Source organism: Emydura macquarii, unplaced genomic scaffold, assembly GCF_026122565.2.
Source record: "Emydura macquarii macquarii isolate MOO-44397 ecotype Brisbane River unplaced genomic scaffold, CSIRO-AGI_Emac_v2 contig_71, whole genome shotgun sequence".
Taxonomy (NCBI): Eukaryota; Metazoa; Chordata; order Testudines; family Chelidae; genus Emydura; species Emydura macquarii.
The window spans coordinates 1,716,150-2,004,507 of record NW_027130208.1 but is presented as its reverse complement, the minus strand read 5'-3'; the positions used below and the strand labels follow the sequence as shown (position 1 = coordinate 2,004,507).

At 42.2% G+C, this 288,358-nt stretch overlaps 1 protein-coding gene and 1 long non-coding RNA gene across 13 annotated transcripts; one reads left to right on the top strand and one right to left on the bottom strand.

Moving 5' to 3' along the window:
• Positions 1-67,130: 67,130 nt before the first annotated feature.
• On the bottom strand, positions 67,131-85,043 carry LOC137147744 (uncharacterized). Its single transcript, XR_010918323.1, has 3 exons — positions 84,929-85,043; positions 71,906-71,959; positions 67,131-67,289 (listed from the first exon to the last, which is right to left on the bottom strand). It is a non-coding gene; the product is annotated as an uncharacterized lncRNA (long non-coding RNA).
• Positions 85,044-85,840: 797 nt separating this feature from the next.
• CFAP20DC (CFAP20 domain containing) lies at positions 85,841-240,806 on the top strand. 12 transcript variants are annotated; one of them, XM_067541323.1, is made up of 16 exons: positions 85,841-85,908; positions 93,954-94,041; positions 96,759-96,848; positions 98,289-98,382; positions 103,177-103,249; positions 140,945-141,059; positions 144,114-144,270; positions 148,974-149,138; positions 160,229-160,368; positions 162,031-162,211; positions 171,867-172,198; positions 182,124-182,531; positions 196,730-196,933; positions 206,188-206,249; positions 229,822-229,913; positions 240,071-240,806. In XM_067541323.1, the coding sequence occupies exons 2-16, from the start codon at positions 94,021-94,023 to the stop codon at positions 240,181-240,183; spliced, it is 2,247 nt and encodes a 748-aa protein (XP_067397424.1). In that variant the 5' UTR covers positions 85,841-85,908; positions 93,954-94,020; the 3' UTR covers positions 240,184-240,806. The 12 variants fall into 12 exon arrangements, with proteins under 12 accessions (XP_067397424.1, XP_067397415.1, XP_067397471.1 ...); XM_067541314.1 differs by having other exon boundaries at positions 85,864-85,922; XM_067541370.1 differs by having other exon boundaries at positions 85,906-85,922; positions 98,332-98,382.
• The last annotated feature ends 47,552 nt before the right edge of the window (positions 240,807-288,358 follow it).

Below are 288,358 nucleotides of genomic sequence, written 5' to 3'. Positions count from 1 at the left end.
GATTCCATTTTTATATAGTCATTTTCCAGACTAGAACTTTAAATATCATGTACGTTAATTCCATGGTTTAACTATAGTCTAGTGCAGTATATGTTATCCTAGGCCACGTAATTTGTTGAGAGGTCTCTCTTCTTCCTTCTCAAAATCATTCATCGCTTCCACCAAAGCTGGAATGACATTGCTTTTCCAAGGGACCAGGAGGCATTTATTTAGTGTGGTTAACTGAAAGACATCAACATCATTAACTAAGGCTGCCTTGTACTTCCTTGTTGAGCCACATTCATTTCTTGGACACTTGTTGGCAGTCTCATTGACCTATCCATTCTTCACTCCTTCTTGCGCCCACAGCACCAACACCTAAGAAGGTAAAATAGCCACAGTAAAGTTGAGCTTATTCTTTGCTTGGAAAATCACTGAGTGAAGTTTTCTGGCCTGGATTATGCAGGGGATCAGATCAGATGATCACAATGGTCCCTTCTGGCCTTGAAATCTGCAAAATGTCTAATCCCTTGCTCTCTGGACGAAAGGCACAGGCATGCCTAAAAAGATGTTTTCAGCTGTAAAAGCATAATGCAGTATTTTGAATATCTAGATCAATATTTTAGGGGTATTTGAATCTAGCTGCCCTATGTATGTCAGTGCAAATGCACCTCATTACGGCTTTGCAGTATGTAAGTCAAAGGACACTTTCTGAAAAAAAGTATCCTTTTAAGGCATCTGAGACTCTTATTTGTCTCCAGCCTTATGATAAATAGCTTAAATACTTACAGAGAAGAAAAATTTACCCTTGAAATATAGCATCAAGTTTGCACTCAAGCAACTGAGACAACCTGTGCATAATGTGTGCTGGTTAGCAAGGTCTCTTTATTATAGCTAAACAGCTAAATATTGACTATAGATGGGAACAAGGAAGCAGGTGCTTTATCTAAATTACCTCTGATCAGTTGATTTGAGGAGGCTGCTGAAGATAAAGTGGTTTGCAGAGTTCACATGAATTCAGTACACATACACTCTAGCCCATCTAAGCATGATCTGTAAAACCCGCCCAACAAAGATCGTAATCTTACCAGCAATGAACTTCTGTACTAAGTGACTGGCCTATTAAGAAGTGAATTGAGATGGATTGCGGTGACAAGCTGTAGATAGTACGGTATTTACACAGAAAGGAAAGCTGTCTCCTCCTCGCTTTACTCATGTGAGAGGTGCTATTGACTTCACTGACACTGGCAGGCAGGACTGGGCGTGGAATTTTGGCGCAGTGTCATGAAGACGGACGTAGCTTTTGGCTGCACTGACTATCCAGAAATATTGTGCTCAGTATAGAGAAAGGGAAAGGAGGAAGAGGCAGGTTACTGTGCGTCCCAATTATTCATCAAGGAAACTGCAGGGGCTCGCTGGGTTTTTGAACCAGGAGGCTTCCAAACACCAAAAATAACAGGGACACAGAAATTACTTTGAATGTGTTTCTCTTTCAACTCAACACACCCCTGCAGCATCCCCTCAGCTCTCTGAAGCACTCCCTGAAGACTGAAATACCTCAAAGATGTTGTCAATGTCAAGTTCCCCTCTCCCCACAAATGGCTGGGTTGGATCTCTTTGCAGAGGCAGGGATGTTTGTCACCATTGCATCTTATTTAAATTTAAAACTAAAGTGATTTGCTCTAATATCATTAGTGTTAATGGAGTTGTATCTTGTGTATGGTTAACAGTCTCTCACTGTTTATATTTCAGCAGGAACTCATTATATCACCCCCATGTACAATCCCATTAACATTATCCCTTAATAACTAAGAAAAATGTATTTAAAGTACAGAAGTGAAAAAATATTCTTGGCCTGATTCTCTTCTCATGTGAGAGGAAGTTACTTACCTTATTGTAACTGGAGTTCTTCGAGATTCCATGGGTGGGCAGATGGATGCGCACTCTAGGTGCCTCAGACTGGAGAATTCTTGCAAACAGGGTCCATTGGTCCATGCCTGTGTCCCTGGTCTCCTCATGCTCCGAGGGCACAAGAGGTAGGGTGGACTGACAATCTCCAGTTCTTTCTCTCCTGCAAATCTTGTCATGACCCAAAGCAGAGGGGAAAGAGGATGGGTACTGCAATACACATGGGGACCACAGACGTTCAAGGTAAGTAACTTCCCTTTCTTTTCCAAGCGCTGGTCCTTAAGTGTATTCCAGTGTCATGGCTGACAAACAGTACTTAGAGAAGGAGGGTGCGAGGATGCAGGTGGTGTAGCTGCTTATAGAACCACCGTCCTAAAGCATACGTCAGCTGAGAAGTCTTGGATCAAGACGTAATGTCTCATGAATATGGGGATGGAGCAGGTTGCTGTCTAGCAAACATCAAGCAGGAGCACCTCTTGAAGTGATGCTACTAAGGTTGCTTGTGCCTGGGTAGAGTGAGTCCTTTCCCATTGTGCGGAGGAAGCTGTGTCAACTGATAACAGAGGAGGATTCAGCCAGAGATTCATTTACAGATCTTCTAAGAAGGTATAGCTTGTTCTCATCCTTGCTCTGCTATGACAACGAACAGTCTAGGTGATCTCTCATCTGTTTCATTCTCTGCAGGTGAAATGCCAGTGCTCATCGCATGTCAAGGGAATGAAGTATCCTCTCCTCGCTAGTGGCATGGGGTTCAGGAAAAACATAAAGTGAATGATTGATTTACTTGAAATTCCAAAACTATCTTAGGAGTGAATTTCAGGCATGATTGTAGCAAGATTTTGTCTTTGACCCTGTCTACACTTATGTCCGAGATTCGGCGGCAGTCGACGGAAGTTATGCAAACTACGCAAAAAACTTGCGTAACTCCTGTCGACTTCTCTGCTTCTCTTCTGAGCACCGTCTTCGCTGCACTGCACCACTTGTGAAGGTCGTCTTAGTACATCGATTTCTGGATCAACTGAGCGGGTCTTCAATGACCGCTCAGTCAATCCAGAGAAGTCGGTCTGATGGTGGCAAATTCGCCGCCGTCAGTGAAGACATAGCCTAAGGTTTTTGACATAGTCCCACATGACATTCTCATAAGCAAACTAAAGAAATATGGTCTAGGTTAAATTACTACAAGATAGGTGCACAACTGGTTGAAAGACACCACTCAGAGTAGTTATTAATGGTTCACTGCTGAACTGGGAGGATGTATCTGGTAAGATCCTGCCGGGAACAGTCCTGGGTCCAGTACTAGTCAATGTTTTCATTAATAACTTGGATAATTGAGTGGACGAAGTGCTATGCCACTTGTGAAGGTGGTCTTAGTACGTCTTAGTACTTCGTACTTAGTATGTCGATTTCTGGATCGACTGAGCGGGTCTTCACTGACTGCTCAGTCGATCCAGAGAAATCGATCTGATGGTGGTGACTTTGTGTAGCAGTGTAGCCATAGCCTTTATGAAATATTGCATATGGTGGGCCCCAACATTCACCTACCCTTCTGGCCAAGGTGATGGCAATGAGGAAGGCGACCCCCATAGATATGTGAGACATGGAACATATAGCTGGCTTTCAAAGACTGGCTTAGGGAGTGCCAAAAGCATGAAGTCAAGATCCCGGTAAGGGGTTGGTTGGTTCCCAGTGAGGGGTTGGGTTTTTTTAAAGTAAGAGCTGAGGGAAAGCCAACTGGGATGGAGGAGCACACTGTTCAGACTGAGACATCCCTTAGGAGAGAATCTATTAACAGGGATTTTCTATATCCTAATAAAGAGAAGAGGATAGACGTTGATAAATAGAGGTAAGTGCTAAAAAGAAACAGTCAAATGAAAAAGAGTCCCATTCAAGTACATCACATGAAGGCAGACAACTAAATATTGACAAACTTTATCAGTGCTTATATACAAATGCTACAAGTCTAAATACTAAAATGGGTGAACTTGAGTGCTTAGTATTAAATGAGATATTGATATAATAGGCATCACAGAAACTTGTGGAATAATGAAAGTTAATGGGACATGGTAATACCAGGGAATAAAATATACACGAATGTAAGATTGGTTGCACTGGTGGGGAATGGCACTATATGTGAAATAGTCAAAGATAGTAATATTTGAGTCAAATAGAATAAAAATCTTAAATGAATCAAACCATACCTTAGAATCTCTATGGATAGAAATTCCATGCTTGAATAATGATAGCATAGCAGTAGGAATATACTACTGACCACCTGACCAGGATGGTGATGGTGATTATGAAATGCTCAGGGAGATTAGAGAGGCTACAAAAATAGAAAACTCAGTAATAATGGGTCATTTCAGCTATCCCCACATTGACTGGGTACATGTCACTTCAGAACAGGATGCTGAGATAAAATTTCTAGACACCATTAATGACTGTTTCTTGGAGCAGCTAGTCCTGAAACGCACAAGGGGAAAGGCAATTCTTGCTTTAGTTTTAAGTGACACACAGGATCTGGACCAAGAGGTGATTTTGGCTGAACCGCCCAGTCATAGTGACCATAGTGTAATTAAATTTAACATCCTTGTAGGGGTGGGGAAGGAACACCAAAGAAGTCCACCTCAGTAGCATTTAACTTCAAAAAAGGGGAACGACACAAACACAAAAATGTTAGTTAAATGGAAATTAAAAGGAACTATCATGAAAGGGAAATGCCTGCAAGCTGCATGGAAAAAACACTATTATAGAGGCTCAAATTAATGTATGCCCCAAATAAAAACAAATAGTAAGAAGACCAAAAAAATGCCACCAGGGCTAAACAGAGTAAAAGAGGAAGTCCAAGGCAAAAAGACTTCCTTTAAAAATTGGAAGTCAAATCTTACTGAGGAAAATAGAAAAGAACAACTCTGTTGGAAGATAGAATACTGTGCTGGATGGACCATTGGCCATACTAAATTAGAGCATTCTTATGTTATGTTCCTTACTGCCAGAAAGGTTCTGATCAGACCCTTCAAGTACCCCATGTCTTGCAGACCACCAAAGCCTATTTTTGATCCCTCATACACGCCTTATGGGGGCCCATGGGACCCTAATACACGGTAGTCAGAATCTGTGCAATCCAACAGAGACTTACCATTCCTCTCCTTCACCTGAAGAACCAGAATCTCCTCCTGAACCCATGGAAGAAGAAGAAGGATGAGCCAGATCATGCCATTGTGGGCAGTCTCATCACATCATCTCCTCCATAAACTTATCAAGCTCCATCTTGAAGCCAGTTAGGTTTTTTGCCCCCACTGCTCCCCTTGGAAGGCTGTTCCAGAACTTCACTTCTCTGATGATTAGAAATCTTTATCTAATTTCAAGCCTAAACTTGTTGATGGTACTGGTGGTTTCCGGCATTTTTAGTTAGTACCACAGTCTGTACTGACATCAGTGCGGAGGCTGATATCGAAGGAGCCTTGCTCCTATGTATCTTCTGATCATGGCCATGGGGATTAGTGGACTTAAGTACTTGTGAAGGCTCACCCAATTTGTCCTAGGGGATGCGCTCCTTGATGACTCTAGCCAAACACACAGTGGTGTCTCCTTAGCCTGAATCTTACTGAGGCTTACTTGTGCACTCCATAAAGTGCTTCCAAAACCAGAGTTTGCATGCCTGCCATGTCTGGCTGGGAAAAGAGCAGCAGATATCGCCACGAAGTGAAGTATGAGCTTCTCCAAAGCAGTAGAAGCACTAGTGATGGTTGTCACTGACCAAGAAGGAGCAGGAACAGAAGACACAGTTTTTGAAGACCAGCATCCTGGGCATAATCTAAATCTTTATGCTCTTGGTGCGGACCACAAGGAAAGCAGGGACTCAGGTGCGGTCCAACAGCCACTGCTTCAAAGAATCCTTCAGTCTCAGGCCCATGGAGTACGTCCGTACCCACAATGGAATACACAGAGACCAGCACTCAAAGAAGAGCGCTTACAATTCCACTGGCTCCAGTGTAGTTACTCTGATGTACACAGCTGTTAGTGAGAGAAGGAGCAGGCACCACTCCTTAAATCAAGTCATTTTATGGGCTATTTTTTAAAATAATTTTAGCACACCGAGTAATGGACTATATAACTGCACAGTAAATCCATGCAATGGAGAGTGGAGGGAGCAAGAATGTTTCAGTATATCCATGTCAGCTCTTGATTACAAATTTTCTTTGCCCTTTTAATCTGGCCTTCAAATCTATTGTTTAACAACCACAAATATCAAATTCAGTGAAAAGGCCTAATACAAACAGCCCCTCAAGAGGACGTTATGGAATTTACTCACTGAAAAGAGTACGGACCGTCAGCCATATCCCTGTTCCTCCACTACAGAGCAGCTGTGGTTTATACCAGCTGGGAATCCGGCCCTGGGTCTACAAACAGAACATTCAATTTCTTTGCTGTCAAAAACCTGCTTTCATTCTGGATGGATATCCAATGATGTGCACATTTCTCAGGATTAGTATTATGGGTAAAATCCTGGCCCTATGAAATTGATGGTAAAATTCCCTTTGACTTCATTAGGGCCAAGATTCCACCCAGTATGTATAATAGGAGCATCTGCAGTTCCCTACCAAGGATAATGCATACTTTAACACAGGGATGTCAAACTCTTTTGCTATGGCAGGCCAGATTTGAATTAAATGGACTTCAAGTGGGCCATACATCCATGAACCAAGATACTAGGCACTTTTGGAGCGCTGTGTCTCGTGCACACAGCGCTCCACGCGCTGCTGCCAGAGTACACAGATCTCGTGGCACTGCGCAACGCTACGAGATCTCGCGGCACTGTACTCCCTGGCGGCAGCGCACGACGCTGCCAGAGAGTACAACGCCGCGAGATCTCGTGGCAGCCCGCGCTGCCGCCAGGGGCCGGACCAAAAAGGCTGGCGGGCCGCGGGCCGGATGTTTGACACCCCTGCTTTAACAGATCAACAGATCACATACATTCAGGCCATTGGCTCTTGTATACACTAGGTATCAGGTCTTCTGTTTCTTATTTTTTATTTGTATAGTATGTGTGTGCTGTAAAACTTTTAAAACTTGGGTAAATCATAAAGGTAATCAGCTGATCAATGGGGGGGAGAGTAAGGAAAGAATCTCCTCCTGTGGGAAAGGTGCATTATTCTGTTCTAAAAGATTTTATACCATCCAGTGTTGGCCACTTTAGATGTCAGATGCTGGATTAAATGGGCCACTGCTCTGTTCCAGCATGCCAGTTCCTATTAAAATTATTGAGGGAGACAGAATGCTCCAGGTTACCATGGTATTCCAGTCAGCAGTCCTCAAAGTCTTATGCTAATGATTTAGAAGTCTGGTGTTTACATGCTTATTTTAAAAGTATAGTGATTTACGAGACAGCAGGATTACACCAGTGAAACTGAGAGAAGGATTTTTCCCGTAGGCTTTCTTTAGAAATTAGACTTATCACTTTTAAAATATGCCCACTAGCATTTTAGTGCACTGTTGAGAGGTTTCTGCTCTGATGCTGCATCAAAGCAACATTGAAAGGGGGGACATGCAGGTTCTGAAGTAGCTAGATTGAAAAAAAAAAAAAAAAAAACCTCTTGGTTTCCTAAAGGAAATGATTTGAAGGGTTGATGCTAATATACAGAAGTACTTTGTAATCCAATCTAATAAATCTCTCTAAATAAGTGTTGAATCCCATAGCCCCTCACCAGGTAGAGAAAAAGCCTCCCCAGACAGAATCAAAATAGCAGCGAGCATGCTTTGAAACAACTGGCAAGTGAAAGGAGCTAGATGCAACCCTACTGGGGAAATGGCAGGGTAAAGGCATCGTTTCACCTGCGAGCCCGGGGTTGGCTGTTGGTACAATTCAGATCTCCAGCGAGCTGTTCAGTGCTGCTCTACAGATACACACGGGTACCAAGACAAGAGACTGTGATCACACTTGAAACATATGCTGGTTTTCACTCAGCCCCTTTTGTTTTGTCTTCCTGGCTCAGTCACTACAAGGCAAGTGGAAGAAGATGTTGAAGATTCTGGTTATAGGTAATGTTGCTGACATATTCAACTGTCACAGTTCTACAGTTTCAACTTTTAAAAAAAATAAGTTTCCTGTAATTAGTACTAGTTTTTGGTCTAATTTCAGCTGAGGCTTTAATGGGACTCATTCTGACAAGATATAGGATATTGTCCCAGTAGAGTCTCATTTGGAAATGGGCCACTTGCAATTACCAGTGTGCAGAGCTGTGCAAGATTAAAAGCACAGGCAGTGTAATTTCTGCCTTGTGTCCCAGGCTCTGTGGATTTGTTACTCATCCAGGCTGTCCATCTGGGGAGCAAACAGCATGTACTCCTTGATGAGAAACTCTGGCCAACCGACCAGCTGTGAAAAAAATAGATTACTCTTGTCATTTTTTCTCCTAGGTAATTTGCTGCGAGTAAAAATATAATTCCTTTGAAGGTGTGCAGTTAAAAGAAAATTCTATGGATGGGTCTGATCTATATTTAAAAGTTCACTACATTTATTTGTTAAATCTAATTTTTAAAATGATACCACTGATGGAACAGTATGCCCAGCCATTTAGGGTTCTAGGAAAGTGAATTTCTATTATTTGAAGTGGAGTTTAAAAAGCACAATGGTTGCTAAAGGAAAGAGTTCTTTGTAAATACGCTATTGCACTCTATAAAGGTAAAGCAGATGTTATTAAAAAGTATTAAGAAAATGACAGAAAAAAACAGATGTTCCTATTGCATTCAAGAAACTGACATGATATATTGTCCTCTGTTATTCAAGAGCGTTTAGCTAATTCTTTGCAGGATTCAAGAGTTCATATGAAGTCTGAGGTTAAAGGTAGATCAGTGACCAAGAACTGCCATGAAAAGGGAGACTGCTGATAACTCGTTAAAGTGATACAAATACACTAGCTGTGTTTTATATGTATAGACTGCAAAGGATAAAGAAGATTGAATGTGTCACATTGAATTAAACTGTTCAGTATGAATCCAACAGAGTTAATGACCGAATTTGAACATAAAAAATTGGCCATCATACTTCCCGCCCAGTGAGTTACAAACTATTTAGACAGCAATAAGCTGTGCAGTCTACTGATGGCTGCTTGCTCTCTGGAACTTGAGACCTGGTTGCAGCAGCCAAGTGTGTTTGGTTTACACTAGCCTTTTGCCTTAGTCATCAGCCAACAGAAAAAGACCAGGAAGCTACACATTTGCCAGATAGAAGTCAAGGGTTTTTTTAGATTCAGAAATGATCATAACATTTGGAGTAATGTTTCCAGTTTAAATGATGGTAGTGTAGCATGCGGGAAGTGTGTATTTGCCCCCCTCCATTGGCAGGTCCACAGACTTACTTCTTTAGCTCAAGTGGCAGAGGTCTGTGCAGAGGTAGAGGCGATCCCAGATTCAGACCCTGTGGACAAGTGTGGGGGTGTTTAGCAAAGAGTATTGATCCGTACTCCAAACATGACTTGTGTATTGGGTGTCTGAGATGGTGTGTTAGACTAGCAGAGGGGAGCAGGTCCTTTCCCACAGGTCGATTCAGTCACAAGAGCAGTGATCTCAAGCCATTAAAGCTGAATGGGTCTAACTGCCAAACAGTGGAGCAATCATCAGTTATGGGGGCATTATCCTGGCTGGCTGACTAGGAAAAACTAGCCTGAAGCAGAAAGAAGCCTTCACACCTGGGTCCTGTAACAAAGATCAATCAGCACTATGGCAATCAGGCCCAGACAAGAGGGAGGAAGGGGCCTTTCAGAAACTGGGAGTTAAACTGAGATCAAGCTAGTCCTCAAGAGCTCCTGGGCTTCCTAAAGGAATGTCAGTGGTTCCTGTTCTTTTAACTGAAGAAGAAAGCCAATCTGATTTAGCTTGTAGTAAAGCTGTTAAAAATTAAATGAGACTAAATATGCATGTGGGCTGTTTGGGGTTTTAAAATTCTCTCTCTTTAATGCTTTGCTCCAACTGCTAAATAAAAACATTTTAAGGAGGCTGTCGGTCACTATAGCAATATGTTCCCCAAGGGCGGAAACGCAGGTGCCCTAGTCCATTTGGCCCTGCAAGGTTATCAGCAGTTGGCACAGATGAGGTTGTGATCCAGGAATCCCTTAATGCCAACTAGCAAGGGGGTGACAGGAGTGTCCTGATTCTGGCAGGTACGTTCTGGTTCACCCAAGAATGCCAGGCGAGGTCTGAAATGAAAACTGGCGTCACAATGGTTATTAACATAGTTGTGAAATGTATGTCCAGATGCTATGTACGGAGTCATGTACCGACACTGAAACTATGGTCTTAGAATCTGTATCAAGGCAAGAGTCACCAGCGGAGGTGAAGAAACAGACAAGAGAGGTTTATTCATCTCTCTCTCGGACCTAAATTAAGCACTGTTAGCTGTAGAAGAGGTGGGCTGTCCTTCCCCGTCAGTCTCAAAGGGAGGCCACGCCCCCTCGCTGCCACAGCTGCTCTCCTCAGTCTATGGCCGCAAGCCCTCAAGCAGGGCGAGGCGTTAAAGCGGTATCCAGCCCTCAGCCCTCAGACAGGGCAGGGCAGGCAAAAGAGTTGGCAGAACTCGGCCCTCAGGCGGGGCGGGGCAGGGCAGGGCTGGCACGTAGTCTATTGCCCAACAAGGCTTCGCAGGCCAGGGTGAGGCGATCACAACAGAGGTGGGGTGGCAAGGCGGGAGGGGGACGCGGGCCCGCCCGACTCCACCGCGTGTGTCCCAGCCCAGGGCCCTAGCAGCGGCAGAGGGTTCCGCCACTGGGGCAGCGGGGCTCCAGCCGCAACTCGCTGACAGGTACTCAAGTGCGAGCCCAGCCGGACCTAAGTCGGCTACCCCCGGGCTACTTCCTCCACTTCTGTGCGCCTGTACTTGTGGCCCAGGGGCATCATCCGCCTCCCCAGGGCACGTCTCCAGTGCTAGCCCAAGCAAGCCCTCACTGTCTGGACTGTCCAATGGCTCAGGAAGGTCAGGTGAGTTCTCAGAGTAGCCGGGTCCTCACTGGCTCCTCCCTCCAGCAGCAAGGAGGAGACATGCTTCTCCTTCCGCAGCTGCCTTCCCTCTGAGATGTAGAGCCCACCCCTTATATTTCCAGTTCTTGTTCTGCCTCTGCCCCTCTGCTTCCAGCATGGTGGGCGTGGCTTTCCTGGCTCCACCCTCCACGAGTTGAATGGCAGTCCCTCCCCATCAGAGGGAGGCCACATGCCTCGCTACATAAACTAACACAATTGATGCCCATTTACATATGAAACTATTGAAGAGATGTGAAGTCTCCAGAGAAGCAGCACAAAGAAAAACAAGCCATAGGTAGTTATGGTGTCTGAGTACAGTCAGACTTTGGGGAGCAGAAGGCAAAGATGTTACCCCCTTATCATGCACCTAGGAAGTAAATGGGCAGTGCATTTACATTCATGAAAATGGGGTCTCAGCCCACCTTGATTGAACATATTGCAAAGGACTTTGGGGGTCAGATAGACAGGAGGTTATCCTATTAAGTTTAGTTTCTACAAAGCATGTTATGATTTCGCTGTATATGTAACCATATCGTTCCAACATTCTTATTCACTATCACTTAAATCTTTGGTAATAAGCTTATCCTTGTTTTCAGTATAAATATATCTAAGTGCTGTGACATTAATCAAGATGCAGATCCTGAGTTGAATCATACAAGCTGGTTTGTACGCTGTTCCTTTGGGGACGGCAGACCTGGCATTTCTGTGAGTGTTCAGTGGAGAAGGAGCTGGACAAGGGACTGCAGGACTGGACTGCACCTATTGTTAACCTGCCAGGCAAAGTAAGGGCTGGCAAAGCCTAGGGGAGAGTGCTCGGGTGGCTAACAGGCTAGTGGTGTCAGCTCCCTGACAGCAAAGAATAAGCAATTCTCCCTCACACTATAAGCAGGGGAGAAGAAGGTGACTCACAGCCCTGGGTATCCTGAGAACCGTCACAATGTGTTGTGCCCAGATTTTGGTCTAAGAGTGGAAAAATTCCCATTTCCAGAATCTGCCTGGCCAGACTGGAACCTGGAGCGGTGGTTTGGAACGTGAAGTCTGGACTGTGTCATTGAGACGCTGGCAGCTGCTGCAGAACCTGGGACTGCTTCAGTGGCCATTGCTTTCCCTGACTAAATGCATCTCGCGTATTTCACAACAGAATGAAACAGGAGAAGAAGTATTTTAGGAACGGGGGCTCAGTCTGTATCAAGCCCCACTTGGGACTGAGACAGAGTACTGAATCTAGTATATCCGCAGCTCTGTAAACAGAACTAATAGGTGATCCCTACCAACCAAAAAGCAGTACATCTTCCAGCTCTGGGAGGCTAACTACAGATAGCGGGTGAAGGGATTTTTACACCTCCCTGCCAGCCCCTGCTTCCTGCCAAAGATCTAAAGTTAAAAAATGAATCTCGTTGCCTCGTTTTGCACTGAAGTGAGTTTTATGCAGAGCAGTGTTCTGACATGGAGAAAGAATTCTGCTCTCCCTCACATTTCTCATTACCAGTGTCTCATGCCACATAAATGCCCTTCATTTTCTGTGTACAATGTCTATTCTGTAGTAGTTATGGGGGATAGACAGGGAAAGGAGAGCAGACAGCCTCCGCAGGAGAATTGGAGCTTGCTGTGCAAAATAGAGCTATCACTAACCTGACCTGACTGCCAGAGGTCACTTGGAAGATATGGCTTCTGGCACTATCTGATGCTCTGATTTCAGGCATCAGACTCTCCCAAACAACAGAGACAGACACTTTAGAACAGTCATATCTTCAATGTTAAAAAGAGCCAAAAGAGCAGATGTATTCCTACTGACTGGTAAAAACTGTCAACAGCCTAGCTGTCAGAAGGAGATGATTGCAGGGAACCTGCATTACAAGCAAATGTACAGATTACTTCCCCTTGTGAGGTCAAAGATGGAACATATCAGGGGACAGGACTGATCCAGCACATGCAGTCCTAAAATACTCCCAGAGAGACAGGGCCTTATTCTGCAGCAGAAATGACTTCAGATTAAACAAGAATGTCCTCTTCCCTTAGTTAAGGTAATTTGCAACAAGGAGATAGGGAAAGAAGTGCCCACAAAGGATGTATATTTCATCTGGTCTTTAACATTTGTATATTTCGGTTTATCACAGGCAGCCAAAAAACCTTCCTGAAAGGAATGAGCACAAAGAATGAAGCCAGCTAAAATGTTAAGCAGCACATTTTCTAGGATCAGAAAGCAGGATGTTCTTGACTTTAGTCCTCTAAGGCAGGCAAAGAAATTGAAATGCACCAGAAGATCCAGGGTGGGGGATGGCAGGGAGGGGGAATGGAGTGATGGTGGTAGACGGCAATACCCTTAACTCTTCAAATAGTCTGATTTCAACTACTTTACATGACTGAGGTTATCACAAAGTAGACATAATATTTAGATGCTAGAACTCATGATGCATCAACTGGGTTTGGACAAAGATGCTCATTGAAAATAAGTGTTCCGATTCTATTCAGCCTCTTCATCTTTTTTACAGGACTTGATGAATTCTGTATCATAGACAATGATTCGTATGAGTCATTATTTAGTTTGCATTAAATATTTTCAGTCAGTTATAAACACAACACTGAAGCCATAGTTGTCTCATGTTGTTACTGCTGATAGAACACAGATTTGTTACCTAGTGTGGACGTGCCCCTGGAACCGGGGAGCAGCGTCCGGGTCTGGCTCCCTCTCTGGGTCCTCCTCAGAGGGGGACCAGCCCTCCCGGCTACCTCCCACTGGGAGCCGTCTTGCGCCTTTCGCAAGGCAAGCAGTCTATGGCCAGGCCCTCGAGCAGGGCTGGCGAGGCAAACAGTCTATGGCCAGGCCCTCGAGCAGGGCTGGCGAGGCAAACAGTCTATGGCCAGGCCCTCGAGCAGGGCTGGCGAGGCAAACAGTCTATGGCCAGGCCCTCGAGCAGGGCTGGCAAGGCAAACAGTCTATGGCCAGGCCCTCGAGCAGGGCTGGCGAGGCAAACAGTCTATGGCCAGGCCCTCGAGCAGGGCTGGCGAGGCAAACAGTCTATGGCCAGGCCCTCGAGCAGGGCTGGCGAGGCAAACAGTCTATGGCCAGGCCCTCGAGCAGGGCTGGCGAGGCAAACAGTCTATGGCCAGGCCCTCGAGCAGGGCTGGCGAGGCAAACAGTCTATGGCCAGACCCTCGAGCAGGGCTGGCGAGGCAAACAGTCTATGGCCAGACCCTCGAGCAGGGCTGGCGAGGCAAACAGTTTATGGCCAGGCCCTCGAGCAGGGCTGGCGAGGCAGCAGTTTATGGCCAGGCCCTCAAGCAGGGCTGGCGAGGCAGCAGTTTATGGCCAGGCCCTCAAGCAGGGCTGGCGAGGCAGCAGTTTATGGCCAGGCCCTCAAGCAGGGCTGGCGAGGCAGCAGTTTATGGCCAGGCCCTCAAGCAGGGCTGGCGAGGCAGCAGTTTATGGCCAGGCCCTCAAGCAGGGCTGGCGGGTGAGCAAGCCGCTTTCGGGAACGGCACGGTGGGGAAGGCTTCCTCACGGAGGATATGGAAGGGGGGAGGGGGACGCAGGCCCGCCCGTCTCCACTGCGTCCCAGCCCAGGGCCCTGATAGCGGCAACAGCGTTTGCCGCTGGATCGGTGGGGCTCCAGCCGCAACACACCGCCCAGGTTGCCCCTGCCTCAGCCACTATCGTGCGGCTATCCCTGGGCTTCTTCCTCCCCGAAACCCCCGGTACCTGTCTCCTCCGGGTCGCTGAGGTCGGGTAGACCGGCTAGGCCCTCATTGTCCACAGGCGGCAGATCGGGGAGCTCCATGGGCTCGTCCTCGAAGGGTAGCTCCTCTAGGTCCTGCGGTCCCCAGGCCTCAGGCAGGGCCGGTAGGTCCTCGGGGTCCCAGGCTCGGCATGGCTCGGGCAGATCTGTCCCCGGCTCCCAGGCCCCGGGTGTTTCCGGGGGTTGCTCGTCAGGCCCGTAGTCCTCGGGGAGCCCTGACGGGTCCTCTCCTGGTTCCCAGACCGTGGGGGTCTCCGACGGTCCCTCCGACTCCCAGGCTTTTGGGTACCTGGGGAAGGCCTCGGTCGATCCCCGGGCTGGGTTTACGGCCGGCCACTCCCTCTCAGCCCGGTTCCCCGGCCCAGCCTCGGCTAAGGGCTCCGGAGGAGAGGCGTCCTTCCCCTTCGGCCGCCTCCTCCCAACTGAGCTCGCCGGCCGGGTTCTTAAAGGCCTAGCTCCGCCCCCCTGCTTCCGGTCAGGTGGGGCCACTGGGGCCTTTAAAGGTCTAGACCCGCCCCCTTGCTTCCGGTCAGGTGTTTCCCTGGGGCAGGCTTCTGTCAGCCAGGGTGGGTCTGGCTCCCTCTCTGGGTCCTCCTCAGAGGGGGACCAGCCCTCCCGGCTACACCTAGAGTGTATTAAATACACTGGATTAATAGAAACACAAAGACTTTCTCAACAAAGGGCCAGATTCACAGCTGGTGTAAACCAGCATGGCTCCATTGAAGTCCATGGATCTACACTGATTGACAGCTGCTGAAAATCCGACCCTTTGTTCGGAAAATCAGGGCACATCTGTTGACTTCAACAGAGCCATACTGATTTACAGCTGAGAAACTGGTCCAACCTCTAACTTTCTAACATGTATGGTTTGTTTCTGGTAGTGTCTTCAACATGCTAGAGACTGTAGACACAATCTCTGCTCCACAGTGCTTGCACACGAAACTTCTTAGGTCAGCTCCCAAGTGGGTACAAATCAGTGAAGTTCCACACATTGAAGATCTAGTCCACTAATTTTAAGAACTCAGCACTAGAAAACTGTAATATGTTATCTTGAAGCCAATAGCACCTGAATGTATGTATTTCTAAAGTTACATACAAACAAATAAAATGTTCAGTTGGGATTCAGACAAAACCATGGCTTACAGTTCTATAAATAGAGAAGAAAGCATTTATGACGGTGAGTGTTTTTTATATCTAAGTGCCAAAATACAAAGAAGTCTGACCATTTACGTATACAGACCTAATATTTTGTGGATGTTATAGTTAAGGATCTATCTAACTGGAAAACAGGATTTTCTCTACCCTAATATATTTCTTATTATTAGACAGCTTTTCTGAGTGCTATGAAATACCAAAGCACACTTATTCCTCATACATTTTTCTTTTTACTGCTCTGGAATTCATGCCAAATAAATCATAAATCTACTCACCGGGGGTGAAATTCACCCGAAGCAAAGGATCCAGCACTGGTTCATGAACTACATAGGACCCCAAAATAGGCCTTGTGCTGTTGTTTACAGGGATGAATTCCATTTAGTGATGGCAACACTTAGCTAACACATAAGGCCATGTTTTCAAGCAAAATAGATACAAGGCAACGTGCCCACAACTTACAATGTTTGCTGTTACAGGGAGGGTAAAAATATTTGGCCAAATTGTTTGTTGGCATAACTCCATTGACTTGCAGTCAAAGGAGTCATAGCAACAGAGAACAAGCCATTAGCAGCATATGAACTCACTGCACACATAGCTTTCAGATTACTAGACATGGATAATTCCCTGTGTGTTTCTAGTTACAAATACTTCTGTTCATGTGCTATGCGGTAGTTTAATGCTGGAGCGATAAAAGTCTTGCATGTAAACTTCTAGGTGCATTTCCTCACAACTGGACAGTGTCTTCTAGGAGAATATGGCATCCCAACGGATCTGCAGCAAGTTCCCCTGATAACCCCAGAGGCAGCTCCACAGCCAGCTGTTAGGAGTCAGCAAAGAAGTCAGGCAACGAGCCAACCTAAGCCCAGATGCTGCTATTGGGAACATTCCAGAGTTTTGCATCTGGATTCTGCTCTTGCCAAACAAACCCCATCTGTGGATAAGGTGATAAATTCACCTCTCCGAGGAAGAGCAGCGAGAGGAGAACACAGCAGGGGGAAGAGAATAACAATAACAGTATGAGAGATTGGTTAACATTTAGTCAGTATTTAAGAAAAATACCCTGGTTCCAGTGCTGTTATGATTCACAATCCCACACTTAGCCATTCCACGGAGAACCAGAAATACTGCAACAAAAACAGGGACCTGGAAAAGTAAAAACTAAATACACTTTATTTGAGGACTAATCTGGGTACAGCATCAAGGAAAGTATATGAAGAAGACTTAAAGCGACAGGTTCCATACCAACATTTTTCTATGCAAGGCTGAAATAAAATTATGTGGGAAAAATTCTCATGGAAGCTCAGACCAAAATGTGAAAACAAGATAACGTAAACTGAACTATTTCAATCAATAGACAGTGCTGTCACGGCGAAGGGCTGTAATTCTTAGAAGGGATGAATGGGGAAACTTAGTGATACAAGAAGCAAATATTGTTGGGGTAAGAAACAATTTCTTTGCCTCTGTGAGCACCAGGGAGAAAGGGGAAGTTGCACTAGAACAAAACGTACATCGACCAGGGGGCAGTACATTAAACTGCTGAAACTGAGGAGAGGCTCAAAAGAGGTACAAAGGTGAAGGCAAGCAGAGCCAGGAGGGCACAGCGACTGGACAATCCACATCTTAAACCTGTAAGATGAGGAGATGCAATGAAAGAAGTGACACCAGCGATTTCTAAGTATATCTGCCATAGGATATGTGCAACAGCTGATCTGAGCACCATCCATGTAAAATAGATTGACAATAGTAAGGTTCCCATTGGACTTTATGGAATCTCTACAAGCCAGTACTGGATAAGAGCCAGAAAGCTTTGCCTGGGGTAGGGTCCTTACTGAAAATAGGACAAGTACCTCCCTTATGAAAAAAAATACCATGGCATTGGAAAGGTCAAAAGAGTGCAGAAACACATATGTGAGCGGCAGTGGTTTGTGCCAGCACCTTAGAAAACTGCAATTATTTTTCAGTGAGGGCTGAACATTTGAGAAAGGCTGACGTGACACCCATGTCAAAAAGGGAAATAAGGGAGGAAGTCAGTGCCTACAGACTGGGAGTACAGGCAGAGATTCCAGACTTAGTAATAGGGGATACAACAGGGGAAATCTGGACAGGTTTCATGGTGAGTGCTCACAGTCAGTCAAACCATGGCAGATGTGGATTCTTGTTGCACAAATTGAAAATTAAAGACTCTCCAGTGTGTGACTGTGGTCACCCAGAACAGGCCATGGAATATGTAACTCAATGCCCGATTTACAAATATAAAGGAGGCATCACAGCAATACACTCTGCTACTCCAGATGCAATTATCTGGCTTAACTACCTGAATGTAAAATGATAGTTGTTGCTCTATGTTTACATTTACGAAGAAGCAGGAGATGGATGCAATTTAGACTGGAGAGCGGAAGGAAGTGGAACTGCTGCCTGGATCAGGGTTGGGCCCAATTCACACACAAGATACATCAGCACCATGGACGAGGGAACATACGACACAGTGTATGAATGTGTAGACATTGTGATGCAGCAGAGTCAGAGGGCAGCAGGAGAGTGATCCTATTGGGTTCTGGGAGGTATATAAGCCCCAGAATGATCAGAGCCTTATTCCCTATAGACTAAGGAGAGGTTACTACAGGTCAGTTAGACACCTGAGGCCAGGGACCTGATAAAAAACCCTGCTTCAGCCAGACAGGGGAGAGAGTGAAGAGAACTGGTGGCAGTGTTGGAGGAGTGCTGGAACTGACTGGAGGACCCAGAAACCAGGTGAAGGGAATGCTGGGAAGGAGGCTTGCTTCACAAACCCCTGGCCTAAGGGTACAGAGACCCAGCTGGGGAAACCCTGCTCAGGCAGGGTGGAGGGACTTCTCAGGCACAGAGGTGTGGGAGGAAAGGAACCATGCTGCACAAGGGGAATGAGACTGAGAGACTCCCCAAGCAGGAGGGCTGGGAGAGACCTTGCCCAAGGGGAAGGAGGGCAGGGAGCCCAAGAAGCTGAGGGGGAGAGTGGGAAATAGACCAGGGGAAAGAATCACAACCTCAAGCACTGAGTGGCTACCAGAGCAGCCAAAGCCAGAAACAGGGACACAAGGTGATGCCTTGACTCACCACAAAAGGGCAAAGCATAGGACCCACTATAGTAGAGCTGGTAATTTGCCACAACAGAAAGAAATTGGCAGGACCTAGGAAGAGGAAAACAAGGCCCAAGGGAACTCAGGCAAATGACAGATACGAAGTAGAATGATAATGTCAAGAGGCCAGTCATGACAGGATCCCATGACGCTAGGTGTTGTACAGCTATCTATAAATGATAGTCCTGACTCCAAAGAGATCACAAATTAAAAGACAAGGCTTAAAACATGACACAATGAAGTCAACTTATTTCTAAAAGATCAAACACTCCAGAAGAACCACTAAGGAAATGGTTCAGGGAGTGAGAGTGGACACACATTTCAAACCAGCAGCTCATTGTCTGACAGGCAGATGTTAGGAAAGGGAACAAGGTTTGGGCTCTATCAGTATAAGAATGGACAGAAGAGATCAACATATAACTGCACAGAGAGCTAATGAAACCACTCCAGAGGGTGCTCGCAGGAAGACCTGGAAGAGACAGGAGCTGGAATGCAAACAGGGTTATATTCTTAGCTCATGCAAGGAGTTACATTTCCTGGCAATTCTCAGTGTATGTTGGCAAAAATTATGAATTTTTCACCTTGAGTCAATCTTTGACTACTTAGGAAATAGCGCTTTGGAGAGGTGAATACTTATAAAGCAAAAATTGGTAAGCTGATGGTAAATACAACTCTGCCCAAACTAAGACAAGTAAGACACAGCCTGCCTGAATTTTCAGCTGAAGAAGCACAAGTATTGCTTGTAGGCTATTTTAACTTATATGCCCATTTTCCCCCAAAAAAGTATAGCAAGAGAATACATACATTAGTGCCAGTTAGTACAAACTGGGTCCTTTATAGAACCATCTTTCTTCAACATACTTTGTAGATATTAACAAATTGATACATTTTGGGATTGCTCAGAACCCACCAGAAATCAGCCCAGGTAGGTATGTGAAAGATGCCCAACTAGGGCATGCCCAGCACCCCTGGCCACAGAACGATGCAAGGGAGATCCGACTTCTACAAGGGTACCAGGATCCAGACAGTGTCCTCTCTCCCTCCAGCAATGTGGCCTTTGGGAAAGAAACTGAAGGGAGAAGCCAGGCACAGACTAAAGTCAGCAGAGCACTGCTGAAAGCAGTTGAAGCAGAGAAGGACAGGCCAATGTCAGACTTTTTTCTGCAGCTTTCACGGTGAAAGATTTCATTCCTGGTACTGACTGGCTGTTTGCTCCAACCCTCCCATGGTCTCCCTTTCTATCCAGCTAATCCCCTCTTCACAGAACCACATGGAATGGATTTAAACAAAACAAAAGCAACAACAAAAAAGAAGAAGAATTCTGTCACCACTTTGCAGTGATCATAGCAGAGGTGCTCTGCTCCTTCCCCCCACCCCATGTCTGCCTCGCCTATTTAGACTGCAAGCTCTTCAGGTCAGTGACAGTCTGCTCCTCTGGATTTAGGTGGGGTCCGGCCCAGTGGGTCCCCATTCTTGACAGGTCCCTGGTCACTACTGTAATAAACATACCAGAAAGCAACACACAATTATTTTAATTCTGTTAGTGCGGCACTTCACTCACCACTCTACTTCTTCTGATGCTGCCCCAACAGCAGATATACCTGTCCGCCACCTCCCCAGCTCCTCCACCCACATAGATCTTGCAGGGCCAGAGGTATTCAGAAGACATGAGGAGACTGCTCCACCCAGCATAAGAGGAAGGCCACATTGGTCCTCAACTTGCGCCTGTGGAGACCTCACATCAGTTTGACCAGTCCTGAGCCCGGAATGAATGTATAGCCCCCGCACAGCCAAGACCCACCTTCTTCACATCTTGCCCCAGGCCTGGAGTAACCAGAGGGTTCCCAAAGGGTGGAAAGGGGACAAATGACCCCTGTGGACAGGGTCTGTGCACAGAGCTCTCAGCCCCATTATTCCTGTTCTCTCCAGCTCTCAGCTCCGTTTCCCTTGGAAGCTGTCAGTCAGCTCCAGTTGCTCCAAGGCCTACTTGGCCCATCCACCATCCCTCCAACTGTTGCTGATCCGGGGGGGATCATATCTCCATGCTGGAATGTCAGGAAAAGCACTGCCTCCTCCCCCGATATCACTTCCCAGTGCCCCCACCCCTCCCTACAGCCCGAGATCACCACAGGGTGAAGTCACAGACATCACCCCTAAGGGCAGCCCTGGGTCAGGATTTGGCCTACTCTCATGAACACTTGGCATGTCTGTAGACCCTTCTATACAAGCATTTCAATCCATTAATTAAATCAGCCTCAGTGTCCCAGCGAGCCTGGACAGTGAGAACAGAGCTGTGCTTTCAGAGCGCAATTGTGATTTTTTTTTTAATCATTTAATACAGAAAGATTCATTTTGTGTGTGCCATGGAGCAGGAGTTTATTGGTCTTGATGGGCGCTAAAGTGATCTGCTCTATTTTCCGAGGCCGAAAGCCAAAGATTTACGTACTTTAATGAAAAGTCAAAGTCACTTTCACAACAAGTCAACAGTACAGTCTGTTGCCAGGAGAGCGGTGGCGCTTGTTACCATGGCTGTAATGCATTCCTGGGAAGGGCTGAGCACCATTTTGATTTAATGGAAGAGCAGTGCTGCATCTCTGTATATCAGCCAGTGGGAGATTAATGCCTTCTGAGGTGAAACTATTGTGCACCAGTGAGGGCTGACTGACAGAAGCATTAACTAATGTTTATAACATGATGGCTTTACGATCACCTATTTTCATGTCCTTTTAACTGAGAGCCCCTGAATTCAACCACACATGTCATTTTGGTAAGCCCCATCCCTGACACCCTAACTCATAATATTGCTGTATGCATAGAATCATAGAAACGTAGGGCTGGAAGGGACTTCAGGAAGTCATCTGGTCCAGCTCCCAGCGCTGAGACAGGACCAAGTAAACCTAGACCATCCATGACAGGTGTTTGTCCAACATGTTTTTAAAAACCTCCAGTGATGGGGATTCCACAACATCCTTTGGAAGCCTGTTCCAGAGCTTAACTATCCTTATAGTTAAATATTTTCCTAATATCTAACCTAGATCGCCATCGCTGCAGATTAAGCCCTTTATTTCTTGTCCTACTTTCAGCTGACATGGAGCACAATCGATCACACCTGTCTTTATAACAGCCCTAAACATATATGAAGATTTATCAGGTCCCACCTCAGTCTTCTTTTCTTGAGACTAAACATGCCCAGGTTTTAAAAAAATTTTCCTCACAGGTCAGGTTTTCTAAACCTTTTATCATTTTTGTTGCTCTCCTCTGGACTCTCTCCAATTGGTCCACAGCTTTCCTGAAGTGTGACACCGAGAACTGGACACAGTACTCCAGCTGAGGCCTCACCAGTGCCACGCGAAGTGGGACACTTACCTCCTGTGTCTTACACACGACACTCCTGTTAATATATCGCAGAAAGATATTAGCCTGTTTCGCAACTGCTAACACATCACATTGTTGACTCATTCAATTTGTGATCCGTGATAACCCCCAGATCCTTGTCAGCAGTACTATTTCCTAGATACGGTTATTCCTCATTTTGTAATTGTACATTTGGTTTTTCCTTCCTAAGTGTAGTACTTTGTACTTGTCTTTACTGAGTTCTTTTGTTGTCTTGGGCCGAGTGCCCACTTCCAGGCAGGGACACCTGTCCCCACCCCCTATCCCACTTCACAGGGCGCTGGCATCTGAGCCCCTTGCTTAGCCAGTTCTGTTCAGTTGAGGGTGATCCCTCCATCAGGGCAGGCTAAGCACAGTTCTGCTGCCCTTTATTCATACAATAAGGGGAACAACATTTCATTACCCTGGCATTTCACGCTAAAGTGATTTGTAACCCAACACCAACCAAAGGGAACATTTGGGCAGAGCAGTCCCATCATGCTGAGCCCCTAGCCAGCATGGGTGTGCTGATGCAAATACAGTGTGGCCCTGATGCCTGTCCCCACCCCAACCCCGAGCTAGCTCAGTAGGGGAGAGCTCATCCAGACTATGCTTACACTATGATGAACTAATCCGAGCGGAATTTTTCTGTTTCAGAATCATAACCCATCTGCCTGATTTAGCCAAACTAAAACCCAAACCCACTGCTGGTTCCCCCATCTCTCAAGCAGACTCATTCACTAACACCTGAAACGGGCACCTTCATAAGCCACTGAAAAGCCGTCAGTGGTGAGGATTTTCCATATAAACCAGGGACTTAGAAGTGAAAGGCACTGGACAGGATTACCAAGCCAGTGAGCCATTCAGTTTCCCATTGTAGCTTCACTGTAAATTTTTCAAAAGTGCCCAAGTAATTTATAAGCTTAAATCATGTTTGCTAAAATGATTATCTACTTAGGAGCCTAAATCTCACTGACTCTGGCCTAAGTCACTTTTGAAAATGGGACTTTGGCTCCTAAGGCACTTGGGTACCTGGAGACATTGAGATGAATGGTTCCAGTTTTGAACCATGTCTATTCTCACGAAGAGGTGGGTGGAACTAGAGTTGGTTTGGGTGTTGTCAAACCCTATTGGACCGGATGTGGTGAAGGTTCCATTTTAACTGAACCACTGGACGAGCTGTGCCAGACTGGTGGCCCCAGTCTGAACACATCTCTTTTTTATCTTGAAAAACCCACTACTGCACCTGGATGCCCTGTTAGCCATAATTGCAAAGCTGTCAGGGATCGAGAGGGCACGGAGAATGGCCCGAGAGGCAATCCCTCCTGAAGTTTGGTATCGCAGCTGTCCAGTAAATACGTCGATCTTGCCCTTTTACCAGCACCAAGTTCAAGTATTTTACATTTTAAAAGTTAAGTCAGACTCTCCCACGTGATGTGGACACAGCCTGAGAAAGTTAACAGCTGCTCTGGTGACAATTATACACAAATCAATACTTGAAGAATTTCTCCTTGCTAAATACGGCTACATGGCATGGTTCAGTCTCGAAGCCTGGGAATGCTGGCATCAGGAAGATTGTCAGAAACAGACAGCTTCCCTTCCACATGCTCAGGAGTCACACCCAGGCTCCTGATAAGATTTATCTTGAGTACAGTCACAGCTTCTCACACCACATCTTACCCCACTGCACAAACTTAGCTCCCACGGATGGAAGGCCACATACTCCCTCCTGCCCAGAACTGAAAACAAGCTAATGCAAAAACTGCCGCTCCACTGAAACCTCGAAGTCCCAGCATCCCTTCCTCCCATGCCACGGGACCAGCAAGGTGGGGACTGGGCATGGCCCAAAAGGGTAGCAGAAGCTGGGGATCCCACCCTGCGATGCTCAGGCAGCTGTGCAGAGGTACTGCCCTCTTCTGCCCTCGCCATTTGACCATGCAGCTCCCTGTTCAACCAGGGGAGGGCAGCACAGCCAGTTCGGCACTTGTGCCCGCCTTTGGCACCCTGCCTCCTGCTGCCTCCTGAGAGGCGAATCAGAGCAGGCAGAAGCAAAGTGATGCCAGGAAATCCTTCCCTGGAGATCAGCCACATGTGAGGGGAAGTGTGCTGCATAACATGGCTTGGTCCACTGCCCCCGGCAAGGAGTGGGGCTGGAGGGAAAGAGATATTTGGAAAGGGGGAAGAAAGGGGCATCCACTTTTGTCCCTTTCTCCCTCTACATGGGCTCCCAACAGATCTTGGTAAATGGCAGGCAATTCGGTTCCACTCCAGTTCCTATATTGCACTCATCACTGCCATCTGAGTGATCTAATGGCGCAGCATCTGAGACACACATGGACTAACAGCAATCAGAGATGGAAAAGACCGATTCAGTCATCTAGCCCATTCCCCTGCCCGTGAGAGACCTGTCAAGCGCTACCTCTTCTCCCCGTGACACCTGGGCGCAGGTTTCATTTTTCCCATTCATTTCTACAGTATATTTGTAGGTTCATCCTTTACATCACTGTGATTCCATTTCGCTGTCACTCCTGTTGATCCTCCTTCACCACATAACGCTTCCGCGGAGCTTTATCTGTTTGTATGTCCGGCAGTTTAATATGGGTTGGCTTCTATAATTATAATTAAAATGTGGCTATTTTTAAAAAGAAAGAAATGCAAGTGATAGCAAGTTGTCCAATTCAAAACAGCTGATGCAGCCAGATCATTTGTCTTACATCTAAAAGCTACAGAAAATTGCATGACAGGAATGAGAATAAACCTCCATTTGTGTGCGTTAAGCTCAGGTTGTTTCTGATCTCTATGAAAGTCTGTGTGATCTTCCTACTTCTCTCTGGAACCTTCTTTGTTGCTGCTTTTATGTTTTATTAAGGGGGGAGGAAAGTTAACAGATCCCGGTTCTTTTTTCCCTAGCCGCAGTTCAGATGGGGCATTTGGAGAGGATAATACATTTGGTCTTGTGGGAGTGGTTGGGGCTGAGGGCACATGCTCTCTTGCTCTCTTCAGGGCTATGCAAGTGATGGACTGAGGATTGTGAGGAATCCCACATGAAAAGATGTGTTTTAAGTTAAGGCTGAAATTAACTGATCAGACTGTCATCCGTAGGACACTGTTCTGCCTTTTCTTACACTCTCCCTGCTGTGGGAACGAACCTCTGCAAAGAGAACAAAAGTGCCACTCATTTCAACTCAAAAAGGAATTTTCTGAAACTGCAAGCTGTTAATGTACATAGTAAAGATCATTTTCCCATAGCGTTTGTCAGCCAGTTTGCCAATCATTTAAGTTCACAGTATCCCTTTGCTTTTTCTTGTAGCAGTGACTTTCACACACTTGTAAGATTGCAAAAGAAAGGAAAGTCTCCTACACTTTTCATCAGCATCTGGAGGAAGGTAGTTGATACCACATGAAACTTGGGTCCATGAAAGGAAAGTACATCGTCTGCATCTCAGATCAGCAAGCTATGGAGGCTTGGAATAAGAGCACTGCAGAACATGCAGATGAAATCCTGCTGTTACAGCAGAGTTGGGGACATTTTCACATGTAGTGTCAGACCAGGGACATTCTATCTTTTTCAGCGATTCTATGGAAATAAGGAGAAGTTTTGCCTTTTGCCTGGTGCAAATAATATAAAATATTCAAATGACTGCAGCAAACAGTACTCTTGTGTCAGCTGCACCATTAAATACTTGAATAAAGGACTACTGTAAATTTCATTCATCAAGCAGCAATTTTTTTACCAGCTAAAAAACACTCTTTTTGCATAGCAAAAAGGTGCCAATGCACAAAGGTCAAGAAGGACAAAGCTGGTATTGAAATGAATCTTCTCCAGATTGAAATCAGCCCTCACTGAAGTCATCCCAGGGAGACCTTGCAGGAGGGAAGTTCCAATAGGGGCATCAGAAGAAAAAAATACAAGATAAGTCTTTTTGAAATAGTCAAAAATAGGTTGAAGTTACCTGGCTCATTGTGACAAAGTCCTGATCGAATGAGTTAATTTTTAAGCTTTTCAGTTCGTCAGAAAGCAAGTACATGATAGATCCAGATAAACAATCAGCAATCTAGATTTCAAATGCCCCTTATAAAAGGTAACAGTACAATCATTGTCTTAGAGCTGAATCAAAACAAGGCACTCAGCTCAGTCAAACCTGCCAAAAGAATCACCTGGATGAATGATTAGACAGACTGGCAGTTAATGCCAACAAGATATAACGTAAATTTTCCTGCATAACTTGAACAAATCCATCCCCCATTTGGATGTGGACCAGGAAAAGATGTTACCCTAAGGGACACCAACATGGATCCATGTCATAGGATCGTAGGACTGGAAGGGAGGTCGGGAGGACATCTAGTTCAGTCCCTTGCACTCAAGGCAGGACTAAGTATTATCTAGACCATCCCTGACAGGTGTTTGTCTAACCTGCTCTTAAAAATCTCCAATGATGGAGATTCCACAACCTCCCTCGGCAATTTATTCTAATGCTTAACTACCCTGGCAGCTGGGAAGTTTTTCCTGATGTCCAACCTAAACTTTCCTTGCTGTAGTTTAAGCCCATTGCTTCTTGTCCTGTCCTCAGAGGTTAACAAGAACAATTTTTCTCCCTTCTCCTTGTAACAACCTTTATGTACTGTTATGGCCCCTCTCGGTCTTCTCTTCTCCAGATTAAACAAACCCAGTTTTTTCAATCTTCTCTCATAGGTCATGTTTTCTAAACCTTTTATTGTTTTTGTTGCTCTTCTCTGGACTTTCTCCAACTTGTCTACATCTTTCCTGAAATGTGTGGTGCCCTGAACTAGACACAATATTCTAGTTGAGGCCTAATCAGCATGGAGTAGAGAGGAAGAATTACTTCTTATGTCTTGCTTACAACACTGCTGCTAATACATCCCAGAACGATGTTTCTTTTTTCTTTTTTTTTGCAACAGTGTTACACTGTTAACTAATATTTAGCTTGTGATCTACTATGACCATCAGATCCTTTTCCGCAGTACTCCTTCCACATAGCATGGAGGAGATGCAGGGATGCTCAGAAGGTGTGTTTTTTTGCCCTTGAAGGGTAGGAGGTTGGAACGCCGTTGAATCTGGAAGGGGTAAGACCCCCCCCGCCCCCGCAAGCCATCTGTGCGTGGAGTAACAGCATCTCCTTCTTCCACCTTGTTCCTAATACTGTCCATCTCAGATCCACTCTGAGCTAGAAACTCCTGTTCAGAGTCGTGCCAGACATCCCAGCAAAGAGACACAGGGAGACGCAATGGAACAAGGAATGATTTAGCGACACTATTCCTAAAAAAAACCCAAAACATGTCCCAGACAGTGCAGGAGACTACAGAGAGGGGCCATTCTTTGTAACAAAGACTCACTCTCCAAGTAGGAAAGATAAAAGGGAGATGGTTTTGTCCTAAGCTTGTTTTGTCAGAGTCCAAAACCATGAACTCCCTGACTGTTTGTGCAGAACTAGCACAATGGGGCCCTGTCTTGGACTGGGGCAATCACACAACCACGACACAGATCATAATAAGTGTGTTAGTAACAATAATGAAGTTACAGTGGCAGCACTGACACTGTATGCCTGCCATGTAAGGGGACGTGGAAGGCCCAGAAGTTTGTGAACACAGCTCAGAATGCTCATCTTGATGAAAGCACACCCCATTCTCTGGGAAAGTTCTTAAAAGTTAAAAAACAAGCTTCATTTAGAATTAACTTTAGTATTAAGAATAAAAATACTGGGTTTTCCCCCCGTTGCAATATTCCATTGACTGACCATGCAGGGGTCAATGGAGGATTCCACTCAGTATGCCTGTTATTCTATACAGGCACATATGAAAGATTCCAGACAATGCCTTTTCCCAGTTACATAGTATAAACTGAAAAGCACACCGAAGTACAGAAAACACAGGACCCAATGGACTGTTGTGGAAGCCAGTGACAAAATTCCCATTCACTTTAATGGGAAAGGGATTGGGCCCATAGATATTAGAGATAAGCCATCTATATTCACTGCCAGTGCAAGATTATTCCTTAGATATATTTCATCTGCTTTGTCCAGTCCAGATGACAAACTGAGACATCTATCACATCCCCCAGTCTAACACACCTCCACACTGAGAAATATTCCTGAATCCATCTTCTCAGTTTCATCCCATAACTTCTATTTTATATTGCCTCGCCATGGGTATCCCACACCCCCATGGCTTACTCCACTTCAGAGCATGGTTTTGCATCCTGTCTGTCTTGGCTAATAGCCTTTGATGGACCTATCCTCCATAAACTTATCTAGTTCTTTTTTGAATCCTGTTATAGTCTTGGCCTTCACAACATCCTCTGGCAAAGAGTTCCACCGATTGACTGTGTGTTGTGTAAAGAAATACTTCCTTTTGTTTGTTTTAAGCCTGCTGCCTATAAATTTCATTTGGTTCTTCTGTTACGAGAAGGAGCAATTAACACTTCCTTACTTACTTTCTCCAGACCAGTCATGATTTTAGAGATCTCTATCATATCCCGCCTTACTCACATCTTTTCCAAGCTGAAAAGTCTCACTCTTATTAATCTCTCCTCATATGGAAGCTGTTCCTTACCCCTAACCATTTTAGTTGTCCTTTTCTGTACCTTTTCCAACTCCAATATATCTGTTTTGAGATGGGGTGACCAGATCTGCACACAGTATTCAATATGATATTTTCTGTCTTATTATCTATCCCTTTCCTAATGTTTCCTAACATTCTGTTAGCTTTTGACTGCCGCTGCACATTGAGTGGATGTTTTCAGAGAACTATTCACAGTGACTCCAGACAAACTCTTTCTTGAGTGATAACAGCTAATTTAGACCCAATCATTTTATATGTATAGTTGGGATTATGTTTTCCAGTGTGCATTACTTTGCATTTATCAACATTGAATTTCATCTGCCATTTTGTTGCCCAGTCACCCAGTTTTGTGAGATCCCTTTGTAACTCTTTGCAGTCTGCTTTGCACTTAACTATCTTGAATAGTTTTGTATCTTCTACAAATTTTGCCACCTCACAGTTTACCCCATTTTCCAGATCATTTATGAATACGTTGAACAGCACTGGTCCCAGTACAGATCCTTGGGGGACACCACTATTTACCTCTCTCCAATGTGAAAGCTGACCATTTATACCTGCCTTTTGTTTCCTGTCTTTTAATCAGTTACTGATCCATGAGCAGACCTTTCCTCTTATCCCATGACCGCTTACTTTGCTTAAGAGCCCTTGGTGAGGGACCTTGCCAAAGGACTTCTGAAAATCGAAGTACACTATATCCACTGGATCATCCTTGCCCACATGCTTGTTGACTCCTCACAAAAAATTCTAGAAGAGTGGTGAGTCATGATTTCCCTTTACAAAAAAATGTTGACTCTTCCACAATAAATCGTGTTCATCTATGTGACTGGTAATTCTTTTCTTTACTATAGTTTCAACCAATTTGCCTGGTACTGAAGTTAGTCTTACCGGCCTGTAATTGTCAGGAATCACCCCTGGATGCTTTTTTTAAAAATTGGCATCACATTAGCTATCAAGTCAGCTGGTACAAAAGCTGATGTAAATGATAGGTTACATGCCACAGTTCACATTTGAGTTCCTTCAAAATTCTTGGGTGATACCATCTGGTCCTGGTCACTTATTACTGTTTAATTTATCAGTTTGTTCCAAAACCTTCTCTAACAACACTTCAATCTGGGTCAGTTCCTCAGATTTGTCACCTAAAAAGAATGGCTCAAGTTTGGGAATCTCCCTCACATCCTCAGCTGTGAAGACTGATGCAAAGAATTCATTTGGTTTCTTCACAATGACCTTATCTTCCTTGAGTGCTCCTTTAGCAACTTGATTGTCCAGTGGTCCCACTGGTTGGTTAGCAGACTTCCTGCTGCTAATGTATTTAAAAAAAAATTTGCTGTTACTTTTTGAGCACTTGGCTAGCTGTTCTCCAAATGCTTTTTTGGCCTTCTTAATTATATTTTTACACTTCACTTGCCAGAGTTTATGCTCCTTTCTCTTTTCCTCAATAGGATTTAACTTCCACTTTTTAAAGAATGCCTTTTTGCCTCCAGCTGCTTTTTTTACTTTGTTGTTTAGCCATGGTGGCCCTTTTCTGGTCCCCTTCCTATGTTTTTTAATCTGGGGTATATGTTTAAATTGAGCCTCTATTATGGTGTCTTTAAAAAGTTTCCATGCACCTTGCAGGGATTTCACTTTTGGTGCTGTACCTTTCATTTCTGTTTAACTAACTTCCTCATTTTTGTGTAGTTCCCCTTTCTGAAATTAAATGCTACCATGATGGGCAGCTTGGGTGTCCCCTCCTGCCCACCACACACACACACACACAGGGATGTTAAATTTTATTATGTTATGTTCACTATCACCAAATGGGTCAGCTATATTCACCTCTTGGACCAGATCCTGTGCTTCACTAAGGATTAAATCAAGAATTGCCTCTTCTCATGTGGGCTCCAAGACTAGCTGCTGCAAGAAGCAGTCATTTAAGGTGTCAAGAAATTTTATCTCTGCATCCCATCCAGAGGTGACATGTACCCAGTCAATATGGGACATTATTACTGAGTTTGTTTATTTTTATAGCCTCTCTAATCTCCCTGAGCATTTCACAGTCACTGTCACCATCCTGGTCAGGTGGTTGGTAGTGTATCCCGACTGCTATATTCTTATTACTCAATCATGGTATTACTATCCATAGAGATTCTGTGGCACAGTTTGGTTCATTTAAGATTTTTACTTCATTTGACTCTATTCAGTCTTTCTTTCACATATAGTGCCACTCCCCCACCAGTATGACCTGTTCTGTCCTTCCCATATATTTTGTACCCTGGTATTACTGTGCCCTATTGATTACTCTCATTCCACCAGGTTTCTGTGATGCCTGTTATATCAATACCCTCATTTAACATGAGGGACTCAAGTTCACCCATCTTAGTACTTAGACTTCTAGCATTTGTATAGAAACACTTAAAAATGGTCAGGACATAGGTCCTATCACGCAGCAGGGGCAGTGCAGAGCTGACTGCAGGCCTCAGCGTTGCCATGGCAGCCTAGAGGATCTCCCTCTGGACAGGAGCAGAGGACAGCAGCCCTCCTCTGCATAAGGGCCTGGGGCCTGTGTCCCAAGCTGGCAAGGGCTGGTGCATGGGTAGGACTGCGTACAAGCAGGCTGAGCTACCAGCTCGTGCATGTTGCGCCTGGCTCAGTGCCTGGTGTCAGGAGGCTGAGGAGCCCATAGGGAAGGGTCTGAACTGCAAGGCTTGTAAAAAATTGACTTTTAATAGCTTTTCTCCTTTAAAAATTACTTTTCATCTCTTCACAGTTCACCTTTAAGTCCAGTGTGCCACAGGGGGAAAATACTCGGTGGTTTGTAGGAAATGAGATCCCAGAAAACGAGCCAACGCGCCAGGTCTGTTTGTGAAGGGGAAATTCATTGCTGCCACGGATGAGGCCCTTTGGTAATGAGATCACTCTTCGAAATGTGTGTTTCCTATGCAAGGCGCTGTCTGTCAACAACTTGGTGGGGACAAGTTGCAGCTCCGTACTCATTTGGATTGTACCAATGTGTCATGTCTTAGAACACTATAAAATGACCTCTGATGTCACTAGCAGATTAGCCATGTTCAGGCGCATGTACTATGTGATCTGAGGGCTGGTATTGCACATATCTGTGAGAGTGATACACATGCAGTATTTTGGAGCAGTCAGTGGGTTTTAGATTAAATTCGGGCTATCGTCTTCAACCACTCGAGAGCACGTGCTCAGGCATGCAGAAGATGCACAGGCCTTGGAAATTTTAAGACAATGAAAATCTTTTCCTGGCCTCTTTTGCAGAAAACTAGCATCATATGCAGATCTGTGTTGGCACCCCTGCTTTTAAAATACCTGAGTTCCTTTCTGACCGGCAGAGAAAGTCACAAACCAGATTTACTGGTTATTTAGAAAACTTTACATTAATTGTCTCCTCTCCCTTTCAAGATGGCCTTTAAATTGCATGTGCACATGCAGTGCTCTTTGCAACAGGTGCCATCATGTATCCTGGCACATCTTGCTTATTTGCCTCCGCGGCAGACCTCTGGCCAGGGGGCATGTCACTTTTCACTGCCAGCCCTGACAATCACAAACAATTTAGTGGTCACATGTACTTGCTCACGCCTAGCTGAGGAAGGTGTGGTAACATAGATCCTTTTCCATCTCATTCGATTAATTGCCTCTGTGCCATGCCTCCGGCCAGGGGAATCTGGGAAACTGCAACGGTAAGTGACCCATACAATCATATTTCACATATCTACCCAGTCCATTTATTGAATTTACCAGTCACCCATTTTCTGTCACCATCCACTACAATCCCTGCCACTCAAAGAGTTTAGAAGTCACATGTGCACACTTGGGCCTCCTCCTATCTCCTTGCTTCATATTCTAGGGCTGTGGCAGATCAGGCAAGATACTTTTTGGCCTATACTTGACCTTTAAGTCAAGATTTTTAACTTGAGTCCCTAGGTGGAAAGTCAATATTAATGATTAAACCATTCAACAATCTAGCTTCTTGGAGCGGGGCTCAGTCTGATGTTTCTCATTCAGCCCAAATGCCTCTGCACATGCATGTGAGATTTGGGTGTGCAAGTGTAACCACTGGTCAGTGCGCGACCGATCCAGAAGGTGGGGTTGGTTAGAGCTCCCAGCTAAAGAGGTCCCAGCTCAGTCTCCATTGTAGCTGCCTAGATGTCAGCAGGCACATGAGTGGTGGCTCAACCAGGAACCTCTAAGCTGAAAGCGAAAGGCTCTATAGCTTGTGCTAAAGAGCCAGGCTCTGTAACTGGGACTAACAGATTCACAGCCTCCGTGTCAGATCCACAGCGGGGAATGCACAAAACACCGACCGGGAGGTTACACAAAGGATGCAGGATTGGACTCACAAGTGAAATCATGGCCCCACTAATGTAGATAGAAGCCTGCTGCTGGGATTACACATCATCGTCTTTATCACTTTTAGCTGATTTTAGGAAAACACAGAACAGCGAACTGTCTGCATTTGCTTCCAATTTCTCCATAACCATGATTAGTCACAGGCCTCATTCGCTCTCAGAAGTGAAAGTCAGTAATGCAAAAAAGTGTCACGAGAACAGGATTATGAATTGTGCATGATAAACAGTCTGACTGCCTATGATTATGAGTTCATAACATATTACTCGACTTCAATCTTTACATTATAGTCAACCAAAATCTTCCGGAATAGTACTATAGGTAATTTACCGGGAAGGAAATAATGAAGTTTCAGAAAGGAAACAATACTAAAAAACCTCCAGCTCTTAAACTGATCATGTAGCAGGTGTTACAACACTGTAGCTCATTCCTCTACGGGCTTTTCATCTCTGACATTATTAAACACACTGCTTCTCATCGTTCAGGGAAGCTGCACATTCCACTCCTTAAGTTAAATTAGGTAAACTGTGCAAACTGAACAATTACCGCCCAATCTCAAACAAAAGCTCTGAAGAATGATCAATGCAGAAACCACTCACATCACACACGCAGAGAGCACATTTATATATCATTGACATTACTGCTTTTAATTCTGGATTTAGAACCATGTTCAATGTAACTGTAGCAGGGTAGCTCTGTACACTGGGAATATTAGGATTTCTCTGGGTACAAGCCACATTTATGGAGCTTTATTTATTGATGTACCAAAGGTTTTTGATACAGCTGACCTCATATTTTTGGCAGCAATTTCACAGAGACACAGATTTTAGTGCAAGTGCTATACTGTAGCTTGGTTTAGCAGCAACATAACTGGTCACTGGGTGTTGTGAGGAAGCTGCCATTGCCACAGCCCTGCAGTAGCTGTCCAGGCTATAGCCAGAAAACGTTATATCCCTGTGGAGACTGAATTTCCTGATCTTCACAAGATGAAATCTCAACACAGAGGGAAAAAATATTGTAGCTTTTCACATAGGAAGTATGGTAGCTGGCACACTAAATACAGTTCTAGCTAAGGTTGATGAATAACTTCACATCTAACTTCCTGTTTTCAGATGCTCAAATTCTAAAACCTTCACTGATATGACTGAAATTTTCCAAGCCTCTTATCTACCCAGGGACAGTTCTTGCAACACTTTGAGCAGCTCCAACACCAAAATGGCTGTGATTGGGAAGTTGAAAGGTGGCAGAGAAATAGTCTTTCTTTAGGAGAAGTGCCTTAGTATGTTACAGTGAAAATCTATTTCAATTTGCCAAGCTATAAACCATGGAAAAGTGCACTTCACATACATGCAGTAATGTTTCACAACCAATGTCAGTTCAACGCTCCAAAAGAATGCACTGGCCTAGCAAGTTGGCAGTGTGGTCAAAAGCATATGCAGCAAATACAAGAAAGTTGGATAGGAACTCTTGCCTCGTTGTATTCGCCTTGCCTCGTTCGTGTGGCATTTTGTACAGTGCGCAACACAAAGAAGCATGCTATTCAGGACCCCGACTCTATTTTAGCATTTATCACTTAGCTGTACAGGAAAGAGCTCTTGAATATCCCAGAGTAAAAACTGTGCAGGTACACAAAAGAGGACATCCTGTCTCCGGGCCTCAAACAAAGCTTTGGGAATTGTCTTCAGGCATGCCCAGCCTCTTTACTATAGAAATTCCATCAAATATACATTAACAGAACACTGGGTGCCAAATAAAATGCTCCAGAGATATCAGGAAATGCCAAAGTTAAAGTGGTGGAGAAGCACACATAGCTCCGCCTCCTGTGTCCATGCATTTTGATGCAGGTTTGAATGATACAATCACATTACTTCTCAAATACAATACACACGTCACACAATGCTTTCTAGGCCCTTGCTGCCTGGCCCTCATACAATGTTATGCCCAGCAAACCAACCTATTTGCACCACAGGAGCACTCTGCTGCTAGTATATTAATGGCTTTCACGGACTGTCTGGCATGCCCACAGTAATACACAACACTGCACATGTATTCTAGATGGTAGAAAAATTGTATGGTATGTCATCTGAGGAGTCATATGATCCTGCCATTCAAGTCAGTATCTTACTGCGTCTGGGTGGAGCTAAACTGGCCCAGAGAACAGTTTGGCATTTCCTGACTCATGAGTGCCTGGCCATGTGACCTACTTTCCTCGTTCTGTTATTTTCTTTTGGCAGAATATAATGAAAGTGTGCTGGGATGTAGGTTGCTGAGGCTCAGGACTTTACTGAATGCAAAAACCAGGGGCCAAATCACCTGCTGCAGAAACACACTGACAAGGCTGACAAGGGGCCTAGGAAAGACCTCAGAAGTTGTGGTGTGGTAGTGTTTAAACTGCTCACAGGTGGAGGTAAGCAGTGTTTCCAGTGTGACGGCAGGGGTGTGTCGCCACTCCCAACCAAACAAATCCCTGGGACCAATCGGGTCAGAAGCTTCAGTGCAGCTTCGCTCTGTGCAGCTGCTCTAGCCCCCACCTCCCCATCAGCCTCCCGTGTGTGCATAAGACAGCAGTTCTCAGCATATTGACCATTGTGGGTCGCCTATGCAATGCTCTCTGTGTTATGTGGGTCGCATCCACACAATGTATATACTACCTCTATGGCCCTGAGGATGTCACAGGGGCCGCAGATGTGTGCTGAATGGGCCGCAAGCGGCCTGTGGGTTGAGCACCACTGGCTAAGATCACTGTGTGTGGGAACACAGGCAGCCCTGCTTAATGCCTGAAAGAGCATTCAGACAGGTGCAGCCATTTTCCCAGCTATCCACAACTGAAGGGGGTGAATGTCTCAACGCCATGCTCAGCCCCTTGCAGGATTGGGCCCTATCTCTTTGCCATATTTTGGTTGGCACTTTTGCTGTAGCTCTTGTGCTGTGGTTTTGTTTTTTAAAAGGTGGTGAGATGTTTTTTAAGTGGGAAATGCTCACGGTGTTTTCCTCTCCATATCTTACATTGCTGAAATGATTTTGCAAAGTGAATAAAAACCCATAGAACCCAATATAGAGATGTTTCGATGTGGATGTTTTCGAAAGTCACAGGCGTATGTCAGAACAAAGGTTTGCAACTTTCATAATGCTAGTAGATGTAACCAGCATCTGTTTAATTGAATACTGGTTGCTCAGGAAAGGTTGCCTGTTTAAAATGTTTCTGCAGCCTTAAAAATACTGCACTTTACCCTTCTGAAATATGATTTGTTTCTATTTTAATTCACTTAAAAGGTATCCCTAAATACTCCCTGATTAAAACACTGGGCTGTATTCCCTGAGTATTTGCATGTAAGACAGCTGTAGGTCCCATTCCAAATTATATGTACTTACTGAAACCAGATCTAAAGTGGATAGAACTTGAGATCACAAGTTTATATTAATTTTAATGTTCCCAAGATTAGTCAGAATTTTTTAAGCAAATCATTCATTTACTTGGATCCTTGCTTCATACTAGAGAGGTTGGTTGTACAGAGATTTTAAATCAATTTTGGATTCTTTTCCTTCTGAGGATTCAAGTTGCTGATTAAAGGGGCTTTATGTTAATTTCAATAATGTTTTGCCTCCCGAACATCTTCTCATTTGCTGTTTTTAAATGCAGTGGGATTATTTTGTGGAGTCTCTGCAGCTCTGAGCTGGAGGTTGGGTATCAAGATGCCAATCTGAAAGCAAGCTATGTTTTTAACTTCTGTCTTTACTAGGAGAGAGGGTTCCATCAATGGTCCCTTTAATCCTGTCTATTGGAGATTCTCTTTCCTCTCCCGCCAATTTAGCTAAATTTGTTGTGTAACAAAATAAGATTGAAAGGGTGAATGACCAATACACCCTTTTGGCTACCAGGAGTTATCCTCATTACTGCTAAGAGAAAAAGCAAACCATGTTAATTAAAGGAGGGTAATATAATATACACATAGAATATTAGGGTTAGGAAGGACCTCAGGAGGAGGTCATGCAGTCCAATCCCACATGTCCTTCCCCAGTTCTGTTCTGCTTTGGGAAGCAATAGGTCATCAGGTCTCCTAGAACTGCTCTGAGGCTGAAGGCTGCAGACGTCTCTGCTTTGCTCCCCAATACGGTTAATTAACAGTTTTGCTTCCCCATTGTCATCCTCCAGCATGGGCAGGTCTGTGGGCAGCTCAAACTCCCCCTTCCAGTGGGCCAGTTGCTGGGCTAGGTTTGTGTCTGAAATCCAGGGGTTTTGGAGATGTACAGCCCATGCTGCCAGGTGCTGTCCAGCTGAAAGCTCAGCTCTGACACTGCCATCATGCTTCAGTCACCAGTGGGAAGCAGAGTGCCTTTTAAGGTGAACAAGTGAAACTTTATTAAATTCTGTGCATGCACTGATCTGTCCGTGTGGCTGAACTGCTTCCAGCCCCACTCCCCATTTCACTGGTGCCCTGTCAATAACAGTCCCTCCAGAAACACTGGCTTCTTGATGGGCTCGCTGCCCATTAATCCATCTCCATTGGCATCAAAACTCATGAGCAGATGAAAGAAAGAAAGAAAGAAAGAAAGATTTTGTGTGTCAGTCAAGCTTTCAAAGAAATATTTCCTTCTTTCTATCAAAGATGGAGATTTCCCCTCAGAGATACTGACCTGACTGAGGACTAGACAGCACACAAAGATGGCCCAGTGGTAAGTTTAAAGTCCATCTCACAACTGCAGGGCTAGAAGTGGGAGCTCCATAATGCTGACAAGGGGAAATTCTCAGCTGCCTATTGAAATACACAGATCTGGAAGCTCCAAGATCTCAGAGGTGTGTGCAGAAAAGCTATTTGAGGTCATTTTGAAGGGTTTTATGGCTCCCAAGGAGCCCTGTACACTTGGATTCATGTCAGTATTACTGGGGGAGCTTGTTACATCAAATTTCAATAGTTCTTTTTTTGAACTGGAGCAGTTTGCTCCAGCTATTACAGACCGACGTTGCTGAGCAATAAAAGAGGATGCCACTTTTCCCCTTCTAGTGTCAAGGGAGTCTTCTGGGCTGTGAACAAGCTCTCCTCCTGTCCCCATCCTGCACAGAGTTCACAGACCCCTGAGCTAGGGTCCAAACTCATTCCCCTTGCTGGTGTTTGACTTTATTGGTAACTTAAAACAAGCCTCAGTCTGAGTTTCAGCTATTCCTAGTGTTTCCATCCAGGAGCTCCTTATCCCTAGCCCCAACTCCCTAGAGGGCCCCTGCTACTGCAGGTGGAGGTAACAAGTTGCATCTGTCCCCGCAGGTCAGCAGAACTTTCAGCTCTGCTCTCTACTTTAAGCCTGATCCCTGGCATCCTTCTGGCTACCCATGCAATTCCTCCAGGAAGTGCTAGAAGACACCGCCTCCCATCTCCTGGTGGCAGAATGCCGTGCTTCTCCCTCATTCTTGTGCCTCGGGAGCAGAAGACTAAGGTTAAAACCCAGGTATCCCACATCATCACATGATGCTCGAAGCAGAAAGCGCCAGTGTGGCATAATATCACATTTCTTCTGCTTGTCAATCTACGGAGCACAATGCTAGCCATCTATCTGATTCCTACTCAGGGAGATTTTTACTGCAAAACAGTATTTATACTGGGTTGTTGCCTGAGGGTTCTGGACATGCAATGATTTTTGCATTGCCATCAGCAATGTGGTTAACATGTTTAATATTCACTACGGACTCCACAGCTCTCCTTGAAGGGTGGTTGAGTAAAGGAGCGGTTCAAGGAATGAATCTGGGTTCACTGAAAATAGTTGTTAAACCTCTATATTTCATCATATTAGCACTGCTTTCAAACATGCAGAAGACTGCAACTGCAGTAGAAATTGAGCAGGCAGAAACGCTAGGGATCGGTCTCCAAAATTAGGTTATAAAATCCAGGATTAGAGAGGCTCCGTCAGACCAAAAGCTCCAGCAGCCTTGAGATGGAAGGGAGTTCTTCAGATGCCTCTGCAGTTTTATCAGATATTTCTGCAGTCACTTTCCATCTCGGTTTGCATCGTACTCTCTGAATTAAGGGAAACACGCTCTGTTCTGTGCCACTGCTGCCATCCAGAGCCAGTCTGAATGGCTGTCATTTCAGAAAACTGACTCCAGGAGCATGGATCCCAGCTTGAGCTTTGTGCTGCAGAGCTGTAGTAACTAAACCCCAGCATTTGCCATGCTTTTTTAAAAAAAGCAAACCGACCATTAGAGAACGTCCTTTGAGAAAATGGCCCTGCAAATCCAAGTGCTTTGAATGTTATGCTCAAGGATAGGAAATTTGGATCTTTTGATACACCACTGTCATTCGTTTTACTTTGCTGTCGCCTTTTGCGAAGCATATGTCTAGCTTCATTTCCATGTCTGTCAACATCACTTTTCCCTTTCCTAGAAACCCTGAGGCAGGTCACAGAGCTTGGGTGGGAAATGGAAACAACATAGCGATGCATCTTTTTAGGTTGGTGATTCTTTCAATGTGAACAGGTCCATGCCAAGGTGACAGGAGATGTGTCATTCCCCTAGATGTGTCATCCCCCTTTTTGGCTCGAGGGCCACAGATATCATTTTTACAACCCTGAAGGGCCACCAATCTCTGCCAGCAGCTGCCCCTACCCTGACTGCATCAAGATGGAAGGAGTTCAGTGAAGAGGCTGCAGAAGGGAAACCACACACGTCCTGTAGCCCCTTGCATTCCACCTGGGTCCCTAGGCAGTGGCTCCCTTCTTAAGCCAGGGGGATGCCAAATCAGTGCTCCCCTCCTCTGGCTCCAGCAGGGACTCTAGTGCCTAGGGACGCAGGCAGAGTGCTTTGCCGTGCTCCCTGCTACAGCCATGGGGAGGGGAGCATTGATCTCCCATCCCCTTGGCTGCAGCAAGGAGCCTGCACGGGACTTGTAACCCCAGAACAACACACTCCGCTTGGGTCCTTAGACAGCAGCTCCCTTCTGCAGACACCAGGAGGGGCGCAGCAGGCCACTTTGAAAGCCCCCACAGGCCACTTTTGGCCTACAGGCCACGGGTTGGAAACCACTGCCCTAGTGCAATCTGGACTGGTGTATTGATGTGTCATCCCAATCCCCCACTCCTGGAGCCTGTCTTACCCTACTCTGCTGTGAGAACCCCCACTCCTGGGGTATTCATGCACAGCCACCAGCACTCAGGCAGATCCTTCCTGAGCGAATGAGTGTTTCTAGCCAGCCACTCTTTGGATTATACAACAGAATGACCCCATACACTACCCCTCATCCCAGATGCAACCCTAGGAACTCCCATCTGACAATGTTCAGTGCTGCCCACTGAACACTGTAAGCTCATATCAGTTCATCAGCTTAACAAAGAAATTGATATGTACTAGCCTTCTTGTTCCCAGTGAAGTCTCCCACACACTTCAAACCAAATGCACCACTTCAGATAAAACAAACAAATGAATGTATTAACTAGTGAAAGATTTTAAGTGATTATAAGTAAAAGGGCAATAAGTCAGATTTGATCAAGAGAAAACAAAGAAAAACACATTCTAAACTAAGCTTAACACTTTCAGCAACCTTACAAACTTTGGTGTTTCTCACCACAGGCTGGCTGGTTTCCCTTCAGCCACGCTCTCCCCTTAGGTCAGCACTTCAGTTGCTTGGTGGTGTTTGTAGATGGAAGTGGAAGAGAGAAATCATGGCAAATGTCTCCCCTTTTTAAAATGTTCCTTCTCACCTCTGGGGCTTTGCCCGGCCCCCCAGTCAAGTGACAAACAATGTCCTTACATGGATTCAACCATGTCCTGAGTCAGTGAGTATTACCTTTCCATGATTCCAAACTGCCCCCCGGGAAGGGGGTGGCTCACTTGAGACGATCCCCCAGGAATGCTCAGGCCAGTCCTTTGTTCCTGGAATGCTGAGCTGGATTTGTTCTATGCACGCTTTAATGCAGTGCAAACTGCCCTTCTGCTTCTGGATAGATTTGTCTGGATATGTTTTAAGCCATGAGGACACATCTTTGAGAATATCACATAGGAGTGCCTCATAACCATACACGTGACACTGCAACAAACGTTAGTATAAACAACAATGCTCACTACCTCATGCGCATTCCAAAACCATCTTATATGACATACTTCGCATTGAACAATACACAATTACACTATATTGGTGAACCTGGGGGTGCAGAGTGTCACAGAAGGGCTAAGTAATCATTACAGTTACTTTAAGACTTCTTTTCTACCCAAAACCAGTATTATAGATGCTTAAGTCCACCATTTTCAAATTTGGGTGCCAAAAGTTATCACCCAAATCCAGGTTCGGGCTCCCAAATAACTAAAATTCTAAACGAATACATAGCTCCTATAGACTTCCATTGAAGTCATGCGGGCGTTACACGTCACACTTCTGGGATTTAAAAAAAGAGACATTTTTATTTAGGGACCTAAATTAGGACACACACATTTGAAAGCTTTGCCAAGTCTGCCCAAAGCTTACTGGGCACACGTCCCACCAACTTCATCATATTCCAAGCCTGACTGATCACAAGGCTGGCCAGTGACAGCATTCATTCACAGCAAAGCTTTGTTTCCTTAACTGACTGTCTCTGGGGCAAAGTTCTGCCTGACAAGACTTCAAAAAGGAGCTGTATGGGGTGAACTTGCAGGCCCACTTCAATATCCATTGATGTTAGTGAATATCCTCTATTGCAGTGTTTCTCAATTGGTGTTCCGCAGTACCCTGGGGTTCCGCAGGAACACTGTTAGGGTTCCACGAGCAGCTGTTCTCCACCGCCAAGAGCAGTTGTTCTCCACCACTGAGAGCAGCTGTTCTCCACGCCGCTGAAAAAGGGAAGATGTCCCAGATTTTTCGGCGGAGGGTATCGAGTGTAAGTGTCATTTAATTGCTTATTTTGAAATTTTATTTGGCCCCATATGTAAAAATACTGTTAAGAGTTTGGGGGGTTCCGCAATTATTTATCGAGTTCAAAAGGGTTCTGTGGCCAAATTTAATTGAGAAACACTGCTCTATTGATTTGAGTGAGCCTTGGATTAGGCCGTCTGTGCCGTCCTTCAAGGGAGGATTGCATATGAAAATTCTGTCACAGGAATAGGCAGGTGGAATCTTTTAGAGAAGAGCACCATGATAGCACACCGAGGGGTGTACGCAGAGGAAGGGGTGTCCAGGGGGAGAGGGAAAAATTATGTGCACACTGGTGGTGGTCAGATTGAGGCCTCAAAGTCAGTCTAGTCTTTGATGTGTACAGTGTCATTTTACCTAAAGTGCTATCTTGTCCTCCTTTCAAAGTGAAAATGCCTGGATGGGAAGTTCTATCCACTAGATACCAGTGGCCTTTGCTTCCTCCACGTTCCATTGCAAGCACCCCTCTGCGGCAGGCACACCTAAGCTAGTACAGGTGCTAGGCAACCGTGACTTCCACTGATATGTGAGTTGACACGATCCTTCATTTCGGGCCACAACCCGCTTTGCAGTGGCAGAAAACTGGGAGAGTCAAGAGTGTGGCAGGGAAGAAGTATATGAGCAGCCCTTCTCCTTGTCCTGCCAGCTGCCCCAGTTCCTCCTGCGAGTGCCTGCCCCAAGGCTGGGGTGAAAGACAGCCACCCCCCATTTTCAACCACATGTTCTAAGCCCCCTCTCTCTCTTTACTATGGCACAGTCATGAGATGTGTGAGGCAGGTGCCTGCAGATCATTCAGCTGTGTGTACTCAGGAAGTGGAGTGAGAAGTCCACAGCTGCAGCGTCTGCACACAACTGCGGTAGTGTAGAAAGTTCTTCCATGCCACGCAGGACTGGATGTCCATGGCATCCAAGCCGAGCACGAAGGTCTTGACTAATCAGCTATTCTAGGATGATTACTTTGCCTTTAACACACTCCTCAAGATCACAGGATAGTTCTTTGGAGCAGGAGAGCATGTCATGCCCCGTTTTCCTCCCCTTACACAAAGCAGCACCTTACTGCCTCAGCAGCGCCAGGGGAAGGAGCAGAATCACTTGAGGAGAAGATGTGAGCCAATAAGAGTTTGGCAGAGGCTTGCTCATAATACAGATCATTGTTTTAAGTCATTGAGAGGCAGTGAGGGAGCTGCTGTAACAATCCACTGAGAGCTTTAAAGGCATTCAGTCACTTCCACAGGGTGCCTGTCTCATGACAGCCTATATCAGAGCCACTTCTAGACTGGTTTGATGATGTTCTGGATCAGCATCAAACTTGTCTAAATGCCAAAATTCAGCAGGGAAATCGAATGCTGAAAGCAACCCAGGAACACTGGCACCTAACAGACAAGTCACTTGCTATTAGAATTGTAGTTCTAATAATTATGGTACACGTCTGCATCAGAAATAGCAGAAAATACGTCGGTTTTAAGAGAGGACATGGACAAGATCGGTTCTTGGCATAATTCAGGGGATTATGTTGTGCATTTGCAAGAAGCTGAACTTAATCAAATGAATCTACTATGCCCTAAAATTGCCATTTAGCATAATTTTACATAACCCACATCATACCCCATAATCCACATGAGAAACATCAAGTGAAGGTGGGAGGGTTTTGTCAGCAATATGGGTACACAGTGTGTGTGCTGAGACATGGCATAGCTGAGTGTTGCAATAGAGGATGTTGGTTGTGTAGGAGAAACACATACTCTTCAAGTGTAGGTGTGTTATGGCGGACATCACGAAGTCGTGCTGTGGCACATAGTTTCACAAGTTTCCTTTTCTTGGCTTGCAAGCACTGGTCAGTTTTGAAGAAACGGAGTTAGTTTTGCAATGAAGTTTCTTTTTGAAGGAGCTGTTGAAAACAGCAGGAGAGTTTGCTCTCTGCTTTAATCTCTGTAATTAGAGTCAATTCTTGGGGAAGAGCAGCTGCAACTGTTTGGGCTGAAAGCCTTGACAGAGGGGGTTGATGTCTGCTGTTTGAAGGGTGACCAGATGTCCAGATTTTATAGGGACAGTCCTGATATTCGGACCTTTTTCTTATATAGCAGCTTATTACCCCCTACCCCAGTCCCAATTTTTTACACTTGCTAGCTGGTTTGTGGTTTTACACCCTAGCTGTCTGTGAGCCCCTTTATTCCAGGACTGGCGTACACGTGTATACAGAACAAGTTGCACTAAGAATATACCCAGACTCTACATCACTTATCTCCTCCAACAAGAAGCCAACCTACAAAGTCCTGAAATAGGCTGTGCAGGAGGCCACAACTGCACTCATTCAATGGTAATTAAATGTGAAGGCTCCAGTTCTGCCCCCGTATGTTGAGTAGCACCTTATTTCTCAAGTAACCCTACTGAAGTCAATACATCTCTCTCAACAGGAGTACTGGAATCCTACCTCAGCTGGGCAGACAGACTAGCTGCCTATAATGGGTAACAACTGGGAAATAACTCCAGTTCCTGGATACCAAAGAGATGAATTGCCCACCCAAAGATGTGTCAAGGGCTGTGAATTAGCACTCTCCTTTAAACTAGTGCCCACTTTACAGTCCCTGGCACAAAGAACATCATCAGTCACCCTCAACCACACTGTCATGCCTTAGCTGACCCGTGATTTTGAAGCAAGTTCCTCACTCACAAGTTTCCAGTGACTGATGTGGGACACGGCTGATTATTTTCCTGTTTTTTTCCCCCTTACAGAAATAAATCAATATAGCAATCAGAAGAGTATGTGAACAAAGGGAAGAGGCAGGCACACTTTTGTATAGTATTCAAAGCCCAATGGCAGACTGGCTTGTGGTATTTTAGAGTAGCAGGGCATGCTGGGCTGTATTCCATATGAAACAATAGCATCTAGCCACCCGCTTTAAAAATTCAAATTCAAATGAAAGCATAATCCTGACTGTTTCAGTCTCTATCAAACTCAGTACAGCACTACATAGTTTGAAATAAGGACTCTTGGAGGACTGCATGAAAGCATTCATTACTTGTAGGTTACAGTTACTTTTGCTGTCAAGCCAACAATGGTCAATCAATGGCTGTTGAACTTTTAAGCTGGCTTGTTTAAGTCTAACAAACAAATAGCCTTTCAGCATAAATAAATTCTGTTTCCTGTTAATGAGGACAAATTATGTGTCGCCATGGGATTAATTTTTTATATTTGCACAAAAAAAAGAGAGGGGGACGGGCCGTCTCACAAATACGACTCACATAAACTTGTTATGTTTTCTGCTGGCAGCAACGTTTCCCGTGCTCATGATTTTGGTTCTGCTTAAAGTTTTATAGAGGAGGGGCTATGGTTTTCACTAAGGAACATTTGGATTCAAACATCACTCGGCTGAAACAACGAGAGTCCTGTAGCACTTTAAAGACTAACAAATTTAAGCTTATGCCTGCAGAAATTAAATTTGTTAGTCTTTAAAGTGCTACAGGACTCCCGTTGTTTTTGCTGTATACAGACTAACACGGCTACCCCTCTGGAACTTTTCACTCTACTGAAGTGAGTCAAAAGCTAACCCCAGATCTGAATGCAAGTACTGCTAGTGTTTCTATCTTCACATTGGTCTGAACTGGTGTGCAGGAGAGAGCACCCATGAACTTGGGGGTGTACAATATCTACATCCAGTTCTATGGCTTAGACCATCACTAGTTATGATAGCCACCTACTGTATCCAGAGCATGTTTCAGAGACTGTAAACTTGAGCTAGCTGTGTTGCTATTAGATTTTAGTGACTATACTGCTTAACATTAAGAAGACTCCTCTTCTCTAGCCTTGGCAGATGCAGACATACCCATTCAAAGCAGTGCTACAAAGAGCATTCTTCTAGCTTTGTACCCCCTCCTCCATGCTATCAAACACGAACTTCTTGTCTTCGCTTCCAAGGCCTTTCATACCCTAGGTCCACCCTGCCATTGTTGTTTGCCCACCTATTACATTTCTAAACAAACACCTTTGTGCTTTCTCTCATGCTGTCCCTCACGCTTGGGAGGAGTGCCTCAAACTCCTAAAAAGCCACATTTTTATCCCCCTTCCAAACCCTATTCAAACTCTCCTTAGCCGTGTTGCCTGTGAAACACTTGTCAACAAATGGGCATTGCTCACACAGCACACCAGATACCTATCATGCTGACGATAGTTCTCATTCCTTTGTGCTCCTGTTTGCTCGGCATCCACCTGTTGTCTTTTGTTTTATACTTAGAGGGTCAGTTCTTTGTAGCAGGGATCATCTTTTTGTTCTGTGTTTGTACAGCACCTAGCGCAATGGGGTCTTGGTTCATGAGGGAGAGCTCCTAGGAATTACTTCAACACACTAATAAATCAGAATAAGATGCTATACACAGCATCATGTCCTTATTTTGTTGCACAGGGGATTTGCCCAGGTTACTGGCATCAGTGCTACTGGGAGATAGGAAAACCATCTTCAATAGACCAAGAGACCCTAAACTGGCCATGTATTAATAAAGAAAAACAATATGGCAAGGTAGTAATAAGAGCTCCCTGGGCCAGGCAGCTAGCTACAGGATTAAATGTGCACATAAGGATTGTAGTGTTGCAATTTTTGCTATTTCTAATAAAATTTTGTATTATTGCTTTGCCACCAGCTGCATTATCATCGTATTATGTGTGCTGTGCTGCATTAGTAGCTCTTGAGACATGACTCAGGAGACTCAAAACTGGGTTTCCATGGAGTCCTTAAAGGTGTATTAAAACATATGCAAAAACCTTTGTTTAATAGCTGCTCCAAAAAAGCTCAAGTGCCCACCTCACTATTTTGAAACCGCCTGCAAAAGTGCAACTCCCTCACAGGGAGGGGGACATGACAACAAACACAGAGACATTCTGTAAGAAGAGCATTTGCTTAGGTTTTGACAAAGCAAAGAGACTTCCGCACTCAAAGGCCATGAATGTGCAGTTAGATCCAATTCCAACAAGACACCGATAGAGCCCTGTACCTGCACAGAACCCTATGGGGGTGAGAAAACACAGCGAAAGGCTCTTTTTGGTCTCTGTGTGAGAGACAAGGGGGGATGTTTGTTTCTCCTTTTATCAGCTACTGACTTATGATGTGATTGGGGTAAATCCTGAAACATGCAGATCTGACTCTGTGGCAGCAACATGGGGAAAGAAGAATGTTTTGAAAGACTTGTACTTGCATAGAGGTTTGCTATTCAAAGTTATTTATTGAGCTCACTCAGAGGAAACTAAATATTCAGGATGCCAATTATATATTAGATAGGGATAGTAATTATAAAAGAAGAATCTAGTTATGTTGATGTGGAAGCTAATCAGATGTTTGATTCTGCCATGGGAATCCAAGTGACCTCTGCCTTAAGTTTCCCCACCCCCCAACACAAGTTCCCAATACTACAGCAAAAGGCGAGAGGTTTTATGTCTGCAAACCGGGTGTGAATTCTGAGGCAAAGTCGGTGTTCTTCTGGAAAATGCTTTTTTGGGCAGAGTTGGGTGACCCTTTTGTTCCTAGGTGTGTCTAACTGACTAAATTAAAGAATGTAATTTTACAGAATTCTTTGTGTGTATTCCAAAGGGGTCATGAGCTCGCTGATCAGTTTACATCATGGGAGATTAAATGGGGTGTTTCTGAATCAAAAAGGAGACCTATCTTTTAGGCTAGGGATTATGGGTAATCCCTTCCTATAAAGTGGACTGAACCAGAGAGCTATGGGATCCCAATTTGGGATGGTGAAGCTTGAATAGGATTGAAGGGAACATAGCAGCAGAAGAGACCTGACTCTGAACTGTAAGCTTTCATAGATATGCTAGTGTATTTGATGGGGAATTCCTTAAATTGGCCTGTGGTTGACTTTGGTATTTTGTTTAATTTCCCTTTTTAATCTTTTCAAAGGAAAAGAAGCTTTTATATCCACATTTCCTGATTCCTCCTGGAGACAGCCTATTGCCGCACAACAGGTCCCTGATTGCTCAATGAGATGTCCTAGCATTGCACAACAGGGGTCTTCACCTTTCTTCAAAGCCAAATAACTTCAGTATTTCAGAAGGCAAATGAAATAATCCATTCAGTTTTAGCTATAATAGTTTTGAATAAATTTATGGGGAAGAGGAGATGGGAAAGATGTACAGCATGACTGATTATATTAGCATAGAACAGCCAAATAAAATGTTATCCAGAAAAATGCAGTTTAGTAGCAACTCTGTAAATTGGACTCTGAAAACAGAGAGCAATCACTTTTTTTTTTAAAGTAAATAAGTATTTCTAAAGGAAGTAGCATGTTTCAGAGTGTAAGACTTTCTCTTATCCCTCTGCATATGGTAGATTCTGACTATTTTCCCCATAAAAGTGGGGGGAAATTATTTGACTGTTAATCAAAATTCCCGTTCGCTTCAGAGAAAGTGCACTGAGATATGAACCAGGGAAGCATAAGTTAAAATCTCATTGTGACGGGGCCACTCACCTCATGTGAGCCCCCGTCGGCCGGTTGTGTCTGTATCTGAACTCTCTCAACTTGGCTCTGCTCGTGGTGACTGCTATTAGCTAAATTTTTTAAGCGGGTTTCAGTGACTCAGGCTGAGTCATACACAGTCTGTAGGCATACGAACAAAACAGACCCCTTCCAGGGTACAAGTCCAACAGGGCCTCTCACGCTGCCCTCTGTAACGTCTTGGTCTGTAGCCTTGTCTCCGGGCTCAGTTCTCAGTCAGTTGAACAGAGTCTAGTACAGTACCCTGGTTCGACTTGGCCTCTTCTGGGTTAGCTTCCAAACTGTCCCTCAGCCCTTCCTAGGCTAGTTTCCAATGGTACTTGCTCTGTTATGGAGCAGTGTCCCAGGGCCCCTCCCTGGTGACTCTTCGCTCTGTAGCGTGTCTTCCTGGCCCCAGCTCTCCAGCTGAGTCACTAGTTCAGTGTGATCCTCTTCCAGGGTTAACACAGTTCAATTAAATGCTGACCCTCTTTGAGGTCTTGTGCCTGGTGGGCTCCAATTGGCTGTTTCCCCACAGCCTTTCTAGGCAGCCTAGAGGACTCAGCTGTATTGCTTTTTCCTGGGGCGGGGTGGGGTAGGTCCGCGAGGCCTCCAGCAGGAGGACTCAAAGGGCCCGATATACCCTGTCACACTCACCTATTCCAGTCATTGCTCAAGTGGTAGTGTGGCTTTAAAGGCTGTGAGATGTGATCATCACATCACACAAAACAAGAGGTCAAATTCCACTCTGGCATAAGATGCCTATAAAGTAATGCCCTCAATAGTTACACCTGTTTACACCAGCAGAGAATTTGACCTATACCGTCCTTGTGGTAAACCTTGCAATTTGCTCTTTGCAGTCAGACCCTGGCACCAACACAGAGGCACATTGACTTCAGTAGGTCTGGGTGTTGGCACAAGGTGCCATCTTTTTATAAGTGAAAAAACCCACCTAAATCTATCTTGTCATCTTATAAACTTGGTCATATCATGAAAGTTAGAACCATGTATATTTATGAAAAATTTGTTATTGGATACCCCTTGGAGCCTGAGAAAGAGGTGAATATACAGTCTCTGTCCACAGGACAGATTCTGGATGTACCATGACACAACAAGTGAGGCCCATAAATAGACAGGAGTGGGGAATGGAGAGGAAGGAAAAGGTGCTATCAGAAGTCAGACAGCTACTCAGCAAGGCATGTGCAAGTTGGGATGACTATTCAATTTTAAGAAAATAAAATGTTTTCCTCCGTCCTTTTGTCACTTCTTGTGAACATGGAGGCAGAACTGGAGGGACTGGAAGGCAGTGACGGAGGCGCTTTGGTAAACAGCTTCAGAGATAAGGCCCCAAATATAAAAAAAAGACTGGAAAAAGGAACAGAGATGCAGAGAAGTAGGTGAATGGGATGTCAAAACAAATGTCTGTCGTTGGTAGAGCAGAGTTTAATGATCCTCATAGTGAGAAAGTTTTTTCTAATATCCAACCTAAGTCTCTCTTGCTGCAGAGTAAGCCCATTACGTCGTCTTCTACTTTCAGTGGACACAGACAACAATTGATTGCTGTCCTTTTTAGTAACAGTCCTTAACCTATTTGAAGACTTATCAGGTGCCCCCTCAGTCTTCTTTTCTCAAGACTAAAAATGTTGTTTGTTTGGGTTTTTTTTTTTTTTTTAAACCTTTCCTCATAAGTCACGTTTTCTAAACCTTTTATCGCTTTTGTTGCTCTCCTCTGGACTCTCTCCAATTTGTCCACATCTTTCCGGAAGAGTGGTACCCAGAATTAGACATCATACTCCAGCGGAGGTCTCACCAGTGCCGAATAGAGCGGGACACTTACCTCCTGTGTCTTACACATAGCACTCCAGTTAAATTTACCCCAGAATGATTTTAACCTTTTTTGCAACTGTGTTACATTGAGTCACATTCAGCATGTGATCCACTATAACCCCCAGATCCTTTTCAGCAGTACTACCACCTAGCCAATTATTCACCATTTTTGTAACTGTACATTTAATTTTTCCTTCCTCAGTGTAGTACCTTGCACTTGTCTTTATTGAATTTCATCTTATTTTAATTCAGACCAATTCCCCAATTTGTCAAAGTCATTTTGAATTCTAATCCTGTCCTCCAAGTGCTTGCAAACCCTGCCTGCTCAGTTTCATCTGCAAATTTTATAAGCACACTCTCCACTCCATTATTCAAGTCATTAATCAAAATATTGACAAGTACCAGACACAGAACTGACCACTGATGGGCTCCATTAAATATCCCACTTTGACAGTGAACCATTGAAAACTACTCTGATTACAGTCCTTCAACCAGTTTTATAATAATTTCATGTAGACCACATTTCCCTAGTTTGCTTATGAGAATGTCATGTGGGACTTTGTCAAAAGTCTTACTAAAAATTGAGATATATCACAACTACCACTTTCTCCATACACTCGGCCAGTAACCCTATCAAAGAAGGAAATTAGGTTGGCTTGGCATGATTTGTTCTTGACAACTCCATATTAGCTATTCCTTATAACCCTATTATCCTTTAGTGGCTTATGGATTGTTTCATAATTTGTTGCAGTATCTTTCCAGGTACCAAAGTTAGGCTGACTGATCTATAATGCCCCAGGTCTTTCTTATTCCTCTTTTTAAAGACAGGTACTCCTTTTTGATTTTTCAATTCATTAAAGAGCTCCTGGTGGAGCCATATTGGCCTCTTGCTATTTTTCCGATCTTTTCTTTACATTTGGATAGTTTGCAGTTCCTTTAATACGGTTTCCTTGAGAAACTGCCAGCTCTCCTGAATTTCTTTTCCCTTAGATTTTCTTCTCTGCCAGTTCTTAAAGTCTGCTTTTTTGTAGTCCATTGTCCTTATTCTGCTGCTCTCGCTCTTTCCTTTCCTTAGAGTCAGGAAGTCCCTCATTTTGTGATCACTTTAGTGGAACTGCCCTTTTGTTCCTGCCCCTTCTCAACAGAGATCGCTAACTATAACCAGGGCAACAGCATCCCCATTGTTCTGTCTTCAGACAAGCCCTGGGTCCCACCCTACAAGGGGTGAGCATCCTCACCTCCCACTGATGAGTGAGTTTAGTGGGAGATGGTGCTCAGCACCTGGCAGGATCGGGTGCCTTGTTTATTAGTCATGGAGCATAGCAGACAAAGCATGTTGTATCAAAACGCCATCCCTTACCCAATGTCTAAAGAACAGTCGACGGTAAATTGCAAAATGAAACACTACCATTTTCTTTTGTTGCCCCGCAATAGTAAAAAATAGAATCCAATCCAGCTAAGTACCAGGAGATGCTAACAACATTTAAATGAAAGTTTTCTGTGACTTGTTGCATCCAACTCTCTTGTAATCACCTATGATTCTTCCCACTTTGCAGACATCCCAGATGCTGCCAGAAGGAAATGGGTGATTGATTGGGCCTTAAGATTTAATGTATTCACTGAACCTTGCTCTGCTAACTGCTCATATTCATCTCAATAAGGATTGAATCAGCAGGTCACACTATGCCACCAGGATAATTACAGGCAGAATGTATGAGATTTTTAAAATCCACCCATTTTAGTTTATATCAAGCATGAATGACAAGTAAGGTCCAAAAGGTCATAGCAAATGCTTAGCACAATAAACAGACTGCAGATTGTTATTATATTAGGGCTCAATCCTGCAGCCCTGAATGAGACAAAACTCCCATTATTTTCAGTGGGAAGGTTGTTTTGGGGGGTTATTTGCCTAAATAAGGACTTCAGGATTGGACCCTTACAAACTACTATGTTCTGTAGAGACAGATTTCATTGCAATTTAGAGCTACATTCCAAGTAGCTAACACACATTTAAACCGTTTATTAAAAGTGATCAGTACACAATTTCCATCCTTTTGCTTGGACAACATTTCTCCATGTTTTGTTATTTATTTGGCAAAATCTGTTTACCCAAGAATGTGCCAGTTAGATGCTGTATCTGGCTTTCACTAAGGCTCTGCTTTTTACCCAATTGTCACAGCTAGGTTCACTGGAGCAGAAGAAGGTCAAGTAGGCAACTTTGATGTTCTTAATGCGTTTGTTTTCAGTTTCTGTAGTTTTTTTTTTAAACTCATGAACATGAAGGACTAACATCACTGGCTTTAACTAAGCACATTGTGGACAGATGGACAAAATAAGCAGGATGGATATTCTTCTAGTAGCCCTCTGGCTCCCAGCCAGGGGCTCCAGTATAGGAGCCTTGCTCATCCCACATCTAGAAGGGCTCCAGTCCAGTAAAGCACTTAAGCACATACTTAACCTTCAGCACATTTGTATTCCCACTGACTTTAATACAACTACTCGTGTGCTTTAAATTAAGTGCATGCTTAAGAACCTTGCTGGATCAGGGCCAAGGATTGGCTTGCAATAGCTTTTGTGGAGCTTCTGGTCAGTGTTCAACTCCCCATTGTGCATGTGTGTGTGCCGGCAGCAGCGAGGGCTTGCTGGGGATGTAATGGGGACACGAGCACTTCTCCAATACCAGTTTTGTCTTCACTAGACCATTAGAGCACGGCCCTGAGGGACCGTGTTTAATACGACTCAGCAGTCAGTGTAGACAGGGACAGATCATGTTTAACATGAGTCAGCTAATCATTGGTAAATCCTTCTGGAGCCCTCAGACCGACCACAGCCAGCAAGCATGATGTTAAACATTCTTATTCTGCAAAGTCATGTGTAATATCAGGTTAGTTAATAAGATTCCTCAATGTCATATTAGTTAACAACAACAGAATTCTTCCCAGTGAAGACAACCCGCACCTGGGCAGCTGAGGATTACATAGGTGGCAAGTGACTGGGGAAGGAAGGAAAATAATGGTAAATCAGAGGACAAGGAAGAAAGAACGAACATAGGAAAAGGGACAGTATGGGGGACCAGAAAACTTAGGGATGGAGAGAGAGAGAGAGAGAGAGAGAACTGTCAGAGACAAGGACGGAGTGAGAATGAAGGGCTCTGCTGATTCAGGCCAAGGTTCCCCAGCACATCAGCAGTGCCTTATGGTGAGTGGTATAAATGACTGCTGACGGAGGTAAAAGAATCAGCAGGGGGATCTTGTGTTTACCAACTGTCAGAAAAAAGGTCATCAAACCCACTGCATCTTCACAGCTTATGTCACAAGGAAAGACGGGGACTCCAGACAATGCCAGAGGTGCCTCAATACCACCACTAAGGTAGGTGGAATTCAGTCCTAGGGTTAGAACGTGGCCAAGAGACTGACAAAGAGCACCATGGGAAGATCGGTGACCGAAAGTTGCCAAGACCTCAGTTTTATCCAGTCTGAAGAGCATGTGCCTTGAGCAGCAGCAACATCTCTGCTCTTCCAGTCCCCAGTCTTCGCGCAGAGACTGCTTTGTGTATCAAGTACATACCAGGGAGTAGAGACAACATTCATACATGGCAAGCTACAACATTTTCTGATTTTTATGCAATTAAAGCCTCATCTTTAAAGTGACACTATCATGGTGTGTGTGTGTGGGGGGGGGGGTTTCCACACAACGTATAAAGATTTTTGAAGGTCCTCCTAACATCACTATGTAACTTTTTTTAAGCTAGCTCACCCTGAGTCAAAGCAACAGAATGACGACTGCCACCGGAGGTATAAAAAAAGATACAACTTTTTCCTTTATGTTACTGCAACACGTTTCGAGGCAATGTTATAAATAACGAATGTGCTCCCTTTTCCTGCACCTCAGATTAATTCGCTGAAGCACAGTCCAGCGTTCATTCAGTTTCAGGACTGTAAAGGAAAAGCATTCTCTCTCAGAGAGTGACATGCTTACATACAATTTCTTAAGGAATAGCATTTAGTGTATCTGCCACCAGCATTTGGCATACTTGTGAACAGTTTTCTTCAACTGTTCAATGGCAGCTATTGGTTGTTTCCCCACGTAGACTTCCCCAGTAGGTTGCTGTGAGATCATTTTCAGTGCAAGGTATATTTGAGTACACCCACGTTCATATATCCTCCCTTCCTCTCCTCTCACAGAGATGACTTCTCATTCTCGGCAGTATAGCCATACCAAAGGTTATCAAGTCGCCCCGCGGGGGCGGGAGAGGGGGGGAGGGGGAAAGGCAGGCACATCACTTACCTCATCCATCATCCTCTGCGACAGCAGTCCTGTGGTCCAGGGGATGGCCCTGTGGCTGTGCCTTTTAGCAGTCCACTCCCTTCCCGAGCGTGTGCAAGTAAAACAGTCCAAACAAAAAGGAAAAGCATTCCAAGGCCCACGAGGGGCCAGGCCCCCTTCCTCACCCAAAGGAGGGGAAGCAGGCTTCCCAGAAATCTCAGCACCCATCCTTCTACTTGGTTTAAGGCCAAGTTAGCCTAGCATGTTTCAACAAGGAAACACACCAGCCCCTCTCATTTCCTCAAAGGGCTCAGGCAGATGGTATCCCCACGCTGCTCCTCAGCACCATGCTCTGGGCGCAAGTTCTGCTAGTTTCAGAGTACCAGCTGGTAAAGGCTTAGGCCACCCCATGCGGCACTGGGAGTGTGGCCCCGTCTTAGTTTCCCCCCCGTTGGGGCAGCAATAGGTTCACTTTAACAGCCCAGGGCAAGGAGAGGCTGACCAATAAGATGTCCCCTTTCCATAAGGTTTCAGGGCAGGAGCAATTACAACACACAGATCATAAGGCCCTCACCTCAGGGCCCTGGTTCAGAGCTCCCCAGACTTAGAGTCCCCAAAGCACAGTCCCTGGATTTGGTTAGGCTCCTCTTCTGCAGAGAAACCACTCTCTGCTGCAGCCTGCATGGCTTCTACTCCCTTTTAAGAGCCTGCCCTCCAGGCTGGCTAGCCATACAGGTGCAGTGAGGTGTGGCTGATTGGGACCAGAGATGTTCTTTCAAGCCTCATTGACTAGGGTGGAGGGGGATGGTATCTGCCCTGCCACAGCATGAGAAGTGCATTTATGTCACCTGGACTCCTCAGAGCCAGAGGAGAATGACAGCTGTACAGTTCCTCCCAAAAGCCTCAGCATCTCCTTAGAGAAAGTCTGAAGATCCTTGTGGCCAGCAACAGTTCCAGCCCCAGAGTCAATAATTGGCCATCTCCTCAGCATCCAGCAGGAGAGAAAGAATGCAGCATGAGAGAATCTGCATACAGCAGACTCATCTTAGTCCTGCACTCTTCAGCCACTAAGTACCCAAAGTTGTCTCCAACCCTCCTAGTGATAATCTTTCCCCCATTGCACTCCGAGTGGCTCAGTTCTCAAATGGTGACTGCGTAGAACCTGCAAGACTGTTCGCCCTCATTGGAAACTTTTTACACAGCTTTAGAAACAGTTACTGAGCATGTCTGGCAACTGTCCCCCTCCCTACATGTCTGGGTGTTTCTCAGCTGTTATAACTAAATTTCTCTGCCTTGCTCTCTTTACCTGTGCAGAGACACAGAGGATTCAACTAAAATCCACATCTCTGGCCCCTGCTTCTTACTATATATGTGCTTTAAAAAAAAAAAAAAAAAAAAAAAAAAAAAAAGGCAAATCAAATTCTGCTGAGTAAGCATATGGGAAACGTTATCATAGCTGCTGGTAGGAATTCTGCAGTCCCCAGTTTTACCCATCTGTAATATGTGGATGGCAGAGACTTCCTCTGCTTCAGGTCTTCAGAACGGAGTGATGGTGACAACTGGGACCTCTGGTTGTGCCTGAATTAAAAACCCCATGTACATGTTTCACTACAGTATAAGGTCCCCTTTACGTGAAAAGGGCTCTAGAGAAGATAAATCTTGGCTGTTACAAATCTGTTGAAAGCTTTGTGCAACTGTTATCCAAGCCTGTTTTTATTTGGAGACATGTAATGGAGGGCTGCATTCACTCATGGAGGTTGAACAGAAATACAATATGTGGATGGGGAAATCAATCCTGCCCGGAGATGCACTACTGAAAAAAAAGCTGCACCCATTTTACTCAGATCAGCATCTTCACAGTTCATGTGGTGAGAAGTTCTTTTCTTCCCGTATAGACCATAAATTGTATTGCAGAATAAAGTTTTGAATTAGCATCTCTGAGGATCTTCGTGGCAGGCATGTAACTGTTGAAAAGTGACCTCCGATGTAGCATTGACAGTGTGTCGAAGCCCTATGACAGAGACTGTAATCCAGTTTCCATCCTACTTTAACCAACAAAACAAGAACTGCATTGTTCACAGTGAAGCAGTACTATTACTGCTGATACAGTGTGTCAAAGTGTGATTTTTCAGGATTCTATACAGCGGATCCCATTTAAAAAGTCAGGATCTGCCTACAGTCACCTCACCTGAATGTCTGAGATACTGCAGGCAATGACCATGCTACATAGCAGCTCCAGTCATGCATGTAGACACCACTGCAAACACAGAACAAAAAGACTGTCCCTTCTCCAAAGAGCTTACAATAGAAGTAGAAGAAGACAAGAGACAACAAATGGATACAAAACAGTTGGATGGGGAGTACAAGGAAACAGTGAGGCAATATTGGTCAGCCTCATAAAGAGTGGTCTCAGCACATCAGCAGCCTAATAAATCATTGTCAATTTTTTTGTAGGTGGTCATGGCAAAGGGTAGTTGTAAGGAGGGTTTTATAGGAACATAATAGTCTGTTTTCATGTCACACTTTCACAGTAAAAATGTCCTTCATGCAGAATTTCATTCATTCTTGATTCTTCTACAACCGCAAGAATCTGAGTGAATTTCTCGATAATCATGTTTGCTTGAGAGAAACACCCAGAGATTTCTCCCATCTAAGTTCTTCCTTTGTCCCTGCTCCTCATTTCCAGAGTAGTTTGAGAGCTGGCGTAAGTTTTCGCTGATGAAGGGGCTAAACCATTGTACCTATTGTCACTGTAATTTTTTTTCTATTTTTTTCCCCAGCAATCTTCACTTCTCAAACTTGCCTTCTCCTCAATTTAAAGGCAGTTTTTCAATATCTGCTTTTTATTCCTGGCCTGCAGCGGAATACTGCTGTTAACATTTGTGACTAGGGATGGGCAAAATGCTTTTATCTGTTTTAAACGTTGTGGGTTCAAAAGTTCAGCTTGAACTTGAATGCTTGTGGGAGAAACTGTGATAAAAGAGCAGAGAAAAAAAATCCAGTAGAAAAAAACATGACAAAAATGGAACACAGAGGAGGAAAGAATCTATATTTTCATTAGAAATACAATATAACTATCACATACAACACCCTCATCAAGTGTTACATGTCCCCCTTCTGGTGACTGATCCACAAAGAATAGCTTCCTGCTACTTCTTCCAGCTAGTGTCCTTTAGTTCTCATGGTAGAGCTTTGTGCTGCAGTGATTCAGAGATTTCAAGATCAGAAAGACCATTGTGATAATCTAGGCTGAACTAGATAATAGAGAATTTCACCCATTGATTCTTGCATTGAGCCCAGTAGTTTGCAATTGAGCCAGAGCACTGCGATGGAGTACTACTTTTTTAACAGCCAGCCACAGTCAGAGCCACCTGCTTATAATCAAGGCGAATCCCTGCTCCACCTGAGGGCTGTCCTATTCAACACAGGAAGAGGCAGCTGAGTGTGTGTGACATTGAGATTAGATGATAGTCAACTGGTGAGAGATGGTGATCTCTGGCCCAGGCCCTTGATGATGAGTCTGACCAGACCAGGGACTTTGAGTAATCCAAACCTGTGCTCTGAAGCATGAGTCTTTTGTCAGGATCCCAACGAGACTAGTCAGGGCCCAGGGCCAGAGAAGGGGCAAATCTGAGGCTAGGACTAGCTGAAGAGTTCATAGTCAGCTCCAGGGCAGGGTCGATCTTGATGGTCAGAGCCCAAGTCAGGTTTCAGGGTCCGAGTCAGGAGGCAAAGTCCAAAACCAGCCAAGGTCAAGCCAGGAGTTCAACAGCCTAAAGCAGGAACAGTTGTAGCAGCTAGACAATCCCCCACTGTTACCTGGTTACTGGCTGGAATGCCCTTGGGATTTATATAGGGCTGGGAGCCAATCAGGAGCTATGGGGCTGCTGCCTTTCAAAGCCATGGGGCAAAACTTCCCCGGTCTGTGTCCACAGAAGGTCATGGGCAGTGGAGCACAGGTTAGTTGTAGCAGCCTGGCACTGTTAACTCCCTGGTAGCTTTCTAGGCCTTGGTTCTGGACCTTTAAATGGTCATTCAAGAGCTCCTTTCAGGAGGACACACACAAGTTAATTCCAAACATTTAGCTTCTTGCTGTAAAAGATCCAAAGAGATGGCTAATCCACCAGATCCCTATGTCAATTATTTTAATGGTTAAATACCTGCACTATACAAAAACATGCACCTTATATCTGGTTTGAATTTGTCAATCTTCAATACTGAATGTTCTGGGTTCAACACCTACTAACAACTTGTGGGGAGGGCTCACTGCAGTTACATTTCCATGTGCTAGTCTAGCTTTTGGGGAGGAGGCAGTTCTACCGTAGCACAACATTCCCTTTAGCTAGGAAAAAAACACCGTCTACTTGAAGTGACTCTGCAACTAAAGAGTTCACACTAAATCACATCAAAAGAAGGTCTGCAAACTTGAACTAGTTTTGTGAAAGGAAGTCATGCTTTAATGAGCTATCAGAATTCTTGGAGAGTGTCAGCAAGCAGGCGCATAAGGGTGATCCAGACAAATATAATGTTCTTGGATTTTCAGAAACCCTTTGATAAGTTCCATCACCAAAAGCTCTAAAGGAAACTAGGTAGTCCTGGGATAATGGCAAGGGTATTCATGGGGGGGAGGGGAAGCAGGGGCATGAGCCCATCCACTGATCGGCAGGGACACAGAACTCCTCTGGCTCTGAGGCTGTGGCAGGGCCACAGGAGCTTTCTCTCTCCCTGCTGTGGCCAAATACTTGTGGCTACTTTTATTTACATGCCTTCACAATGCATGGATTTTCATTGCAATGGTGAGTGTACTGCTGTTTATTTCTATGAATATGATGTATGTGCATGTGTTGATGTGTTTTAATGTGTATGATATGTGTGTTTAATGTGCCCCTCCAAAAGCAAGCAAATGTAAATTCCTGCATTCGCCCTTAGCTAACAGGGAAGTCCTCTGATCAGCAGTGGTTAAAAGATACGAAACAAAGGGGAGGAATAAATGGTCAGTTTTCACAATGAAGAGAGGTAAATAAATAGTGGGGTCCCCCAAAGATCTGCAGTAGGACTGTGCTGTTTAACATATTCATTAATGATCCAGAAAATGGAGTGAAGTGACAAACATTAAAGATGATATAAAAATATTCAAGGTCGTTAAATTCAAAGCTGACTGAAGGGTTATAAAATATCTCATAAAACAGGGGAACAAAATAGCAGATGAAGTTCAACATTCAATATTTATTAGGAACCATTAAGAAAGAGATAGAAAATATCATAATGCCACTATATAAATCCATGGTGCACCCACACTTTGAATACTGTGTCCAGTTTTGGTCACCCCATCTCAAAAAGAAGAGAGTAGAATGAGAAAAGTTTCCGAGAAGGGCAACAAGGACAATCAAGGGTATGGAATGGTTTCCATATGAGAAGAGACTAAAAAGATTAGGGCTGTTCAGATTAGAAAAGAGTCGACTAAGGGGGGGGATGTGATGGAAGTCTATAAAATCATGACTGGTGTGGGGAAAAATGAATAGTGAGGTGTTATTTACTCTTTCCCACAATACAAAAGTATAAATGGGTTCAAAAAAAGGTAAGTTCATGGAGGATAGGTCTGTGATGGGATTCACTCACCAGAGCAGTGCCTCCCGCTGGTCCTCTCTGGATTAGCTCTCTCAGCCAGCACGCTCAATGGTGGTGCCTCTCCCGCTGCCTTCTCCACCTACAGACTTGCCTCAGCCCAGGAACTGCAGCATCCTTTTCATGCCTCAGCCCTCTGGCCATGCCATCATCCATGGCTCCCCCTTTCCAGGGCTTAGGTATCTCAGTCCAACTGTTAAGCCACTTCCCCAGTGGCAAGTGGGGGGGATGCAGGCCCACTCACTACTCTGGGTCTCAGCCCAGGGATCCTGTGGATAGAAACATCTTGCTGCAATTCTCTAACTTCCTTGTCTGCTGCTTAAGTTCCCTGGGCTATTTCCCCACAGCCTCAGCCTTTTTTGCCCTCTTCTCAGAACTTTGAGGTAGCAAGTCCCAGCAGCCAGCCAGGAGATCCCTCCTGCTCCCCCAGTCCCTGCTAGCAGTGGCTCTGTCCTAGGCACACCTATTCTCTCAGGGACTCACTCCCTAAGCACCCAGCAGCCACTGACCCTTCTCTGCCCTGCAGCTCCCTTTTATGTGAGCCCGCTGGGCCCTGATTGGCTGCTCCACATGGCCTCCCTCCAATTGACTGCTTCCTGCACAGCCTCCCTAGGCAGCTAGGGGGATTCACCTCCCATGCTCCTTTCTGGGACAGGGTGTGGCAGGCCCAGGAGGCCTCCATTAATCCCTTCCTCTCTGGTGTGGGGTGAACACCCCATTACAAGGTCCATCAATGAGCTATTAGCCAAGGTAGTCAGGGATGCAACCCTTGCTTAGGGTGACCCTAAACCTCTGACTGCCAGAAGGGGGAACACTGGCATGGATCATTCCAGCTGCCCTGTTCTATACACTCCCCCTGAAGCTCTGACATTGGTCACTGTCGGAGACAAGATATGAGGCTAAACAGAGGGCTGGTCTGATTCAATATGACAGTTCTTATATTAAATCCTACAAACCCAAAAAAGGCTTATGAAAATCCAAAAAGCTCCAACTCCACATGGTTTGCCTTTCCTTCACCCCTTTTTCTGTATTATTAAAGTAGAGAACAAAATGTACTCAGGTGCTCTCTTGGCCTATTCATTCCTCACAAACGATCCAATTTCATCTCCCTGAGATTGCCGTTGTTTGGTAGATTTCAGGCTTTCACTTTAAAGTTCTGGTTCAAACATGAGTTCGTAGTCTGGTGCTTTTATAAGCAGCACTTTAGAATGTAGTGGGCCAAAATCAGGCTTATTCTTTTTGGCATGCAAGGCAGTGAGTCACCCTCTACCTAGAGGTGTACGTGTCTGAACAAGGGATGCATAGACAGTAGCTGCCACTTTAACAGGAGCAGACTCATGAGAATAACAGCAGTCAAGTGCATTGAAACGATAGGCTTTAGTTCAAAGCTGCCCCTGTTAATTTTCAGTAAGGATGCTTCCTAGAAGAGTACAAAATATTAAATTGTTTGCAGACTTGAAGCAAGGAATTGCAAAAAAAATCTGATGTTTCCTGCCTGCTTTGTATGTCTGCAGTCGACAAACTATCACCAACATTGTGCTGTCCATTCCCAGAAGTGAGCCTTTATCTTTCACATCCTGGCCCACAGACTGAAAATCCTCAGATCCACCATGTATGGCTGCCTGCATATGTATTTTTAATGAGTTGAAAACTTGGTTCAGAAAAGAAAATTAGTTGTTGTGTGAATCCCAGAATTTTAGCAAATTATAACTCACTAATAGATGAATATGTGGAAGTGTGGATCTGAAGAGTTATGTCGATTTGTTCCCGTTCTCAATTCTGTTATCAAATTCAAGTTGTGCACTCACTGTTTTCTTTTTTGTACTACTACCTATCTTAGTTGGTTGCTAGTTACTGTTCTTCTGGTGTTTTGAGAATATAAATCAATATATAATTGCTAAGTAGCTCTATACACCTTGGACCCTAATCCTGCAAAGACTTGTGTATATGTTGCCTTCATTGTGACTACTCACAGAGCATAAAGTTAGGCGTGTGCATGGATCTTTGCAAGATCTGGACTTCAGGCAGTAGCGTTTCACTTCAGAGGCTCATCTGGGATGAAGGCAACCCAGGCAATGTTGTTCTTCACTCTGACCACTGCTTACCATAGTTCTTTCTGGGAACCCTCTCATGTCCTGCCAAGTTCCATGGGGAGGGAAGCTTCATGATTAAAAACAACGGATAATTATCCCCATTTCGATAGGCTTTATTATTATTATTTAACATTGACATTGTGGTAGTGCCTACAGGCCACAACCAGGTTCACCCCAATTGTGCTAGACAACATACAAGTATGTAATACAGGGCAGTCCCTGCTCCAAAGAGCTTTGAGCCACAATTCTGGCCTTTTAAGGTTTACCCTTCATGTCTCTTGATTTCCACTGGTTTACATCTCACTTTGTACTGGCTACTCCAGCACTTTTCAAAGCATTCTGGCTATCTGCCCGTCAAGAAAATGTGCATTTACCTCCAACAGGAAAGGGTGGTGTACCTGTTAGTGGAAAGCAATTAAGTTAATGATGAAAATAGCCACGCTTTGTGTAGCTCTGCCAAAAAACTGAGAGTTATTAATGGTACATTGGGTTGGAAATAAAAATGTTAAACCCTGTTTAGGTGGCTTTCATATGCATTTTCTGTTCTTGGGAAATCTGGGGAATTTAACTGTACTAATAGATGCTCATTAAGAGTGCATGTTTTGTATCCACAAAATCTTGACCTCCGTACAATCAATCCCAGCTCCCCAGTGATATAACTGCATGGAAGTGTTTTCAGCTCCTCTGCTTACAGCTCATAAACAGCAAGAAGAAGAAGAGGGACATAAAAATCTGAACATCTTCCAAACAGACAGGCCACAAAACACTCCTGGTGTCGACAAGAGCAGAAACTGCAGATCCCCCAGGTTTGATTTCTTTTGAAAATTTCCCAGGATTATTTTACAGGGCCCACATTGCCATTTCCCTAAGGCACTGCTCATATGATACACAAAGGGCCCTTAAAGGTGGCAGATACCAGAAACACCTTCATTGTAAAGAGATTTTCTGGCCAGCAAAGACTCTGATGGCTCTATACCTGCTTCCTCCAGCAAAGGCAGCATACTGGGGCACGTTGGGGAGGGGAGATGATATGGCCTGCTCGTGGGAGCATGTCTTCCAGCATCAGTTAACAGACTTGTGTTTGTGGGGCTCACGCTAGTGCTCTAAAAATACCAATGTGGACATTTCATCACAAGCTGCAGCTTGGGCTCTCAAGCCCATCTGACCACCCAGGCTTCAGAGCCTGAGCCAGAACATCCACACTGCTACTTTGGTTTGTGCTCTAGCGCGAGCCCCACAAAACAAAGCCTTTTAACCAGTGCTGGGAAACACGTCTCCAGCAGCAAAGTAAACACACCCTAGTGAGTCAGGGGCATCCTGCACATTTCAGACCAACCTTAAAGTGTCTGACTTCGTAGGAGCCTCAACAGGCCCATGGCTGTCTCAGTCATAAAGGACTTAGAGCCACCTTTGCCTTCTCTCACTACATTCCCGCACAGGCACGGAGAAGCAGGCCACATTATTTAAGTATTTTAATTAATCCCACTTGGATTTAGCCCTTATCATAAATAAAATGGCATAAAGACAGATTTGGGGTCATGATATTTACTTAATAGCCCATATATCTCTGTACAGAAGTAGTCCTTGATTAGTAGCCCGCCCATTTACCATATGGTTTCTAGTAGAAGTTGCCCTCATTCAGTACCAGAGGAGTAGCCGTGTTAGTCTGTATACAGCAAAAACAATGAGAGTTCTGTAGCACCTTAAAGACTAACAAATTTTGGCGGGCATAAGCTTTCGTGGGCTGCAACCCACTTCGTCAGATGCATGAAGTGGAAACCACAGATAGAAGGTATATATATACATCCAAGGGTGAAAAACATAATAATGGGGAGGGCAAGTGCTAACAAAGTCAATTTAATTAGAGTAGATGAGGCCTATTCACAACCATTGGTTAGAAGGTGAGAATGTGTGAACAGTGACAATTACTTCTTGTAATGAAATAACCATTCCAAGTCCCTATTCAGACCCAGCCTGATTGTGTGAAGTTTGCATATGAGTTCCAGCTTTGCAGTCAGTAGCTGCCCTTATTTAGTACAGTATCTGCTCCTTTACTATGCATCTTTCAGTGAAACTGCAGGGGGAAGCAATAAAAGCAGTGGATCCTAAACAAAGATATACAAGGATGTTCCCTCTGCTAACACAGCTGAAGGCCATGATTACAATTTATAACCAAGCAAATGCCCACATGTATGACATGACAAGCTCTGAACCATGATGTGCAGACAATGCTGTGAAACAAACTGTAGTTTTTACTGCAATTAGATAGGCTTCAGTTCTGGGACTGCCATGCAGGTGCATCGCCCATTGGCTTGAGAAGTAGTAGCAAGTACAGAGTAGCGACAGATTCTGACTTAGATCATTATGTGCTGGATTTTCAAGGCTCAGCACCCACAACTGATATCTTATCCTCAGGTGAGCTCAGCTCTCTTTTGGGAACCTAAACAAAGGTTAAGGTTTCAGAAGTGCTCAGCACCCAAGGAGCTTGGCCATACTACACACACTTAACCTACCTCTGCCTCAATTTGCTCACCTGTAAAATGGGGAGGATAACGTTTAGCCACTGTTGTGAGCTTTGGGAATGAGAAGTACTAAGTATTGTTTTTAATTAACAATATAATATAATTATTATAATAACTAAAGAAGTTTGAAAATATATTGGGCCAGATGGTTGGAAATGGAGTAGCTTCTTTGTGCTGCAGCACCAGCGGAATCTGGCCCCTGAGTTGGCATGTATGGCTCCATAAAGATCACTCCAGTTTGCAAGGGGAACCTCCAGTGGCGTAAAGCCAACATGAGCTCCAACCCCTTACTGCTATTATAGGGAATGTGGTTAAAGAAAAGGGGCACAGCTGGGGAACCCCTATGTTGCCCTCCTCCTCCTGCCCTTATTACAAGCTGAGCTATGTGTTACCCCCACGGCAGCTGAGAATCAGTCACACTGTGTTTCTCTCATTTCATTTTTATTGTGCAGACTCATTTTACCTTCTTTCATCCCTGGTTGTGGAGTTAGAGTTTTAATTAGAATTAAAACTACCACTACTGCTACCATTCTCCTGGTATTAACTTTTGCAAATCAGGTGTCAGGAGGAATGAATACCGTTACATTTAGTTATCTAATTAACATCAGAATGGTAAAATTAGAGTGGTAATGAGTAAAACATTATTTCAACATTTAGCAGCTTCAGAACTCCTGAGTTTTGGTAAAAATATGCAACACTAATGACTTATTATAATTCTTGAGGATTGGGACCAGAAGTTGAATCCTCCTCATCCAATCAGAATCCTGCTTTTGGCCTTGTCATTTTTGTAATGCATTTCTGACAAGTGGTTGCAGCCATCTCCCTTCTCTCCTCAGGGAAATGGGTCCTGGGTTCACCCATAGGGGTACTTGATGCCTCCACCCAAGGAAACCCTTCCTAGTGCAGAGAACACAGAGAGCCAGTTCCTTGGGAAAATATTCAGCACCCAATCTCATGCAAAGGAATGCCAGTCAGAGCACACAGAATAAAACAGCTATCACAATTCCCAGAGTAATAAAACAGTAACTGAGGCATTATTACTTACGAGGAATTCGGGATAAGGGACAATGCAAAAAAGGAATCAGGATAATAAGAGATAAAACAATAATAGATAAACTCTACCCCTCCCAACATTTACAGCCAGTACAAACCATCCTGTGCTCCCTCCCAGCACCTGTCTAGGCAAACAGTGAGTTTAGGCTCAGTCTTTGATAGGTGGTGCAACACTGAAATCTGTGGTCATAAAACACAATATCAAAAATAAATAAAAAGGAGTGTTCTTACAAAGTATCCACAGCCAGGGTGGTAAAATTGTCCGTGGCTCTCTGGTTTAGATTCAAATGTGGCATTAGAGTAAACTAACATTGCCATGGAATATGCCACAGAATTTAGAAGTGCTTGCTGTGGAATTTGATCCCATTTTACCATGAAGTACAAAGGGCCCTGATACTGATAATTTGAAATGAGCCTAATGTGCAGAAGCCTTATTGAAATCAACATGGGAGCTATATGTGATAGGCCCATAGGATTGATTTTTTTTAAAGAACTCTTTACATATTTAGTTCAAGATATTAAAAAATAGAGATACAATGAGCAAAAATGCCAAAATAAACCTATTACAAAATCTTCATGAACCCCAAAAGAAAAATTGCATTTGGGAAACTATCACCACTCCAGTGTTTCTTTAGATTAAAAGTTTGACAAGAATGGAGCAAAGGGGAAGCAAAAGGGATGAGACAGAGTAAATCTGAATTTCCAAAACTGTTTATCTTGAACATTGTTCTGGAATTCAGGAATGCGTCTTACGTACACATTCACTCTTAGTCCCATAGATGGCAAATTTCCCATTGACTTTGGCCCTAAATTCTATAGTACATTTGCATTTTTTAAGAGATTGTATACTGCTCATCTGTTTGGTGAAATACCAGCTGACAGCCATGAGTACTCTGGTGGCTGTCTCAAGAGAGAACTGGTGCCAGGGACGACTGGCACAGCCACATAGGATTAACATTACTGTGATGAGCAGCCAGCAAAACTGGCAGTTCTATCAAACAGCAAAGAGAACTGAAGGAAAACTCAAAACATCCCAGGAGAGGAGAATAAAGGGTCTGGTACGCTAGATCATGCTGATAATAGATTGCGGGGACCATATTATGATCCACAAAGAAAAACTGTTATGTTACAAAATCAACATATATTAAAGCAAAATCTGTATAAGTGATTGCGGTTTACAAGTCTTTGAAGTAAGATTGAGCTGCAAACAACAGCATGTGCACTACATAGAAGAACAATATTGAGCCCAGGCAGCTGGATTAGTGCACAAGTCATGAGATGCTAGTGGGACTGAAGCAGGATGCCTCTGCAGAGCTCTCATCCACATACCTGTAAATGTTGGACCATGAGAAGTCTAGGAGTAAAAAGGAGAGGAAAATTCATTGGCCAGCCATGAAAATAGCTAAAATATGTAAACAGATGGGGAGTTAGTCATTAGACTACAAATGCATCAGAAGAAGTGGCAGAATTATTTGACAATTGTGTGCAGTCATTCTTGTGCCAACTTTGTCCTTTAGCTTAAACAGCTTTTCTCCCTCCCTGGTGTTTACACAGTCCCCCCTCCCTCAGCAGGGGGTTGGACTAGATGACCTCCTGAGGTCCCTTCCAACTCTAATATTCTATGATTCTATGATCTATTTATAGAGAGCAATTCGATCCTCTTTCTCTCTCTTTGTTTTTTCTCACTCTTTGTTTTTCTAGGCTAACCAAGCCAACACCTTTCAGTCCCCTCCGATAAGCAGCAGCAGCATTAAGCACTTGCAACCCATGCAATTGCAAGGAGCCTCAAGGCAGCGAGGGGACCCCCTGACATGGTAACTCAGTTACTTGATCCTGGTGACAAACGGAAAGCCAGAGTGAAATGTATTGCTCAGCATGATGACATAGGGACACAAACCCCACCTAGTGTAATGGCAGCAACATCCGTATGGGGCCCAGAATTGAGTTTTGCAGGGAGCAGCATGGGACAAACGCTGGCACTGCTCGTAAGATAGTTTCTCTGTTCCCCTGATCATTTTAGTAGCCTTTCTCTGCACTTGTTCCAGTCTGAGTTCATCTTTCTTGAACATGGGTGACCAGAACTCTACACAGCATTGCAGATGAGGTCTTTCTACAGTGACATTAATACTTCCGTATAACTACTCGAAATACCTTGTCAGACACATCCTGTAATCACCTTTGTCTTTTTATGGCAGCAATATGCTGGTGGTTCATAGTCACCCTGTGATCAACCTATTCACCCAGATTGTTTTCCTCTGACATTCGATACTGATGAGCTACCAGCTTATAGCAGTAATTCTTGTCACTGGTCCCTAGGTGCATACCATTGCATTTTGTACAATTAAAATTTCATCACATGCATAAACCTAGGTCTGGGTCATCTTAAGCAGTCTTCTGACTACTTCTGACTTCTTGTTCTGACTGACCAACATGGAACAGAGCTCACAGTCAAAACTTCATCTGATTTAACACAGAGCAGAGATATGACCCTTTATTTCTTTGCCAGGTAAAATTCCTATTGAAGATCTGGGCCCAAGTATGGGATAGTCACTTTCAATAGTATTTTGTGAGGAAACAAACAAAGCTCCAAGCAGGCTAGCCAAGTTATGTATGACCAAGAAACATTACATTTGCTCCTATTTCCCATTTCTTGTTACAATAAGTGATGAATTACATTACACTGATTAAGTAAATAATAGTATTGTAGGGGAGGATGGAAAGAGGGGGGGGAGGTGTGCGCTCACATTTATTCATTCTGGGAGTGAAATCCTTGCCCCACTGAAGTCAATAGGAGTTTTGCCATTGACTACAATGGAGCCAAGATTTCACCCCGAAATAATTACATAAAATGATTTACACTTATATTAGAAACTCCTGGTAAATGAGTTCATATCCTCTTAACTAAAGCAGATTTAAAAAACTACACATATGGATCAGTGTAATATGTGTTAATTGGTTAATGTAAGTAAAAATGTATTACCACATTTATTATAAAACTGATATTTCAGTCTTTTGGTGGGTATTACACCTTCACAAAATTCCTTTGAATACTGAATATGCTATAAATGGCAGTTGTTTAAAAAGGATGTAGGCAGAGACACATTTTTGGAAAGGTTTATTTATGTCATTTTGTTTTTTATATAATGTCAGTTTTTCACATGCTTAAATATATTAAGTGTACAGAATGGTTTATAAAGTATCATTTCAAACTTAAGAACATCCCTCAAAATTACAAATTAATTCCTCAAATGCAAAACAACTTCATTTCCTTAATCTGACTATGTTTTCTGCCTCCAACCCAACCAGTACCTTTTCTAAGACAGAATACATAGTTAGCCAAGCAGAGTATGTACTTTTATGACTACCCCATTTGAGATTCCCAGGGGAATTTCTACTTCTGTAAAGAGCATCCAAATGTCACAGGAAGTTTCTCTTCTGCTTTGTATAACCAATTTCTTCATTTTATTACTCATTTATTGTGTGATGTTACAATTAACTAACATGTCATGTCATATATAATCATTGTATATTGAATAGATTTAAATTGTAGGATTATAGAAGTATAAGATTGATCAGTAGTCAGAAGGGATTAGTATGTATTAGGTATCTAAGTAAGTAGGACTGAAATACAAGGCCTACAGGCTGAGGCCTGTAGGATTTTAGCTTAGCCATACTAGGCTTTAGGCTTAAGAGATGCTTGACATAAGTAAGTGACCAAAGAATATCCCGCTTCTACAAGATGACAGGAAAAGATGTACCAGTAGGTGGTACTGAGAAAAATTAACCGCAAGATTAAGTTTTGATTACAAGATACCTGATAGTCACATTTTTCTAACACATGCTGTAACTGTAGGGTACACAATGTGTGTAAATGCTAATGAGAATAAAAGTAGCTATAAGCAACCTATGAAAAATGGGGCACCCCGATACTCTTGGAGGACACATCATAGATAAGGAAAAATTGGACTGACTTGTTCATGCACATCTCCAGGGAATTAGGTATAGTCAGAATCACATTATAAAAGAGGGTGCCTGGATTGGGAAAAATGAGTTACCTTCAGGAAAACTCCAGCAGGAACCATCTCTCTATTGATGATCAATCTGTGAGGGACCCATAAGACCTTAAGACTATCTAGGAAGACTTGAGTATGACTATAACTGTATCTTGTGTATGGATATGTTTAGGATTTATATATGCTTGGATAATCATAACCTTGTAGATAACTTTAATAAAATTGATAAGGCAGACTAGACAATTGTAAATGTCTGTGTTACTTTCCTTGGTCTTCATGTGTTCCTAGAGACTCTAAATCTGAGACAAATGACAGAGGTAACTTTCAGTCTGAGCTTGAAACTGTACCCACGAAAGCCATGTGTTTACATTAGGGACAAATACATCTCAGCAAAAAGGAGCACTTGATATCTCAGGCTGATTGGAATGCATTCATCTGACAGATTAACATTTCAAGCAATAACAGCAAAGAACTGATTAATGCATAAAGCGCTCTCTCTTATGGTTTTATAAAGGTCATATTAAACTGCATGTTCTAGTAAAGATTATCTCCTACTGAAAGCTCCTTATGTGCTTATAAACATGGAGAAGACACATGTTGGTAAAGCCTTGAGAAAGGTATTACAACAATATACATTTAGCAACATTGTTTACTTTTCAATGAATTTGCTGGTTAAATTAGCCAGAAAGGAGCGCAAAGGTCTATACTCAAGCAACAACCATTCAGCAAAGCATGCAGTGACCATTTAACATTAACATCAGGAGCAGAGAGCTAATGGATACTTTTCACAATGGAGAAAATGAAGTGCTGGAATAAGCAAGAACAGAGATGGCACATGATTTGCACAGCTAGTCAAATTATTTGTTGCAAAACTTTGTTGTGAATTTAGCCTCTTTTTCTTGGAAAACCAATCCTGATTTTTGCAAAGACATTCATCATTTGGACGAACAATTTTCAGCATGGCTTATTGCATCCTGTTCTTTTTGAGGATTCACTATTCATAGTGTGTTATTGGTCACTTAAGTCACATGGTATTGTAACTATTTCCTGATTGGATGACTGAAATTTTTTAAGGTAAAGAATGAGGACTTCTAGCATGAATTTTTGGTTGAATATCAGTTTCTGCTAAAAATAGTCTTAAGATTCACAAACGATTTTGGGATTCACTAACACCTTGTAGTTCTTCACATAGTCACACATAATGAACATTTTCAGATTCACATACATCTTGTATTTCATGTGTTCCTATGTTGCTGGGTCCCCAAGAATACATAAACCAAACTCAAACCTTTTTATTTATGAAAATATTTGCAAACTAATTTCTTAATATTTAACTAGCTGTACTAGCTATACAGTTACAGCTAAATACTATATATTATTTTGGGGGACTACACTGTCTAGGCCTGATGGGGCAAATGCTCTGGTGATATAAATAAGCAAATGAAGTAACTAGAGGTGTGCCCATTTATACTGGCAGAAAATTTGGCCTAGTAACGCCATCAGAAAAATGCTAATTACAGCAGTGTTGCAAATTGCCATGGTATTGCTCAGGAATGTATACATAAGGTGTGTTGCATCGCTAGACTTTATTTAAGAATAGGAAATCTCATAGTTTGATCCTGGTAAAATGTTTGTGTTAATTTATCTTTTAATCAAACTCCTTCATGACTAATTGTCACTTATTTTAGAAACAGTGAAAAAACTATTAGTATTTTATATTTATACAGTGATTTGCATCTGTTAGAATAGGATAGCACTATACAACAAGCCGATTTCTGAGGGAGGGACATTATAATGGCAGGCTCAGGAAGCTTTCAGACAATAATTTTTGACATATATACTACATATACTGAAGGTAGGAAACTGTCACACAAAGTCTGAGGTCTTATTTTCCTTTAAAACAAAAAAGGGTTGTAGAACATAACTAGTATGCTCAAAGTCCCCCCCTTCCAAATACCTGTCAGATTTTGATGGCTTCCCATGGAACGCAACAAGGACTTCCTGACTCCTCCTGAAATGAGAAAGATGACTGTTCATTGAGAGAAATGACTCCTCCTGAAATGAGAAAGATGACTGTAGCTGTGCAAAATTACAGTTCATCAGTAAATATAATACCATCATTGCCTCCAGTATGAAATTAACCTATCATCACTACACAGTATATAATTCATGAATTGCTAACCACTGTCACATGTAGCAGCCATGAAAAAGAAGGCATCTGCAAATCAACACCAGATATCTGCAAAAAAAATGTCACCCACAATCTTATAAAAGTGGAACTTTGATCAAACCTAATAACTGCATCTTCCAGTTACCTCTGTAATGGAGGATTTTAAAGCTTGGAGAAATCAAAAGAAAATAAACTGCTAACGTATGCTGAGAACATCCATGGAGAAGAATATTAATGTAGAAAGAGGGAGGAAATCATCAGTACAGACCCTACAAAGCAGACTACTTACTTATATCACAGATATGATGCAACTTATTGATGGCAACACTGTGGCTAAAATACTGAGGAAAAATAGAGAAATTAATAACAAAAGATAGGATGCTAATAGTGTAAAAACTAAGAAACAAGGAGGAAAAGGATAGGAAAGCAAAGCCTGCGCTAGCAGAGATAGGGAACTGATAGATCAAGCAAAAAAGGTTTGAGAATGTCAAAACAATGAACCATGATGGCGGACACTGCATGAGCTCTTTATGGTGCTAACCTTAGCAAACCTGGAGCAGCTAGTTCACTAAATACTGGAGATCAGGGTGGAACATAACATATATAAAAACAGAAATACTATATACAAGTTATGTTTTGCCATAAACAAAGAGCAATCATTTGCTTTCAGACTCAAATGCTTGTGCAACCTTAATTCAGCTTTCTTGTGCACACATTATGATATAGTCTTTAATTACATGGTCACATGCTATTTTTTCCATCAGATATCTTTCCATGCACAAGAGGGACAATGCTCACTTCCAAGGGAGGTTTTAGAATCCCCATTATTGGAGGTTTTTAAGAGCAGGTTGAACAAACACCTGTCACAGATGATCTAGGTTTAGTTGGTCCTCACCTTCAGCTGCAAATATAGCTGAGGATTTGATCTTTTACAGGGAACTGAAACATGAAAAGAATGTCTGTAAATAGCCACAAAAGCAAGAAGCTTTAGTATTGGTTTGTTCTGGTCCTCTTTTTGTGATCTCTGCACATTGGCATGCTGGCCCTTACATTTTTCATTCCTTCAGTCTCGCTTTGTGGCAGAGGTACACATTACACCAAACCTTGTAAATGTACCAATCAATTGCCCATTTCAGAGCAAATATATTACTTGCAAATAGCACTGCTAGTGGGGGTTTGTTTTCAAAGAAAATTCAGTTGAGGTACCCCATCTTGAAATTTTGTAAACCTGTTCTGTGACCAACTCCTTGACTCATTATTAATCTTTTGATTTATATTAATCTGATTTATAATCACTTAAAATTTTGTTGTAGTCAATGAACTTATTTGTTTTATTTAAAACAGTGCATATGAATTCAGTGTGTGTAAAGACTTCGCTTGGAGTGACAGAGCTGAAGCATATCAATTTCTTTAATAAATTGATGGACGAATGTAAATGACCTTGTTCCTGGGGTTGCATCTGGAGCTGGGAGTGTTTGCTGAGGGTCAATCCCACGAGCAGCTGGACATAAGTGCTCCTTCACCAGGCCAGGGACCAATTACTCGCAGGAGACTGGGGGTGGGCTGACCCAGGAGTGAGTTGTTGACCCAGCAAAGTGAAGTAAGTCGGGTCCAGGAGTGAGGAATTGGGGTGACACAGCTACACACCAGTCCAGATTGCAAGGGGTAAACATCACAGGAGTGGTGTGGAGAAAAAGCACCTTCCTGCAAGTCGTCTTCTCATGGCTTGAAAATGGTGTAGCAATGGGTGATAGTGGAAGCTCAGATGCCCGGTGTAATGTTAGTGCTGAATAGTAGTGAGTGTGGTGCAGAGGGTACGGTGCTGTGCTCAACTTCCAACCATTGTTGTTGGTGATGCTTGGATATTGTTGGTGCTGGCGTGGTTGACTCAGTCGGCATGGTATGCGGTGCCACTGTCTCCCTGAGTTGCTTGGCGCTGTCTCAATCAGAGCCAGTGCTGTCGGTACTGATGGCAGGGGCATAGGCACCATGGCAGGTCTCAAGGCCATTTTTTCTGAAGTCAACAGTGCCATGGAGGTAGAGTCTGACTTGCTTCTCAGCTCCATTGCTTTCTGTTGGGGCTTGGCCGAGGTTCCGGTGTGGATGGTGCCGGAAGTGCTCAGAGCATTGAAGGTGCTCACTCGTGAGGCGATCACTGAGGGAAGCAACCTGGACAGAGACCGCTTCTTTTTAGGCGCATCTCTATCTGGCAAGGTCTGGGTTCTTTTCCTCGGTTTTGTGGAGGGCTGAGCCTTGTCTTTGTCCTGTTTCTCCATGGACTTTCCTGGGGTTTTTTGCCCGGGGTCGGCAGTTGGTCTGAGGGATTTTTCTATTAATATGAGCTTAAGGCAGAGGTCTCTGTCACCAGGCTCTGGCCTTTAAGTTTGTGCAATGGATGCACTTTCTGAGACATGCCCTTTCCCGAGGCACCAGACACAGAGAGTGGCTGTCTGAGACAGGTATTGCATCTCAACAAGATCCACATCTTTTAAAGCCTGGGGAACCAGGCATTATTGAATAGTTTCTCCTTTGTAGAAAGAGAAAAACTAAGTACCCACTACATTACTCTAAAACTAACTTATTCTGGCTAAACTACTAGCGTTATATTAATGTCTATAACAAATTTAAACCATTTTTCTAGGTCTGTCAGTGACACCGCTGCGGAGCTCCGTCTCAGGTCAGGGAGAGTTGAGAAGGAACTGTGGGGGCCAGGTTGTGCACGCGATATATGAAGCACCAACAGCACTGTGAGATGATTACAAGACAGCAGTAAGATGTTTTTGGGTATTTCTATAAAAGAAGTATGATGTTACCTGGATCTGTCAACTTGGCCTACAACATAAAAGGGCCATATAAAACATATGCATAATTATGTCAAGTTGCCAGTTTGGATGAAGCATCATAACAAGGAGATCAGGACAAGGCAATTAAAAATATTGCTTTTTCTGCCAAATCAGAATGATCACGCTGGGAGTTGAGTACAAGCCAATTAAAAAATATATTTATTTGATGCTGCTTTCTCTCTCTTCCTCTTGTCATATTTCAATTTGTTATCTGGTGGCCCTGAAACTATGAGCTGTTTTCAAGGTATCACCACAGCCAGCAGCAATTTTATTTTATTAGGCTCCTCCAAGCAGCCCATGCACCAAGCCATTTCCACAGTGTGGGAACACCGATCTCTCCTCTTAAGTAGTTTACTCCATTGCCTCTGTCTTCTACCTTTTCTAAATCCTAAATTAAAGATGAAATGTAAAAATGAAAGAAAAGTCTGGGAATTCATTGAGCCTGATTCTTTTCTCATCTACACAAGTTGTACACAATGTAACTCCCATTGACTTCAGTGGAGCTTCTCCTAATTTACTCCAATAGGAGGGATATCAGAATCAGGCCTCAGCATTTACATTGCACACTGGATTTTACAGGCCAAAAAATGACTGATAAATTATGAAAAAATAAATACAGCAAAATTCTCTTTTGGCCACTTTAAAGCTTTCTGCATTTCTTCCAAAAACTCCTTGTGAGCTAACTAGATCCAAGCAACACCCAACACCCTCTTCCTTTCTTCCATCTTCGCTCCCTTCCGGCTCAGCCCACTCTCCTCTCCCTTCTTTGCCCCTCCCCCATGCCAGAACATTTTAGGGCCCTTCGGGGTTTCCCTCTGCACTTCTGCCCACTGTGAGTGGCTTTGCTTATACTGCTGGCCAATTACTTCAGGTTCACCTTTCTCCAGGCACTGGAATATCACAAGCCTTTTAACAGAACCTAGCCCAAATTTTATGGTGAGTTCATAGATTCCAAGGCCAGAAAGGACCACTGTGATTATCTAGTCTGACAACCTGTACAACACAGGCCATGTAACATACAATTCTTAGAACGGATCGTTTAGAAAAACATCCAACCTTGATTTAAAAATTGTCAGAAATGGAGAATCCACAAAAATCCTTGATAAATGGTTTCAACAATTAATTAGCCTCACTTTAATAATTTATGCCTTGTTTCCAATGCAAATTTGTCTAGCTTCAGCTTCCAGCCATTGGATCGTATTACACCTTTCTCTGCTACATTGAAGAGGCCATTGTTAAATATTTGTTTCCCATATAGCTACTTATAGACTATGATCAACTCACCCCTTAAACCTCTCTTTGTTAACCTAAATAGATTGAGCTCTTTGATTTGATTACTATAAAGCATGTTTTTTTAATTCTTTAATCATTCTTGTGGCTCATATCTGAATCCTCTCCAATTTATCAACATTGTTCTTGAACTGTGGACACCAGAACTGGACACAGCATTCCAGCAACAGTCACACCACTATTAAATATAGAGGTAAAATAACCTCTCTACACCTACTCTAGATTCCTTTTATGGCCACAGCATCGTACTGGGAGCTCATGTTGAGCTGACCCTACTTAAGTCAACAGAGGCACCAGGGGGGACCTGAACAGAATTTTGCTCCTTATCTTTACCTTAGGTTTGCACTCTACTGAAAGAGGTCACATTCTGGAATGGTTGCTCCTAGGGTTACATGTAATGGGGACCCTCTCATCTCACCAATATACAAAAGAAGAGTGAGCTGTCCACAGCAGCTTTCTTCATTTCCCCAGATCTCATGAAGGACAAATATCTTTGAACAATTGGGCCCAAGTTCTATAGACCATTTGGTATAATCATGATGTCTCTGCACAACTCACAACCCCCTCCCCCCAGCCACGCACACAAGCCTTGAGCATGTTTATCTCCTGTACTATGCTACCATTAGTTCCTCTAGCATCCTGTCCTGCATGCTTCTCTCCTGTCAGTAGATGTTTGGAACTCCTGGCAGGGAAGCTAATGCTAAAAATATCAGCAAGGAAAGCATGCTGTGCAGAACAGGTGCTCCCTCTCCCAAACCACTCCCACCCTCACTGCAAGCCTCTGCAGGCAGAGACTCAACACAACGAGGCTAGTGACAAACCACTACATGATGGAAAAAACTGCCTTCTCACTTTTAACTGGCCCCCAAAGCCTAGTCCTTTGCACTTATTCAAGCTACCCACTGGAGAGGAACATATAGTCTTTGTTGTTGTAGATCTGTGAAATTCTTGTGAAAACTCAAATAATCAGTCCACATGAACAAGTGTTGTTGCTGTTATCTCTAATAATGTAAACTGGTAAGCAAGCAATGCATCTCTTCACCTGCATTATCTCTTATGAGGGTAACTACTCATGCATAGCAGCTGCAGAGTACTTACAACATTGAACTCATTAATTTAAAGTGGGCCTTATAGTAATCAACGTTATTCACACTGTTTTTTGTACAGCAGAAGCAATTAATCTAAAGTCACACTTAATTCATGTTTTCCAAGTGAACAGTGTACTCATGTCATCTTGCCTGCTCTTAAGCAGCCTACATATGCATGTGCGGTTTTATAAAGGGCATGTGGTGAAAATTTTGTTTCAGTGGGCATGGCCTTTGTTTATGCTCCATGACATGTACATTTTTAAAAAAATTGCTAACTTCCTGCTAGAAACATTTTTATGGCAAGTACATTCTGGTTTAAAATAAATGCAGTCATGACTTAGTGTTATAGCCTGCACTCACTCCACAGGGCACAGCCTTAGGCAGGTCCTAGAGACTCTTCCGCTCCAGCACTCACTAACGTTCCTGATTCTACAATGATTTGCTGTTACCATGGCCTAACCCTCCATACGAGTCAGCTTTCAGTCCAGACCTCTTCTGCAGCTAATAGAAAACAAGTTAAATCTCAACTTAAAATAGCCAGCTGGACATTAAACTCATAGTATAAACACTAGCCCTTCCTAGAGACCTATGGCCAGTGTTGTCAAGGTTAGGTCCCTCACTGGGCCAGGTTACTTAGGTAAGGACAAGATTACTCTTGCCTCTCCTGGCTTCACCTAGAACTGGCATCTAGTAAATGCTGTCTGCCCTGCTGAGCTCTGATTGGCCTCCACCTGTTCCTGGCCTTTCTAGGTGCCAGAAGACCAACTCTCGCTGGTTCTGCCTGCAGTTGATTACGGGAGGCCTCTCTACACAACCCTTGGACATCTGAACTCACTGCTCCTCCCTTCCAGCAGCGCTCGTTCTTAGCGCAGAGTGTGCCAAGGCAGTGGGGCTTGCGGCAGGGGACCGCCAATGCCTGTACACCACACCACACTTAGTAAAAAAAGCATAGTACATGTATATTGGCCGGTTTTTACTATGACCGCTTTTTATTACAGAACTGACTGTGTCTGGAAGAGGAAGTACACGCCTGTTTTGCACACAGATCCAACTCATGAGCACGTCAGAGGGCTCGGATGACTGATTACTCAGTTATAACACTGTAAACATGGATTTTTATTCCATGCCAAAGAAACAAACAAAAGGCCTTGTTTACATCAGGAATAAAAAGATAACCCCATAACCATATAGGTATTTAATAACCCAAATCTCCCCTACAGCTACACTAAATCTTTCCCTTATAAAACCTACAAAGCAACATGTTTCTGATATCCATAGTGTGGAACACTCTATACAGTTAGTAAATATTGAGGGGCAGAGGAAATGTACAAGAGAGAAGACAGGCACATGAATGTTCAAAATCCACTGCATCCATCATCTTTTGAAAGAGTAATCTATAAATATAAAGTGAATTACCAGAGCACAAAGCAGTTTAGGGGGAACTTATTGAACCATGTTAAAAGTGACTTGAATACTGATATTGCTTATACATGACTTTTTATATCAAAAGGTTGAGGATAGTGTATCAATGTCATATGCACTGCATTATTTAATGAAAAGTTGCACTGGGTTTATACTCTTAATTTATTTTCATATTGTGGTTTATTTTATATCAGTTCCATGTTGCCTCCTCTTAGACTTGATTCTATAAGGAGTGACCTCAACTCCCAAAGAAGTCACAGAGTTGCAGATGCTGACCATTTTTCAAAATTTGTCCCGGAGTTTGTACATTTTTCTGCATTTCTATGTGTGTGGTGTTATTTGACGGCATGTGTGCTGTGTGTGTATGTTCTCTTCACCAAAAATTAATTCAAAAGAAGTAAAGTAATCACAATAGTCCTTTGTATGTAGGGCATAACGTAAGAAATGTTAAACCATAACAATGTGAACAAGAAATAAGTAAAATATACAGTTCCAATAACTAGGTTTAAATCTGACAGATGGATGAGCTAAACCAAACTATATGGCTATTTTTTAAATCTTTTCAGTGAAAAAATGGTATGATGGAAAGAAGACAAAAATCAGAATGAGTAAGGACTCGTTTTTTTCCTGTCTCAGCACATAAGAACATAGGAAATGCCACATCAGAACAGACCATTTTGGGCTGTCAAATCCAATATCCTGCGTCTGATATACTTGATATTGCTCCAGAGGAAAACCTCCATAACACTCTTCTCTATTGTTTAATGCTGTGCCATAGAAGGTGAAAGAATTCCTTTTTGACTCCAGATAGTCATCAGTTTATGCCCTCAAGCGTGAGGATTTTTAACCTAGCCAGTGTGACTGCAAATATTATTTCTCTTCATACAAGTACCTAACCCATTTTAAGTTCGCTAAACTATTTGCCTTAATGACCTATAGCAGTGAATTTCACAGATTAAATATACATTGTATATAAATTCAGGCAGTGATCAGATAGATAAAAGGCTATATGGCAAAGCCATCAGTTTTTAAGGGTGAAACCCTCTGATCTATTGAGGGTAAGATGAAAATAGTTTCTTTCCAGACTGACAACTCCACTGTATAACTTACAATAGACAATGTACTGAGTGTATCATATAAATGAATGTAAACCAAGTTCTGAAGAAATCAAGGGCAACTTAATTGCATTATATAAAGATCAACTCTGTAGCATTAAAATGGCTCCACTGGATAAACAAAAGCAACTAATGCTATTTAGAGTTCCTACTGATTATTAGTTTTTTTAATAATCTAAACAATCATAATTATTTAGTACTCAAGTAGACATCAGTGAAGTAGTTTCAAAACTCTCTGAGTTAAATGAGGGCTAACAGACAATAAAAGAGATGGTACAATGTCTCCTGATACACTATAAAAGCTGAAATAAAACTACTGATACACCAAAATAGTTATGTGGTGTCAGAATAGGACTATAATTATTCAAATAGCATCTTAACAGCTGCAAAGAAAACTCTTAGCTTTAACATAATTACAAGAACAAAGCACAGATTGCCCCCATACAATAGTAAAACAAGATAAGCTGCCACTTTTCCTAGATGCTCTCATTTGCTGGCATATACATTAATGAAATGCTCTGAAGGAATAGAGTTCATTAGCACAAATGTTGCACAGAGCTGTTAGGTCTTCTTTCAGTTAATATGTTTATTGGCTATTTCCATACTTTGTTAAACAGTGTACTTGTAAACAAAAACCTGTTGCCCTAAACTAAACGAATCACAAATATAATTGAACTTAGTATTCATTGCTCAATGCAGTTTCATACATCCAAGAAAACTTCCCCAACAACTGTGGCTAAAGGTCGGTGTTTTCTTGTTAAATTCTTAGTTTTCCTGGTTTTCAAGGTTCAAAAGGTACCTGAATAATTAACGGTGCTGAAATTTGGCAAATATGCTCTCACTCTGATACATGCTGGATATGAGTCCATACATGCTGGATATGAGTCAACAGTGTGCCCTGGTTGCCAAGATGGCTAACGGCATATTGGGCTGCATTAGTAGGAGAATTGCCAGCAGATTGGGGGAAGTGATTATTCTCCTCTACTTGGCATTGGAGTACTCTGACCAGTTTTGGACCCTCCCTATAGAAAGGATGTGAACAAATTGGAGAAAGCCCAGCAGAGGGCAACAAAAATGATGAGGGGCTGGAGCACATGACTTATGAGGAAAGGCTGAAGGAACTGGGTTTGTTTAATCTGAAGAAGAGAAGAGTGAGGAGGGATGTGATAGCAGCCTTCAACTACCTGAAGGGGGGGTTTCAGGGAGGATGGAGCTAGGCTGTTCTCAGTGGTGGCAGATGACAGAACAAAGATCAATAGTATCAAGTTACAGTGGGGTAGGTCTAGATTGGATATTAGGAAAAACTTTTTCCTCAGGAGGGTTGTGAAGCACTGGAATGGGTTACCTAGGGAGGTAGTAGAATATCCATCCTTAGAGGTTTTTAAGGTCCAGCTCGACAAAGCCCTGGCTGGGATGACTTAAATGGGGTTGGTCCTGCCTTGAGCAGGGGGTTGGACTCGATGTGACCTTCTAAGGTTCCTTCCAACCCTAATATTCTATCAGGGATGGTCTGGGTATAGTTGATCCTGTCTCAGCACTGGGGGCTGGACTAGATGACCTCCTGAGGTCTCACCCAACCCCACGTCTATGATTCTATCATGTGATGAGAAGAGACATGATTTGACTACTAGTTCTGTAGAAATGTATTAATATACACAAAGAATAATTCAGAATACATTCACAGATGGTATTTCTCACTTTACTTACTACTTCAAAGAAAGTATACAGTTTCCACTGTCATTCACAGTCCCTCTCCCCCTTCTTACTCTACTCTAGCCAGTGACTTAGTAAGTCTGGAATGATAGCACAGAGCCTTGGGACCTCCTGTAGGGTGATAAGATGCTTTCTTACTTTGTCATTAGGATTACTATTTATTAGTTATGATATAATATAAGTGTACATGGTATTTTACAATAGATACATTGCAACAGTCAGATAAGGGAATCCCAAACTGGAAGAGATGACAGTCTGAAAAGGCATAGGCAGGACCAATTCAGAACAATGCAGTACAGAACAGAGTGACAAATGGTCATTACAACTGAAATAGAGCTTTACACAGCAGGGGAGGCCACTCGGCATACATTAACTGGCAGGCTGCTCCAAGCCTAACTGATGCTCTCAAATAAGTCTGAGTCAGGAGTGGGTGAAGAAAATTACAGTAATATTCCCATAGATTCTCAGTCACAATATATACGTGGGAGGACCTTTAAAGAAGCTTTTTTTAATATCACATCAAATATTCTGCTGCACACTGAATAATCTAAATGAAGTCAATTCAGTTACCAACATAATGCAGCTAACATTTGCATTCTACTTCAAAAGAGAGGAGAATTTACCCTGCCTTGTGCTTACGGTCTTTCCCTCAGGAAAAAAAAGAGGAGTCCATATGTTGGTATTTCCTATTGTGAATTAAGGTAAAAATGTGTTTTCATTGAACCATTTTGTAAAGTGAATTGGTTTAAGTTTAGAGCATAGTAGGATTGTACCAGAAGATAAGATAGATATCGATTTGCATTTTTTTTCTAGAAAATTATTATTCAAGCTCTTACTAAAAGCGAAACACACACATTTTAGGAGTTCTAATCAATGTATACTGTATAGAGGCCTCATTTTCAATCCTGATGTTTGTACATCATTGTCATGAAGAATTAGTAACCCTGCAATATCCGAAGAACAATTCAAATATAGCAATAAAGCCAGCAATTAAAGAAAATGGTAACAGTGGTGTGAGGGAGCACAGAGACTACCATCAGGCACAGCAGGGGTTAAAGAAAGCCTTTTGGTTCAGCTAGCCCTGCCCCACTATACCTGCAGCCAATGCCAGGCCTGGAATGGGGAGAAGGCAGGATTTTTTCTGTGCCTGCGGGGATAGATCAGTGACCAGCCAATGCAGCCACTTAAGGGAAGGAGGAGGAGCTCCCCTGTCAAGGGGCTGCTGCAGATAATCCCTGATACCTGGGGCAACTGACTAGGTGAGCCCCAGTAAACTGGACTAGCAGGGCTATGCCCCAAACTAAAGAGAGTCGTAGGAAGTAGCCCAGGGAAGAGGGTCTTGACTCCCTGCTGGGAGGGAGACCCATCTACCCTGTTTAGGGGTGATCTACACAGGGACCTGGATTGGGACCTGGTAGAGAAGGAGGCCTGGGTCCCCTTATCAGCCCCTCTGGCCTTTCAGACTGAAAGACCAGTGCTCTATCCACTAGGCTGCCTAAAAAGTGGTCTAAATCAGGTGAAAATGGCAACTGAACTAATGAGACAATTCTATAGCAGTCACTTCACACATCATGAACTAATGAGACAATTCTATAGCAGTCACATCTTCACACCTCAAAAGCATGACAGGCTACTCAGTCTACACTGGGGCTAAGTTTTATGATGGTTGGTTACCTGCTGGTTTTTACATTGATTAACTGTAATTTTTGAGTGACAAGGTGCCTAGAGCAAAGGTTACGTGCCTTTTTGGTACAACTGGTAGAAATCTAAACAAATAAATATTACAAAGATTTTCCCTCCCCCAATAACTGTTTACTTATCACAGTCCTGGTTGGCAAATGTCCTGAGCAGGCATTTAGCTGCTTCCCCACACCTGTTGCTCTCACAGCTGTTTGCTCCACTTACCTGCTTAACCTCAGGCTTTTCTGCCCCAGTCTCAAGTTTTTATGGAATTTCTCAAGACTTCAGGCCCTGCCACCCTGTCACATTAATTTCAGAAACTTTTGACAGAGTTGTGTGAAATGAATTTTAACGTCACTTTAGCTTAAACCGCATAAGGTTTCACTACCATCTGTCTCTCCAAATCAGCCTAACAATTCTTTTGCTGCTAATACCTTCTCTCTTTTTGTCCTACCTCTGTAAGCTATTTTTGTTATAAACTGTATCCATTTTAGCATTATGGTTGTCCTTAACTTCTAAAAAGGATATTAGAATTGGAAAAGGTACAAAGGGCAACAAAATAATGAAGGGTATGGAACAGCTTCCGTATAAGGAAAGACAAAAAAGACTGGGACTTTTCAGCTTGGAAAAGATACTGAGGGGACATGATAGAGGTCTATAAAATCATGAATAATGTGGAGAAGTGAGTAAAGAAATCTTATTTACACCTTCACATAGCACAAGAACCAGGGGTCTCTTGATGAAATTCATAGGTAGCAGGTTTAAACCAAACAAAAGGAAGTACTTCTTCACACAATGTACAATCACCTTGCAGAACTTGTTGCCAGGGGATGTTGTGAAAGCCAAAACTATACAGGGGTTCAAGAAAAGAATGAGATACTTTCATGACAGATAGGTTCACCAATGGCTATTAGATGATCAGGGATGCAACCCCATTCCCAGGGTGCCCCTAGCCTCTGGCTGGCAGAAGCTGAGAGTGAAAAGACATGGGATGGATCACTCAATTGCCCTGTTCTGTTCATTCCCTCTGAAGCACCTGGCATGGTGGCTGTCAAAAGAAAGGATACTGGGCTAGATAGACCACTGGTCTGACCCAGTATGGCTGTTCTTTAACACCCAACAAACTCTGATCAGTACAATCTATAATGTAATAAAACAACACTGGAAGTGATGTCATCTAAATCTCAGAGTAACATGAGATCCATATAAATCTCACCACTGGTTTAACTCTTTCTCTTTCCCTACCCTTACTATACTATCATTGTACCCTATTAAGAGGCTGTAGAAGTTTAAGGATTAATTTTAATCATCAACCAGGGATGGGTTACTGAGTTATAAATAATACTCCCCTCCGTACGAATGCTCATATATACTCAAGAAAAAGCATTCAAATTATATTTGTATGAAAAGGCAGTGAGCCTTCACAAATAAACACAGCTCTCAAATGCACTGCCATGGCGAGAATGTCTGACTAAAATCCGATTCTAAAACTCTGAATCAGATTTGTTGTGCACAGGCTGTCCCTAGGGATTCAAATATTTTGAAGCGATTAGAAACCATCCACCTATCTTTGCCGGTCATGTTACACTAAAGGGGACTTGCTTCTCCAGTCTTCTTTTCTTGGAGGAAAAACAGGCACCTCTAAGTCTGTTCCAGTGCCTTAGAAACCAGGGATTTGATACTCCCTCTCCGGCCGGCCACAGCAGCTGCGCTCCCACTTGGACAGATCAACGCCTCTAAGGCAAGCGGGCGACGTATTTGGGGAGCTGGCATTGCACAGCAGACCCTCCCTAGAACACCCTTCGCAACAGTGAGCGAACACAGTCCCCGCAAGCCAGCCCCGCTGGGGTGAGGGGCGGGGACCCTGGCAACGCCCCCGTTTTGTCTCTACCCCCGGCTGTGGGGGAAGCGCTGCCAGCTCCCGAGCACTCTGCCCGGGGGCCCAGCCCCAGGGATCCGTCCCGTCCCGTCCCGTCCCGTCCCCCCCACCTGCCCGCGGAACTCCTGGCCGCAGCAAAGGGCTTGGCTCCCCGCGGTGCCTATAGCGACGGGTGCGCGGTATTTGCTCCAACGTCTCCGGGGCGCCCCGCTCAAGGAGACGGCTGGACGGCGGTCACCTTGTGCTGTGCCCTCCCGGCTCGGCTCCGCCTCCCAGCCGGGCTCCGAGTCCGCTCCTACCCCGCCCCCGGCCGGCAGCCCCCGCTCGCCGCCTCCGTTACCTCAGCGGCACGCACCGAGCGCGGGCCCGCCGCCGCCTGCTCCCCCCGCACCTCCCGTCCCCAGCCCGCCCTAGACGTGGTGCCCGGCTCAGCCCCTGCCCGGGGGGCGCTGCCTGCGGGGACGGCCAGGGATGAGGAGAACCGGGCGTGCGCCTCCCGGGGCGGGGGGAAGAGCTGCGGAGCCTGCCTGACCTATCGATAACTCGGCCATCATCATCCCCCTCAGGGCCGCGCGCGCCTCCGCGTCGCCATTTTCAACGGCAGGTCGGGGCGGGGGCACGCGGCGCGAGCCGCATCGAGTCCCGCTCACCGCCGGCGCCGCGCGCGGGGGGCGGGCAGCGGGTGTCCGGGCGCGGGCGCAGCGTGTTGTAACCCCCGCGCTGTCTGTGGCCGTAGAGTCCACCCTGAGTAGTCCTCCAGGTGAGAGCCCGCAGGTGAGGCGCACCCCCCCCCCGCACACTCCCCCAGGTGAGAGCCCGCAGGTGAGGCGCACCCCCCCACGCACACTCCCCCAGGTGAGAGCCCGCAGGTGAGGCGCACCCGCCCCCCCCGCACACTGCCCCAGGTGAGAGCCCGGCAGGTGAGGCGCACCCCCCCCCCCGCACACTCCCCCAGGTGAGAGCCCGCAGGTGAGGCGCACGCCCCCCCGCACACTCCCCCAGGTGAGAGCCCCGCAGGTGAGGCGCACACACTGCCCCAGGTGAGAGCCCGCAGGTGAGGCGCACACCCCCCACGCACACTCCCCCAGGTAAGGCGCACCCCCCCCCCCCCCCCCCCCCCGCACCCCAGGCCACCCTCCCGCAGGTGAGACATTCTCCCCATCCCCCCCACACCCGCAGGTGAGAAAGATTCAGGTGAGATGCTCCCCACATATACATTGCCCCAGGTGAGATGCTCATGCACTCCCCGAGGTGAACCCCTCCCCCCGCAGCTGAGACATTCACCTCCACCACCCCACACACTCCCCCAATGGTCCGTGCAGGTGAGCCTTTCCCAGCCCCTGTATATCCCCCCGGGGAGCTGTTGTGCCATGTTGCAAGTGAGGGCCCCCAAAGCTAGGGGGGGTGGGAATATTAACCACCTCTCAGGCCACACTGTGGTGACACAGCTAGTTCAGCTGTTCTTCAGTATTGCCATGGAAACCTGTGTGCTTTGTCATTGCAAGGGGGTGCTTTTATGGGATGGCAGCCTGTTGCAATTAAGTGTCATTGTGGTGCCTTAAAATGTCATTATTGTGCATCAAATGTCACCCTGTTGAAATGCGTGGTGAGGTGGTCTAAACTGTTTATTCCTTTATGGGGAGGGCGATGTAAATATAAAACATAGCTAGCTGGTAAGTGTTTGTTAATAGCGCAGAGCTGGCCAAACTGTGACTCGTGAGCCGCATGTGGCTCTTTTACAGTTAAAGTGTGGCTCGCGGAGCCCCCTACATCTCTGCCCCATACTCCGCCTACCAGACTGGGGTGGGGAGTTTGGGCTTCTGCCCTGCGGTGGGGTGTTAAGCTAGAGGCTTCTGCCCAGCAGGGAGCATGGGGCATGCCTGCTGGGGCTTCAGCCGTTCAAGAGGGGGGATCTCGGGGTTTCTACCCTGTTGGAGGCGCCCGCTGGGGCTTGGGGCTTTGTCAGGCACGTCCCGTGGGGCAGAAGCCCTGAGCCCCACCACCCTGCCACAGGGCTGAAGCCCCGAGGCCCCAGCGGTCACACCCCGGTTCTCAAACTTCTGAAGATTGTTGTATGTGGCTCAGAGGATCAGTACGTTTGGCCACCCCTGTAATAATGCATACAAATCAAAATGTGGGATAACACCCCCCTCCACTCTAAGAGCTATGATTGAAAGGCACAAATACAATATGTATATGAAATAAACTTGAGCCATAATATTTGGATGAAGATCCAAAATTGTCCCTGCAAATTGGTGTTCAGCTCTGGGTTTTGGTTTGAGCTCCTCTCTAATTCAGTGTGGTACTGTACAATGCTGATAACAGGCAAGGAGTGATGTATGGATGTTGTTAGTTTCTAGCTCCATGCTTATGGAATGCAAGATTTATATGATTCCCAGAAATCATATCAATGATGGGAGTGACAAGCCAACCCCATTATATCCTATTGCCTCTGCCAGGATTATTCTCTGCAGTGTAGTCTTGGTGCTTTATCCTAGTGTTAATGATGAGCCCAGGTTTAGTAGGAACCTTCAATGCTATAAATGTAATCACTGAAATTTGCTGTAGATTTGTACAGTATGGATGACTCCAAACTATTTTGTTCATTAAAATGTTTCATTTGCCAAAAAGTACAGTAACACTCATGAAAAAGCTTGAGTACTTTGTAGAAAAAGAGACTTTCATTTATTTACTGGTATTGGTGTTTGGGTTCATATGTCACTTGTATTGCAAACAATTGTTCTTAGCTTTACCTTATATAAAAATGAAACCTATTTATTTTATCCTGCAGTTTTCTTTAAAGATTTTTTTTTACTTTGTTTTTGTATTGAAATATTGATGGTCTTGATGTGCTATATTAATATAATTCTTTTTACCATCTGTTATGCTAACTTATACTTTGAAAAAAAAATATAGCAATGTGATGGACCTAGTTTTAAATATTCAGTATATAGACTTCATTTGTCTAGAAGATGCTAAAACCCTTCATCTATGATTAACTGCATTCTCTGTTGTGTTCCAGCCTATCATAAATCAGCATTAGCTTTAGGCCTGTGATGCTGAGTTACATGTATTAACAATCTTAGACTTAAGTCTCCCATCACTGCCAAAAGTAGTTATGTGTGTCATTTTTCAACACAAATTAGTATTAGGTACAAATTCACTTTGTAGCATATCCTCAATAAATACTGTTTACTAAATCCTAGAACCTCAGTCTTGCGAACACATGCACATAACTTTTCTCCTGTATATAGCCCTATGGAAGTCAATGGAACTGCTCAGATGAGTCAAGCTAAGCATGTACATAAGTGTTTACAGGATTGAGGCATAAAGCAGTACTCATTAAACAAGTATTGTTTTTTAAATCATGTTTATCTGTGAAAAAATGCAATAAAGTTTCACTTTTACTTTATATGTAAACTGATCCTTCCTCCAGTTAATTTGCCAATGCCCAGTTGTGGAACATAAATTTAGAGGTACACAAGAAAAATAGTTGAGGAGAGCCAATGAGATATGGAATTAATTTCTTGCACATAAATGGTGATAGATCATGAAACTAAGGTTATATAGCAAACATTCTGTTGTAAAGAGTAAATAGTGGGGGGAAATACCATTGGTGCTGAATGGAGGTATATTTGGGTTTAAAATGGAGAGTGGCAGATGAGGTAATGGGGGACACTAGAGTATATTCTGTTACTTTGGAGTGAGTGAGTGGGGCTGTGACAGCAGAGCCACAGAGGGCTCCCCACAGCCACAAGGCTGGTGAGACCTAATCCCTGCAGTCTAAAGATGCGAGTGGGCGAGTCTGTGGTCCAGCAGAGATCTCCAGCCAGGACTGCAAGGAGGAGGATGACAAGTCCCTGGCTGTGGGGGAAGCCGCATATTGCTCAATGACTTCTGCACTATTGATTGTTCAAACTCCTGATTATCCACATAAAATCCGTGTCTCCCATGCTATTCGGATAAATGGGCATTTAGTGTACTTTGTTTTCCATTGTGGGGAGCATTGTGAAGATAATGATTTTAAAAAAAAAAGTCAGTATACAGATCAAGAGCATTGTGAAATAAGTCCTAATGGGGTTTACATGTCTGAAAATGAATACATCTTTCAGTGTGACATCATTGCAGTGTGACATTGCATTCCTGACTGTGAGGCTGCAGATTCTGTATCCCAGTTAGGCAGATGCACGATACTAAAAGTACATGCTGTGCGGCAATAAAATAAGAATTTTGATCCCTGGCTGAAAAATTTACGGCATCCTATAAAGAGATCATAATATACCCATTTATTTGGGGAAGGAAAAAAAAAAAAACGTTAAAAACTGGAGGACTTTAAATTTCAAGGTGATGTAGGCTTTCCCAAAAAAAGAACTCTAGTGTTTCTGGATTTTAAGCACTTTTGTCTGTTCAAAAATTAAGATTTTTTGAGAAGTTGCGGGGTGGGGAACAAGATGCAAATCTCAATTTTCCTATAATGTTATGCTTAAAGCATATATTAAGCTAACTTAAACCATCCCATTAACTGTTGCGTTTCAATCCTTGCAATGCATGAATTTCATGTGCAATTTAGGACTATACTATGGAAACCAGTCTGGAAAAGCCTTATGTTCCACTATTGTTTGCAGTGTAGTTGTATCTGTGACGGTCCCAGGATATTGGAGACTAATGACATTTAGTGCCTCACAGATGCACTGCTTAGTATTATCACAGTAGGTATGCTATAATAATTTGTCATTCATTTTATGTTTAGTATCTCCAATAGCTACCAATCCTCATACAGAAAATAAAATAATTGTATTTTCCATTGTTATCGCAGGTATTCAAAAGATTACAAGTAAGCAATATACTGCATAAGCAAAAATGTATTGCAGTATATTCTGCTGTATATTCATTTTAGAAAAAGCTACTGCATCTGAAGAAGAGAGCTAAGTCTCTCGAAAGCTTATGTCTACAAATATTAAATTTGTTAGTCTTTAAGGTGCCACAGAACTCTCGTCTTTGTGTTCCTTATGTTATAGACCGGAGTTTTTTGTTCGAAGGTGCATAAGAACATATTCATTAATAAGGGTTATGAACAGCAAAAATATTGACAGCAGTCAATGGAAGATATGAGCCTAGAACTGATACTTGAACTTGCAGTTTAGGGCAACTTCCCCCTACATCAAAATGCTTTATTAGGGGCTCTCTGCCTTACATATCTATGTGTAACATTTTCCCTGAAATGCTGGAAGGCACGACAGATCTTCCAAATTACACTTGGCAGGTCTGGGCCTGATTCTTTGAAGCTGCAAGCCTATGTAAAAGGGCTTCGCTGTGGAAACAAACAAACAAAACACAGTAACAACTCATAACCCTTGGGTGATAGAATCCTCAGTCCCAGACTGACAGGGTGCCTGTACATCTGGGTCATGATAATAAGTACATTATAAATACTTACTACAATTGGACATAACCTATGCTATTTCCCTTTCACCACCTGCCCTTCATGTGAATTTTGGCACAGTGGATCACCACATCAGTTGATGTAAGAATTGCTTCAAAGTACTATATTCTTGGTTAAGGAATGATTTGTGGAAATGTTGAACATTCTGGTTTAAAAGCCCTAATTAGTAGCAAAGATGAGATCTGAATAGAAGAAAATAAAAATTAGAGCAATAACATTTTCCAGAAATTGTTGATGTACTGCCAGACTGCTTTATTTATAGAACAAAGAAATAGTATACTACTTTCAAAATTGTAAAAATGACTAATTCATAGTTGTTAATTAAGTTACTTAATATAGTTATTAGATAATGTACCCACTTCTTAAGTAATTATACCTGTTACTCCATGTGTTTCAGTTTCTTTTACTGACAAATAACTTTGGTTGTAACAAAATATGGTGTATAGTATAATACAAGCTATGCATCGGAATTCTAGTAGACAATATTGAATCAATAAAATCAAAATATTAATCAGTCAGTGGTGCGATCATGCTACAGTTATTCTGGTTTGTAAACTTCAAATTTGTCTCCAAAATGTAAAGGTTTAAAAGAAACTAACATTCTTTTTGGCAAATACATATGATAAATCATTTTTAATTTTTAAATGTTTTAAAATTGTAAACAAATGAAATGGTAGTGGAAAAGGTACATGAAAATTACCAAAAAGCAGAATATTGATAAGTAACTAAGAAACATGATCATCTTTCCATAAAAGTGTACTCCTTTTTGTTTTAATTAGAATGACACTCTCTAAGGCCTTGATTCTACAAATGTGTGTGAGTAACTTTAGCCATGGAACAGCTCACGCATAAAGGTATGAAAGATCAGGGCCTACATTTGCCAGTTCACCCAGAGTTATGTACCATTTCATAACATTTAAAAATTTTAAATGCTGTCCAGTTCTGAAAGATGAGTATTTTGGCTAAGCTAGTTCTCAAGATAAACTGTTCTTGTGGTTTGGAGAGATGCTAACCCTCCCTAATTTTCTGTAATCCTTCTGATTTTTACTTATAATAACCAAATTACTAATCCAGGCTTAAATCTACTGATTTTGCAAGTTTGTCCGTGTGTGTGCACACATTATTTTAAAAAAAGAGTGTGTGTCACTTGCCACCACTGGGGTCTGACAAACACAGCAAATAGTGCCACAGCCATGGCGGCATTCTTTTCTACCACCCTGTGGCACATGCACAAGCTGCAGTGAGGGTCTGATAGGAGACAAGTGTCACGAGTGCATGCATTCAGTGCTCTGACCCGCTCTGAATGAAGTTCAGACAGGACCCTCTGCTGGTATGCCAACCCTTCAGGGCACACTGTCTTTAGGGTAAGCCTCCTTGGCTTCATTGCCTCCTTGGGTCTGACCTCAGAGTGTTCAGCACCCTTGCTCCATGCTGTGAGCTCCTAGAACACAGCCTAGAGCAGATCTTGTTAGCATAGTATAGCAAGTAGGAACATTCAGCAAAGCCCATCTCAGGGGGATCCAGAACCCTGGGCTCTCCCCCCTCAGTCCCAAACCAGGAGACTGACCAACTTTCAGCAGTTCCACCCTCAGTCATGCCCAGTTACCTCTCTCTCTTTGTTCTCCAACACCTCCAGCTGGCTTTTGCAAAGAATGGGCTTCAGCCATCAGTTGCCAGGACACAGAGCGTCCAGATATTGTCTGGGCTTAGGGAGCTACTATTTGAGTGCTGGGACGTGGGTGGTGCAAGGGGTTAGGGTGCTAGACGGCAGTCTTACCTGCCTTCTTGGGGGTCTCTGCAAAAATCACACACCCTTATCCTACTCACACAAAACAGTTAGAGCAAACATGCCGCTTGCAGTTTGCTCCTGTCAGATCCTCATTGTGCAGTCTTGAGGGAGGAGAAGCTGAAGGGGCAGGAGGAGGAGAGGAAACACAACAGAAGAGGGAAAAGAGGAGGAGGATCATTTCAGGAAGGAGGTGTGACCTGGGACTGGCCAAGGAAATTAAGAGCCATAGGTAGCATAAGAGGGCAGCTTTCCTGGGGCCAGTCCTCCCCTTCTCCCTGCTTGGAAGTGGAAGATCAGGGATGCAATGAAGGTTGGGGACGAGGGAGCCTAGTCCCTTCTCCCCCATCCATAGATAAAGGGGAGGGGGCAGAGAGAGAGGGACTTCCTGGTTTCTGTGGGGAGGAGGAAGGAGACGGGGGGGAGGGAGGTCCAACCAACCTCCCTAATTCCTCCCTAATTTTCATAAACATCCTTAAACATCTCAGGCAAGGATGGCATCTCTGATGCTAATAGGCATGTTATTTTGGTCCACTAGCACAACAGTTTCAGGATCCAAGGACATACCACTGTGTCCAAAAAAAAATCATCTTAATTCTTTGACCATACTCAATCCCTGCATCTAAGCACAAATAGACATTGCCAAAATATATACATTGTAGGCACAATCCTGCAACAATGCCTCCTGTGAGTTGGTGAGTACCTTCAACTCCTACAAATAGGGCACTTGCCACCCCGTAGGATTGAGTTCTAGTTTAGCCTTTAGGGCTTAAACCTGCAGATAGCGAGCAGCTTTTGAGAAGCACAGAATATTCTCAGTTCCCACGGAAGTCAATTAGAGCAGAAGGCACTCAGCACTTATTGGGAGGTGCTTGGGTATTTGCAGAATCAAGGCTTTAATTCACCATAGTCCTGATTCTCACAAGGTGCAGAGCATCCTTAGTTCTTGTTGGCTTTAGCAGAGCTCCAGATAGGCATTTCAGCCAAGTCATTTAATTTGATACTTACACTAGCCATGCTGAATGCACAGTGATGAAATTTAAAAAAAGGTAACTAGTGGAATAAGTCTCTTCCTCACATCTCTGGTTGAAAATGAAGTTTCCTTTATAGGTATTCCATAAATTTCTGTTTTTCTGTATTAAAGTCAAGGCTCTTGTTTTAATGAACCTTTTCCAGTGAATACTTGGTAGCAGTGAAAATAATATGTATTGAAGATAGGTTTGCCAAGAGTAAATATATACTTTGTGAACATTTTTAAAAGTTAAGGAGATTCTTCTTTCTTAAAAATAAAGGCTCGATATAGAGTGGCCATTTTAACTTAAAGTATATCTGGAAGGTCAGGCTGAATGGTGGTTATGTAAAGAAACATTGCTCAAAGAGACCAGCAGTATTAATCAGTTTTCTGATCTTAATTCCTTTGTGGTATCTTTTTGATGCTGAAGAGTTACAAATTTGCTGTAATGAACAATATTTTAGAATTGTGCTAATTGACTTTTAAAACATGGATTTCTACTTGATTATAGGGAAACTTTTTTTGGTAGAATCATGTTTGACTATAAAATCTCTGTATTTACAGAAATATCTAAGTCTTGAATATTCACTGAGGTGCTGAAATTATTTTGAACTGTGAAATATCTTCAAGAATGTTCAAAAATGAGTATCAGGTAAAGCAGAAATTGCTATTTTTTTTACTTCTTTTCACTTATGTCTTCCAAAGCTGAAAAGCAAACATCCCTGATGTTGAAACCTTCTTAGGTGTTTAATTGGTCAATATTTGCTAACCTTATTTGCAAATATGAGAATAATTAATTTATTTTCCAATAGTATCTGATATAAACACACCCAAGTTGTGTTTTTCAGAAACTTTAGTACCTGTCTGAGTTCTTGATCCTTTAGTCCTTGCATGTGTGAGTAGTTGTATTGACTTCAGGTTACCAATACAGTGGGTTTTGTTTGTTCTCTGTTTCCTCCATCATGAATTCTATGCCATTTTGCATCTTCTCTGGTTTTAGTAACTATAGTCACTGGGGCTAGTCGTGATTAAAAGCTGATAAATTTTGCAGAGGACACACAAACTGAAGGAATGGTAAATAATGAAGACGATAGGTCACTGATACAGAGCAATTTGGATTGCTTGGTAAACTGGGTTCAAGCAAACAATATGTATTATATTATGACAAAATGTAAATGCGTACATATAGAAACAAAGAGTGTAGGCGAGTGGTTCCCAACCTTTTTGGTTCGAGGGCCACAGATACCATTTTTACAACCCTGAAGGGCCACAAGTCTCCGCCAGCAGGCCCCCCATCCACTGCAGCCAGATGGAAGGAGTTCAGCGAGGAGCTTGCCTCCTCACTGATCTCCCATCTTCCTGGCTGCAGCAGGGAAACCACATTCGTCTTGTAGTCCTCTGCGTTCCACCTGGGTCCCTAGGCAGGGGGAAGGAAAATCAGTGCTCCCCTTCCTATGGCTCCAGCAGGGACCCCAACATCTAGGGACCCAGGCAAAGCGCTTTGCTCTCTGCTGGAGATGGAGGAGAAGAGCACTGATCTCCCCTCCCTCTGGCTTCAGCAGGGACCCCAGCGAACTATGGACTTAGGCTGTGCTCCCTTCTACAGCCAGGGGGAGGGGAGCGCTGATCTCCCATCTCCTTGGCTGCAGCAAGGAGCCTGCACCGGTCTTTTGGCCCTGTGGAAACACGCTCCGCCTGGGTCCATAGGCAGCAGTTCCCTTCTGCAGCCAGAAAGAAGGGAGCTGTGGGCCACTTTGAAAGCCCCTGCACGTCACTTTTGGACCCCTGGCCACAGATTGGGAACCACTGGTGTAGGCCATACATACAGAAGAGGGAACTCTATCATGGGAAGCAGTGATTCTGAAAAAGATTGGGTGGGTCATGGTGCATAATCACATAGCCTTTTCAGTACATAGCCTTTTCAGGAGTCTGATTTGTCTTGCATATAAGTTTCACCTCACTTAAAAACTACTTCCTTACAAAATCAGACATAAAAATACAAAAGTGTCACAGCACACTATTACTGAAAAATTGCTGACTTTCTCATTTTTACAATATAATTATAAAATAAATGGTTTGGAATATAAATATTGTACTTGCATTTCAGTGTGATACTTACCGCATAATAGTATATAGAGCAGTATAAACAAGTCATTATCTAAATGAAATTTTAGTTTGTACTGACTTCACTAGTGCTTTTTATGTAGCCTGTTGTAAAATTAGGAAATTTCTAGATGAGTTGACGTTCCCCCTGGAAGACCTTTGCAAACCACCAGGTGTACACGTACCCCTGATTGAGAAACACTTACTTATAGTGTTTGAGCTTCTTGAGTTTATCTCTTTAACTTAACAAAGAGAAAGTGAAGGGGTAACTTGATTACAGTCTATAAGTAACTATATGGGGAATAAATATTTGATAATGGGTTTTCAATCTAGCAGAGAGAGGTATAAAACTACCCAATGGCTGGAAGCTCAAACTAGAGAAATTCAGACTGGAAATATGATGTACATTTTTAACAAAGAGGATCATTAACCATTGCAGCAATTTCCCAAAGGGCATACTGGATTTTCCATCACTGACCATTTTTAAATCAAGATTGGATGTTTTTCTAAAATATATGCTCTAGGAATGTTGAGGGGGCAGGTCTACCACCTCTTATGCAGGACGTCAGAGTAGATGATCATAATGGTCTTCTGGGGCTTGGAATCTATGTATCTCTGAACTGGGCCCTAAAATACTAAACTCCGTGAAAGTGCAAAGGTGGCTTCTTGGAAACCATCAGTAAAGTTCTGTTATGATTCAAGATAAATGAAATATTGAAAAATCAAAAATCCACTGCATTGGCTACATCTATTTACTAGAAATTAAGGTGCCACTGGACTCGCGCTGTTTTGCTAGAAATTAATAGATACTCTTGTGTAATCATTTAGTTGAGCATTATTCAGAAAAACCTTTTAGTCTGAATTGCAGAAATAAAACATGAAAATAATAGCCATTCACTCCTTGTATTTTAAAAAATATTTTTATATGCCATGTCTAAGAATTTGGTGTGTTTTTGTTTGTTGTTTGTTTGTTTTCATGTAAAGAAAGAACAATGGTAAAAACGTATCCTATTTTCTTTACAAAAGACAGTGGTGTTGTAAGCATGGGACTCTGCTGCAGTAAAATCAGACTTTAAAATCAAATATTGATTGTGTAAAAAAATGGTGGTGGTTGTCTGAGGTCACTAATATTTATATTAACCAGTGTTAACCACTGTTTGATGGGGGTTTGCTCTGACCTGCTCAGCTTTGTCAAACGCTACTCAGTGATGAATCTGTGCTAAACCCCTGGCTAGGGTGACGTATCCTTAAACAATTTTATCACAGGGTGGCCCATTTGTTGAAATATTCAGTGCTCAAGGCAAGAATCCAGGAGCAAAATGGAAGATCTTTGGCAGTCCATCAGCAATATGGAAAGTAAGTTTTATGGGGGACTTATAAGACCTGGAGAATAAACCGTGGAAAAATGTACATGAAGCTTAAAATTAGAAGGTAATGAGGGCTTTGACCTGACTATGGAAAAGTTGTCACTTGCAGTTCTGTCACCATGACAGAATAAATGACCACTTAAATTACCACTTTATGCCTGCTTGAAAACTGGATTGGTCACAGCTGTAGTTTTATAGCTTAAATACTTCTAGTGGAACAAAGCTTAAAATAGTTTTGCTATTCTGATAACCATTGGGTCAAGTCTGGGTGAGTGGATCATGAATCACACATATGTCAATATATTTTATTTATAAAATATATAATGAAAAGGCAGAGTTTTACTGAGAATATTATTACTACCATCTTTCTCAATTGTTATAAAATGGTTATTGCTACATATCTCTTGACAGTCTTAAGAACAATCAAATTAACGTTATTTAATAGGTTTTTTTTTTTTTCCAGTCTTAGAATCATAGAACCATAGAGTTAGAAGGGACCGCAAGCATCATCTAATCTAATCCCCTGCCAAGATGCAGGATTTGTTATGTCTAAATGATCCAAGATAGATGGCTATCCAATCTGTTTTGAAAACCTCCAGTGAAGGAGCTTCCATGACCTCCCTAGGCAGTATGTTCCATTGTCCTACTGTTCTTACAGTTAAGAAGTTTTTCCTGAGATTTAATCTAAATCTGCTGTGTAGTTTGAACTCATTACCTCTTGTCCTGCCCTCTGTGACAAGCGAGAACAACTTTTTCTCCATCCTTTTTATGGCAGTCTTTCAAGTATTTGAAGACCACTATCATGTCCCCCCTTAATCTACTCTTTTCCCAACTAAACATACCCAGTTCCTTCAGCCTTTGCTTGTATGGCTTGCATTCCATCCCTTTAATCATCTTTGTCTCTCACTTCTGGATCCTTTCCAGTTTCGCTACATCCTTTCTATACATTGGTGATCAAAAATGGACACAGTACTCCAGCTGAGGCTAACCACGACAGAGTAGAGCAGTACCATCACCTCCTGTGACTTGCATGCTCATGCCTCTGTTAATGCAACCTAAACTTGCATTTGCTTTTTTTGCAACAGCATTGCATTGTTGACTCATTTTGAAGTTGTGATCTACCACAACTTCCAGATCCTTCTCAGCAGTGCTGCTGCCAAGCCAGTTATCACCCATTTTGTATTTGTGCATCTTCTTTTTCTTCTCTAAGTGTAGCACCTTACATTTGCCTTTGTTGAATTTCATTTTGTTGTTGTAATTTTGTAGCCCAATTCTCCAAGTTATCAAATTCCCTTTGAATTTTAGCTCTATCCTTCAAAGTGTTGGCAACCCCCCTGCCTCCCCAGCTTTGTGTCATCGGCATATTTGGTCAAGTCCTAATTAAGAGAACGATAAAAGGTTTATTTTTGTTCACTGTTCCTTTTTGTAGGAATTTGATAAAGAAGTAAAAGGCTTTGTTTTTGTCCTTGAAGGAAGCAGTCAAACAAACAAGATTCAGCTACCAAAAGAAACTAGACAAACTCGTAAGTATAGAGGCATTACACATGGAAGATATTGTTTTGATTATTAATTCAGTACTTCTCTAAAATGTAGCTATCTGCGATATTGTCTCTTACCTTGGGCTCCTCCTCCGTCAGCTTTTCACTTTTCAGCAAGGCAGCTGTTACCAATAAGTAGAAGTTTACAATGCAATATGCAGCTAAACACTTTGGGGCAGATCCTCAGCTGATATAAATTGTCATAGCTTCATTAACTTCAATTTAGTTGTTCCATTCCTGACCCTGTCATAGTTTGACCTTGGACAAATAACTTAGGTTTGATCTGGTCACTGTTGTCAATAAAAGTCTGTCTGTCAGCAGGCATTGAATGGGACCCTTAATCCATCTTTCGTTTTATTCTATAAAATGGTGATATTTACCCACTTTACAGACATGTGAGGCTTAATTGTTTGTAAAGAGTTTTTTGTGTTTGATAAAACATGCTATATAGTCTAATATTGATCATTTCTGATTGCTTTTTACAAACAATTGTTTAGATCCATTACTTTTTTAAAGTTTAATGTTGAAATAACAGTGGGTGAAAAGTTTTTCAACAGAATAAAACTTCAGTTTTGCAAAATTTAAAAATATTCAAGTGATTTTTTCCCCCCTTCCACCTGCTCGGGGACCTTAATAAGCAATATGACAGTCAAATATGTATCTTACCATTTCAAGAGCTAGCATATTAACTTTTCATGCTTGTCTACTATTGTTTTATTTATTCTTCAGGGTGGAATACACCCTTGGTGAAGAGAGGCCATCCAAAGTTCTTTGCAATAGCTAAGTACCTATAGGGACTGTGCTGAGGGTCCATGGGCAGAGCAGCTGCATAAGGGCACATAGAATCATAGAACTAGAAGGGACCTTGAGAGGTCTTCTAGTCCAATCCTCTGCATTCAAGGCAGGACTAAGTGTTATCTAGACCATCCCTGACAGGTATGTGCCTAAAAAATCCCCAGTGATGGAGATTCCACAATCTGCCTAGGCAATTTGTTCCAGTGCTTAACTACCCTGACAGTTAGGAAGTTTTTCCTAATGTCCAACCTCAACCTCCCTTGCTGCAATTTAAGCCCATTGCTTCTTGTCCTGTCCTCAGAAGTTAACAAGAACAATTTTTCTCCCTCCTCCTTGTAACAACTTTTTATGTATTTGAAAACTGTTATCATGTCACCCCTCAGTCTTTTGTTCTCCAGACTAAACAAACCCAGTTTTTTCAATCTTCCCTCATGAGTCATGTTTTCTAGACTTTTCATCATGTTTGTTGCTCTTCTCTGGACTTTCTCCAATTTGTCCACATCTTTCCTGAAATGTGGTGCCAAGAATTGATCACAATACTCCAGTTGAGGCTTTATCAGTGCAGAGTAGAGTGGAAGAATTACTTCTTGTGTCTTGCATACAACACCCCTGCTAATACATCCCAGATGTAATACATGCCTGCTCTTTACACAGAAAGGGTCTCTGTTCCAGCCCTACGTGGTGCAACAAAGAAGACCACAATTGGGAGTAGGCCACAGAACTGCAAACCAAATGGCCCCAGTAACTTATGGAATTGGTGTAAAGTGGTTGGAGCCACTATTCCAGCCTGTTGTGAGTCTGTGCAGCAGCCCTATACCTGACCCTAAGTTGGAGGTGTGGATTTCACCCTTCACCTGCTCCTCTCAGAGCCTAATGTTGGTTCTCGACACTTTGTGATCAGTGTGGATACCAGTGAGACATAGTACGCCCGATTTGCAGATCAATAAGGTTTAATGTGCAAGGTTTTCTATAAATATACTAGTTAGATACAAAGCCTAAAATTAACTACAATATATCATACTCACTAAGCCTGGAGAGCTAAGCAGTCACTCAGAAGGCTGTATACAGGAACGGCTTTCTTCAAGGGCCCTGCCAGGGAGTAAGTGGGTCCTCTGGTCCAACCGGCAGCACCTCCCGTGGAGTCAGGTGTTGATGGAGCGCCCCACTTTGTCTAAGTGGTGACTACTTATACCCTTCCATAAACAACCTTCACCTAATTATCTCTCTCTCATTATCATATATGCTAATTACCTACATTGGGTTTCCACCCTTAACTACATTCCATTCTCACCATAATAATTGGGGTCGTCAAAACAACATCTGGTGATAGGAGGGGCGGAGTAAAACAATGTACCCCAGACGTTCAAGGATAACTTGTTGTTCCCATCACCGTTATCTATGTGCAGCTGCAAGCATACAGTATCTGTATTTTGTCTTATGTGCCATGCTATGCAGAAACTGAGACATCTATACTATTATTCAGTCTCTGCCAACTGAAAGATGTCATGCTACAGGGGTCAGAATAGCCAAGCAAGTAATTGAATGCTATGCTAAGCCTGTAGGGCAGAGGTCAAGCAACTCAAATTGTACTGGGCCTCCAACACCTAACTTCTTGTGTTGGATGTGGATAGAGTGGATTTCACTCTCATTCTTTTTATCCTATATTTAATTTTTTTTATTATGACTCTTGCAGTGAGAGAAGTAGTAGAGCCTGTAAACAAAACCCTTGTAATATTTTAACTGCAAACAGGGTTGTAGATGGTGGCCTTTGTAATGCCATCAGGAAAACACCTGAAAGAAAGTGCTTATTGGCGTCTTTCACCTTTTGAAAACTAATTTGAATTGCATGTGATTCTAATGTGTTCCAGTGCATGGTTTTCAGAAAGCATAAATTTTTGGGGAAGATTTCAGACTTGAATATGGATTGTGTCTTAAAAATTATTAAATTTAAATTGGCAAATTTAATACATTTTCTAATTTAAAAAAAACTGTTTACTGTTTTCTTTTTTGCAAACTTGTGAATGGCCTATACTCTGCACAAGGGTTTCCTACACTTGCTGCAAAGCGCAGTTCTACTCCTAAAGGTGCCTGGTAATGTGTGTTTGGAAGATTGTACCTTCTGTTACAATTGCATAATTCATATATCTACCTGGGTACTAAGATCACCCTCTCACCATATTATCTGAGCATAATATCTCACACCCATTAATGGATTTTATACTTATTATTTGTTCTTTGCTTGTGGGAGTCCCTTCACTTTTGTGATGCTCACACAGCCCACAAAGCCTCCATTAGAATAATTTTAAAATTGTGACGCATACCAGATTAGCAGAAATCGTTTGGTTTCTTCCTGTAAACTAAACAGTGAGTACTAGAAGAACTGTGAACTTATGCTCCATGTCTGCTCCCCCTTAGAATGGTGTGGGATTTTTTTGTAGACTCAGGGTGGATGGTCAGTGGGAGTAGAACTCATCCACAACAGCATGTATCCTGTAGGAGGGAGTAGCCCAGGCAACTGTTCAGAGGCACTGAGCTTTTCCATGAATGTTCTTGGCTTCTGTAGACATCCTGAGATCCATGTTGCTCTTGGAATAATGATGGTTTAGGGTCTAAAACTCCTGCCCATTCAATAAAAGGGACAACTCTCTTCCTCATTAATGAAACCAATAAAAGGAAACTACAAATTTCAACTCATGGATATTTGTACACCCACACCAAGTGTGTGGCTTTTCCTGAATAGGAAAGTATCTTAAAAGATTTTTCTTTTTGCTCCCCAATTAAGCTATATTTCTACTGTTTTAAATGTCAGAGCTAGACCTGCCTCATCAAAGCCTCCTGGATTCTAAGACCAGAGGGGACCACTGTGATCATCTAGTCTGACCTCCTGAATAGCATAGGCCACAGAACTTCCCCACAATAATTCCTAGAGCAGAACTTTTAGAAAAATATTCAATCTTGATTTAAGAATCATCAGTGATGGAGAATCCACCATGACCCTCAGTAAATTCTTCCATTGGTTAATTGCTCTCACTGCTAAAAATTTTCACCCTATTTGTGGTCTGAATTTGTCTAGCTTCACCTTCCAGCCACTGGATCTTGTTATACATTTCTCTGCTAGATTGAAGAGTCCATTGTTAAATATTTGTTCCCCATGTAGCTACTTACAGACTCTGATCAGGTCTCCCCTTAACCTTCTATTTTAAGCTAAATAGATTTAGCTCCTTGAGTCTTTCACTATAAGGCATGTTTTCTAATTCTTTAATCATTCTTGTGGGTCTTTTCTGAAGCCTCTCCTATTTATCAACATCCTTCTTGAATTGTGAACACCAGAACTGGACACAGTATTCCAGCAGCAGTCAAATCAGTGCCAAATATAGAGAGAAAATAACCACTCTGCTCCTGCTCAAGATTCCCCTATTTATTGATCCCAAGACCTCATTAGCTCTTTTGGCTGCAGCATCACCCTGGGAACTCATGTTCAGCTGACTATCTGCCCTGACCGCCAAATCTTTTTCAGAATCACTGCTTCCTAAGATAAAGTTCCCCATCGTGTAAGTATGCCCTCAGTGGCCCACAGTTATCATAATTAGGATTGCATTTATGATTTATTGTTTTTAATTAAATGGTTTAATAAAGTTTAAACTGTCACTACATACTTTTATAATACTCTTGATGTGAATCTATAGGTTTTTTATGGGCTATGCTGTTTATATGCTCTCTGAATGAAGAACTGTAAATAAAAAAAATTGTTCCTTTTATTTTCATAAGGATTTCACCAAAACCACAAATGGGACTTTTAAAAAGGAACATTTTTATTACAGTTTGATTTGGTTTTCTTCAATTTATTTTCTGTTTCATATGTTGTGTGAACCTTTAGAAATGGTATTCCAGCAGTATAGCTATACATCCTTGAAATGCTAAATGGTGAGGTTTGCTTTGTGTGTGTATCCACTGATATATATTTCTTTGTCTCTCCTTTTTTAGTTGGACTGATCCAGCGGTTTCTGGTACTTCAGATTTATGTGCCATTGGGACAAGACTTCTCTACTACATTGCTGTAAGATACACAAACTTCATAGCATATTTTATGTATAGTAGACACTTGATCAGGTGAACCAATACCAACAGCCATTAATTGCATGTGGCAAATTTCGCATTGTAGAGCCATGATTTATGATATCAACATGAAGTAATTAAGCTAATTTGATCGTTATTTGTCAGACACCTTTATTTTCTGATCTTTCCCTGGGAATAGAAAGCAAATTGTGTTTAACAAAACTATAATTGTGACAATACACAGACTAAATGAGATACAGCTTCATGAAAGTACATAGGTGGAAAATATGGGTGCTTGAAATTCCTCTTGAACTGCAGAAGAGAATAAAAAGTAGTAAATATTTAGGTCTCCTCGGGCAGGAAGAAAGAGGAATACTGTTTTGTTTAAAAACATTTGAGAGAATCCAGTCATTGTAATTATTTCTGTACCTAAAGAAGAAAAGAGTGAAGGTTGACTTTGTTCAGCTGCCCATTTAGTGGGGATCAGTATGTTACCCATCTAGCACATTGGTTCTTTTGGATGATGTTTAAAACTTTCCAGGGTTACCTGTTGAATTGTTGCTAGTGAAGCTGAATGGTGAAATTTACAGGTTCACTGAAGTAATAAGATCCTGCCTCAAGTCAAAACCAAAGTGATAATTCATTTTCTTGCCAATAAACCGATTATTTGCCTAGCAAATGGTGAAGTTAAATGAGTTTCTCTTCATGTTGCTTCTTTCAACTCATAGGGTAACTCTACTGCTAATCCACTAATTGAGGGATCACATGCCTGGTTTAAATTGACATTATGCCTGCTTATATCCAAAGCTAACTATGACATGTTGTATTTAGTGAATAATGTCTTGAAAATTGGAAGGGTCTCTATTTTGGTTCACCAGTCTGTTGCTGAGAACTAAAATAAACCAAATGCTGTGTAGGACCAAGACCAAAATTAATCTTTATAGCATAGGCTTGATTTGTAGCAGCAGATGAGCTGAATGCTATTGCCAGAGCTGTACTGTTGTTATCAAAGAGGCTGGTGCACGGAACAAACCTTTGTCTACAACACCGGAAAAATCTATTTACCAAATGGGAAAATACAACATGATTATGAAATTTAATTTACTTTTCTTAGAGGGCAACAGTAAAGAGCTTGTAATGGGGCCTCATACCTTTCAGGTCCTTTGCATTTCCCCATGCTGACCATAACCATATATTCCTGCTACTCCATTTCTTATAAATCAATCTCTTCCTAAACAATTTTTCACCACCCCAAAGAAAAGGGTCTTTCCCTACTGTCTGGTGTTAAGAGATTTAATGGCCCTAGAATAACAAATTTGAAATAAGCCTTGGATGGTCTTGGATAAGCCAGGTCTTGGATGCTTTGTCCTTGGACAATGTTTAAATAAAGGAATTTGGATTTTACCTGCCCACATTAACTGTATAGAAGTAACATAGGTGTTACAGTACAATTGTTACCAGCAAGAATTTAGGGAAGCCCATTTGTTATTACCAAGAGAACTTTAGAGTACACGATTACCCCTAAAAACTACAGTAGTTCGCTCTATTGGAATTTCCAGAGAAACAATCCTCCCTTGAAAGGACACGGATACAGCCCTCTGATCAAAATAGAACACACAAGCTGTGATACTTCGAAAACAGATACCAAGTTTATTTAGAAGTGAATGGTTACATTAAATAGAAAGAGAGAGAAATCAAGCATGACTTGTAACCATATAATAATATATATATTTATCAGAATACAACTATTAGAAGATATACTGTATAAGAAAGACTATAACTAAACACTGTAATACCTTATTACTATAATACTAGACACTATTAATCTAACAATACATTAATTGATCTTACACACCAATACTCAACACTCTATACGTATATTATTACTAACAATCCTTAGCAATCTATCATCCAGCAAGCGTTAGCTAGGTGGTTGCTGGATGGGTAGAGAAGGAGAATCTCACTCAGACCATAAACATCCAACTTTATTGGCACGCAGACTCAGGTGGCTTTACTTACACAATCTTTAAAACATCCCTCTGTTTGTCAGGGAAGGTCCTTCTGTTCTGTCCAACTATTGTCCAATTACTAAGAGAGAACTACCCTCAGGCTCAGACCCAGAGCAGGGACTCAGTTAGCCTGGTTGTCTGTAAACACAGAGGTATCTGTGCAGGATTATTTTAGCCCCAGACACAGGGCGAGGACTCCGTTAGCCTAAGGTGCACCCTTGCTTCAGTGATGCTCAGTGCTGTGTAGGTTGGTCCTGATGTAAAGCTCTTTCCTTTTCTTCCGGTTCTCTCGATTAGCCTTGTCTTCCCCTTCTCTGGTGGTCTCTCTCTCTCCGGGGGATTTCAGCTCTCTACAAAGCTTAGCCTGCTGACAGTTGTCTATATATAGCTGTCAGAATGGGTAGGGGAGGGGTGATGTTAGGAGGGAGTTCATCCAAAGGTCACCCATGCTCAGCCAATCAGCTTGAAGGCCACCTAATTTGCTAATTGAACTGTATCTGCTATGTTAATCAGGTTCCAATGTAAAAAAGCTCTAAACCAATCAATACTTAATATGCTAATTATCCTAGCCTCCTATGATAATTAGCAGGGTTACGCTAGGAGTGAGAACGTTAAGTTGGAAAAGGGGGGGGCTAGGAGCGAGGAGGGAATTAGAAGCGTACAGAGAAGGGAGCCATTTTCTAATTGCCAACGCCAGATTCACTTGTTAATTTTTATCCTAAAGATCCTTTTCCTGAAACTTATCAATATTTCAGATATCACAGAATGTCCAAACACTGATAGGACTCTTTCTTTATCTAATTAATTACTGTTATTTTTGTTAAATTTTAAACCGCTTCTGAGGCTTTTCTGCAACTCCTGTTACTGACTATTCTGCCTAGCAGATTCAAATAGTTCAAAACAAAATCTCCGGTTACACAATGGATACACAATGGATAGGCTTAGTGCAAGATCATAAGGCAATACAGAAGAGTTGATGTGTAATGTAACATTATAAAGCATATTTAAGGAATTCTCCACAAGAGTTCCAGAAACTGGAGACAGAATTTGTAAAGGGTAATCCGTAACAAGAAAACTCTAAAGTTCCATAATTTTTTAAAATGTATTGCTTGTTAAAAACTGAGGGCTTTCTGTAATTAATTAATTAATTCATGAGGGAGTGAGAATTATCAATTCATTTTCTACATTTCCACTTATGGGAATAATGTTCTATGGTGTCTTGAGCACAGAACGTCTTCCAAAGCCTGTTGGGCTTCATTTGAAGTCAGAGGCAGTTTTGCTTTTTGGAACTACAAAATTGGGCCTTGAAAGCATAGTTTCAGAAACAACTAGCTTACAGCTACGATAAATGCATCTATGCTACTTCTAATCAGGATATTACTAAATGTGATTTTATTTTTTCTGCTGTAAGCTTAACAAATGTAGATCCTTTTGGTATTTGCCTTCCCTGACACCAATATTTTGTTATGTAAAAGGGCTTCCACTAACATTAACATTCTACCATGTTTCCAGAGTTACAACCTTGATCCAGTCTCAATAATATCTAACCTGGGAAACCACTTAACAATAGAGTTTCTTGCTTCTGAATTTTCCCCTAGGGCTTGGCCTATTTTGTAAAGGTAATTCTCTCTCTGTGTGTGTATATGTATATATATATATATACAATACAATACAATAAAGTAGCCTTTCATTCTTGAATTCCTATCCCCCAGTGTTCCTGCTTGTGGATTCGAGTTAGTCTCAAAATTTACTAAAATGTATGGGGAAATTATTGTGCAGTTGGAATTTTCAGTGTGTGATGGGGAGTGGATGGAGGGTGGCGTACTACTCTGAGAACTAAAAGGGAATCATGCCTCCAGTGAGGTCCTTGTGTATTCTGATATCCTGCAGCTGAAGAATTTGCTGCAAAATCCACATGCACTTCAGATTTGTGCTCCAGAATATAACCCTTCATTAAAAAAAAAAAAAAAAGTACTTGTAGCATTCAGGGTTGCAAGATAACTATCCAAATACGAGTCTGGTTTACACTGTTGTCTACTGCAGTATTGTCTACTGGCTCTGAATCATTGGCTCGGAGGGACTAAAGCTGTCCCATGTATCTCAATGAGGCATTAATGTTGGAATTTAATTCTCATAATAGCGAGAGTCCTGTGACATCTTAAAGACTAACAAATTTATTTGGGCATAAGCTTTCTGTGTCCAACGAAGTGGGTTCCTGCCCACTAAAGCATTTTGAGCTTTTGTTGAGCATTTTTAATAAAGCTGTGTTAATTTTAACTTTTTGTTTGAAACTTTAACAAATTGAAATTGCCTTTAGGCCACTACTAATTATCTGTTTTTATGCTATGGTTAGGTATTTCTCTCTAATGACCACAGGACAAGAAGATTAGAGCAAAGTGTAGTCACCTGCTTCCTCAGCATGGGCATATATAGTTCTAAAATATTCTTCCTCAAAATAGAAGCATTAGAGATTAAAGTGCTTCTTGTGCTGTGAAATGCTTTTAATCTTCACTATTCCATTGGCGGGGGTGGAATTCAGCTAAATGCCTTCTTAGGCATTTTGGATTCTAGCTCTTCTGTGCTCTAATTTTTAAAGTAATCATAGAACAGGAGGCTACCTTTCTCCACCCTGGATGGATTGTGATCCTCCCCTAAGAGGTGGTGATTGGTCATGTTTCCTGAGTTGATTAGATGGCCATCAGGAAAGAGAACAAGTTCTCTAGAATATTTCAGAGTAAATGGGAAACTGGAGCAAAACAACATCTGGTAGTGGGAGAAGCAGTGGGAAAGAACGTGCCTTAATGTAAAATATATAAACTCGTCCTCTTGTTCATCTTTATCTATATACAACTATAAACTAACCAACTATTTGCTGTGTTGTACAAAACCCACACTCTTCATTATCTGCTGTGGTGTGCGGAAACTGAGATACCACAAGGTTATTATCTTCTGTGGTGTGCAGAAACTGAGATACAAGGTTACTCAGCACTCTATTGGTCTCTGCCCGTTGTAAAAAGCGGTCAGGCTGCTGAGGCAAGGCCTCAAACAGTGGTCCAGCAACTCACCAATGGTTAGGCAACTCGTCAAGCAACTCAGGATGAGCTAGGCCTCCAACACCTATCATGCTGACCAGTATTGCCTCGTTGTTTCCTTCTACTCTCCTCTTTGTCTATCAATCTGTTCTCTAGTCTTATACTTAGATTGTAAGCTCTCTGGGGCAGGGACTGTCTTTTTGTTTTGGGTTTGTACAGTACCCAGCACAATAGGGTTCTGGTCTTTTACATTACTAAGGCTGCTAGGCAATATGGTAATACAAATGAATAATAATAATAAATAATACCACCAGTGCAATAACATGATTTAAAGGTTACATTAGGCACATTAAATGTCAAATAAATAATTTACTACAAGAAGTAGAATTACCTATTTTATGTAGGTTTTACCATATAGGAAAACAATCTTAGCCCTGAAATTTAGAATTTCAGAGCGCAACTATATAATGAGGAAAGAGGGGATTTAAGATTACTGTTACATAACTATATTTTCAGGGCGGATAGTTCCTACTTTTATCTTCTCTTTTCTGGGATAAAGACTTATTTCCTAAACCAAGAAGAAGGTCAATAAAACAAACAGCTTGAAAAAATTAGACATTTTGAATGAATTGCAAACTAAGATCAAAGTATTAATGACAAATGCCTTGAGTGACAAAAAATTAAATATTTCTAAAATGTTATATTTTTCTGCAGCCTCTAGCCACTTTTTCATTAACTGAGGACTCCTACAAGGTAACATAATAAGCATTACTGACTTCTAGACCTTGTGGAAGGTGAATGAACCCCCTGTCTGGGGAGAATCCGAGACAGAGAGCATGTGCCCTGTTTTTGTCTGAGCTAGCATGGTGATAGGTATATTGCTAGTCAAGCCTTAAATGGGGAGGTGAAAATGTTTTGCCAGAAAAAAGGTCATAGTTAGTCACTACACTGAAGAATATACATGCTGCCATCACCATCAGAGTTAAGCCAACAAGAGGTCCAGCACACAGTAGGTGCCTGATGGAGGAAGTAGCAAAAGCATCCCGCAGCATGTTTAGATGGCTCACCATTTGGAGTTTTGTCTAGCACAGGCAGAGGTACAGTCCTGATTTTTTCAGGTACCAGTAACCTGCACCCACTGGCATGACCTCACATGTACAGATCAAGCAAGGTCAGAAGATACTATTTCTGTATAAAACCCGAAACACCCATGAGAAGGGACAGAATTCTTTGTAATGAGAAAGACAGTGACTCTGCACCAATTTACAATCTTTTATGACACAAGCAGGATTTTGTCTTAGCATTTTCCTTCTAATTGTTAAAGGGAATGTAAAAACCAAACAACCCCTCTTTAGTACGGTATGTTACTATGTGCTGCATTTTCTAAGGAAACTGTGCAAGGAACAATACAGCACATTAATAAACAACTTTCCCCTTTGTGCTGGTCCAGAGCTCCTGTTATTTCCAATTATGTTTTATGTTGTGCTTCTCCCGGCGTTCAGTATTCCATTCATGCCATCCATTCACCATAGCCACCCACTGTACAAGCAAGTTTTATACCAATTGCCAAATAATATATTTTATTTACATTACAGGAAGCAAACAATTAAAATTCTTCATTTTATTTTATGTCAATTTTAAATTAACTTGTTTCAATTACCTGTATTTATTCAAATTTATTAATAGTCAGTTAAATAGTTTAAGTACCAGAGAACTACTCTGTAGAATTACACAGCTTGAACGTATATACAGATATTTTGTGGTTAACATTACTTTTATGATTAAAATACATACATTACAGAGAGTAATTTCCACACATTGGTAATGGCAAAAAATCTGAATGAAACTTTCATGTTTTAATAAACTAGCTTATGAGAAAATAAAAATGCTAAAGGAAAAATGAAGTACAAAATGGATGAACCATGAAGCACTGGCACATCCTTTCACAATGCTATTAGCAGGCTGTTACTATCATTTATATACTAAATGACTAAAAGTATAATATCCTGGGACCAACATGGGTACAACAACACTGCATACAATAAATGACTAAAAGTCAAAATTTAAATATTGGTCAGTAGTAGCTAGACATAGTTAACTGCTTATGAGTGTTTGCTGCCCTGGGTGAAGTGAGATGGTGGTCCCACTTTCTGTTCCCAGTAGACAGGTATCTACAACACAGAGGATCATGAGATTGGTACCTTTGTAGGTAGTTTAAGCAGAGATGCCGAAGACTGAATAAGATCTTTGGAATGAGCTAGTCTGTCATTCCCCTAGGTGATCCTTCCAGAACAGGTTTAATCAAAATGTCAGGACATTAAAAGCAAATTTGTACTGTACTACCAATGCAGTATCTGTTCCATGAATAGAGCACATCAGTATCTGGAGCTAAGAGTCCAGTGTCTTTCAAAAGCACTAAATATTACTTTAAAACAAAATTAAGAAAATGCTACCTATATAAAATGATCTTTGATCAAGGGTGGTATAGGTTTAATGTCTGATGCATTATATTCTACCACGTGACACTATCCTGTACATACATGGAGATGGACTTGAGAAGCTAGTAGGTCTTTTCAAACTGACAGTCACTATTAAGCATTTTGTAGCACTTCATATGTCCTATAGCTATTAGTCATAATATCACGCCAGCAAAGCAGGCAGGTAAATATTATTATTCCCATAATACAGATTAGAGAATTGAGGCTTTAAAATAAAATTAAGAAAAAGCTACCGAGACAGAAAAATGAAGCAACTTGGCCAAGACCACACACTGAGTAAGTGCACAGCCAGAATTAGAACTCAGGACCTCCTGACCCAGTGCTCTAGGCAATGTTGCCTTTCTACTAGGATTGTATTATGCATTTTCTCCCAAGAACAGGTCTTCTTATTTATTGCAGAACTTAATTATAGTATGATTTACCATTTCCACAGCTTACATGAAAACTGACATAAAATAAGATCAAGTCTGTTATAAATTGTGACAAATGACTAGCAGCATAGTTAGTTCTTCAAAAAGAATCAATGTGTGTATGCTTGGTAAGACTCCAAGCAGCAGAAGTACTCGCACCTGCCCATGCACCGTATTTTGGAGCATTTACCAAGAATGCCAGCGCAAGCCAGATGCTATTTTCTTTCCTAACCAAATATTTTCCAAACATTAGGCTACTTTTGTTATTTCAAAAAGGTAGCAAAATTCCTATAACTGAGTTAAACAATTGGCTACTATATTTACAGCAGATGGCTGTACCCAGTATTACTAACAGCCTTGTTATTATTTGCTTAAAAAAGGATGCATAAATTACATGCTCTGCTGCCTTAGTTCTAATTTTTTGTACTATGTTTAGGGATAAAAAAGTTTAATTAATTTAAATATTTGCCAGCCAGACCAATACATTGACTCCTAATGTGACATATGTTAACTCACTATCCTCCACCTCATGCCACCATACAAAATATCAGCCTATATTTCCACTGCAATTGCTTTAAAACAGATAGGACAGCTAATTTAAACAGTTGTTTGCACATTCAGTATTTATGACAGGAATCTCGCATGACTAGCTGGTAGTAGAAAGTTAGAGTTTAGCTCAGCTGCTGCCATGGGTGATGGATGGCATTGAAGAATTTCTTGTTTGTGATCAGATCAATCACAGAATAGAATGCAAAAATGGGGATCAGCCTCAAACTAGATTCATAACATTTCCATCTGTATGCAAAAATGGGGCAGGAAGAAATGTACCATAAAGTATAAAGAACAGCTATTAAAAATTCACCAAGAACTTTATACAAAAAGCGTATTTAAAGGTAAGGTAATTGATAATGTGTCTTGACTTTTCACTTAGTGCTATCCAAAGATTTGGATGTAAGAAGCCATCCTGCGACTCATAATGTGTTTATTTTGAAGATATTTGATAAAACCAGAGGAACTATGCGAAATCAGTGGAGTTGAAAACTCCAGAATTGTATTTGATGGCATCTAAGACATTTGCAATCAAAGGTTGATGCTTAATTAGTGTATAGAAGAACTACCAGGTTACATGAAGTTTAAACTGTCCAGAGCCTGTGGACAATTTAAAAATTAATCATTTAAAAAATGTGGAAAGTAATTGTAATATTTAACTATTTCACATGGATGGTGCACAGGGTGCCAGAATACAAGGGCAGAGTTAAGGTTGTGTTTGAAACCAGATTTCCAGACTTTCAAACACTTGTTCTGTTTTTTTACAACTTTAGTTTAGAATTTCCTGGTTTTAAGGCATTTCTAAAGGAATTGATAAAATTGAATGAGGTTTGAATTATCTAGGAATTTACTTAAACTGGAATTGTTCATTATCATAATTAGTATTGTAGTTCTGATGACAGTGATGTGATAAATTATTCATTTTTGCTGTAAAGACACAGTATGTTTTCAGATACAGCGCAACAAAAAATGTGAATTTCATGTTTAGCCTTGTTGAGTTTAGAATGGCCTTGTAAAATTAGAAGCAGAAAACAGATGATAATTCCACCATTTACTTTTGATAGCATTGCAGAATTTAGATACAGGCCGAAGGTAAAAGTTCATTGAACAGATTTAGCTGATGAGATACATTTGAAATTCAGAAGCTTCTGGTTAATTTTTAATAGCATGTAGCTTACTCTTTCAGTTTTGAGAAATAAGAATGAAATGTGAAAACATCTTTTTGAAGTAGATTAAGTACATCTATTTCTATAATTTATTAAAAAGATTAATTCATTCATTCACAAGTATTGTATCTAGAAAAGAAAATCTCTTGCAGTAGTCCTTGTCATTAGAGCAGCAATACAAATCTGATAGTAATGTAGAAAACTGATATTCCAAATGAACACTTGCAGGTTGTCTTGCTTGGCAGGTATGTGAGGATTAATGCAATTTATTATGGAATTAATAGTAATATGCATAGTCCCAGCTGAAAAATGAGCCTCTGTTGTGATTAGTATGTAATCTCAAAGAAGATGAATACTTCCCTCTCTTTGCCCCCCTCCCAGGATTAATTTCTTAGCTTCCCTCTCCAAAGGGATCACATTGACTCTTCCCTTGTCTGTGAATCTGTTCAAATGTTGCATTTTTATGAGGTGTTCTTAAAACAAGAATCATCTGTTTCTTTCAGTTCTGTTCTGTTGTGTAAAACCTCAGGCATGAATAGACCTGTGGTATTACTGAAGGGTCTGAGTTGTAGAAAAATTGTATTTCCTGGCTACAAAATATATTTGTGTGGGGCAAACTTTTTCAGAGTGATCGGGAAGAGGAAGAAAGACTACTTTATGCATCTCAACCTCTTAGTTATCCTCGATATAAACAGTATCTTCGAAGTAAAAGTGGTGGCTGAACATAATGATCCAATAGTCATTGCAGTAAGAGAAATACAGGGAGTACAGTTAGAAGGTTGGAAGGGCATAAAAGGAATATATTTTAAAAATAAAAGACACAGGTTGAAACTATGAGAGAAGATGGATGTTAGTCTCCTCCTCTTTCCCTGTCATATTAAACAAGGTATAATGGACAGCTTTATAGTTCTGCCTACTAGGAAACAAATAGGAGAAAAAATTGTCATTCAAGGTCAATATCATAACAGCTCAAAGTCCATAGCCAAGTCGTCTTTCTCTTTTTCCTCTCCATGTTAACCCTGTCTTCCTTTGAGTCATCCAAAGAAAAATAAGGAAAAGGAGGAGAAAAATCAAATCAAATTTAGAGAATTTTTCTAACTAACCTCTTTTCTAGAAAAATGTTCTTTAACATCTGAGAATTCTTAGAGGCGCCTTTCTCCAACCTTGTGTCCTTGGACTTGTACACATCCAGACTTAGCCTTTGGCTATAAATGAAAACTCTGCTCTTCAGCACTATCCATTCTCTTCAGAAGTCAACAATTTCTACTTCTCCCCTCTACCTACCTAAGGTGGGTGTTATTGCTTTGAAATACATTTCCTCTGAGAAGTCTAAGAAAGCCTGCTTCTCAGCAATCATTTCTTCCTTTCTTAGGTCTCTCTGGTCTAACACGTCATTAAGCGAGGGGTAGTTAAAGGCCGCTTTTCCTGCCAGACTTCTCTTGCTCTCATGTCCCCTCCAAATACAGCAGCATTTTTAGTGATTAGTGGATCTATTAATCAGTCTTTGTTTCCTCAGGCTTTCTTTATCAGTAAGTGTTGCTTAGTGTACTCTGCATGCTTCCTCTGCCTCTGTCCTAAGTTTGAGTCCTTGTCCTGTTTCTAGAAAGTATCCAAGAGGAAATATGAGAGGATGTAAAACAATACAAAATGAAAAAAATGTGGATTTGAGGTCTTCTGTTTTACTTGAATAATTGGCTGAGCCTAATATCACTGGACATAGAAAGTCCTGCAGAGTCCAAGGGCTAAGCATTTAACAGCTGCTCTGAAAAGGCTCTTGGTGTCTCACTTTTTGGCCATTATTGAACAAGAAAGATCTCAATGGACTAGTCTTTGTTTTTCCCACAATTGTGAGGAAGGGCCTCAACTTTTCACAGGATTCAGACACATATCTCATAGTTGGCCATGTAGAGTCTTCTGTTAAGAACACAGTTCCAAGATTATTCTATCAACAGACACGGCTTCCATGCCAGATATAACTGAGATGTAAGATTGAACTAGCTTGCAGAATTAATTATGTTGGGCTATTTTAGCCCTAAGTGGCTGTCTTATTTAAACTTGCTTCAAGGGCCATTCAGAAAAGTTTGGAGAAACTATCCCCTCAGGTGTCCATGGCTGTAGCCTGACAGCAAGATAGTAAGTGTATTTTTGGAATCTGAAGAACACACTTCTCTAATACAGTGCAGTTTTTGATAGCATATGTCTGGCCACTAGGGCTCTGAGCACAGCCACCAAAGACACGGATTTGTGACTTGGAAGCTGGAACCCAAACTGAGGCTCAGAGTTCAAATGTCCTTTCCTGCCACTCCAAGCAAATAAACTGTTTGAAGACTTAGTAACAGTCACTGAGATACACTGTTTTCTCCTCTTCTATAACTATGAAACTCATCTAAGTTTTATACAGAGGGGTATTCCTATTGTCTTTTCTGTTTCCTGCTCTTCTTGTGTTTCTTCTATCAGAGAGGCTTCTTCAGGGTTAGGAGTTCTCACTTCTTCAAAAGAAGAAACTGTAGATATAGATGGGATATCCCAATCAGAAATTCTCCCTTTCCCCACCTGTAGTTTTACTGACCATACACTTTTGTGATCTTCTTGGGCCTTTCCATCTGTAGGAGGCTTACTGCAAGGGTTTATTTTATTTATTTTTTTAATTTAAGAGGTGGGAGGAACTTTGGATGTTCTCTCTTGAGATTACTCCCTGGGATTCTCCTTACTTGAGTCCCAGAGAGAATGGCCTAGCCTTTATTTCAAGGAACAGAGCTTGGAATTTTATTTCTTGTATTTCCAAATTCACAAGAGGGTTTTTCCTATATTGGATCTGCACTTTCCTAGTATTGGTAGATGCAGACCCTTTTCTGGATAGAAACTGTGAAGTTCAAGTCATTATTCTGTGTGTTTCATCTGCTCCACGACTGGAGAGATGCCTACCTGTATGCTTACATTTGCCCTTCCCACCAGTGTTTTCTCCACTGTACCTGTGAGAAAGACATCAGCTTTGCTCCCTTCCCTTCAGAGTATCTACAGTTTTAGGATATTAGTGAGAACACAGTCACAAAGTAGCCATCATTAGGGGACAGTTCAAGAAAGTTAATGATAAAATGCTTTAAAACTTGTCTCTTAACATATACTGTACAACATTGTGAATGAAAGGTGCTAGGCAAATTGACTACCACTAGAAAGTATGTACTATACCATTAGTAATGTATCCAGTTCTAATCTATGCTCTCTGAATTGGTGCATTGTTTATTGTCTAACGTTTTATTTTTCTCTATTATATACTTAACAGAAATGAAGACATGATAGTTTTGGTTAATGTTATCATTTGTAAACCTAAGTTGCCTTTTCATCCTAATTAACCATTAGCTAATAAGTACTAATAGGCTTTTTTTTTTTTTTCATGTTCAGTGCAGTCTGTTAAAAGCTTATGATACAAAACAAATGTTGGGAAAATGACCTCCTAGGAGATCTAGACTGTTGACAGCAAGGCTGGAAATAATTTTTCAAATGCACACTTTTGTCTACTCTGCCAAATGAAAACTTAAATAGCAAAATATCAACACCTTTTGCCTTTGGTAACAAGTAATATTTTTACATTTTGGAAATGACTAGATTGGTTAACATTAAGGAACATGTGATGCTGAAAACTAAAATCAACTTAATCTGTTCTAAACTTAAACCTAACTGAAAAGAATATCCTTTCTTGTATGAAGGATATATTTACTTAGTCCTCTGATTCCTAAAATCTTTTCAATCAAAAGCTGCCATTGATGCCAAATTGTATCTGCAGATATGTGGTATAGACTAAGGGCAAAATCCTACCTCAAGCAGATCTCCCCATTTTCTAAAGATCACTGTGGAATAAAGTAGCAGAAATTGGACCTTCTCTTGCCCATGTCACATCTTGTGGAATATTCTATAATATTTTGCAGTCATTTAAGTAAAGGTGATATATTAAAGGGATTCATGACTGTCAACTTAATTATATAACTATCTCAAATAAGATGTCCTCCCATGGAGAGAATTTTATTGTCTGCTAGAAGTGAGGCAAAACAACTACTTAGTATATAGAAAAAGACATTCCAAACAGAGAGGAATGAAGGTAATGAGGACATTGGTGCTGAATAAGCATCCTAAAACATTGGGAAACTCACCATGCCTGGAGAGCCAGATGGCCAAGAAGTGGGGAGTTGTCATCTCTAGCTATTATGATGATGATTTTATTTAAATATCAAATGAGAAGGAGCCTCATCAAGAAATGGATCAAACACCAAAACCTGTCTTCCCAAGAACTTAGAAAGAAACGGTGAAGTAGCAATACTGTATTTAGCTCTGACCAGTGCATACATTTTGGGAATCTGGACATTCTGCAATGAAAAAGATATATTTATTGGCTAAATATATATATATATTTATTTTTTTTGAAAAAAAAAATTAATTTAGCTAAAAATAGAAAAAATGGCTAAGGGAGGGTGAGAGAGATTTTAATCCACCAACAGAAGAATTAATGTTGAAAAATGCAGTTATGAAGAATTATAAGGCCTGCTTCTTTAAACTTGGAGGCAAAACAGACCATGAGTTTCCTGCTTGGTTAACACTTCATTCAGAGATAACAAACTTTAGGAAGGTGGTTAATTAGAATCCCTAAAGAACTTGCTCCACCAGCAGTTTCCCAGAGGGTTTGAGGGGACTTGAAAATCCATTTGAATCTACCTTCAAAGGAATATTTGAGGTGATAAAATGCAAAGATTGACAGGTTTTGTCTTAATCTTTATTTCTGAAATTTATTCATGATAAGAGATGATGTTTCTGAAATTTCAGCAGGCTGTCCTAAGGAAAATGGGTAAATGTGCCAGGGTAGTCAGATACTACAGTGATTGGCATGATATAAGAACCTATATAGAATTGCATTGGTTGTATAGAAAAGAGCCCTTCCAGTGATTGATGGGGAAATAGCTAGATCCCTGAACTCAAAATTGACACAACTGCCCTTCTTATGGAGATTGTGGAGTAACTCTAATGGAAGAATGGGGCTTGGTTCATTTGCAGATGAGGGAAAATGTCAGCAAAGAGATGAGGTTTTGTGGCCATTTGCTCTGGGAGTTGAATGCAAATGTCAGTAGAATTTCCATTACACAAATGTAGCAAGAGAGAGACTGTGGAAGCCTAACTTTAACGTGGCTGCTTGTGGCTGGTTGTAAAATCCTTTTTTCCTGTATTGTCTGTGTGTGTAATTTGACTGAAGAACAGCCACTCTCTCTTAGGAACATGGATAAAAGAGGCAAGAGGATCTTCCATAGTGTGGCTATCCATCCCATGATGGGAGCACTAAAGGATGAAAATAGCTACTTTAGCTATCAGTCTGAAGCAGCATCCCCGGAGTGGTTTCATAGCCACTGTAGCCTAGGAAGGGAGCTTTCTTCCCTACTAGTCCCTTTCCTGATCATGCGTACAATGCATTTTTTCAGAGTAGGAGCAGAGAAGAGGATTTAGCCTGTAGTGAGAGGAAAGATATAGGTCATACTTAGACTTGCGGAGACACTCTTGATGTGGTATTGCCTGCCAATTATTGCCCAATCTCAAACCTTCTCTCATTGGGAAGGCCAGTTATATTAAGGTGTGTTTCAATACCAATAACATACTATGTAGGTTCTAGCCTTTCTTTTGGAGTTGAGACCACAATGGTCAAAGTCATGAATGATTTCTGCTGGTTTTAGATCAGGATTGGTTGGTCATGTAGGATTGCTCATTAGCTTTTGATTCAGTTGATTAAGGGATATTGATGGTTGTGCCTGAATCTGAAGATAATAGAAAGACAAGGTGGGTGAGGTAATATCTTTTATTGGACAAACAACACTGCATACACTGAAGATAGATGTCAGATAGTGGCAGTAGGCAATTTGTGCCATCACTGAAGGGATTGGTAGTGTGTGAAGTATCTCTGAAATGAGGCCTCTGTTGTCCAGTATGTACGTGAAATCTCTGCAAGATTATTTCCAAACATGAAGCACAGCATCATCAATATGCAACTATAATCTCGCCCAGTGGGACTTGGAAGAATGCTCAAATTATATTGCCAGCTGGATGCACCTGAGTGACCTTGTAGTCCACACAGGGAAAATGCTGCATAAAGAGTATATGTATGACATGGTTTGCCAATCTGCTTGTTCAGGGGATTTGTTCAGCGGTCCAGTGAATCAGGTGAAGAATCTCAGAGTTCTTTCTGACCATTCCCTTTCTAAGTAAAGCCATGTTTTGGAAAAAGTACAACATTTCATTCAGTTGTGCATTTTGCATAAGGCTACCCCTTCAATATTCTGTGATCACTTAACACTAACATAGGCCTTCATGACCACAAAGCTTCCATATCATATTTCTTTCTTAGCAAGGCTTTCCACCATTTGCATCATGTTTATAATGCAATAGTGTGTTTATTTCCTGCAGTGAATAGCCATGATCATATTCTTCTGGCCCTGCATTCTTTACCTTGGCTGCTGCTTCTTCATATCGCTGATGTAAATGTAGGACCACAACTATAATTTTATATTCAGATGGCTAACCGAAATAATTGCATCTGGAATAGCAGAGTGTATTGCTGTGATGCCTCCTTTTTATTTGTAAATCAGGCATTGAGTTGTTATATGTTCCATGGTCTGTTTTGGGTGACTACAGTCGCACACTGGAGAATCTTTAATTTTCCATTTGTGCAGCAAGTATCTGTATCTGCCATGGTTTGTGCGGATGCAGCTTAGGATTGCCCATTAGCTTCGTGGGAGATCGAAGCCAAGGATCTTCTATGTCAGGTCTTTTATGAGGTGTTTATTTGTGACTTCTCATGTACTCCATTTGGCTTTCCAAGCTTCATCAGGGTTGAAGTTACATTGTTGAAGGTTAAACATGTGGGTCCAAAAGGGCTTATGCGACTTCAGGTGGTGTGATGGACATTGTTACAGTCCTGGTGGACGGGAAGACGTTCATTTTCCATGATCCTCTGGCATTCCCACAGGGATGCGGCATCACAGTGAATGCATGGGGGAGCAAAGTGCAACAGCATTGGTAGCCAAGGTGGTAGGATTGACTTGAGCATTCCACATTGCAGTGTTGAGATAGACATCAACAAGTCAAGAATGGCTATTTCTAGTCCATACTGGTGCACAGTACTCAGCTATGGAGTACACAAGGGCCATCGCTGATGTCCAGCTTGTGCTTACCAGTTTCTGGACCAGGTTGACCCTTGTCTTCGTCTTGGCAGCTACCTTCTTCAGATGGTCGTGGAAGCTTAGCATGCAATCCAGCTTCATCCCAAGATAGGTTGGAATGGGATCACATCACACAGTTTTGAGGGTTTTTTCCTATTGCTTGTTAAATGAAGCTTTTGGATTTTGTATCTAAAACAGCTTGAAGCTATGAATAAAGAGATTCATATTAAAAGTATTCTGAAATATTTAGTACAGTGCAGAAAACCCCCTAGCATCTGCAGCCATCCAACCCCCCATCTTATTTGGAAATTATCTTTAAAAATTATTTACTGAGTATGCCGTAAATGGCTCTAAAAACTCTTAATCAGGAAGGTCCTGGATATATTGAAGACCTCTCTCTGTGAAACTCATCCTAAAACTATCTGTGCTCAATATTTATTTACCTTTTCGGTCTATAAATGGGCATGCTGCCCCTGTAGTGCTAAGGGTGGCTTGCTGTTGCTCTGCCTCAGCCTGTGTGGCGTTCTTAAGGAGTTCAGAAAGCTTTCTTCTCCAGTAATACCTGGGTTTATTACCATCTATTTTTAGAGTCAAAATAAATACTTCAAAGTCCAAATTTCAACTTTTCCCAGCCCTGCCTAACTGGAGATGTCTTTTTACTCCCTTAGAGTCTTCTCTCTGCTCCAGCTCCAGCTCTTCTCCTTCCAGCTGGAATTGTAATTCATTTCTTTCCTCTCAGGCTAAGAGGGTTCATCAGGCAGATCTTCTCCTGTTGGTATCTCTCAGTCTTAAAGTTCAAAATTAGTCTGTGCCTGGTCAGGCTAACCTGCTGAAGAGAGCTCACCCCCTTTGTCAGCTAGACCACTTCTAGTCTCTCTTCCACACTCAATTTCCTCTTCCTTTTTAAATAACCAAGTGCAAGATGGAGCAGGGCGTCTCCTTGATTATTTCAGTCTGAGATCTTCTGACTGATCCTTCAAGGGGTAGTACACTACTTCACAGGATCCCAGTGTTCTTGTGTCTCAGGTTGGCAGGTGATGGTCCTCTTGCTGACTAAGAAACTACGTTTGGGAGCCCATTTCATCTCAAGATTTCTGTCACAGTCCAGTTCTCTCACTTTATTTAAAAGGAAAAAACTTTGCAAAAGTATTTTAATTTACTTGGTTTTATGTTTGAATAACCACTGTTGGCCTCATAACTATCACCTTTATACTTAGTTAATGAACCCCTCAATAGATTTCATTTCTTGAATGCAATGAGGGTAATTTTAAACTAACATTAACTGTATTTTAATTGTGTTTTGCAAAGTAGCATGAGCACCTTTGAGTGGATGTGTTTTATATAAAATAATTAGTTTTGTTGGCCTGTTGGCAGTGAGTATGGACTCTAGTTTCTCATGCACTTGCATAACACTACCCCATGGTTGTATATTGATGGCCCTTTCCTTGCCACCAAGGTCCACCAACCTTAATATCCCATTCATATTACAAATTATGATATCAGCTTTACAAACTTTACAAATGTTTATGCCCTAAGCGACGTCAGGTGGTGTGGGAAAGACTCAGATTACAAACGTTCATGCAGGATTCTCCTAAAGTTTGCTTTTTTTTATAGTAAATGTAGGTGAATAGTGTGATATGTACTTCCTCATTTGTCTCCATTTTATCCTAAAAATAGTTTCAAGACTGTATTTTTACTTAAAATGACATTGAATTAAAATGATCAGTGATCATTTTAATGATCTTGTTTAGATTCCATACTGGGCTTTCCTGTAGCTTTGGATAGACCTAATCAGGATGTGTTCATAGGTGTCTTTTGATTTAAAAAAGTAGCAGCTTGTTAGAAAAAAAAAACATTTGCATAATCTGCCTGAATTTAGAATATTGAAATTTAACAGTCAGGCCTCTTTTAAAACCTAAAGACTATATTGAAATAACATTAAAAATCTGACAAAATAATGAAGTTAATGAACAAAAATAATGAAGTTTATATCCTATTAGTATCAGTATTAAGGCAGCAGAAATGCAGTTGTTTCATGGATCTCAATAACAAACACCTCATGATGTTTTTTGTCTTATACATATTTTCCTCAGTTTCTAATAGGAATCTATTTCTTATCAACAAAGCCCACTGTAGAGATACTGTATTGCATATGGTTGTTGTGCAGTACAAAGCCCATCCTACAATCCTTACATTCAAATAATCCTTGTTTTAGGTAGCCCTAAATGCCTCATCTCTCTCACTGGAACTTTCACATTCATCAATTTTTCTTTTGAATTTAATCTTAATACGTTCTACTGGTCATTCCTTTCCCTTTCCTACTGAATTCAAGCCACTGAGGTTGGCAGCTTGATATGATTTTGGACCGTTTTATATTTTTCAATGATGCCATTAGCAAGACTTTTGAATATTCTACACTAAACTATTATAGAGCTCTAACTGTCAGAAGTGAACTGATTACTTTGATTTCTACTCATGCTTCTCCTAAGTCAAGACAATTAAAGCAGGCACTGATGTATGTTGTGATGTTATCTATAAAACTGAATATGTCGATATTGTCCAAGTGCCTACTCTCAGCTATGATGTCTTTATGTTTCTTTGAAGCATGTGACTCTCACACTCCCAGAACATTATCTTTCAGTTTGTGCCAAGAGACTTCTGAGGTGGAGTCCAATCAAAGAGCTACCACAGACATGTTATACAGCATCTGAGAGAGGATGAAAGCTATTATGCAAGAGGGACAATGTGGAGGCAATTAATTTTTTAGTTGATAAGTGATAAAAAGAAACTATCATGACAATTATCTAATAATTTCTAAGATTTATGAAAATATCTTTACAATTTATTTGTTTTAGCCTCCTTTTACTGCGCTTTCTGTTTTATTGTCTGGCTTCCACAGTTTTAGATCCAGTCTCTGAAGCCAAAATATCAATGATGTGTGCGTCTTAATTTCAGCAATAAGAAATGTGATTATTTTAAATTTTCTCAGGGTTTTGTTTAAAGAAGAGGAGATAGCAGAAACTGAATCCAGGAAGAAATATTTTTAAAATATTACCGAAATAATAGCTTGAAATAATTGATCAACATATTTTTAATATTGTCAAGAATGGAGAGAGGTAAATAGCGGTGTTCCTCAGGAATCTCAACTGAAACCTGTGCTGTTCAATATATTCATAAATGATCTGGAAAAGGGGTAAACAGTGAAGTGGCAAAATTTTCAGATGATTCAAAATTACTCAAAATAGTTAAGTCCAAAGCACACTGCAAAGAGTTACAAAGGGATCTCATAAAACTGGGTGACTGGGCAATAAAATGGCAGATGAAATTCAGTATTGATAAATGCAAAGTAATGCTAATTGGAAAACATAATCCCAACTATACATACAAAATGATAGGATCTAATTTAGCTGTTGCCATTCAAGAAAGAGATTTGGTATCATTCTGATAGTTCTATGAACCATCCACTCAATGTGCAGTGGCAGTCAAAAAAGCTAACAATGTTAGGAACCAGCAGGAAAGGGATAGATAATAAGACAGTAAATATCATAATGCCATTATATAAATCCATGTTCTTCTTCGAATAGTGTTCCTATGGGTGCTCCACTGTTGGTGTGTCTGTGCCCTGCACCTCTGATCAGAGATCTTTGGTAGCAGTGTCTGCTCGTCCCACACATGCACTCTCCCTCCCTCGTGTTCTGCCTTGAGGCTAATTAGTGCTGTGCGGGCGAACCACCCTCCATTTCTTCTCAAACCCCCCAGCCGCAGATGGAGCAAAGAGCAGATCGCTTTCCCTTACCTTAGTGTTAGAATTCAGTTTTCTTTAGCTACTCGTAGAGTTTCCATTAGATTTTTTATAGTTTTATATTTCGGACACTCCTGCTATATCCAGTGCCTTAGAAAGGCTCATATTCCACAGAAGTGTACCTTCTGCCAACAGCTGAAGGCTAGATCCCGAAGAAAACTGAGCTAAATCTGTAACTCCTCCTGATGGAGGGGGCTCGTAAACCAGCATCTGACTGTGGTCCCAAACCTCCTCTGCAATTCAGACTTTCCCTGGAGCCTTCAACTTCAAAGAGTAAGCAGAGGAGGAAATCCTTGAACTTCCCTCATAAGGTCTCCAAGAACAGGGCTGCAAGTCCACAAACTAAGCCCTGGACTAGCCACAGGAGATCCCCGACACAATCAGTCACCTCAGCACTGGTGGCATTGATGGCTCCGAAGTACGGTACCCACAGGATAAAACATGGGTCATCCAGTGCACATTATGCCTATAAACCTAAGGACTTTATGAGCACAGACTCAGAAGCGGCAGCACTGCCTGTCAAAGGCAAGAGCATAGACTGTACCATCTCTGTGAAAGCGGTCCCAGCTCCTAAACTGGTACCGACTGTCTCCAAACAAGCCATATCAGACCAACCATGTCAGGCATGATCCCCGCCGATCTCAGTACTTGCGAGTCAACACCGACAGACCCTAATGGAACCGATCACTGCGGTACCTCAAGAGTTCCGATTTTTCCAGAGATGTCATGGTCTCTGAGACTTCAGAATACTGTTGCTCGGTACTGGAGCTTTGGTACCAAACACTTCTCGATCCCCAGAATCACCTCCAGCTCTGGGTTGTTCACCTCCAGTCCCCTTATCAGCTCCATCGCTTTCCAACAAAGACTCAGATAGTGACCATGATGATGTCCTCTCACTATCCTCACACTGTGGTCCAGCCTTACACCAATCAGTCCCAGTCACACCTGCCTCTGAGCTTCAGCCCTCTTGGTATGACCAGCCCTGGGTACCACAACCCATGCCCTTCCCCCCCACCCCAGTGGCTATACTGGGATCCATGGGGAACATACAGACATACCTAATAGGCTGGGGAGCCCATCTGAACAACCACAAAGTTCAGAGCAAATGGTCCCGCATGGAGTCGACTCTCCACATCAACCTCCTGGAGCTAAGAGCTTGTACTTGTGAGAAATGCTTGTGTTCACTTTCTTCCACTGACCAGGGACACCCACACAAAAATCATGGCAGACAATATAGCGTTCATGTTTACATGAATCATCAAGGAGGCATTGAACAGACACTGTTACCAAAGATCTCTGATCAGAGGCACAGGTCACAGACACCTACAATGGACCATCCATAGCGACACATATCTTGAGGAACCATCGTTAGTGCACAAGATGAGTAACTTCTTCGCACTCCCACACCTTGAATATGGCATGCAGTTCTGGTCACTCCATCTCAAAAAAGATATATTAGAAATGGAAAAGATACAGAAAAGCGGAACAAAAATGATAAGGGGTATGGAACAGCTTCTGTATGAGGAAAGATTAAAAAGACTGGAACTTTTTAGCTTGGAAAAGAGATGACTAAGGAGGGATAGGATAGAGGTCTATTAAATCATGAATGGTGTGGAGAAAGTGAATAAGGAAGTGCTATTTACAAACAAAAGGAAGTACTTCTTCACACAACACACAATCAATCTGTGGAACTCATTGCCAAGTGGTGTTGTGAAGTTCAAAACTATAACTGGATTCAAAAAAGAATTAGATAACTGCATGAAGGATAGGTCCATGAATGGCTATTAGCCAAGATGGTCAAGGATGCATCCCCATCCCTGGGTGTCCCTAAGCTCTGACTACCAGATGCTGGGACTGGATGATAGGGGATGGATCACTCGGTGATTCCCCTATTCTGTTTATTCCCTTGGAAGCAACAGGCACTTTCCACTGTTGGAAGACTGGATACTGGGTTAGATAAACCATTAATCTGATCCAGTATGGCATTCTTATGTTCTGGTCCCATGTGACCCTATCTGAGAATTGGTTGAAAGTATAGTAAAGAACAGAATTATCAGACACATAGATGAACACGATTTGTTGGGGAAGAATCCACATGGTTGTTGTAAAGGGAAATCATATCTCACCAATTTACTAGAATTCTTTGAGGGGATCAACAAGCATGTGGACAAGAGTGATCTAGTGGATATAGTGTACTTAGATTTTCAGAAAGCCTTTCACAAGGTCCCTCACCAAAGGCTCTTAAGTAAAGTATATCATGGGATAAGAGGGAAGGTCTTCTCCTAGATCAGTAACTGGTCAAAAGACAGGAAACAAAGTAGGAATAAAGAATGGAGCGAGGTAAATAGTGGTGTTCCCCAGGAGTCTATACTAAGACCAGTACTGATCAACATATTCATAAATGATCTTGGAAAAGGGGTAAACAGTGAGGTGGGAAAATTTGCATATGATACAAAACTGCTCAGGATAGTTAAATCCAAAGCAGGGATCTCACAAAACTGGGTGACTGGACAACAAAATGGCAGATGAAATTCAATGTTGATAAATGCAAAGTAATGCACATTGGAAAACATAATCCCAGGTATATATATAAAATGATGGGGTCTAAATTAGCTGTTACCACTCAAGAAAGAGATCTTGGCATCATTGTGGATAGTTCTCTGTGAACAACCACTCAGTGTGCAACAGGAGTCAAAAAAGCTAACAAATGTTAATGTTGGGAATCATTAGGAAAGGGATAGATAATAAGACAGAAAATATTATATTGCCTGTATATAAATTCATGGCACACTTACATCTTGACTACTGCATGCAGATCTGGTTGTTTCAATTGGAAAAGGTACAGAAAAGGGCAATAAAATGATTAGGGATATGGAACAGCCCTCTCCACATGAGGAGAGATTAATAAAACGGGGACATTTCAGCTTGGAAAAGAGGCGACTAAGGGATGATATGATAGAGGTCTATAAATTCATAAGTTATTTGGAGAAAGTAAATAAGGAAGTGTTATTTACTCCTTCTCATAACAGAAGAACTAGGGGTCACCATATTAAATTAATAGGCAGCAGGTTTAAAACAAACAAAAAGACATATTTCTTCAAACAATGAACAGACAACATGTGGAACTCTTTGCCAGAGGATGTTGTGAAGGCCAAGACTATAACAGGTTTCAAAAAAGAACTAGATAAGTTCATGGAGGATAGGTCCATCAATGACTATTAGCCAGGATGGGCAGTGATGAAAAACCATGTTCTGAAATGTCCCTAGCCTCTATTTGCTAAAAGCTGGAATGGGCGACTGGGGATGGATCACTTGATGATTGCCTGTTCTGTTCATTCCCTCTGGAGCACCTGACATTGGCCACTGTCAGAAGACAGGATGCTGGGCCAGATGGACCATTGGTCTGACCCAGTATGATCATTCTTATTTATGTTCTTATGTGATGCTGCCTGATCTGATGTGTCCCTGACACTGCAGTTCTCTTAGAATGCAAAAATTGTGTTCATTAGAACTGGAGCTCAGAAAGACTGTCACAGCTGTTGATGTATGTATCTTTGTGAACAAAGATAGAAACAGATTTGCCAGGAGCTTGTTTTGCATTGGAGTGCATAGGAGTTGGGGGTGCTAGGCATTGAAAGGGACAGAGAGTGAATGGTAAAGTAAAGCTTGCTGGCTGCAACAATCCTATGGAAAGTAGGGATTCTGGGAAACGGTGTTTGCAGTTACTGTCTACTCTATTAGCAAGGTTAAAATGCCTTTATTTCTGATGTTCTCAAATATATATATATATATATGTGGTTTTAACCCCAAAACAATTTGCATAAAATTGCAATCATACTATTTCTCATTGGTTGGTATGTAGGAGGGGGAAAAAGCTTTCCAAAAAGCACTTTTAAAGGTAACTAGCAAATTATAATTTGGAAATGCATAAACTTAATTTTGATATGTAATTAGACAACTAATCATGGTTTGGAATGGGTGAAAATTGTAATTGCATGCTTAAATAGCGGCCCATGCCCCCAGCCCACTCAGTTGTTTCTCATTTTGGGCTAACAGTATTCTTTACTACTGAGTGCCACCTTGCTGAAAACTATTAAACTGAAATTGTAACTTGTATACTCATATAGATAAGGCTAGGAGTGATAAGCGAAGTCCTTTGTTGTTTAAATACATAATTGTGACGCACTGTATGTATCCTGAGTTTTCAAGTACTTCCAAAACATATTTGATCATTGCCTTATTCACATGCTGAAAATGTGTTTTAAAAGACCTTACTAAATATTTACATGCCAGAAACTGCTCATATTCCTTTGTTCCTTTTGTTCAATAAAAATTACATAAGCGAACAATATTGCAGTATCAATAGATTTATTTTTAAATGGTTGATTTTAATTGTTATAGAACTCGAAAAGTTCCAATTATTTTTGAATGCCAATGGTATAACGGCTCTTTTTAAATAAGCTGAACATGCTATGTATATTGATGTAGATTTTAATACTGTATAGGAGAGTGTTTTCTCTTGCACCTCATAGAGAGGGCAGTCTTATAGGAGAAATCTAAGGTTAAAGCCATGTGTAAAACATACAACTTTTCTAAAATATATATATGTGTGTCACAAACAATAATAAATTCCATTGTACTTAAAAAATAAAAAAAAGCTGAATATATGAAGGGTTGAGTATTTGTTTAAAATGTGTGGCATGGTGGGAGAGCAAAACAGAAATATAAATAATAAAAACTGAGTTTAGGGGTAAAAAAATCCCCATCTTGTAACCATTAACTTTAAACCAAAAAAAATGTAGAAATACATAAAATCTAGCTACAGTATGAACAGAAATGGCAACAATGTATCTATGCTGCTAGGGTTGCCAATTTTTGTTGGACATATTCCTTGAGATTTCATCACATGATATAATCTTCAATTCCTGGAGATTCCAGGATGATCCTGGAAGATTGGCAACTGTAATTGCTGTTAAACTGAACATAAATAACATATATTGGAATAGGATGTTAGCATGCAATTTGAATCAGAAGAGGGGAAAAATCCCTGGATTTCTGGTTCAGGTTATGTTACAGAATATGGCTCCAGTCCTTCAAGCTGATCTGCATGAGCAGGCTATCAGCATGAGCTCGGCACAGCTGAGGATTGTATCCACTAACAATTTCAAATATTTATCTTTTTTTTTTTTTTTAAATCATTTGACAAAAACATTTCACTTACTACTTGGATCTTGGAATAATCATTTCCCCTGTCCATCTAAAGGGACTAAAGCAAAAATGAGTACACAATAGTTCCACTGACTAGCCTCATATCACATTATTTTTTTAAACTGAGAATGAGGGAAGGTTAAAGTAGAGTAGATTTTAGGGGGTGATAAAGGTAGCAAGCAGCCACATTTCCATCCTCCCTCTCTCCTCCACCACTCTAGGTCTTCTGCCAGATGCAGTCAAGGATCCAACCCAAGAATCAAGGCCATGATCTCTTTGTGTTGTCATATTCCTATCTTATAGTCACAAAACTACTGTAGAGATCTTCACATTGCAACAAGTAGAATTTCATCTTTGATTAAATATATCCCAAAACTCTGAGTTGAAATATGAAATGTTTTGCTTCCCTTTTGATAAGATTTATGCTGTTCATTTCAATGGGCTATAGAGGTAATACTTTATAATGAACTTCTTTAGTTTGCTTGGTATGACTCATAATATTCTTTTGTCTGATTTTTTGATAATAGTACAAAAGAAATTATTCCGAAACATGGACTCTCCAAGGGAAAAAAAATGTTATTTACTACATAACCCTCATTGGTGGTTCGGTTTAATGTAACATGGAAGGACAATTGAATATTATTTCTTAAAATTAATGTGCTGAATCTGAAACTTGAAGATGCAGTGTTAGTAAGAAAACTTAGTATAGCCATTTAAAAGATAAGTTTGTTAGCAATTCATAATAGAAAGAAGTTCAGCAATTAAAACTGCAACACAACTTATGTGAGAGAAATATCACCGTACTTATAGAAGTATTATACTGCAGGTGTGAATTTAACCTTTTCTTTGTCTTGAAACTTGAAGGGACAGATTGTCTTTTGCGAAAAGATAATTTTATAGAGAAGAGAACAAAAGGGAACAGATAGCAGCCAATAAATTAAGGAGAAGAGCCAACAAAATTAATTAGAATCATAAATAGCCACATTTTTAGGCATAACTAATCTAGGTTCTAGAAGAGATGCATTTGCTGAACACTGAATACATTTATACTCATTACTACACCTTGTCTGTACTGAACAAATTAAAAGCTATTTTGTGGAATTATATTTCCTAGATTATTTGACACAGATAGCCAGGCTTCAAAAAAGCAAATCACCATGCCATAAAATTGAATTTGGAAGTATTTGAAGCCCAAGGAAGGAGGCATTGAGCTGAGTTATATATATGAGTTTCAAAAGCAAATATGTTGCAAGATTCTTTACTACTGGACGTTTCCAATGGCCTTTTAACCACATTGTAAACTCTTTAACACACACAAAATACATGTCTGATCACAAATATGACTATTTTGGTCAAAATTAATATTTTTAGTTTCAAATTGATCATAAAGATGTTTGTTTTGTTTTTGTTTTTAAGGCAGGTGAACTTAGAAAAGAAATCAATACTCCATGGTTCTGTTTACATTTGACAGATTCTTGAGATAGTCTCAGATTTAATATAGTAATTAATTTTAATGGATTAATAGAACACTTTCTCCAAATTTAGTGATTATGAAAACTATCGGAGTATGTGCAGTAAAGCGGCATTTCCACCATTTATCTCTTTTTAATCTGCCTAGCCCCACTTCAGCTGGCATTCCTTTGCCTCTAGCAGCCTCCCCAAGTCCTCAGTAATACACCCACTTCCTTTCTCGGATGTCTTCATGCCCACCATAATCCTCCTGCCATTGCCCCTTTCCAAGACCAGCTCTTCAAAGTCCCCATAAACTCTCCAAACAAGCCTGGGCTTGTACTCTCAGCATGTTCTCAAAATGTGACTCTATTACAACTCATACATTCAGTGAACAATTATTGCACATAAGCAAGTACACTCCACTTCCCCCACTCTCATCCTGCATAGATAACCCTTACTACATACTTATGTAGTATAGCTCAGCACAGGTAGTAGAATTTGCCTTCAGGTACCAGGTGGACTCTGTTCTACAGAAGGCAAAGGCAGGGCACTACAAAAGAAACCAGCTAGTAAAAGGAATTAAATAAGTATTTACGGTTATTGATCAAAAGGCCATATATAAAGTGAGAATAGTGAGAATAACACACTTACAGAAAATTACTTCTGTATCAGGGTCATGCTTTCAGGTTCTACTTTAAGTTGATTTCATGGATCAATAAGTCTTATATTCATGAAAACCCGTTCCATTTGATTTCATAGTTGCTCATATTATCAAAGGGATTCTGTGTGTCAATTCCTTCTGGACACTAACCTGTGTGGGACTTTGATTCTCTTTCTGAGACTTTGCATTGATACTGTTGCCTTTTTATGGATACTAATTTTTTTTATTCTCTCAAGAATAGGTATGAGATTCATAGAGGAGGGAGATTTCATGATTTAAAGAACAAGGTTCCCATAACTGGAGTTCACTGAATCTATCACTTATCTGCTATCTGGAGTATTTTAGTTTGTAGAATTCTGGTGGATTGTCAACACAATTATATTTGTAATAGGGACAGAACTAAATTGCTTTGGATTTTAGGTCCTCCAGCAGCCAGTGAAATAATTTATTATACAGCTTGTTGGGACATCAGGTTATACACAATACATAAAATAAGGTACTAAGTAAATATAAACTATTGCTGAATGTCAGAGTTTGTGTCTGTGACTTTAGCAGGTCACTTCACCTTTCTGCTCCTTGGTTTCTGTAAAATGGGGATGATTCTACTAACTCACCTTTTTATAAAGATGAAAACTCATCTAAGGGCTAAGTGCTGTTAAAATATTAACGCTAAATGTTTGCATCCTCAGACCAATACTTGTCAAGTTTTACTAGCTGGCTCTCTTTATCGGAGTACAGAACAAAAGTTTCAAAGTTTTAAATGACTGGCGAATTATATGGGAGTTCTTTGTTCAGCAACATTAGTGAAAGAAGGTCTGCTTTCGTACCTGTTAAGCTTCCAGGTTGAGTCATTTAAAAAGAAAGGAAACACTTTCATATTAAGAACAAGTGAGTCTAATAAGTGAAGCATCCCTTCTGCAGCCTAACATCAATTTTTTTCCAAGTTCATTTTAAGCCTTGAAATGAACATTAACAAATGGTTGTAAATTATTGAATATACAGTGGCAAAATGAATAGGTAATCTGAGTAGATGAGTTTGTCTATACTCATGGGTAGTTGCTACCATTCACTCACATTCTCATTATAGTTGCCATTGTGAGGAAAATAGTCAATCAAAGTTGAAGATATAAAATAGAATTGAAAATTGAATTGAAAAGTAATTTTACTTTCAAATGGTTTGCAAATGTAGACATTAAGTGTGAAATGAATGTCGTTAATGACCATAGCTGGGAGAGTTATGCACCTGCTGATCACAGGAATATTGTTATAAATGAGGTTGATTTTCTTGTTGACTACCTCATTTTTTCTCAACATGGTCTCATCACTTTTCTATCAAGTCTGACCCTTAAATATGAATGCTCAAGCACAGACATAAAAACACATTAACTCTTATATGGCTTTTTTCATATGTTTCTGAGTAGAAGGAGAGTAATGCAGATGTCTCTTGTCTTCGTAGGTTTAACATAGGTTATGCTTTTTGATAGCAAAAATAAAGGCTGAGTTTCACAGCGCTTACCATTCTAGTTATTTTGCAAGTGAGATTCCTAAATTCTAATCTCTCAGCATCTGCACTGTCCTAAATAAGAGCTTCATTATGGATGTGTTCACTGTCTAGACTTCTCAGTTTAGTTATATCCCTCAAGAAGTACTGTCATGAAAGTATAAAAAGCTGTACTAAATCCTAAATAATAATTCAGTTTGTTTCCCAATATAAATTACTTTTACAGCATATTAAACAATACCTGTTTCTCCAAGTCTACCTCTGACTGTTCAAATGTTGTCCCTGAACAGAATATAAATATATATAGATAGATTTACAATTTATTTCAAGAAAGAACACACGTCTCTTAAGGTGTAATTATAATCACATCTCAGTGTGTTACTGTTTATACCACGAATATGGTCATGGAAACAATTACTTTTAACGCCTGCATTTTACAGCTGAATAGCAAAGATATGAACTCTCCTTCCCCAAACCATAAGTGCAATGGTTGGGGCCCTATTAGGACTGCTACAGAGGGAACAGCCACTGGACTGTTGCTTCTCCTTTGTTTGATTTTCCTGTGGGTGATCAAGATAGAAGAGTGAAGAAAAAACAGGGTGCTCGAGGGCAAAGCAGAGGAACAGCAGTTGTGGAAAGTTGCCAAAAATTCTATCATTCTTGTAGTAAGCTGCCACTACTACTAGGGAACAAGGAAAGTAGCTAATGGGTGCTCTAAACAGGAGGTGGGAAGTCCCCTAAGTGAGCCTAGAGATAGTCGCAAGTGATCACCATCTTGTTTGGTATCCTCGGCACCAAGACCACAGTCCGGCACCATGGCTCGCGATGACCATCGACGACTGGTATCACTAACAGGCCCACGGACCCTATGGATAGATGCACTATGTCTTCAATACCAAGAGACAAGAGTAAGCATAAGAAGACACTTGGTACCACCAGTGGCAGTTCACCTGGCACCTGCCCACCAATCTCCCTCCTGACCACCATGCCTCCTCTCACAGGACAAAGGGCATATCCTGCGTCCCAACTTGGGGATTCTTCACCTCAGAACGTGGCTCCTGCTTGGTTACAACACCTAGAAAGCTCATGCTCAAGGGAAGTACCAGAGGCTGTATTACACAGCTGAAAATAATCCTTCATATGACATGCTTACCTCCAGAAATGGTCCAGATTTCAGATTTGGTGCACATCCCAGCAAATCTCCCCAACATCCACAACTCTTCCACACATCCTAGACTATGCTCTGACCCTTGAAATATGAGGATTATCCCTAAACTTTCTTAGGGTCCATCTAGCAGCAATAAAAGCTTTTCACCAACCTGCAGAAGGATACTCGGTTCTGTCACACCCAACCTCTAAAAGGTTCCTCAAGGATATAATAAACCTCTTCCCTCAGCCTCGCCTTCCTACCCCCATGTGGGACCTAAACTTGGTGCTGAAAGGGCTGACTAGACATCCCTTTGAACCCATGGTCACATGATCTCTGACATACTTATAAATGAAAATGGCCTTCCTGATAGCAATTACCTCGGCCAGAAGAATAGAAGAGGTAGCAGCTCTGATGGCACATCCCCCTTACACAGTATTCTTTCCAGACAAGATTACTCTCAGGCCATATCCAGAATTCATCCCTTGGTAACTTCTCCATTTTACATGAATCAATTGATTCACCTTCCACTCTTCTACCCCAAGCTTCACCAAGACAACAGGGAAGCCATACTTCACACCCTAGAGGTAAGGAGAGCCCTGGCTTTCTACCTTGATAGGATAAGGGCCTTCAGGAAGTGCCCTAGATTTTTCTTCTCCATTACATAAAGGTCCAAGGGCTCAGCAATATCAACCCAAAGACTCTCCAAGTGGGTCTTGAATTGCATCAGACAGTGCTACCAAATTGGCAACATGACCTCTCTAGAATCAGTTCATACACACTCCACAAGATCAATCTCATCTGTTGCCTTCTTCAAGAATGTCCCTATTTCAGAGACCTGTAAAGCAGTGAAGTGGGCATCAGTCCACACTTTTGCAGAACACTATGCAATCATTGGGGACTCTGCCTCTAATGCCATCTTCGGCTCCATGGTACTGTCATCCATAACTCACCCAACTGCAAAGTCCTACTCCTTCAAAAGTGGTACTGCTCGGGAGGTTCCTACAATGATGTACCCATAGGAATGCTGCTCGAAGAAGAAGTTACTCATCTTGTGCAGTAGCGATGGTTCTTCAAGATGTGTGTTCCTATGGATGCTCCACAAAACCACCTGCCTCTCCGGTACTTCAAAAATCTTGTCTATGACTCTGCAGTAGAGAAGGAACTGAGGAGGGTTAGCGCATGTGTGCTGACTAGCCTCATGTCTCAGCGCATGTGTGGGCCCAACGGAAACTGCGACTAAAGTTCTCCAATCAGCAGCTCCGGGATACAGATACATCTGCAGTGGAGCACCTATAGGGATACATGTGTCAAAGAACTACACAACGTGAGTAATTTCTTTTTCTGTCTGCAACCACCTGCAAAACCTTCTGAGATTCACATATTAAGGGGATGCATTATGTTGAATCCTATCTGTGGTTGGAATCTTAAATTGCCTGAAGTGGGTGAATGGAAAGTAATTTTAATGTGTAAACATGTTTTGTAAAACTTATTGTTGATAGCACAGAACAGAGTCAAAGAAAGGATGTGAGTTGAGTTTTTTCAAACTCAGAAATTACAGTTAGGTGAGGCTTCTGGTGAGGTTACACAACTGTTCTGGGAACAGAGAAGGGCAACAAAAATGATTAGGGGTATGGAACACCTTCTGTATGAGAAGAGATTAAAAGGACTAGGACCTTTCAGATTGGAAAAGAGATGACTAAGAGGGGATATGACTCTGTCTCTCACAGTATTCTTATCAGCAAGTTAAAGAAGTATGGGTTCGATGAATGGACTATAAAATGGATAGAGAACTGGCTAGAGCAGAGGGCTCAATGAGTAGTGATCAATGGCTCCATGTCTAGCTGGCAGCCGGTCACAAGCGGAGTGCCCCAGGGGTCGGTCCTGGGGCCTGTTTTGTTCAACATCTTCATCAATGATCTGGAGGATGGGGTAGATTGCACCCTCAGCAAGTTTGTGGATGACACTAAGCTGGGGGGAGTGGTAGATACCCTGCAAGGTAGGGATAGGATACAGAAGGACCTAAACAAACTGGAGGATTGGGCCAAAAGAAATCTAATGAGGTTCAACAGAGAAAAGTGCAGAGTCCTTCATTTAGGAAGGAAGAATCCCATGCACAGCTATAGACTGGGGACCGACGAGCTAGGCAGCAGTTCTGCAGAAAAGGATCTGGGGGTAACAGTGGATAAGAAGCTGGATATGAGTCAGCAGTGTGCCCTGGTTGTCAAGAAGGCTAATAGCATATTGGGCTGCATTAGGAGGGGCATTGCCAGCAGGTCACGGGAAGTGATTATTCCCCTCTATTCGGCATTGGTGAGGCCGCATTTAGAGTATTGTGTCCAGTTTTGGGCCCCCCACTACAAAAAGGATGTAGACAAGTTGGAGAGAGTACAGCGGAGGGCAACAAAAATGATTAGGGGTCTGGAGCACAGGACTTATGAGGAGAGGCTGAGGGAACTGGGCTTGTTTAGTCTGCAAAAGAGAGGAATGAGGGGGATTTGATAGCAGCCTTCAACTACCTGAAAGGGAGTTCCAGGGAGGATGGAGCTAAGCTGTTCTCAGTGGTGGCAGATGACAGAACAAGGAGCAACGGTCTCAAGTTGCAGGGCGGGAGGTCTAGGTTGGACATTAGGAAAAAGTTTTTCACTAGGAGGGTGGTGAAGCACTGGAATGGGTTACCTAGGGAGGTGGTGGAATCTCCATCTTTAGAAGATTTTAAGCAGAGGCTTGACAAAGCCCTGGCTGGGATGATTTAGCTGAGGTTTGTCCTGCTTTGAGCAGGGGGTTGGACTAGATACCTCCAGAGGTCCCTTCCAACTCTAATATTCTATGATTCTATGATTCTATATGACAGAGGTCTATAAAATCTTGACTGCTATGGAGAAAGTGAATAAGGAAATGTTATTTACTCCTTCACATAACACAAGAAGTAGAGGTTAATAGGCAGCAGGTTTGAAACAAACATAAGGAAGTACTTCTTCATACATCACACAGTCAACCTGTGGAACTTGTTGCCAGGGGATGTTCTGAAGGCCAAAACTATAACAGAGTTCAAGAAAGAACTAGATAAGTTCATGGAGGATAGATCCATAGAATCACAGAAGGGACCTCAGGAGGTCGTCTAATCCAACTCCCTGCTCAAAGCAGGACCAACCCCAACTAAATCATCCCAGCCAGGGCTTTGTAAAGCCACACCTCAAAACCTCTAAGGATGGAGACTCCACCATCTCCCTAGGTAACCCATTCCTGTGCTTCATCACCCTTCTAGGGAAAAAGCTTTTCCTAATATCCAACCTAGACCTCCCGCATTGCAACTTGAGACCATTGCTCCTAGTTCTGTCATCTACCACCAATGAGAACAGCCTAGCTCCATCCTCCCTGGAACCCCCTTTCAGGTAGTTAAAGGCTACTTCAAATCCCCCCTCGTTCTTCTGTTCTGAAGACTAAACAAGCACAGTTCCCTCAGCCTCTCCTCATAAGTCATGTGCTCTAGGCCCCTAATAATTTTTGTTGCCCTCCGCTGGACTCTTTCCAATTTGTCCATAGTGTCTGTAGTGAGGGGCCCAAAACTGGACACAATACTCCAGTTGTGGCCTCACCTGTGCTGAAAAGAGGGGAATAATCACATCCCTCGATCTGCTGGCAGTGCTCCTGCTAATGCAGCCCAGTATGTCATTAGTCTTCTTGGCAATAAGGGCACACTACTGATTCATATCCAGCTTCTTTTCCACTGTAATGTCCAGGTCCTTTTCTGCCGAACTGCTGCGTAGCCAGTCGGTCCCCAGTCTGTAGCAGTCCATGGGATTCTATGTGCAGGACTCTGCACTTGTCCTTGTTGAACCTCATCAGATTTCCTTTGACCCATCCTCTAATTTGTCTAGGTCGCTCTGAATCCTATCCCTGCCCTCCACCATATCTACCATTCCCCCAGCTTAGTATCATCTGCAAACTTGCTGAGGATGCAATCCATGCCATCCTCCAGATCATTAATGAAGATGTTGTACAAAACCGGGCCCAGCACTGATACCTGGGGCACTCCGCTTGTTACCAGCTGCCACCTAGACATAGAGCCATTGAGCCCAATGATCTATCCTACTTTCTATCTATCTTTTAGTCCATTCATCCAATCCATACTTCTTTAACTTGCTGATAAGAATATTGTGGAAGACTGTATCAAAGTCAAGGTATAGCATGTCCACAGCTTTCCCCACATCCACAGAGACAGTCACCTCATCATAGAAGGCAATCAGGTTGGTCAGACATGACTTGCCTTTGGTGAATCCCTGCTGACTGTTCCTGATCACCTTCCTCTCTTCCAAGTGCCTCAGTACGGATTCCTTGAGGACCTCCTCCAAGATTTTTCTGGGTACTGAGGTGAGGCTGACCAGTCTATAGTTCCCCAGATCCGCCTCCTTCCCTTTTTTGAAGATGGGCACTATATTTGCCTTTTTCCAATCATCCAGGACCTCCCCCAATTGCCACGAGTTTTCGAAGGTAATGTCCAATGGCTCTGCAATCACATCAGCCAACTCCCTCAGCACTCTCTGATCCACTGCATCCAGCCACATGGACTTGTACATGTCCAGCCTTTCTAAATAGTGCTTAACCTGTTCTTTCAGCACTGAGGGATGTTCACCTCCTCCCCATTCTGTGCTGCCCAGTGCAGCAGTCTGGGAGTTCACCTTGTCTGTGAAGACAGAGGCAAAAAAAGCATTGAGTACTTCAGCTTTTTCCACATCATCTGTCACTAGGTTGCCTCCCTCATTCTGTAAGGGACCCACATTTTTCCTGACCTTCTTGTTGCTAACATACTCGTAGAAACCCTTCGTTACCCTTCATATCCGTTGCTAGCTGCAACCACAATTGTGCTTTGGCTTTCCTGATTTCACTCCTGCATGCTCAAGCAATATTCTTATACTCCTCCCTAGCCATCTGTCCAAGCTTCTAGTTCTTGTAAGCTTCCTTTTTGTGTTTAATCTCCCCGAAGATTTCTCTGTTAAGCCAAGCTGGGCGCCTGCCATATTTGCGATTCTTTCTGCACATTGGGATGGTTTGTTCCTGCATCCTAAATAAAGTTTCTTTAAAATACAGCCAGCTCTCTTGGACTCCTTTCCCCCTCATATTAACCTTCCAGGGATCCTGCCCATCAGCTCTCTGAGGGAGTCAAAGTCTGCTTTTCTGAAGTCCAGGGTCCATATTCTGCTGTTCTCCTGTCTTCCTCTTGTGAGGATCCTGAACTCAACCATCTCATGGTCACTGCTGCCCAAGCTATCAATGGCTATTACCCAGGATGCTCAGGGATGCAACACCATGCTCTGTGTGTTTCTAGCCTCTGTTTGCCAGAAGCTGGGATTGGATGACAGGGGACAGATCACTTGATGATTGCCTGTTCTGTTCATTCCCTCTGAAGCACCTGGCACTGGCCACTGTCAGAAAACAGGATACTGCACTAGATGAACCATTGGTCTGACCCAGTATCTCTGTTCTTATGTTCTTAGACAAGAACTACCATAAGAGAAAAAGAATTGTCTATGTTATGAATCATTGGAAACATGCTTTTATTGGACAAATCTGATGGGACAAGGTTGTCACCCTTTTCGGATATTTCTTTAGTGGAGAGTACTTGTTGCAGTGAGAATTAAGCATCGTATCAACCCCAGTAGTACTATTATAACTACTACTACCACTTAATGGTGAAAGACAGGGATTAGTCATCACACTATTAGGCCTTCTCTTTACTGAACCTAAGAGATGGTCTGACCTGACTAGACAAGGCAATTCTATCTACAGTAGGGAAATTTTTCAAAAATTGCCCAGCATTCCTAACACAAGTTCAGGGTTGCTATATACATGATTTATCCTAGTCCCCTGCCAGTGCCTGAATTACAGAGCAGGGTTCAGCTGGCTGAAGTACCTCACAGTTTTGAAGGGGTTGATAAGTTTAGTTAACCTTTGGAAGGTTGTCTTTGCAACTTACAAAGATCTAGAAACTGTCTTCCTTTTTGTAAAATCAAAGCCTAAATATTGCATACCAGAAGGGAAAGACCTGATGTGTGAGGGAGAGTTTCTTACTCACCATTTCAAACAGAGACACTGCATTTAGGTTTCACGTTTACTATGTTAGTTTAAAAAGAAAATAAATTAAAACTCTAAACATTGATTGAAAGTTGTCTGTGAGAATGAATAATCATCATCTTAGGGGGGCTGTAAATTGTAGAAAATTATCTGCCTGGTAGAAATACACAAAGTTGTTTAAAAATAGCAAATGAATTAATCATGATTCTACATATAAAATACAGTCTTTAAGGTAACATCAGTTCTCAATATAACAATGTGGGACAGGTAAGGGGATATTAAGCCTGTTGTGCTACCCCTGAGGCCTGAAGGAAGCAGAATATAAAAATGAGCTTCTTTATCAATTTTAAGCGAACCTAATCTTTGTGATCCTGCCTGTGGTTTAAATCTATTACAGATGTTCAGATTCAGTCCCCTTGGTGTTCCTGGGAGATGACCTGAATAGTGAGCTATAAACTTATGTGTATATAATTCAAGTTTAGAGATATGTGCTCAGGAAGTGAAACCGACAGACAATGTTTTGTGTCTATCTTTAAGCCAACAAAGAGCCTATATAAAATGACAGGTGCATTTTTAGGAAAAGAAAGCCCATAATGTTTTCCTATTTAGGAGGTGACAGTGTGTCCTAAGATAAGATAAGCATAGGGACCAAAATAAGCATGATTATTGGAGGCTAGTGGCTTCTCAGTTCATACAAATTGAATTCTTTCATAGGCTGAAGGGTTGTGGAAATCAAGTGGAGAGTGGAGAGCTCTGAAGTAAAATTAGCATGTAAAGTGATTTTATATATGCAGGCTTGTAGCCACTAAGTTTGAATTTGAGAAAGAAATCCCATTACTTATCTTGTAAAAGAGGTAATTCTTAAATTCCCCATTTGCTATCCCTGATATAAAGGTTCTGCATATGAATAATAGTTTTCTGTTGTTGCCCAAAGATAGAAGGTTATAGAACTGACCAAAATCTCTCTCTTTCCCCTCTGCTTTCTCTTTACAGAGTAACTGATTTAGGAAACATTAAAAGAAGATTGTATTTATCAACGGTCCATAAGGAGTTGTCTGTAACCCCTCTGCATGCAAAACTTCCTCTTTTTATGATCAAGCGCAAAATAGTAGGTATCTTGGGAATGTTACTTAAAGTGCTGTTGGACAAAATCTTTTGTTTGTATCAGAAGACTTTTATATATATAGATTTCTACAGACCTGATAAAATCCTGTTGACTCAAGACACTTGAAAGAGAGCTTTGTCTAACTGAAGAGGAGATATTCAATATCTGATGCATGTATGTGTGTGTGTGTAGATATTTTTAGTATATGTACAACTACTCTCTACCTGATGGTATCAGAACTGCTTCTCATAGTATGGAGAAGAATCTGAGTTCTGTCTCCCTTATTGCTATGAAGATCTGATTGATAATCAAAATCTGAGATGGTTATGGATCTGTTATAATTGGTGCCCTATATCTGTTGTAACAACTCTGCCTCTTCCTATTCTCCCACAATCCATTTCTTTTTGTTGCTTTCTCTGTTCTCACAGATCTCTTCATCACCTCTCTCTGTCTGTCTCCTGCTAACTACTGCCTGCTGGTCCTATTCTGACCTTTTCTGCATATAAACCCACAACCTCCCCATCTTCTTGCCACCCTTCTCTTCCTTCTTGTCCTTTAGGCTCTGTTTTCGCTAACCTGGTTCCTGTCTGTTGCCCTCCCACTTGCTGTCCTTCTCGTCTGATACATTTGGAATTTCCTGCTCTCTTACCAAGCCAACTACTATTCATGACCTATTGATCTCTCACAAGTACCATCTCCTCAACATTGCTGAAACAGATCGTTTTCCTTACTAATTCTGTTTCATTGGCAGCCATCCTTTTCTAACCCACCCTCACCTGAAGTTAACTTTATCACCTTTATTGGAACTCTGAGTAAGCACTAGTGCCTAGTTAGAAATGTCACTTATTTTTGCAGATTCTAGAAAATATAAAAAATATAGGTTTCAAAGTATAGAATAAGAAATTGCCTCCGTCTTTTCATTGGCATTCCACAAGATCATATGGTAATACAGAGCAGTACAGAAATCCTAACAATTAGTGTCACCCTGTAAAGACTCAAGGATCTCAAATACTAGTACTAATTTAGAGAAGCATCTGAAGATGAGACTAGCTAGTCCTGAAATGTTTATAAGTGTATATATGTACTGACACAACTACATAGGATTCTACATAAGTAACTACGGGATGTAAGGCTAGACAGAAGAAAAATATTTCATAGAAAACTCTAAAATTATTAAGGGTTTATTTTTATGATCATTTAGTTGAGGGCAGTTATGTTAGTTTGTACTTCTAACTTCCTTTAGTTTTCTACTTTCTAGCAAGAGCTGTTTTTTAAAAATTAATATGCACCAGGCCATACCACTGAAGTAGTCATTAATTCAAGATCTATTGAAATAAATTATTTTTCTTCAATACAGTTTCAATTAGTTGGTCTTGGTGTCAGGCTAACACTAATGTGTCAAGACTAAAGTATGCATTAATGTACAGTAAATTAAATTAAATCAGAATATGAACTTCAATTACAAGGTTTCATTCAGATAATAAATCTTTCATCAGAGATCTGACTAAATATTCTGATCAATTATAATGACAAAAAATTTTAATAACCTTAACCCCTGAACAGCCATTGCTTATTAAAGAGTAGGTCTAAACTCTGCGAGCATTGTGAGAACTTAACTATTTTAAAAATATCTAATGGCTAGCTGCCTTTTAACTGTGGCTGGTATTTAAAGAGGAGCCTGTTGTTTTTAGTAATAAAAGATTGATTTTCTCCATAGCCAAGGCAGCATGATTTAAAAAAAAATTAATATAGATGCTGATGAATAATACTGGTAACTATATGTTCAAATGCAAACCCAATATTTTATAGACCTTTTAGTCCCTTAATAATACTTAGCTCAAATATAGTACTTTTCATCTGTCGATCTGAAAACACATTGCAAAGGAGTATCATTATCTCCATTTTACAGATGGGAAAACTGAGTTTCAGGGAAGTGAAGTGAGTTGCCCAAGCTCAAGCCAGTGGGCCAGTGGCAGAGATAGGAATAAAATGTAGGTCTCCTGTGTCCCAGTCCAGTATGCTGCCCAGCTGTATCCACTAGGCACTGTATTTTTGTTGTGTGTAATTCATTTCTTCCATTTCCAAACACTTCTTTTGTGTTGTAGCCAGATGGAATGTGGTTTACATTTTTATACATAGGCTTCCTGTATTGTCATTTTTATAAATGATGGCAGTTCTTCAGCAAGGTGACTGTTCCAACAGTAGGCTTAGAAATGTCAATTCTAATTTTAAAAAAAATTCTTTCCCTTGCACAGTTTATTCTGTATAATACGTATTTCTTATATTTTGAACTTTCAGACTTAGGAGCTGAAAAATAATGGATGCGTTTTTCTTTTAAAGCTGCCTGGGAATAAATTTAATTTGTGCATCTGAATTTTTTTCCCAAATATGTTTTACATTTGGCATGTAGCTATTGGGGTTTGGTTTTTTTTCTATTTTTCTAGGGAAATACTGATTTTAATTATGTTCAGCATGAGAGATGTTCAATTACTTATATGTCTGTATTATACAAAAATCAACTTTATGCAAAGATGTTAAATTCTCTTAGAATAAAATTGAAACTGACAAAAGTGCAGAAGCTCTTGGAATAATATAAGAAAGACTAGTGCCATAATATAATATAATTTTTTTATGTAGTGGAATAATAGTCACTAAGGTCTTGTCTGTATTAAGAAATTGTATTGTATTTAATCACTGTTTAACACTGTTTTTAACATCAGGTTAGTTAACATAATGCTGACCTTGACTTTGCAGAGTGTAGATAAGAACAGGACAAGTTCAGTATTGTGTCATGACTACCTGACACAATGCTTAACAAGACTTGTTCTTGTTATAGTCAGGGGTATCATCGTATTAGCTAACAAAATGGTTAAAAAAATGTTTAAACATAGTACAGTTTCCTAATGCAGGTATGATCTAGGTATACTTGGCCTCAGCACAGGGGTTGGACTAGATGACTTCTGTAGGTCCCTTTCTGCCCTAAATTTCTATGATTTTTGCTACACTACAATAGTTTATGTAAGGATTGCACTAAAACGTTTTGTTTCTCTATTCTAGTGGTGCAATTTGTGCATTGACTTGGTAGCATTCACCAGTGAAATATTCAAAGGAGCTGTTTTCCAGTCTTTGGATGGAATTATTATCTCAGCTAATTGTAAACTAAGAAAGATCTTCACTTTGAAATCAAAGCCTCAAGATACAGCTGAGGAAGATGGTGTGTTACAGATGATATTATGCTATCTCAATCATTACTGTTCATATTGTAAAAACAAAAGCTTTTTGATCACAATGTTTGAATTAATCATTTGAGACTTGTGTGATTTCATGAAAACAGAAGTGTGTTTAGGTCATACAAATCTCGTCTTCTTGGACTATAGATGACATCAGATAAATGAAGCTATGTACATTTTTATTGTTTGCCAGCTTCATTACCATACTGTTTTGTGGAAAAGGTCTCCTCTTTAGCTTAGAATACCTTTTTAATACTTTTCTGGCAAAACTATCTGTGGAAGTATTTTATCAAGTAGTTTGGAAGAGAGCTTCTTAATGATCAGTGGCTGCTTCTGCTGAAAAAAGGAAGATATCATTCCCCCAGGTGGCTTCCGGTGAGGATGAAAAACACCCAAATTTAACTGTACTCCAGAAGTTCCCTGATTACCTCTAGCTTGGAGATTTATCAGCTGATGAAGGCTTTCTTCTTTAAACAATCCAAAGAAATGTTAGCTAGGAGACTGTAGTCACACTCCTATTTATTAGTGATTTTAAGCTGCCTTAAACAGAGAGGTTTTAAAGTAGCGCAATCTTAGATTATTAACATTCTAATTGTAATGTGAATGCCATCTTCTCATGGCAAAGAATCTAAAGAGAACTGAGAGTGGCCTAGTGTGGAATCTATTCTTCTGATAAAGACTGCAATGAAGGGATATTATACAAATTAAACATATCAAATGATAATAGATACTTATGTGGCCCCTGTTACCATAGTTTCTGAGTGCCCCACAGTCTTTATCTTCTATAAACACCCTGGTTTGTGAAGGAAGTATTATTCTCCCCATTTTACAGGAGAGATTAAATTACTCTCTCAAGGCTACTCAGGAAGTCCATAATGGAGCACGACATTGAACTCTAACCACTCGACTGCTCTTCCCCTGAGGAGACCGTTTCATCACACTGCTGCAGCACCAGTGCAAGGATGGACAGGAGGCAACTTTCACACCTGCTCCCCACCCCCTCCATTTAAGGACCGTGCAAGGCCCGTTAAGCCTCTTACGCAAGCTAGGGCACGGCAGTGGCTATAGACTATTGCAGGATCTTCTCTTCCTACCCCCATGCCAAAACCTCTTTCCAATAACCTGTCCACAGCCTACCACAGAAACCCCCTTATTGTTGTGTATTGAGCACCAGCATTCTACTTGGCCTTCCACAAAACCTAGAAGAAGATAGGGTCCCTCCCCTAGAGCGTTACAGTATAAATTGGACACATGGTACTCCAAATAACAAGATGACCAGTTCCAAATCAATACAGATACCAGTACATAATAGGGGTTTATTATATAGAGTTATGTATCATAAGTTTCTCTGGGAATTAACATTGAAGGACTTCATATAAGAAGTGTATTTTGAGGAGGGATGTGGAGAGAAGGTACTCAATAGCTGTACTAGAAAAGTGTTCCACACAGAAGGGGAGAAGATACACAGAGAACATTAGGAGAGGGATTCCAAGGCAGAGGTTAAGTAAATGACTTGGGCAGGACAAAGAGGGGCAGGAAGAAATGGTCATAGAGATTTAGGGTGGAATTTTTGAAAACGTTTTATGAGTTAAGTGCCTGATTCCTAGTGACTTTCAGTGGGAGTTTGGCTCCTAATCTGCTGAGGTGCTTCTAAAAGTCCATCTGTAGACAACAGCAGAGTAGTGTAGTGTCCTCAGTGTGAGTAGTAACAACTAAGACTTGATAGGGAAGATGAAGATACGACAGTGTAGGTATTCACACTGTCCAAGATGTGGAGGTGATCATCTGCTTAGATAATTTATTGTAATTATATTAATTCCGGAACTATATGTCAGTTTTTGATGTTGTCAGTGCAGATTTGTCAGTGATTTAAATAACTATACCTTTGTCTTTTACCAGACTGACTGGACACAACAGAATTCCAATCCATGTGAATTATTGTCAGAAAAGATACTCTAAGGGTATTTTAGTTTGTGCCATTCTGTGCAGATTATTTGAATTTGTAAGTGTTCTGTTCTGACAGGCTAATGCTTACTTTACAGAGCAGTGCTGTGTATGCAAGCATCCATTTCACTATCTGTTAGTTAGCTGATTTTTATTTGTCTGTCTGAAAGTAAGTCTGTCATATTTAAATTTTTGTTGAGTGGCTTTTATGAGAGTGACAGCTGAACAGGGTTCTGCCATCTGAAAAAAAAGATAATTGGCAATGTTTTTTTATTTGGATTGACATAAAGGTAGATTGTGTATATACAGAATCAAAGCTGCCTTATGATAAATTTCTCCATCTTTTTTTACTATTAGATTAGACAGCAAGTGCCTAGAAGATAATTAACTAGTTACTGGTGTTGTTTGAGGTGGGGGGAGGTGGTGAAATTATCTTCTATTTGAACAAAACAGCCAATTGGGGGAGAAAAGCGAGGTCATGAAGCTACTTCACATATATATATATATATATATATATATATATATACTTCACACAGTATATACTCAGGCAGAAATTGCACTAAATCGCACTAAAGATTCTTGTCTTCATTTAATTTCAAATTAACTGTGCACATAGTTTCTTCCTTCCATTTTTCACAGTTTTTAAAAGTATACAAAAATGGCCTAAATGTGTTGTGAAATTCATAGTGTAATATGATTAATTTAATGAGTAGATATTGCTAATAAACTGCATGCTTTGCAGTGTATTGCATTTTTAATGAGTGGGATTATCACATATTGTGATTATTGCACAGTTGGTGGGCATTAATATTTTCTGTACAGTTATGAATTTTCCTTATATAGACAAGTTTTATCATTAGGAAAATGCCCAAAGTTTAGTTGTATTAAAATATCATACCACATTCCAAATTATAGATTACTTATTTATTTATTAACTTTCAGTTAATGTTCATGTCCGATCAAAGTTGGCTTGCTCTTCTTAGACAAATAGGACTAGATATTCAGATGGTATAAATCAGCTTAGCTCCATTAAAGGCAATGAAGTTATGATGATTTGTGTACGTGCTGAGGATCTGGGCCCTCCCATATATAAGTGTTCAGTGGTGGGCACTCTGGTTCCAAGCTCATTGTTTCATATTAGTTCCTGGAAGATTATTTTCCATGTAAGATAATTTAGGTGCAAGGAGGGAAGATTTACCTACACTGGCAACATGATATGCACGTGATTTTTGTGTTAGGCCTTCTCTCCAGTTTCCACACTAAGCTATTTAGACAATACGCACAACTCATTTAAGCGGTAGCACTTTTCCCATTTAACCACCTTGAAACATCTATTAGTATTTATTGCTGTAAAGCAGTAGTGCCAAGAGTCCAAGAATCCCATTGTGCTAAGTACTCTACAAACTTGTACCATAAAGATAGCCCATGCCTTTAAGGGTTTTACAGTCCAAGTATGAGATGAGACAATGGGTGGATACAAAAGGCAGACAAGGGAGAACAAGGTAATGGTGAGACCATAGTGATCAGCATAAGCAATGGCTACAGCTCACCAGCTGCCTAATCATTGTCAAATTGCTGTGGTTTTTAGGCATCACACCAGAGGAGAGTTTTACAGCAGAGGGATTCGAAGAAATAAATGAAGAGGCTTTGCAGATATTTATGGCAGGATTCTCCCATGCATAAAGAGCAGCATGTTAGAAAGAGTAAACGTGTTTGTTGGGAAAATTTTATAAATGGACAGTCAAATATGACACCACCTTTGTGGAACCATTTTGGAACAATACAGTCTAATTTTTAGGACTGAAATAGGAAGTCTCTGCACGTCTGGCTTCTGTCCATTGGTGAGGCTCTGACCCTTGCTTTCACAGATGTTGTGCAAAATACAGCAAGCAGTTATCATTCAAGGTATATATTGTTTGGCAGCTTCCAGCCTCCTCATGAGAAAATTCCATTTCCCTTTCAGCTTTCCAAATGCACACTCTGTTGTCATTCTGCAGCTACTCCGGGTATAGTTGACCATGGACCTTTTCAGACCACCCCACATTAATGTTGGTCAGCCTGTGGTGATGATCAACCAAGCCTTAGAGCACCATGGAGACATACCCTTTTCTGTTTATGATATACGAAAGCTCGTGTGGAGAGCAAAAGAATAGGCACATTGGTCTCATTAGTGGCCACAGTACAATTGTTAAAATAAATGAATAAGAACTGCTGTTTCTTCCTTCCTCTCTGCAAAGTTTAATAGAGTTTTGCACTGTTACTAGGACTTCAATATTTGCTACTTTAGTAATTGTACCAGTAATCAGCTAACAGTGATTTCAGTACAGTATTCAGATGTTCAACATGTCTGAAAATCATAATAATGAAGTACTATCACTGAAACTAAGCTTTTGTCAAAATAATGAACAAAATACATTTTATGACAGTAGCTTTGTTTACTTACTCACTAAACCACAGAATTCATTTATTCACCATGGCTATCCCAGTTATTTGCACAAACTAGTTAATTTAATATAGTTAACGTTTTGGGCCTAAACAATTTGACAGTATTGTTTTTAAATTAACAAATGCATTCTTTGAAAAATCAATTGCTGCACAAGTTTTTCAGTCGCTACAACATGTTATAAATATGTCTGATCATACAAACTAGCCTTTATAATCCAAGAAACAAATCATTTAATCATATTGCATTTTTGACAACGTGTTAGTTATAAAAAAGTGAAGTCTTTGCCTTTAATTTCAGATATATTTGGTCTTCCATTCACAGCTGATGACCCCACAGATTCTATTCCTCGAACCTGTCAGCTAAATACAGATGTGCCACAACTTACACAACTGCTGAACATGACTAAATTTTGCCAACCAGAAATAAGATTTGGAGGTCATCCCTTAACTTCATCAGAATCAGGTATGCTGTCATACTGAAATTATTATCTATGTGATATATATATCGTAATAAAATGTGCATACCGGTAGATACAATTTGATGTGTCCTATAATATATTTTAAGGGTCCAGTTTTCTCATCTCTGTTGTGCATGCCTAAAATTGTGTAATTGTATAAAATTGTGTGCTCACAAATACATTTGCATTTTGTAGGTGCAAGGATCAGCATGAAGACTTGAACAATTCTAATAGGCATGCTTGCAGAGTTCTGGAATTTAGAACCACGAAACCCATTCAAATTAGAACCCATTCCAGTTTTATGGCTGGAAATTCTAATGTTTTTGTATTCAGTTATTAGAATTTTACAAGTGTACACTTGGGTGTTTTAACAACAGAATAACAAAACATCTGGAAGATCATAAACTATTGGGATTAACGAGAATGGATTATGAAAGGGAAAATCATGTCTCACTGGTTTCTTAGAATTCTTTGAATGTGTCAGTAAAGTAGTGCATAAAGAAAAACATATTGACATAATTTATTTAGACTTCCAAAATGCATTCTATGATGTCCTGCAAAAAAAAAAAGGCTAAAAGGTAATAAAGACTTTAAGTAATCACAGGGTAACAGGCAAAGTACTGTCTTCGATCAAAAACTGGCAAAGAGACAGAAAGCCAAGAGGATTAAATGGTCACATTTTCATCGTGGCAAAATATTAACGGTGGGACCTCAAGCCTAGAGCCCACGATGTTGTCCAAAAATGGTGGTGTTGTTAATGACCTAGAAAGGTAAATAGTAAAATTTGCAGATGACAATAACATTTAGGTTGGTCAGAACCAGAGAGGCCAGTGAAGAACTAGAAAGAGACCTAAACGAGCCTGGTGAATGGGCAACACAATGGCAAATGAAGTTCAGTATCAATAAATGCAAAGTTAGAGGAAAATGCACATTGGAGGAAAAAATTAAACTACCCTCACACCTTACTGGTTTCTAAATTAACTGTTTTAACCTGAGAAAGGGATCTGAGTATCATTATAAGCAGTTCAGTGAAAACGTCTGTTTAATGCACAGCTGCAGTCAAAAAAGCTAACAGGATGTTAGGCTGCATAATCAATGGGATGGAGAATAATAGGCTTGGTCTACACTTACCTCCGCGATTCGGTGTCAGTCGACGGGAGTTACGCAAAGAACTTGCATAACTCCCGTCGACTGCTGTGTTTCTTTTCTGCGCGCCGTCTTCACTGCACTGCGCCACTTGAGGGGGTGGATTAACAACGTCGACTTCTGGATCGACTGCTCAGATAATCCGGATCCAGATAAGTCGATCTGACGCCACAGTCAGTGTAGACATAGCCATTGCAAAAATAGTATAATGCCTTTATTTAAATCAGTGGTGCATCCTTATCTGGATTACTGTGTGCCTCATTGAACAGCCCATCTCAAAAAAATACTGTGGCACAAAAGGGGTTCAGTGAAGAGCAACAAGAATGACCAAAGGCCTGGGTCAGTCAGTCTCTAGCTATCAGAGATCAGGATGAGACCCACGAGGGGGGCAGATTGTTCTGCACATGTCTACTGAAGGGTTCTCATGTCGTCCTCTGAAGCATATGGTTCTGGACACTGAGGATCAGGATACTGGACTAGATGGACCCTTGAACTGTTCCCATATGGCAGTCCCTATGTTAATACGTTTGCATCTGCAAAGCGCATGTAAAATGTTGTGCATACCCAAGTAGAGGTTAGGTAGCTGAAAATCTGAGATTTTTATGTGAAGTATTGTAAAATTTAGAACAAAAGTCATTATAGGTGAAAAATTTAGCTAATTGTGTTAATGTTGTCTAGAAGTATAGTTGTGATCTCACCATCCTCAGTACACAGGTTTGAGTAGGTTTTAGATCAGACTGTTTAAAGAGCCAATACTTCTCAACAAAGCCATCCTTCCTTTAGAAACCCAGGGTGAAATCCTGGCCCTAATGAAGTTAATTGAAGTTTTGCCATTTACTTCAAGCAGGGTCAGGATTTCACCCCAGATCTTTTAATAATACCTTGCTACAAAAGAATGAATCCTGCTTTTAAACAATTCTATAATGTTAAAGACTTTCATTAAAGAACAGCAACAAAATAGGACATGAATACTTGATTTAAAGTTATATGTCATTAGACAAAAGGAGTACTATGAAAGTATTCATAAACAAAAAATAATAGGACTCTTAAAATATAAATTCATGTAACTACTTAGGGCTGTAATTATTCGTTATTTTTATTCCATTCTTCATATTACAGTCTTTTCTAGTTTAATTTTACAAGACACTTAATTATATGTTTGAATAAAAATTCAAAGCTACACCCAAGAATTTTAAGTGTCTTTTTATTTTAAAGTTCAAGGACACCATGATGCATTTCACTAAAAGGGCATTTCGAGAACTCTTGACTGCACTATTAATTAATTTTTTTATACCTGAACTAAAATTCTTGTTAGAAATTATAGGGAGCCTCTCCGCTGATAAGCAGATGTGCATCACTATGTGTCTTAGCAAGGATGTGAACATGGAATTTCATTGAATAATATCCTCCATTTCATTTCATAAACACATATACACTATTTAAGTGGCGTCTAAACTATAGGCACTCCCATGTTCTGGTAATCTTCTTTTGGGCCCAATCCTGCTTCCACTGAAGTCAGTGGTAAAACTCATTGATTTCAGAGGGAGCAAAAGTAGGTCCATTGTGGTGTACACTTTTATTGTCCAAGAATAAAAGACTGATTGGTATATAGATTTAAAAAACAGATGACTTTTTAATGTCATGAGTGAATATAAATGAGTATCTTCACTTGTACAATAGCATACACTTACATGAATTATGATGCTTGCTTCCAAATGTATGTGTAGTATGAGAAAAATCAGAGAATACTGGCATACATATTGCATGGATCCTTTTTCAGGATTTTTATTTCATGAACAGATTTGCAGTTTTTCCAAAATTAAGAGCATGTTGTGGCTTCTTAATTGTCATGTAGGAGTGATTTTCTTGAACTACAAATAGAGATGTAACCTGTTCAAGAGCAACAGTGTTTTGAATGACATTAATAAAACCAGCATGTATCCAGTAAATCATTATGTCTAATTTAACTAAAAATTTACACTGTTAATTCCGTCAATTCCCAACCCACATTATGTAATGACTGCTAGTCAATGGAGTACCCTAGGAAGTAATTTTTTTTTCATTAATGGGACCTCAATTTAATTGAACACAGAATCAAGTCTGGTTATTTAAATTGAGTAATTCAACTCACTAATGACAAGATGTAGTGGTCCACTAAGCACAGATCAAAACTAGCAATTTACTTAAAAATTAGTACTCTGTTTGCCTGAGTGCTTTCATTTCCACAGCAGCAACACTGTGGTTTTTTGTATTTGTTTGTTTGTTTGTTTAAATAAGGGCAGCCATGTTTCTTTTGGACTGCACTCTCTGACTCTGGGGGCGGAATTTATCTACCCAGAAAAAGTATTCATATAAAAAATAATATTACTCTTAATGTTTTTTGGTTCTACCTTGCCATATAACTGCATATGTCCCAGCTAATTTAAAATAAGAGCTTATTCTCATTTTGCATGCAGAGCATAAATATTGTAGGCACACAGTTCCCACTTAATTTTTCTTCCTCTTAAAGTAAATGTTTTACAGTTTTTTTTACCACTAAGTAGACCTCAGTTACATTTCCACTACATCCATTAAATGAACTGAGACAGAAGAAAACATTCTTAATTGATTTTATATTTTATAAATTTGAATTTCAGGCATAAAACAGGCATAATTTGCTGAGGCTTTGGGTTGGCAATTACTGGTGTGAACTAAGTTGTACAAACTTATCCGTCCTTGTATTTCTAAAAAGTTTATGTATGTCCATATGAACAGTAAGTGTCCTGGAACATGTTATGTGGGCACCTATTCTAACAAAAACAAAGCAAACTGCATTTGCCATAATGTGTTTTGAAACAAAAATGAATACAGTATAGCCAGATTCATCTGTCCTCCTATAGGAGGTTTTGGTTCCAATGTGTTTGTTTTCCTCTGTCTCTTCACCTCCTTATGAATTTAAAAACTTTGAAATAACCCGATAAGGTAGGAAAGAGTATATCTGAAAAGGAGAACATTTATGTAATTGAAAAAATCAGAGCTGCATCGGAGGCATAGTCTACTAGTTGCGTCAATGGTAGAAGTTTATATTGCGGACAGGAGACTGACGTTTTTACAACATTGAGAGTCCTGTGGCATCTTAAAGACTAACACATTTATTTGGGCATAAGCTTTCGTGGGCAGAAACCCACTTTGTTTCCAGTGAGGTGGGTTTCTGCCCACAAAGGCTTATGCCCAAATAAATGTGTTAGTTTTTAAGGTGCCGCAGGACTCTCGCTGTTTTGCTAAAAATGACTAACCCAGCTACCCCTCTGGTACTCTTTTACAACATTGTTGCTTAACCTTGCCCAGAGTCATTGATGTGACAAATTCCCCATGCTACCACTGGAAGACAACAAAATAACCACTCTTCTAAGAGTAAGGGTCTGTGTTAATTCCTCTTTAGCTGTGCATACACCACATGTGTGCAAGACAGGATTTTTTTTTAAATAGCAGTGTCTGTTGGGGCTGTGCATGTGCTGTGTGCCTCTTCATGCTCCCAGATGAGGATATAAAGGTCAGGAAAACTGTGGTTCTTCCTCAGTCCTTTCTTCCTATGGCACTGAGATGAAACCTAGCTGGTGTCAGAACTGCTAGATTTCTTTATATCCTCTGAGATTCTTCAGAGCCACAGTCATTATTTTATTTTTATTACCTTAATCTGTTTTAGCGCTTCTCAAACAGAAAGCTTCTTGGTGTCCCTCCCCCATATAACCCCTCTCCCCAATACAGACATCCCCCTGTACAGGCGCTTGGAATGGCACACTCAAAACCCTTAGGCTTCAAACTTCATCTATGCTGTGATGTGCCAATTCCACTAAAAGACAGGCCCCATTGATGCCTGTTTTGCTTGGGAGTCTCACATCCCAAGCAGGTACTCGGTCTGCCTCCTCTTCTCCACAAAACCATCTTCTGGAGCGATCTATGTGAGTGGCATCGGATGCCAAGCTCGAAGACCCTTCTCACAGTCAAGCCCCTATTTTCCAACGCTCCATCTAGCAGGCAAGCAACTCCGAAGACTTCTGCAGAAAAAGCGGTGCTGAAGCGAGCAGCACTGATGCCCCTGATGCTAAAGCCATCAACTTCCTTGACATCAAGCTCGATATTTCAAGACATTGAAGTAGAGTGCCAAATGTCACCACCTCAAACATGAGGGCAGGAGCTCAAGAAGGAGCTCTGTGTTCTCCTATAAAGAGGGACACGAGAAGATGTCTAGAGACAAACCAGCGAGGTCCTATACATCGTCAAAGACAGGCAGAAAGGAGCAGACTGCAATATGGCAGCCTTGACCGTTCTGGAAGTACCCCCAAGTCAGCACTAATAGTGCAGACTCTGAGCATCTTAGTCACGCTAGGCATCAAGATACATGCGGATACCAATGCAGTCCTTGGTGCTTATATTGCCTTACCAATCCGTGCCACCTATGGAAGAGGTGTTGTACTCCTCGCCATCCCCAGGACACATCTTTTTGCCAGTGTTCAGTAAAGACCCTTCACCACTGAGATAAGAGCAGCACCACCGAGAGACCAAAGGATCTCTGTAGACCTCAACCGCTGGCGTACCAGCATTGGCACCAGTCTGTCCAGCAACCTGCTTGTCCTCCATACATATATGAAATGCCACTATGGCCTACTGGGTCTGTTGGGACCCAACTTCTCAGGCCTCTAGGAGCTGGTCTCTGCCTTCACAGAGGAGGAAGATGCCCCCTCTCCTACAGCTTGTCACCAGAATACAGAAAGGAACAAGAGTTGGAGCACAGCCAACCGCTCTCACCACCTAAAAACCTCTCCTCATCGTCTCCAGATGAGGTAATAGTCTTGGCATTGATACTGACAATTTCAAGGTCTTTTAAGAGCTTCTAGTGTGGATTGTGAACACCCTGGAAGATTGAGACTTCAGTCTCTAAGAAGTCTCACAAACTATTGACATTTTGTCAGCTACTGGTCCTGCCAGGATTGCCCTCCCTATAAATGAAGACCTCCTAGATCCAGCAAGCGCTTTGCGGCAAATACCAGCCACTGTAACACCATGGCAAAACAGTATAAGATATCACCCTCAGACTGAGTACTTTACACCCATCCCAACTCTGGGTCCCAGCAGTCTTGGCTGCCCAAGAGAAGTCGAGATCCACCAAGAACATGCCTGAGGACAAGAATCCCAAACGCTAAGATCTGTTTGAAAGAAATGCATATTCATCGGCCTTGCTCCTATTGAAGGCTGTCAGTTTTCAAGGATTGCTGGCCAAATTTGACTTTTTAACATGGGAAATTGTGACAGCCTTCTCGACCAAACTACCTCTTGAAAGCAGAGAGGAGTTGAAAAACATCATTAAAAAAGGCCATCGTGTGGCAAAGGTTCCCACCATCCAGGCTGGATGCTGCTTGCCAGTCATCCAGAGTGAGATCCGCACTGACACATAGTCGAAGAAGAACATATGGTACTTAACCTATAATATGTGTTGTTTTTCAAGATATAATTAGTGTGCCTGCCATCCATCCCTGCTTTTTGGAGTCTTAAATTATATGGGCTTTGCCTCACCCTGTATACCCTCGTTATTGAGCACAAGGAGGCACAGGGCATGGGTGTGGCCGCAACAGACACCACCATTCAAACAAATCCCCTCTTGCATGCATGGAACACATGTACATCTAGAATGGGATCCACAAGAATAACAATCACTGTAGCATAAGAAACCATACTTTTCTGTTGCTTCTCTTAAAATATTCTGGAGATATCTAGTCCAAATGTTGACCAAGAGAGCAATATATAGTGTGAAAATTGACCTTGGTAGAGCTTAATATTCAGAGAAAAGGGTAAGAATATCATATTCAACAATGGGACTTTTAAATAGAACCTGTTAACGTAATGGCAGCATAGTGATGACAGTTACCATGACAAAAATAATGGAAATCAGATGAGAGCCATCATGTTAGGTCATTATAGTATTTTGGCTAACTTCAAAACAAATGGCTTTTTTCTACTATTCACTGTATTTGTTACTGGATTATTTCTAGATCATTGTATTTTGTTTAATTTCACTTCTTTGACTCTCACACACAAAAAAAACGTGGAGCTAGCAGGATGGTATTGACCAGGTCCACAGTTCCTCCAGAGATCTCCTCATTGGATGACACAAAGGTCAGATTCATGGCATAAAGAAAGAATTCTTCCTCCATATTGGTAGTAGACAAAAGAGCTTGCTGGGACAGGGTTAATAGGTCAAAAGGAATACCCAGCCTGCTGTTGCTGTAGTTTCTTGAAATCTGCTTCACAATGAGCTGCATGAACTACAAGAGCTCAGACAAATTGATAGGCTATACCATAATGCCAGCCAGGCCTGCTTTCGCCCTTCTCTTATGGTTCCACTGCCCCCAACAGTTATCAGGAGCAGGGGAGTCAGCTGCGTTAGTTTCACAGGTGAGAGCATCTGGTCTGTAGCAGCTAGAGTGGTCTCAGAGTTTAGGTTTTCTGTCGATGGTGAATTTGCTGTATCAGCACTGATTGAAGCAGGAGCAAATTCTTGCAGCTGAATGCTGCAGCTCTTGAACTCTACTCTGCTTTCTGGTTGTCCAAGCAGGACAGTAGTTCTAGACAGACCTTTTGGGAATTTCGAGACCCCACCACAACTCGAGACTTATATCTGAAATTAGGGACAAAAGGGTCAAATAGGATGAGTTCATTTGGGATCCTTCAGTGTTCAAGCTACTCTTAGTACCTCAGTGTGTTTAGTACACAGCTGATAGTTTTCACAGCTTGTTCTAATGAAGTTGCCACCTTTCCTGACATTCAAACAAAACACAAGTTTGTGCTGTTCAGGCAGGCTCTTGATAATGTGGGAGAAGGGATGCTTCTAAAATTATTTTTAAGCTACCTTCATTTTATTTTAACTAAGGTTTACGCTGTTTGTTTTTCCTCACAAAGCTCTTTTATCATCTGCACTTATTTTGTGTCTAACGTCTGATGCTTTTGCAAATTCTTAACCTTTTGCCCAATGCTGAATCATTTCTCAGTCAAAGATTCAATCCTATACTACTGAAGTTAATAGGAGTTTTCTCATTTATTTTGATCAGAGCAGGATTGGCCCCTTAATATTTTTACTTGTTTAAATTAGTTTTGAACATCTTTTCATATGCAAGTATTATGATTTGAAAGTCAGAGTAATACTTAAAGACAAATAATATTTGTGGTGTTTTTTTCCCTCAGAAATAGTCAAGCCAAAGCTCTGGTAAAAAGTTTCATACTAATTTTATTGTTAGATAACAGAGAGAAGCCTGGAGTGTGACCTCCCCGTGACAGTAGATGAAAAATTAGAGCTTTTTGGTCAGGCTTTGGATGAGGGGGAGGTAGAAATTAAATGACTAAAATAATGAGAGTGATGTATCTAGAGAGAAAAATGAATGTTTATTTAAAAAAGGACAATTAGACAGTGAGCCCTCGGGTTTTCTTATCTAACTACAAAGGCATATAGCCCTTGGTAAAGTAGTAAAATAATTAATTTGTAACATCCCTGACCTATACCAAGTTTTATTTTTCACTAACTAGAGGAAGTGAAATGCCTTGAGCTGCAGGTTTAATCTAATCTTTGTTTTTAACCTTCTACTATGAATATAATATGAGTTCTCCCAGACACTCCTTTCAAAGTTCAGAAATAAAGCTTTCCTGCAAATGGAAGCTTTGATAAGTTTAAGATTCAGTTTAATTAGAAACTTTTTCTTTTTATCCGCTAAACTTTGGTTTGTTTTGTTTTACTAATCAAAAGCTCAAGATATTTTTGGTTAGGTCTTCTTTTAACTATATTTGTTCATTGTGACAGATGACTGATGTGTGTTGATGTAGGCAATTAATTGCAGTCAATTATTATGAACATAAACAGAGAATTTTCTTTTTAATCAGCTTTTATAATTGATGCATGGGCAAAAGGAATCCCAAAAGAGTCAGCAAATTAAAGGAATTGCGGTTAAACTGAACAGGGTCATCTAGTCTTTTGAGATGGCAGCTGGTAATAGCAACTGAATGTCACTTCAGGAAGAGGAGAACAAAGAACTTATGTCTTACAGGGGCTTCTTTTGTTAGGATTAATACTAGTGATTAATACTAGTGATTGGTTAATAGGTGGACTTCTTGAAATTTCCTAGCTGAAAATGAAAGTGAAACTGATCTGCATTCAAGTTTAACCAGTTCCATTGTAAACATTATTAAAGAGACTCTCAAAAATATGTTTTGATATTACTTTATTGTTTTACAGAAGTATCATATCTCAAAACAGAAAATGAGGTGTTAACTTAGCTTCTTATATTAAAAGAAAAGAGGGCGGGAGAATATGCTTTGTCTCTTTTTGTTAAAACTATATATTAAAGACATTTTTCTTTCTTAACTACAATATTTTGTTGTCAAAATATCCTTGATATTTATCAGCTCCAGAAGTGGTGATGCAGTGAGACAAGAATCTTTGGGGAATCTTTTTTAAAGCACCTTACTTGCAATTCTTGTTCTCTGAAAGATGAGCTATATCCCACTGTATAACCACTTACCCATCTTTCTCCATAAGACATTTTCAACAAAATTTTCCATCTATCTTTTGTTTTGCTTTGTTTTTGACCAGCTGTCAGGCTGGTTGAGATTTTTCAGTTTTTGAAAAATGTTGACAGTTTTTCAAAGAATTTAATTTTTTTAAATGTTCATGGGAAAAATAGAGTAAAAATTTGAGCTGGAAAATTACCTGTGCAAGTAAATGTTTGTAGGATTGGAACCCAAGTGTTGGAATGAGGTGGCTCTGTATCTTCAGATGGTAAAATTCTTGAATCAGATGCATAACAAATTTGTAACTGATATCTTGACTAGCTACAGTTTTATCTGAATTCTTTATGAATTTGAGCTGGGTTTTTTGCCCGTTTAAGACATAGGCTTTATATTGTAATTCTTCAGTAATCATGCAGAGAAAAACGATACTTGTATTTACTTCTAACTCAGTTTTTAAACCACAGTATTTAAACAGCTGTTTCAAGCCAAGAGTGTACAGAAATAACCATATCATGTTGACCAAGAGCATCTTGCTTCACGTTGGGTGTCACAGATCCCAAGCTAACTGTGCCCCTGACCCTGCTTGAAGGTCTCAGCCTCTAGCGGTCACTTTTCTCAGTGTGGAGTCCTGTGACACATTCTCTTCTTAATTGGGAATTTAGGCTGCAGTTCCTCCTGCCATTCAGTGCGATCACCTCAGCAAGTCTGGCTTCAGTTCAGTACTTGCAGTTCAGCTCTCTCAGGAGCAGTGACAAGGTTAACCAATAACCAGCCAGCCTTCATAAAGCAAAGTATTAGTTATCCAGAACAAAAACATTGCACCCAAAAAAAGACAATAAATAGCTTATATGCATGTCTAGCTTACCAAGTGTCACCCGCTTCCACATGGAGATCCTGGCAGGTTTCAGAGTACTTCAGGGCCTGTCCCTCTCGTACGAGCCTCACAACAGTTCTTGGATCAGCTGAAAATGACCTCTCTCCCCACATCAGAATGGTCATTTTATATCATTTTCATTTCTTTGTTTGCCAGTCTCTTGAACTGGGTCAGACTAGCGTCTGCAGTTTCCCCCAGGAGTTGAGGAGTTTTTGACTATTCCATGTGCTTATAGTATCTGTTGCACTGAGCACACTGTCAAATGGAAAAGAAAGGAGATACCTTATATTTTGTCAGCAGTAAAATAATAATATTCCCTCAATATATATGCCTGTGGTGAAGTTAGAAAGATACATAATTATTTCTTGGAAGTATGATTTTTCCTTTATGATTGTATGAAATAGTTATTTAAGTGAATAGAAAAGTAAAAATGAAGAAATTAGAATTTGCTGTTCTTTCAAATACTATGATTATATCATGCTTATAAATATGATCAATCTAAAGCATCATTTTTTAAAAGGTGTCTTTATTTTTTTTAAGTAGACCAGTTAATTAATAGAGGACAAGGCAATACACACAACAATAAAAGTCAAGATGTGTCTCACATTGCATTTGGATCCAAGGTCCTTGGACCACCTCCACCTTCTGGCAGAAGATTCAACACAAGGGTATCTGGAGAGGTAGGAAGAAGGGTTAAACTACCACAAAACCACTACCACTTATCTTAAAAGAATATTTGCAGTTATTATTTCTTGAGAGCCAAACTCCAAATTATGTTTATATATGATGGAAGACCAAAGGCTTTGCGAAAAGGTTTTCTTCAGAATTTTCATTTCTTTTCTCTTAAGAATATTTATTTTTGTCATAAAGTTTATTTTTAAAGTGCTAAATTTTTATGTGTTTATAAGTAAAAGTAGGAATAAAGTTTGAGAAATGATGTTTTTCCCTATGTTTGTGTGGAATCTTTATAGGAAGAGGGCCATCATGCGAGAGGCAAACTCTGCATTCAGATATGTTGTGGGTGAATAATAGCCTGCCACCCAGATCTCATTCTTTTCCTCAGTATTCATTGTCCATGTGACAATGAATAGTCATTGGGCTGTGGGGAGTGAGAATAGCCTGGTGGTAGAGCACTGTCCTAGCATGTGAGAGACCCAAATTAAATCCTCTGGTCCAATAATTATTTAATTATTTATACACAGTGGAATGGCTTCAACAGGAGAGATTGAGAGAAACCAGCACTGCCAGAGAAGGAGCAGTGGTTCTTGAGAAGGGAAACGGAGGGAAAAGTGTGGTTCTTATTCTGTAAATAGTAAATTACAAAGTGCATTAATTGGTTCCATATCAAAAAGCTGAAGTGTTAAAACTCTGAATGATAAATATGTACACCAGACCCACATAAAAATATTAAATGCATTCTAATGGGTTACCCATATTACTATAACCACAGAAAATAAACCCTAGCCTCTGCATAATAGTAACCTCCTGTTTGTAGCTTCTCACAACAGAGACTTCTCTGGTAGAGGTTGCGCCACTAAGGTCCCCTGTTTCCTTTTATAATTTCACCTATATCATGGTGCACATCTGGGCCTCTCATCAGGAGTGCCCCATAAGATTCAATAAACACCTCCTTGCCCTTACTGTATCTGTCCCTCAACTCAGGACGGAATCTCCATTCTGGGAGAACCTGCTACAGGGTAAAATCCAGGATAAGAGAAACTCCTTATAAACCACAATGACTGTCAGAATAAATAACTGATGTTGTTTTAGGCTTGAAATATCAGCTTTATACAGATAAGGAATGGAATCAACTTGAGGACGGGCTTAATTTTAAATTAATTCTGGCACGGCACATCTCCTCCATGTTTCACTGCCTCCATTTCTTCCCCTCTCCTGTTAATTTTTCCCTCCTTTTCCCAACACACTCTTTTCTCTCTTATTTTGAACATGCCTACACCTGTGTTGAAAAAGCATCCAACAGTTGCTTTTGCACTGCCTGTCATTAACCCAAACACCATAGAGGTCCTAAGTCTTTTTGAGAAACTCACTCTGCTCAGATGTATCCTAAAATGCATTGTACACCTGGGGAAAACTTGGTGGAGCTCAGGATTTTGAAGATGTCGGGCATTGGGCTTACAGTGAGAAAGTTGCCATAAGGAAGAAAGAGATGACATGGGAACCTTGAATTTTTTTTCCTGCAAAATTAATGTGAAAAATAAAATGGGCTGAGAAAAATCTCTTGTGAAAAATAAACTTAATCCAAAATCTGTTTTTACTTTAGTTTAAAGAGGTAATTTTAAAGCTGTTACATCACCTTATATTCAGAATTTTTTTTCTTAAAGATAACAAAGTCCTTGGGTAGCCGAAGTAACAGATCATGCCAACAATTGACTTTAGAAAAAGGAAGCGAGTCAATCCGAGATACCAAGAGATCTGAACTGTCTCCCTCACCGTTCTATGAGGCTTTTGATCAAGGAGACAAAGAAAATATTCACCAAACAGCTCAAATTAAAAGTCAAAATGGTAAGAAACGAAAGTGAACAATATGTAAGGACTGATTTATAGCAGTAATATCAAACAGGATTTTTTTGCAGTTGGAAGATATGGCTCTAAACAAAGCGTCGCATGCCTCTGACATAAACATGAATCTCTTAATCTTTTGACTTTCCTAATGTTTTTGCCAAGCTTGTTCTTACTGAAGACACTTGTAAACAATGGTTTATTCCTTCCCAAACTCTCTTGTCTTCCTATTTGGTTGTACCATGAATGAAATCATAATGTGATGGTGATATTATAACAGAGCTGGTGATGTTAAGGATGCTCAACCCTTTCCATTATGAGCCCCATTCTTTTCAGTTGCATATATTTCCATAATAGTATTTGTCATACTTCAACCATCTCAGCTAAAAATGTCTATTCTTGCCTCAGGCTGAATTATTTTTGAAAGTTTCAGTGAAGATAGTTCTGCCATTTCTGAGAATGAAGTTAGGAGAAACTAGGGTGTTTTATGAATGTTAAAAATATTTCTCACCATCTCTTTGAAGAGTTCCAAGACCGCTGTGCTTTGGAGTAAGGACGTGAAATTTGGCAGGGGGATGATACCTGTCGGGTCAGAGAGGTGCCTTTTGCTGTCCTCGGGAAAATTCAACCCTATTTGGGCAAATTATAAGATCCTGGCTGATACAAATCTCCAAACATCCATCTGCTGTGAGCATACCCTCATCTCCAAGGAGCTCGCTATATGACTCCAGACAGTACACAGGCAAAGCAGCAGCTGCAACATACCCTTTCATAAAAGTTAAAGTATGTTGTGCGGGATCCAGGAGACCATGAATAGCCTAAGTTTTTCCTCTGACTGTTGCTTATACTTATGTTCACTTCACAGCCCTTATTATTGAGCAATGCTTCATTCCTCCTACTTTAGAGAAAAGGAAGTATAATTCCCCCTCCACACACACTTTATAGGTGGGGTCATTGAGAAGTTACACAAGGTACTCTCTAGAGCAGCTGGGACTACAACCCACATCTCTAATTTGACAAATGCAAGTCTCATCCATTTAGCCACACTACTTCTCAGAAGGAGCAAGCCAAATCTGTGTTTAGCTGTGCTGCATGTAACCACTAGATAACACTCCTTTCTAGGAGAAGGAATAGAACCCAGAATCCTGACTTCTAGCATTCTTCTGCCATCTAGCAACCATTCAATTAAACCACTGGAAAAGGGTGTGTGGTGTATCTCCCTCTAATGGTTTTTCCACAAAACACAGCAGTCTGCTACTACTAGTTACTCCTTTAGCTGTGTATTATTTGTGCAAAAGTACCCTACTTCATTCAGTGCATTCAGGAGGAACAGTGAATGAAGCAGAGATTACAGGAAGACAGAGAACATTCTCTTGTGTTCGGCATCAAAATTGAGACCCAGAAAAGCTTAGTTCTGTTCCTGACTCTTCCTCAGATATCCTAGGTGATGCTGGACAAGGGTAACACAAGTTATTGGGCTCCGTGCAGGGATAGCTAAGTGACATTTTATGCCCATGATGAACAGGAGGTCAGACTAGATGATGTGATGGTCTGTTCTGACCTTAAACTGTATGAATAGATGATGGGTGTGCCAGAGAGAGGAATAAAGAGTTCACAAGTATCTTTAATTCTGGCATTTCCTAACTCTCAAGTGCTTGACTTTTCAATCTTTAATGTTCTTTTAACTAAATTCTTTTGGATGTAATTATATTCGTTTCGTTGGCAACAAATCCAGCAGGAGACTCTGTGTTGTGAGGGACTATAATGACGTTCAATCCCAAATATCAAGAAGTAAGGAATAGATACAGGACTAGCTCTAAGGGCTCGTCTACACAGTAAATTACTGCGCAGCAAGCCAGGGTGTGAATCTGCACTGCCCCAGCTCGCTGTGCTTTGTGGACCCTGCTATATCCCTCTGGGATTTTTGTTAGGCTGAAGCAAAGATCCACATGGGATGTTATTGCACACATAATGGTACACTGCAGATTCACACCTTCGCTTGCAGCGTAATAACCTGCCACTCAGACAAGCATCAAGTAAACTGCTCACTCACTATATGGATAGGCTCTATTTTTAAAGCTTTCCGCCACTTTGAAAGGCTCATCCAAGACCTAATCCAGCACCATTTAAATCAATGAGAGTTTTGCCATTGACTTCAATGGGTGCAGCATTAGGTCTTTAATTCCTGACGAGTGCTGCGGGAAACACTGAGCAAAAATTTCAGAACCTATTCCTGAGTTGTGCAAGTGGAATGAGACTTGGTTGGAAATTTTCTGTCAAAATGATTTTCCAGTGGAAAACACCCTTATTCATATTACCATATTTTACTTTATTTTAAAATATTGCAACATAATGATTAATATTAGGGCAGTCAAAAAAGGAAGAGGTATACAATGTATAAAATTAGGAAATCTCCATGAAAGTAAAATTTCACAAAAATGAAAACCCTTTTCTAAACAAAAATGAATTGTTCTTTCTATCATGATTCCTTAATAATGTGTTAAACACAATGCTGCTATGTGTAATTTCTATTACTTTTTTACAATAATTATTTCAAAGTTAAAGTTTAGGGGGGCTTTTCCTACTCAAAGCTAATGAAACAGCAGATCTGCACACCATGCAGCCCCATCCACCACCAGAACCATCAGCAGACAAGAATGGACAGAGAAGATTATGTTTTTAAAATGCTGGAAAAAAAATAATGCTGAGATAACCAGTGGGATGGCACTGATTTTATGTTATTTTACTTCTCTGTTCTATCCAGTGTAAGAAACTCTCTCTCTGTGTTGTAAATTTCAAAGGATTTTGAACCAGTTCACATAAAATGCAAATGTCTGTGCTGCAGGGATTATGGAAATCAAACGCCATGGAACAGACTTGCTTTAGAGTATTGATAAAGATTTTCAGGATTAAACAATGAGTACCAGAGCAATGCATAAATAAAAAATGTCTATGCTTTCACAATTAAAGAGAAAGAACTAAAAATAAATTATTCTTTAAACCCTTATTCGATTTAACACCAAAAAATCCAATCATTAAGAAAGTTGGAACTTTTACTCATCCCAGATAATAGTTTCTGATTTTAATTCTTATGGTACCTGCATAGACACAGTTTCATTTTTTAAAGCTGAGTGGTTAATACATGTTATACCACTTATTTGTTAACAAAGAGTCAGGCTACTCCCGTTGTCTTCCATATTCTGCCAAAAAAAAACATTTCATACACTTTCATACTACTCTTGCAGTGTCTAGACAAGCATGTTATTGTGACAAAAAGTATTATGTGCACAGGTACGTAATCCCAGTGTGGACAATACCTCAAACATACTCAAAATGAGACAAGGGGAAAATCATGGGTAACTCAGTCTGAAATATCAGTATTTTGTTTGATACCCATGGTGTTCTCAAGGGATTGGATATTGCTCCACTGAGACAATGGTACTGATACATAATTGCCATTATGGCTTTCAATCATTGTTTGCCTGAAACACCCCAGGCTCTTAACAAAAGATGATGATCCTTCTCAAGAATGTTAAGTATGTCTCTGTTTACTTAGATTGTGTGAAATCTGGGTCCTGGATTGTCTTTTTATCATTTATATGTTGAGCACCTAGCACAATAGGGCCATAAGTGGTACTGTAGTATAAGTATAAATGATTGTGACTCCACCCAGATATAAGGTGGGTGCAAGTGGCTCCGTAAGGACAGAGATGATCTAGGGAGTGGACTGAGCAGGCCAGAGGCAAGAACTGTAGGAGCAGCCAACCTGGGGAGAGGGCTTGAGACGAATTTTGTTATGTTATTGTTAATTTATGTGTTACTAAAACTGCGCCAGGAAGTGGGGTGAATTTGGATTCTGTAAACATGGGAATTTTCACAAAGTTGGGTTTCTTTTCTGTGTATGAAGAAGTTTGAATGGGCATAGTTGCCTTTATCATGTTGCTCAGTGTTAACCTATTTCAAAGGGATGCCAGAAGGCAAACCCTTAGGAGAAGGGGAGGGGCCTTCTGCTGGACTCTGCTCTGAACTGCCTTCAAAGACTGCAGGTGGGATAGCTCACCCACCATAAGTGGCTGTCTGACGTGCAATCTGTAAAAAAAAAATGTATAGAGAAGAGGGCCGCATGTCTCATTTGAAAGAAAAGATATCCAATAATGAATGTGGAGCCTCATCATTTTAAATAAAACATCACTGCTTCACACATACGGTCTTAGAAAGGAAATCTGACTAGTTACTTAAAAATTCTGTACACAAATTGTTTGCAAAAGAAAAGAAAATGCATCTAAGTTACTGGTATCAAATCAAAGAACACAAACACTTCCACCCACCTCTGACCATAATGGTCTCCTTAACATTTACATTTTAAAAACAAACTGTTTTTTTTTAAATGAGGTAAAGAAAAAAACAACTCTTACAAATATTACTATATTCTCATCAAGGCACAAGACATTACAGGAATGAAGATAACCAACAGTTAAGCTCTCCTTGCTTTCCTATCAAAGAGTGAACTAAGTAGAAACACTAAACTCCAGGTTGCTGCAACAGTCACTTAACCAAACAGGTTAGAATTTCCAGAATGTGTGTTGTTAACCAGCCTGACAATATATTCACCCGCTTGATTATTGGCCTTTTTATTTTAGTTCATGAAAGATGTATTTTACATATTTTAGTGTTTTAAATGAAATCCTCTTTTTGTAGGAAAGAAATTTCTGGCTGCACTTACTAACCTTCAAATATATCATAACAAAGGGTAAAATCCGGCTGCCTCTGAAGCCATGAGAAGTTTTGCTACTGACTTCAGTAGGAAAAATTGGGATCAGGCCCCCGTACTGAAAAGGCTGCCTGAAGAAAAACGTATTTTACAGTTTTCAGTTCTGCATATAAAGAAAATGTGTTGCCGTATTCAAAATGAATGTTAAAATTTTAAATATCACTAGTGTTTTTCATATATGATTGTCTCCTCTTACAGGATCCCCAATATTACTTTGTGGTACTGCCATTGCTATTTTTAATGGAAATTCTTCAGCTCTGTAGTAGAGAGCATATAAACATATCTTCCCTTGCAGGTGTGTAATACTTTTACAAAGGTAAATTGTTTTTGAGCAAGGGAAGAAATAAAATGAATGAATATTTGTTATAGTTTGTCAGTCTTATTTATGCAACGTTGAAACCTTCATTAAAATGTTAGGCTGCAATTAGAAGCTCTAACATAAATCTGACTGTGCAGAGAAACTAATTAGATGTTTAGGTGATCATTCTTGCATTTATCTTGTTTGCTGCAATATTGTGATTACACAGTAATTTACATATTTTCCTAAGAAGATACACCAAATTATTCATTACAATTGATATGGAAATACTTGAGGTAAAAAGAAATGCCAGTATAATTAGTGGCTGAGAGAGAAAAAGATTTGGTTTGGTCTAGAACACCCCATCTCTTTCACTTGTAGACAATTAACTGTGCTGCATTGGCCACAGGTCTCACAAGTTGTTGAACTGCATAACCATGTAAAATGTCATTCTGCAATCTTCTATTTTTTCATATTTTTGCACAGCATATTACCCTAGAAATCAGTATTACAGTAAATAAGCTAATATATTTGCTGTTTATGTTTATGCTTAACTTATTACCAAATTGAGTGCACTTAATGAATATCTCTGAAGAATACCATTTGGGTTTTTTTTCAAAAAAGTTAGACTTCCTGGTTCTTAGCAAAGACAATATAGTGAAAGCAAAGCGTTAGAAAAATAAGGTTAAATGATCCTACAGATACACAAGATCTTTTAAAATAGTTCTTTACACTTCTGCATTGCCTTTTGCTGTTGGGCTTTTTACATACATTCAAGTAAGTATAATTAGAACCCCTGCACTGAGTAAATGAAGTACAGAGAAGTTGCCAAATAATGTGTTAGGGTGGATGGGTTTTAATCATGTTTTAAATCACCATTTTAATATTGTTTTGCCTGTCTATTTTTTAGTTATTTTCCTTAAAAAAACCGGCTAATTCTCATTGATTGATAACCATTAAAACATGTTAATTTGCAGCTAAATGTAGCCTTTATACTCAATGTGGTGCTTCATTTTGCTAACTAGGAGGATACACTGTAGCCCAGATTTTTAAAGCTAATGAGGCATTGCTGCGCTCACCATTGCAACAGCTAACTGATTTAGGAGCCTAAATCTAATTTTAAAAAGAGATTTAGGTGCTTAGGAGCCTGAATTCTATTGACAGTCAATGGGATTTAGGCTCTTAAGTGCCTAAATCATTTCTGAAAATGAGATTTACGCTCCTAAACGAGATAGGCATTGCAACACTGAGCATAGCAACACCTATTATCTTCTAAAATGTGGGCCTATATCTATGTACATTTATTTCAGCTACTGTATAGCTTAACTCACATTTATTCAGATTCTTAATTTTTATTTGTTAGAAATGGTGAATGATGCATTTTTTTATTTACTAAATTATTAATTTTTTACTTGTAATCTGTGTCAAGATCTGCTTGGATGGAAATTAAAATGCACAAAAAGCATTTTAAGATCTTTTATTAGTTAAATAAAACTACATTTAATGTGCTGGATACATAAGAAAAAATTATCAAAAGTTTATCAAAACATGTTTTGCATTTAAAACAAAGTGATTTCTTAAACAAAGGAAATATCTGTAGTTAGTGAATTGAATTGACTGTTTCTGGTCGTCATGTCCTTCAGGATTTTCGAATTAGTAGAGCTCACTCTCTTGCACTAGGTTTTATTCATAGATTGAACTGAACTAATTGAATAAACTGAAAAGAAGAAAATATTCTGTGAGGCTACTGCTGTCACAAGTTGATGTAGCATGTTAACAAACTCTAGCTTGAGGTGCTTAGCCAGTGATTTCCACCAGTTCAGTGGCTTGAGTTTCTTTAAAACTTGGCAGCAAACATGTGCTTCTTAATATTTTTAAAAATTAATTTAAATTATCTTAATATATTATAATTTTAGGCCTTAACATAGGTTGTCATAATTCCAAATTTAATTTATATGTTTTTTTAAATAAATCTGTAGTTAATTTACATTTTAAAAACCTAATTTTTAAAAAAATCATAGGTTTTTGTCCACCCTGGAATCTGACAGAACCAGATATAGGACCCTGAAATGTGGCCTCTTGGCCAGTTCCCCTTCTCTAACCACTAGAAAATAGTTCTTTTTGCAAGTTGTATTTTTATATTTTGATCCTTCATTTATTCAGGATGTGTTCAGCCTTCTTTTTTTCCATTCTTCATGGCATGCCCATTTGTGTATTACTCTAGATTTTTAAAATACTGACTTTCTCCTACCAAAATATATCTTTACATAAACAAAATGCAGCATTTGTTCAACAGATGGACAATTGTACTTTGTGAGTTTCCTTAAAACAAAGATCGATTTGGTTGGATTATTGCTGAACATATTCAAATATTGTAATTCTTTTCTGCCAGTAGCTTTACAAGTTCTGCCTTTATAACGGATATATACTGCACCTGGAAAATTTTGAGTAATTAATTTGAAAGATTAGATTAGATCTGCAGCCATTTAAGAAATTAAAATCTCTTACACTGGGCTCCTTCCAATGCTGTTGGTGTCAACATGTTTTAATCATTGAGCAGTGAACACAAGTAACAGCATTGCCCTGTGTAGATAAACCTTGATAACATCAAATACTATTTCACAAAGTATTCATAGTGAAAACTGAGTTTTATGTTATGAAAATTTCAGATTGCTGCATAGAGCAAACTGGGTGGGAAATTTTCCTTCAGACCTTTACTCTGTACATATCCGAGCTAGTAAAGTTTTCAGTGTTTTACTCCTCCTTGAGCATGAGGTTTATATATATACATATACTCGTGATAATGTTGTCTCCAACAGAATATTTTATTTTCTCCTCACATAAACAGTGCGTCTTGGTCAAGGCACCTGTGGCAAAGGATGTAAATCCTAGCCAAAGCATGTAAATGGTATGAAATCTCACTTCATTTATTTACTGCATAACGTAAATATTATTTTTTGAAAGAGTGAGAGGGTTTCTTTTCCAGAGCTTTCACACATTTGAATCACTTTCATCAAACACATCCTGTTAGGCAGAAAGTACTGGAGATAGCTTTTGGTTTTATCATGTTGAAGCCATCAGTGAGTTGAAAACTTTAATACCATAGGCCAGGAGTCCTTGAACTTTCACCACTGGGTTTCTAAAATCAGGGATGGTTTTTTGTGATGATCCCAATCCTACAATCCTGTAGGTCACATCCCATAATCCATTGTGGCTGCAAAGAATAATCTGTGAAGATCCTGGCAAAGAACAACATGGCTAGTGTTCTTAGAGGGTGCTGGTTAAGGTATGGTGCTGAGTCTGCTGAGAAGTAGATGATGCTGGTCGCAATCTGGGTAGCAGATACTGGGGCCAGGGCAGTGGGTTGCTACTGGGATTTTGGGGAAGGGAGCAGAGCTTCAGTTCATCCAGAAAGAGATCTTAGAGTCATTGTGGCTAATTCTCATTCAAAAGTTTCCAAAGAGAGCTCCTGTGGCTGCTCCCCCTGTTCCAATCTGCATAGGTTGTTAAACTATGGAGACTGTCTTGAATGCTGTATTAATAGCCTAATCCTTGTTACTCTGCTCAGTGGCAAGGCATGTTGCTACTATTACAGGGCTACTTCAGCCTTACAATTTTAGCACTTTATATTGAGGTTTATATTTTTATTTTAGTGATAGCAATGCTGGTTTATAAAGCCAATGAGTTTCAAGCTCTAGTAACTTACCCACACATTTTGTGACGAGAAGGGAGTGTTGCACATTTGAGCAATTCTCCTTTTCTCAGATGCAGTTTGAGACCCACCTTAATCAAACAGATTAACATTTTTTTCTCTACCGTCATTCCAAACAGTAAATATATCTTAAAAAGGTGAATGTAAAAATGAGCTTTTCATGTTTATCTGGTGCTCTGAATCTTTAACTCCATTTTAGTAGTTTTATGTTTGTTTTAAAACTTGCAGATTAGCACTGCGTGCGTACAGGAGAACTTGGTGAAATGGATATCTTCGTACATTTTTCACAGCATACCATTTTTCAGCTGAGCGGTAGTTTGAGATTCTGGGCCTAAAAAAAATATGGGATTTTAGTGGGAGTGGGAGGGATGGTGTAAATAACTTTTTGATCTTTCTGCACAGCATGTATGACTTTTTAGAAAATCTCAATCACAAAAAATGTCTATATCACAAACACCATCAAGGACCAAGTATAATAAATATGTTGTACTGGAACTACATAGGACTCAACTGCTAGAGAGGTGTTAATTGTAATTTCAGATTTGTAAATTCCTTGCACATTATTACAACTGAAACAGACTATGGCCTGCAAATTAATTGCGTGGAGCCGTGACCAATAAAACATTTTATTAAACCTTTGGCACACTACAAGATTACTAGAGAACAGCATGACTTATTTTCATGTCTACTATATGATCTGGTTTCCATCTTTATAAACATAAGTGGGATGAACACTTTTGGGTAACAACTTCTACTTGCTGGATAACTTTGATGTTTCACTACTATAGAGCTTTTATTTAAATGATATATGCTACAATGAACATTTTATTGAACACTGCAATTATTTTTATACTCTTTAACCTTTTGTAAATTTCAGATGAATGGGTATTTCCTGAAGATTGCAGTGACAGTTCTCAGATGGATTCAAGTGGACATTCAGTAGCTACCCACAATGCTTCCTGCAGTAATTTATCTCTACCACTGACTACTGACACTGAAAATGAAAGCAAGCAAACAGGTGAACACCAAATAAACCATAAAGAGATTTTCACATTTTCATCAAGGCCTCGATCAGCTCCTCATGGGAAGTCCCCGAATATGTCGCCAGAAGACTGCCTGTTTCCTTTGGATTTAAATGAGGACAGGGATGGGGTCTGTCGAGGAGCCCAGATGGAAGATGATTTTTATGGAAGTGACAGCAGTGAAGAGGTGAGCTGCTTTATACATGTTGTACTTGGTAAGCATGCTTCATCCTAAAACTCTCAGAATGAGATTCTACCCTCAGGCTCATGGCTATAGAAGGGAGTGAAGCCTTCCCCACACCAAATACTCTCCCACTTGGCAGCAAGTTAAACTTGCTCAGTTTGTCTCTCTGGGTGCAGGGGAGGGTGGGGAAGCTAGAGTTCTGTCCAGTTTGCAAGTTGTGCAAGGAATGCAGAGTGGAAAGAGCCACTTCTCCCCATCACCCCCAACATCCTGGACTTAGCAAGGCCTACATCCCATTCTGGGGCAAAAGAGGAGCAGACCCACTGATGAGGGCTGAGCCTAAATGCTTAATATATCTCTTTATAAATGTAAACAAACTATGCCTAGGGATCACTTTGCTCACTGTTACTTCAGAATGCAACCAAGACATCCCAACAGTTTAATGGCACTCAGCAACCCAGCACAGCGTTTTAGGTTAGGAAGTGAAACACACTTCTTACAACAAAAATGACTGGGGGAATTTAAGGAGGCAGCATGTGATTTAACTATACTGGAATTTGACCAGAAAGCTGGATCTGACACTTGATTTCACTCATTGCACCTCATCTGAAATATGGTAATGCTATGTAGGTTTTTATTCTTTTGCAATGTGAACATTTTTGACCACTTGGATTAGTGAGAGAAAAGAAAAAACTCATCACTGCTCATATAATTATAAAAATAAAGCAGATTGTCATGTCAGTGAACAGTTGCATCAGGTTGTTACAGTGACTGCTTTTATTTCTGAGTTTATTAACATTCCTGTCTATTTCATTTTTAATTATAGAGCTGTTTCTTAAAATTCTAATCTTTTTTCACAGAGTAGGAAGGAAGTACAACAGAGTTATGTGATAGAAAGACAGATGAAACTTTGCAAAAATACTGTTCCATTCCTCCTGGGAAATTATTTTGCAGATGCTAACTATAACCAATAGAAAATCTCAGGGTTTTCTTGTTTTCTTTTCACCTTAGACCTCTCAGACCTCATTATTTCAAATATGGTCCCAGAATTTCAGGGTTAAACCAATTAAAGTTGAGATAATGAATCATAAACAATGAGGGGGGTCTTGTCTCTACCATATGGTGTCTGTTTTGGAACTCTTTAAAATCCACAGAGATTCTCTATGTCAATTATGCTCAAGAAAAGTCAGATTGGTTACTAACTCAAGGTAGATTAAGAAGACATTTCTAAAACACATCATTATGGTAAACTTTTTCCCGTGTTGTAAATATTGGTATTTGATTCCTACAAGACTTTATAAACATCTGAGAGAAAGAAGATAAATTATTAAATTACAATGAAGATAAATTATTTTTTTCTTAAATTTAAACCAAATTGATTCCAAGATTCATATATTCCAGGTCAAATATCTTTTCAATATACAGAACCCGTGTTTCTGCTTACTCTTATTTATTATTTTGTACCACTGTAGTGCTTAAAAACACTCTGATGCCCTGGTTCTGTGGGGTTTTGAGCTCTCTCAGCCCTTTGACATTAGTATTAGTGGAGGGTGCATAGCACTGCTCAGGATCAGACTTGTATCTCTTTATATAATGTGAAATAGACCTGAGGGCATATGGCTAAACAGAGTTTAATGAAGAAAAATTTCACATATTTCCTAAGTATCTTTGAGCTTCACTTGCATATACTAAAAGGTATCATTGTCTGAGGCCTTACACTCAGCTTGATAGATAAGGTGGGTGAGTCTGGTCCAATAACAGACACATTTCTGTGTTGGTATGTCTGCAGGTAACACAGTCACTTCGTACGCCACATCTGAAATTCTAACTGACCGGGAACGTTCAAGGCATCAGTGGCAGAACTGGTTGATTTGGGGGAAACTGTAAAACCGAAAAGGGGGAAAATGGGGGACATATGGAGCCACTGCCATTGGATTGTCACAGCCACAGATAACTGCAGAGGTGCTTGAAGCTGTAAATCAAAGAACTGATAGAGGCACCCATGAATGCTTTCTAACGTACCTGTACTCCTGCTCTTCCTGTAGTTTAACATGTTGACATCCTGAATGTCTTATCTCCCAGACAAGTAATGGCGGGAGAGGTAATGGATGGCGTGCACACAGCCTTGGGCATGGGGGGAGAATTGGGGACCCCGGTAAGAGAGGAATGGGGGGAAGGAGGAGAATGGGGTTGCACTCAGATCCTCTGTTATGAGAGGGAGAATGGGGAACCTTGGTATTGGAGGAGGAAAGATTGGGGGGAGGTCCAGGAAGTTCCTGAAACAGAGAGAGAAATGGGAGGGTTGCCACAAGGATCTTGTGGGGTGAAATGGAGGGATGCGAGGAGCCACTGGGGTATGCAGTGAGCTTGACCTAGAGACGCTACGAAGCATGCAACTCCCTAGTCCTATTGATTTGTGTGCAAGGTTACACAGGAGTGTTTGCATGATTGGGACTTAATACTGCAGGTAAAGGCTTGATTATTAAATATCTCTGAATACTAAACAAAATAATTAGCTTGCTAAAGTAAAGGTAGGTTTCAACATTTCATGTAATCTTGCTTCATCCAAGATTGCTAAACTGAAAAACACCTAAGAGAGTGCTCTGGAAGAAATTCTGTCTGATACAAAAGGTTGCAGCCACACCATTGTGTTTGATCTTGTCTGTTCTCATGAGATAAGCCAGAGAGGAGATGGTAGGTCAGTATTTTGATGAGAGCTCACTATGGAACACCGAGGTGCTGGAGGACCTGTGGGTGATGATTCAGTGTCACACTCACAGCCTGTATTAAACATTGTCTTCGCATGCTGCTGAAGCTGCCTTTTTTGTTGTCATTCAAATAAGATAGAAAACTAGGGGCTGACCGTGCGCTTGTGGTCATTACAAATCCCATGTCATGTTCATGAAAAAGGATGTTCTCTTTCCTGAAAAATACGGTACCATTTGGTTCCTTGTAAGAATCTTAATAGTAACTGCTCTCATTGCCTACAAAACATACCAAGTTTTTTTAGTTCCAAAGAGTGAGCATCTCTCTTAAATACAGTTAGAGAATTCTATGTGCTGTGTAATGTGTCTTATTACATCGTCATAACCATTGTGTTTTCTAAGGAATATGGCAGGTGATCAATTAGCTGACAGGTGCATGTACAATTATTCATGATCCTTTTAGAAATAATAGATTGGCGGTTACCCCTTCTTGTCAGGAATAGAAGATTTTAAATATTGTATAAACTAAAAACTACCATATGCCAGTAACTACAAAGAAGGACTTTCAGTTCATTTATTATCTATTAATATGGATTACATTAAATCACATCAGTATGGCAGCTAGAGAAGCACTACATGTACAATGCTAATAGATCATTTAAAATAAACAAGTCTACATTACAATAAGAGTTATCATAGTTTTTGCTTAATTTCACTACCAATTTAGTAATTCAGAGTTAAGGCTTTCTTTCATGTGAAAGAAAAGTCAATGAACCAAAAAATTATTTAGCGGTTATATTTTGCTAGTATTCATACTATGTTTCTTGCACAAATGTATTTATGTTATTTCTCTAGGCAGCTGTAATATTGATATTCTAGGTGCTCATTTAATTTTCAAATGATTCTCTACTTGACACTGCAAAACAAACTATAGAAAAATGTTTTATGGTGGGCTATAGTAAGGACTACCAAACAGAAGAGGTGATCCTAGAAAAGCCAGAGAGCTGGGCATGAGTCTACTGATTTATAGTACCTGTTATATTAGCTCAATCTAAGACATTCTGGCAAAATCATCATAAAAAATTCTTAGCCTCGGGACAATATCTGTTCACACAACTTTCCCATTATTATAATTTTAAAAAATATTTTATTCGTCCAGTTAAGCTGAATTTTGCAAGCCTACTCTAAAATAATATCTTGAACCTGATACTGAAGATCTTGAACCTTGATACTGAAGATACTAGGTGTTCACTGTTTTGCTATGGTCTCTCGTGTAGCTAGGTCTGATTTCAGCTGTCTTTGAAATTCACATACAGTAAATTTACATCTAATTTAAAATATCACATAAAATATAAATATAAATAAAATATATTTCTTATCTGTGGGTCCATCACTTCTCCTCATCTCTTTTTAGGTTAGTTGTTTTGGGCGTGTCACTTATTATTGCTTTGTACTATGCCTAGTATTTTGATGCCTAGGTTTGTATAGTTTTATGCTCATTAAGATAGATTTGCTGAGGTCACCTATGATGTCAGCTAATACCATCCTAAGGATGGTAAGGATAAGTAAGCTATCTATGGTAAATTGCTTTTTTGTGAAAAAGTGTTTTTACCACTCACGTTTATTTTACTGTTTGTGGCTGTGGATTGTAAACAGATTGGCAGATAGCTGGGTATTAAGAACAGACTGCAACAATAATTTTCTGTTTGATGGCTCTTATAGATTCTGGATCTTGATCTCTCACTTTAATTGAAACATTTGGGATTTATCGAGCAGCTGGGGAAATTATGCTGCAGTAAGATATAGATAGGGTAAAAAGAAGAATGTTCCCCCTTTCCTAAAATTACTAGTATTAATTGATTTTAGAACTATTGCTTTGAAGCATCTTCCTGCTAAAAATGTTTCTGGTGAGGAACCAAGGTCAAGCCTGTTGTGTTTTGTAAAGAATGAAGCTTCTGCACTTCTATGCAGTCCAGATATCTCAGGTTTGGAGAGAGGTCTGTTCCAGAAAGGAAATCATCAGGTCACAAGTTTTCCACTTTAAGCTATAGGAACCAGATTCTGATCTCACACCAAGGTAAATTTGAAATCAGTGGAGCTACTCTGGCTTTATACCAGTGGAAATGAAATCAAAATTTGGCCACCAAAATTGTATGTTTACAGAAGGGAGAGCTGTGTACTTGTGATTCCAGTGTTGAGTATCTCACTAACCCTGTGAGTACGGCCCTTCGGTTTTGTTCTTTACCGAAAACCTCCAAAAATTCCCAGCTTTTGAAAAATCCAGTATTTGGGTTTTTCTGATTTCTATCCAAATTTCGTACCCGCTCAAACTCAGTGGATCCGGCTCCCGACTTGCAGACTCCCTGCCAGATGGCACAACATGCCTGCACGTGCCAGTCGGTGGCTTCTGCAACTGTGCAGTGGAGATGCCAGATGGGCAGGGTGTCTGCTGAGACTGCCCGACCACTGCAGCCACAAGCCATAGAGAGCAGAAGGCTGCACCCTGTGAGTACTGATCCCCTCAGCACAGCCCCAGGGTACAGACCCGGTCTGCCTCCCTCCCACCCTCCTTCCCCACTCCCCAACTGCAACCATGAGTATCGGGCACCCCCTCTTCCAGCCGGGCATCCTCTCTTCCCCTACATGCTCCCCTGCATGGGTACTAGGTACCCCCTTGTCCCCGCTTGCTGCAACCACAAATACTCTGTCCTCCACCAGGCATCCCCTTCCTCCCGCCTGCTCCACCCATGATAGCCCCAATGAGTAGCTGGGCCCAGGGACCTGTCACCACCTAGAGAAAAGCCCCAGGGCACAGAGCCCCTTCCACTTCAGCCACCAGATAGAGTCAGAACCCCCTCCTGCCCCCAGGCTGAGACTAGCTCACCCCAACCTCCCTGGGGCCCCAGGCAGCAGAGCTGAGGAGCACTGCACATGGTGTGGGCAGTGTCCTGCCCGGCTCAGCTGATGTAGAGAGAATATTTTCTAAAATCAGCTACATGCGCCTGGGAAAAGACACTTTGACAAAGCTGCTGTGAGCCTGTGGAATTTGCCCTGAAGCCCCTTTATCAAGCGCAACTGCGCAAGTTACCCAGAGTAAACTGGTTTTGTTTTTGTAACGTGGACTAGAGATCATGGGTTCATAAACATTAAACTCTTCCTTTTGTCTATTTGTTGTTTTTTTCTGTCCTGCCGGGTCTCCAGTCCTGATATTTACCCCAGGAGGTAAATATGTGACATTAATTTTTTTTCATTGATTTTTGCTTTTTAAATTTGTGAAATAAACACTGATAAATTCCCAGGAAATTAATCAAATAAAATAACAGAAGGAAAGGGCTGCACCTGTGAGGCATGGGAGACCCAGGCCAAACGGCTTTGCTTTGAGTTAAGTTTCAAGGAAGTGAGCTTTGAATCCCCTTATGCTGTGGGCTGGAGGCCCCATGCCACTCAGGAATGCCTATCCATGCATAATAACTTAACATGTATGGCACTTTCCCTTCTCTGCCATCCAGAGGGAAATATGTGGTTTTGCAAATTAGTTTGCAGGCTGGAAAAGGCAATCATTTATAAATACCTTTAGTGGGTAGCTAATTAGTCATTGAAACGGTTAAGTGCTGTTGTTAAACTGCCAATCCCAAATGATCAGAAAAGAGCAAAACAGCTTCTTATCTTGCTGCATCTTATCACAAGTGACTTATTCTATATTTGTACAAGTGGCTATCCTTTCAAACTGACAACTAAATTATAATGTATATCTCTCTTCTGTCATAGACACTGTCTAATTAGACTCAGCTGTCGGCATCCACCCATTCAGTCAAACCTAGAGCAAAAGTAAGAACTCTTGCTGGTTTGCAGCACAGCATAACAACTGCAGTATCATATAGTGGATATAACGGATGAATTCAAGTGTGAAGCCTTCAATTAAATCAGGAAATTTTTTGCACTTATATAATTAAAAGAGCAAGAGTAATACAATTAAATAAGACCGTGTACTGTTGCAAAGACTACAAATCAATTTCCTTCTGACTTTTTGACATTAATGCTCTGGATACAAAAGGCCTATGTCCCATCTGCTCCAAGTAGGTGGCCCTCAAGAGTCATTAGAATGATCTTCTTATAATTACAACCCAGCAAGAGCAATCAGTTTTAAGTATCCAGAAATTATTGTCCAACTGCCCATCTGCATGTTCTTTCAAAGAATGTAGTACAGCAGTAGACGTGCTAGCTCCTTAGGGAAATCATTCTCGTCTTTAGTATACATATGCTGTGCTAGAGTTAATCAGACAAACTTTACTGATAGTTCTGGCACAATTTAATGCTTGAATATTTAACAATCAAATGATTATAAAACCTGAGTTCAATAGATACAGAGATGTGGGAGGGATTTAAGTTTAATTTAAATAAGGATTATCCATTTGTCTCCAATATGTGAAAACGATATGCCATTTCCTTTAATAATCTGCCAAATTACACTAATGTAACTTAATAGTGCAGGCTTATAGCATAGGTTTTAAAATAACTGTAGTGTGGCAAATAAAAGACTGGAAAAAAGAGAAATGTGTCTCTTTGTGCCTCAGTGAAATCCCAAACTAGAGAAATAAAGCAATATTTACAACCTTCCAAAATGTATATAACTTCAGCAGAAACAAAATGAACAAAAGCAGCATATTAAGTGTTTATAAATTTAAAGGTGTTTTATATAACTGTAAGTCTCACGTTGTGCGCATAAAACCTACAAGAAAAATAAGTATTGTAGAAATGGTTGAACAGGTGTGACGTTTCAGATTTCTTCCATAAAAATACTGCATGTTTATCTCTTTTCCTGTTATTTGCAAGCTAGTAGGGGTCAGTGACGTGAACTAATTTAAGATATTGTTATAATCAGAGCTGTATTCTCATTACTTTTCCTTATACATCCTTTACCTTAACACAAAGAGCGATTTTCAAAGTGTTAAATAGCTTATGCAGTAGAATACATTAATAAAATATTATAAAGGGTTTTGCATACATCCATAACACATTGATTCATGTAGGTATTTCACAAATCAAATTTAGAAAGTTTAGCCTAAATATATTACATTCAGCCTACTTCTCTCATGGTGTGGTGGATTCTGTCTTCCTTAACGTCCATTTACTTCCCTGCACATAGCTCCTACAGGTCTTAGTTCAGAAAATAACTTATGCATGTGCTTAACTTTAAGCTTGTGTTTATGTCCCCCTAAAATCAGTGTGTGTAAAGCGTGTGCTTAAGCGCTTTGCTGAACTGGGGCTGTAATCTAATTTTAAGTGGGGAAAAAGGGGTGAATTCTACCCTTAATTAAATACTATACATTATTATAAATTGGGCTGTGACACATCTTTCAGGATGAATTCGGAAGACTGTTGATTATGGAAGCCATAATGAACATTTATGTTTGTTTTCATTCTACCCTTTAAGGGTTTACTGATTTCTCATAGCACCGAGCTTATTTAATTCATCCTCATCGTAACCTTCACTTTCTTCTACTGCTTCCAAAAAGATGCTGCATGATTAAACAGGAAAATAGGAGGCTTCTGTACAGAGTTTGGGGACACTGAACACATTTTAATTGCATTTTTATATTTATCGTCTGAGGAGATAAAAGAAAACCTTGCAGCCAAAATGTCTCCAAATGTATTTACTGCTTCTATTATTTACTTTAACACTCTGTGTTTTATATTTGCAGCTAACCTACTAATCTATTTATAAAGTGTCATGTAAATTTACAGCACTATATGAAAGGGTTTAATAGATAATATACATCCACTTTTTTCTAGATTTTTATCTTTTAGAATTCTGATTTTCAGGGAAAATGAAAACTTGTGACTTAAGCACCCTTGATTTAGAGCATCCAAGATAAAAATATGAATGAACAATACTTAGATTGTTTTGGTCTTCAGATGGAAGTGGTTGCAGGAAAGCTGGTTTGCTCATTTTATAGGGAAAGCCCTGTTTATGATTGCGGGGGATGGGAGGAGAGTTGATTCTGACATAACACTTCTCTCTTTTCTATTAAGAACAAAATAGTACATTAACAACAACAAAATATAGTTGAGAAACAGCTGTATGTAATCACTCTCCCTTGTACCCACAAAATGTTCACTGCTCATGTCTTATGTAAATCCACTCAAAAGAAAACATAAAACGAAATAAAGCAATAGGAGAGAAGTGTATTCTGTATGAAAATATATACAGTGCTGTTATATTTGTTGGAAAGATTACTATATAATGCAGGGTTTTCTTTAAAATATGAATTTCCCCTTCTAGGGTCTAGTCATGGTCTGAGTGAAGTTAATGACAAAACTCCCTTTCATTTTAGCGTCCGCGGGATTGGACCCTAGAAGGTGAAATATGCATATTTAAAGATGCAACCTTCATATCATAGCCATCCTTCCAACAAATACAGTAGTACTGTTCTGTGCTTGTGGGGGAAAGGAGGTGTGGCACCTGATTGGATAAGGATGGGAGGCCTCAGTTTTCCCCTCCCCCATATCAGTAAGGACCCTGGGAAGACCATCCCTTTTTACCCAATCTTCCCTCCTCCCATGTCATGTGGCTTTCTGCTTGCTGTTTATTTTTAGTTGAAATATAAGGGAACATCAGAATTGTAATTCTTGGTTTGTGTAGACCTTGTTTGGAACACGAGTAATGGATTAATAAAGTATTCTCAAATGTTAATTGCTAAATGATTTTTTTAAGTAACTCTCCAAGAAGGGCAAGGTGATCTCTACGGAAAGATATGTTTAGTATTTATAGACAGTACGTTAAAGTGTCACCTACTACTACAGTAGTCCAATGGATATCCACATTGTTGACTTTTCTTCCTTACATCATTGCTATTGGTCAGCACAAGTTTGTGAACCACATTATACTAAAAAGTGTACTTAGGATGCACAAACTTTGGGGGTTTCCAGCATTCTGAATTAGAACAGGAATTTGGGCCTTTATTTTCTAAGCATGCCCTCATTTTGGGGTGCCCAACTTGAGCTACATAGATCTGATTTTTGTAAAGGTCTTGAGCACCTAGCACTCCAGTCTCCTTCCCTCAGACCTGGAGATGCTCAGAACCTTTGAAAACTCGCTAGTTAAGCCACCATAATTAAAGAGCCATTTTGAAGTTTTAGGACTAAATATTTGCAAACAGGCCTTAAACAAGTGGAGTGTAGTTTCCTCTGAAAATCACGGTTGTTTTCTTTCCCAAATTTAGGATGACCCCAATGAATTCATCCAAAGTGCTTCAAATTTCAATACCAGGCACAGTACATCAGGGTCATCTGATTCTGCAGTTTTTAAAGAGGTCCCATTAAAGATGATGTCAGGGAGTCCTGAGTACTGGAAGTATAAAGGATATAGCAAACATATCCGCATGGAAACCACATCATCAAACCCACAAGATTCGGATGTGAAAAAGGTAGAGCCTGATGACATTACAAGAAGCTTGATGCCCACCCCCAGTCTTTCTCCAACTGGAAGTAAACCTGAATTCTCTAAGGAAATCCAAAACACCCCTGAAAAAACAAAGGATACATCAGTCAGTCAATTAAGAGCATCAATAAATAAAAAGTCCCTCAAAGAAATCTCAAGAGAGAATTCAAGCCTGACAGCTGAGACTCCTGTAAGTGATTTTACTTTGAAATTAAGTGATTTACTTTGTTTGAACAGAAAGATTGTAGCAGATTCCAAACCTATATTAATATATATCTATATTTTGGTTTTTAGTAAGGGTCCCACATGACATTCTCTTAAGCAAATGAGGAAAATGCAGTCTAGGTGAAATTACTATAAGGTTTGTGCACAACTGATTGAAAGGCCATACTCAAAGAGTAGTTACCAATGGTTCACTGTCAGAGTGGGAGGATGTATCTTGTGAAGTCTTGCAGGGGTCAGTCCTGGTCTGGTGCTATTCAATATTTTCATTAGTGACTTGGATAATGGAGTGAGAGATTATGCATATAAAGTTTGCAGATGACACCAAGCGGGGAGGGATTGCAAACACTTTGGAGGACAGGATTAGAATTCAAAATGATCTTGACAAATTGATGTGGACGCAGCAGCAAAATGAGGACAGACAAAATGCATGGAATTAAGCGGCAGGCCACAACTTTTATAAAACTTTAACAAAGGGGAGGGGTGCTACCTACCCATCTCCTATATTCTGCTATCCCATGCATTTAATTGGTTCCAGGGCAGGAGTTCCAGGGCTCCTTATCATAACACGGGGTAGGCTCTCTTCCTCCTCCCAACCCCCAGGACTCAGCTCTCTGAGTCCTAGCACCCTCCTTCCCACAAGGGATACAGAGGATGCAGCAGGGCAGGGACCTCAGCCCGCAAAGGCCAGTAGGTCTCACTCTATCCCATGACCCCAACACCAAAATCCCAGGTCTTTTACCTCTGGGAACTGTTCGTTTTATTCTCTTCACTGCACTGCAAACAGGCCACAAATTGCAACAAACAAACAACTTCACCACACTACCTTAGTTAGGTAATAAACGCATCCCTACTTAACTCACTGTGGCTTGAAGGTGCTGTGGGGAAGGCAAAAAACTCCCTGGTCTTTTGCTAATTGGCCCATGGGAAAAAAAAATTCCTTCCTGGCTCCCTAAAGAAGTGATGGGCTAGACTTGCAGCATCTGTCAGGCCAGGTTCCCATTCCTAGTTCGGGTGATAGGGTGGGGCTGCTGAAATGGTGCTGAAAGAGGCTCTGCATAGCCCTTGCGCTGCGCTAATTCTTGGTTGTGGGGAATGCTGGCCAATCAGCACCCCTCTCCCCCAACTGGCCAATGGGTGCCAGAGACTGCCAGGGGGAATCTAGAGGGGGGGGAACCTATTGTCCGTTAGCGAGTGTCCCCGTCCTTGGCTGCTGGCACCCATCAAGTGCCCCCACCCGTTGTTGCAGGTGGGTGGCATTTAGAGAATTGATCTCAATAAAAACAAGATGAAATTCAATAACGATAAGCACAAAGTACTTCCCTTAGGAAGGAAAAATCAAATGCACAACTGCACAATGGGGAACAACTGGCTAGGTGGTCGCACAGCTTAGTGAATCACATATTGAATATCAGTCAGCAGTGTGATGCCGTTGTGAACAAGGTTATTATCATTCTGGAGGTGTATTAAGAGTTGGGAGATCATTGTCCCACTGTAGTTGGCAGGGGTGAGGCCTCAGTTGAAGTATTCTGTTCAGTTCTGGGTGCCACGCTTTAGGAAAGATGTAGACAAATTGGAGAGAGTCCAGAGGACATCAACAAAAGAGAAAGTTTAGGAGGTTTAGAAAACCTGACCTATGAGGAAAGGTTAAAAAAAAAAAAAAAAAAAAAAAAAACTGGGAATGCTTAGTCTTGAGAAAAGAAGACAGAGAGGACCTGATAATAGTCTTCAAATATGTGAAGGGCTGTTATAAAGAGGACAGTGATCAGTTGTTACCATGTCCACTGAAGACAGGACAAGAAGCAGTGGATTTAATTTGAAGCAGGTGAGATTTAAATTAGGTATTAGGAAAAACTTTCTAGCTTTAAAGGAGTTAAGCTCTGGAATAGGCTTCCAAGGGTGGTTGTAGAATCCCCATCATTGCATGCTTTTAAAAACATATTGGACAAACACCTGTTAGGGGAGGTCCAGGTTTACGTGGTCTTGTCTTAACACAGGGGCCTGGATTTGATGATATCTCAAGGACCTTTCCGTGCCTACATTTCTATGATTCTCTAAACATACACATTTAGCATCAGATGTGAAATAAAAAAGTATATTTTTTAATCCAGATGTATTTGAATTGTTTTTCACCACATCACTGTTTAAAAAGCACACTTCAGTTCCCAAATTTGAGTTCTTAAAGTTGCATTGCATATAAAATAGCACTATACCCACAAACAGAAATCATTGGGGTTGCAAATAAAAAGATAATAGGCTTGAACAGTCTTACAACTCAAGTTCTCGAAGTGTGTGAATGACAAATGTAGGCATAGTTTTGGTCAGAAAGGCTAGGAAGGAAAATTGACAGAATTTCAATAGCAATCTACAGGAAAAACCGTAAAAAGCTCATTAGTCTCTGCACTTCATAGTCTCTCTGCAGCAGTTCTGGAAAAAAAATAAATGATATGATTGAAGGCTAACAGTAACATAATGTCACAGACTAAATCCCCAGGCGACTTTGGGGACTCTGCTCAAGTCCATCAAATTGATTTTTTTCCCTGGGTGATTTTATTTTTTTTTCCTCCTCTTGTATTCTCCTTATGGCTATCTGAAGTAATTTGAGAATAAATTAGCCTATTTCAAACAAATGACAGGATATTACTTAGCAGTTAAGGATTTTCTTCCCAAATTATATGTTAAAAAGTCTGCTTTGAATCAGGAATTAGAGCTTTACACTCCCAGCACATCCTAAAGCAGCAGATCAAAGACCATGTTCTTATGACACATTTTGGGCAGTGTCATACTTTGGTGTTTGGAATGTAATATAGCCGCCTTTTTTTCCCCCTCCAGCTCCTGGCCCATCCCCCAATCCATTATAAATGGGTTGCACTTGTTTCCTGTTCATGCCTAGAGTAGACCACCTGAAAATGCCAAGGTCAGGGCAGGTTCCAAAAGGAGAGCAGATTCTTCTAGTCCTGGTGGGTAACACTGAAGTCAGAACCAGCCACAAACAGTGCTTCTGATTCCCCACACTGGTTATCAAGAAGCTAGAACAAAATACAAACAGCCCCCTTTACTGCATTTCAGACTCTGGCTCCCAATCAGCCACTGGGTCAAGTAAAGAGATCAGTTATTTAAACTCTATGCTCTTTACCAAAAAGGTTCTCCTAACCCCAAACGGTCAGCCACAGCACCAGATCAATGTAAGTTTGGATCTTACTCAAAATACCATGCTGCCAGCCAATCCTTTAGTAACTAAAACTAAAGGTTTATTATAAAAAGAAAGAAACAAACTATAAGAGAAATGTTAAATGATTAAAGCAATGATTTGAAAGTCCAGAAATATCAGGTTTTCAATAGAATTGTGGAGTTTGCAGACTTGTCTAGTCCCTCTGGTGTACATCCAGTACCTGGATAGGTCTCAGTCCTTTGAGTCACAGCTTCAGTAGTAGATGAGTTGAACCAGAGGTAGGTGAAGGCTGAAGACTGAAGGAAGACTAAAGACAATATGGATGTGGTGCAGCTGCCTGTTATGTCCCTTGGCCTTTGCCATGCTACTGGTGGAAATTTACAGAAAAAAAATGGAGCCCAGGGTCACATGAGCAAGTCATGGTGACTCATAAAGTGTAGCCTGTGGGTTCTTTCCCTGGGCACATTGTGCCTGTGAGTTTCCTTAATGGGCAGTTAACCAGGCTTTGTGCTGCAGCCATCCTGTCTGGGGTTTCGCTCAGAAACACAGCACAAGTTGAAATACAGATACCTGAAACATATCCATAACTTACTATACAAATATGACACATACACATAAACAATATCCTCCTACTTAGAAAATTATAACCTTTCTAACAGTACCTGACATGGCCTATCTCTTATGAATTACTGTAATTTTAAAATATTCATATTAAATCACATTACAAATGGTCCCCCTAATCCAGCCAGAGTCACAACACTTCTTCCTGAATTTACTGGGGGCAGTCCAGACGTTACTCGTGCTTCTGTTCATTGCCTCTCTCCTTTCTTCACCCACCAGCACTTCTGCCACTGGTGGTGAAGCTGTGACAGTGACACAACCCTCCTATCTGTCATCTCTAAACTCCAGCTATAAAGTTTATTTTGGGACAACCTATTTTCTAGTTCCTCTCCTTCACGGAGTCACAGAATCTTTCATGAGGGCATCTGTGTGTTCCCACTTGTGGGATCTGGCATCCCAGCATCAAGTTGCAGAACTGACTTGAAAAACCATGATCTCACAAGAGATCTTGCACGAGCATGATGGCATTGCCCCAATGTGTATAAGGCAGTGCACCCACCCAAGCAGCTCAGTCCTTCCTAATCGCAAAGTCCTGGTGTCTCATAGGATGCCAAGGAATAGGGGAAGGAGGGCAGGTAGTATGAATTCACAAAGATTACTCTTGAAGAACAACAGTTTCTGCTAAGTGACCTCTCTTTCTTTTTTGAGAACCTCTGTGAGATTAGCAAGCAGTTTTCTACTAGAAAGATGGTAGATGAGGAGTTCTAACTATACATGGATGTATTATTAATTATTATTTTAATAACCTAAGACCCTTAGTCATGATGCTAGGCGCTGTACAAACAGAACACAGAACCAAAATACAGTCCCTACCCCCGAAAGCTCTTGTGGAATGGGTCTTTAAAGCAGGATATATTTCATTCCCAGCTAAAATCTAACAATGTTCTGTACATCTCGTAATGCAGTGAGAGTCTCTGATTGGTAATGAGTTCTCCCTGGTATCTATCCCCATGTGCTACAGCTAACTTGGATTTTCTCAAGAGCTTGATCTTTTCCAGGTAAAAACAGAGTGCCCTCTTCACATCTAGGCTATAAAGACAAGTTTCCCCTGGGTGGGAACGGAGACTGGGGAAGAACACAGAGAAGGAAATACGTTGAGATAGGAGGAAATCCAAGACCACTGCAGGTGTGAAGCTGGATGGGGCTTCATGGTGACATTGTCGTTGTGAACCATAGAATAAGGTGGATTGGTCATCCAGGTGCAAAGCTTATTCTTCTACCTGATGTAACTGCTGCAGTTGATAGAGTACAGATCAGCAATTAGGAAATGCAGACAATTGATGAGGGGAGCTAAAGGTATTAATGAAAAGTCTATGGCCAGTAATCTTAGGGACAAGAAGAAGAAATTCCTTAAATATATTAGGAATCTTCTTACCTGATTGTGGGAATGCATTTTTGTGGGTGTCTGATAAAACATTTGTAAATAACTCCCACTTATTAGTCACATTTTTATGTTTAAAATTTTTCACCAATTCAGTTTTGCTCATTATCGATTTCAGCTTCAGGTAATTGTTCCTTTTAATGCACCAGGAATGTATATTACTGGTCAGAACTATACTCTGTTTGCAAATAAAATGAAATTAGCTCATGATCACTTACTAGTGGCTTTAGTTTTAGCCTCCTGCTCCATGACTAATAGCCTTGTCCGTTACGTCCATCTGTCTGTTCATGGCTGTTAATTTGTACATGAATGAAATAGCGCACACTCACATGTGCCATCTGGTCGTTGTAGGAGTGTGTAGTTTCTTCCAAAGTGTAACAAAGTGCAGGGCATCTGTCACCAGCAGGCATGTTACCCATTGTTCTTACAGCATGTCATTGATTCTAGGTATTCCCAACAGAAAAACTAATGGATACTGAAATCGCTGTATTGAGATACTATAGGAATAGACAACTTCCCCAAAAGGCTGTTTTAGTTGTATGGCCACTATGTGTGGGCAGTAACCTATTGCACCATAATTTCTCTAGCAGTTTTGGGGTTCTTTGTCCTATATTGTTTTCAGCCTCACCAAAGTGATGCTATTGATATAATATAATATTTCATAATGTCTTTTCTGGAATATAATGTAGATTGTGGATTTTCTTTGAAGATATCTTGCCAGTACATCATTGTAATTCTTTTTCTACAGGCCTTTCCCAAGCTATCATGTAACAGATCCCAGGGCCAGAAGGGACCGTTGTGATATCTAGTCTGAACACAGGACATAGAATTTCCCTAAAAGAATGCCTCTTGCAGATCTTTTAGAAAAACATCCAGTCTTGATTTAGAAATTGTCAGTGATGGAGAATCCACCAGGCCCCTTGGCAAACGGTTCCAATGGCTAATTACTCTCACTGTTAAACATTTACGCCTTATTTCCAGTTTGATTCTTTATCTTCTGTTCCTTGGATAGCTACCTGTTCTGTTTCAGACACAGAGGGCTTTGATGCTGAGGAAGAGAATTTCTTTCTATGAATAAAGCTCCTATACAAGTAAATTCTTGGTTAAAACCTAGAATCTTAATCTTAAAAAGACATAAATCTCTCTTCATTTTCCTGGCTCATATCAAGCTTGCAGAGTGCTAAAATTTAAAAAATATCATTTTATGGTCCTGATCCTCTGTAACGTGGGCTCACAGAGCACTCATACAGTGAGCAGATGTAGTCTTTGAGGAGCTTCAAGTGCAGTGAAAGAAGAGTCATGGCTAAAAAAGGAAACTTAACTGGAAAACCAGGACAGCGGCATCGGGGGGTGGAGAATGAAAGAACTCTGCTAATAGTCCTCCCGCCCAACTACCTTTGTTGCCGCAGCTGAAAAGAAGAGTGTCAGCTCAGGGGAAGGACCAGAAAGCACATTGGGGCAAACTGAGGAATCTTGTGAGCTTCAAGCTCAGAGACTGTTTTCATGTCACTGAAATTTTCTTCCCACCAGGAAGGTTTTTTCAAGTTTTTGATGCCCTTGGAAACAAATTAATTTCTGCAGTTAAAAAAGTGCATATGTGTTTTTTGTTGGCTGAACTGGTTAGTTTTAAAACATGGAAGGCAGGAGCTGTCATTTTTCCTTTGCTCTCGAATGTTGGATTACAATTTCAAACTGAATGGTTAGACCCTTAATGAGACTGCTCTTGTGTGTAAAGTTACTAACATGCATAAATGTTTGCAGGATAAGGGCTTAAGATGGATGGATGGAGCAGTAAATGGACGGCTGATATGATGGTTTTTTATTGCTACAAAATATATGTATAGCGGATCTGACACACTATTTTTATTTATTATTTGCATTACTGTAGCACTTAGAAGTTCTAGTCATGGACCAGGACCCATTCTGCTCGTCGTAGTACAAACATAGACCAAAAAGGTGTTCCCTCTCCCAGGGTCTTACAGTCTAGGTATAAGACAAGAGACCACAGATGGATACAGACAGAAGGGGGTACAAAGAGACACTACTCATCATCATGAGAGGTAGTGATCTCTGCAGCCTAACCGTTGTCAGGGTTTTTTTGACAGACTTATGTGTGCAGTATTTGATCAAGATTTGAATATATATTTTTTCCAATCAGAAGTCTTTATTTGGTAGTTCTCTGATACTTCTCTTTGCCGTTCCACATTTTGCCCCAAAATTGAAAAGATGCTGATTTCCTTTCAGTATTGTTTTACCATTAGAAAACAAGCTACATTAACAAATAAAAAATAAAATCTTACCATTTTTCTGATATTAGAGTATTATAAAAATATAGTTCATGCCAGGCATTTTCAAGCTGATATAGAATAATAGAAATGTAGGCCTGGAAGGGACCTCAAGAGGTCATCAAGTCCAGCCCATGGCCCACGCAGGACCAAGTCAACCTCTAGGAGTTATTGGGGGAAGGTCTATAGCAGCAATACTCAGACTGAGGCGCACAACCACAAGTGGCTCTTTAATGTGTCTCCTATGGCTCTTTGCAGCACGTGATAGTAACACACTGTGTGATTTAATTATCAACCAGTCTAAGTTATTAACCAATCAGGATGCTTTTTACTATGTTATTAACCAATTGTGGTTGATAAAATAATATTACTTGGTCAGTCATTTTGCTGTGAAAATAATATATCTAAACTAAATATTTCCCTGTCACACTGTTTAAATATGCAAATTGTATAAAGCATTCTCTCCATTCCATTATCCAAGTCATTAATGAAAATATTGAATAGTACCAGATCCAGGCCTGACCCCTGCAGGACCACATTAGGTACATCCACCCAATTTGACAGCAAACCATTGATAACCAGGCTTTGACTACAGCCTTTCTGCCAGTTATGCCCACTTATAGTAATTTCATGTAATCCACATATTCCTAGTTTGTTTATGAGAGTGTCACATGGAACTGTATTAACAGCCTAACTAAAATCAAGATACATCACGTCTACTGCTTCCCCTTATCACCTGGGCCAGTAGCCCTGTCAGAGAAGGAAATTAGGTTGGTTTGGCATGACATGAGATGAAAAATTACTTGAAATTGACTTTTCTGTACATTATTATAAAAGCATAACACATACAGTCCTAGAGCTAGGAAAGTTTTTACATTGCTTGTACCACAAAACTGGGCTCCCATTGAGTTTCAAGAAAACATACTGGAAGTAAAACATTGCTGAATGTAACCAGACAGAACAATTTTAATATAGTTCTCACTAGTAACTAGTCTTTATATATTGCATGTTGAAACATGTTTCAGTGTTCCGAGAATCCAAAAGGAAGTGAAGTAGCTTTATGACACAGGTAGTTTCATGTAAAAATGAGAGTTTACGTAGAAGCAGAATCTTCTGTTCATCTCGTACAGAGGACTGGCAAAAATGCTCAAGCAACTCGTAGTGAAATTGATTTGCTAACTACTTAGTAAACTTTAAGGACCTGGTTGCTTGCAATGTTTTATTTATGTTTTAATAGAGTTCTCTATTATTAAGTTCAAATATTTTTAATTAAGAAAGTAGTACAGCCCTCTGGGTAATATTGAAACCATGTAGATAGCTGGTAATTAAACTTTTCCATATGTATAACTGCATTCAAACAATACTGAATAAATCACATGAACCTAGTACAATGCAAATGTCATTACATACATCTTTAAACTGAAAAATTGCATTTAAATAACAGGTTTTGTCAATCCAGCAAAAATTGATGAACTTCATAAATATTTCTTATCATAAGGAGAGGATATACAGAAAGAGAAGATAAGCTTTTAATTACTAACTGAAGTATTCAGTTTAGAAAAATTTAAGTGCATGGCAAAAATATTTTTTACATCAAAAATGCCTTATAAAATACAAAGTGAACTTAATTTCAAATTCAATTTTCAAATTCTCTCTTTGAACATTAACTAAGACATGATGAATCCTATTAAAGCATTTTGTGGTAAGCATCTGAAGCTGCAAAATACTTACCCCCAATCTTCTTTTTAAAAAAAAAAATAATATGGAGTTTATTGTAGGGAAGGATAAAGGAGGGAGAGAATGTGCCAGTCCTCTCCTCTCTAAACATTTTATTTGCCTGAAAAGTAAGTGTGTTACTGGGAAGGGAAACCAATTGCCAACACCCTGATATTTTCAGATAAGCACAAAAAGATTCAAAAGGCAAAACTGTATTGTGTGTTCTGAATTCTTTTGAAAAGATTCCAGTATAAGTTCGTTCTGCATGGACTTAAGAGAAGAGTTAAAGGGTCAAGGACAAGTGGCAGTTTTCCCTTAATTAAAGGGGAAGGATAGTGAATTTTCTGTTATTTGTACTCGGAAAGATACTGCAGGTGTTTCATGTGTTCATGCCATCTGAGTTGCTCCACACCAGTCAATCAGTTACTACATAAAAGGGTTGACAAACATGGTGGAAGATAAACATTACCAAGTAAATAACATGAAAGAGAAAGTTCATCAGTGGGAGACATGATCGACAGGAAAGCTTTCAACAACTGCAGCCAGATTAATAAAATAGGTATTTACAGTAGCTAAAGCTCACATGGAAAATTGATACAAAAATGAAAAATCAGGTTTTTCATGCTAATGTCTTGATGTTATTAGCAGAACTTAAGGTTATTGCATATTTATTATATTCAGTAAGGAGCTAGGGAATCTGGCAAACACTGTAGTAGGATTTAACTATGGCGATAGTGATTATATAACACAGGAGTAGAGCCTGAAGCTCAAAATACAAAGTTAAAATGTTCAGGACAGTTGTCACCAGAAATCATAGTAATGGATGCCTTTAAAAATACATTAGAAAGACTAGCTGCTGCAAAAATTCCTGGTTTAAAATGTGTCAGGTAAGGCTACTTCACAAAGGTGAGTATCATCCTCTTAGCTAGGAGACCTTATCCAGTTCATCAGAGAAGGATAAAAGGAATTGATTCAACTTCTTTGCAAAAGTATGAAACTAAAGTAATCTCCCTGATCAGAACAGACATAGCTTCTTCTGCATTGGTTTCAGAAAAGTCATTGGTTAACCATAAATGATGTTTGAGACATCGGAATACTCTGAATATGGAGAACACTGTTTAAGTCCCATTACTTTTCCACATTGGACTTAACAAGGGAATTCTTGTAGATCTTATTTAGTCTCAAGTGATAAACAGTAATCTTGCACATTCATATTCCTGGCTCCTGGATTCCATAGATTCTGCAATGATCTAAAAACCGTATGGACCACAGAAGACTGGCAAGAACACCTGGCTGTCTGAGTCAGAAAATAGTGTACCAGTGCTTAAGACTATTTTGTAGGAAAATCTGTTAATCCAAAGAAGTGTTCTCTGCAAAGGAATATAGCAAAGGGCTTGAGATGTGTGATAAAAATTGAGAATTTGTAGCAGTCAGGCTTTAGAATTAGATGTCATTCCCCCCCAGTGCCCTTCCATTATAAGCCCTGTATTACAGTAATATCTTGACCACTTCAGATCACTTCAGATTGAAACTTGGCTTGCTGGTTGTCAGGTTGCAGGCACATTTATTTTCCCCCTTTCAAAAATTGTTTAAATTGGTTCTGCTATTTTGATGCAAATCTCCTTTGGATCAGAGTGTCAAGCACTTTGACAGTGATGAAAGAGGCTTGTACTGAAAAAAACATTTTAACACAAACTTTATATATTTTAAAATAGAGTAACATAAATTTATTACTAAAACTGCCCTTCTCAACTGCCAAAGCCACTCCAGGTGCTTTACAATATAAAGGCATTCTAAAAACAAACACTCTGTAAAAACATTGATAAATTGTATATATATGAAACAAGTTGAGGTGGTCTGACAAAAGGCTGGAAGGGGTAGTGGGGAGGTTAATAAATCAGGGTAAAAATATAATACAACATGAGATGGATAACAGGAACAAAGGCAAAAGACTCAAAGAAAACCAAAACTATATAATTGACTATAAACTTGAGAAAATGGACAAGGCTTATTTGGTTGTTGTATGTTTCACAAAAACTGCAAAATGTGTGTATACATGCACTTGAAAAATCAAAAAGCTGAAAAAACTCAAGATCAAAGTATTTCAAATGCGTTTTGGGGTAGGAATTTTTGGCTTTCTATATGTAAGGAGCACCCAGCACTTTGTGGGTGTTACTTACACATAAATAATAATAATGACAATGGGCAAAGAGACACACATCAAAGCTTTGTCATGGATTTACTGGTTGTTTTTGAAACAGGTGAGGGGGCAGCAAGTTTAAATGTTCCAGTTTACAAAGCCTTTTTCAAGAATGAACTGCCAGGGAATAACAACTAGTTGTCAAATCGAAGAGATCTTGATGTTCTGAAATATATTTGGTCTTGTATACTTCAGCTTTTTGGCATGGTGATTTTTAGAGTGCATTTTTGCTGGGCATAATTTGGGGCACTCATCAATGGACTGACAGCACTGTGGGATGTTTTTTAAAAACTGTTATAATATGGAAAGTTTGAGCTAAATCATTTGTAATTTTTGGGTGCTATGGAACAGTCAGGCTGAAAAAATCATGAGATTGGCTTCATATCATGAGGTTTTAAAAAATACATGGAGTTCTCTTTATTTGCCTCTAGTTTTTGAGCATTTTGAGGCTACATTTTCAAGCTTTTCTCTGTAAGGATGAGGGCTAGAAACATACCCCTTTTTTAAAAAAAATAAAAGCTGCGATATTCACATAATCGTTGCCTCCAGGAACTGAGACTTTAAATAAAACTTCAAATATTGTGAGACTCCACAATGCTGATTATGTAAAATGTGAAAAATAAATAAAACAGTGATCAACTTTAAAAAGCTTTCATTTGGCAGCAGAGACCATAATTTCCTCTCTCTAATTAAAATAGGAAATAACATTATCTTGGATGCCATTGGGTGTTAACTGTTGACTCTTTAATGGTGACCACAGTACACAAGTTAAAAATATGCTGTGTGCCTATGGTCTTTAAAACTGAATATTAAGCCAATAGCATTCTAGAAACTGAGTCAAAATTAAGGTCATGTCTTGTGTGTGATCATTTTGCAAAAGAAAAATTTGTCCCTGTGTTCTTCACCCAAACCTTCTGTCCCCCTGTTGTTGTGTATTTGTGCTCCAGAATTATTACATGTACACAGGGCCATATCCCAGCACTCACTTTTATGAGGAAGTGGTGTATGATCCCCATAGTCCTGCAATCTCTGGCTTTGCACTAGGCTAACTGACCCTGAGGACAATAAAACCTGGGGTGAAAGGGGAGAGACGATAATGCTCTTCCTGTCAACAGCCCTGTATTCTATAAAGGATTCTTTCTCAGAGGTACTGGTAAGCATCCGAGACAGAGGAATGCATCATGTGGTGATCTAAATCATTTTCTTTGTTGAGCCATGATGTTATGTAATCATCGTAGTGAAAGTGATCCATTCTACAGTTGATTGCATGTGAAAGGCTAAGCAGTATAGGTACAAATCTAAGAGATGCATTTTCCCTTTTTTCCTTGATCTCTTTAAAGAGAGGGGAAGTTGTTGCCAGTGTGCAAGATCTTTTGAAGCTTGTGTATCTCAGACTTCTGCAGAGCCAAGTAATTGAGCCCGTGTTATCTTTTAATGAATCAGGCCCTTAGATGTTTACAGGAATTTTTAAAAGCAAATGTAAAGTTTATTGAAGGTACCAGTTTAGTGGCATTGGAGGCTGATATAAAATGTCTCTCAATAAAACAAACACAATATACGTGTTAAGGCGAGTTTCCATGCACTGCCTCATCAGTGTGCCTCAAATCCAGCCTAATGGGACTGCCTGTCACGTGAGAGGTTACCAAAACGTCACTGCTGAAATTCATAGTAAGAATGCCTGCTATTGTTACTTTTGATGTTCAGATCTTTTCACTAGGAACTGGACTAAGATTACCAACCAATTACCAGCTACTGATGTGCACTTGTCTATGCCATATGATAAGAATTGAAAGTACCTGAAATCCTTCACTTCTTAAGTAAAACTTTTGCAGTCACTTTTGAAGCTGCCACAGCTCTTGAAAAAAATCAAATCAAATTTGAATGAAATTAAAGCTTCAGAAGTCCCCGTTAGGTCTTAGATTTTCCCTTTTGAGAAGCAGGTATCCCTCCAGCCTCACTTAAAAACTTTAGTTTTCTCTGAAAAGCCTATTTCAGCATAGTTATGCCACAGCAGGTTTGGTGAGCTTTCACATGTCTACCATAGAGGTTTCCATGTGTACCATAGGTCAGCCTCACTACGGTAATGCAGGCCACACGATACCTAATGAAAGTTTGCAGCTTTTGGCCTCTGGATTGCATTTGAGCCCATAATGGAAGTGAATTCTCTGAACAGAATTCTCCTTTACTTTAGCAATCCTGTGAACCAACCTCTTCTAAGTGATCAGAAACATGATGAATTAAAATGTACATTTTAAAATAAATGTCACTTTATGCTACCAAGTGGCCAATATATCGTTCCAGAATCCAGACCTGTCATAAAAATCCTGTGCCTGCTGTGTTGGTATCAAAGTACATACATTTTCATTCTTGGGGCCAATATGACTGCATGGTAAACATGTGGTTGAGTCTGAGTGAAGATTTGAATCTGGACATTTTAGATTCCTTAATTTTTTGTCTAAACCTTATTGGAGTCTATCTCCACCTTTCATAGCTAGAGAGGAATAGCAGATTCACCACGCACTGTTGATTCAAACTACCCTGCGTATCACTATTTATTTTTATGTTGCTTCCTCTCTATGAATCTCTGAAAGTATTTATGCTTGATCTTCAGAGTAGGAGCAGGAGTCTATTCATTAACCCTGTCTAATAAATAATTTGCTTTTCTCCTACGATAGTTTTTTTTCTTGAAAAAATAAATTATGCTTATCCAAGCAATCTGTTTTGTTCATGTGTTCTCTTCCATTATCCATTCTAGATTCTTAACTGTTGCATGTGTAACTTTATTTCTTAGGATTATGACTGGAGAAACTACCAGCCAAGCAGATTGAGTGTATCTGAACTACAGATGTTGGCTAGTATGAAGAGACAACAAAATGAAGAACTAGAAGATAATGGGGTCTCACATGGACTGAGTGCATCTCAGATTGATAACTGTAATGTCAGCATCAGTACAAGCAGTGATGACACAACAACCTGGAATTCCTGTCTCCCACCAGTAAGTTTAAACCTATCTTAGAGTGCTCTAAAAATGTTTAAATGTATTTTCAGTAAAAGTCTCCACCAATTTTGAGGTACAGTAGATTTTTTTTTAATTAAGATTCCCGTGGATATAAATTAAAATGGTTTTTCTCTAGGACTCTAGGCGCTTTTGTCACCTATTTAAAAAAATTCATCAGAATGAACCAGCAGCCCTCCAAAAATCAACCCATCCATCTCCAAAGCCTGAGACAATAAATAGCTGTTACAGCATGCCATGACAGGGGCCAGCAACCTGCAGATGTGCAATATGGGTTCTTAAATTCAAAACTGGTGTCAGAATGCAGATCCAAATATACCAACTGTAAAAGTCCCCTGGCCTGGGCGGGGCCGGCGAGGGAGGCCTCACCTCCCGGCGCCTGCGCCCTGTGGGGAGTCCTAGCCAAAAGAGGGACAGTCTCCAGTCCTTAGTAGGGCGAGCACACAGTTCAAGGCACCAGCCCTTTGGCAGGGCAGGCCAAGCAAATGGGAACAGTCTCTAGCCCTCTAGGGTGAGCACCCAGTCCAAGACCCTGGCCCTTAGGCAGGGTGAGCCGGACAGAAGTGAGGCAGTCTCTAGCCCTCAGCAGGGTGAGGAAACAGCCCAAAGCCCAACCTGTCAGTGGGTCTCCAGCCAAAATGCACTGACTTGGCTACCAGTCATAATGCAGCCGGACGGGTGTCTGGCACCCCTGGGCTCCTTCCTTCCCCTCTTTTCCTAGAGTACCTGGTCCCTCAAGTCACTCCCCGTTTCCTGGGGATACTCTGCCCAAGGGAGGTTCCAGAAACCTTCAGCCTCGTCACTCAGTGGCAGCTCCAGGAACTCTTCAGAGACATCCACGGAGGGCAGCTCCTCCAGGCCGCAGGGTCCAGGGGTCTCCTCTGGCTTGCCCGGCTCAGGTAGCTCCGGCAGGTCCTGAGTTCCGCAGGCAGTTTGCAACTCCGGCACCGTCTCTTCTGGGTAACGGTCTGGTCCAGACCCAGTCCCCAGCACCAAGGGAGAGACATCCTTCTCCCTCAGCTGCTTTCCCCTTACTGACCAGGAAGGCCTGCCTTTTATACTTCTGGCCCCGCCTTTCTGTTTCCAGTCAGGTGGGGTTGTACTCCCGGGCTCTGCCCCCCAGAGGGGGTTTGGCTCTTCCTTGCTGTCAACCTCCGAAGGAGGCCACACCTCCCGGCTACACCAACCAACAGCTGGATTGCAATAGAAAACAGTTATATTTTTCTCACAGCACAGTCTAACCACTCGACAATCCATGCGAAGTCACAGAACAGCATCTCAGCAATCATAGAAAGGTACTTAATGAAGCTACTGTAAAGCGAGGCAACTTCTTAGTCCATGAATCTGAACACTTCTAGTTTTTATTTCATAGACTTTAAGGCTAGAAGGGACAATCATGATCAGATTCTAGTCTGATTTTCTACACGTTGCAGGTCACAGCACCTCGCTCACCCACTCCTGTAATAGATCCATAACCTATGGCTGAGTTATTGAAGTCCTCAAATCATGATTTAAAGACTTCAGATTACAGAGAATCCACCATTTACACTAATTCTAACCTGCAAATGACCTGTGCCCCATGCTGAAGAGGAAGGCAAAAAAATTGGCAGGGTCTCCGCTAATCTGACCTGGGGGAAAATTCCTTTCTGACCTAAATATTGTGGTTAGTTGGACCCTGAGCATTTTGGCAAGACCCACCAGCCAGACACTTGGGAAAGAATTCTCTGTACTTATTCAGAGCCCTTCCCATCACTGGCCATTGGGGATATTTGCTACTAGCCGTCCCAGAATCACTACATGCCATTGTAGCAGTTTCATCAGACTATCCCCTCCATAAACTTATCAAGTTCAGTCTTGAAGCCAGTTTGAATTTTTGCCCCCACTGCTCGCCTTGGAAGGCTGTCCCAAAACTTCACTCCTCTGATGGTTAGAAACCTTCCCCTCAGTTCAAGCCTAAACTTGTTTATGGCCCGTTTAAATTCATTTGTTCTTGTGCCACCATTGGCATTTAACTCCTCTCCCTCCCTGGTATTTATACCTCTGATGTATTTTTAGAGAGCAATTGTATCTCCCTTCAGCCTTCATTTGGTTAGGCTAAACAAGCCAAGCTCCTTGAGTCTCCCCTCATAAGGTAGGTTCTTCTTCGAGTGCTTGCTCACATCCATTCCATTATAGGTGTGCACACCTCCGTGCATGGTTACTGGAACTTTTTTCCCCTTAGCAGATTCCATAGGGCCAGTTCCGACACCCCTGGAGCTCCGCGCACATGCCACGGTATATGAGGCACTGCCAGTCCTACACCCCCTCAGTGACTTCTTTCCGCCCGTGACGGTTGCTGGAACTGCCTTTACTTGCATCGCAAGTGCTTCATTCCCCATCGTTTGAACTTTTATCATTGTTGTTTGTGTTAATTAGGTAGGTAGATTAAGTAGCTGTTAATTGTGGTAGTTAGATACTTAGGATAGTCCCGGCTGGGACTTTGTCGAGACCGGGGTATGCCCTGGTCACCGGGCTTCAAACTGTGCGCCTCCTTCAGGAAGGTTTTCCCGCTCAGCGACTCCCATGGCAGCTGCCTGACGTGCTTGGGAGAAGTCCATCATAAGGAGAAGTGCAAGATCTTCAAGGCTGTCCAGCCTCCGAACCAACCCGCTCCATCTCGGTACCAAGCGTGGGGTCGGTACAGCGTGCACTGTTGCCACCGGCCCCAACTCAGCACTGCGCCTCATCTCCAGTGCCGAAGAAGAAGTGGAAGCAGCGCTTGTAATGTGGTCACTCCTCTGCACTGTCCAAGCAGGTGGGGTCAAGCGCCGAACTGCACTGGGGCCGGACTACAGAGACCTGCTCGCTGGAGCCAACGTCTCCAATCAGGCAGCCACCCCCAATTTCTGGAAGGGGAGGAGCTCCTCCGCACCTCTCGGCGCTATCGACGCCTTGCCTACGCCCCGACCTCCACCAAGGGAGAAGAGGTCGGTGTTTCAGGGAAAACCCGCGATGGGACCCCCTGAATGGCTCAGGAGATCCCTGGTGCGGGGAGGTAGATCTCCGGCTGGCCGGTCGCCTGGGGTGGAGCAGCGCCGCTCCCCTAGAAGTCGTTCCAAGTCATGGTTGTTGGGCCAGCCTGCATTGAGGCTGGAAACGGAGTCACCTTCCCAATGCCAGTCTCAATCCCCAGCACCAGCAGAAGTCCCCCCCAGGAGGTGGCACTGGTTGTGGTCACCCGCGAGGCGCCACTCCCAAGACGGAACCCGCCATTCCCGCTCTCCAGCACTGAGGAGTTCGCCCACACCAAGGTGGTGCCGAACCTGGTCGCCGAAGTCTGACTCGGCACCGAGAGGCAAGCAGCACCACAAGTCCTCGGTACCGAGACAATGCTCCAGAACATCCAGCTCCTTGGAGCACGGTTCCGTGCACCGGCACAGCTCACAGTGTCGACATCAGACCTCGGTGGCGTCAAGGTCAGCGGCGTCGAGAGGACGCTCTCCGGAGCACCTGCGGATTGGGGCACCGCTCCCCCTGGGCTCGGTACCACACAGCGGGAGCCTCTGAGAAAGCCCCACCATGGTCTTCTGATGGTACCTCGGTGTCCTCCCGGGTGGGTAGTCGCAGGGCAAGTCACTGTCTTCAAAAGGTGCCAGAGCCCCCGGCACAGGTAGCCCCTGGATGGCCTCAAGGGCAGTGGCCACCCCAATGGCCATATTGGGGTCCTGTGGTTTCTCGGTGGAACTGGGACCACAGTCCATCAAGTCCTCGGGTGTTCAGTCAGAGCCACCAGTACCGGGGAAGGGCCACCACTTGCCCTCAGATGATGATTCGGACCCACAGGAAGGGACTTCTGTGGGGACCGCTCATCGGCGGGAAGGGGTGCCGCCTCCCGCTGTGCCCCTCCGACCCTCCTCCTCCTCTCCAGACAAAGCAGTCTCCCAAGGTCACTCAGCACCCCTGGATGATTTCAGAGCGCACCAGGAGCTGCTCAAGAGGGTGGCCTCCAACTTGGGGCTGGAGACGGAGGAGCTAAAAGAGGCATCGAACAGCCTTTTTGATGTCCTAGCAGCGGCTGCCCCAGCTCGGGTAGCCCTCCCTGTCCATGAAGGGGTGCTCAAGCAAAAGTCCACGTTAATGCCTGTGCAGCACATAAGAATTCATTGGCGCAATCCTGGACGCATCCCAGGCCAGAGCAGCCGCGCTTCGAGGCAATGTCTTCCATTATTGCCCCCCTGCACCAATGCCCTACGACAACAGCCAGACATTGCCTACAGCTGTTAGGACACATGGTGGCCTGCACCTGCATGGTGAGGCTGGATCATCTGAAGCTCAGACCACTTCAAACATGGCTGGTTTCGGTGTACATTCCAAGCAGGCACCTTCTGAATCGGGTGGTCACAGTCCCCCCACACGTCCTAGCCTCCCTAGACTGGTGAAGGACCCCTCGGGCAGTGTTAAGGGGTGTTCCGTTCAAGGAGCTAGTTCCCTCGGTTACCCTTTAATCGGATGCCTCAGACATAAGGTGGGGTGCCCATATCAGCGCCGACCTCGGCACACAGGGGGTCTGGTCGAGGGAAGAGGGGCCTGCACATCAATGTGAAAGAACTGCGGGTCATTTGCCTGGCATGCAGAGTGTTCCTCCGCTTCATTGCGGGCAGGGTGGTACAGGTGCTGAGAGACAACACAGCAGCCATGTACTATATTAACAGGCAAGAAGGAGCCCGCTCCTCAGCCCTTTGTGGGGAAGCTTATCCGTCTGTGGGATTTTGCGGTGAAACACAATGTTCACATGATAGCCTCTCACCTCCCCGGTGTGAGGAATGATGAGGCAGACTGGCTCAGCAGGTCATTCTTACCCCACCACAATTGGTCGTTAATGGTGATAATGGTCAGTTACACCAAAAATCACATCACATTTAGGTTGCTTCCAGACCCAACGACCAGTCACTTACCCCAGATTAATTGGTACCCTAGATCTTATGCCAAAGACAATGTTGTAGCCATTTCTATAGTAAACTAACTAAAGGTTTATTAGCTAAGAAAAGAAAATGAGAGCTACTGAGAGGTTAAAGCAGGTAAAATATATGAACAGGTGAGTCAAAGTTTATAATTCCAAATGGTAGCAGAAATGTAATAATCTGCCAGTTTCCCAAAAGTCTCTCAGGGCTACCCAGAATAACTCTGGGGATCTCTGTCTTCATTCAGTTATTCCGCCCTGTTAGAATCCAAAGAATCTAGAGATGCAGGATCTTCCCCTGAATCCCTACTTACAGCTTCTTCTCACCGAAAACAAGATGACGTTGGCTCTTCCTTTGATAATGGAGGGGGAGGAATGCATTTGGAGTCTTTGACCTCCAATCATCACACACAATGACCTCTTGCTTTGAAATTAGCCCTTTTTCTGTTTCTTGTTTGAGGGGTTATTTAGTTACAGGGGTATACCCAATGTAAATGTTTGCTTCTACATTATAATGCAACACGTATAAGTGAAAACAATGCAAAAATTAATTCCATTAATTTGTATGATGTTTAAACACCAAATACTCTCGTATACATTTAGCAATCACTTTGATCTATACTTATACACAAGTGAAGTGGCCTGGCTTCCAGCCATGCATTTGTAAGCATTCAGTGAGGCTTGGGGCTGTGGCATGAGCTGTCACCCGGTCTGCCAGCGTCACAATGAGATGACATGGTTAGTTGATAAAGGTAGTTTTGCAGTGGTAATTAATATACTTAGGATTTTGCAAAGCATTTGCTTTCGTACCATATGACATTTTCATTAACAAATTAGCAATATATAGTATCAATAAAGCACATTTTCAATTGATGAAAAACTGGCTAAGTGGCAGATCTCAAAAAGTAGTTGTCATCAGAAAACCAAATGGATGCAGGGATCAATTCTAGGCCCCATGCTATTCAACATTTGTATCAATGATCTGGAAGTAAATATAAAATCACTGCTGATCAAATTTACAGGTGACACAAAGACTGGTGGAGTGGAAAATAATGATGAGGATGGAGAAGTCATTCAGCGTGATTTAGACCCGTTGGCAAGCTAGGCCCAAACAAAATGTGTTTTAATACAGTCAGCCTCAGAACAAAGAATTCAGGCCATACCTACAGACTGGGGGACTGTATCCTGGAAAGCAGTGCCTCCGAAAAGGATTTAAGGGTCATAGTGGACAAGCAGTTGAACATGAGCTACCTGTGCCATGGGGTTCTTGCTAATGGGGTTCTTTGGTGTATTAACAGTGGAGTGGTGAGTAGAAGCAGGGAGGTGATTTTACCTCTGTATATGGCATTGGTGAGACAGATATTAAAACAGTGCATATCATTCTGGTGTCCACATCTTAAACAGGATGTTGAAAAATTGGAGGAGCTGCAGAAAAGAGCCACAAAAATTATTCAATGGTTAGAGAAAATGCCTTACAGCAAGAGACTTAGAGTCAGTCTGTTTAGCTTATCAAAAAGAAGATTGAGAAGTGACTTGATTACAGTGTATAAGTATCTTCACAGGGAGCAAATACAGGGTACTAAAAGCTCTTCAATCTAGCCAAGAAAGGCATGGCAACAAGCAGTGGGGGGAAGCTGAACTCAGACAAACTTGAATTAGAAATAAGGCACACATTTTTAACAGTGAGGGTGATTAACCATTCAAACAAGGGAAGTTGTGGATTCTCCATCTCTTATATCTTCAGATCAAGACTGGGTGCCTGCCTGGAAGATGCTATAGTTAAACACAAGTTACTGGACTCAGTACAGGGATAACGAGGTGGAATTTAATGGTGATATATGCAAGAGGACAGGCTAGATGATCTAACAGTCCCTTGGCCTTAAAATCAATTATCTATGAACTAATTTCACTTAGCTACTGGGCAGAGTTTTCATTGAATCCAGACATTAAGCAGAACTCAAGTGTGCACTATGCTTCTGCTACTCCATGGTCAGTCAGGGTAACTGATGGATCAAATTCAGACTATTTGGAGTCAGCGTGGAGCCTCCTTCTGAAGTGCGCAGAAAGCGTTTGCAGACTGTTCTCTTCTCTTCCTTGCCCTGCTGTATGACTCCAGGTGAACGTCACCCTCTGAATAACAGCCATCGTTTGTTCAGCTTCCATTTTATGTTGAAGTTCAGAATTTGTATAACTAAAAGCTAGTTTGTGTTTACTCTGGGATTGATTTTCTGTAATCAATTTTCTAGGAAACTGCAGATGCTAAAAATCAGGACCTTAATAAAAATTATATTTATATGAAAACCATAGAAAAGCTACAATGTACCTTCATCCATCTTCCATTTGTACACATCAGCAGGGTTCATCTGCACAATGTATAGGAAACAAATTAGAACTAATATATACATTGTACTTTATAAAATTAAGGGCAATATGAAAAATAGTCCCTAGCCATGATTAACCTTGAGAGATTACTTCATTTCTAGGTAGTCTCTTTCTGTTGATTTAAAGCAATAACATCTTTTCCTCTCTATTAAATTGGTAATGTTTTTGCAAATCATATTCCCTCATTAAGTCTATTCTTATTTTTCCACAAAAATTACCAATAGCTCTTCCCCAAAAGGTAAGCCCTTTTGTTCTAAATGCCGCTTAATTTTATATAACCTCTTCATCCCTTGATGTAATCTATAGCAACAGCACCACCAAAAGGCCTATTTTGTATCTTTCATCTTTATTTTCTATGAAGTAGTATAGCATATAGGCATATTACCTAGTATATTTATGTAATATTTTGCTTGTAGCATGTGTTCTATGACTGTATTTCTATCATTTTGCATTTTTTAGTCTGATTTTCAGCTTCATTTAAAACATGCCCATCTATTTTTGGCTTTAATGAGTGTAAGAAAAACCCTTCTGAACTGCAGAGATATATAGATCGTATTGCTAAGCTGCAGTTAAAACAAATGAACAGATGTTCTTATAAAACTATAAAATTGATATACTAAAAACTGGATTTTATAGCTAACGTTAGTTTTCCAAGAACTGAAATGTAATATTTATGCTGTCAAGAGAAATTGTTGAAATATAAGTTGTTTAGCATCTGTTCTAAACAATGACAGCCCAAAAGGTATAAAATAGTTTTGGCATAGCTGTCAGTTGTAGATATTTTTTAAATATTGAATTTTACCTTGAAGGTGATTTGTAAGGCTTTATAAAATGTGAAAAATAAAAAATTGTTTGATTCCAAAACAGTAATTTGATTCCAATATCAAATTTGATTCCAATATCAGTAATAGACTATTTGTATAGAATTATTTGTATGAAATTAAAAATATCTTATGATTCATAGATGGCCTGATTAGGTGCTCGGCATTTTCCCTTCTCCGCTACTACACACTTTTGGGGATGTCCACTGTCACAGTTTGGCCAGTAAATGTGTTTTTTGCTGTGATATGAACATCACTCCCCATATAGACATCTGTTTTATCACATCTCTCTCCACTTCCAAAAATCATGTGAACGCACTCATTTTTTTAATGTTGGTGCCTGTGTAAGACCCTATTTCTTTAATAATGCTGCATGTTGGTTTTTAGTATTTCTCATTTCACAGTGTATTGGTAATGTTTGTGTATGGTTATATTTTAATGTATCTGTATAGTGCCCTGAGTGCATTGGGTGGAGCTGCGTGCTTTGTAAATATGATTATTCTTCTGTTACCTTGTACTGAGACAAAAATATATTCCTAAAATTTAGAACTCTGGGTTTTTTTATATCAGCTTGTGAACATTAGTGTTTATGTCAAATGCACTGGTTGGTTTTTTTTATTAAAAAATATTATCCAAATTATATAACACGAAAACTGAGTAGGACAACATCATAGAGATAAACTAATATCATAGAGATAAACGAATATTATCCAAATTATATAACACAAAAACCGAGTAGGACATCATTATAGAGATAAACACTAATATCTAGTGTCAACCAGGCTTCATAGAATTTAACTCTACTTTGTGCAAGGTGATCAAATCTTCTGTAAACGTTTATACTGTAACTCACTGTACAATGTACAGGCATATCATGCCAGAAAAATCATCAATTTAAAATGTACTTCTACAAAATTAGAAACTGAATACTATTTCTGACGTTCCACCTCGGTGATGAAGACCACAGAATTCTAATATATCAGATATTACAAATATATTGTCCCAGAAGGATTCTCTCATATACCTTTAGATCTACTGAAAGAATATTTGCAAAGTTATCTTCTCATTACAGTTTTTTGTGTTTTCCACAGCCTGTCAATCAAGGTCATCACTATCAAAAAGAAATGAACCCGCTTTCTCATTCCAACCCAAGGTAAGATTCTGTTTATGGGCCAGGCAGTGAGAATTCAGTTAGAATGTTCTGACTAGTAAATGTGTCTTTCTTTGATTTAATCTTAAATCATTTTTTCAATTGCTACCTCCTCAGAGAGAATTTTCCCACCCCTCTTTTTATTCAATATTGCAGCGTGACCACATTATCCCAGAGTGCAGGTCAGAACTCGACTACATGTAATAGTCATTTGCACATCATGTCATGCATTTAATGTAGCTGGTGTAGGCCCTGATCCTGTGAAGTGATGCATAACGCAGTGGGACTCTCTGTGCACATCACATTGCAGGACTGGGGCTATAGTCAATTGACTGGTTGGTTTTGGAGAGGGCACGTTGCATTCCTTGTGCTCAAGGAACCCCATTCTTCACAAATGATTCATGATTTTAACATCATGGAATTAGACAAGACCTCTAGTTACACTGCACTTTTAAGAGTAGACTATTATATAATAGTCCTCTGGTGCATTAGCAGATGGACTCTGTCTATGATGTATTTAGACTACTCAAGTTTGAAGTGGTGCCTGTTCCCATTGTAGTCAGCAGCAAAACTCCCCTTGGCTTCAATGGGACCTTTTTTGGTAAAAGTTAAGAGAGAGAGAAAGAGAGAAAGAGAATAGAAACCTCTTAAACTACTGTATCCGTGATATCTTAAGACCCTTTGTCACCCCAGCTGTTAAGCCTCCGTGTTAGACTATAGTTGTACTAACAGACAGTTCTGTCTTGTTTATCATCAAACCCCAGTGATGCTCTCTTTGCTTTCCCCAGGCTTGGCCAAGACTGTTTTCAAAGAAGTTTATTCTGGGCAACATATAGGAGATGCTGGCAGGGCAGGGAAAGGATCTCGAGGGTGTGATATATTCCTCTATTACTGAGGAGATCTCTTTCTTTCTTTCAAGTTGTTAGCAATCTAGGGATGCCTCTGGTGCTGTAGGTGATGTTAATAGCATGTTATGTGGGCCACATCCACACAATATATATACCGCCTGTATGGCCCTGAGGATGTCACATGGGCTGCAGCTGTGTGCTGATTGGGCTGCGGGTTGAGAAGCACTGCTCTAATGTGAAGTGCATGGGACTACTCTGAAGATCATTCAGAAGCATCAGCTAGTGCAGTTTGCAGCTACCTACATTCTTGGTGGTCTTTGCTTCAGCAAGTGTATTGCAGCAGTGATTTGTTAGCAGGCCTGGGTTCCTCTTCTCTTTTATGTGGACATCAAGGTCTTGACTTTGCTCTACAAAGTCCTGCTTACCCAAGGGACTGCCTCTACCTCAGCCCCCCAGATATAAATGCCAGGTGGCTTGTGTGTGGACATTCTGGGTGCAAGGCCCTTAACTCTGCAATTGATTTCTTTCTTTGGTCTGACAGTGCTCAAGTCGTCTACCTCTAGGGCATGACACATGGTCCACTGCTTTTTGCAGGCTTTTGCTCAAGGGAAGGGTGGGTAGGTCATTGTTAAAAGTCATTGTTCTATGAAATGTTGTGCATATGCTCAAACGCTTTGGTGCCAGGTGCATTTGATATACTGAATAACTTAATAAACTCCATTGTCATAAGCATAAGATAAACATTTCTTATACCAGGTCAGGTTAATATATTCAAATAAGTTAGTTTGTGTGTTTTATATACAGAGATTCAAAGTCAAATTTTCTGGGCAAAAATTACTACCAGCTTTTGTACCACTGTTTAATCTACCACCCAGTAGTCTTGAATTTTTTCACAAAATCATTTTTGACAAATACAGGCAATCAAAATATCTGTAAAATACCTGACTTGCAACTGCTCATAAATTCAGTATCCCTTGTGAACTGCCAGAAAGGCATTATTGGGCTGTAAATATAGAAGACGATAAAATTTTGAGGTCAGCTTGCATCCTGATATAAAAACTGGAGAAGACGTATGTAATGCAGAAGTAATTTATAGCCTGTGACTGAAAAACTGTGATTCACATTGTTACATTTTGTTTAAGATGGAAACCTGAGAAATGTTGTTCACCATGGAGGAGAGGGGGACAAGTAAATGAGAAGGGAGATAAAACTGATGGTGATTCTAAAATGAGTGAGCTCCTGAACTATTCTTTAAAACCAGTTTTAACAAGCAGTGTAAGAAAAAAAATGTGTGTAACCTACATAGAGGAGGGGAGGTAAGTCAATTTACTTACCAATCCTCTATCTGACTTAAAGTGTTCGCAAAGATCATGAATTCCTATCCTTGCAAGAGACTACAGCTGGATTTTCTATAGGATCCCTCTAAATACTAAAAAGTGGAAATTATAATAGGATTTGCTTTCTTTTTCTAGTTAGGAATCCAGTACCAGTCTTCACCATACGACAATTACATGCACATACAATTAATCATTTCAGATTCCTTTTTATGACCAACACTTCAAAGATAAATTGTTACAGCACAGCAATTACAATGCACCCTAGCTCGGCTAACGTCATTAACTAGAGATGTTTTGTTTTCCTTTAAAATGAACACTAACACAGAGCCTAAACCCAAATATATATAATACCTTACAAAATAAATATGTGGATTGGGAATTCTGACAATCGGGGATCTCCTGCTTTCACATAGGCTCACCCTTGGTATTATATTGACAATTAAATAAAACATTGAGTTACACTACATAGTCAGTTGTTTCAGCATCCACAGTATTGAGCACATACACAACTTCAAATAAGAGAAAAAAAAACTTGATAATGACTGAAGCTGTTAGGCTCATACCCTGTCTTTGGTTCAAGGACATACCTCCCAAACACATTTGGCCTTTGGTCTGCGATTCCTCCTTTGTGATGTTTTCCCAGTTGCAATCCCACTGACTTCTGTAAAATTACAGGAAACCCCATTGAGATCCAACCCACAGGTTCAGTCTGGGTTATCCCGGCAGCTCTGTCTGGTCCCTACAGGGCTGGCGGGGGTGATCTGACTGGTGCTGTACAGGACCATGCTTTGTGTCTCAATAATATATATATATATATTCACAGAAACACAAGTGCCCAATTTACTTCATTTTAAGCTTGCTTCTTAGAATAACAAGACCAAGTCAGCCGCCTTTTAGACTAGTAGCAAACTACCCTATCCCTTGAACTATGTCCTATTGCTATAAAAAAAAATTACTTATTTTCCTTCTTGGGACTAAGGACTTTACTGATGCTTTAACATATAACTGCTGCAGACCAATTAGGTCCAACTAACCTGTAAAATAACAGGAAACTGTATTGAGATCTAACCCACAGATTCAGTCTGGGTTACCCCTCGCAGCTCTATCTGCTCCCAGCTGGGCTGGATCTGACTGGTGCTCCACATGGCTGCCAGTTTTGTACCCCTGACAGCACTCACTATTGATTGGCCAGAAGCTTCCAGCGTCTAACTAAAGGCAGGGGGAAGGGAGGTGGCATGTGTGTACATCTGCCCTTAATGAAGCCTTGCACAGCAGCTTCAGAACAGCTACTGAGCCTGGTTAACAGCTTCTTGCCCTCCCTCCAGTGTGCTGAAATAGCGACGACTTCTTCGTAGTCACTCAAGGCTCTGCACTGCCACCTTGTCTGGGAATGGTTCCCTTTCAACTCAGAGCAAATAGAAACAACAGCTGTGATTATAGCAATCAGTTTTTGGCTGAACACCATGAAATAAGAAAAAGAAAAGGGGGTTACGTACGGAGAGTTGGGAATTATCTAAATCTTTATACGCTTATAGGAGCTATTGCAGAGAAGTAGGGAAGAGAGAATTTGAAAAATGAATATATGCTCTGTAGATTCGCGGGTGTGAATGATATCCATGCCACAATATTGAGACAATCAGCACAAGCAGCTTCTTTTTTAATAGTTTGGGACAACTGAGGAGGTACCAAATGACAGGGGAAAAGTGTGGGTGGTAATGTTATTCATAAAATAGAGAGAGAGTGATCATGGCAGTTACTATCCAGTAAATTTAACTTCTATCCCTAACAAAGTTAAGGGACAGATATGAAAAGAAAACCTTTTTAAAAGAGAATGGCACTGAGAGCAATAAACAGAAAATGGCTAGAGAATGGCAGAAAATGGCTACCACAGAACCCAGGTCATAAAGCCGCCCTGGAATATTGGTACAGGGACACAAGCCGCCCCCCCCCCCCCCCCCATTCTGTGCTCCACTGTGGGGTCCAGAGCCTGCTAGCACAGTGAGCCTGGCTGGCTCGGAGGGCCAGAGCCAGGCCCACTGGGAGATGTGCTGGATTCCAAGTCTCAGCCACAAGTGGGACTCCTATGACGTCCTGGTTGGGTTTTAAAGTTGCTCCGCCCCAGCTGACCCCAAAGAAGAGGGCAGTGGCATTCACCTAGGAGTGAATTCTTCCTCTGGTGCAGACAGATGCAAATTTCCACCCACCTTGCATCCAGCTGGTACTACTTCATCCTCCATCAGATTCATGTGGCATGGTAGGTTTGAAAGTTTTATTAAAAGAAATGCTAAATGAAGATAAATAGTCTGAAGGCTTTCAGGCCCTGCAGGGCTGTAAAACCTGGACCAACTCTGAAGCAGGCACTGTGGGCCGAACTGTAGGCACTGCATGGACAGACTTTTTGAAGTTTTTACAGACTCTTTTCAGAAAATCTGTTATTTCCAAAAAGAGCTGATTTTCTGTCATTTTTTGTAAGTTGAAAACGATTGTTATAAAGACTGGTTCGGACTGGGACTCACTAGATGTCACACTATTGGCATGGTGTCATACCAGGTTCTTCCCAAGCCACCTATTGAAATTTATGCACTGAAGTTCAAGCAGCTGGTTTCCCAAGTACCTGCATAAACAAGCTAAGATGGGACATAAATATTTCAGCACTTCACTGGCCTTCCTGTAATAAGAAACATATTTTATACGTCAGTAATTTCATACAAAAGATCTACCGCCAGATTTTCAGGCAGGCTTCAGCTCGGCCTGTGTCTTTGCACCTTTCTAAAAAATAAATAAATAAAGGTAACACAATAAACTATGGGCACAAATATTTGTAGTTAGATGTCTACCTGCTTTGGATTGTGGCCGCAGCAAGAAAAGCCAGCACTTAAAATCTGACCCATGCTGTGTGAGAGAGTTTTCTGTTCATGTTATATTCTATTCTCAAGTGACGGTATCTGGTGACTGTGTTAAGATGGCTGGTCCATGTCAGTGAGTTATGGATAGCTTAGCTTTTAAAAGCATTTACATTAAAAGCAATAGCAAAAATGAAGAAGTTAGAAAGCCAGGAAAATAGGAGTGAGGGTTACACTCAAGCAAGGCGTTGAGACTCTCTCAAATAATCACCACAGCTTTCACTCTGCCGCAGTGTGGACCGAACAAGCACACTGACATCTGAATACCTTAATCCCAATAAAACTGAAAGATTTAGGAAGTTTGTTAGTTCCCAAAAGGCCTGAACAGAATTGTCAATCTCCTAAAGACCCTACTTAGGCTGTGTGGGGAGGGCAGGGGAGCTAGCAACCTTTCCTAGACTTGTTGGGATCTGCTGAGGTTAGTAACGCTCCCATTAAGCGGGAGTGATTTTCAAGGCTCTTCCATGACTCTACTAAGGCTTGGGGTGGGGGTAAGGGCTCTGACCCCTAAAGATCCCAACAAGTCCAGTGGAGTCTGCAGGAGGATTGGAATGTCATTTCACTGTGCTCCTGTCTCCACTCCCCTTTGCTTCTCTGCTCTCCTTCCTTCTCCATGCCCCACGTCTCTTCCCACTCGAGCGCCATGTTCTCCCCAGCCTGCCAATCCACATTCATGCAGGCCATTGCTATGGAAGGTAATTCTTTTCTAATTACTCTGTTGACTTTACAGTATTCAATCCTACCCTCAAATATGTGAAGATAAAGGCACGGTAATTGATTGTGTAAAATAAGCTGCAGTTGCATTCAGTTGCACTGCACCCACAATCTGTTTCCTCTTTACTTCTATGCCTTGTGTTTATTTTGGCTGTGTTTGCTAACTGTTTATGAAAAAGAAAAACATGAAAACTAACCAAGGTTCTAAAACCCTAAAGAACTTATAAAATGTTTACTAAAATATCTAAATGGAAATGGATGCTGATATCCAGGCCAGCTTTTCATTTAGATTTCTATTTTATCTATAAAAAGTGTCACTGCCATGCTATGGATTAAATCCTTTATAGTTTTGCCACTTGTGGGTGTGATATAAACATCCTTGTATCTATAACTGGCTGATAAGAGCCTGCAGTCTTTGACAAATGATTAATAGCCAGTGACCTCAGTTCACATTGGTTCAGTATAGGCTGACTGAAGCAAGCTGTCTTCTCATCATAACATACATGTATTACATTGGACTGCTAGGATGTCATCATTTTTCTTTTCTTTACAATCTCAAATATTTTTTGCAACCAGTAAGCATGATGTTGTCTCTCTTTTAAAGTGTACAGATCAATAAATGACCAAACAGAGGTTACATTTTATATCAGCTTCAATTGTTTAATGTTATAACAAAATCTCAATTGATCTGAAAATTGTACCATCCAGAATTAGTTTTTGTTTCAGTGACTTGCAAATCAGAACATTTTAAGAGATTAATAACTTCAAAAGATTAGAAAAGAGTTATGTGCTTCTTTCTGAACATAGCGGCACCAAAATCCTTAATTATTACTTAATCACAGCATGTGACTTTCCAAGTTTTGTTATATCTGTCTAGAGTGGGTTGGGTAATGAATCATAAAAATGGATAAGCTGCTTTTTTGTATAACTGAATTCATTTTTTAGCTTAGTTTCAATCTTGAAGCCTGGAGGCTCAAATAAATGTATGATGTTGAAATCTTAACTTGCGAAAGTTTTTAGAAGGAAACACCTTGCTCACTCCATTCTAAATGTATTCAGCTTACGGGGGCAGTCCAGCTACCTGTAGAGGAAAGAAATCCAGTGATTAAATCACACAGTAATGAAAATCAGGAGATCTAGTTCTTTTCCTGACTCTGCCAGACTTCTTGTACAAGCTTGGATAAATCACTTTAACTAGAGGCCCTGGTTTCCTCATATGCAAGATGTGAATAATAATACTTACTTCACAGAGTTATGGTGAAACTAAATGTAAAGGTTATAAGCCACTTGGAGAGAGAGGCCCACCCACTTTGAAAGCAGGCTCACCCAATCAGATTTTAAGCAACTCATCCCGTATTTTTATCATCCTCTTTTTCAGTTGTGACACAAAACTTGTGCCCTCCCATGTCCATCACAGGCCATGCCAAAAAATCAGTTCTGGCTACGCCTCTGCCCCAAGCATTCAGCATTTGCCCTTATCAAACAGTCTGAAATTTGTAATGGACACGCGTGATTCTGCCATAGGGATGCAAACTCCATGTATTATCTTGAAGGTGAATCTTACGGGCTCATTAAGTGCTGGGATTGCAGTTCAGGCACACTTGTTTGCATCAGCTAATGAAAACCAAACAGACTAGTCCCTAGTGGACACTCACTGTTGGATTGCATCCTTAATCTTGCTGCATCGCTCTAACTTCCTTTAAATACAGTGCAGTCATAAAAGGATTATACATATAAGAACAGCCATACCGGGTCAGAACAATGGTCCATCCAGCCCAGGGTCTTGTCGTCCAACAGTGGCCATGCCAGGTGCTTCAAAGGGAATGAATAGAACAGATAATCATGAAGTGATCCATCCCGTCGGCCATTCCCACCCTCTGGCAAACCGCAATCCCTGCCTATCCTGGCTAATAACCATTGATGGACCTATCCTCCATGAACTTATCTAGTTCTTTTTTTGAACCCTGTTATAGTCTTGGCCTTCACAACATCCTCTGGCAAAGAGTATATTATATTTGCACTACAAAAGAACTTCACTAATTTGCACACTGTCGAATTCACACATAAACAATGGCTGTCTCACTCTGTTCCAAGCACAGATTTAATAGCAAAATAGCTCACGGTTAAAAGTGTAAGTTAAAAAAATGAAATCAGCTATACAAACAAAGAAGCATATTCATTTATATGATTCATTACAAGAGCAGAGTCATACAACTTCATTGCTTTTACAAAACAGACAACATTACATTATGAAGTATTATAAAACTACACTGCAAATGTCAAAAGAAGCGAACAGGGATAATGTATCACAAAATGTACTTTGCTTTTTCATTATGCTTGTTCACTTACTTGCTCATTCACAAAATTCAGTAATTTACAGTGGGTCTCCCAGTCGTTAATCTGAATTAGTGAGGTTCTGCTGTACTTGTCAGGCCACAGTATGTGCCAAAGGAAACATGACAATAAAAACGGGTTATATAGAACACACCATATTAAAAACTATTTTAAAAAGTGTTGATAATGCTGGCAAAACATCGAGCTGCAAAGGGATTCTCAAGAACTTAGTTTCCTGGAGGTATAGAGTATGTGAGGGAATCCTGGTGAAAAGCACATGGCTTCCCATTGTCTGAGGGTATGTCTATACTGACAGTGGCAAAGTCGTCGCCGTCAGATCGATCTTTCTGGATCGATTGAACGGTCAGTGTAGACCTGCTAATCGATCAGGAAGTTGACGCAGTAAATCCACCCCCTCAAGTGGCGTAGTGCTGCATCGACGGGAAAGCGGTTCCTATTGGCGCAGTGCTGTGAAGATGGCGTGCAGAAGGGAAGCACAGCAGTCGACAGGAGTTACGCAAGCTACTCTACGTAGCTTGTGTAACTCCTGTTGACTGCCGCCGAATTTCCAGGTAAGTGTAGACCGGGGCTAAGTCTGTATACTCTTAGTCTTTCGCTTCTCCTCCTCTGAGAAGATTTGACCAAGATTTATCAGGCTTCCCCAGCTGGAGTATTCAAAATTACTTTACCTTGGAATCCACCTTTTGCATCCCCTGTGCATCTGAAGTATCATCTTTTAGCTTTATCTCCCACACTCCAGGAAGCAAGTATGTGTATATTGCTTCCTGCCTTTTCATACCTCTGAATAAGCCTGACCAATATCATCTCTATCCTCAGATAACTCCCTGGCTCCCTGTTCATTTCACAGTCCAGTACAAAACTGCCCATCCTTGGACTTCTCCTGTCTTCTTGCACAGACCTTGGCCCTTGCACAAGGGGCTCACCTGGCAGCCTGAGAACCCAGGAGATCCAAAAGATGCATAAACTTGAGCTCAGCTACCTTCCAGAATCAGTGCTCTTAATGATTTCTACCCCTTTCCCTGCTCCTGCCATCCTTCGAGCATCAGCCTCCTCTCTGTCCCTTCACTGCCCACTCCCCATTGCTGGGGTGAAGCCTTTCTCCTGTGCAGCTCCTGTCTAGACATGCTTTTCTGTATCCCTCGGCTGCTGCTCCATCTCTTCCAAATTGCAGCTTGACACGTAACTTTGTCTCCCTTGCTGAGACCTCTTCACTTCTTCACCCACTGCTATTTGTTATTTATCTCTGTGAAACATTTGGACACACAGTTGATCTGTCTGCAAGACGCTGTCACAGTGAAGCTGTACTTCATTGTTTCAGTATCTAGTTACACCCTAAATAGCTCATTCTGATCAATTAGCCTCTTTGGTTATGCCATTAAATAGTGGAGATTAAAGCTAGCTCAGTGCCAGCCCTGTGAGCTGCAGCTCTCCAGCCCTACAGACAGCAATAGGTTGAGGAGTGACCTCTCACTCACTTCCTGGGGCACAGTAAAGTTCAGTCATATCATCAAGTTGACACTCCTAGGTTCCACTGAGATCTGGCTGCTTGCTGTACACAGGCATCTTTCCAGCAAAAATAAGAGCGTTGTTATCCTTGCCGGGTCCGGGGGTGGGAGGTGGGGTTTCTCTGAGACTCCATTGAAACAGACTGCCAGGCAGACAAGGCAGAGCAGGAATTCACTTACATCCTGATCCTGAAGTTGACTGCACAGGTGCGTAGAGGTCACCTCCACAGAGACAGGTACAGGATGGTGTCAGTCAGTCCCATGTCACTTCCAAAGTTCACTTTCCTTTTCCGAAAAACTAATGATTTTTATAATTTTCTATATTGTTTTTACGTCTGCTGTACTACACAAGAACAAGAGAGTTTACTACTCAGCATTCCTTTGTGGTTATCCTATTGTCATTGGAAAAACTTGCTACTTTTAAAAGCAGATTCAACTGCGAAGGCTTAGTTTTTGCTACGTGGTCACGATTAAGTTTGTAACTTCATATTATACCATTGTTATATCAAAATAAAACCAGGCCAGTGTCATTATATCTCAAAAATCAAATGTTGTCTTGCATGTATTTTTAAATGATTCTCTCACAGAGAAGGAAAAGTAATTTTCAGGTTTTGTTTTCAGCAGCACAACTGCTAACTAATTTGATTATATTAACATTAAAATTCTTGTTCTGTTGAGCTGTACTTATCCAGTGATTTTTAAAAGCCCCTAGCTCCCTATTCATCCATTAAGAATAAACGGAATGCAGTCTATGGCACAGGACAGCAGAATGCTGCTGGGGCTTGACTGTATGAGAGAAAGCAAATTATGTTAGCCGCGACAAGACTAGTTAGAAGGCAACTTCAGGTGTTTTATGAATTGATGAAGCATTAAAACATAATTCTTAAAATGAAGAGTTTGCTTGTGTTCAGCTTTCTAGTTTTGTAAAACCCCAGTAATTGACACTTTGTTAAATGTTTGGGCATTTGAACCAGCAGACAAGGGAACGCAAGTGATGACAGCAGATAATTGATATGCTTCATTATTGTCTATTTGACTGAGATTAAATGTGAATATGCAGGAATTTTGCCAAGTAACTTATTTCCCTTTACAAATTCCTTACTGCAACTTATACAGCCAATTCACTGATAAACAAATGAATCAGAGTTAACGAAGAAGAAAGGGCATAATATTTTTAGTTAAATTAGGTAATGAAACATTGTTTTTCTTCTTCTGTTGGCATTATTTATAATACCAAAAGAGCAATGAACACCAAGTTTGCAATCTAGCCAGCAAATCAACAGTATAATAAAATGGAAGTTTAGTCTTTAAGTAAAATGACAATTTAGCTGCTACTGAACATAAAATATGATGGGAGTTGTGCATACTCAGTTAAGGAAGAGATGGCCACCAAATAGCATGATCTATTAATTATTAAATTATTATTAACATGCAAGTCAGGTCTTATGTCTACCGTTTTCAGACTGATGTTAATGAATATACATGTATTCTTTTTTGCTTGTAATGAACTACTAAAATATATCCATCGACAACTGACATTAAAAGAAAGTCCTGTTAGATTTAATAGGCTATAGTCTCAACTGCTGTAAGCCAATTGATTTCAGTATCTCTATGCCGATTTCATTTATTTATATCAGTTGAGGATCTAGCTCAATGTGTAGAATTCACGACCGTTACTCTCTCTGGGCCTGATTCTGCGTCCATTGAAGCCAATGGAAAGATACATTAATAGGAGCTGATCTAGGATCTCCATGTACAATCTCACGTGTACTTTTAGCGACCTCTTCTTTCATTATTTAGTCATTTAAAATTAAATTCATCAGCTTTAAAAATTAGTCAACTTTGCTTCCTTTAGGAGTATTGAACATTTAGTTGGCTGTGTGACAGACTGACAATATCCTGGACAAACCTTACGGAATTCAGATAAACTTTATTGAATTAAGTTAAAATTTATTGAATTAGGATTAATACCATTAGGGTCCATTGTATTAAAAATGCAGTTGTGTCTGCGTTGTGGCATTGCATGTACCTTCCCTAATAGGAAAGGGGATGCTAATGTACTTCCTCTGTTATCAACATTTTCAAGCCACCTCCTGGAGAGAGGTGCATATACCAATTCAAACTGGATTCTCCAAAGACCAACAGACAAAGAAAGGGTTTATGAATAAATAGCCTGGTTTAAACTGTCTCAGGGCCTTTTCTTCCTGATCCATCAAACAGACAGGACCCCTGGTCCACGAAGGGCCCCAATCCTCAAGGTATGGTTGTATGGACTGGGGGCTTGTTCTTAGCTGAAGCTGTGATGGACTTGTGACCACAACAGAACCCCCTTGGGTGGGGGGTTGAAGAACTGATCTGGCAAGAATCCATGTTGGGGCTTGGGTTAATTCTGGTAAGCTTATTAGCATGTGTGTAGTTTCTATTATAGTTTTTAATATGTTTTCTTTGTAATGCTTTTTACCTTAAGAATAAAGTAGACTTGCATAGGAAGTGCTTACATCTGTAGCAATTACATCTGTTTCCCATCTCTAAAGAGAAAGCCAGCAGCTGTTCTTGTGCAACCTGTCTGTGCTGGGAAATAGAGAAGGCAGGGAACTGTGCAGTCTAGAAATACCCCAGTCAGAAGGGGACATGTGTCTGCACCCAAGAGAGGCAACAGTTGGGGATCTGGAAGCCTGAGATTGGGTGCCCTGTCTGGACCACGAGGGGAAATACAGGTTCATTTGCCCTGAAATGTGACAGGCTGGATTTGCTGAAGTGGTGTGTAGCAGGAAAGAGGCAGGACCAACAGTTTATGACATTCTGTAAATTTGCTTGTGATTTTCTAAATCTTAGTGCTAGCAAAAAAAAGAAAGTTCCAGTAAGGCATACAGTAAATGAAGATATTATGTATTAGGGATGGAATGAATCTGTCACTTTGACGGATTGTGAGGCAAAGAACAGATTAACAGATTACTCATAGTCAGAATGCAGCTCACTGTGAAAAATGTGCAGGAAATGATAAGTGTTGGTTTGTGCTGATTTAATGATATTTTAAAACTACAATAACACTCTAGGAGAGTAATAAAATATAGCTCGTGCCTAGCATTTTTTAATCATCAGCATATTGCCAGTTTGACCTTAAAATAATTGTGATATTTCTTTTTAAAATATATAACTTTCAAGTCATACAAACATGTATTGTGAAATAAAACTTAGACATACCAACATATATATTGGAGTCCTGTTTAAGCATTCTATTAAAATGTGCACTTGAAAATCTCTTTTTCCCTGATCTGTGTGTATAAATACACTCTGTGTCTTTGTAGGTAATGCATCTTATTATTCAGCATATTTTCTCTATTATCCATCATGTTGTGTTTTGACCTGGAATGAAGAAGAAATGAACAGTTATCTGAATTAGGAATTTGTTTATAAACATGATATAATTTCTCCTGGTTTTATGGCATTTTTGATGTAAGTAATTGTGAGAATGTTCAAATAGCAAAACTGAAGTGTTTTTAGAGGCAGTAATGGACGGTTTAGGACTAAGATGATTGTGGCATTATTATAGTCATAGCTGATGGCAGGAACTGAAATTTGATTTCAACATTTTGTATCCCCAGAAGAGATATAAGATGAACCAGGAGTTACATACATAGCACAAGCATCTTTTCCTGTTGTTCATTGTTAATGGACTTCAGAGCTCCAGGAGTCACTGTAAAACCAGTTTTGAAGCGCACATTTGTTACTTTAATGGAACTGTTACCATAAACGAGACGACTTCTCCAGCTATCGTCCCCGATACATTACAGAGTAAAGCCCCAGTCAACCGAGTGCTTACCTGTGTGCTTAGCATTAAGCACATGAGTAGCCTCATTGGAGACAGTGGGACTGCTCACATGCATAAAGCTTAGCATGCATGAAAGTGTTTGCACAGTTGGGTCCCGAATGTTCAGTTATGCAGGCTTCAAAGTCTGTATGCAAGTTTTTTAATGGTTAGGTCACCTTTTATTGCATTATACATGCACTGAGTTAATCTAGGATAACTTTCACAGTTAGGTATTATTAAATATACAGGTAGATCAAAAATATTCTTCACCAGATCTAAACCAAACAGTTCAACATTCTGACCCAGATTCTGCCATCTTTATTCACACTGACTGATACCTTGAAAGCAATGGGACTAGCCATGGAATAAGGCTTTGGTCGTTGTGAGAAATGGTGGCAGAATTTGGTCAATGCGGTTCTACTTAATTCAATAGAAATATGACAGCATATATCAGGTGCTTTCGTGATACTAACCAGAGATGTAGAAATTCTGTTTCTGTATTTCTTTAAAATATTTTTGTAGGCTTGGCCCACAAGCTGGGGTGTTTTGACCCCATGACAAGAAGTTACTCAACACATTCAGCCCTTTTCTTCTGCTTGTGAATCATTCATGAACCAGTCCTCATCTGTTGTTCCTAAGTATTCACAGGATAGTTTATGTGATTAAATATCAGTCTGTCAGTTGTTCCTAAACAGTCCTCTTTCACTGTTTATTGTTCATTATTGTCAGTGTCTGATTGGTCACATAAGTCAAATGATATAGTTTCTGCTCCCTGATTGGACGATTCAGACTTTTTACACAGAAGAATAATCAATAGCACATAATAAACTACACACTTTCTCTTTGGATTTTGAGCCAAATGTGGTAAAACTTGAATGAAGTTTAGGCTTTACAATAATTTTGACCAAATAATCCAGTTTTCTGAAGACTCATAGTGTGAAAAATTCCCAACAAGAGAAAGAGACAGAGGTAACAAAGCAGCCATTTTAAAAAGAAACTTGGAATTACACAGGAAGCTTTGGGCAGGAGAGAGGAAGGCAGACTGGTCAGAGAAAGCTGGCTGGGGAGAGAAGGCTCCACATTTCAGAACACAGACCATGGGCTGCAGCAGAAAGATCCTGAATGCCCCTAGACAACTCTGACCTAGCCCCGAGAATGCTTTGGAGTGGTGGGGAAACTGAGGCAGGAAAATGTGTGTATGGTTTATTTTTGTATAGATCTTTATATTTCTTGTGTGATTAAATAAAGAGCAATGGTGTTAGGGTCCTGTGCAGAGTGTTTGCGTTTTTTGTGTTACACCTGGCACGTGCCCTGGGAGAGTTAACCTGGGGACCCAGAACACTCACCAGCTGGAGTTCTGGGAGAGGATGTGTTCAAGCTACAGTGGCCAACACTGGTTCCAGGGGCTGGGCAGTGAGCAGCAAGCAGCATGTTTTCAGCGCTCAGAGAGGTTGCTAAACGGCGGGTATACCCCCTAAGTGCCTGGAGGCCCCAAGACAACTGCAGCCTGGTCTCGGTTCAGATTTTGGAGGCTTAAAACGCACAGGATCCAGCAGTTGTATCCCCTCACAGGAAGCAGTCTGGCGAGTGTCCAGGAGGGGGAGCTCGTCTAGATCTGTCTACGTGGCATGAACTAGGTACCTTTATGAGCATGACAGCAGGCCTACGTGGGGCAGTTAAAGCACAACCCGTTAGTGTGCTTTACAGATCACACCTCTCTGATGCGCTTTGTCACACTTTGTTGACAAGCTCTAAAATTTCAAGAAGGGACTTGCAGTGCTCCTGGAGTCTACTAATCCAAGCAATGTATTGCTAATGGTGACAATGTGATGTGGTGCTGTTACTGTCACTGGCAAAAGCTTTGTATCCATGCTAGTTATGCAGTATTGGCAAGGTGTCCCAAGCATGCCTTGCTGACAGGCACAAGTTGTTGCGAAGATGAGTTAAGTTGGTCATATAACTATAACAGGAGCTGTTTACAGAAATACGAAAGATTACTTTTATTTTTAAATGCTGTTCCAACTATCATGTGAGCTTTCAACATATTATAATTACTTCCTGAATATAGAAAACAGATTTCTGATTCAAATAATGGAAGAAAAAAAGGAATGAGGTAGTCAAATTGTATAGTGCATGCTGTTATGTGCCTGGACATGAAAAATAAGTTACACAGTAACTGTAAGAATTTTACTGCCAAAGTCAGTGGTAAACCTAACTTTGAATGTTTATGGAAAGTTCCCCGTCTGGGTCTTCACATAATGTGACTCACAATGTCAAAGAGTGTACTCTTTAGCATTCAACTTTGTTATCAGGAAAGCCATAGATAGGTCCTTGCACGTTGATTGTATTGATTACAGCTTGAGGCCTTGATAATAGCATAAACAGAGAGTGTCTCTAATTAATCAAAATGCTTGATTAGTTTTTCTGTTTTGTGGAGATAAACAGGCTTCTTTATGGAACTTACCCTAAAAAGATTCTTACTTCAGTCAGGGTAAGATGAAGGATAAATTAGACACACCGCCCACAATCTTCGTGGCTCAGCAGTCTAACGGCCAGTTGCCTGCATGCTGGGCTTTTTATTTTCTACAAAAGTATAAAAAAGATTTCAACAAAGAATTTTATAAAAAATGTAGCTCAGTTATGCTCTCTCTAGCTTACGCTCGCACACGTGCTATCTTAGGTGCTTCCTTGAAAGCTGAGCATCAAAAGGCTACATGTTTCATGTGTGCCTAATGCCTGCCTTGTCTGCTAGAGTAAAGCATGTGTCAGCATCTCCATTATAAACCCACTTTTATAGCTTTATCAGTCAGCTGCAAATCTTTGTTTTCTGCTGAAACTTGGCAGACAAGATCTCAGCACAGATATGAGTTTTGTTTACCAATTTTGGGAAAGGTTGGTTTGGTCATTTTTAAATTACATGTGTGGAAATGCAAGATCAGTTTTTTAACATGCATTTGTTTGAATGGCTTCAATTTTAAAAGTAACTTTGGGCCAACAAGGAGCGCATAATATGAAATTGCTTCTATTAAAAAGAAATAAAAATTTTAAAAGAGTCAAGATATTGCAGTTTAAAAATTGACCATCGCACCAGAATGGTATTAATAGACACCTGCTAGAGATGCTGTCCTTCAGATGAGACACAATCTAGTCCTCTCTGTCTGGATCTGATCCACCAATGCTCCTTAAAGGTTTTGTGGTGGTTTTTGCTGGTGTAGGTATTAACACGCATGCTCAAGCGAAACATTACATTTTATATTCTTTAAATTACCTCTGTAATTTCTCTTGGAGCTTTTCTTCACTTGGAATGTAATGGTGTTTGAATGTGATTGTGAAGAGTCGAGTTAGCTGACATGAAGCTTGACTGTGGCTGACCACTCAGCATGAACCAGGTCAAAGCTTAACTTAAGCATCATGTCTGCTAATTATGATTAAACCCTGCTCCCAGCAGTTAGCACAAAAACTCAAAGGCTTGTGCTGGAGGTAGATAATACCAGAAATGCAAATTGCAGCCACTGAAGTGTTTTTACCTGTGACCCTGTGCGTTATAGTGCTCTCACTTACCTAACTGACATTCTGTGACGCACGGGACATTGTATGGAACTGGATACTCTATAGGGTGTTTTTTGGAGAATATGTGTGTGGAGAATGGTGGGGAGAAATGGTAATGAGCAGCCTGGAGAAAGTATACTGGTGTGTGTTCTGCGTACGCTGATCCTCACTGCCAGTGGCTGAGTGGTAGTAAGGGCTGGTTATGAAGTTGGTCATATAGGTGCAAATACAATGCTGGTATAGAAGAATATCTTAAAATTTGTTTTGTACATATTGAAATTATGGAAAATTCAATATATATATATATATATATCTTTAAATTCTCTGTCGTATTTGGTGAAGTTCTACACCAGCAGTTGTGTTTTCTGAGGCGGAAAATTAGGTTGTTCCATCTTGGCTGCAAGAGATCAGATATGTGTCCCCCAGTTCACCTCAGATTGTGTGTATATACCAGCAGTAGATGATGTGTAAGCAATAACGTGCACCAGCAGCACAAGAACCAACTGAGAGAAGGAAAGCAAGAGACATATTTTAACAGCCACAGCATCTGACTCAGCTCTGCCAGGTTTCTCTTTCAGAAACAAATCCTCGCATGTGTTATCTCAGGTCGGCATGGATTTACAGAAAGCACTGTAAGCACCAGTAACTTACATGTATATTATGTTTCAGATCATGGTCCCCAAGCTGGCAGAAGAAAGTAGTGAAAAGCCAGCAGATCTGGCTGGCTTCATGAGGATTCCCCTAGCCCAGAGGAAACCTTGAGTGATGAAGAGTCACCTTAGTAGCTCTTACACATCATTTTCCTGGCCCCCAGCATAGGGTTGTGCCCAGGACATCCCTGTATCTGGCTGCTGGAACAGCCCATTGCGACATGACCAATAAGGTATAAGGCTTTGTCTACACTACAGAATTTTGTCGACGCAAGTTACGCCGACGATCATAAACCACCATAATTGCATCACTTATGCATGTTCACGCAACACTCCTTCCGTTGGCGGAGCGCATCCACAGTTGGTGCACTAGCATCGACAGTGAGAGCAGTGCACTGTGGGTAGCTATCCCACTGTGCAACTCGCCACTTTCTGCAGGTAGGAATTGTGGGACGGCATAGTGGTTCGCAGTGCATCGTGGGTACGGGCTTAATGTCTCATGATGCAGTTTTTTCTGTCCTGTCATTCCATGGGCTTCTGACTACAGCTGTGCAGAAGAGGGGGATCCTGCATTGCTCTCTACTGTTGTGGTCACTGTGTGGAAGCTGGCAACTCCAGACTGCTACTGGTCAGTCACGAATCAGTTTGGAGGCAGAAAGTCCACTGTTGGAGTTGCATTAACGCAAGTGTGCAGGGCCATTAATCACATCCTGCTATGAAGGACTGTGACTCTTGGAAATGTGTGTGAAATAGTGGATGGCTTTGTGGCAATGGGATTCCCTAACTGCAGCAAGGCAATAGATGGCACGCATATCCCAATTTTGGCTCTGGACCATCTTGTGATGGAGTACATCAATAGAAAGGGGTACTTCTCTATGGTATTGCAAGTGCTTGTGGATCACCGGGATTGTTTCACTGATATCAATGTGGGGTGGTCAAGAAAGGTGTATGTTGCTCATATCTTCAGGAACACTGGCTTGCACAGAATGTGGTAAGCAGGGACTTTCTTTCCAGACCACAAGATTCCAATATGGGAGGCTGAAATGCCCATAGTGATCCTGGGAGACCCAGCGTACCCCTTACTCCCATGGCTCATGCAGCCTTACATAGGAAACCTGGGCAGCAGCAAGGAGCATTTTAAACAATAGGTTGAGCGGGTGCAGAATGACTATTGAATGTGTGTTTGGCAGATTAAAAGCTTGTTGGCGCTGCCTTTATGGCACGTTAGATCTAAATGAGGAAAATATTCCCATGGTCATAGCAGCATGCTGTGCACTGCATAATATTTGTGAGGCTATGGATGAAAAGTTTCCCCAGAGGTGGAGCGTGGAGGCAGATCACTTGGAAGCTGATTTTGAGCAGCCAGATACCAGGGCTATTAGAGGGACACAACAGGGGGCATTCGAATCAGAGAGGCTTTGAGGAACCATTTTGACAACGAGGGCCAGTAATGTGTCTTTCTATAAAACATTCTGCCATGCTTTGTTAGCTTGTCACCTTGCATGTAAATTTGATGATTGCATACTGACTCTGATTTGTAGTGTGCAAATATGCCAATTGCCACTGTGTATTAATTCCAGCAGCAACCACCATGTGTAGGAGAGAAATAAAGATTGATTATGTTTCAGACAATATTTATTTAATAAATAGCAATAAACAACACACAGAAAATGCTTGGTTGAAAGGGAGATAATTCTGAAGGGCATCCTCCTGATGGAGACTTCCATAGCTATGTATAACTCCAGCTATTGTTTAGAAACTGTCCAAAGGGGAGTGAACGGGGTAATATGAAGGGCCAAGAAGAGGCAAGGAATGTGTTTGGGGAGTGCATGGCCAAGCGATTCTATATGGGCTGCAGGGGGAGGGGTGAGCATGCATGTGTTCTGCTTGCATCGCAATTAGGAACTTCAGCATCAATATTTGCTCCTCAATCGCTTTTATCATCCACTCCTGGCCCACTAAAATTTGCTCCTGTCCCAGCTTCCTCTCCTTCCTATCTATTTTCGTATTTTCTGAAACTCTCTCTCTCTATGCCCTTCGTTCTTGTTCTGCAGCTTTAGAGGTTTGGTGCATCTCCCAAACATGTCCCCCTTGCTTCTCCTGGGTTGCTTCCTTATCTGGCAGAGGTGCTCCACCAGTGTGTAGGGGGTTCCCCTGAAGGCCACATCTTCAGAAGCACAAAAACAATAAACAGAAGCATGATTGTTAGTGCATTCATAGCATCAAATCATATTAGTAAAATACATCTCTTTCTCACTGTCCCCTGGCAAGCACATAGCTTGTCAAACTCCCTAAACATGGTGAGTTTAGCCTGGGCTAGGAGGCATTCAAGACGGGGCAAAGGGTGTTGGTGGTTTTCTAAAGAGGTCACTGTAAGTATTGTAAATCCTGCCACTATTTTCCATAGCTGGGGGTCATAGAAGCCAATATCTCGCTCCTGGAGGTAAGCGAGAATGCAAGGGTGCATCTCCTGCATGTGAGCGGCTTCAGACCGGGTCCCCATGCTACTTGCTTGTTTGCCACTTTGGTCCCTGCATAATTGATTGCCAATTAGCACAGGAAAGTTGTCCTATGAGTGAAGGAACAAACCAGCTCTGCCATGAAACCTTCAGCAGAGGATTGGTGAGTACCTCCAGGAAAGTTTCCTAGAGATCTCTCTAGAGGATTCCCATGAAATCTCAGTGTCCATTAACACACTGTTCTTCCCCACAGTGTAGCTGCACAGGGGAATGTGAAGCAGCTGCAAACACAGCTAGTCTTGTACATTTATATCCTTTAACCCACTTCTAGCATGTAGCAAAGCAAGGACAGCTCAACCACATGTAACAGAGCAGTATCAAGTCAAAATGATCACTTACCAGGGTTCCCTTGTCCTGCATCATGAGCACCAGAGACAGAATGCTGGGACTGGTTTGAACCTTTCTGGATCAAGAAGAGGTTCTGGCTTGTTACAATATCAGATGACCTGGTCGCCTGTCCCATCTCATCCTCCAACTCCACTTCCTTGCCAACCACTTCATCCTCGGGATTGAGTCTGATGGCTGCTGACACCAGCCCTCTTGAAGTATTCACGAGGCTCTTGGTGCCACCACCAAGTGGGGTCACTGCCAAGGATGGCGTCCAGCTCCTTATGGAAGCAGCGGGTCTTCGGCGCAGCACCAGAGCGACGGTTTGACTCCTTTGCCTTCTGGTACCCCTGCCTCAGCTCCTTTATCTTCGCATGGCACTGATGCCGTCCTGTTCATAGCCCTTATCCAACATGCCGTGAGAAATCTGACTAGAAATCTGAAGTTCCCATGGTTGGAGCAGAGCTGGGACTGCACCGTATCCTCTCCCCACAGAGCCAGCAGATCCAACAACTCTGGTGTGCTCCAAGCGGAAGAGTGTTTGCTGTGTGGAACTGTGTGGGTCAGCTGGGAAGATGCGATGTGAGCACGGCACACTGAGCAAACAGGAAGTGGAATTTCAAAAATTCCCAGTCCTTTAAAGAGAGAGGGCCGGATACCTGTGTATGTGGGTGCAGTGCAGTGGAGTTCAAACTGCTGACCAGAGCGGTCAGGGTGGGTATTGTGGGACACCTCCTGGAGGCCATTTACGGCGACATAACCAAGCACCGCATCCACACTGACACTTTGTCAATCTAACTTTGCCGCAAAAAGCACTGTGCCTTTTGTCGAGGTGGTTTTATTTTGTCGGCAAAGCAAAAGTTTTGTCAGTGGGAGTAGCATTGCAGTGTGTACACCTCCACTGTTTTGTCAGTGAAAGCTGACTTTTGTTGACAAAACTCTGTAGGATAGACAAGGACTTAGTTACAACAGCTCTGAAACTACTCTGACATATGCCAGTGATCCATCCAGTCCTCAGCCAGCCCCACATCAGGCAAACATGAGAATGGTTTAAAGGCACCTTTGTCCCTTCCTCCTTCCTTCACCAAACCCTTCAGCTTTGCAGTGAGCACAACTTGGCCCAACAGGAGGGATCTAGGTTTATATCTGGAGATACGCCTTAATCTAATAAAGTAGGATTGTTTACCTAAGTCCATATCTGGATTCTGTGTTCAAATGTCAAGGTTTTTAACACTTTTGTACAGGCTAGTTCATGGTTTATGTGGAAGTTTTGACAAATACCAGAGATCTGCAGTAAAAACTGAAGAACATATTTACTTGTAGCTATTTTCCATATTGAAGCATGGCCCAATAGTGGTGTTCAAGAACAGCTTTGATTCACAAAATAATGTGAAAGAACTGCCCTGGTAATCTGAGTGTGCTGATGCTGCTGCTTCTCCTGCCCAAAATACTGTTGCAGTGAAAAAGCCTGCAGCCCAGCCGAGTCTACAACCAAAAAACACATTTCCCTAAAGGACTGTTTTATTCTCCATTACCTGAAGTATGATGCCTTCTGTTATATAACATTCAACTACAACAATCAAATACAAAGTATCATAAAATGGAGTGCAGTATATGAACAATTGGATTGTGTACAAACACCTGATAACATGAGAGTCATTTCACAAAGCTTTAGAAAACACGAAGTGCAGCAAAGGCATAAAAAGCAGGTCAAGTTAAATAAGTGATAAATAAGCCATCCATGAATTATCGGGCCCAGACTCCCTTCTTAATTACAGAAAGCCCACCAAATCTTGTTATTTACTGAAGCAAAACACCGCTGCAGCAGCTTGCTCCAGGAGGGGTCCTCCTCCGTAGTCTTCTAAATCTACATATTCAGCTAATCAAATGTGTTCTTACTTTAACTCTACGTTTCTTAGCTTTGTGGTAATTGTACACAAAGGTATTCTTGTGAGTGTGTGTGTACGTGTTATTGTTGCTCTAGTTGGTACTGCAGTAGCACCTAGGAGCTCCAAGCCTATTGTGGTAAGCATGAGCCAAACACATAACAAAAAGATGGGCCCTGCCCAGAAAAGCATACGCTCTAACTGGTTGAACAGCGACGTTTTCTTCTCTCCCTCCCTCTGCCATCATGGTGCATGGGTTATAAGATGTGTACCGCTGTTGTATAATTTTCTCATTTATAGGGGTCTGGGACACATTACTGTTCTCCTTTTTTTACTATGCTGAACATTCTTCTTCCCTTTCACTTTTGGTGGAAATATCCTAGAAATAATAATGCAATAAGTGAAAACAAATGTTCTTTTGAAAATCAAACCAAAAGTGTATGTGTGTGTAAATATGTGTGTGTATGCAATTATGCAAATATAGTCATATAATGAGTTAACTGTGTTGCAGAGTAATATAAACCTGTAATTTGCTGCCATATCGGAATTTTTCTGTCTGCTATAATTAGAGAAACAAAATAAAATGTTACCAGAAAATGCTCCATTAGCATGAAAGTCCATGAGAAATCTTTATAAATGTGTTGTTATGAATGTGTTTTAATGTGTATTTGTGTGTTATGAAATTCCATTATATACCATGTTAACTGTGCTTATTGCATTAGTTTTGGTTTGGTAACTAGTGTTAGCAGAAGAATATATCTCAAAATGCAATGCACATAAAATGGGCAGTTTTAAAATATAGGTCGGTGAGTTTTGTTGTTGTTCAGATATTTTCCATTATAGTCAAATGCCCATATTCATGACTGTGTTTACTTGAAGGAAAATTACTTTGTGAGCTTTAGGGCTCCCTGTAGAACTGCTTAGAGATTTCTACCTAGGGAGATGCTTCTTTTTGCTGCCACGCACAGCTTAATTTTCAAACTTTTGAAGACTGCCATTGATTGTATTAAATGTTAAAAGCACATAATTTAAGAACATTTTGAATTCTAGCTTTATGTTGTTTCACCACACCTAAAATGTTTATGAAAAGTTTTTAACCTAAAGGAGAGATTTAGAGAAGAACAAAACAACTTTGTTTAGAATGACTGACATTTGGACTCATCTTTTTCAGGGAATGGTTAAACGTGTTCAGCCCCCCCATAATTCTTCCAAGCCAGCAGCTAGCAGAGCATACTGAATCTTCAGCAAGTCTAAGTATTCCAGGTAGGAGTTTATAAAGGTGGGACAGTGAGAGGAATATATGAAGAAAATGCAATGATTTACAAATTGTAATTGCTCAGTATTGTTCTTATACTGCTCTTAAAGCCTGACTTCTGCAAGGGAGTCAGTGTGGCCCTTTGGTTGCACTTCCATGGACGTAGATTCTGGTCTGACTCTTACGTTCTCTGATTTTTGAAAGAGGACATTGGTGCTGGAGGCTGGGGGGAGAAGGAGGTAGGAATGGAGAGCTCATGTAGGGGGGATGTGTAAGCTCGTGGCTGCAACCTTTGCTTGGTGTTGCACTTGAGCACTGGTAAACACTGTTGAGTCACCACGTAAAATGATAGCAGCACTAATATGCTAAGCTTCATGGCTGGAGGATGACAAAGAATGTGTCTTGGAACAGGACAGCAAACAACAATAGAATTAAAATAAAGACATCGCTTTCTACAAAGGTCCTTTTTCCTTTGCTGCTATCCTACGGAATAAAATAGGTTCCTACATTTTTCACCAGGTATAGAAAATTCAGTGTGAGATCTCATAAATCTCAGCTGTGTGTTTTGGCTGCCCCAGGGTTGAAATGTCTCAATGATTTACGGTCCAAAATAGATTATGCCCCTCAAATTTGGAATTTTTTCATAGGTGTACATTTATAATTGCTTATGACAGCAAAATAGAACTCTGCTGTCAAGAGGGGACGTTGCTCTGAAGAATCAAATAATATGTTTTGTTAAGTGGCCTAAATAAACCAAAGAGAATGGGCCAGCAATCCTTGAGTTAGAAGCATATTAGACATATATTTCTGAGAGGGGCCTGGGACAATTCTTGTTGTCAGTATTATGAAATCCAAAACTTCCTGCAGCAACCCTAGAATTTCCATAAGATTGAAAATTGAAAGATTAAGTTCACAAAGTGGCAAAGAAGCATACTTGCTAATTTGTTGGGTTTTTTCCTCCATTATTCTCACTAGAATCTCTGACCAAGATAATTTGTGAAATGCTCATAAATTAGCTTGCCTTGATGATAAAATAGTTTATATGTGTCAATAGTAGAGTTTAAATGTCCATCTTGGATGAACAAACCCTTTACAGCTGCAAAAATGAAACAAAATGTAAGTGGTAACTGGGTGTTTGCAGTACTTGATATGAAATGCATTTTACAAAAATTTCCTATTCTGTTATAAACCTATAACAGATTTAGTGCAGTGCATGTTTTTTCCCTTAACCCCTTAACTCTGGTTCATAAACTGTAACCCAAGAACTGTGTGCCATTACTTACCCTTAAATTCCTGAATTGGTTGATTAATCGGAGCATGACATTCATAACAACAATCTCTGCTCCCAAATCTTTATTTTAAACAAAATGTTAGATTAGAAAAGTAACTATTAAAATATCTTGGGAAGTTGTACAAATTGCAACGGCCAGACTTCAAGAACTTCTGACTCTTAAATCATGAACACTCAAGTGCCAAGGACAGCAAAATCATATCAGTAATGGAAACCTGTAATTATTTATAACACGTACAAAATATCCATGTCATCTTCTATATACTTCTTTAGCAGTAGCCTAAAACAAAAAAGTCAGTCTAATTTTGCTCATGTTAATAAAAGATTTGGAAGATAGCCTTTATTTTGGGCATACTTAGGGGAAATAGCTAAGTGGACCATATTCCATGAAAACCACTGCAGTTTATCGTTTACAATTGCATTCTTAAGCATGTGCTCCTTTAGAAATATATCCATATATATATATATCCATATATATGTATAATGTATATATTATCTCCAGCTGTCACAAGAAATAGACTTATAGTCAACAGAATTGCAGAGATGTAACTGAGAGCAAAATTTGAACCAATATGTTTGATATCTTTAAAAGCTTTATTTTCCTTTGGTCACTGATGTTTATGATTTATGATCCATTGCATTTTATTTGATATCTTTCATATGAAAAAAACAGGTAGTAAATGACTCACACCAATATTCATAAACTCTCTGGAACTCGCCTCTTTTGGTATCAGTTCACTTGCTTTAACTGCTCATAAGAGAGAAATCTAAGGACCATGCTAAATAGACTTGTTGCTTGGGCTACAACTATTGCCAGTGTTCATAGACTAACTCTGGAGCACATAATTACGACACAGATCTGAGCACCTTACTTACGTTCAAAGGTCGTATTGGAGAACACAGTAGGGGTGTTCTGCCAAATGTGCAGCTCATCTGACAAAGGTCCGGTAGAGTTACATCCACTGAGACCAGGTCAAAATTTGGCCTATGTATGCCTAAGTGATGTCTAGATTGTGAGCAGTTTTCAGGTACTAAAACCTGGAATACAGTGAAAACCCTTTTGTATGAAATCGGAGACTGTGTTTATACCCACGTTGTAGGCTCTGGTAATTGTATAAACATTGTAGCACTACTGTAATATAAATAATAACAAATATCTTATATCTCTGAGTTTAGATAAGGACTAAGGACCAAATGTTCAGAAAAGGCCTCTGAGCACCTCAATTTTTAGATGCCCAATTTCAGACATGTAGAGTGATCTTGGCCCCATTAAAATCAATGGCAAAACTCCCATTGATACAAATGGGGCAGCATTTCATCCATTGAGCCTCATTTTCAGAGATGCTGACCAGCTGGAGTTCCTGTTTCCATCAGTAGGAGATGGGGGAGCTCAGCATCTTAAATTACACATCTGAAAATACTCTGCGATGCACTTCACAAGGCATATTGGAATGTCTAGCTACAGATTTCCACTGGCTGCAGGTGCTGTTCAGAATTTCACCTCTGAGTCAGCTGAATATTTATTCAGAGCTGAATGTTGCTACAGCCCTAGCGGCCCTGAGTTGGAACTCCCTGATACTGTAAGCAAGTAATCAAATTTTTATCTCAAAATCATGTTCAAATTAAACAATGTCATGGTGTTTCCACTCATGTTTCAGCAGCTTCAAACCTGAAAGAGGGGATGGTGGCAATGTAAACAATTACAGAGCCTTCAGTAGGAATCACCTTGTTATCTGCTGATTCTGCCATGGAATTTTTAATGCCCACAAATAGTCAGGACATCAGCTATGCAACATATCTCATATGAAAGCAAAACAGTGCCTCCTACCACCACACGGATAGACATTAGTTCAATCTTAAGGAAGAGGCTCCCTTACACAATCAGCAACAGCACTTTCTGCCAGCGCTGTAACAAAACTGAGCTCTGAATAAATATTCAGTTAAATTGCAGCTGAAATTTTGATACTTGTTTGACCAAATATTTTTATCATCTATTTAAAGTTGAATTTTTGCAGCCAGTGGAAATCTGTGACTAGCTGTCGCAAGTAGGGTAGCCAACCCTCCAGAATTGTCCTGGAGTCTCCAGAAATTAAAGATGAATCTTTAATTAAAGGTTATGTCATGCAATTAAGCCTCCAGGAATACATCCAACCGAAGTTGGCCATCCTTGTCTCAAGAGGCCTTGTGAGATACATCTTGGAGCATTTCAAATGTGTGTTTCTACAAAGCCACAAGAGAGAAGGCCAGGCTAGAGAGCAGAGTGCTCCTACAGCCCACATCAAAGCACAGGCAGGGGGGCATTTTTATGAGGTACAGCCATGATGGTTCTCCCAGACCCAGTCTGACCTGGCTCCTCAGGAGTTACAGTGTAGGAGCACAGGGAAACCGGTGAGTTCTGAAGACTTCCTCATTCCTGGACGTTCACACCGGGAGTGATGAGGAAGATAGAGGGGAAAGATGTGGAGATATGGGAAAGGGAAAGGAGCAGAAGCTGGAAGATTGGAGGGAGGAGCAGCACATAGCAAGAAAACAGAGGATAATACAAGGGGCAGAGATAATACAGTGGAAGTTAGGAAATGGTTAAAGATAAAAGAGAGTAAAAGCATGAGCCTGTCTGAGGGAATGAGAGGCATGAATGCCATTTTCTGGTGTGCAGTGTTTGCTGCACAGTAGAGTAACACAGTCAGCTGGCCTCTTGCTTTCTGCAGCATCTAGATTTTTCCTTCATGTTCCTCCATCAAAACATTGACCTGGACCAAGCCTGTTTAGGTTGTGATGCCGGATGAAATGAAAGCAGCACTGAGGGTAACAGTCCAGCTTTCCCATTTTATTGTTGATTAAATGAGATACAGTTTCTTTCTGACTGCACTCACTCATGGACAGCATTCAGGGAACAAAAGAGTGAGATCTCTTCTGAAATTAAACATAGTACATTTTTTTCATCTTCCAGTTATTGTGCCGAGGGGTGCTCCTCCTCAGGGCGTGTGTGTGCGCCCAGCACGCCTGATTGTAGATTTTTTTGTCAACAGTGTCCACAGGTCTGCCCCTGCTCTGCTATGAAGACATTTAGGGAGGCGTGGGCCAATGGCGCCAGAACCAAGGGGGTCACAGGGCCATGTCCCCCCAATTTGTAACATGGGCATAGTTGGGGGGGCAAGGAGCGACGTTGCTCCCCCAAAGTGCAAACCTCAGGTGGCCATGGAGCGGCGCTGGCAGGAGCTGCACTTTGAGGTGGGGGAGCTGATCTGTGAAGTACAGCTCCTGCTGGCTTCATTCCACACCTGCCCACGGCTTGCAGTTTGGGGGGCAATGCTGCTCCGTGTCCCCCGCAAACCATGCCCATGTTAAAAAATGGGTGGCATTCCCTCCTTCCCCCCGGTTCCAGCACCGATGGCCCCTCCACTTCTACAAAGTTCTAGCACCCGTGGCATGGACCCATGGCCACTCCAGCTCCTTCTCTACTGTCAGCTTGAGATGGAGCATCATGGTGTCCGTTGTTAGTTACATAGCTCACTTCCCTTATTCTTTTATTTCTTAGTACCCTTTACTTGTATTGTGTTTCTGTATTCATTTGTGTTTAGCCCCGGCTTGTGCTTTTGGGGGCATTCGACCCTTCTCCTGTCTTCTTCCTTGTGGCCAAGTCCTCTTCACCCTCGGCCCCTGTTTGTCTGTGGCCTTCCTTGCACGAGTGATGCCAGATAGCCCAGCTTTCAAACCCTGCCAGACTTGCCACAGATCTTTCCCCTTCAGAGACTGCTGTCCAGCCGCTCCTGCTGCCACAGGGAGTCCCATGTGCCATCTAAGTGCAAGGTCTGCTCCCGTTTTAAGGGCAGATCTAGGAAGCTGAGGGAAGATAGATTGAAGCCCTTTCTAACAGAGCATTGCTTGAGACCATCCCCTGGAGATCTGCCTTACCCAATCAGAGCACTCTGGTGACTTCAGCCTGGCTATGCAGTTTCAGAAACCTGTGAGCCTTTGAAGAGGATAAAACCCATTCACAGGAGAGAGACTCCAAAAGAAAGGGGAGAGTAACCTCTAAGGCCAGGGAACAAGGAGATCTTGTGTCCCAGTACGAGGCTTCTGCTGGCTCTGGCACCAAGCTGCTATACCACCCTGAATGTCAACGTCATCTGTACTGGGATCGGATCCCTCCAAATACAAGGACTCCTCTAAGAAGCCATCTTCGACCCATGTTCCGGCACGATCCTCCTCGGGTCACAGCACAAGGAACATACTGGCCATACCGCCGTACCATCTTCAATACCACTCAATGTTCCTGTTAAACATGGCCCAGGATCACAGGTACTGACAGTTACTCTTCCACGCAGAGCTCCAAGTCAGAGGAACTGGAAAATCTACGCTGCTAAGGAACACGGAGAGGGATTGCTCGTCAGCACCGATGTCCTATGGAGCCAGAGTACCTATCGGTGCGATTGCTAGTTGAGCATGGGTTACAACATGATTGCCCGCCCCTCCTTGACCTCAGGTATATGACCCCTGGTACCAATGCCAGTGGCCCCTCTATTAGATACAGGAAAGGATGCCTCCTTGGATTCTGACATTTCTGTGCAGGACTCTACCTCTTTCCCATTTCAACCTTTCTCTCTGGAGGTCTCTCCTGAGGAGGAGAACCCAGGAACCAGTCAACATCTTCCCTCTCATCCTTGGCAAGAGCATCTCAGGCCTCCCCCTCCGGAGGCTCCTCCAGAGGAACAAGAGCTAATAGGTGAGCAGGGGACACCCCCATTGAACACATTTTCTTCCACACCTGACAAAGCAGTTGTGGATTTTGCAGGTGATTTCAAGGCCTTTCGAGAGCTGTCATAAAGGATATCCAGATCCCTTTGGAGGAAATACAGGAAACACAATACTCCTTGTATTCCCTCCCCCAGGGCAAGATTGCCGTACCCATTTAATGAGGCCATATTTTCACCAGTCCGTATGGTATGGCAGACGCCAGCTACCACCCCTCCCATATGCCATGGGTCAATGAAAAGTAATATGTACTAACCAAAGGTCTGGAGCATTTGTTCTCACATCCCACCTCTAAATTCTTGGTAATCAACAATGTCAGTGAGAGAAATCGACAATATCACTCCAAATTGACTCTGACAAAGAACATAAGCACCAAGACCTTCTTGGCTGCTCAGCTGCTCTACAGTTTAGGGTTCCGAATGATCAGGCCTGAATGGCAAAACATAACTTCAGAAATGACAGGAATTTTTTGCAATTTATTGATTACTTGGGGAAGTGAGAATTTTTTGTAATATTTTTATGAAGCCCATGCAGTTTCCCCTGGATGCTGCATTGTTACCTAGTGGGTGAAAAGGGACGTGTTTGCTCTAGAAGCAGGCTAAGACATGGGTGTGAATGGTGCCTAGCTGTCTGGGGCCTGAGGTCCCATATCAGTTGAGCTCTTGAGAAGACAATGGGAAATCCAGCTGCCCAGACATGGACGCCTAGCAACCAGTGACCCAGAGAGATATGGACTTCCCCACCTCTCAGCAGGGGGCTGAGAGCATCTTGCCACTTCAGGAACAAAGGTCGGGTGGGGTAGTGGAGGTGGAAGTTGAGCACTGGCTATGGGATGAAATTGGGGGCACAGCCGGCAGTCTGACAATGGAGGGCAGATGGAGCTTGAACACGGGTTCGCTACTGCTTGGCTGGGCTCTGGCTATGCAGACTATGGACTACGCTGTAACCTTCATTCCTCTGTGCTCACCTAAGGACATCCTATGGAGCGTTCCAGCTGACTAATAAACCCTTCTACTTTGACAACACTGTGTGAATGTCACTGCAGACGCTTGCGGAGGTGTATTGCTCCGTGGAGAATGTACACGTCTCCATCAGGACTCTGCCTCAGTGGGATTGGCTGAACAGAGCTTACGGCTTGAAGCAGGAGTGCTGCAGGCCCAGAAGTCCAGTCTAAGGAGGCGGTAAAGCTGAGTGGCTTACCCTGGAGGAAATGTGAGACCCCCTAGGAGGGGTCTGGCACACTGAAGAGGGGTCCCCCTAGAGACTGTTCCAAAACTGGGGCTATAGCACCGAACCTGTGGATCCATGACATTTGCCTTAAGAACAAAAGGAGCCATTTCAGGCTCTCATTTCAGAAGGCCGGATGATCCCGAAAGCTTCCCTGCAGGTTTCTCCTGATGCAGCGGACACAGCCTCATGTTCGATGGCAACCACCATTGTCATGTGTAGAGCCTCCAGCGTGCAAGCCTGGGACAATAACTCAAAGAAGAGGGAACGGTTACTTACCTGGCCAGTAACTAGAGTTCTTTGAGGTGTTTCGTCTCTATGGGTGTGCTCCACCCTTCCTCTTTCCCTCTGCTACAGAGTCCTGCTTCTGGGCTTTGTAGGTGAGAAGGAAGTGGAGCGACAGCAAGACCTCCCCTTCCTATATACCTTTGTACCGACCCACGAGGCTGTGTGGAGTGCAGGTGCGGACCCACAGACAGTGCTGATGAAAAATCTCTGATCAAGTGTGCTCTGTTATACGCACATCCTGAGGTGGAGCACCCTTAAGGACAAAACATCTCAGAAAACTCTAGTTACTGTACAGGCAAGTAACCTGTATTTCTGTGTGCATCTAACACACCAGTCTATTTTTTGCCCACCAGATATTATAACCTATATATCATCGTGCAATCCCAGCTATAAATAGATTCTGAGTGTTGTGAAACTGCTGCGGTTAGCGTAATAGCCTATCACTTATTATGAGGTAGCAGAGCATAGAAAACCACGTGGTTTGCATTACCATTCTGAGAAAGTGGTAAACATTTAAGATGAAATGCAAGATACAGATTGCATTCAACTATGAATTATTTCCTATCAAAAAGCTGTATATCATAACTTACATTTAGCTTTTATAAAAGACAGGTGTGAGAAAAGAACTTTGCTATATGAACTGTCTATAGTACATATCTAGCTTTAACTCTATCAGTGTGCTTGTACTTGGGGCTAAGAATTGATTTCCATATACTAAAAATATTCTTGCAGTTTACATAATGCTCAAAATATTAGATTGAAACTAATTAATTAGCTGACAGCATCCTATGAACTCTTTGGTGCTGAGGGTCTCCATACACCCCTTGCCTTTAATGAACGTTGGCCTGGAAAATCTGACTTCTCACATTAAAATCTTGTACATCAGGATCAATATACATACTGACATTCAAGAAATAGAAATACTGTATTGTCAGAAAGTAGCAAAAATATTGTACAAAAGTACTAGAATTCCTCTGTGCCTTGTATTTCAGTAGTCGGTTAAACTGGAACGGAGGTAAACCCAATTCTTATTGGCTGTTCTGCTACCTGAAAAAAAATCATTAATGGCATTATCTTGCAAAATGCATGTTTTTCTACAAAATTTCCAATATGCTGGAAAGTCTAGGAACTAGGAAGTTGTATTACAGGTGCGTACTGCTTGTTTTAACTGTAACTAACTTCTTTAGTGTTAATAGAAACTGAATTGACATTGTTCCTTTTAGTGAAATGAAGCATTGCTAAATTTTCTAAATTTTATAGCATCTGATTCTGTTCTCTGGTAGAGTTACTGGGTGAAATTCTGGCCCCACTGAAATCAATAGCAAAACTCCCATTGACTTAATAAGGATAGAATTCCATCCACTGGGTATCTATCCGGAGTAACTGACATCAGAATTTGGCCCAAATGGTCACCAAACTTGCACCAAGAATTTTGTTTTGCTTTATAACTTTGGCTTTCAAAGACTTGTGCTGACATCATTTTACTGTTATGACCAAACTATAATGAACCTATAATGTCATGATGTAATTACCAGTGTGAGGTCAACGCAGTGGGAAATGCAGTCATTATAGTGCATGTGTAGAAGTTAATTTTCAGATACATTTCTTGAAGGTAGCAGAGTTTATTTGCTGTGGTTTTTTCAAAATCGTACACAGTGTTCACTATACTTAAGGACTAACTATTCACAAATTTTATATATTTTTAAATGAACCCGTTTTTGGTTTAGGGATAGCAAACTGCATCTGGAGCAGGATCTAAATTATTATTTCTGCCGCTCTATAAATGAAAATGTTGATCAGAATAATACCATCTCTGGTTACCAAACCAGTAACATTTTGGATACATTTGTTTACCAACTTGAAGCATGATCCAATATACAGGGAGTTTATAGTCAAAGAAATGCCAACTTGATGTTACCTATTACAGCTCTACTGGCATTGTAATAAATTTGTTAGATTAGTTTTGACACAGAATTTCTCTACCCACCTGTTTAAAGCCAATTAATGGAATATACTGAACATACTTAATTACTCATATTTAATTTGTCATAACAGAATATTGATCAAATTAAATAATTAGCAAGCTTAAAGATAAATTGTGTGAGACAACCATAGCAAGGATAAAATCTCTAAATTTGATACTTCTTGCTTTATGTTAGATTATCTGATGCTTTTATTTACAATATTTTAATAGTTAATGCAATGTCATTTTCTCAGATTAAGATCTTATTGACTGTATTTTTATATGCATACTAATACACAATTGTTTAAACAATTCAGTGAGAAAGATCTCCATTAGGAGTACTTTGAACATTATTGTTGGATATATTTTAATGTACTATTCCAGCAAACTGTCTGTGCTTTCCAGTTCATAGGCAAACTTTAAATTATATAGTTTTACATCAACTAAATATAGATCTTTAGAAACATGTATGAAAACATGAATTTATGTTAACCTCAAAAGTAACAATTTTAGTATTTTGCACAAAAGCCAAAAGATTACACCCTCTGCCAGATTGTCATCTGTGATAGAAGGTTGTTTCCACTGTGTTTCAGGAATGACTAGGAGGGTAATTTTACTCCTATTTTTCTCACTTCATCCAGGTGAAGATGACTTCAGTGCTGAAGAGGATGAGGAAGTCCTAACTCTTTTGTATGATCCATGTCTAAGCTGTTACTTTGATCCAGAAACTGGGAAATACTATGAATTGGCTTAGCTAGTTCATGGTTCAGAGAATATTGCTCTCTGTCAGAACAGAATTAACATCTATTTCTCTGTAAAGTATTAACCAGAATATAACATTTTATTGAGTAATTTAAATATTTGAATCAGTAAGTCATTCTGCAAGCAAATGAATATATTTTTTAAATAATGTAATTTGTTATTTTGTAGTTTTGTATTGTTATAATACAGTAGAACATCACACAGGGCACAAGCTTTCATGGCTTTAACAGGTGTTTGTGAGACTGGTTTGTTTTATCTTAAATGTTGAAAGATTCTGTGTGTGAACAAATTAGGTTGAAACAAAAGGTTTTGCAGTGTTAATATGTAAATTATGGCTTGATACAAAGAAAAACTTTTTTTTCATTACTGGTTTAACAGATGTTTGTTTAAATGGATTGCATGATCCCTTATCTTTTATTTCAAGAAATGTAGAGTGATGATCAAAGGCATGTCTTCCATGGGCTCTCTCTACTTATTCACCAGAAAGAACAACGTTTTCCTCCCTCTTCAGGAAAGTCCCTGTACTAATGAAATGATATTGTAGTAATTGCTTTTGAGAAATCCACTTATAAACCTTATAAGGGTACTGCAATACACTGGATTACTGCTAACAGATTTAAAGCCTCTTCATTTTGTATTTTTGGGTTGTGTAAACCTTTCTTGGCTTTTACTGCAGTCCGCTGTATCAGCTGTTGGGCACACAGTTACAACATCAGAACTCGCAAGTGTTATAGTTCACACAGTGCAATGGTCTTCACAGCTGACTCAGTATGTGCATGGTCAAGCTGGGAATCGAAACCACAACAGAGATTTGATATCTGCCTGGAAAACTCCATCATCCCAACGTGGAATGATTAATCTCACTTCACTGATTCCCTCTTACGGGGGGTGGGAATGGGATGTGATTGGGAGGTTCCACCATTCTATAAATAAAGCCCTGGATAGAATTGGGTTCGTAATGAGGGAGGAAGCTATGTGACGTACTCACCTCTGGAGATGCACTCTGAGCACAGTGTACACACTGCTGCTGCTGTTACACCTCGCAGTAAAAGGTGATATCTGATTAAACCAAATTGTACTTTTTGCAGTGTGTAATGAAGGGCCAGGAGCTCCAACTGTGAGATTTAAGTACGTATGACAGCCCTACATCAGGGCAAGTGGTGGTAAACATTTTTCTTATTATACGTGCATTAGTCCTGTAGGTCATAAACAAAACCAGTTGTGACAGCCATTTGCCCATGGCTCACACACTCCTAAAACAAAGCAGATACATGAAGGTTAGTAAAGTATCACGAAGGGCAGATTACTGCAGTTGTTTAGTGCATAGCAAGCACCATCAGCAGCAAGTCGCTGGGCCTGATTCTACTCTGACTGACAGTTTGACCCGGTGCATCTGAGGGCAGAATCACACCCATTGTGACTTGGGGCCCAGTTCAGCCCTTCAGTAAGGTCACAACATCGCTCTTCATGCCCTCATGGAGCACCTCTCAATGAACATCAAGCGCTCAAGGGAGAGGCGTTTTGCAAAAGGAATATTTCTCACGTTTAATGATAAATCCACTGCAGAAACTATTAGGCTTCCTTTAAAACCCTTGCAGCTGACACGGTGTTTGACTGAAGAGCACGGATGCTGCTGAGCAGAACTTATTCAGGGCCAAATTCTGAAGTCCTCAGGTCAGCCTTTACTCAGGCAAAGCTCTTACAGACTTTAGTTCAGCCTGAGCAAGGAATGCAGGGTTGGCTCCTCACTGTGGCTAACCATCGCTGCTATAGAATTTCAGCAAGAGCTTCAGCTTGTGTTTGTCAGACTAGACAGTAGAGAGGGAGCCACTAAACAGGAGTTGTCATTTGACAAAGTATCAACCATCATGACCATACATACAGGATGCCACACCAGCTTTGTCTGGCTACTATATCCCGTAGCTCAGTGTGATGTGAAAAATGACACAGTAGATCCTAGCACGGCCTTTAATTGCATCTAACCTGAAACTGGTGTTTTTCAGCAGTGTACTTGTGACTCACCTTTGACTGATTCCTTTTCCCTGAGGAGACTTTTAGAAAAAGAAATGGAAACAAGCCAGCAGTCTAGTATTTGAAGAAAGCTTTTTCTTTTTTAAATAAAAGGTGAGAAGATCACAGGTAATGGCGTTTATTTAAAGAAATAGTTTGATAATATGCAGAGGTTCAAATAAAACAGGCAAATTATTATTGTTCGTTATTTGTATTATGGTAGTGCCTAGAGGCGTCAGCTGAGATCAGGCCCCACAGTGTCAGGTGCTGTACATACACCTACGAAGAGACAGCACTAGCCCCACTGAGCCTACAGTCAAAATAGTCTAAAGTCTAGACAGAGAAAGGGAGGGAAGAGAAACAGAGGCACAAGAGGTAAAGTGACTTGACAAGGTCACCCTGCCAGTCAGTGGTAGAGGCAGGAATATATCCCAGGGCCCCCAACTCCCAGCCCTGTGCCCTATCCACAAGACCAGGCTGCAGGTGTTATGTAAATAAAATTACTAACTTGTTAACAAATTCAGACTGGAAAGAAGGGGTAAATTTTTAAGTGAGGATAGTTAACTGGAGCGATTTCCCAAGGGTCATGGTGGATTCTCCATCACTGGCAAGTTTTCAATCAAGATGGGGTTGTTTTCTAAAAGTTCTGCTTTAGGGATTATTGTGGAGAAGTTCCATGGCCTGTGGTCTACAGGCTGCATAATCACAATGGTCCTTGCTGGCTTTGGAATCTGCTCAAAGATTATGAATTTGGAATCACCTACATTTTGCACTTCCTAACTGATTTAGCCGCATCTTCCCTCCTATTGTTTGCTGCTCACTTGTTTCATCTTGCCTTAAATTAGGTTGTAAGTTCTTCAGAGCAGGATGCCCTGTCTGCTTGTATGATACAAGGCGCCCGCCCAATCCCAACTGGGGCTTCTAGGTGCTACCATTATTCTAATAGTACCACTTGCCCCTCCAGAGAAGGTTAGAGAGAATGCTTTATTCCCAAAGCAGAAGTGACCTACAGACAGGTCTCGTGCGCTAACCCTCTGCTTGGTTGTATCCAGTGCTATATCACAGCAGCTATATCATTTGGAAGCTGATTACTCTGTGAATTTTTGCTAAGAATGAAGCATTCTTCTGTTAAATTTAAGTTACAACTGGCAAGTGATTGAAAATGATACGTCTCTAAATGATTTGTAATTATGGATCCCTGTTAATGAACATCCCGGCATCAGTAGAGGAGGCAGTTGTTAATAGGAGCTTGGCATAGGCTCAGATCATGTAGTTGGCTTCCTTGGCAGGCATAAGGGTACCATCACAAATGGATTCAAGTGAGTGTGCCAACAGAATTTGCAGGAAGCCAGATGCTGCACTTCTGTAATGCACTTACCCTGCTGCAGCATATTTCTATCAAACAAGTTTTAGGCCTTTTTTTTTGTGAATCCTATAGTCAGTTTAAATGTGCATTGAAATCATGGTTTCGTCCTTTGACAGAGCCTCATGTATGGGATAGTCACTTCCTGGCAGGTCTAAGCTATAAAAGATTGTGCAGACCCAGCCACCCTCCTTCTAGCACCACTTAGCTCGGGGCATACTGAGTCTGTCTCTCTGTAGCGCCCGCTGTATTTCTGGCAATTGTTCTTAGAAACACGTTGTTAATTGTAGGATAATTATGGGGGGTTATGTTGATCCATTCACTGCTATGGAGGTTTTTGAAACCACATCATTTCTGTATCTTGTATTGCCTCAGGTCTCCAGCTCTCTGAGGAGTGATCTGCTGCTTCCAGGGCAACCATGTGAGTCAGGACTTGTCCGTCGCTGGTTTTGAACTGTGGCTGACTTTAACTAAGTGGCTATCTGTAAGAAGTGTCCATCATGAGAGGGTTTGTACTGGCTACACTCAGCACGCGTTCTGGGATAAGGCAGTCTAAAATCTTGCTGGATGGATACTGAGAGTCTGGAAAACAGAGAGAAATATCTGAAGGCCTTCCACTCACAGGAAGCATTGATCGCTCCATCCTTACAGCCCTGACTGTCTCCAATAGTCCAGGAAGTGGTTTAGTACGGTCAAACTCAGGATGAGTCATCCTTTCTTCTTGGGGTTGCTGCCATGTTACCACCATCTGTAGGCACCAACTTTGGGGATGCCCAGGGGCCTCAGCACCCACAGAAAAAAATAGTGGGTGCTCAGTGGGTGCTAGTCGGGGTGATTAGCTGTTGGCAGAGTCTGTTGATCAGCTATTGATCTGATCAATTCGTCTGTTGATCAGTCTGTGGCTGCAGGTTGTCGTGCCACACCCTTCTGGCCGCACTGATTCGCTGTTTGATTTCACCTGGTTAAATCAATCAGCTGTGAATTCTAGGTGATGCCTCCTTGCTCAGGCAGGGCAGGGCTGAGTCATTCTGACCCCAGACCTCTGGGGGCTGGGGCCTGGGACCTCTGCTCTAGTGTTGGCAGCCTGGGGGCGGGGACCCAGCCAGGGCGGGGGTGGGGCTGGGGACCCAACTCTCAAGCCATGCCCACCCCCATAAGAAAAAAACCCATTTTAAGGGGTTCGGGTTAGACTGGTCGCACTGGGCGTTCGCACCCAGCGCCACCAGCCCCTGCTGCTCACCTGGGGGCTGGGGCCACCCCGCCTGCCCTGCCGCCCCTCCTCCTACCTGCATTCATCTGTGCCCCCCTCGGCGATGGCATGTGCGTGGCTGCAGCGCCCAGCCAGCTCCCTCTGAGCCCAGGCTGCCTGGCAGCAGGTAAGTCCCAGGGGGAGCCTGGCTAAGCTAGGGCTAAGGTGGGGCTGGGGAGATGGTGGGGTGGTTTGGCTGGAAAATTGGTCATCCTGAGCCCAGCCTGGTACCTCCTGACCCTGCCGCCCATGGCCCCCGCTCCGCAGTCCCGATCCTGCCCTGCCATCCCCGTGTCCGCCAACCCTCCCCCCCCACACACAGTCCTGGTGGCAGCAGGGGCAGGATCGGGACTGCTTGGGTGGAGCTCGTGTCCCAGCACAACCTGCCACCTCCTGCCCCTGCGTGACCCTGTGGGGGGTGGGCCAGGGCAGGGCACCCAGCAGCAAAAGAAAACATCAGCACCTCTGCCCCCGTTGTAGGGCTGCAGCCTATCGGCAGAGCTTTATGCTAAGGAAGGAACAGCTGTAAGTTGAGGCAGTAACACAATGAGTCTACCAGCCTCCGGGACTGTCAGACAGTAGCTTAGCAAAACCAGTCAAGTCACAAGGCCCATAAAGCCTTAGCATAACCAGCTAACCAGGAGTAAGCCTGGACCATACGATGTGACAAGGTAGATGCTGTCATGACTGAACTGCAGACAGGTGACCCCACAAGATGTCGGTTTGTACCAGCTTGAGATATTTTAAAGTTGGAACGTCCGCAAATGTCTGACCACAAGAACACCTGGGTAACTGATAGACCCACACGCTGATGAACTTGAGGTAAAAAGCCAAGTAACCTACGGGAGAAGGACATCCCGATATAGGTGGAGTGTGGAAGTTCAAATAAGGAAAAGGAGCTGAAGCCCCTACTGAATATGCATTAGGCATGGGGGTGTCAGCATAACCCATTGGAAAAGTGTTACAGAGGCCTTGGGAGATGCCAGGGCGATGACCAATGGTGGTGAGGATGACAAGGCTGAACAGGTCTTTGTTCAAGAGATGTCATGAATGCATAGATGCTCTGTATTATTTCTATCTACCTTGCTGGGTTGGAGTGCTTGTGATTTCGCTCATTGTGTTAAAAAAAACTTGTGTTAAAAATACAGAAGGCTTCTCTTAAGTGTTAGCATTGCAACCGTGTGCGTTGGGGTTCCCCACATAACAGTAATTCTAGCACAGGGCCTGAGCTCGGGACTAGACCCTACCAAATCTCGGAACGTTAACCTGATTTGGATTAACTAGATCTGTGGATTATAGGTTGATTCAGCTGATCACAATGCGCTGGAATGGAATTTTGTGCTGCATTGTCAATGACTATGTTAATTGTATTCTTTTAGGATTCTGTTTGAGTATATAATGTCCTTATAACATTTTTGTCCTTCTGGTATTTGAGGGTTTGCCCACTCAAATGGTTCGCTTCTTACACATGCCACTGTTATGTTATGTTAGTGTTCTAGCCTCTTGCCCTGGTGAATCCCTTTATGTTCTCAAGGTGAAAGGTCATTGTAAATGGACCCTTTGTACATCCAAACAGTAAAGCTAATTTATCTGCCAAAAAGGGATCATGGGAGCATGATTTAAACAGGCCCTCACATGTTTGTTAGTGCTTCAACTAGTCCTACAGAAAATCACATGGAGATTCAGAATTCAGTCGTTGAGGATTTTCAGCAAGGATTGCCCAGGACTTTATTTTGAACTGAATCTTGTCTCCACCCACCAGAAATTGCAGTTAAGTTCCCTGAGTAACAGGAGAAGTGCAAAGGGAACCTGTGGGTATGGCTCAGCAGTTAGATGCTCAGATACTATGCTGCTGGCAACAACAGCAGATGCCAAATCAAGTATAATTGGGCCTGTGGAGGAAGGAACTGTACACACATCTATTGCTGCTTCAGTCGGAGATGTCGGAGCATTGCACTTCCCTGTCTCTGTTACTTATACATATGCACTCCAGTATCATTACGCTGGGACATTACGTTTGTCCTTTCTGTCTGAATGAGCAGCTTTGTCTGCATGACCTCTCGGGGGCTGCATTACCATCACAATGTGAACTGCGGCAGCAAGTCCAGACCCAAACAAGGCGTAGCTTCTGTGACTGACATTCTTCTCAGTCTTCGTTCTAAGAGCCCAGAACGAAAGCATTACTAAGGCGGGGCATGGTATTGATTCTTTGCTTCAGCCAATTTATCAAAGTCGGCATTTATGCTGAAAGCGGCAAGACTTAAGGAAGCACATGGATTTGCTCCCAGCAGTTAAGTACAATATGTTGATTTGTGATTCATGAGAATTGCCTATTTCACACCAGTGTGTGCTTCCAAACATGTAAAAACCTGTGATGGTTTTCAGGCGATCTGCAGGCATGCATTTCCAGAATCCCCACAGCTGATAGCTCTCGGAATAGAGCAGTTCTGAAATGCAATCAATTTTAATAATGCCTCATTAAAGCTTTCTAGATGTGCTGTGAAGTTGCAGGAGTTGGCAAGTATTGAAGGAAGCTCTCGTCAAAGACCTTGGACCCTGTGTATATACCTTGTACATGTCCATGTGGTAGACTCTGCTCATTTCAAACTGGTAAGGTTGGCAACCCTCCTTTTAGTCAACTGGCTTTCAAAGGGATGGAGGATTTTTTCTTTAAAACCCCCAATTCTTATTCGAGTGCTTGTCCATATATATACACTCCACTCTCGGCGTGCATGCATCCCAGCTCCTTGAGTGTCCTTGTGGCCCCGTACCAAGGTCTCACCACCTGCATCTGCAAGGTGGAGCTCCCAGGGGCCGTGTCTCTATGTATGTTTCAAATCTCTGAATGTGAATAGTGCATATGTTAGTGGAGTTAGGACAGTGTTAATCAGTAGCCCACTGGCATGTTTTGAGTGTTTTCTTTTTTGGTTTAGCAGGTTTTCATCTTCCTTCCTTATTGTTTTTCCTCACCAGGTTTTTGTTTAGGGGAAGCCCATGGCCCTAGTAAATACTCAGTACGCAAGTCCTTTCCTAACAGGGTGTTAAAAGCTAGGGAGGCACATCTCAGATTGTTTTTATTAGACTGCAGCATGGAGCCGACTCTGACCCAGGCCTGGGTGGCACCCTGGAAAAATTGTACTTCAGTCCAGTAAGACCAGCGTGAGTTCCAGACCCACGTCTTCCTCTAACCAAGTGTGGCACAAAAAGAGAAGTGAGTTGCCTTATCACTCCCACCGTGGCCTGAATCGGGTACCACAAAAACTCCAATGAAGCATGGTCCCGAGACCTTTGTACCATAGCAAGCCCCAAAACTGTCTGCCTCTGGTACTGAGACGAGAGCACCCGGGATTACTATGGCACCAAGTGCTCCGGGGTCATCTACAGTGCCTTCCTTGGTACGGATCTCTTCTATGGCACTGTCCTCGGTGCTGTATATATTGCTACAGCACGGCTGGGCACATCAGCACCACCACCCTGATGGTCTCTCCTCAGACACCGAGATGGGTAGCACTGACCGCCTGGGTGCCAGGATCGTACCAAAGCGTCTCCAAGTACTAGAAGAGCCAGAACCCCCTCTTCTTTCTCATGGGCTAAACATTCAGTCCTCAGTACGCACGCCCAATGTTTCATTGCCCCAAACTCTGCCCCAGCACCAACTACTAGACCTGCATTGCACTGCTGGAGGTGGGCTGTTTAGACTCATCCTCTGAGTCTCGGTGCAGAGGGGAGAGACCCCTGCTCATTCCCCAAGGGCCCCTTCTTATGAATTTTACAAATCTGAGAGGGAATCGAGAACTTCATGTAGGTCTAAGCACCACAGGGATTATGCCTTGGTACCGGTTGCAATGGCCCTCTGGTCGTTAGCCCTATAATGTACTAATAGGGCATCCTTCCCCTGCACCACCTTCAAGGAAAAGATCCCCTCCTCCGTTCAAGGGCGAAAACCTCTGGTGCCTCAGATGACAACACACGATCCTCAGGTCTCAGAGAAAATTTCTCAGAAGGAGGAACCAAGTGCCTGTGGCTTTGTCACCCAAATAATCCCTAGAGCAGATCTTCTGGAAAAACATCCAATCTTAATTTTAAAATTGTCAGTGTTGGAGAATCCGCCGTGAGCCTTGGCATGTTATTCCAATAGTTAATTACTCTGACTGTTAAAAACAGGTCTGAATTTGTCTAGCTTCAGCTTCCAGCCATTGGACCGTGTTCGACCTTCCTCTGCTAGATTGAAGAGCCTATTACTAACGAAGAGGGGCTGAAAACCCTACTGAATATGCCCTACTGAATAACCCTACTGAATTCGGCATAGTGGTGTCAGCATAACCCTTTTTGAAAGCCGTATCCCAGCCTGCATGCCTGAGGAGATGTCCGGATGACAATCACTGGTGAAGAAGGTGATGATGAGTACGATGACTAACACTTCGGGTTTTTCTGCAAGGTGCGGTATGAATATATGAATGCTCAGCCATTCATTTGATATTATCTCTACCGTTCTTGCTGAGTTGGAGTGTTTGTGACTTTGCATATTGTGCTAAAGAAAATTATTATTAGGACAGATTGCCTTTCCTAAATGTAATCTCTCCTTCATGCGCACCATAATGTAATGACTCTAATACTTCTGCATCCAATCACAGGGCAGGACTCCGCCAACCCACATAGTGTTCATTCATGAATTGTGGACGCCGGAATTACGTATAAACATAAGACTCTGAGCAGTTCACGAGGCTTGTATCAAGTTCCCACCTCTCATTCACGAGCTGTCTATCCAAATTACGACTGACAATATGACTGCCATGTTTTATATGGACAGACAGAGGGGCACAGTCATCCCCACTATCAAGTATCTCTCACAGCAATTCACCTTCCAGGTTTGAAGAACTCTCTGGCAGACAGTTTGAGCAGACTTTTCTCATCAGGTCATGAGTGGAGCCTGTGTTTCACACAGTTTTCCAGGAAAGGGGTCGTCCTTCGTTAGGACCTGATCACGACTGACAAAAACAAGAGTCTGACTTTTTGTTCCACAGGGCTGAGAGCCCAGGATCCCTATCAAACTCATTCCTTAGTCGATTGTCCTTGGAACCGATACATGTTTACCCACCAATTCCTCTGATTTCCAGAGTAGGCGGAATGATCAGGCAAAATGCTGCCAGAGTCATCATGAGCTCTCCCACCTGGCCAGGCAAGTTTGGTACCCAGAGCAGATGCTATTAGCAATCCATCCTCCAGGACCCTTTTTCCTGCTCCCAGACTTTGCTATCCCAGGACAATGGTTAGTGATCATCAGTCAGTAATGAATTTTTCCCTGTCTTTGTAGAACACAGCGTATCTGAGTACTCAAGCTGAATCTCTCCATGGACACTGAATAACTAGTAGTGACTTAACATCCTTGATTCTATAACATTACAATTAAGTGGCGTGTCTGAGTGCTAGGCAATGAACAAACACAGTCCCTGCCCAGATGATCTGACATTCTAGGAAGTCCATGTCGAACACATCTGGAATTTGATTCCACTTGATGTTATGCTTCTGCTGCCACGATTAACGGGAAGAAACATAAAATATCATGTCTCTGAATTATTTACATAGCCTTGCTTTGAAAACTTTCTATTCGGGTGCATATCCAATCACACTTTACATCAAAGCCAAGATTGTGAAGACTTCTGGCCTCTTGATAAAATTTTAGAGAATCATTTTGCTTAATCATATTCTGTACGAAAAGGACTTTCCCCACTGTCTGTGTTATATAGCGGTCTGGGTTTTTTCTAAGCAATGCTCTACACGTACCAAAAATAAAACCAATCTGTCCCATGTGGCATCATTGCTAAGTTCCACTTTCTCCCATGGTTGCTATAGTAACTTGGCGTCCTCAGCTGCCATCTTTTTTTGGCACTAAAAACTATTTAAAATCATCCCCCCGCTAACCCAGTGGCTTCATTCAAGATACGCCAGAGGCTGTGTAACGCCAATGCCCGTGGGTTTCACAGTGGGGGTTCAACCTGCTTTTTAGCAGCTGTACATACAGCTGGAACTGGGCTGTCTCAAGCCCTGCTCCAGATGTTCGAACCAGCACACACACACTGGATGAATGAATGAAGCTTTGGAAACTGCCACCAACTCCTGAGCCACATTCTCCAGCCTGCAATGCCAAAGACCTGCGCAGTTTGCAGAGCGGAGCCTTTTCCTCTCACCAAGCCCTGCTTGCCTGTTTGCTAACCTTCAGGAGGGGCAGCGAGTTGTGGACATTCAGTCTCTGCCGTTGTGGTCATTTTTATGGCAGCTGGGTTAGAAATCTGGAGGAATCGGTGCCCGCGGGTGCTCTCCCTCCCCTGGCAGCTGTGCACCCTCCCATCTGTTGAAAGAGTGGCTGGGCCCACGAGGTCTAGCAGCTTCTCCGCTGGCCCCAGCCTCCTGCTCACGTCAAGCTTCCCCTGCCACCTGCTCATGCCTTGGAAACTCCAGAGTCGGCAAGACGGGGGTTTTCCTGGGAGCCCGGCCATGCACTGTGGACCAAACCTCTTTGTCGTTCGATGTGATTCTTCGCCGCTGTTGCAGACCATATGAAGGGGCTGCCGGTTTCTTCGCAGCGAATCTCGAAATGGATTACGGCCGGCATCCAAGCCGGTTATGAGCAGGCCAGAGTCACATCTCCAGGGCCCTTGACGGCCCATTCAATGAGAGCGCAAGCCGCATCTGCGGCCTTCCAAGCTCACGTCCCCGTCTAAGATGGCTGGTCATCGGTACATACCTTCGTGTCCCACTATGCCTTAACGCAGCAAGCTCGGAATGACGCTGGCTTCGGTAGAGCGGTGCTGCAAGTTTCACGTCCATGAACTCCTGCCCGCCTCCGGAGACACTGCTGGTGAGTCACCTAAGTTGGGAATGGATGTGAGCAAGCACTCGAAGAAGAAAGAACGGTTACTTACCTAGTAACTGTTCTTCTTCCAGATGTGTTGCTCGTGTCCATCCCACACCCGCCCGCCGTCCCCTCAGTCGGAGTTCCAGCAAGAAGGAACTGAGAGGCAGGGGGAGCCAACGGCACCTATATGCGGGCGCATGCGCGCGCCACTGCAGGGGACACTAGAGACGACTCCTACGGGTACCACTAGGGGAAAAGTTGTCCGGCACTGGTGCATGTGGCACACGCACACACCTACAGTGGGACTGGACATGAGCAGCACATCTCCACGAACAACAGTTGCAGGTAAGTAACCCTTCTTTCTCTCTCGCTCATCAAGCAGCTCAGGTTTCTTGGTAACCCTCTGGTGCAAGCAGGGAGCAGACATGTAAACTCTCGCTCGCCTCTGTAACTTCCCACTTGGCTGCGCAATGCAAAGCAGTGACAGGATCTTCCAGAGATGACTGATCCAAAACTAGGGGTTGGGGACAGGTCAGTCTGGGCTGCACACCTGTCGCCCCACTCAAGCATGTGAGTGGGGAATGAGAGGATCCTTGCCTCCACCCTCAGCATTTCAGCTGGCACAGCGGGGCCAGCCTGTCAGGAGTTAATCGGCTACTGGCACGGACCCACAGCAGATTGCTCCCCAGCTGCAGTGAGCATAGGAGGAGCCCGGCCTCCCGCAGGCATCGCTCTGGGAAGGGCACACCTAAGGAAGTGCTGGCCTGTAATCAGGGCTCAAAGTAAAGAGACAGTCCTGCCCTTGGGGTAGTGTGTAATTTTCATGAAGGTCTCACTCCCAGCAGGGTAGGGCCCATGGTTTTCGGCTTCCTTGTATTCCCAGCTGCTGAGTCCAGAATTCACCTGCAAACAGACTGGTTTGAAAGGGGCGGACGTGTTTGTTTGTTTGTTTTCTACGAAAGGCTGCTTATCTCCTGTTACAACCGTTACTACACTCGTAAGGCAGTTGCACATCAAAGGATGTTTACTTTACACAGCTTAACTTTTCCTATTAAAAAGTTTAATATTGGATGGTTGTGCCGTTTTTTTGTGTGGGAGATCAACAAATAAAAATCTTAGCTCTCTGAAATTGCAAATGTCGTTTTAAAACACTGCATATTTATTAGGCCATCTGCCACCGCAGCATTAATGGCAAAAATCTTACTACAGGCAATTTATTCGCAACCATAGTTTTACCACCTGATGTGCAAAATAACAAAGCCCTGCTTGCATTTATTATTGTGCTGAATAATTTTCAAATGAATTCATAAAGCTTAAGAGAGCGCCGATGTGAACATTTCTTTTAACGTTGGGTGATCCTTCCTCACTGGAAGGATGACGCAAATAAGCCAGCATTTTTCATGCCTTCGATGACCCAGTCTTGGATCCTGAAAAGAACTGTAAGGGCTGGAACCCCATTGTATGGACAAGGTTATTGTGCTGTGCACATGATTGGCTGGTGGTTGAATTTTGAAATTCTAAATTTTGCAGGGCGGCTTTTGGTCAGATTGTCTGGGTATTAATGACAGGAATCGGCTGTATTTAGCTAACAGTCCAACCGAAGTTCAAGTTAAAATGGCTGGTGTTTTGCCAACAGAGATAAACAGCAAGTAGCTTTTCAGAAACAGCTGCCCTCAAAGAACCAATTCACATCTAGGTGACTTTCAAGCAAAAGAATAACCAAAATAATCAAATCTCTTTTTTCCTGCTCTCTTTCAATAACCAAAGGAGTCTTTAGAACACGTCTGTCACACCTACCTTTCTAGTGCTGCCCTGCACACAGTGCCCATGTTTACAAATGAAAAGCCTATGTGTCTTAGTTACTGTGCTGCCTGCGAGTCCTTTGCACCTAGTTACTGGAGCTGGACTCAGACAGAGGTGCAGAACAGGGATCTATCGTCCATGGGGCACCCATAAGTGATTGGGTTCAGAGATGTGGAGGCCTCGTGATGGAATTGGAATGAGAGAAGAAGTTTAGTGACCACCTCTAACTCAGGAATACAGCACAATGGCAACCCGTAACCAGCATTTGTACACCCCCCTCCCTTCCCCGAGCTCTATATCCCACCCCGCCTCTGTCTGCTTCTGCCTTTTCAGAGCATCAGCTCTTCAGGGCAGGGATAGTCGCTGTGTGTTTGTACAGCACCCTGCACTTCAGAGCATTCTCCTAGGCTACCTCTAATAGGAATCCTGAAGTGTTTAATATTAACCCCAGAGTGCTTAACACAGTTAAACGTCTAGGTTCTAATATTGAATCAATAACAGCGGAAGGAGAGAGCTCGTGAGAGGGACAAGAAAGGGAGATGAGGTGGAGCAATACAGAAAGGCTGCTCCAGACGGCAGGAGTTGCAGAGGAGAAGCTGCTAGGAAAGACTGGGAATGGACAGATACAGAAGCAGGTCCACAGGGGACCTGAGCCCAGAGAGGTTCTTCAGTTAACCCCGTGCTGAGCTACAAATGATCCTGTGGTCAAAGCCAGGCATGAGGGGCGTTAGGGAATGCAGTCAGTGGAACCTGCCCCTCCGTCTCTGGTGCCGTCCTGAAGCAGCTGAGATGAAACCCTGCACTGAGAGGCACCAGATGATATTCCCAAGCGGTTGTTTCCCGAGTGACAATAACAGCAGCCGTCATGCCAGGGTCCAGCCCTTTGTAAGGGGGGTTCTTTGCCAGGAGCAGACGCTTCCTGTTGTTCGTGCCAAGGCTCCTCTCTCCGCGCCCTTAAGAAAACCGTTGAGGATTCCTCTGCTTCACAAAATGTCCGCGCTTGAATGGCTTCCGGCTGCCTAGAACCGCCAGGCTTCGCCTGTGATTCCGTGGCCAGGCTCGTTAGCTGTTCCTGCACAGTGCCCTCTACTCTGTCGGCGCGGTAATTTAAACAAGACGTTACCTCCCCATGCCCATGGAAGGCAATGCCAGGCACACCTCCCTGTGCGGCCTACGGGACAAGTCGTTCTCTGATATCCTTTCCTTGACCTCCGCACCACCAGCAAAGCTGGATCCAGCAGGAGGTCTGTACACTGATGACCGGCAGGTGTGGTCTGCGTTATCTCTGTCCCTCTATCTCCCACTGTGTCCGGTCCCTGCGTGCTGTCGGCTGAGCAGGCATCTGACTTTGTCTCCCCAGGCCCGCATGGCTTCTCTCGTGTTCACTTACAATGAGGACAGTGGGTTGTAGCCTCTGTTTCTAGCTCCCCCATGCCCAAAGGGGAGGTTTAAATACCTGCCTCGGTGTGAAGTGCGGTGCGCTAATTAAGTGGAATGTAATGGTGGGAACACTTCAACGCTGTTAAAGTTAATGACCCATTGCTTTAACAGGAAAGACACGTTTATCATCAGATTTATAGTTTGAGTTGTAACATGGAAACCTATTCACCAGCCTGAGTAGCCTGTTCTGAAATGCCCCGAAGCACCATCTTTGAAATTGCACTAATGCTAAGATGGCAGGAATGCCCGCTAAGTAATGGACAGTTTGCAGGGGAATCTTTACTGCCATTAGCCTCTTCCTGCCTCGCAGTGAGTTACTAGGCGTGGTTGCTAATATGGCCCTGAAGGTGCTAATACACAAAGACCCTTTCATTGCACACAGCGATGAAATCACCTGTCGGCCAAGGAAACCTTGATGGCCCCGGGAGCTGGTTGAAAGCTGTGAAACCAAGCATGATGTTTGCTGACCACAGAGGACAGCATGGGACGCTGATGCTGTGAGGAATACCATGACACATGCCAGCATGTGGCCATTTAGCCTACTGGCCAGAAACAAAAAACTGCTTCTTCATATGGCAGATGTAAATGTCGAACAACACCTATAATTTTACATTCCTAGATGGTTAAGCCAGATAATTGTGTCTGGAGCAGCAGAGTGTATTGCTGTGATGCCTCCTTTGTATTTGTGAATTGGGCATTGAGTTGTTACATGTTCCATGGTCTGTTCTGGGTGACCACAGTCACACACTGGAGAGTCTTTAATTTTCCACTTGTGCAGCAAGTATCCGCATCTGCTGTGGTTTGTGCAGATGCAGTTTAGAGCTACCCATGAGCTTTGTGGGAGACTGAAGCCAGGGATCTTCTGTAACGGGTCTGTCATGAGGTATTTATTTGTAACTTCTCGTGAATTCCATTCGACTTTCCAGGCTTCATCAGTGTTGAAGTTGAATTGTTGAAGGTTAAAAAGGGCTTACGCGACTTCAAGCGGTGGTGAGGGATGTTGTTATGGTCCTGATGGATGGGAAGACGTTCGTTTTCCATGATCCTCTGGAATTCCCACAGGGTTGTGGCATTGCGGCAAATGGATGGGGGAGCGATGTGCAACAGCACCAGCAGGCAAGGTCTTGGGTTTGACTTGAAGGTTCCAGTGAGGCACCGCATTGCAGTGTTCAGATGGACATCAACAAGTCAAGTGTGGCTACTTCTGGTCCATACCAGTGCACAATACTTGGCCCCGGCGTACACAAGGGCCGTTGCTGATGTCTGTAGCACTGACGCTGATGCCCTCCAGCTTGTGCTTGCCGGTTTCTGGACCAGGTTGATCCTTGTCTTCATCTTGGCAGCTACCTTCTTCAGATGGTCGTGGAAGGTTAGCGTGCGATCCACCTTCACACCGAGATAGGTCTGGGTGGCGTCATGTCGCACAGTGTGGCTGTAGAAGGTCACTTTCAGGGTGTGCTTGGCGTTCCTGTTATCAAGATGGAATGCAGTGACTGTTGTTTTGTGAGTTTGACATAAAGCTAAGGGAGTTTGACACCCGAATCCTTTAGGCATCAAGAAAACGCCAGCCTAGCAAGTAATCATCAGAAGGAGATAGACAGGCTGTGCTTGAGAAGTTTAAAAATGATGCCTGTACACTTCTCAGTGCCTCATTCAAAATTGTCAAAATGCCACAGCATGCCAATGGTATTGGCAGACTCACAGATTCACACCCAGCAGCCCTTACAACCTTGTCTTGGTCAAGCAAACTTTGCATTAGAGTCAATGAGAATGTTGTCTGAGCAAGATGGCATTTCCATCATGGCTGCCTGTGTGGTTGTATCCCACATTTCAGAGAGTGCCTCTGTCCTTCTGCTCAATGAAGCTTGACACAACAATAATGTCAGACACCATCTTAACTGTGCATTAGAAGAAGATCCCAGCAGCTGCAATTTAAATTACTAGGATGTCTGTGGGGAAAAAACTTGCCATTCTGTTCAATTCCTTCAACACATTATAAAAGTGTAATAAGTCATTAGTAAATCTTCATGAGCTCTTTACAAGATCAGGCCGTACGATTGGGAGGCAACTAGTGCCTTCTCTCTCTTTTGCTGCTGTAAAATTCCAGCTTTTTCTTTCTCCATCCAGATTACAGATTGCCTGGGACAAAAAATATACCTATGGGATAAACTCTACCTTGTAGCACCAGGCTCCAGTTATCTGAATGGGAACTAGATCTAAAATCACATATTCAGACACACATTTCCTGGAGGTGATGGCAACCTGCATTGGCTAATAATATGTAGTGGTTGTGTAGCTTCAACTTCAATCTCAAAACATGCCAGTGTGGCAGATACAGGAACAAAGCACTGTTAGCTCCATTTCACAGGGGACAAAACTCGAAGCATGGAAGTTAAGTAATTCACCCCAGGACACAGAGTGCAGTTGGTGCCAGAGCCAAGTTGAACAGCCATCCTGTCTTCAGTTCGTTGGGCCACATTGAGATGCCAGGTAATTGATCTGGTTTCCATAGTCAAACAATACAAGTTCTAGGCAATTATACGCTTCCCTCTAAAAGGAGACTTCCTACTTCGATTTTTCCATGTATGGAACCACAACCATTGTTAATCTCCAGGTTCATTTACAATTTTAAAAAAATCTTACTTCAGCTAAACCAGTGTTAACAAAGGCAACAAAATAACTGGCCCACCCCGCACCCAGCAGCCCACGGAGACTTACACAGGCCTTTCCCTGGGACCTGGCAAAAAGGAGCTCGACAAGCCAGGGAATGAATTCCAGACCCCAGAGCCTTCCCCCCAGATCTCAGCTGTTGGGATTTTATTGACGTTCGTGGACAAACAGCTGTTTTGTGTCCAGAGTCCAAAAAGCTAGATGAAATGAGAGTGACCAGTGGAAGTGTGTGCATTTGATTTCCATTATCTGTCCTCAGACACCTCCCACCCTGCAGTCCCCGTCCCTCTGAGTTCCCAGTGCTATAAACTCATCTCTTTGCAGTTTAAATGTACGCTATTTGACATCTTGTAAACCACATAAAATATGATCTGACAAGGCCCCTTAACAATGAAGGATTTTGTACAAAATCTTCAGGCATTAATTCAATTTCAGGGCTCTTTGCCTATTAAAATCAGCGTATGATGCCACCAGAAAGCCTTGACTGAATTATAACCTTGTCTTTCGTATAGGGCATTTTTTTTGTATGGGCAACAAGGTTTTATTTGAATCAAAGATGAGCATAAAAAGCTGCAGAGATTCCAATGTGCTTAATGCTAGTTTTGTTTGCTTTGGGAAATATGAAACATCGTGTCACCCAGATAACAACCATCTTCTCTGGCTTTATTCCAGGACTAATGGATTATTATTATACAGTGCAAATTATTTTCCAGTAAACCCTGCGTTTAGTTTTTCTCTCTCCCTTTGCCAGTGGTTCCACGTTCCTCTTCTCCTGCATTAAGAACGTGACCATTCAGAATGAATAGCTGTACTTTTGGTTTCTGATACTTGCATACCATTTCTGAGAATTGTTTTTATGTCCGGTATAAATCAGAGTAACACACAGTGAAGCCCAAATGCACAGAGTGGCTTTGAATATTTAAGCTACTGTATCTCCTTCCTGCAGTGGCCCAGAGCAACACTTTAAGAGCAGTTACGATCTTCTCTCAAGCACATGTATTGGCATTTTTTCTGTGACTGGATTATTGACGAGACTCTCCCAGCTCTGAAACAGTTTTCACAGACTATCATCTGAATCCTTCTTAATTCATGGTTTACTGGCCAGAATGGTTCTGAATAAATATTTTGTGCCAATCTCTCCTATGTGGGCACTGAGTCACCTGCTGCAAACTCTCTTTAAAAATTTCCTAAGTCACTCGCTCCTGGATCAGACGACCTTAATTGTTACACAACTTCCTATTCTGTTAAAATGTCAGTTAGCATCGCATAGCGGAGTGTAAAGGGACCCTGCCTGCAGTTCGCCGCTCATGTAACTAAAACCTACCAACTGCCTTCAGCTATCGCATAAAAGTACTATTCGCAATTAGCGGCATTACAATAGCATCTACGAGGCCGCGCTGCCTCAGCAACAATGCGGGTGCTTCAGAGAATTCCTGCGAGACGGCCATCAGGAGGGTAAGCTGCACTGCGCTGTTCATGTGATTCCTCCATGTTGTTATCTGTGAACGTAAAACGTGTCACGGTGCCAAGAAAGTCGCCTTGAAGGAACAGGCTGGTCCCTGCCGGGTGCTTTGTTTGGCGACCCTGAGCAACCCAGGCAACATTGCAGGCCCCAACCGCCTCTTCCATACCCAGCGATTTGCAACTTCACCACGCAGCAGCTGGCTGAAGCCATGCCCTGCCTTAGTGGTGCAGACTCCACTTTAGAGAGACTCCAGATTGCCACCAGGGCGGGGGAATCATCATCCCCTTGGCCCTCAGCACCTTTACTCAGCTCCGTTTCAGAACTGGCATCTGGGGGTGGGGTGGGGGGACTTGTTCCAGGCATTTTGCCCCTGAAGGCTGCTTCCCTGCTGCCTGGCTCAGTCTGGGAAGAATCATCTTCCTGCTGGAACATCAGAGGAGCACTGAGCATGTCTGTTCTCTCCTGAGCACACTCAGGGTGTGGCCCAGCCCTGTCGAGTGGAGATTCCCCGCTCCGTGAGCTCAGGGCTTCCCTGAACCCCGCTGCCAAGCACCCAATGGCAGGCAGTGGGTTGGACTCTCACATTCAGCTCCTGGGAAAATGGAAGACACAGACTGACACATAAAAATGTACATGGTGGTGCCCAAAGGGACCCCCACCCCGCACCCCCAGGCAGAGGCCCCTATGGAGCTCTGAAGGTCCCCGGTGTCTGCCCTGCATTGCAGCCACGGGAGCCATTTATTGAGTGGCTTTTGTTTAAAGGCGTTGCCATATGTTGTGAGGGAGGGGAAGGGGGAGGGGTTGGCTCATTTTCCACTCCAGATTTCTGGGCCGTTTACTTAGATGCTTTGCCCGTGTTGCTCATGTTGTAACTAAACCTTGTCAAGTTGCCCAGAGCCATCAGGAATGTGCCATGACTTTTTTTTTTTTAATGACTGTGCCTATTATCAAAAGAGCAGCGAGTGACTGGAGAGGAGGAATGGGAGTCACCCAGCCTAGGGTTTGTCCTAATGAATCCTGGCTGGCTAATTAACTGGAAGAGGAATTTTATCTGTAAAGCAAATTGTAATACTAACAATGTAAATTGCTGGGACCAGGGTTTATCTGTGAAACCCAGATTAATCCATGAAGAAAACCGTGTGCAGCAGGGAAGCCATCAGAAGCTGATTGCTAGCCATGTGTTTGAGATATCCACTACAAATGCTCTGGTGGCGGTTTGATTATCTGCGGGAGTGTCGGGGCCAGGATGAAGATGGCCGGGCCTCGTGGTTAGCATAGGGCTGGGTCCCCCCATTCCAGCTGGGGTTCAGAACCAGAGGGTCAGGAACCAAGAGTCAGGTGTCAAGAATCAGGCCATGTCAGGAAACCAGGAGGTTAGGACCAGGAGACAGGAGCAGGGAGTGCTGGGCGAGCAGCCCAAAGCACGGGGTCCCCGGTTATATGGACAACACCCTGTTCCTCCTCCTGGCTTAAGCAGGGTGCGCCGGCCAGTCAGGGGCTCCAGTGGGGACCCAGGGCTAGAGCCTCCCATCTGAGCCTGGCTTCATGGAATCCTGGTTCTTGCTGATGCCAGCAAACTGCTGGGTGGAGGATCAGAGCCTGATGATCCGGGTTTGAGACCTGTGGGTCATGACAGGCAGCCCTTCGGGGAGAGCTGCAGGGTTTCAATAGACCATGAGTAGGGCCCTGCCAAATGCACGTCCGTGAAAAACACGTCACAGACCATGAAATCTGGTCTCCCCCAGGAAATCGGATCTTTTCTGTACTTTTACCCTATAGCAACCTTTCTTGAAGTGGGGGTCCCAACCCAAAAGGGGGCTCGCAAAGCTATTGTGGGGGGGGGTCGCTGTATTGCCACCTTCTGCACCGTATTCAGAGCTGGGCAGCTGGAGCGTGGTGGCTCTTGGCCGGGCACCCAGCTCGGGAGGTGGCAGCGCCACCAGCAGCTGTGCAGAAGTAAGGGTGGCGCGGTACTGGGGGGGATTCAGCGTGGGCTTTACATGTTTATATTTTGCCCTTTTAAAATCCACAGACATGCTTTGTTACAACACCTGAAATGTGAGATTTAAATCCCTAAAACCGTGAATGTCGAGATTTTAAAAATGTTACAGCTGGGAAATTTACAAAAATGGACCGTCATTTGGTAGGGCCTTAACCATAGGCATGGCGCAATGATCTGACCCTTCTGTGGGGCCTGACCTTGCCAGCACTGATGCTAGTGGGGATCCCTCAGGTGAGCTCTGTTACTCACTCAATGTGCATGTTGGCATGAGACCTCTGGCCCGCCCGTGTTCCCTGGGGCTAAGTGCATTATTATAAGTTTCTAATAAAAGACTAAAATATTTAAAGTTCCAGAGGGCTGGCCGTGTTAGTCTGTATACAGCAAAAACAACGAGAGTCCTGTAGCACTTTAAAGACTAACACATTTAATTTCTGTGGGCATAAGCTTTCGTGGGCTGCAGCCCACTTTGTCAGATGCAAGAAATAGAAATCAGATAGGGGGTATATATATACATCCAACGGTAAGGAACAGCAATGGGGAGGGCAGGTGTTAGCAAAGTCCATTCAGTTAGAGTAGATGAGGCCTATTCACAACCATCGATTAGAAGGTGAGAATGTGTGACCAGTGACAATTACTTCTTGTAACGAGAGAACCATTCCAAGTCCCTATTCAGACCCAGTTTGATTGTATCAGGTTCGCAGATGAGTTCCAGCTCTGCAGTTTCTTGCTGAAGTCTGTTTTTGAAGTTTTTTTGTAGAAGTATGGCAACTTTCAAGTCAGCTACAGAGTGTCCTGGGAGATTGAAGTGCTCTCCGACTGGCTTATGGATGTTACTCTTTTTTATGTCTGATTTGTGTCCATTTATTCTTTTGTGTAGTGACAGTCCAGTTTGGCCAATGTACAGGGCAGAGGGGCATTGCTGGCATATGATGGCATATATCACATTAGTAGATGTGCAGGTGAATGAGCTCCTGATGGTGTGGCTGATGTGGTTAGGACCTGTGATGGTGTCACTAGAGTCGATGTGTGGGCAGAGTTGGCAACGGGGTTTGTTTCAGGGATAGGTTCCTGGGTTAGTGTTCTTCTTGTGTGGTGTACTGTTGCTGGTGAGTATTTGCTTCAGGTTGGGGGGCTGTCTGTAAGCAAGGATAGGTCTGCCTCCCACGGCTTGATCAAGTGAGGTATCATCTGCTAGGATAGACTGTAGATCCTTAACGATGTGTTGGAGAGATTTTAGCTGGGGGCTGTAGGTGATAGCCAGTGGTGTTCTGTTGTTTTCTTAGTTGGGTCTGTCCTGTAGTAGGTGACTTCTGGGTACCCATCTGGCTCTGTCAATTTGTTTCTTCACCTCCCCAGGTGGGTATTGTAGTTTTAAGAATGTTTTATGGAGATCCTGTAGGTGTTTGTCTCTGTCTGAGGGATCGGAGCAAATCTGGTTGTATCTTAAGGCTTGTCTGTAGACAATGGATCGTGTGATGTGTCCGGGGTGGAAGCTGGAGGCATGAAGATATGTATTTAAAATATTTAAGAGTCTCTGTGCTCTACGCCCAAACCTTCCGTCCGCCTCTCAGAGACGAGTGCAACCGAGCGCGCTCTGCACACGCCCTGAGTTCCCCGGAGGTGGCTTGGGTAGCAGAAGGGGAAGGTGGAGATCAGAGGGGGCAGGAGCCAGCCTCCTGGGCACTCAGGGAAGCGGACAGCAATGGGCCTTTGGCTGGCGCAGCATAAGAAAGAGTCACAAGTGATTTAATTGGCTCATTCTTTCACTGCAGTGATTGTGGAGCTGACCTTCTGGACCTCATCTCTCGTCTGTTCCTTTGTGGCTGCAGTAAAATTGCCCGTATCAGTAACTGTCTACAGGATAAATAGTGATGGGTTTGTTACAGAAACAAATAGCAGGAATTATTCAGTGTAGTTAAAGGAAAGAAGGCAAAAGAATGACAGCCTGAAATAGGAGAGGGAAAGTACGCATTGGACATTGCCGGGAAAATTCTCGACTTTGAGGTCAATCAGGCAGTGGGAACATTCATCCAGGAGAGTCATTCAAGAGATAATGAGACGTTACATTTCAAAGAAGGGAACCAGGCCAGAGTCAGGAATAGATGCCTCCATTTACAATGTACTTCATACATCACTTCTGCACTGCGGTGCAGTGACCGCACGACAGGATGCAATGAGACCTTGCGCTCGGTGACCCTGTCATACAATAACAACAATGCTGCTTTCTGCCCACCCCGCATTAACTGAAACGAGAACGGGTCAAACCATTTAAAAAATAGGCCCAAGGGGGGAAAAATGGCACATTCAGTTCCTCATAATTCCTGGGCTCAGAATATTCTGATGAAGAAATTCACTCCTGTGCAGTGCGTCACTGGCCCCAGGTTACTGTCTGCCCCACTTCGGTCTTATTGAAGCCATATGTGGGATGGCTGTGTACTGGTCCACTGCAGGGTTGAATTACACCTTGCTTGCAGATATGTGGGCAGCTGCCAGGAGTGCATGAAACTGTTTGCAGATCCCCCTGTGAGGTGCTCGCTTGTGCCCAATTGATGAAGGCCCCACTGCCAGACCCAGAGTCTCTTTTCCAGGCACAGGTTTATTTTCCAAAGATAGATTGAACCCCAAAACTTCCTCCTGGGCTACAGCTCCCAAGCGATTTTCCCCTTTGCCTCTCTCAGTCCCTCCTGCTCCAGGGCCTCCTGCAGGATTCTTCCTCGCTCTGTTTGCTGATCCCCACCTCTCAGGGCTGTCTCCCTGGCAGCCCTTTTCCCCAACAGATTCTCACTGCCTCCCTTTCCCTCCCCTCCCAGGGAACTCTCTGTGGCTCCTGCTCCTCTTCCTTACTGACAGCCTGGCTCCGTATAGCCCCAGCTGCTTCCCTGCCCTCTTAGCTGGCCAAAGTGGGAGTTCCTGTTCTAGCACAGGGGCCAGCTCCTGGCAGCACCCTCCAAAATTGCAGATTTTGCACAAACGATTGTCTGAAAACCTGTCTCAGAATTGCACTTCTCTCCACCACGGTTTAAAATGTGTTCACCGTCTCCCAGAGAGAGGACCCAGTGTCCTGTGAGCACAATGCCCACCCAGACACTGCCCAGAGCTCAGATGGGCAGTTCACACACAGCCCCATTGCAGGATGCAAACTATTGGGCAAACGCTTCAGCCTGAACCTTCCTGAATGTGTGTTCTTCGCCAGCCGAGTTGGGAGGTGCACTCACAACAAACTCTATTAACGAGGAACATTTCCATCGGCTGCAGCAGAAGTCCACAGCCTCCCCTGCCTGCTGATCATTGGCACAGCTGCTGGAATTCTGTCTGCGGCCGTATTTTGTGCCGTGACCTCCTTGCGGCTGGGCTGAGACTTGTGCCTTTGTGACACGTGATAAAGCTAATGGTTACAACGACCTTATGTGGCTTTTCTCTGTTGTTCTTTTGATGGCAATCTGACTGTGAAATTGGAATGGCAGCTGAAAACGAAGCGTGTACAATTTACAGGGAGTATTCAGTGTTAAGGCAAACTCTTCCTCTCTCTGGGTTTGCTCTTGAGTTTATCACTGTAGTATCTAAACGCTAGTAAAGTTTTATACCTCTGCCCTAGCCCACATATTGAGATAGGCCACGCTCTGCCCGCATACACGGAAATCTCTGAGGAGATAATGGATAATGATATTCAATCAGTTGAAATGCAGAACAAGGACAAGTTCTATTGCCGGCGGCAGCTGATGAGCTTAGTGAAATATTGGAAGAAACTGAATATGGAAATATTAATAATGATTGTCATTATTTGGCCTGTTATCCAGGGCAAGGCACCAAACCCCCCAATCAGCCAGTGGAAAAGGCACAGCATTGATTCATTCCTGTCAGGGAAACAAAGATGGTGCCTGCTGCAGAGAAATACTTGCCATTGTCAAAAGGCAATTTAGCTCAACTTTGTAAAATGTAGCAGCTATTGCCCAGGAGAGTCAGCAAATGAGATTACATCTCAGTCGTCGCTGGCTCCATGGTGAGTGTCAGGACAGAATCCGCATCGATGGACACAGAAGTCTCTTGGCTGGAAAGAACAACGGCGTTATCCTATGTCCGCAGGGGAAGTGATGTGCAGGGAGCAGCTTCACTAGTTTGGAACTACCTAGGGTTGGATTTCACGCCCCGGCAGAGAGTCAGCAGAAAGCTACACACCACTTAAATCCTATTTTGGAAGTTTAAAGGGTCCCGGAGCTAGCCCTCTGCCCAAAGACGCCTTGTGATGTTACGCCAACACACCACATCACAATCCACAGAAAGCTTCCGTAACAGCTGGGATTGAGAAGACATCTTCAGTGGAGTAAATACGGGTGCCCCAGTCTCTGAAGAGGAACGTAGGCAATGGTGCCACATAAATCTGAATTATGCACTACAACAGAGCTTCAGAACCTTGGCCTGGATTGGCCATTACTCAGGTGAGAGATCACATGGGATGTTCCATCAAAGAGCATTGATTTCAATTTCGATTTTTATTTTCTGGTCAATAGCAATTTTCATATCACTAATTCATGTTTGCATGTAGTGCAGACAGATTTAAAGCTCTAGCGTTCTGGTGTTCAAAAATGTCTTTAAATCCCTGGGTGCTCTGAGGCCATCCTGTTAACAGATGGTCATGTCCAAGTTAAGTCATATGGAAAGAAAGAACACCATAAAATACAGCATTATTTGATGTATGGTGTAGGACATGAAAAAGGTACCATGACTGAGAGCCCTTTCTTTAACTACATTCAACCCAGTGTGCTTGAGAAAGCATCTCTCTGATTTATTTTGTTTCTGTTTAAACTTTATGGGCCTGAATGAGTTTACAGTGAAGGCAAAGATGCTAGTCAGGGGTAAGCTTAGGGGTAAACGTGGCTCAAAGCGCATGCTTTCTGGGATAATGGGCATGAGGATTGTGTGGCTGGGAAATGGTTGAGGGTGATAAACCCAGATACTAACATCTATCAAGTCAGAAACCAAACAGTGTACAATGTCCTTCCATGAGCACACACAGCTGAGCTGTAGGACTAGATGCTGCCCCTCTGACTTGTGCAGTGCTTTGAGAAGCACGGCCAGCACCTACACGCCACACGTTAGGTAAGAGTTAGCCAGATTAATGACATAAAGGCAAATCACTCTGTGAGTCCAGCCTGAGGCAGAAGGTCTTCAAAGCCAAGCTGGGGTTTTTAACGAAACCTGCATAAGGCTTTGAAAGGCCAGCCACGAGGGAAATATTTTGTCCAGAGCTCCTCTCTGAAAGTTGTGTCCATGTGTGATGTATACATAAGACAGTAGCCGGGCCTGTCTGTGAACTGTACTACTCTGATTATACACATCAGCCATGTCCTCAGTCTTTTTCTCTTGCCATCCCAAGCCACACATAATCTTTTAGGCCACTCCTTCCTATCGGTCTTGCACTCCCACGCCCAGGCGCCTTTTTGCAATTGTGTAGCGAGTCCTACACATGATGATTGGCCTTTCCTCCATGTGAATTGCTTTCAGCTCGCTTGGTCAAAAATTACTTTGAGTTCGCTTGGTCAAAAATCCTCATATTTTGTCAACTCTGTGCAATCTCCTTTCAACTGTTGGTCTTTCTGTCACACTTCAGACAGTTGCTCCATTCTCCTGCACAATGAGACAACAGAATGGACTCGAGATCAATAACTAACCAGCTCTCGTTGCAACCCAACATACATTGACAAAGCCAAGTGGATACCTTGCGTCAGACTACACTGCGCATCCTAAGATACTGATGATGGTAAAGTTTTGGCAACTCAATATTATCTGTTACTTACATTCTGCAATTTTACTCCAAGTTTCATTTCTCTAAGATTTTAGCTGTGACCAGGGCATCCTAACAAGCAGGCATATAGGCAGTCAATATTTCAATTGACAGCTTCAACTGTGCTTTAAAACTCCTGCCCTGCTTGAGCATGAATGTTGAAATATTAACTCTAACATCTTAACTGTTAGGAATAACCAAACAGGTTGTCCCGGGGTGGACTGGGGAGACGGAACCCTTTATTGCCTTCTCGTTCCACCTCCATGCCGCGAGTGAATGGCCCAATGCCTTGGTCCACCGGTCATGCTACGGGGAGACGAGGAGGCGGGTTACTGACTGGACAATATGCCCAAAATTACAGGTCTGGCTTTCGGGGAGAGTCTAGGATGGTGCAAAATTTTAAACATCCCATAAACACAATTAAAAAACAACTAATACGATTAATATTCCTACAACATGAGTAATACGACCGAGAAGCGAATGAGAGTCTGTTAAGCCTGTTCGAAGGGCACAGCCTACATCAATCCAAGCACAGTCAGCAGGCAGTTCAGCGACTAGTTGGAATGCGTTGGTTCCTTGGAGTGCCTGGGCTTCCAAAACCTGCGTTCTGCGTTGCTCAATGTGGAGTTGTTTTAAAAACTGTGTCAGGCGGTCCCAATTGATCCAGGAGGGTTCTGGTACAGCCTTAGTCCAGTTCATTGGAATTGCTGGGTCTCCTGTTCTATTAAGCTGTTTTACGGCCAGTATGTGGATTTGATAGGTGGAGTTTCCTAGTTGCAGGGAAAAGTTTCCTGGTCCAAACCCCACCCGTTCCACACACCTTCCATCCTTTAGCCCCTGACCATTGAGCACAGCTGATCCCTCCCAGCAGATTTTATTTCCCTGTTCCACCCAGTGCTGAGGGGATACTGGTTCTATACATTGTGATGGTGGTGGTTCTTGTGACCATCCCTCCCAAGTGTTACCTTGTCCTGCCCATATTAGTTCCATACGCGGATAGTATACCTCTGGCCCAACCAGAAACTGTGTTGTTTGTTCTAACCTGCACCTGCCACACCGGCTCATGGGACCATCCCCATTTGCACCCACCTCCGAAACCTGCTTGCAGTAGGGTGGCAGAGGTCCAATTCCCTCTAGCTACTCCTGTGATATTGAGAGTGCACTGGGCTAGACTACAGTTCCCGAGGGTTGTTCACCAGGTGGCTTTGAAAGGCCAGTAACTTTTTAATTGCTTTGCCACATTGGTACCCTCTAGTCCAGAAGGCCATACCCCCAAACAGGCATTCCGTAAGAGGTTTACAAAATGATCCGTTAGAGTTTGCTGGACCTGGTCACAAGCCTCTTCCCATAAAATAGTTTTGACACTTTTTACCAAATCTGTTATAGGGCTTTTGGTGAGGTTTTCAAGGGTTAAAATAACCGTTCCCAGCAGGTGGTCGGTGGAGCTTAGTGCCGATCCCTGCAGTATCCCCCCTCTGTCTAGCAGCCCCAAGACATGTTCCAGGCATTGGACTTGAGCTGCTGAATCAGATTTCTGTAAAGAGTTTCACCCTTCCCACAAATAGTTAACTACATTCGGTCATTTTTGGACATTAACCCTGCTGAGTTTGTAATTATCCACAGCAGCATTTTTTCCAACTCTGGTAAATTATGTTGTACCTTCCCCTTACACACCATATTCCTCCCTCCTGCGGCCACATGTCATTTGAGGCTTTATAGTCTATTTCCAGGGGGTTGGAGAGTAGCATTTGGGTAACCCCTCCCCTTAACTACTACTCCCCTGCACTTTGTAGAATTGTGATTCCCAATACTAAGTAAAACCGAGTGTATTACCCTGAATTACCACCCCCACTAGCCCCCTTTTTTTTTACTGCAATAACTGGGGAAATAGATATTTTAGCCCCCCCAACAACTTGTGAGAATTTCCATTTACAAACTGACATATTACATTCCCCTTCCAACATGGTCCATTTTGTCTATGGGAGGCTGAGTTCATGCGTATGAGAAAAGAGTTCACTGTGGCCTGCACCAAGTGACAGTGGGCCATTGTTTGTGCCGTCACGGCGAGCTCTCTCCCTTCGATGACTCCCCTGTAGGTTTTCACAGTGAGATTGAAGATTGCTTGATGAAGTTGGTTGGCCATGTTGGTAGTACACTGAACAGCTTTACCTTGGAAATACAGTGATGAGTCTAATGCTTGCAGCAGAATTGGGGGTAGAAACTCCGGATATATGGACACTGCACGCATGGTACGGAAAGGGGTGTTTACAATAAACGTCCACAGGCCTTTGGAGTATTAAGGTTGCGCAGAGTGGCACAGTATGGCCCACGTTCCAATCCTAGAGGTCTGAGCAAAAACTTGTTACTTGCTCCCTCCCCCCACCTTCCCAGGTTCACATTGCGAGCCATCAATTACCCAGGGACCGTTTCCGTTCCTGGGCTGTGTAACCACAGCCAACCATTAGCCATATTAATTGTAGAGCCCCGAAGTATTAGCCCCAGAATATTAGAGTTGGAAGGGACCTCAGGAGGTTATTTAGTTCAATCCCCTGCTCAAAGCAGGACCAACCCCAGCCAAACCATCCCAGCCAGGGCTTTGTCAAGCCGCAGCTTAATAACCTGTAAAGATGGAGATTTTACCACCTCCCTAGGTAACCCATTTCCAGTGCTTCACCAACACCCTCCTAGGGAAAAACTTTTTCCTAATATTCAACCTAGACCTCCCCCACTGCAACATGAGACCATTGCTCCTAGTTTTGTCATTTAGTGCCACTGAGAACAGCCTAGCTCCATCCTCTCTGGAACCCCCTTTCAGGTAGGTAAAGGCTGCTATTAAATCCCCCCTCATTTTTTGCCGACTAAACAAATCTAGTTCCCTCAGCCTCTCCTCAGAAGTCTTGTGCTCCAGCCCCCTCATCATTTTTGTTGCCCTCCGCTGGACTCTCCCTAACCTGTTAACATCCTTTTTGTAGCGGGGGACCCAAAACAGGACACAATACTCCGAATGTGTCCTCACCAATGCCAAATAGAGGGGAATAATCACTTCCCTCCATCTGCTGGCAATGCTCCCCACAATGTTAATAGTTAAATGGGGACCCACTGCCCAGGTACCGTGGACACGGTGGCTCAAGGCAGCCTCCTTGAACCATGCCGGTATTAGCATAGCACTTTGAGAAGCACCTGTCAAAATTATGTGCTTTTGTTATTGAGGTATTTTTTTAAAAATTAAATACTTAATAACAAAGCTAAGCAACACTTGCTGTTTGTGTTTGCTTAATATTTTTTACATTATAATTTTTTACACACTTATACTCAAATTCCCATCTTGTACATTTAGAAATAGTCAAGTTTTAATGGAAACCCCTTATTCCCTTTTGTAAATTTGACCAGTTGTTCAGTACTCCAATGATTTAAATTAGATTGTTCCTTTGCCTGCTGCCCGCAGCATTATTTACAATTAATTGTTTACTGACAATTCCTTCAGGAAAAGGGCCCATTTACCTTCAGAATAGCTGTAAAGGCTCCTGGGGACAAAAACGTGGTAGTAGCCACTATCTGACCCATTGTGTAATTTGTTTAACTGTTAGGTTTTTACGCAATGTGACTGTACCAATATACATAAATTTACTTTACTGAATATTATTAAACCAAAACATTTTATAACACTATTACTCTTATACAATTTTTACAACTATTACTTTTTAACAATTTTATAACGTCCAACTGTTTAATTGTCCTTAACCCTTGTAGTATTAATTCTTACAAAAGCTACTTTTAATTTTTCTTTTTTTTACCTACCCCTGCATTCAATTAACCATATTTTAGCTTCATTTTATTATTTTTTGCTGCCATAGCTTTAACATTTTACTGGCAACATAGGTTTGTGATAGTAAACCCTCCATTTTTTACTGTATTTATTAGCCTCTGTTTTTACTGAGCTGCATTCTTAAGGTGGCGTATTGTAACTGTAAAACTTGAGCCACTAAATACAATATTTGCAACACAGCAACCTTAGTCTGTGCTTTGTTAAAAACATTTTACTTCCAAAGTGTATTTAAAATTCCCTTTATTAAAATTTCAGAAAAACAAAAGTGCAAAGGGGAGAAGGGGCTAAAAGCAACCAAATAGTTCTGTGAAATCATTTTAAAGCACAGGCCAACCGCACCAACATCCCTTAACATTCCAACTGCGGCTTTAACCCTTAGCTCTCAAACAAGAAGAAGAAGTGACAGGAAGGGGAGGGGGGGAGAAGAAGCCAGGAAAAAAGCGGGGGAGAAAGAAAATGCAGAGAAAGACTTAGGAAGAAGAGAAACCTAAGCCAAAAAAAAAGTTACAGAAAGCAACAGAAATCAGTGGGGCCCCTTGGAAACTCGCACCCCTAAGCCTTTATCCTGGCTCTGAGAGATGAGTGGGAGTTGCTGCCACAGCCACCGGAGTGAAACGGGGGGTGTTAGCAATCCTTTCCAGCTGTCCCAAGGCTGTGCTCCAGGATTTTTCTGCTAACATTTTTTACTGATTTACTAGCTCCTCCGGGTGAGATTGGCTGTCCCCATTTTGACGGACGGTGGGACCCTCTTCTCCGTCCAGTTGGGGACCAGTGGTAATTTGGGTACCAGACCAGCAGAAAAGATCCACGTCAGGGAGGGTATTGGGGACAGTCACGATAGGACAAACAGGGTTATTGTGACTGGGTTTATCCTCATAGGCTGGAGGGTCACAGGGACTGAACGGAAGGGGAGGATAAAGAGGGCACGGGGTAACAGAAGTTTGCATTAAGACGTCCTCTTGACCCTTCAGAGCCAGGTTCTCTGACTTAACACAATTCAAATCCTCCGTATGGCTCTCAGCCATTCTAACCGCAGGCACACTGTGATAATTAACTGTGCACTGCTCCTCCGTGATTTGTTGCAAGATTTTAACCAGGCTTCTAAGATTTGTAACTTCGTTCCATAACCCAGACAAGCTCTCCTAGAGACCCTGCACCAAAATATCCTTTTCCTTATCCTGGGAAAACCTGGATGTGAGAAAGGCTTCCACCCACCACTGGATGGATGGCCAGTCCTGACGTCCCCTGGGAGGCACCCAATCCGTCCCCCCAAACTTCCCTACCAACTTAATATATTCCCTAACCATGGTTACCGTAAAGGGCCCATCCAACATACCCATATCCATGGCGAGGAGTGGTGATCTGGCACTTCTCTACCCTGGGATCCTGTTCGTGACGCCAGATGTTAGAAATAAGCAAACAGGTTGTCCTGGGGGTGGATTGGGGAGACGGAACCCTTTATTGCCTGCTCGTTCCACCTCCATGCCGCGAGTGAGTAACGAGGGGGTTACTTTACAATTCTTTTATCCATAACAGTATGTAAATGTATACATTCCCAGCAACTCCCCATAGACCCTTATTTGGTTACATTGACACCTATAAAATGACTATTAACAACTACATAATGAATATAATTTTATACCCGCCCCTGTTCATTTTTTACAGGATTACCATACAGAGGGCAGACACATCACCTTAAAACCTATACATTTTACACTAACATTCTTTGAAGTAAAGACATGCCAGGGGGAGAAGGAAGATAATGCTTTCTTCCCACCAAAAGGCCTCGCACAGAAATGGCGATAGACTCATCCCCTGCGCAGATGGCCAAGAAGGGAGGAGAAGAAGAGAGATAACAGACTGTAACTAAAATTCACACCAATTAACAGAAACAAGGTTTGCCCTTGCCGTGAACCTGTTCCCTGTAATTTAGGCCTGGCCACTTGTCCAGCTTTTAACTCTTTACTCTCCTACATTAATGAACTGTCTAAGACCTGCCCTGAACACAGCACAGGCGTTGTGAACGTGAGTGTCTTGGCGCACCACTGAATCTGGACTTTTCCCCTATTGCGTGATGATGAAATCTGGGTGGTAGACTCCTTACAGTCATAGCCAGTTGTCATCTGTAGCTTTGTTAACATCCTAGGTAGGAAACGTTGCCTCCAAGAGCTGCACTTAGAAAATGGTTTATACTCTACATGTATGTCATGCACACTGAGAGTGACTGGCAGCTGCAGAAAGGAGCGGAAAGACAGGTTACTTTTTCTGAAGCTAGTGTGAAAGTGTTTCTTTATAGAGTTTTGGAGGCAATCAGCCAGCAGTACCAGCTGGTATTGTGGAACTGATTCTAGAAACAAATTGGCGATGATGTCCAAAATAGAAGTCAGTGAACGTTAAAGCCCACATTTTTCAAACAGATGCATGCAAACGTGCATACATATTTTTCAGCTTATCCAATGTAGGTGTGCAAATCCCCCAGCGTGTGTGTGTACATTCCCTGAGCTAGGGAACACATCTGCCTAAAGCGGGCCCATGCAGAAGTGGATGCACACTTTTGAGCATGCTCTTTCGAAAATCTGGGCCTACACATTTAGCAATATTGTCCTGTTAGAGTCAGTGCTGGAATCTCCTGGCACATACCGTGAATCACAATAAATCAGCAGTAACCCCCGCCTGGGCACAATGGAGTTAGTTTAGTGTAAACCTAGAGTAAGTCCAAGAAGAATCAAGCCCCCTGTGTTTGTTGAGTTAATGGAAAATGTAGCAAAGCAAAAACCATAGAGGCCAACTGCAAGGGAAGTTCAAAGAAGAACGAGATAAGTTCATGGAGGACAGGTCCATCAATGGCTATTAGCCAAGATGGTCAGTGATACAACCCCCATGCTCCAGGTGTCCCTACACCTCCAACTGCGAGCAACTGGAACTGGGTGACAGAGGATGGATCGCTCAGACTTTCCCTCTTTTGTTCATGCTCTCTGAAACACCTGGCTCTGGCCACTGTCAGAAGACGGGATACGGGGCTAGATGGGCCATTGGTCTGACCCAGCATTGGCTGTTTTGATGTTCTCAACTTTAACCCCAAGTTATTGAACTTGAGAATGTCATGTACATAATAGGGGAGAATAACTTCTTCCGCTGCAGGAATTATGGGTGACATTTTAAGCCCTGTGTTATGCAAGAGGTCAGATGAGAGGATTATATGCTTCTGGCCTTAATGGTTAAATGCCCATTGAACACAGTGGAGCCTGGATTTCACCCTATGGGCCAAATAATCTGCTGACAAAACTCCAGTGATGTCAATCAAATTATTCCAGTAGAGAAATTTAAATGTATAAATGCAGACTGCATTCAACAGAGTGACAGACATTCTTTTTTGTGCCAAAAGTCTGTGGGAAAACAGAACATAATTTAAATCACAGGCAGAAGAGAAGCACATTGTAACCTCTAATAGGAATGAAGAATCTGAACTGACACCGAAGGTCATTGCCTACTCAGGCTGTGAGGTGAAGGATAGGCCACCAACCATTTAAAAGAACTTTTGCAAACCAGGAAAAGAGATGTGAGCTTCATGCAAAAGCTGTGAGGAGCCAAACTTACTGTAAGACGGTTCAGGTACCTGTCCAAGGGCCAGATCTTCAGCTGGCATAAATCCATTGAAGCCAATGGAACCTTTCTGATTTACACCAGCTTCACATGCAACCCAGAGCTTTGTAAGTGTCTCTACCAGACAAGATTGCCCTACTCAGGATGTGTTGCTCGGAGCTGACTGCAGGGGTGTGTCCATTTGTCCACTCGCTCGGTAACATTGTTCTGAATTCTTTTTTCCTTCTGAGAGCCCACACGCATCGGGCCCCGTGGAGTAGATTTCATTTTATTTATTAGGAATAGCTTCAAAAAGTTAGAAAAGAGAACTGTTTTCTTGCTCTTTTAAAATCTATTTCCTCCCTCCCAATATATTTGTTTTACACACGAGTAAAGGTTAAATAAATGCCTCTAAATACCTGAAAAACATTTCAACATTCCACTCTGAAATAGAACTCACTGAAGTGTAAAATTACACCCCTCATTCTACCACTCTCTAACCAACAGTGCAGTTATGTAACCCGACTCGCACGACGGTACGGCAGAGTTTAACACACCATGCAAGCCCCACAAAGTAATTACATTGATCTCCATCCCTGCTCCATCAGTTCCCCTCATCTCAGAGAGAATTCAAGGCAATTCAATTGGGGTGGATTTTTTCTGGTGATAAAAACCAAAGCAGGTGACGGATGAAATGTTAATGTAGGTTCCCAGCGCAGTAGATTTAGAGGGGAAAGAAGCAGAGACATTATTTAGATGTTCTCCAGCCCCCCATCCCACAAGTAAATCTCTTTCTCTTTCTGAAAGAGAACTTAAAAATGCAACATTCACCTCGATTAGGACATTCCCCTTTTGGCAATGGCCACGGGATGGGTTCTATGCTATGCACCCAGTCACCAGCTAGCTGCCAACGGGTGAAACTCTTCTGGAACGGATGTGCAGCGCATAGAGTATGTGAACACCATTCACTCCAGCTAGGCACTGCTTATGTCCTATGGCTCCAGAAAGACCCAAGGGACAATAAAGCCAGCTTAACCAGCGTCTTGAGTGTAGAGCCGTTCTATACCTCCATGTTTGCTGGATCCCTGAGCACGACTGGGGCACCTCTGCACTCCAGCCATCCCCAGCCACTGGCGTGACTCCATGGGGCCACAGACTGCTCTAAATTGCTCCAGGACCTGAACTAGCTCCATGATGACACCAAGCCACCTTTACCCCTCAACGCCTCCCCATCATAGCCCCGCTGGGTCAGAGGATCTAGCCATAGAACTTGATCTTACTTTGAAACTACTTTCCCTCTCCTTTTGCGAGGTTTGTGGATGAATTCTGACTGCTCAGAATCTCTGGTCAATCCGACTGAACGTTACTTTTTTTACAGCAGGCTCCCTTTCAGCCAAACTAAATTTATATGTATACCCAATAAGGACCAATTAATTTAACTAATTAATCAATTAGCTTTCCCTGAAATAAGCTTCCAAACCTTAATTAGACCATGGTGATTAACTGTAAGAAATTGAGCCCTGAAAGCAAATCAGCTAGGAGTACATTTTACTCCTCTTTATTGCCGAAATCCAGAACCACTGCAGGAACAGACAACTAAAGTTAACAAGAAGAGAGGCTGCACCTTAAAACACACAATGTGACTCAGACACAAAACGCAATGTACCAGCTGCCAAAGCAGACACCACAAAAGAGGAGAAAACAGAAGGAGAAGGCTGCAAAGAAGGATAATGAGAGACCAAGGGACTTTGCAGAGGAGGTGAAATGAAGCGCTATCTTAAAAAACAATCTTTAGACCATGAAAACAAGGGTGAAGGTTATTGTTTGTAACGTCCTGTATTTATGGATCAACTCAACATGGCTGTAGAATGTAAAAAGGCCATTCTATGCTGACGACTATGATGGAGTTTGTTGGGGTTATCGCAATGGGGAGTGTGCTGATGTTATATGGTAAGTACAGAATTTTGTGTTGATTAATTTAAAGCTGTTGTGTCTGGGTTAGATTTTCTTTTCTTGTTTGTTGTGCACTCCCGTCTTAGTCAAGCAAAACCTCCCACTGAATTAAATATTGGACTGGGCTGTGGAGTACAGCAGGCAACGCTTTCAGGCAACTGTTATTGCTTCATAAAGAGCAGGAGGGATGGTCATTCGGAAATACTCTGCTCTGTTGGAGCTAAACTTCTTGGAGTGGAGTGTCCCATGCACTCTGCTTTTGTACCTGCAGTGCAGATGTGTGTATTGCACAGCTGCCACGCTGAACTGGATATTTTGGGGCAGTTGATGCTGTAAAATAGTCTTCTTCTAATCCACTGTGCACAGAAATCATTGCTATCAGCGTTCGAGAGATTGGGCACTGTGTATGCTACGATGCTGTCAGTGGCTAGAGTGACTAAGAGAATCCAAATACCCAGCTCAGCACAACCCTGGCTTTTGTGAAAACACAAGATTTGGGGATCATAGTGTTGTTTGGTTGAAAACTAGTCTGATAGGTATAGGGGGAGCAAAATGAGGCAAAGTCAATGAAACACATGGTCATAACATGCAGGAGAAAGCGTTTGAGTCTGATGTGGTGGACAAGGGAAGCCAGGCAGAGATTTGGTTTTTGTAGCATGAATAATAGAAATATAGGACTGGAAGGGACAGATCTCAGTAGTTCGTCTAGTCCAGTCTCCTGCACTGAGGCAGGACTAAGTATTATCTAGACCAGTGTTTCTCAATGACCGGTCCGTGGCCCAGCACCAGTCCCTGAGATCTCCCTGACAGAGTATAGGAAGGCAGCAAGCCGGTCCCTGGTATCAAAAAGGTTGAGAAACACTGATCTAGACTATCCCTTACAGGTATTTGTCTAACCTGTTCTTAAAATCACCTACCTATGTTCTTTCTTCCAGGACTTAACTACCCTGACAGTTAGCAAGTTTTTCCTAAAATCTGACCCAAATCTCCCTTGCTGCAATTTAAGCCCATTATTCCTTATCTTGTGCTAAGCAGATAAGAAGAAGAATTTATCATCATCCTCTTCATTACAACTTTTATAGACTTGAAGACTGTTATGTCCCCCTCTCAGTCTTCTCTTCTCCAGACTAAACAAACTCACTTTTTCCGATTTGTCCTTGTAGGCCATGTTTTCTAACCCTTAATCATTTTTGCTGCTCTCCTCTGAACTTTCTCCAATTTGTCTAGCTTTCCCAAAGTGTGGTGCCCAGAACTAGACACAATACTCCAATTGAGGCCTTATCAGTGCTGAGCAGAGTGGAAGAATTACTTCTCGTGTCTTGATTACAACACTCCTGCTAACGCATTTTAAAATGATATTCATTTTTTTTGCAACAGCATTACATTGTTCACTCTCATTTAGTTTGCGATAACTCCCAGACCCTTTTGATGCAGCTCTCCTTCCCAGGCAGTCATTTCCCATTGGTGCAATTTACTATTCCTACTTAAGTGTTCTGCTTGCGTTTGTCCTTATTGAATTTCATCCTGTTCATTTCAGATCATTTCTCCAGTTTGTCAAGATCATTTTGAATTCTCTTCCTGTCCTCCAAAGCACTTGCAACCCTTCCCAACTTGATACCATCCATAAACGTCACAAATGTACTCTCTATGCCATTATGCAATCATTTATGAAGATATTGACTAGAACTAGACCCAAGACAGATCGCTGCGGGAGCCCACTCAATATGCCCTTCCAGCTCAACTGTGTGAACCATTGATAACTATTCTCTGAATATGGTTTTCCAACCAGTAGTACCCTTGTCTATGCTATATTTCTCTAGTTTGCTTATGAGAAGTCATGTGGGACAGTATCAAAAGCCTTACTAAAGTTGAGACATATCACATTTACTGCTTCCCCCCATTCACAAGGTTTGTTACCCTGTCAAAAAAGGGATATTGTTCTTGACAAGTCTATGCTGACTGTCACTTATCTTACTATCTTCTAGGTGCTTACAAACTGATTGATTGATTATTTTCTCTATTGTCTTTCTGGGTACCAAAGTTAAGATGACTGGTCTATAATCCCCTGGGTTGTCCTTTTTCCTCTTTTTATAGATATTTGCCCTTTTTCAGTCCTCTGTGATCTCTTCCGTCCTCCACAATTTCTCAAAGATAATCTCTAATGGCTCAGAGAATTCTTTAGCTGCCTTTTCTTGTCTTTCATTCCTCATTAAGCAATGGGCCTACCCTGTATTTGGTCTTTCTCTTGCTTCTCCTGTATTTGTATCATGTTTTCTTGTCACCCTTTATGTCCATAGCTAGTTTAATTTGTTTTGTGCTTCGGCCTTTCCAATTTTGTCCCTACATGCTCGTGTTATTTTTTTATATTCATCCTTCAAAGTAAGGAAGGGAAAATCATTCTAATATCTATGTAATTTAACATATTTCCTCAGAGACAGTTCCCCTGTTCCAGATTCTGGTGATCTCACCTGCACTTTCTACTTTGAACCGGATGACACTATTTTAACGAACTGAAATAATGTCTCCTACAGGTATTTGTGTGCAGATTTATATTCTGTAGCAAGCTGAAGTAAAAGAGTGTTTCTTCAGCGTGAACTACTGTATACTGGCCACAAAGTTCACTAGCCACAAGTATTGTGTTTGACATTAAAAAGCCAACAAATACAGAGTTATTTCCTATTCTGTGTATGGGGCATCAAAGATACTGTCTGGTACAATTTAACGCTGATCGTTGTGTAGGTGATGCTTTCTGAATTTGCTCTTTTTACCCAGACACTCAATAACTTGTACAAGTGTCAGAGGGCATCATATTTCTATCTTTTATTTCCTTGGCAAACTGAAATCTTCTTTAAGGTGTCTAAGAGATATCGCATGGGATGAAAGAGCCTCAGTGGAAAGCATTTAGTGCCCATTTGAAATAATGACTCGGTCCTTAATGGAGCCAGCAGTATAAATAAATTTCACTGGGATGTATAATTTTCTTTTATTTATCCATTCACTTTATTGTCAGTCTAGGGCCCATTAAGAACTTTGTGGTGGCATCCAATGTTTAGAATGGCCTCGTCCTGGGTGCAGATTTGGCCTATGCAATGGCTGTGCAGCCACGGGAGCTGTGATGGCTAATCGCAGAGCGACGGATGTGACCTAGTGTCGCCAAGGACGGGCACAGCCTCCTGCTGCAGCAACGGACCCGACGCGCTTATGAATTCTGCAGTTCCTGGTTAGATGGAAAATCCAGGGAAATCGATCCCTGGAGTCACGCAAGACATTCAAAGCGTGCTCAGAAATGCCAGCCTGAGTGTGGCAAGACACAGTGGGCGTGGGGAAAGGGCGGTGAGAGTCACGGGATGGAGAACACAAGGAGAGCACCCTAGCAACACCGGAAAGAGGATGAACAGGGGAAGGAGCCAAAAGCCCTCAATTGAAGAGCTGGGAGGATGCTGCCTGGGCAGTCGGGACCCAAAAAGTGTATAGGCTGTGTGCTCGGGAATTCCTAGGGGCTGCTCTTTATTTATCCCCCCAGCGTGATACATAACAGCCACATTCACTGTGTTTACCATATTATTACCTTATCCTCAGCGCTGCGAGAGTTCACATAGATGTGGGCTGGTTACATACAACTCAGCAGGACACAAGAATTCTCCTTGATAAAAGGAACAAAGCCTGGCGAGATCCTCATGTCAGCCCCCAGACCAAGCCAGTCTGTGGAGTCTGAGGTCTGTGGACTCCTTCGTCAGCTGAGTCAGAAGAAGTCACAGAGGACCTAGTGGCGGATTTGTTTTATATAGATTGACTCTTGCTACACTTTTGCTGAAATCTCTCTGAACAGAGTAATGCTGCCTACTTAGCCTATTGAAACGATACAAGAGCTAAGCTGTGTCTTGCCATTTCTCAGGATTTGGTCACTGCCCTTGCAGTAATCGGGAGTTTTCCTTAAACTTATATTGATCTGGTACTGTGGCTGACCCTTTGGGGTCTGGAGAACCTTTTTGGTAAAGAGCATAGAGTTTAAATAACTGGTCTCTTTACTGGACCTAGTGGCTGATTGGGAGCCAGAGACTGGAATGCACTAAAGGGGGCTGTGTGTGTATTTTGTTTTGGCTTCTTGATAACCGGTGTGGGGAATCAGAAGCACTGTTTGTGGCTGGTGGGGAAGGCTGACTTCAGTGTCACCCACCAGTGCTGGGATAATCTGCTCTCCTTTTACAGCCTGCCCTGACCTCGGCATCTTCAGGTGGCTGCCCTAGGCACGGACGGGTCACACAGGCATCACGTTTGTATCAGCTGCTGTGGCGAGCGTTTCCCTCCTGAGTGAAGGAGCAGCACGGGGCGACGATTCCCTCCAGGAGGGTGGTGCCATCATGAACCCTGCCCTGTAATCAGCATTGGGGCTCTTGCAGTCACTTCCACTTGTCCACTGCAGCTTCCCTGATCCCCGGATGGTTCCAGGGCCCTTCTCAAGAGATCCATTTGCTGCTGTATTTCTTAGGCAGCTCCGCTTTCCACAGCGTCAGTGCAGTTTTCTATCCCTGCCACTCCAGACATGGCGACTGGTTGAAGTCTGTGATTTCCAGGAGCGATCTCTCCGCTGTGTATGGTGCAGGGCCTCACCATTGCTGTCCTGGGAGCAGGGTGGGACCCACAGAGGTTCTGACAGCTCATCTTTCTGAGCGGGGGAGCATTTGCATACAGAAAGCAGGCAGCAGCATCTCCTAAGGCCACCGACACCCCAAGACCCCTGGGGCTAACTGCGGAAACGCCCTTGTAAATTCCAGCACTGTCCAATCCATAATCCACCTCTATAGTTATTCCTCCTAATCCCGCTAAAGGAGAGCACCGCCCCCACCTGTCTCTCCCATTCAGGTTCCCGGGCCTCCACGATCCATCTCCCAGGTCACTTTGTTTTAACATATCTGGTATTGATGGAGGTTCAGCTCCTACCCTCCTCTGTCTGCTACGTGCCGCGGGTAAAGCTAGTAACAGAGCAGGGCGGCTGTGTCTCAGGGACCTGCGAGCCAAATGCCCCAGCTGATTCCGAGGCGCAATGAATTAGTGATCATCCCAGCGCTTGTTGGGCTGCCGTGCTGCTTGGGATACGCAGGTGTATTCCGGCTAGCACAGGGCAGCCTAATCACCTATTTCCCAGGAGAGAGAGCTGTGTTCATTGCAGAGATGAAACAGCCGCAGAATTTGCCTGTCTGGCTTGCGCATTTATTTATTTAAAATGGTGCTGACTGAGAGCGCTTCCTCGGATGCATGTTTTATTTTTCCTGGGCTCCCCAGGGAGCTCAATCAGACAGCCTCATCTCCAACACGCTTGGAATAGCTGATCCAAAAGCGCCAGCACTGGGAACGCACAGGGCCTGACCCTGAGCGGTGCTGAGAACATATGACCCCCATGGGTTTAGGGCGCTCAGCACCTTTGAGGATCTAGCCCTGGTGAGATCTGCCCCAGCCCTGTGTGTGGCCTCCTGCGACTCAGCAACTGACTCCGCTGTGATGCTGTCTCGCACAAAGACCCTTTGAGGTGTAAGCAGGCTCGGAATGGGCCGAGCTGCTATTTGCATGAGCACAGCCACCCTGGCTCGGTGCGCAGCGTGACGGGGCTGCTCTGCCCAAATGATCCCTTTGGCTGGTGTTGGGTCACAAGTCACTTTAGTGTGAAACGCAGGGGTGACAAAGCGTTGTTCCCCTTATTCTAAGAGCTGTGCTTAGCTTCTTCTGATGGAAGGATGCCAGCGCTCTGGGAAGGTTGGTGGTGGGTGGGGACAGGTAACAAAGCCGTGTGGCCTCATTCTGAGGCCGATGCCGAGGGGCCGACACTCGCCACCAGGTGGGCAGGCCCGGGTACGGCACCACCCGCCTGCTGGAAGCGCAGGGGCGGGACAGGAAGAGGAAGTATAAAAGCCAGGCCCGGTAGCTCAGTCGGAGGAGAGCCGCTGGAGGAGAAGGACAGCTCCTGCCCGCTGCTGGAGTGGGAGCCTGGCGAGGACACCGGCTGCACTGTGGACTCGCTGGAGCTGCGCAACAACCCCGATGCCGAGGAGCTGGGGACTGCCACGGGCGACGTACCCCAGCGAGGCTGAGGAGAGCCCTTGGAGGCAGGTACCTTGTGACGGGAGTGGAGGAAGTAGCCCAGGGGTAGCTGCTCACAGCCCGAATGTGCTTGGGCCTGAGCACCGGGCACGCATTGCGGCTGGAGCCCGGCCGACCCAATGGCAGAACGTTCCGCCCCTGGGAGGGCCCTGGGCTGGGACGCGATAGAGTAGGGAGGGCCCGCATCCCCCTCTCCCCTTGTTACCGCCCCTGGGGTGGCAGCCTCACCCTGGCCTGTGAAGCCTCACTGGTGTTCGACCCCTTTGCCTGCAAGTCCCAGACTGTGCTGGTGCCCACCTTGGCCTGAGCGCTGAGGCTGTGCTGTCTGCTGTCCCGCCCTGCCAAGGGCTGGGCTCATAGAATCCTGGAGGCACTGCCTGGCTCCAGGCCAGCCCCCTAACCATTGGTTGTCCCGCCCTGCCTGAAGGGCTGGGCACCTAGAGTGATGTGAGCCCGCCGCCCCCACCTTTGTCTCCGGGAGCTTTCCAAACTGCGGATTACGAAGAGGCATGGCCTCCCTCTGAGGCTGACGCCAAGAGACGACCCTGATCTGTTACAATCACCGTTCGGAGATGCCCGGGCCGGGGGGGTGCGTTTAATTTTCCAGGTGACTGGGTTGTGGAGTTGTGTGTTGTATTGTTGAAAGGAACCCCCAGATGTTGAACCCGGCCCGTGTTGCTGCCGACCTCAGCTGGCAGAAGGGCTCCAGAAGGGACGCTGCTCGGTAGGTTTGTATGACGATGGGGGCAATCACTGGAATGAGCATGCCGTCCGGCAGGATCTAACCACTGACTCAGGAGAGACCTCTGAAGACGTGACTGTCTCCAAAGACGTGAGGAATGGAGCTAATCCTGAGAGCGCACTGAGTCCATCGGTGTCCCTTTGCACAGGTGCTACCCACAGCAAAAGCCAAGACTCAGTTGTCTCCCAGGCTACACTCCATCTCACAGCGCTGGTGGCCGATGGATGGGAGAAAAAGGAAAGATTGTTCTTAGTGTAGACAGGGTCCTGGATTCATAGTACTGCACAGGGAGTAGAATAACGTGTGAGTCAGGTCACTGGTTAAACAAGAGGTCACCACAAGTTCTTAACTGAAGCAAGATTACCAGTAGGAGTCTACAGATGGTCTATTTTGGGTGTCCTTTTCTTGCAATGGGCCTGATCCTTAGCCAATGTAACTCACTGTAGTTCCACTGACTTCAGTACAGCCGGGCCAGTTTACACCCCCTACGGATCTGGCCCTACCTATAAGTTCTGTGGGAACATCAACGTCATATTTCAGAGTTTGCTGATGGCTTGGTAACAAGGGACCTTCCGGGACCCATACTGGCAGTAAGTTATCTTCAGTGCAGAACCTGATTCTTTGGGAACATGGAAATATTTAATCTCAGGTCTGAGCAGAGATGGGTGGAGAGGGAAGGTCTGTGGCAATGAAAATGTTTTCACATGAATTTTACAATGGAAGCATTTGTGTGAGAATGAAATAAAGAGGTGTGCGCAGGGGGTTGTGTACAAAATACCATTGTTAGGACCCTTTGGCTCATCTCACAGCATATCAAAGGGAGCATTCTGATTAATGTAAGTTTTTAATCCAGTTTCATGCTCTAGACAACAAAAGCAGAGAGTTATGGCTCCATATGCAGAGAGCAAACCATGAATTACCAGCCTAAAAATGACCGTTTGTGACGATAATTAAGGAAACCAACAGTAAGAGAGAACACAAGCACCATCTACCACACAGAGAGCACAGGGTGTGTGTCTCCATCTTTACACATGGCAGCAACTCTGAGAACAAAATGGATCCCTCCCATCAGGTGCTGCAACAATTTTTATGGTGGGGGTGCTGAGAGCCATTGAACCAAACTGCAAACCCTGTAGATAATGGAAACCACTTCAAGCCTGAGGATGTGGCAGCACCTGACCACCCCTCGTTAGAGCACCTATCCTCCTATCTCTGCAGGCAGGCAGGGTTGTTAGACGTTTAAAGGTGAAGTACACAGAAAACACCACCCTGAATACTGAGCATAATATTTTGCACTTCCATAGCTGTCTCTTTTCAACAGATCTCATTGCACAGTCCCTGGCTGATTCTAACCACATCCCTCAAGGAAAGCAGGGATTATACCCATTCTGCACATTAGTAACTGAGGGGCAAAGAGGTTAAACACAAATTTTTCCTGCAAGCTGGGCTGGATGCCAGTGAGCTCCACAGAGTCAGACGAGGAAGCCACCCTGCCCTGGGCTATAGCATTGGTATGGAGCCTCTTTGCATGAACTACTCAGGCCTGAAAGCTGGAGTAGATCCCGTGGCCCCAGCACCTCTCCCTGCACCCGAATACAGGGAGAGGATTGGAGGGTTGTTGGAGCAGCAGGCCCTCCCTCTACATCCTCCCTGTAACGGGGGCTTACAAGGCTGTGCATTGGTTCTGTGGAATGCCAATGGAGTGTGGGGCAGTATTTGCCCCCACGTGACTTGCCCAAGGTCCTAGAGAGAGTCAGTGCCAGAGTCCAGATTCCTAGTCCTGTGCTCCAGCAGTTCACAGTTCTTCTTCTTTATTATTTGTGTTGCCATGGTGCCGAGGGACCCTAGTGAAGGACCAGGACCCCACTGTGCCAGGCGCTGTATGAACACAGAAGAAAAAGAACCAACTCCCCCAAAGAGCCGACAATCTAAGACGAGAGACAACAGGTGGATACAGACCGATTGCAGAGAACAAAGAAACCGTGAGCCAGGCTTGGTCAGCACGATGGGCCGTGGTCTCCATGCACCAGAGGCTGCTGCCGTTTGTCGGCACCATGACAAAGAAGAGTTTTGAGTTGGGGTCTGAAGGAGGATAATGAGGTGGCTTTGCCGCTGTTTATGGGGAGCGCCTCCCAACTGTGAGGGGCAGCGTGAGAGAAAGCACCCAAGGGCTTGTGTGAAAATGTGACAAGTGGGCGATGGAGGCCAGCACCGTGGCCACTCAGAGGCGGGAGCTGCCATCTTGGTAGCGAATGGGCAGGGAGGGGAGTGACTGCGAAGGGCTTTGGAAGTGAAGACAAGCCGCTTCTGTTTGAGGCGAGAGAAGGGGGAGCCAGTGGAGGGACGCAAGGAGAGGGGTGATGGTCCAGGTGATGGGCTAGGAGAGCGACCTCGCAGCAGCATTCTGAATGGAGATGTGCCATCGAAGGAATCAGCACGATCCAATCTCCGAAAAGGAGGCCAATGTTGAGCGTTTACAGGCCTTGGACCTGCGTCACTCCCTCCCTTTGGAGCCAATGGCGCTAGTGTCCTTAACAACTCTGCTGCTGGGAGCAAACCAACAATTTCAAAACCAGCCGCAGGTTCTGCTACCTTGTCCTCACCAGTGGGGAAGAGATTCTTCAGTCCAAATACTGGAAGAAGAAGGAAAAAGCAGCAAATTTTATAAAATAGTCATGACCCTTCCTTTCCATCTTACGCCTCACAAAGTGCGAGGGCTGTAATGGAAACATTGACCAGCGGTGAAAGGCATTCACAAATTAAAGGTTAAACCAAACTCTCCACTGACTCCCCTTCAGTTGTTTTATTTCAGCAGAACAGGGCAAGCACAGTATTCGGTGTCCCCAATCGAAAATAATTTGCTACCTACATTTGCTGCCTAATCCTCAACTCTCATAATACCAGAGATGTCATAAGCGAAAACTCTCACACACCTGATGAGGTTAAGGACGTGAAAGAAAAGAAATACAAAGCGGATGGAGATCAAAGCCTTTCTGAATGCCTAGGAATGCAAAATGCCCTCATCTGCCTGATTTAAAATCTATTACAAAATATTTAAATGAACCCAAAGTTATTCACACTGATGGCTCTTACTGCAAACATAAGTTGTTTCACCAGCTGCAGACCACCCAAGGGTGGTTGAAAGCACTTAATTTAACCTTCTGCCTCACAGCTCATTGAAGATCATGTCATAGATAATGAAATCTCATCCTCTTCTTCTTTTTCCCCTAATTATGCCTAAATTTAGCATGCTACATTGCCTTACCTGAATCAACACACACGTTATAACCTTGTTGCTGTTAGATCCACTAATGAAGCACGCCAGGCAATTTGCCCAGAGCTGTTAGCTCAGTTGTCTTCTAACGAATCTGAGGATAGTCATAATGCTTCCTGGAGCCAGTTATGCTATTGTCTCTTCCGACCGGTTCAGAATTTGGGATGCACTGGGGCTAGGGTAGTGGGGAAACATGCTCCAGATAATGCTTTCATTCACAGCCGGGACCAGCTAGTGAGGTTAATAGGGTGAGTGGATTCAACTGACATCAGGAGGGTTACCCGTGTCTAATTCAGGAGTGTATCGTAGAAGCGTAGGACTGGAAGGGACCTTCACAGGCCATCTACTCCAGTCCCTTGCACTCAAGGCAGGACTACGTAATAACTAGACCATTCCTGACAGGGGTTTGTCTAACCTGTTCTTAAAAGCCTCCAATGACAGAGATTCCACCACCTCCCTAGGCGATTTGTGTTTATGCTGTGTATCTTTTCCCCGATTTTCCCAGTCCTTTCTCCAGTGGGGATTGGGCCCCATCTAAGACCTCAAAGACCCAGCCTCAACAGCAAATGTCTGGTGTAGACAGGCCAAGATGCTATTTACATTGGATGAACTTACCCCTGCTTGGAACCAGGGTCTTCTGAACCAGTTCAGAGATTGCAGAGAGCGTGCGTCTACACGGCAAAGAAAAACCCACTGCTGGCTCATCCTGCAGGGTCCCAGAGCCCAGGCTCCAGCCTGTGCCCGGAAGTCTACCCAGCACTGAAACATCCCCACAGGCCGAGCGGGGCCAGCCACGGCTTTTTCTTTGCTGTGTAGACATGTCCAGAGCAACTGGGCTATCGCACCTGCTCCACTCCATCAACCGCTGGAACTGGGACAACTCCATGCTGAGTGAAGACGGGAGGATATTTTTATTAGTAAAGAAACAAGTTACAGAATTAAGGGGAAACGCTGAAAAGCAATTTTCACCATATGGACATTTCCCTCCCCCCCAAAAAAAATCTTTTCTCCATCCCCCCCGCATTCCCCATCTCTCCCTGTTCAGCTCCCTGTCTGTGACTGCCCCTGCAACAAGCTGGACGCTGCTGCTCATGGAGACAAAACTCAGCCAGCAAAAGCTTCTAGCTGTGTGTGGTACAAAGAGGAAAATAAATAATCCACAGAACGTTTCAAGGCCCTGATCTGTCTTTCACCTGAGGTCAGGGTCCCCGCACCTACAAGAGTGACCTGCTATTCAGCCCCACAGCATTATGGGAAGTCTTTAACAAGAATGAATTCACAAGACTTGAACACGTTCATAGTGTCGTCACTGGCCATCAGATCTCAGAACCTATCCCAGCCTTCTCTTTGCGTTGGGCCAGTCAGGGGCTTTGCCAAGGCTCTGAGTTAGCTACTGAATTTAAAGGGCAGTTGTCCCAGCTGTGATGCTTCCTACAGGGACGTATCCTGCCTCAGGCTTTGCCCCAATTCAGTGGTATAAGGGCAAAAAATGCAGTGGACAGGCGGTGTGGCCACTTTGCGGGGCGGGGTGCTTTGTGCCTCCCTGCTACGGCATGCCAGAGCGCACGGGGTGGGTCGTGGGGGTGTAGTGCATGCAGCCATACCCTCCAGGGAGGCGTAGAAGGCATTTCAGGGTGCAGATCGTCATTGGCAGGGAGGGAGGAAGCTGCCGCCTGCCATTCAGCCAGTCATTCCGTTGGTCCCACTGACCCAGCCGCATGACCTTGGAATCTCATGCGTGTTTCATTCAGGAGACGCGCCAGGTAGTGCCTCATGTTCTCTAATTGCACCAAATAGCAGCAATTTTCTAGCATTCAAATGATCCAGCTCCATAGTCCCGCTCTGTCTTAAACGCCAAGGAAGTCTGGACAGCACACTGGAGCATTGCTGCACGCTCATTTCCATATATCTTTTCAACACGAAAAGGAAAAAAAAAAACCCAAACCATTCACAACTCAGCTCGCCCTGCTTAAAAGCCTGCAAGGACAACAGCCTGTTATTAACATGGGGGTTGTGGCTGCAGAATAAAGAAAAGCTTCTGTGTGATTTGTGCT

Excerpts from the sequence above, each read along its gene's own strand:
- CFAP20DC (XM_067541323.1), top strand. The coding sequence starts at position 94,021 with ATGTTCAAAAATGAGTATCAG. Across the intron at positions 144,271-148,973 it reads AGATACAGCTGAGGAAGATG|ATATATTTGGTCTTCCATTC; the intron begins GTGTGTTACAGA and ends CTTTAATTTCAG. Across the intron at positions 160,369-162,030 it reads ACACAAGGGTATCTGGAGAG|ATAACAAAGTCCTTGGGTAG; the intron begins GTAGGAAGAAGG and ends TTTTTCTTAAAG.